Source organism: Bos taurus, chromosome 6, assembly GCF_002263795.3.
Source record: "Bos taurus isolate L1 Dominette 01449 registration number 42190680 breed Hereford chromosome 6, ARS-UCD2.0, whole genome shotgun sequence".
In the NCBI taxonomy this organism is placed as follows: domain Eukaryota; kingdom Metazoa; phylum Chordata; class Mammalia; order Artiodactyla; family Bovidae; genus Bos; species Bos taurus.
This window is the reverse complement of record NC_037333.1, coordinates 91,731,744-92,020,101: the sequence shown is the minus strand read 5'-3', so window position 1 is coordinate 92,020,101 and position 288,358 is coordinate 91,731,744. Positions and strand designations below refer to the sequence as shown.

The 288,358-nt window shown below is 42.4% G+C and overlaps 4 protein-coding genes, 1 long non-coding RNA gene and 1 pseudogene across 17 annotated transcripts; 3 read left to right on the top strand and 3 right to left on the bottom strand.

Moving 5' to 3' along the window:
• Nucleotides 1-17,079: 17,079 nt before the first annotated feature.
• Nucleotides 17,080-26,518, bottom strand: CCNG2 (cyclin G2). 2 transcript variants are annotated; one of them, XM_005208139.5, is made up of 8 exons: nt 26,235-26,518; nt 25,109-25,246; nt 24,224-24,361; nt 22,540-22,790; nt 22,334-22,412; nt 22,155-22,253; nt 19,861-20,066; nt 17,080-18,516 (listed from the first exon to the last, which is right to left on the bottom strand). In XM_005208139.5, exons 2-8 carry the CDS (start codon nt 25,244-25,246, stop codon nt 18,393-18,395), a joined length of 1,035 nt encoding a protein of 344 aa, XP_005208196.1. In that variant the 5' UTR covers nt 26,235-26,518; the 3' UTR covers nt 17,080-18,392. The 2 variants fall into 2 exon arrangements, with proteins under 2 accessions (XP_005208196.1, XP_002688407.1); XM_002688361.7 differs by lacking the exon at nt 26,235-26,518 and adding an exon at nt 25,339-25,424.
• Nucleotides 26,519-50,547: 24,029 nt separating this feature from the next.
• LOC101901983 (uncharacterized) lies at nt 50,548-100,585 on the bottom strand. Of its 4 annotated transcripts, XR_009494930.1 has the most exons (5): nt 100,347-100,585; nt 90,443-90,699; nt 86,384-87,037; nt 81,711-81,902; nt 66,186-76,175 (listed from the first exon to the last, which is right to left on the bottom strand). It is a non-coding gene; the product is annotated as an uncharacterized lncRNA (long non-coding RNA). The 4 variants fall into 4 exon arrangements; XR_009494928.1 differs by lacking the exons at nt 66,186-76,175; nt 100,347-100,585 and adding an exon at nt 50,548-52,230 and having other exon boundaries at nt 90,443-99,676; XR_009494927.1 differs by lacking the exon at nt 100,347-100,585 and having other exon boundaries at nt 90,443-99,676.
• Nucleotides 99,702-138,615, top strand: CCNI (cyclin I). Of its 2 annotated transcripts, NM_001083373.1 has the most exon segments (7): nt 99,702-100,243; nt 106,790-106,946; nt 125,182-125,310; nt 128,082-128,156; nt 128,305-128,445; nt 128,996-129,226; nt 136,899-138,615. In NM_001083373.1, coding segments are annotated over 6 exon segments (1,134 nt in total). In that variant the 5' UTR covers nt 99,702-100,243; nt 106,790-106,832; the 3' UTR covers nt 137,343-138,615.
• A 4,764-nt stretch (nt 138,616-143,379) lies between these two features.
• Nucleotides 143,380-282,707, bottom strand: SEPTIN11 (septin 11). 8 transcript variants are annotated; one of them, XR_003035030.2, is made up of 11 exons: nt 242,786-243,002; nt 190,351-190,465; nt 179,766-179,961; nt 171,514-171,700; nt 167,457-167,618; nt 164,878-164,974; nt 163,323-163,491; nt 154,684-154,816; nt 152,517-152,704; nt 146,522-149,019; nt 143,646-143,803 (listed from the first exon to the last, which is right to left on the bottom strand). XR_003035030.2 is itself a non-coding variant. In XM_059887575.1 (11 exons), exons 1-10 carry the CDS (start codon nt 242,810-242,812, stop codon nt 146,565-146,567), a joined length of 1,299 nt encoding a protein of 432 aa, XP_059743558.1. In that variant the 5' UTR covers nt 242,813-243,002; the 3' UTR covers nt 143,646-143,803; nt 146,522-146,564. The 8 variants fall into 8 exon arrangements, 7 of the variants coding, with proteins under 7 accessions (NP_001075916.1, XP_059743558.1, XP_059743559.1 ...); XM_059887575.1 differs by having other exon boundaries at nt 146,522-146,589; XM_059887576.1 differs by lacking the exon at nt 143,646-143,803 and adding an exon at nt 143,810-144,454 and having other exon boundaries at nt 146,522-146,589.
• On the top strand, nt 168,467-170,712 carry LOC101902460 (small ribosomal subunit protein eS24-like; annotated as a pseudogene).
• Nucleotides 282,708-282,767: 60 nt separating the features above from the next.
• Nucleotides 282,768-286,911, top strand: SOWAHB (sosondowah ankyrin repeat domain family member B). The gene has a single exon (XM_002688360.6). The coding sequence runs from the start codon at nt 283,152-283,154 to the stop codon at nt 285,483-285,485; it is 2,334 nt and encodes a 777-aa protein (XP_002688406.2). The 5' UTR covers nt 282,768-283,151; the 3' UTR covers nt 285,486-286,911.
• The last annotated feature ends 1,447 nt before the right edge of the window (nt 286,912-288,358 follow it).

Below are 288,358 nucleotides of genomic sequence, written 5' to 3'. Positions count from 1 at the left end.
TTACTGGTTTCAGGCTTTTAATGTTTTTAAAATTATAGCTGACTGGAACACGGAGCTTAGTTTACCCTGGGGCTTGAATAAATACATTTGCTAAGATTGGAAAGCACAAGCTCCGGAAAGACACTGAGTGAATACAGATTGTCACCCTTTCCCAGGTGCAGTCTTTAGCTTTTCAGGCCTCAAAGCCATTTTCTCAGTGCACTCAGAGGATGTTGATTTCGTAAAGACTGGCTCACTCTACGCGAGAGAATAAGAAATGGATATGTAAAGCAGAATGCCAACTTGCTAATTTAAATGGGAATATTTACATGCATGCTGTACCTTACAGGAACCAGGCAAGAAGTGTATCAGTCAGCTGCAAGTAACAGGAAAAATAAATGGATTAAACCATAAGTACATTATTGTTTAATCAACAAGAAGAGAGACCAGTGTCATCAATGTCATTGAAGAGCTATACCCTTTAGCATGTTTATTTATGGCCTCATTGCTGTAAGACTGCTGCTACCCCAGATATCAGTACTGCATGTAAAATCAGAAAACAAATAGAGGGTTGGGGGAGAAGGGGAAATGCTTTCTTTTCATAAGGCTTTATCTTTTTGCCCAGTTAACTTCCCTGAAGCCCCATTGGCCAGAATAGGGTTGCATGGTCACACCAGTTGCCAAGGAGGCTGGGAAATCAACAGTGCTCTAGCCACTGTTCTTTATATATATATTTACATATATATAATATTATTTATTTATGTTTGGCTGTGTTAGGTCTTCATTTGCTTTGCATGGGCTTTTTCTAGTTGTGGCGATCGGGGACTACTCTTGGTTGCCACGAGTAGCCTTCTCATCGCAGAGGCTGTTCTTGTTGCAGAGCACAAGCTCTAGACACGAGGGCTTCAGCAGTTGCAAAACAAGGGCTCATTAGTTGGGGTTCACAAACTTAGTTGCTCCATGGCTTGTGAAATCTTCCTGGACCAGGGATCGAACCCATATCCCCTGCATTGCCAGGTGGATTCTTATTCACTGCACCACCAGGGAAGTCCCTTTTTTCTTTTATTAATTTTTATTTTGTATTGGAATATAGTTGATTGACAATGCTATGTTAGTTTCAGCTGTACAGCAAAGTGACTCAGTTATACATATATATACACGTGTATCTCAAATTCTTTTCCCATTTAGGTTATTAGAGTATTGAGCAGAGTTCCCTGTGCTATACAGTAGTACCTTGTTAGTTATCTATTTTAAATACAGTACTGTGTACGTGTCAATTCCAAATTCCCAATTTATTTGTCCACCCCATCCTTCCCCCTTGGTAACCACAAATTCTTTCTCTAGGCCTGTGAGTCTATTTCTGTTTTGTAAATAAGCTCATTAGTATCTTTTTTTTTAGATTCTGTGTATAAGCAATATAATATGATATTTGTCTTTCTCTCTCTGACTTATGAGCTTCTCAGGTGGTGCCAGTAATAAAGAACCTGCCTGCCAATGCAGGAGACGTAAGAGACGCTGGTTTGATCCCTGGGTTGGGAAGATCCCCTGGAGAAGGACATGGCAACCCATTCCAGTATTCTTGCCTGGAGAATCCCATGGACAGAGGGGCCTGGCAGGCTGCAGTCCATAGGGTCACAAAGAGTCGGACATGACTGAAGCGATTTAGCACCCACTCCAACTTATTTCACTTAGTATTACAATCTCCAGGTCCAGCCACATTCTAGCAACTGTTCTGGAATGAGGGTTGGCATGGAGTAAGAGATATGGACATGCTTTGGAGAGTGTGGCAGCTGTGACGGTGTGCCACACCCATCTCCCTTCAAGGAAGTTTGCTATCCAGCTTCAAGGCAGGCAGTTGACTGGCAGCTTCGAACTGCAGTGCCTTCGTTTGAGCCGAGGCCAGGTTTTCTCCAGGTAGCCCCCAGCCAATACTGTACAAGCTGGGATTACCAGGGTCCATCCGGGTATGCCCAACACAGGACTCCTCTGACCTCTGTTCCAGAGCTGCCTTTTGAGTTGTTTAGAGACTTGTTCAGACGTTCATCACAGTCTGAAGCTCTTCCTGCCCAATCCTGCTTCCCCCACACTCCGCCCTACCTTTCATGGCCATTACCTCCCAATCCACCTCTTATACCGCTAACTCCACCTCAGGAGCTGAACTGCCTAGAGGAGCTGAGCTGACAGCAAAGGGCCGTGTCAGCATTTTTGTTCCCTGTAAGGAAATCTCCATGGAAATCAAACAATATTTGTGCTAAGAGAATACAGAATCAGAACAAGGCTACTCTGACTAATCCATTTTCACTGTGAAGACATTCCTAATGTGAGTGCTCTTTCTTTTCTCAGAAAGGATATCCACACCCCCAGCCTCCCCTGGTGAACACTGGCAACAGCTGGTCTCTGATTCTCTGACTCCCGCCTTTGGTTTCCACTCAAATCATTCCTGTTCTGTTGGCTCATTCGTCCTTAGCCATGCTGATTCCAACACAGAATGCTGTAGCCAAGCCCTGTTTTCTCCACCTTGGGACCCAGAAGACCTTGTTTTCCTTGTTAATCATTTGTTAGCTTACTTTGTTCTGCTTTAAGGAGAATTCTCCCCTCCCAGAGTCAGCTCCCTTCCATTATGTGTGGATTTCACAGTTTGAATTTTCAGAGTTCTGAAAGTACATCCTGCCACTCCCTTTTGCTTCATATGTAGTCCTGCTGTAGACCTTTAAAATAGCATCAGTTCTAGAGTGTGATTTCCTCTGAGAACCCCTTGAGTAGCTTCATCTGTTGATTTGTTCATTTGACTTTCATTTCTTAAGCAGCTACTGTGTGACAAGCACTCTTGTAGGTGCTGGCCATATAACGATGCAGAAGACACAGGCACTTTCCTAAGAAGCTTCTGGAAACTGTTTCTAAGTTAAGCCAAGCTAGGAAAAAAAAATTGGAAGATATGAGGTTTAAGGCAAGGGAAGAGTGAATCGCTCATCAGAGCTTTGCTACAACATAAATATTTTAAGCTTTCCAGGCTCCACGAGACATAACATCAGAGATTTTTCAGACCAGCCTAGCCTCTCCACACATGATGGATATTAAATATGGATGTGTTTTATTTTCTGCTGGTCTACACTGCTCGCCAATATCTGGCATCACCCTCATATCCTCTCTGCTCAGAGCTACCTGCCTGAGATGGCCTTTCTCTCACCGGGGCTTGAAAAATAATGCAGCTGCCCACATGGTGCCTACTTCTACACCAGGCCCACCTGCAGCACAGCCCCAAGGACATCTCTGTTAAGTCTTTATCAGGGTCTTGGTTTCAGATGGTATCTGTGCTGAATGGTTTCACCCCATTTATAAATGCTTATCATTCCATTTCCCACCAGAGATGTTTATGTGATCATGTATCAGTTCTGTCTTTCTAAGTGAAAGTTAACAGAGATCAAGATAAACTGCATTGGGTATGAGCCAGAGCTTAAAACAGACTCAACTGGATCACAGACCAGAGGTGGCCTTTCAAAAATGACAACCAGAAGTAATGATAATCCTCCAGCCTGGGATTTAAGAAACTCTTTCCCAGAAGATCAAAGTCTTGAGTTTCTCTAGCATTTTCTTCTTGACTTTAGAATGAGGATGACAAAGCTCCACTGGACCTCAGAAAGTTACAGAGCCCCATCCCCTCATTTTATAAGCAGGAAAGTCAACTCCAGAGCAATAGAGTAAATAGGTTAGGTCAGACAGCTGTCAACAATCTGGGGCTAAAACCCAAGATTCCTTATTCCCGTTCCAGGTTCTTTCCAACAGCTGGTCCCCGCTCAACCTGCCTGAGCTTGCTGGCTCTCACAGCAAATTCCTCTCCTTTCATATTTTAATCCCCTTTCTTTCATCTTTTTAAAAGCCTTTGTTGAATTTGTTACATTTCTTCTGTTTTATGTTTTGGTTTTTTGGCTGGAGTATGTGAGATCTTAGCTCTCTGACCAAGGACTGAACCCACGCCCCGCATTGCTGCTGCTGCTGCTGCTAAGTCACTTCAGTCGTGTCCGACTCTGTGTGACCCCATAGACGGCAGCCCACCAGGCTCCCCGTCCCTGGGATTCTCCAGGCAAGAACACTGGAATGGGTTGCCATTTCCTTCTCCAATGCATGAAATCGAAAAGTGAAAGTGATGTCGCTCAGTCATGTCCGACTCTTAGCAACCCCATGGACTGCAGCCTACCAGGCTCCTCTGTCCATGGGATTTGCCAGGCAAGAGTACTGGAGTGGGGTGCCACTGCCTTCTCTGCACACCCCCAGCACTGGAAGGCAAAATCTTAACCGCTGGACTTCCAGGGAGGTCCCTCTTTCTTTCAGTCCTTTGTCATCTGCAGCTTCCCTCTTCTTTCTCTCTCCACAAGAATTTTACATTCTTTTTAGTCCTGTGTTTTCCGTCTTCCTAAATTCGTTGTTTTTTCTGCCTTTGCTATCAGTAAAAGAAGAAAGCCAGTATGCATGTCTATGTTTGTGCCTTCCACATTTAGCACTAAAGAAAAAAAAAAAAGCTGGGTATATATGAAAATTCTGAGCTATCTTTCAAATTACAATTCTATGAGTGTACTATAAAGCCAACTGGAAAAATAATACCAGAAAATTCCTGAGACTTAGTACTAAAGCACTTCTGAGTGGCAGTATAGGTTTTGAAATGATTGCATACGGGTCCTCAAGACTTCAAGAAAAGATATAAAGTCTCTGTAGGGGAATTACAGTCTTCTGTAATATAGTCAGATCAAACTGTAATGGATGATATTAGCTCTCTAGAGTAGCAATAGAAATCAGTGACCAAAGGGAATAAGTAGAAACAAACCTACGACAAAAATAACTAAGTCCCATCAGGTTATCTGGAGAGGGCTGCTTAGGGACAGGCTGATGGACCATATTTCATCAGCCCTGGATGAGACTGATGCTCAGAACCTCCCCAATGTTTGTTCTCAAATCATGCTCTCCAAGCATGGACTTTCTGATCATAGTCAGTATCCTATGTATCCTGCTATTGGGAAGGGCATGCTTTGGATGGCAGGCATTAACATCCTAAATCCAAGGGAAATCATCTAAGACTAATTAATTAGTTGGTACCCCCACTTCCTTTCACTAAAGGCTGTCCTACTCCATGTTTTAGACTCTAGCTCTGGGCCTGCAGAGCTGAGGTACTGACCTTGAACTCTGGTAACCCCATGAAAGTGTTGCCACCATGAGCTCTGCTATGAAGTCCAGCCAGCTTCCCTGTTTAGCATTTGGGGCCCTGTCTAGCTTCTACAGTTGATAAAATAACAAATAGCATAATTGCGTGGGTTTGACTATGGTTGGCTAGTCACCCTCCAAGAGTGGGCAATCTTATTGATTTAAAGAAACCAGGATTTATGGGTATTAATGATCTGAAGAAACAGATAATTCGTGCCACCTTCCCTTTGTGCCATCTTCTTCTAATAGCATCAAGAAAGGAAAGGAAAGTAGTCCTAAAAACCTGCTGAGGCCAGCCCGGGGGTAAGCAAACACACACAGTCAGTCCTCTCTGCTCCCAGACAAAGGAGAAGTGCTTTTCATAGGATCCTTTCACTTCTTTCTTGAGCAACCCTGACTGTTCCTGGATCTCAAGAGTCCTGGAAACTGCATTAAAAAACTGTGTCAGGACTCTCCTGGTGGTATAGTGAATAAGAATCCACTTGCCAATGAAGAGGACTTGGGTTCGATCCCTGCTCTGGAAAGATTCCACATGCCATGGAGCATCAAAGCCCTCATAACACAACTGCTGAAGTCCGTGCACCCAGAGCCTGTGCTCCACAGCAAAAGAAGCCACTGGAATAAGAAGCCCACACACTGAAACTAGAGAGTAGCCCCCACTCGCCGCAACTAGAGAGAGCCCATGCAGCAACGAAAATCCAGTGCAACCAAAAGTTAAATAAATAAGTGAAATACTTTAAAAAAATACTATAGCTCTGTAGTAAACCTTAATAATTGACATGGGAAATCTCCACCCTATTCTTTAAAAGAAAAAAAGAACTACGTCATGGAGTCTCAAACAGGGCTCCTGCCCTAAGCTCCTGCGACAGCTGTTAGGCAGCTGCACTATTATGTCCTAAAGCTGCTTGATGTAAGATGCAAGGGGCTAGCTCTCTGATGCTATGTGGACAATACAAACCCCTGTGACAATAGCTGGCAGGTAACATATATCATGAAGACATCTGTGGCATGAGAAAGGACTCATACTGGATAACCTTTAGAGTTGTGGGGGTCTTTTTCCCCATAAAAGTTATGCATTCATTTGCTCAGTTGTGTCCAACTCTTTGGGACCCCATGGGCTGTAGCCCACCAGGCTCCTCTGTCCATGGGATTCTCCAGGTACGGATACTAGAGTGGGTAGCCATTCCCTTCTCTAGGGGATCTTCCGAACCCAGAAGTCAAACTCAAGTCTCTTGCATTGTGAGCAGATTATTTACCATCTGAGCCACCAGGGAAGCCCAGTACTGTGTTTCCCCTTTTCATGACAAAGAAATGAAGCCATTCTTTCCTTCTCTTCCATTAAAAAAAAAAAAAAAGGGAAAACAGAAAAAAAGGAAAGGGAAGAACCTGGTAACCTGTACAACAGAGGCATGGAGCCAGGTAAAATGGGACTGCCTGTTATCCCTCACCTCCTTCCCTGACCAGTTGTTCCACCCCAAAGAAAAAAGCATGAATGTCTTCCCCGGAGCAACCAAGATAAATGTCTGATGCTGGAGACAGGCCCAAGTCCAGGCACAGCACCCCTTCTGAGACTTGGCAGCATGTCTAGCCTTTGATCGCCTTTCCTTTGTGGGACACGTCAACCTTGCTCCTCTTTAATGTACAAGATGGGATGAGAGCTCGGGCCAGGCGAGTGTAGCTGCAGGCAGGGCTTTCTCCAGCACTGCGCAAGGGAGGTTTTTGCCTGCCCAGGCTCAGGGGGAGCAGCTGCAGCTGCTTGCCTGCCACATGCTATGGAAAGACCTTCAGTGTTCTGGTGGCTTAGCAAGCGTAATGCCCAGTGGAGGGCAAGCTGGGACTTGGGAGCCAGTGGAAGGCAGGCAGCAGGCTCCTTTCTGAGCCCAGCTGGTGTCTCTGCCCCTGCTATCCATTTTAGTGACACCTTTCTCTGGGTTCTTCAGGAATCTAATGATCCATCCATTCACTTTTTCTAAGTCAATCCTACTCCCACCCTCATCAAAATCCTCCAGCGCAAAAGTAAAGAAACTGTCACTCGTGAGCATTATGAGTGGAAGTGGAAACCCATATAACTTTTCAGGAGAGCAGGTCAACAACATATAAATTTTAAATATGTATTCCTTTGGAATAGACCCAGGAATTTCACTTCTAGAAAGGTATCCCAAAGAAATGACTAGATGGGTAAGCAGAAATGTATGTTCAAGAAAGTTTATTGCTGCTTTAATTAAAAATAATAAACACGGGACTTTCCTGGTGGTCCAGTGGCTAAGAGTCCATGCTCCCAATGCAGGGGGCCCTGGTTTGATCCCTAGTCAGTGAACTAGCTCCCACAAGCCCCAATTAAGAGTTTGCATACCAAAATGAAAGATCCTGCATGCCACAAGTAAGATCAGATGCAGCCAAACAAATAAATATTTTTTAAAACCACTGAAAACTTGGAAACAATGTAATTATTCACTAGAAGAGGACTTTAAGCAAATTACCACACAAGCATAAAATGAAACACTCCATAGTCATTAGAAATAAGTAGATCCTTATTAATTGACACTGGTATATGCCTCAATATATTGTTAAGTGAGTAAAGTGGGTTGTAGTAGAGTATATAGAGTAGGAGCCCACCTATGGAAAAAAAAAAAAAGGTTATGTATTTATCCTTGCCTAAAAAGAATGAAATTATAAATGCCATTAAGTTGACAGCAGTATCTCCGAGGTGTAGCATTGTAGGCATTATCCACTTTCTCTATATCGTTTACATCTACATGTGGTTTACATTTTTAGGGAGGAGATATACAAACAGAAAAGATATTTTGATGTATTTTTCAAAACCTTTCAGGAAAATACATTCAATGCCTTCAAACTGGCAACTTGCACTTGTAAAGAGCTTCGCAGTTTACAAACGCTTTTTTTTTTTTCTCCATTAACTACTTCAGTTCTCACAGCCCTGGGAGGTAGGAAAGTCAAGTCGTAGTATTGTCGATGATAAGCAAAGCTGGACGTAAGAGAAAGTGGTGAAAGCAGACTCTGGAAGGAGAAAGAGCTGGGTGCCCTCCACTTGGGCCAGAGGCGATGGGAGGTTTTAAAGGGAGAGAGAAGATGAAGGGAGGGGAAGTGAGTGGAGGCTCAATGAGAAAATTCCGTGTTGGTGACTGTGGATTTGGGCAATGTGTTTATCTGGCCACTATGGAAGTTAGGATTCTACCCGCCCCCAACCCCAACAGAGACTGGGAGACAGAGACCCAGTCCTTCCTGATGGCTATGCGTCAGTGTAATGGCTTTCGGATCCTTTAGAAAGACCCTCCCGAGCTGTGGGAGGTACACGTCTCAAACCGACAGAAATAGGATTCACAATTCTAAACCTTTTTAAAGAAAGAAGGAAAGGGAGGTCGGGTGTCAGCTAGAACAAACAGAAGATTCTGTAGACAGCCCTGAGCTTTCTTTCCAGCATGCAAGGATGCTACATCGCTTCAGTTGTGTGCAACTCTTTGTGACCCTTTGGAGTTGTAGCCCTTCAGGCTCCTCGTCCATGGGATTCTCCAGGCAAGAATGCTGGAGAGGGTTTCCATTTCCTTCTCCAGGGGATCTTCCCCAGAGGAACTCAAAAGGCAGCAGGATTGTCCCAGGAATGTGGCCTCCGGCTGCGAGAAGCCAGCTAAACTTTGGCCAAGTCTCTTAGTGTGGGATTTGAACGGAGTGTTCTTGCCAAGAGTTCTTGCAGTTCTGAGTGTCTCTTTGCAGATTAAAAAACTAGTTCTCAGAGAAGTTATGGGGTGAGGGCCTTGGAGATGCACCCCACAGATCTCCCTTCTAGAAAGAACCACACTTTCCATAGCCAGGACAGCCTCCACCTGCAGCCCTTTCGGGAAGCCCCTGAGCATTTGAGCTGAAGCCACACTCTTCTTGAATAATCCTGTCAGTGACTGAGCACTGAGGGTGCTAGACCTGGCCACTCCCACCCAACATGGAGCTCTTCTAATGGGCAACCTGTGTTCCCAAGGCCCAGGTTGGCTAAGTCTTGTCAGATTTGCCAGTTCTAGGCTCTCCCTGCCCAACCCTTCTTCCTCCCCATTTCTCATTCACATCCCCCAGCGTATTTATTGCACTTTTTTTTCTTTTTATTTTTTATTGAAGGATAATTGCTTTACAGAATTTTGTTGTTTTCTGTCAAACCTCAACATGAATCAGCCATAGGTATACATATATCCCTTCCCTTTTGAACCTCCCTCCCATCTCCCGGCCCATCCCACCCTTCTAGGTTGATACAGAGCCCCTATTGAGTTTCCTGAGCCATACAGCAAACTCCCATTGGCTATCTATTTTATACATAGTAATGTAAATTTCCATGTTATTCTTTCCATACATCTGACCCTCTCCTCCCCTCTCCCCATAAGTCCATAAGTCTATTCTCTATGTCTGTTTCTCCATTGCTGCCCTGTAAATAAGTTCTTCAGTACCATCCTTCTAGATTCCGTATATATGTGTTAGAATACGATATTTATCTTTCTCTTTTGACTCACTTCACATGTGTTAGAATACGATATTTATCTTTTTCTTTTGACTTACTTCACTCTGTATAATAGGTTCTAGGTTCATCCACATCATCAGAAGTGACTCAGATGCGTTCCTTTTTATGGCTGAGTAATACTCCATTGTGTATATGCACCACAACTTCTTTATCCATTCATCTGTCGATGGGCATCTAGGTTGCTTCCATGTTCTAGCTGTTGCAAATAGTGCTGCAGTGAACAATAGGATACACGTGTCTTTTTCAATTTTGGTTTCCTCAAGGTATATGCATAGGAGTGGGATTGCTGGGTCATATGGTGGTTTTATTCCTAATGTTTTAAGGATTCTTCCATACCGTCTTCCGTAGTGGCTGTATCAATTTACATTCCCACCAACAGTGCAAGAGGGTTCCCTTTTCGCCACACCCTCTCCAGCATTTCTTGTTTGTAGGCTTTTTGATGATGGCCATTCTCACCGGTGTGAGGTGATATCTTATTGTAGTTTCTATTTGCATTTCTCTAATAATGAGGGATACTGAGCATCTTTTCATGTGTTTGTTAGCCATCTGAATGTCTTCTTTGGAGAAATGTCCATTTAGGTCTTTTCCTCTGCACTTCTGACTTCATCTCAGTATCTACTTCCTGGGGCCCCAAAATAATCACATGTGGCTTGTCCAAAACTATACTCACAGCAAATAGATGCTTAAATCCTGACTCACACCATAGTTTCTGAATCCCATTAAGGGGAAAACCCTGTTGGAGATACTTGAATTTTAACCACTCAAAATCTTGAGCTAAAGGAAAGACTTTCTAAAAGTAGAAATGACAGAATGAGCTAGAAGAAAACAGGGATGTGAGGGGCACTGAAAAGAGGATGGATTATCAGGGCCTCCCTGGAATGACTGAAATCATGCCAAATGATCTTTTAATTCCAACCAGAAGACTAGAGAACCCATGCAGAGGTGACGCCAGGATACTAACCCCATGCCTTGTACATATTTCAATGACTGTTTCTCACATTGCCTGGTAACTGACGTCTGCTTCTCCCTTTAGAGGCTGAGCTTCTCAGTGGTATGGACTGTAGTTTGATTCTCTATTGCATCCTCAGTGCTTAGAACAAAACTTAGCACATCATAGTAGCTCAATAATAGTTGGATTAAACAATTGAGTCTTAGCAAGGAAATAAGAGGATAGGGACAGGAGTGGGGTGATCATTTTTATAACCAGTGTTTACATAGGTATGTATCAGGCACTGTTGCAAATTTTTTAACATGTATCATCATGTCATTCAACCCACACAGGAACCCCACAAGGCAATATTGTAGGCAGTGATATCTGGGAAGCAGACTCTGAGAGAAAGTTTAGGGTGCAGAATATTCATTAGGAAACAGCACTGTGATCAACACCTATGGCAGAGAAGGGAAGGAAGAAACAAGCTTGGGTGGAAGCAACTGAGCTGCAACACAGTGGCTCAAATAGTAAAGAGTCTGCCTGCAGTGCCAGGGACCCAGGTTCAATCCCTGAGTTGGGAAAATCCCCTGGCAGAGAGCATGACATCCCACTCCAGTATTCCTGCCTGAAGAATCCCATGGACAGAGGAGCCTGGTGGGCTACAGTCCATACAGTTGCAAAGAGTCAGACACGACTGAAGTGACTCAGCACCAGCACCAAACCAGCGGCCCAGTAGCAGCCTCAGCTACCCCATGTGCAGCTCTGGGACCAGAATGATCCAGCTGAGTTGTCCTATGTTGAACCAAGGTAACCAAATCTTTATATTGGATTAGCCAAAAAGTTCATTTGGATTTTCCTGTAACATTCTACAGAAAAACCCAAACAAACTTTTTGGCCAACCCAATAGGTCCTCCAACCTCAATCAGTCATCAGATGCAGGTCCTCCTAGGAGGGTATGACTTTGGGTAAGGTTGCTGTCTGGGTCAGTAGTCTCAAAGGGGCTGTCAGTTGAAGGCTGTGTGCCAAAAGCCCTCGCAGCAGCTAGGGAATCAAGGCAGTACATTTTTATGTCTGTCCATCCATTATCAACCCCTTTATCCAGCTGAAAAAGCAGGCACAAACACTTTAATAGGGGCTTCTCTGGTGACTCAGATAGTAAACAAACTGCCTGCAATGCAAGAGACCCAGTACATTTCTGTGTCTGTCCATCCATCGTCAACCCATTTATCCAGATAGAGAAACTGAGGTGCAAACAATTTAGCTAACACTCAATCAGCTCAGACAGTGAGTGGTCAAACAAGGATCAAACCCTGACAGTCCACTGGGAGCCTGTGTTCCTGTTCAGTACTGTTACTCTTGACTGAGGCATACTCAATGATAGCAGTGGAAGTAGCCCTCCACATGCCCTAATAATGATGTGAAATCCTAACCTGGGAGAGAATGTGACTTCAGTCTTGCCTGCGTGGAGATTCACCTTTGTCAACTATGAATCGCTGTGATCAGGAATGGAAAAGACACACTATCCGGTGTGGTACATGTAGAAAAACGTTGATACACGCCCTTACCCAGCATTATGCCAGACACCGTGAAGGATATAAAGGTTTACGAGAAGCTTAGGATTTAGGCAAAAGGATAAACCAGACACACGAAGTAATTATTGGGAAAAAAATCCTAGAACAGTAGAAAGTAAGTAGCAGGTGATTGCTAAGTTGGATAATGGTAAAACAGGCAAAGGGCAAGCAAACCTTTAACAAGACAGTCCTCTGCTGTTACAAACTTCCACCCCCTTAACACTGATGACTGTGGGCCCTGGAATGCAAGATCATGATAAAGTATAACCTAAGTGTAAGAGGCACTTGATGTACAAGGATTGCAAAGGGCCCACAAACCTGAGTTCAAGTAAGTTTCCAGATTTTGATGAGACCTCCTTTTTTCTGCCACTATACAGCCTTGAACTTGACATTACCCTGTATGATGAAAGACATTTTAACTCCAGAGTGATTAAAGACATTTTAATTCTAAGTTTTTAGCCACTTATCCTTCATATGGGTGAGAGCACTTAAAAACTGAACAACAGGAGAATACTGTGGTTTACTTTACTGGTATTATCAGTAGGATTTCCTTTATAGGAACGTTTATTTTTTATTATTTCTTTCATTCCAGAACTGCTTAATGAGTACCATCAACACTGAGGTAGTAGTTTAGCACATGGTTTGGCAGACAGATGTGGTTTGAATTACAGCCCTGCTACTCACCGTATCTGCGTCAAAGTACTTCTTTAATTGTTAGTTTCTTCATATGAAAAAGTGGGACTAAAACAGTTCTTGTCTAGTAGCATCGTGGGAAGGACTAAATAATTCATGTAAGGTGCCTAGAACATATTAAATGAACAGTGAAATTATTTTTTACCAGTAACAACAACAGTAGGAGGCATTTGGCCCAAATACTATACCGGGTGCTGGAGCTTCAACAATGACAAGAAAGACAAACATTCCCTGCCTTTCCAGGTCAGACGGGTAAGATAAGCAGACAAACAAGGTATTAACCACTAGGATAAGAAAAATAGCGAGTTTTATAGAAATCTGTTGCACTGGCAAGGAGAGGGAAGTTAAGGTCCAGAAAGATTTCTTGGAAGAAAACACATCATCAGATCCTTCAAAAATATTATTTGCTGTATATTATTTGGTTCTGGACTAGAAAGTAAGTTACATGAGGGCAGGGATTTTGCACGTTGTGTTTGATTTTGTAATATCAAGCCCTTAATGTGGTGCCTGACACATAAGAGGCATTCATATAGCTGGTGGTGAATGAGAGAACAAAGCCACTCCTAAGGTGATAAGTAGGAGTTTTCCAGATGAGGAAGACAGGAAAGGTATTCCAGACAAATGCAGGAATGTGCAAGAAGTCACAAGAGGGAGTGAAAGCACAGTGAACGGGAGGAACTAAGACACAACCAGGTGAGATGTGTGTGGATATGGATACCATAAGAGATGAGGCTGAGAAGAGGCCAAATCACGTAGGGTCTTGGAAGCTGTGCTAAGGAATCTGCACTTGATGCTCAAGAGCAATGGGAAACCAACAAAGATTTTAATCAAAGAAAGAGTATAATCAGTGTGTGTTTCTTAGAGTTCATTGTTTATTCTGTCAATACACTAATAACTCAAATTTGAAGGAAAAAAATAGACACCACACATAAGCATCAGTTCAGTTCAGTTCAGTTCCTCAGTCGTGTGTGATTCTTTGCAACCCCATAGACTGCAGCACACTAGGCTTCCCTGTCCATCACCAACTCCCGGAGCTTGCTCAAACTCATGTCCATTGAGTCAGTGATGCCATCCAACCGTCTCATCCACTGTCGTCCCTTTCTCTTCCTGCCTTCAATCTTTCCCAGCATCAAGGTCTTTTCAAATGAGTCGGTTCTTCACATCAGGTGGCCAAAGTATTGGAGTTTCAGCTTCAGCATCAGTCCTTCCAGTGAATATTCAGGACTGATTTCCTTTAGGATTGGCTGGTTTGATCTCCTTGCAGTCCAAGGGACTCTCAAGAGTCTTCTCCAACATCACAGTTCAAAAGCATCAATTCTTCAGCACTCACTTTTCTTCATGGTCTAACTTTCACATCCATACATGACTATACATAAGCATAAGTAGAGGGGGAAAAAAAGTCATCTGTAATCTTACCACTCAGAGATAACCACCGTTTGACTCTAAATAAAAAGCAACCTGTCGCGGTTATCTACTGCTGTGTGAGAAACCACCACAAAAACTAGTGGCCTAAAATAATGAGTCTGTGGGTTAACTGGGATCAGTTGGGTGGTTCATCCACTTCCTGTGACTTAGCTGAAGATGCTCACACAAGCTGCTGAGCTGAAACATTCCAAGATGGCCTCTCATTGCCAAGAGCCTCTCTCTGCGTGAGCTCTGACATTCAGTAACCCAACCTGCTTCTTTGCAGCTTGGTGGCTGGCTTCCAAGAAAAATAAAAGGGAAGCTCTTGAAGCCTAGGCTTGCACATGCATTGAATTTCTTCTACTGCACATTAGTAAAGCTAAAGCCAGGCACAAGGTTGGCTGAAGTTCAAGGGGAAGGGACTCCAGCATTGATGTGAAGAGAACCATGTCTGCACAGGGATGAGAGTACTCATTGGCTACTGGGAAGCTATCTACCCCACATCCAATTTGCTAATCACAAAGTCAGTAAATCTGTGGACTGTTTCTGGTACAAATAATTAGAGAAACGCAGTTCAAAAGGGACAAATGCAAAACACATGGTTTGGCCATATAATAATCTGATAAGTGGGTTGCTTAAATAAACTTGACACTTGGCACGCATGCAAGGGGAAGTGGGAGGCAGGGGAGAACATCATATTATTTAGAATCCAGTGTGCATGTACATCGGAGAAGGCAGTGGCACCCCACTCCCATACTCTTGCCTGGAGAATCCCAGGGAAGGAAGAGCCTGGTGGGCTGCCGTCTATGGGGTCACACAGAGTCAGACACAACTGAAGTGACTTAGCAGCAGCAGCAGCAGCAATGCATATACATGGTCAGTCGAGTCCGTCATGTCCAACTCTTTGCAACCCTATGAACTATAGCCCACCAAGCTACTCTGTCCATGGGATTCTCCAAGCAAGAATATTGCAGTGGGTTGCCATGCCCTCCTCCAGGGGATCTTCCCGACCCAAGGATTGAATCTGGGTCTCTTGCATTGCAGGCAGATTCTTTACTGGGGAAGCCCAGTGAAAGAAACTGAAGGAAAATGGCAGATCCTAGACCAAGAAAATGGTTAAAATTGTTGTGATAAATATTCTGGAACCAATGCCTCTGTACTTAACCTGAATATTAACTCTTTTGAGTGTAACAGGTGAATGAAACATGTTATTTGTCCAATCTGGCTTCCCAAGGGTCAGATGGGTGGCAACCACAGGATCAGGGAGAGCCACAGTTCAGCACCATTCACTGACGGAAGCAGTGAAGTATGTGCACCACATCCTGGGAAATAATAGAATCGAAACCTGAAAGGCTAAATCTCTTGCCAAATCAAGGGGCAAGGATGAGACCAAAATGGCAGCCTTTTCCTCACCTCTGCTGTGAATGGGTCAGGAGACTTGATTTTCAATTTTATTCCTATTATGGGAAGCCACCTTGTTGAGTGGACCAAGAAGGGCTTAATCACGCTCTTGACCTTGTCTGTGAGTATACTTGATAAAGCCTACAAAGGACAGTGCCTCTCAAGTCCCACTTTGATTCTTCATCCCATCACCTTCATCACTTCTTGGATTTCTGCAGGACTCCTGAGTGGTCTCTTCCTGCTCCACTCCATCTCCCACACAGCTGCCAGTTACTTCTTTTTAATACATACTTTGTAGCTCTAGGAAATGGCAAGGAAAAAAAAAAAAGACCAGAGATGCGATGTTCTGATTAGGAAAAGACTTCTATGTCACAACATGGACTTTACCCTAATTGAGAGGTAGTTTTTCAGGACAAATTTGCATATTCGCATAAGATTTGCATATTTAAAAGGATATCAAGGCAGCGAGGGAACCAGAAGAAAGCCTTGAGTCTGACAGATCAATAAGATATGGTAGTATTCCTGCTGATAAAGAGTACAGGTCTGAACCAAGCTAGAGGAAGAATAGTGGCAACAGTAGATACACAGTATAAATAAATGGTGGCCTCCATACAGGAGGCAAGAGGAAACAAGGGGTCAAAAAACCAAAACATTTTACAGAAGCAGCATTGTAACTCAATGAAGACTTTAAAAAAAATCTTAAAGTAGAATATATTGTCTACTACTTGCCAAAATTACTTGGTAAGAGGTTGAGGGTTACAGAGATTCTCCACCAGGAGGGTAGGAAACCATTTCCCTGTCTCCAGGGGAGAAGAAGTATTACAAGACAACCATATTCAGTACATCTCATTTTCTAACTAAAGAAAACAAAAGCCTACATACCAAACCAGCTGAAGACCCCATGCAAAAAAACAAAAACAAAAACCTACTACTTGCTTATCAAGCCTAAAGCTTGGAAAAGAGATCAGAAGAGCCAGAAGCTGCCTAGGTCCAGAGTTGACACCCCTGGTGTGCATGTTCACCAAGTGACCTTCTGAAGACAATCTGGCTTGGCTGCAGAAGACTGTACACACCTGCCAACCTGAGCGTTCTGGTCTCCTTGGTATCTGTTGGCTTCACTAGAAACTAACAGGCATTCAGGCTAATATGTCACTCTTTCATTTAATATGAGTTCACCCCAGAGAGGTCAACTCTCCAATGACAGATGCAGTATCTCCAAGGCTCAGGGCCAAACTGCAGTGAGGAAACCCTACCTGAGGGACTTGTAGTAACCAAGGGAGAGGGCTCTTCCCGTAGGCACTCCAGGCTCACCTCAAGCCTCCTCACTGAAATACAGCACGTACTTTTTCACCAGAGTTAAAAATTAAAATGTGACTGCAAACACAGAGTAGCATTTGTTAATATTTTTATTTTGAGTTGTAATCTATTACTTCAAAAAGATTCACTTCAAAAGACATCCAATGGATGTTGATTTACCAGTAAAAAAGTCAGTCATCACTATGAGTTATAATACAGGATACACAATAAATTATATTTACATGCAATGACTAGACTATCACACACACGGTAAAAAAATACAGTATTTTATGTACATTTTTAAAGATTTACACTTTCATATACAGTTTATAAACTTTAAAAAAGTTCTCTGTACAAAATCTCATGTGTACAGAGTTTATAAATCCCTTTTCTTATGGCTGTACCACCACACAAATATGCTTAAAACTATAATACTACAAACACTTAGGTTTCTTTTTTACAGTTCATATTCTTGGCACCCATACACAATACCATTATTTTTGAAATGTGAATTACAAAGGAAATAAAACATAATCATGCAGACTTCTCTAAGAGAAGAAAATGAGATAAAATGTGCTACGAGATCAACATTTACCCATTCCATAGTTACCTAGTTCTGTTCAACCTGCTGCACTGCTTTCATACAAGTACATGCAAAACGAGCAGATTGTGGAGTGCTTTAAAAACATTAAAATAATACTATAGTCTGACAATACTTAAGCATTGGGAATGCAACTATCCAACTACTCTAGTCTGCTGCTTACTTCTGCTTTGGCAGAAACCTCAAAGAAATGAAGATACTACACACTAAAATCACAGAAATGTCAATATTCTAACTCCTACTAAATTTCTAAAGTCTGCATCAGAGAGTACATTGATCATTTAAAAGACAAAAACAACCGAAAAGGTGTTTGACAATTAAGAGTATATTCTCTGCTCTGAGAATGGGGGGGAGGGAGAGACCTAAGAGAAGCCGTTAAAGGATCAGCCATTGTGCCTGCTAAGGCAGCACTTCCACACTCCCAATCTGTTTCCATAAAGACACCTGAAAGCTTTATAAAAAGTGGACGCTACACTACTCATCTTTTAAAAATCATCTTGAAAAGTAGTAAATTGAAGGTATCAGCACCTTCCCTCCTCCCCCAAGTAGCTAAAGATCAATGAGAAAAATAAAGTGCCAATGTCTAAAGTATTGTTATTATTTAAGAGGCACGAACCCATTTGATGGCTTAGGATTAAATATGAAAATAGGCCATATCTGATCTGAATAATTGACAGAAGGTAGGTATTCCAGAGTCGATGCAATTCCTGCCTGGATGGGGGTGGACCAGGAAGCTACCTACTCCATTTATTGCTTTGAAACCTGTACACACACTTAAAACTCGGGCCCAGGACAATGAGATTTCTAAGACGGAAAGCACAGTGTCTGTGCCACTTTGAAGCTGAAGAAGAACGTGCACTCTTGATCCCTGTGAGGGGAGCTGCTGAGGCTCTCTTCTCCACAACTCATGTCTTCACACGAGTCCTCGCTGAAAGGAAAAACAAAGAAGAGAACCCCGTTATTTAAAACACACTCAAATGTCGCACAGGCAAAATTAAACTGCTGAACAAGCAGTTCTAGTCTCAGGATTTTTACATTCAAAATTTAAGCACTACAGAGACGAAATTTAACTTAGAAGACCTTCCTAAAGGGAAGTCTATTGTAATCTCCTTAGAAAATACAGATTCGCTTAAGGGGTTTAAACTAATTACCTCTTGCCAAACTAATATTCTTTTACCAAGTAATACTAACTAGAATTCGAAAGTATTTTAAGCATTTTAAATCCAATGAAAAGTGAAGTGAAAGTATTAAGTTGCTCAGTTGTGTCTGACTCTTTGCGACCCCATGGATTGTAGCCTGCCAGGCTCCTCTGTCCATGGAATTGTCCAGGCAAGAATACTGGAGGGGGTAGCCATTCCCTTCTTCAGGGGATCTTCCCAACCCAGGGATCAAACCCAGGTCTCCTCTACTGCAGGCACATTCTCTACCATTTGAGCCACCAGGAAAGCCCTTAAATCCAATAAATACAGACTAATGACAAAGTCCCATCACATGTCTTTCTCGCATCAATAATCTCATAACTGATCTTCTCAAATATCAAACCAAGAGACCAAGAAGCTATTAAAACGGTACTTCTGGTCTTTTCTCCCTACAGCATGAAATGGTCAAATTTAATAAAATTAAGTTCACTTTACTAACAAAAATAAATTCTGAACAAGACAAAGGCATCTGACAAAACTAAAAATATCCTCAGAACTCGGCTGCATCAGTGATGGCAGTTCCCTTTAGTTTCCAGTCATTTAACCCACAGCCTCTTCCCACAGTACCATTTTAGGAATTCATACTAATGTTAAAAGCCCAGAATGCTATTTGCTTGTTTTCTAACTAAACTGAATTTCAAAGAGCAACGGAGATGGGAAACAATCAGTTTTTAATAAGGGAGGAATGAAATAAGTCAGAGAACAACAAATACAGTATGATGTCACCTATATGTAGAATCTAAAAACAAAAAACAGAACTCACAGATGCAGAGAACAGATGGGTGGCTGCTGGGGGTGAGGGGAGAGGGTGGTAGCTGACGATGGCCAAAAGGTACGTGCTTTCAGTTACAAGCCCTAGGGAGGTAAGGATGTATAGGATGCTGGTTTCTGTTGTTTTTTCATAAAGTTGGGGTGAGGGGGTAGGATGGTGTACACTTCCCAACTACTACCTATAAAAACTATTTCTGGTTAATTTTCTCAACCAAAGAAATGATGCCATAGAGGTGCGGGCTGTGATATACAAAAATCAGTCTTAGTCTGGGGAAGTCTAATTAGTCAAGGAACCTGCTTACCTTTCACTTTCATCAAAACACCCCCCCTCTGGTATTGTTGGCAGCTCAGGAACACTGTAATAGCTGTTGTGGAGGTTCTGGGCTGTGCGCCTTGAAACGATCCAAACCAGCTTCTTAAGATCTGGTTTGCAACATTCAGGAGAAGAATATTCGGCTAGGCATTTAGAAACTAACTCCCTCCAATAAACAAACTCGGAGTCATTCACCTGAAAAAAAAAAAAAAATTTAACTGAAGAGGTTATGACAGTGGTTCCCAAACCTTGCTATACCTTGGACTTACTCCATGATTCTTAAAAAATACTGTGCCTGGCTCCCACCCCCTGATACTTTTACTTAATTGGTAGGGGGGGGGGGGGTGTCAGCCAAGATTTTTTTAAAGCTCCCCAGATGATTCTTATATGCAGTCAAAATTTGGTAACCACTGCTTCATGCGAGGAGCACCACAGGTATAAATACTTCCAGAGGATTCGGCCTATTTTAAGAAAACACACTGCTTATAAACAACAGGTCTGTTAATACACCAATTATCAAGTATATTCTTTGATAGTCACAATGCAAAGGAATTTAACAGAATTTAGGTTTCTGTAACATAGCTTTAATTGGACTGCTAAAATATGCATTTACATTAAAATACCAGATATATGTGAAAGGAGAAGTTGGAAATACAAGAGAAGAGGAATTTCCCCAGACAGGCACAGTTCCTCTACCACTGGGGAGTGCCCCAATTTATTTCAAGGAATCAATTTTCACTGAAGATTGTTTCCAAATAATAATACTATAAAAGGTTTAGATCCAAATTAATAAATTCGTCACTAAAATAGCAGCTGGAAGTCAGCTGTTAAAATGCTTCACGCTGCATGTACCTGACCACAAACGGATGAGGATTTTGTGTCATCTTGGCTTCCATTTCCACCGAATCCAGCCACATCTTAATCCCCTTGCAACGTGGCTTCTATCTTTCTCCCGACGTCACCTCCTACATCCCAACTAAGCTCCTTCAATTCTCATTACACTGGGCCTCTCACCAAAATTCAATACTCTTGACCACTTCCTTCTTGAAAACCTCTTTCCCACCTGAATGCTTGTACTTGTGTACTTCACATTCCTTCACTTGGATCCTAACAGGGAAACTGCCAATACTGAAAACGCAGAGTTTTAACTGACCCCTAAGCAAGGGACTCTGAGGTTTCAACTAATATTCCTCATGAGAAATTCCTAATCTCAATCTCCAACTATAATTTAGACTGGCAAGAATCTGCTAGACACCTACCTATCGGGCAGGTATGAAAGAAAGTGAAGTCACTCAGTCGTGTCTGACTCTTTGTGACTCCATGGACTGTAGCCTACCAGGCTCCTTTGTCCATGGGATTTTCCAAGCAATAGTCCTGGAGTGGATTGCCATTTCCTTCTCCAAGTACCTAAAATCATACTCCTTTGACATTAACTTCTTTGAAATTTCCCTCAATGATGCCAGTATTCGCTACACCGTTAGGCCCACATCTTGGTCGTCCATGACTCCTTATTTCCATGCTTGGCCTCTAAAAACTAGAGTTAGATGCCCTTATTCCTGCTTGTGATTAGCACCTAGACATTCTATCTACAAACCTACCCTGAACTGATTCCCAAACTTTCAGTGTCTAAGATTCTTTTTGGTACAGCCAGGCTCCCAGTCGTCATGCCTCTCATGGTCTAGCTTACTTCTCTGCTAACCAAACTTTCAAGTACATCCTCTGTTTAGAGACACAGACCCTGCCTTGTGTTCAGTTCCATATTTCTCCAACCAGACCACCAGTTGAAGAAAAAGGACTGTGATTGTTTGGTTTACACCTCTTTCTGATTGAAAAAACTTATTAGGCTGGCCCGACAAAGCAGTTCAAAAGCAAAAACGCAGTTGATGTTATTTTGGTAATGCTACTATGGGACAATGTCTCAGTCCTACAGATGTACTGGGATGCTGTTGGTGTATTTACTGAGTTAACTTCTTAGTACGCATTCTAGAACAACGTGTGCAGGACAATACAGACCACTGTACTACCAACTGGCAAGAAGACGAGGGAAGGGATGTCTGAATACAGAAAGCGGCTAGGCTAAGTGATCAGATTCCGCTCCAGCTTAACACTGTCTGAGTTGAAGCTGCATTTGGAGAAGAACATCAACACTTAAGATACAAAGAAAAAATGAATAAAAGTTAAGAGCCCCATAAAGTGTTAATAATGATTAAGTCACCACAGAAAAAATAAAACACCAGGAAGAAAGCTGCTATAAAGAACAAGTTCTGAAGATACTTAATTTACCTTGGAATGTTTTTTAACAAGCAGGAGAATTTCCAACAATTCAATGGATTTCAAAGTTTCTACTTCCAAATTGAGAAGGCACAAAGCTAGTATGGATGGCTACAAGAAAAAAAAGAAAAATAAATATTTTTTAATTCAAAATAGAAACTGAGATATATATAAGTAAGAAATTGACTTACTTTTGCTTTTGAAAAGGTAAGTCGGCAGCAGCAAGCTTTCAGCTGAGCTTCTAATTTATCAAGGCTCAGTATTTCTTTCCTATACAATGAAAAAGAAAGAATAAAATGTTTATTAAACTGGAAGGTATAAAAATATTCATTGGCATTCTAATTCTTTACTTACAGCAAAGCTAAAGTACAAAATTTTCATTTTTAATCCCACTGACCTTTCTGAAGTATGACAAAGTACGATAGTATGGTATAAGTGCAAAAAGTTTAAGGCAGTAGTAGCTTCGAATTCATAGTGCAATTTTTCTGAAATTATTTTTTCCATCCGCTTTATGTCAGAAGCAGTACATTTACATTGGCTAATCCGGATCACGTCATGAGTAGATGGAATATTGCATTCTTCTTCAACTATTCTAGCAGCCAGCAAAAAACAACAGACTCCAATGCAAGACAAATGCTTAGGTTTCACCTGAAAAACAAGGAACAAAAGGTTTCTTCCAACAGTTGTCACTTTAACTTCGCAAAGCGGACACTTAAAATACCGTAATGAGCCCCTACTCTTAAGACAGAACATGATCAAACTGCTTCCTTGTATTTACCCTTACGTAAAATTAAACAACTGTTTTTACATTTTAAGCTGTCTTAACCTCCCTTTAAAAAACAGAAAAAACATTTTGAGCATTTAATTTAAACATGGCTTAAAAAAAAATTAATGCAAATTCAAAAGCTAGGTTTCTAAATACACTGTATTTCTAACTTACAAAACTCATAATAGTACAATCTCCCCCAAAATAAATTAAGCCTAACACCAAGAAAATATACTTCTTTGAATATAAAAGTAACATAGTCATCTTTTTATCTTCTTATCTATTTAAGAATCATCCTATGCCTCAATGCAAATTTGCCCCCAAGAGAGCTACTGCATCAGATGTGCAGAGTGGAGCAGATGTAAAAGCTGCCATGGACAGATGGCTGCCCTTTTCTTTTCAGTGCCCTGAAAATTGACCCAGCAGCTGACAAGAATCCTACTGGTAGAAGAATAACATTTTTCTAACAGTTACTGATGGATGTTTTTTTAAATTTATTTTTAAGTGAAGTATAGTTGAATTACAATGTTATATATATATTACTGCTATTCAGCAAAGTAACTCCGTCAGTATACACACATACATACGAACATACATTCTTTTTCATATTATTTCCCATTCTGGTTCATCACAGGATATAGAGTTCCCTGTGCTACACAGCAGGGCCTCGTCATTCATCCATTTTGTAGACACCACTTTGCACCCGCGAATTCCAAACTCCCAATCCAAGCCTCCCCCGCCCCTCTGGCACCCCCCAGTCTATTCTCTTTGTCCTTCGTTCTGTTTCTGTTTCATAGACAGGTTCATCTGTGTCATATTTTAGACTCCACAAATAAGTGAAATCTTATGAGTCGCTGGTAACTGTTAATAAGACTGTGGCTCCCTGCTTTGAAAAGGTTTCTCATAGGGAAGGCACTAGGTCACCTTTAACATACTGCTATACTGCTATTTGGCATGTTTCAGGTGTTTAAAAATACCTAGGCTTAACAGAAACATACTGGGAAATGAAAATATGAAAATCTTATTTTGAGAGCTGTGTAGATACAAAACACCCAAAAAAAAGTAGTTTTCATTGTGTCACATCTTCAAAGAAAAGTTATGTAGGAGATACATCAAAACCTAAGATACAACAATACACTGACTTTTGTAGTCTCTTAATCTGAACTAAAGATCACAACTCTGATCATTAAAAATGCTTATATATAATAACAAATACATTCATTTACCAAATAGTTACAGAATCCTTTATGCTAGGTATTGTGCTGGGCACCGGTTATTAAAAAATGAAGTTGTGTTTACAAAAATGATTAAATACCTTCATAAGAGCCAAGAATCTGTCTAGAATATTGACAGCCAAGACAAAAGTTTCAGTGCAAGATCCAAAAAAGTTGGTCAAACTCCTCAAATCTTCGACTTTGGCATTTCTCAATCTTGGACACAAAGTGTTATCCGTCTGCAATAAAAACCAAGAGCCAAAGTTTATGCCCGTCTTAGAACTAAAATGGGTAATACACACAGATTCAAAGAAGGTAATTGTTTCACTTAATCTTCAAGAATATGGGGGGCAGAGTGCCATCACTGAATCAAAGTGCTGCAGTTTTTCAGACAGAAAATGTGTATACATCACCAATTTTTAAAAATATACATCACATAATTGGGCAAATCACACAAAAAACATATATACATCATCAGACATTCAGCAACTCAATATACTTCTGGAAGCCACACTTCCAGAGGGTTACATCAAACAGAATCCAATTCCCTTGTAATGGACACATAGAAGGTTCCTTGTTTCCTTTTATTAAAAAAAGAAAAACCACTTAGGAGTCTACAATACAGAAGTATTGCATAGGCAGAGGGTATTTCCACAAATGACCTGCTCAATTTCCAGGGACTCTCCCACTCAGAAGCCGGAGACTCGGGGTGTCACTTCTGAAGACACACTTCCCTAGAGTTAGTATCGCTCTCGTTCTTGCTAAGAAACAAAACCAATGACCCGGTATTAAGATTTATCGTAATATTCTAGGAAGATCGATTTTGGTCTTAAGAAACTTTGCAGCCTTTAATCCAGACTCAACTAAAATAAAAAAATAAATATGTGTCTGTGTGTGTATATATATATACACTCACATGTATTTTTAAAGTCACCTCCCCAAGCCCCGTTAGCGGCTGCCGCAAGATATCTTTCCTGGGAACTTACCTCCGGGGTAGCCTCGATCAAGCTCAGCCCTTTTTCTCGAGGCTGGAATCTCTGTTCCTGCTCTAGGTAGAGGTTCAACAATCCGAAGAGCTGGACACCTTCGCGACCGGCCAAGTACTCTGCTCCCAAATCCTTCATCTGCAGCAAAGACACCACACACACACAGTTCAGTGTATCCTGGGGTTGGCCGGGGTAAGCGAGGGAGAGCACAAAAGAGCAGGGGTTAATACCTCCAGCGAGGGGCGCACCAGCACACCCCGGCGAGAAGCGGGTTGAGGGGACGAGTCACGTCCAGCCGAACCCGGCGGAATCCTCCCCCGCGGCCAGGGAGGTGTGCAAGGGGGAGGGGCCGTGGGCACGTCCGCCGGCCAGCGCAGGGTCAGGCCGGCCAGCCCTGGTCTCCCGGCCGTTTCACAAGCAGGAAACTGTACCCGGGGCTGCGGTCTCCGAACGGCCCGCCCCACCTGAAGTCGTGGGGCCAGGGGCTTCTGCCCAGTGGACCGCACCCGGGGTTCCGAGAGCAGCGGATCCCTGGGGTAGGGGCTTTGCACAATGCGGGGGGATGGGAAAAGAAAGTCTCGCGACTGAACAAAGAACCGGAGGGAGGAGACTCCCAAGCCCCGCCCCTCCCGCGGAGCCCGGCTCCAGAAGCCCCTCTCGCAGGAGTCCAGCCCCTAAACCTTCCCCATGAGCATCGACTGCGCCTCCTCGGAACAAAACCGGAGTGCCGGAGACCTCGGTTCCAGAAAGCGCTGGCGGCGCGGCTCAGCCGATCGGGGTCCGGGGGAGGGCAGAAAATCCAGCCCGTCCCGTGCCCAGACAACACCTGTCCATGCCCGATTCCGCAACTGTGCGGAGACGAGGAGCTGTCAATCCAAAATCCACCCCAACGAGCCCCCTGTGACAAAATTGGGGGGGGGGGGGGCGCACCAAAGAACTGCCTCCAGCTTCCTTGACACTGCACGCATCCCATCAGCATCTCTCCGCCCCCGGGTGCCCACTGCCCCAGGGCTGAGGGGCAGGACGGGAACTGCTCCCCAGGCTGAGGGGTGGCCACTCTGACATCAGTCCCCGCAGCTCCGACCAAGAACAAAGAAACTCTGCAATCCCGGTTGGGCCCACTCACCGTGCTGGAGCCGCGCCTCCACCGGCCCGCGGTGTCACGGTCGGAGGGGACTGGGTGCGGCGGGGGCGTCCGGACCAGTCTCCGAGGTCAGAGACCTGCCGCCTCAGCGGTCTCCCCGGACCGGCATCCGACCCTTCCCACCCCCTGCCACCGGCGCTTGTGGCCTCACAGCCCCGGCTTCATCCTGCTGCCCGCGCGCCCACCCTCCTGCTGGGGCGCTGCACCGGCCCCTTTAGCCCAGGCCGACTGCGGGCTCCACCGCCGCCACCGCCACCGCTGCGGATGCCGAAGCAAACCCCTTGTTTTTGTTTTGAGTTTCCGACGCCCCCAAGGGGGTGGGGCATGTGACTCCCCGCGGAGGGATCCGCCGCTGTCGCAGCAGACTTGGAAAAAGAGTCCCGCCCCTAAGCGTCTGTCTCCAGTCAGCTTTGTGGCTTCCTCGACTCGCTATGGCTTTACCGAACCAATCCTCCCTCTCGGTTCCAGGGCGCAAGATGGAATCTGGGCACCGACTTTATTCGTCGATTGATCCCAAAAAGGAAAGAGAGGGAGTGTTAGGAGCGAGGGGCGGAAGGAGATAGGTTGTGGCCGCATCGCACCTTTAAAGGTCCCCGATTTGTTTTGTTTTCGCTGTTTTGAAAAGTCCGCCCAAAGTAGCCAGTTCCCTGATTGGATACTGGTGGGGCGAGCAGAATGCTGAAGCTCCGATTCAATCTCGAGTCTCGATTGGCTAACTGATTAGCCCTTGGGCCCTCTGATTGGTTGTTACCGTATCTTGCGCCTCTCTCTGCCTTGGGGGCCTTAGTAACTCTGAGGTCTGGATTGCGCATGCCTGAGTGGACCACTTGAGAGGAATTACTGACCTACCCTCGGGTCTGCGCATTCCTTCCCGCATTTCCCTCAAGCCCCTCGCCTGCACGGGTCTGCGGAGAATCTCACGTTGGGCTCTCACCTCCCCGTAGAGCTGAAACAGCTAGCCTTTGTGACAACCTCTTCCACCACGGGAGGATTTTTCTCCGTTCCTTCTTTGTTTTGTCCTTCAGGTCCATTTTGCATCAGTCAAATTATTGTAAAAATTTTCAGTATTTACTAGTAAAATGCTATCATCTTTGATTTAAAGTTTTCCTACCAAAAGGAAAAAAAAAGATTTGTAAAACACGATTGGCAAAAAGAGTTGTTGAAACAGGGTGATGCATACAAGAGGGTTTGTTATTCTAGTCTTTATATTTATGTGTACCTTGAAATTTTCCTGTAATAAAAATAAATATTCAGTGAAAGGACTTAAAAAGTTACCTGTGCACACTGATGGTGGCAGGCAATTGTCTTAATAATAGCACACCTCCTGAGGTTGTACTGTTGTTTTAATGAAGACTTGGAGAGGCTTCTTGGTCCTTGGTCACCTGTAAATTATCATTTATTGTCCATTATAATTAGACTTGTTACTAAGACGAGACACTTCTCTTAAGGCGGGGCAAAAAGCAAAGCAAAGAATGCCTTAGGCCGGAGAAACTTTCACACGGAATATCTCTGAGAGATGTTAAGATGCTCCCCTCCAACGTTTATAGTTACTTTCTTTACCTTCTCTTGCTTCCTCCCTGGCCATCTGCTCAACAGGCAAATCAGTAAATAGCACATTCTCTTGTTCTACTCTAAATAATAATCAATTGGCCCCTAGGAAGTTATTTTTCTGCCCTTCTGTATGTTTTCTGTGAATTGTTTGGTTATTTGTAAAATATGGGAAGGCATGTGACAGATTTCACAACAGCTTGCTCTTTTTTCCAGAGCAGCTAAGGAATTTTAGAAATAGATCCCTTTGCGTATAAACCAGGGCTAGACATAGCAGCACAGAGCAGCTGCGGGGAGGCCAGCTCCAAGAACTAATCCTGCTATTTCAGAGTTGTGACTTTGTTCACGGTTTTGGAAAATTAATACAATTACATTAAGAGACTGCTTGTGATTAGCAGTTTCCATAATTTTATTCAATGTGTGTTTGATCTATAAGACTGAAAACAACTTTTGTCTGATATAAACTTGCTGGAAATCTATGCTGAAAAACATAAAAGAATGCATGTAACTAACATGGAAAATAGAACTAAGATTAGAATTACATATATATACATGATAGCTTGTTTTACAGTGTACAAGGAGACTCAGCAAACAGTTCAGAGAGACATAAAAGAGCCGAATGGAAAACATGCACCATGAAAAAGGAGAGTATGCTCTCCTTGAACATGATGGAGATTGTGGACTTTTCTTCAAGTAGAAGGGCAAAGATAGAAGAGGAACATAAAATATAGAATAAGTGATATGAAGCAGGAAATGTAAATCTTCTATGTGGTAGAAGACTTTTTAAATAATAGAGAAGATATAAGACAAAAAGGAAGAGATGGAGATATTGACCTTTGCCTACATCACTGTTACAAAGGTGTACAAAATGTATAGAAACAGTATAGACAATGTATACTATTTATAATTGTGGTTTTATGTGTCTTCTAACAGGCAGCTTCTTGAATGATAAGCAATTCTCTCCAGAAAGCTTTGTAAATGGTGTTGAATTTCCTGCTCTTTAGAGGCCCTGTTCAGTATGCGAAATGACTGATCCAGTTGTCCGATATGGAGCCTCTTGTCCATTTTAGTCCACTTATCTTTTTAAGATAAAGGAAAGCAATCATTAAAAAATAATTAGTCCAGTATTAAATCTTCCTTAAAAAAAAAACCTTTTAAAAAAATTTATTTTTAATTGAAGGATAATTGCTTTACAATATTTTGTTGGCTTCTGCCATATGTCAATATGAATCAGTCATAGGTATACATAGGCCGTCCTCTTTCTTGAACCTCCCTCCCACCTCCCACCCCATCCCACCCCTCTAGGTTGTCACAGAGTGCCAGTTGGAGTTCCCTGAGTCATACAACAAATTCCCACTGGCTATCTATTTTACATATCGTAGTGTTTATGTTTCCATGTTGCTCACTCCATTGGTGCCCCCCTCTCCTCCGCACCCCCTGCCCCACAAGTGCCCACAAGTCTGTTCTGTATGTCTGCATCTCCACTGCTGCCCTGCAAATGGGTTCACCAGTACCGTCTTTCTAGATTCCATATATATATGTTAATATACAATATTTGGGGGGAAAGAAAAAACAGACCTCTTTTTAACAATGATTATCTTCTGGAATAGAAAATGATACAAGTCTTCTCTTTTTACTCTGCTGATTTTTCTAGATGTTTGTGAATTTTTTTTAATTTTCTTAATGACAGCCTTTCTCCAGGCTCTATTTGTCCTTACCACATTGACTTACTTTACTGCAGCTTTAAGGTAAGTCGCTCACTCAGTCGTGTCCGACTCTTTGTGACCCCATGGACTGTATCCCACCAGGCTCCTCCGTCCATGGGATTCTCCAGACAAGAATACTGGAGTGGGTTGCCATTTCCTTCTCTAGGGGATCTTCCCGACCCAGGGATCAAACCCAGGTCTCCCGCATTGCAGGCAGACGCTTTAACCTCTGAGCCACCAGGGAAGCCCTGCAGCTTTAGATCTTAGGTATTAAAGACATTCTCCTCTAGGCTAATCAACCTTTATCTATCAGCTGCCTTTCAGTCTTTCCTAAGCTTTCTTAAGGGCAACTTTTCTACATTGTGTGTGAATGCAAAATAGGGAATCAGAAATCCAGCAGTCCTCAAGAAGGGGATTGAGGGGATGTGTCTCATTATAGACACGTGGTCTACAGCATAGTGATGGGGGTGCAGTTGGGTTGGGTGATACTCTATGCCCCATGAAGGCCTGACAGGGAATCAGCCGTCCTCAGTGACATCTGAAACTGTAAAAAGAGAAGATGGGCACAGAGCAGGAAGTAAACAGCAGCAACACCCACGTAGAAACAATGCCTCCCTTCAGCAAAACCTTGACTGGTGAGGAGTGTCCTTCAAACCTACCCACATTTAAGTTTCCACCTTGAAAAGAAAATAGAACATCCCCAAGCAGCTGCTGCCCTGGCTTCCCCAAATGCCTTAAACGTGACTTCCCTGAGCTTTGTAAGACATCAAAATTCCCACAGATCTATCTAGATAGCATCTTTCTTCTCAGAAATGAGAAGTTTTAGATAATACATCCTACTTTTATAACAGATGTTGAATGACTACAACACTAGATGCCAGACATGTTACTAGGGAGAGATAGAAAAACAGATAAATAAAACACAGTCCCAGAATATGCCCTGGTGTATCTAAGGTGTAGGGCAGATGCTCTAGAAGGTGATTGGAATGCCTGATTTGAGACCCAACTTTCCTATTCACTGGAGATAGTACCTCGAACGCTTTCAATAATTTGCTTTGTCCAGAGTGTCAAAAGGGGGATTACCATCATACATGGGACTTTGCCAATGCTGTGACTTCAGGAAGAAAGCAAAGTGATCATCCCTAACCTCATCAAAGGAATCAGGTAGAAAGCAGCCCTACGAGGGAAAGAAATTCAGGATCAGGATGGGAATGCTGACAAAAGACCCCATTTCCCCTTCCCCTCCACTCACTATGTCTAACTCCCTGCCTAGGCTGTTTTCTGTCCTTGAGGGTGGTTTGCAGTTCCAAATTTCCAATGCTTAGATTAACCTTGCTAGCAGAACCTATAAAGGAAACAGGAATGCTTGTCAGAGACAGAAGCATTGGAAAAGCCTAACCTAACTCGGGGTGCCATCTTGAAGTAATTTAGATCTTTTAACCAAGATTTCATTTTTGAATCTGAATTGGAAAGAATGAGACAATGTATAGGCAGACAGTTCTTTTCTTTTCCAAGTAATCAGAGACTAAATCAGTGAAGGGCTCATATATTCTGCTTTCTGACTTTCTCATGGACAAGACTTCAAATCTGAAATTAGCAAATCCAATGTTCTATTTATCCCATAGTGTTTTGTTGCAGTTGTGTTTTAAAAATAGAAGTATGTTGCATCTTTCCGAGGGAGTGTCTGCTTATCTCTGTAAGGGTTCAGTTCAGTTCAGTTCAGTCGCTCAGTCGTGTCCGACTCTTTGTGACCCCATGAAATGCAGCCCACCAGGCCTCCCTGTCCACCAACTCCCAGAGTTCACCCAGACTCACGTCCATCGAGTCAGTGATGCCATTCAGCCATCTCATCCTCTGTCGTCCCCTTCTCCTCCTGCCCCCAATCCCTCCCAGCATCAGAGTCTTTTCCAATGAGTCAACTCTTCACATGAGGTGGCCAAACTACTGGAGTTTCAGCTTTAGCATCATTCCTTCCAAAGAAATCCCAGGGCTGATCTCCTTCGGAATGGACTGGTTGGATCTCCTTGCAGTCCAAGGAACTCTCAAGAGTCTTCTCCAACCCCACAGTTCAAAAGCATCAATTCTTCAGCACTCAGCCTTCTTCACAGTCCAACTCTGACATCCATACATGACCACAGGAAAAACCATAGCCTTGACTAGACGGACCTTTGTTGGCAAAGTAATGTCTCTGCTTTTGAATATGCTATCTGTAAGGCTTAGGGATATTTATTCACACGTTGATGTGCTCGGCCTTCCCAGGTGGCACTGGTGGTAAAAAACCTGCCTGCCAACGCAGGAGACATAAGAGACGTGGGTTCAATCCCTGGGTCATGAAGAGCTCCTGGAGGAGGGCATGGCAACCCACTCAAGTATTCTTGCCTGAAGAATACCGTCGACAGAGGAGCCTGGGGGGCCATAGTCCATAGTGTCGCAAAGAGTCAGACACGACAGAAGCAACTTAGCACATACTCACGTTGATGTGCTCAGCTTTGGAACTGGGGGATTTATCGACACTGTAGGGGCTTCCCCAGTGTCTCTGTTGGTTAAGAATCTGCCTGCAGTGCAGGAGACCCTGGTTTGATCCCTGGGTTGGGAAGATCCCCTGGAGAAGGAAATGGCAAAGCGCTCCAGTATTCTTGCTTGGAAAATCCCATGGACAGAGGAGCCTGGCAGGCTACCTTCAATGGGATCACAAGAGTTGGACACAACTTAGCAACTAAATCACTAAACCACCACCACCATCAATACTGTAGAAACCCTGTGAATGACAAGGCTTTTTCCAGGTTAGCCCCTGCCAGCCCTGCTGGCTTGCAAGTGGGTGGTACGAATTATCTCTGAAACCAGAGAACTCAAAGCTCACTTGCCTGTATGGCTGACTCTTGTCTTTAGTATCCAGAGCATCTTCTGTTATGTTGAAAGTCAACTGGGATAAATGGGGTAGCCCTGACAAGTTGTGGAAAGACTAGGTCGGAGCAGGTGCAACTGAGAACACAGCAATTCCTGAAATCAGAGCTGACTATCTCAAAATGGTGGGTCTGTCCCAAAGCAAATATATTTGAAGTAGCCCAGGCTGCACTCTGGGACATTGTACATTATTATTTACATAACACATTCCTCTTTTATGATTTGTCCCAAGAACTATAACCTAAATCAGATACTTCCTGTCTTTTCTTGACATCACAGAGCTATGGGAAGTTGACACAGAAAAGAATCATTTCAGAGACATCTGTTGAAAATATCATCTTATTTCTAAAGGAAATCTTTATTTTCTGTGAAAGCAATTATCCCTTATGTTGATCCCAAATGAAGAAGCAGTTGACATTTAAAGTGATATGAACAAGTAACATAAGCTTAAATTTTGCTTTTGTTAAAATTTTTTTAAGTGTCTTCAAAATGAAGGTTTTTATTTAACTTCTAAAAAGAAAGATTGCTTTATTTCAAGATTCTCAGGTCTGTTTAATTGCATGTATTATTATGTTTTTTCAACAGAATTCTGAACAAGAAATTATGGCTGCATGCAGGAATGGAACTAGATTTTTTTTTTTTTTTTTTTGGTGATGAGCGGGGAGGAGGATTGAAACTTTACAATGCAGAGGGGGTCTCTGTAGGAAAAAGAGAAGAATTTAGAAATGCAAATTAGATATGAAAGTGAATATTTACTTTAAATGAGACAAATCCAGAAAAACTACATTTTCAAAAGCTGACATAGACTCGTGTTCCAGCTATCTGCTGTTGTGTGATGAATCACACAACACTTAATGGCTTAACCAACAACAATAGATGTATTATCACCTGCCATAGTTCTGGCGTTGGCTGAGCTCAGCTCGCAGTCCTTGTTCAGGGTCTTTCATGAAGTTACGTTCAGATGGTGGCTGGGGCTAGAGTCTCCTTGTGGCTCACTCCTTATGTGTCTCCAGTTGATACTGACTGTGGGCTGTGACCTCAGCTAAGGCTGGTGGCTAAAACTCCTACTTACATGGCTTCTCCACATAGCCTTTCTACTTCCTCATGCCATGGTGACAGAGCTCAGAGAAAACCAGGTGAACACTGTATCTCCTTTTAGGAACCAGACCTGGCAGTTACACAGTTTCTACACTAGTTTTATATTGCTACTGTGACAAGCTACCACAGATATAGCAGCTTAAGACAACATATTTACTATTTTATAGCTCCAGAGCTCAGAAGTTTGAAACTTGTTTCACTGAGCTAAAATCAAGGCATGGACAGGGCTGTATTCCTATTAGAGGCTCCATGGAAAATACATTTCCCTGCCTTTTCCAGCTTCTAGAGGCCACTGCATTCCTTGGCTTATGGCTCCATCCTTCATCTTCAAAGCCCACATTGTAGTCTCTTCAGATCTTTCTCAATTCTGATTTCCCTGCCTTCCTTTTACACTTATAAAGATCTTTTAATTACATTGGGCTCACTTGGATAAACTAGGATACTCTCTCCATCTCAAAGTCAGGCAATTCCATCTTGGGCTTCCCTGGTGGCTCAGATGGTAAAGAAATCTGCCTGTAACGCAGGAGACCTGGGTTCAGTCCCTGGGTCAGAAAGATCCCCTGGAGAAGGGAATGGCAACCCCCTCCAGTATTCTTGCCTGGAGAATTCCATGGACAGAGGAGCCTGGAGGGCCACAGTCTAGTTGGACATGACTGAGCAATTAACACACACACACCAAATTCCATCCACCCCCCTCCCACCTTGCCATGTAACATGACAGGTTTACAGGTTCTGGGGAAGAGGACATGGACATCTTGGGCAGGGGGCATTATTTTGCCTTAATCAACATTCCTTCAGTCACAGCTACAAGTCTGCTCATGTTCAAGTTTCAGGGGGAAAGAATATAGACTCCGCATCTTAATGAGAGGCATGTTGATTACATGGTGAGAAGAGCTTCTGAGATGTGAGATACTGTGGAGATAGTCAATGAAAAGTAAAATCTTCCACACTCACAAACATCAAAGATTGAGGAAATTCCATGATAATTTGTATTAATAAATTTCCTGACTTATGGCTATAAAACTTTTGGTCAATAGTTTTGGCTGCAAATTTTCTGATCACATCTTCATAAGAATATTGTAATATACTTTTCTATGGAGAAAACAAATTTTAGTCTTCCCTAGCATGATGGATCCATTTTTTTCAATCATTGCTATATTAACATATTTCATTTCAGGTTTACAGCTCATTATTGATATCATCTTTCAGTGTCATATCTTTTTGCATTTGCATACTGATATGACACTGAAAGATGATATCAATACTTTGGCCACCTGATGCAAAGAACTGACTCACTGGAAAAGACCCTGATGCTGGCCAAGATTGAAGGCAGGAGGAGAAGGGGACAACAAAGGATGAGATGGTTGGGTGACAACACTGACTCGATGGACATGAGTTTGAGCATGCTCCAGAAGTTGGTGTTGGACAGGGAAACCTGGCATGCTGCAGAACATGGGGTTGCAAAGAGTTGGACACAACTCAGCCACTGAACTGAACTGAACTGAATTGATATCATATGATATTTTAGAATTGACATCTGAGAAAATTTTTATCAAAATTTTTTCATGTTTAAGCTGTAAAAGTTCAGGTCATCAGTGAAGGCTGGCCACACTCATGATTAGCTGATATGTTTCCTTATTGAAGAAGCATATTTTGAGCTTTATGTTATCTTTGTCAACATCAGTATATCAAATCAACAAGAGATTTCAGTATTCTTCAAAATATTGTGATTCCTTCCCCTTCAGTAATGAGACTATCAACCAATCCAAGAGATCATCTATTACTTTTATTAGAAAGTCCCCTCTTCTTTTTAGGGAAGGACCACCTTTAGAATGATCTGGAAAAAAAAATTAGTGTCTTGATGTGCAAGTACATTCTGTTGTTTTATCATGCATTTCTATCACTTTTATTTCATATCTCAATTTTTTAATCAGAATTTTATCTTAGATCTTAAATAAAAATACAGATGTCAAAAGAAGCATCTTTCTTTTACATTCAAATTAGAGGTTTGTAATTTCTCAGTTGTTTTATTGGAATATTCCAAAATGTGTTTCTAAATTTCAAGTAAAGTGGTATGTCCCAAACTCAACTTCCCTTTAGCCAAATTCCCAAAATACTGGTGGACCCCAAGCACTTCCAAACACAAGGGAAAATGGTACAGGGAAATTTGACATGGAGAGAAGCATCAGTCTTGACTGCAGTTAAAATGTCTTACTTTTGGAAAACTCAAAAAAATGCATATGTGAACACTCTGCTATGGCCCCTCCTGAGATCTCAGAAAGAGTATGGGCAATGAGGAGCCCAAAACTACATGTCACTAGCTTCACAATAAATCTACACTTGGTAATAATTAGCTATCTAGCACTGTACTGAGTGATTTACACAAAATGATGTAATTGTAATGCCCACAACACACAGAGATGCAGACATAGAAATCCAGAGAGTTGAAGTAGCTCGTCCGCACAGTCAGACAGCAGTGGAGTCAATAGTCAATAGCAGACAGTCTGACTCTAGGACCCACATTCTTAACCATTACTTTACATAGTGATTCTGGTATGCAGGAAGAAGGAGAATAAAACTGCAAATTGGACATAAGCTTGATCCATTTGTCTATACTTTCTATTAAATTTACCCAAAATGGTTGTGTCAGTAGTTTACATTAAACCAAGGCAATTTGGATTTGGATTTTTTATTTGACTGTCATGTGCACAGGCTTTCTCTAGTTGTGGTGAGTGGGGTTGCTCTCTAGCTGTGGTGCATGGGTTCTCTTGTGGAACATGGACTCCAGGGTGCGTGGGCTTCAGGAGGTGGCAGTGCCTGGACTCAGTAGATGCCTCATTGGCTCCAGAGCAGAGGTTTAGTAGTTGTGGCACGTGGGCTTTGTTGCCCCTGGCAGATGAGATCTTCCCAAACCAGGCATCAAACTAGTGTCCCCTGCATTGCAAGGCAGATTCTTAATCCTTGACCACCAGGGTAGTCCTGGATTTGGATGTTTTATTAGGATATTTAATCAATGAACTATACACCTGCATGCTTTTGTGTGTGTCTTTTCTCTTTTTTTCTTTTATAGCAAGTGAATATATTTTTGAGAAATTTGGTTTCTCTCTACCAAGCAAATCTACCTATCCAGATAGAGACCAGACTTACCAGGATTAACTGCTCTTGCCCTGGAGTTTTGAATTAACATATTCCTAACAAAGCAGGCCAAGTGTTTCAGCATGGTTTTACCACTCAAATCTCAAGAAAGCTGGTAGGAGAAGACTAAAAAGAAGTTTTCTTTTCTGCCTTCCTTTAGATATTCCAGGAAGATGTCTAAAGACTTTTGAACGTCACATGAGTATGTCATATGAGTAGTTTGCAAATGTCTAGGCACCAGAGGGAAATTGCTATTGTGTTCCTATGGGTCCTGCTAGGGGCTATTTCGCAGTTGTTTGAGCTGTTTTCCATCTTATGACATGGAAGCTTTTTTTTTTTTTGTCTTTTTATAATTGAAGATTATAACCAGCAAATATTTTGCCCTATCACAGCTGGTTCTTCTCTTATGTTCTCACCTGAAAACCATCCTTCTAGATGGAAGTCAAGCCCCTGTGATCACTCCCTGCTAAAAATAACAGGCTTGAGCTTTACAGCCTGTGTTGGACAGGAGGGTGGAGATGGGGAGGGGTGGAACAAACACAATACCCAGAAGTTACCAATTTACTTCTGTTTATAGTGCTGTGCAATGTTTGTAAGTTTTTATGATGGACATAATAATATTATCTCTAGAGCTTCTATTTAAACATTTTGGAAATGTGTTGACTCTTTCTGCACAAAGATTAGCCTCCTAAATATTCAGATTTCCATAGCCATGTGTTTTATAAAGGCAGACCATGCTGCTTTTCAAACATTTTGTTGCTTCTTTTGTTTATTTTCATAAACATTATCTAGGCACCTACTCTGTTGAGGCACAGTGGTGGAAATTGGAGAAGCAAAGTGACTATAGCTGGAAGCTGCCCACAGGGTGCTCAGAGCCCTAGGAGGGGACAGCCCGATTGGCAAATAACATTACAGTGTGATCTGTGCAACCATATAAGTGTGCAGAAAGCATAGCAACAAGATAGGGAGAGAATAGTTATCTCAGTCGGGGGAGGGAGATTAGATAAGTCTGTCCAGAGGAGGAAATTCTTGGCTGCTTCTAGAAAAATTGTTTCTACTGTGTGACTGTGTCTTCTCCCTTCAACTCAGAATGTTATATTCATTTTTTAAAAGGAATTCTGCTCTGAGAACAGATTAGCAGCATCTGAGCCACTCAAGACTACATGTTGCTAGAACTTGCATCTTCAGAATGTACTTTTAACATGGGCATTTCTCAGATATTTGTGAAATTCATTATCCTAACTAAAAGCACTTCATGTTATATTTTGTGACTTACTTTGGCTAAGTTGGAATATTTCCATTTCCCTATAAGTGGATTATTTAATATATTTTATTAGATTTAATATATTTAAATTATGAAGCAATTAAAACATATTACAGAAAATATGGAAAAGGGAAACAATTACATATAACCAAACAATCTAATACAACTAACATTATTATGGTGATGTAATATCTTCTGGTCTCTTTTCTGATAGATATTTTAATTATATCATGAAATATACAAGAGAGTGTATATGTATAGTGTGTGCTTACTTTAAAGGCCATTGATGAAACAAGGGATTGTTTATCCACCATCCAAACTAAATAATTGAATAAAATCTGTACCTTGAACCCTCTGGATACCTTGCTCGGACCACATCCCCACTCTCTCTCCCTAAAAGTAGCCCTAGGAATATTTCCAGTTAATCATTCCCCTACTTTTAAAAATAGATTACTGGGACATCCCTGGTGGTTCAGAAGTTAAAACTTCCCCTTCCAATGCAGAGGGTGCAGGTTTGATCTCTGGTCAGGGAACTGATCCCACAAGCTTCAGGGTGCAGCCAAAAAAGAAATAAATAAAAATAGATTACTTTACATGGATCCCCCAATAATATATTGTTTAGTGTTTGAACTTTATATAAGTGGAGTCACATGAAAAATACTTTTCTGTGACTCCTTTTCCCCCTTAACATTAAGGTTTTTAATGTCGTTTGTTAGCTTGGGAGAGGACCTGAGTGGGAGCCTGCCTGAGAATAAAGGTGCTGTGAGCTTTTGCCACCCTCTCCCACTGCACGTTATGTTTTTGACCTTCATCCATGTTTGCCTATAGCCATAGAAATTGTTCTTGCTATAAAATATTCCATCCTTTTATACCACACTCTATTTATCTGTTCCTATTGTGAATGGACTTTAGAAAAGTTTCCAGTATATCACTTTTATAAAAATTGCTGCAATTCATATTTCCCTTCCATCTCCTTATGCACACATCTAAGAGTTTGTCCATAAAAGATAGCCAGAGATGAAAGTTCTGGGTCCCAAGATATGTACATCTTCAACTGGACGGAGCTGAGTAGCATTAGTTTCCAGCAGTTCTTTGTGAGTTTCTGCTGTAACACAGTTTCACCAACATGTGTTAATTATTTTCATAAAACTTAAAAACAAGGGTCAGAGTGACTTATACCTTTGTATCCTCCTCTTTACATAAAGCCAAGTACAGAAAAGATGCTCAGTAAAAATTCTCTGGTTTCTTGATTCTGGAGAATACATTTTATCAAGTTAAAGACAACTATACTTAAACATACAATTGCTATTTTCATGTATAGGAGAAAGCTTTGCTTTTATTTTTAGATTAATATATACATATGTAAGGAGTAGGAAATGACAACCCACTCCGATATTCTTGCTTGGAAAAATTCCATGGACAAAGGAGCCTGGCGGGCTACAGTCCATGCAATTGCAAAGAGTCAGACATGACTGAGCATTTGTCAGCAGCAGTAGCATACATATATATAAACATATATTCAGACATATGCACACAGAGAAACACATAAAAACAGAAATGCTTGTTTAGTAACACAAAACATGGGAGCAAGGAAATAGTATCTTTTCTAAAAAGAAAGAATTCTGAAATGTTTCTACCTTGCACACACACACACTTACAAGCACTGTGAGTAGGCGTGTGTTGGTGCATGTGTGTATGAGTGTGTGTACCACCTTTGATATTTGCATCTGGGAATAAAATGGGTTTTAAAACACTGTCATTTGAACACAGTAATCCATTTCAGAAGCTTATCATTTGGAACCACTGATTAGAGGTTCTTAACTGTCAATTTGTGTAGAAAACCAATTAAAAAGACACACTTTAAAGTGAGCTTAAATATACACCTATCCAACAGAAATAAGGATTTGGTAAGTTACTTTAAACTCTAAATTTACTTCTTCCCTATCTATAACAGATTTTCATCTTCCTACCATCCCCAGAAAATTTTTTTTCAAATGTTGAGCTTTTATTTTTAAACCAGTTTTGTTTAGCTTTGGCCATGCCATGCAGCTTGCAGGATCTTAGATCCCCTACCAGGGATTGAACCCTGGCCATGGCAGCAGAAGCACAGAGTCCTACCACAGAACCACCAGAGAAATCTCAGACCAGTTTTGCTTTTATATATATGTGTGTGTATATATACACACACACACACACACATATATACTTTTATTCATTTGTCAAGGCAATCAATTTCAAGATAAACTGAGGTTTTAAGGGTAAAAATTGTGTACTAGTATAATTTCAACATATTTCAAAATCAAAATATAAAAATTTAAATCATAGTTCTAGAAAAGGAATGAAATAATTTTTTTTTTTTTTTGGCTGTACCAAGAGGCATGTGGGATCTTAGTTCCCCAAGGAGAAATTAAACCTGGAAGTGTGGAGTTTTAACCACTGGACCACCAGGGAAGTCCCAAGAAGTCATTTCTTACAGTTCAAGTGCATAATTTTTATCTAAAGTATAAACAGCTGCTACATGATAATACATTAAAAAGGATAAGACAAACATTTATTATGTAATAATATTAAGAATTATTAGAAAAACAATTCTTTTCAGATAACTCAATTGCATAGAAGTTGCATTCCATCAGTTAGGACACACAATAAAACAAGCAGTAGAGAGTATAAGCTTTCCCATTTCACACCTGAGGTATTCATATTGGATCGAAGGTTTATAGTATTATGTACGTTTATTTTCATAGGTAACACTTCATGTTTTTAATTTCATTAAGCAAAAATGAAGTGTCTGCACCCTATAGGGCCTGAATAATCTGGATAATTATGAAATCCACATTGCATTTTGTACTGTACAGACTTTAACTTCACTATAAATATACATATGCCTGACCTCAGCTGTCCAAGAGTGGAAAGACCCTGCAATGTGAAATCAGCAGACTCAGCTTTGAATAGTGTTCCTGATACGTACTCACTGAGTGACTTCTCAAAGTCTCCACTCCCACATTTGTAAAATAGGATAATAACACCTAACTATCTCACGGAACTGAGATAGTGAATGTTGTTTTTGTTTTTTAGTCACCAAGTTGTGTCTGACTCTGAGCCAGGCTACTTTGTCCATGGGATTTCCCAGGCAAGGTACTGGAGTGGGTTGCCATTTTCTAGTCCAAGGGATCTATCCAACCCAGGGATTGAACTTGCATTTCCTGTATTGTTGTTGTTGTTCAGTGGCTCAGTCCAACTCTTTGCAACCCCATGGACTGCAGCATGCCAGGCCTCCCTGTGGCAGGCAGATTCTTTACCACTGAGCCACCTGAGAAGCCCATAAATTGCCTTTCGTCATCGTTATTCAGTCACTCAGTCGTGTCTGACTCTTTGCAACCCCATGGACTGCAGCATGCCAGGATTCCCTGTCCTTCACCATCTCCCAGAGTTGCTCACTCATGTCCATTGAGTCAGTGATGCCATCCAACCATCTCATCCTCTGTCATCCCCTTCTCCTCCTGCCTTCAATCTTTCCCAGCATCAGGGTCTTTTCCAATAAGTTGACTATTCTCATGAGGTGGTCAAAGTATTGGCAGCTTCAGCATCAGTCCTTTCAATGAATATTCAAGGTTGATTTCCGTTAGCTTTGACTGGTTTGATTTCCTTGCTGTCCAAGGGCCTCTCAAGAGTCTTCTCCAGCACCATAGTTTGAAAGCATCAATTCTTTGGTGCTCAGCCTTTTTATTGTCCAGCTCTCACATCCATACATGACTACTGGAAAAACCATAGCTTTGACTATGAGGACCTTTGTAGGCAAAGTAATGTCTCTGCTTCTTAAAATGCTGTCTAGGTTTGTCATTACTTTTCTCCCAAGGAGCAAGTGTCTTTTAATTTCATGGCCATAGTCACCATCCACAGTGGTTATGAAGCCCAAGAAAACCAGTCTGTCACTGTTTCCATTCTTTCCCCATCCATTTGCCATGAAGTGATGGGACCAAATGCTATGATCTTTGCTTTTTGAATGTTGAGTTTTAAGCCAGCTTTTTCACTCTCCTCTTTCACCATCATCAAGAGGCTCTTTAGTTCCTCTTCACTTTCTGCCATAAGGGTGGTGTCGTCTGCATATCTGAGGTTATTGATATTTTTCCTGGAAATCTTGATTCCAGCTTGTGCATCATCCAGCCCGGCATGTCACATGATGTACATAAGTTACATAAGCATATAAGTTAAATAAGCACAGTGACAATATACAGCCTTGACGTACTTCTTTCCCAATTTGGAACCAGTCCATTGTTCCATGTCCGGTTCTAACTGTTGCTTCTTGACCTGCATATAGATTTCTCAGGAGGCAGGTAAGGTGGTGTGGTGTTCCTATCTCTTTAAGAATTTTCCAGTTTGTTGTGATCTACACAGTCAAAAGCTTTAGTGTAGTCAATGAGACAGAAGTAGATTTTTTTCTGAAATTCTCTTGGTTTTTCTATGATCCAATGGATGTTGGCAATTTAATCTCTCATTACTCTGCCTTTTATAAATCCAGCTTGTACATCTGGAAGCTCTTGGTTCACATACTATTGAAGCCTACATTGAAGGATTTTGAGCATTACTTTGTTAGCATGTGAAATGAGTGCAATTGTGTGGTACTTTGAACATTCTTTGGCATTACCTTTTTTTGAGATTGGAATGAAAACTGACCTTTTCCAGTCCTATAGCCACTGCTGAGTTTTCCAAATTTGCTGGCACATTGAGTGCAGCACTTTAAAAGCATCATCTTTTAGTATTTGAAATAGCTCAGCTGGAATTCCATCACCTCCACTAGCCATTAGTAAACCATAAAATGGACAGAGGATGAGACAGTTGGATGGCATCACCAACTCAATGGACATGAATTTGAGCAAACTCCAGGAGATAGTGAAGAACAGGAAAGCCTGGCATGCTGCAGTCCATGGGGTTGCAAAGAGTCAGATACGACTGAACAACAACAACGAACCATAAAATGCTAAACAAATATAAATTATTATTTTTGTGGAGGGGTTCAAATTCCAGCTTTATTGTTTAATATCTGAATGACTTATATGGCAAGCTACTTAACTTTTTTAAAGCCTGTTTCCTCACCTGAAAATGGCAGTTTGGTGAGAATTAAGTGAGACAATAGTTTAAGCACAGTGTATGTGGTAAAGGGCTCAGTAAGGCTAAGTATTATTTCCTATTGTTACTTATTTTGTTACCCATTTCAGGAGGAAAATTGCTTTAAGTTGTTCTCCCAATGATTATAACTAGCCATAAGATCAAAGACCTATGCTTGGGATAGACCTGAATTTTTTTTTTAAAGAGACCTGAATTTGATAGCTCACAAGCTACTCCAGAGAAAGAGATCATTTCTCTCTATAGAGCTAACTGGCCAATCTGAAAACTAACCTTTGTTTTTATTAGGCAGCTGGGTGAACCAACCTGGACATGAACTGCGTAAACAAATTTCACATGCCAAGAATATTGTCACAAAGCCCAAGAATCAGCATCAGTATAATGTGACAAATATTACACTCATAGAATGTTTGGATAAGAATTAATATTGCTTGTTTATTTCATAAAAGGATACTTCAATTATGACCTATTTCTTTCTCTTTGCTTTTGTTTTCATGTCACCTGTCCTTGCAAATCTGTACACCATCTTTCCTTACCACTCATTTCTACAACCACATGGCTTTGCCTGTCCACCCAGTTGCCTTTTTTGCCATGTTTTTCTGAACAAAGATGAACAAAGTGGGTCACCATGGAAAAGAGCCATGTGCTGCTTCTCACAGGCTTAATTCACTTTACTCACTGCCCTAGAGGTCAGACATTTCCAAGATATTTATTTATGACCCCAATACAGAGGAGGAACATGCCAGGGAAACCAGACAGCTGTATGGACAATTCTGGCTCCAAATGATGCTAGCCCTTTGTTTAATGGCTCCATTAAGCAAAACAAAACAAAAACCTAAAGCAACACACAACTGAAAAGTATGAAGTTTTTGGTGTGCTGTAGCATGTGACACATAGAACAAGAGAAATGTACACCAAGTAGTTATCATGTTCTTCCTCCCTTGGTATACAGTAGCAGTGTGTGTTCCCAGAAGCCACTGAATCATAGCGACTGCTGATCTTATCCCAACCACTTGCACAAGTACTAGGAATCAAACACCTGTTTATTTGTTAATGCGACCGAGGGAACTCGATCACTGGGTTCCAATGACTCTAAACTATATACACGCATTGTATTTCAGACCAAACGTATTTCCTTTCATTCGTGGGTTCTTGGTGATCATTCCTTACTTGAAAAAAATCAGCCAGATTCATATGCTGCTGATAATTGCTTTTTTGTTATTGTTCTCAGGAAACAATATAAATTCTCTACAAATGCTATCAGCCAATTTGTAAGTTTTAGGAATTGTATGTGGTTTCAATAATTGACTTAGCATTCCTTAGGGGTGCAAGAGAATCAAATAAAGGCATTTACATTAGACCATATCCTAATAGAGGAAATACAATATTAGCATGCACATTATGGGCTTCCCAGGTGGCTCAGTGGTAAACAGTCCTCCGGCCAATGCAGGAGACTCCGGAGACAAGGGCTCAAGCTCTGGGTTTGGAAGATACCCAGGAGTAGGAAATAGCAACCCTCTCCAGCATTCTTGCCTGGAGAATTCCATGGACAGAAGAGCCTAGCAGGCTACAGACCGTGGGGTGGCAAAGAGTAGGATATGACTGAGTGACTGAGCATACATGATGCACACTATAAATTAATTATAAATTCTGACCTGTCCAATATGAGGAGAAAGAAGGTTTTCCCTCCTGCCCACAGAGAGCTTATTTGGGATGTTAGGCATGGGGCCAGTATAGAAAATATAGGGGTTGCTCTCTGAGTTAGATGTCAGCTCTCACCATACCTGATAGCTTAAAAAAAAAAAAAACACACACAAAAACATTGATAAGGAGAAAAACATTTACTTTGGCCCAATAAACACTTGATGAACAACTACTCTGTGCCAACCACAATGAACAATGAAGAAAAGAGAAAAAAAAGACACAGACCTTTACAGGTTGGTCAAAAGGCAAGTACATAAATAGGTCACTCAAATGAAACATAGTAAATACTGTGACAGAGGTGAGCACAGGGCCATAGGGGTACAGAGGAGGGGCTAGATCTTCTTTGCTGAATTTCAGAGTCACTAATTCTACAGTCTACTGAACGTCATTATCTTCTCAACACATTCAAAGCAGAACTCAGAAACTTCCATTCAAATAACTTTCTTGCAACACTGCTATATATAAAACAGATAACCAACAAGGACTCAGTGTATAACACTGGGAACTATAAGGGAAAAACAACTGAAAAAGAATATATATGTGTATGAGTATATATTTCTATATTGTTTACATATATATATGTGTGTGTGTATCTATGTATAACTAAATCACTTTGCTATACACCTGAAACAAACACAACATTATAATTCAACTAACTTTTTTAGAAAGTAAATCAATTAAATAATTTCAAACAAACAAACAAACAAAATAACTTTGTAGCATACACTGCAGGTGCCCTGTTCATTTTCTCTGGCCTCCAAAGTCAGCTCTGCCTGTATGTGAGAACAGCCCTCAACCAATGACTGAGTGGGTAGATACATAACCCAGCTCTTTCCTAACTCATGTGAAATAACTCTGCTATATACTCTACAGTAGTCTCATTGAATCTCTGCCCATTGAGGACTGTCATGGTAAAAATAGGTCAAGTGAAAAGTGTTAGTTGCTCAGAGTCTGACTATACAGCCCCATGGACTGTATAGCCTGCCTGGTTCGTCTGCCCATGGGACTCTTCAGGCAAGAATACTGGAGTGGGTTGCCATGCCCTTCTCCAGGGGATCGTCCCAACCCAGGAAACGAACCTGGGCCTCCTGCATTGTAGGCGGATTATTTACTGTCTAAGCCCAGGTCATGTGAAAGGCCCTGGAAATTCCTGTCTTTACCAGGATTGTAAACCAAAGCAATACCTCATATCTGATGGGACCTCAGAGCTGAGCACTACCAGCAACGATTTAACAAAAAACAGGGGTGTGAACCAGAGAATAGGTAAAACCTCAGGAAAATTCAGGGACCTATGTGAGATTCCTATGAGTCAAATCGTATGTTGTGACTGTATGTATGGATTGTAGCACGCCGGGCTTCCCCGTCCTTCACCATTTCCCAGAGTTTGCTCAAACTCACATCCACTGAGTCAGTGATGCCATCCAACCATCTCATCCTCTGTCATTCCCTTTTCCTCCTGCTTTCAATCTTTCCCAGCATCAGGGTCTTTACTAATGAGTCAGCTCTTTGCATCAGGTGGCCAAAGTACTGGAGCTTCAGCTTCAGCATCAGTCCTTCCAATGAATATTCAGGATTGATTTCCTTTAGGATTGACTGATTTAATCTCCTTGCAGTTCAAGGGACTCTCAAGAGCCTTCTCCAACACCATAGTTCAAAAGCACAAATTCTTTGGGACTCAGCTTTCTTTATGGTCCATCTCTCACATCCATACATGACTACTGGAAAAACCACAGCTTTGACTATACGACCTTTGTCAGCAAAATAATGTTCATGCTTTTTAATATGCTGTCTAGGTTTGTCATAGCTTTTCTCCCAAGGAGCAAGTGTCTTTTAATTTCATGGCTGCAGTCACTGTCCACAGTGATTTTGGAGCCCAAGAAAATAAAGTCTGTCACTGTTTCTACTGTTTTCCCATCTATTTGCCACACAAATATTATTCAGCCAGAAAAAGGAATGAAATTGGATCAGTTGTAATGAGGTAGATGAACTGAGAGTCTATCATACAGAATGAAGTAAGTCAGAAGGAGAAATGCAAATATTGCATATTAACACATACATAATCTACAAAAATGGTACTAATGAACATATTTGCAGGGCAGGAATAGAGGTGCAGACATAAAGAATGAACTTGTGGACTCAGAGGGAGAAGAAAAGGGTGGTAAGAACAGAGAGTAGCATCAACACATATATACTACCGTGTGTCAAATAGATAGCTAATGGGAAGCTGCTGTATAGTACAGGGAGCTCAGCTTGGTGCTCTGTGATGACTTAGAGGGGTAGGATGGGGGGATGAGAGGGAGACTCAAGAGGGAGGGAATATATGTATACATATAGCTGATTCATACTGTTGTAAAGCAGAAACTAACACTACATTGTAAAGCAATTATGTTGTCATTGTTTAGTCTCTAAGTCATGTCTGACTCTTTGTGACCCCATGGACTGTAGCCCACCAGGCTCCTCTGCCCATGGGATTTCCCAGGCTAGAATACTGGAGTGGGTTTCCATGCCCTCTTCCAGGGGATCTTCCTAATCTAGGGATCAAACTTGTGTCTCCTGCATTGCAGTCAGATTCTTTACCCACTGAGCTTTCGGGGAAGCCTAAGACCAACACTGAGTCCTCAATAAAGCTCCACACTCCAGGGGATGAGTCGGCTACCACACAGCATCACTCTGGTCAAAGTACTCATTTCACAGCCAAAGAGGTGCAGCAGGCAATTCACCACTCATCATACAGCCCATCACCCAGAAGCAGTCAGCTGAATAGAAGAGTAGAGTAGCCTCCTGGACTCAAAATGCCAGGTGAAGGATGGGGTTCTAGCTTACAAGATGAAAATGCTCTTTGAATCCACAACCAGGTGCTACCCACCCCGCTTCAGTAACCAAAATAATGTCTTCAGGGATCAAGGAGGAGAAGTAACTGGATCCCCTCAATATTACACTTAATGACCACTTACAGAGGTTTTTGTCTCCATTCTTGCAATTTTCAGTTCTGTCGATGTAGAGGTTTTGGTGCCAAAGGGCAGAATATTTTTGCCAGGACTTACAACACTGGCTCCATTGAATTCGAAGCTGAAACTGACATCTGACCCTTTGGGGCTTTTTGTACTACTGGCTGTGCAATTTATACTACTGAAATGACTGAGCCAGGTTACTGAGGAAAAATTGAGTTGCTGCCATACACTGGGGGCTGGGAGGACTACATGTTGAACCCAAGGGGGTTCTCTGAGGAGCCTCTTAATGCTTCCATGTACAATAACGAAATACAATGGAAAACTACAGCTGTAATATAAAGTCAGGACCGCTGAACAGTCAGATGCTTCAGTATTAAAAGTTTAGATTACACTCCCAAAGAATCCTTATCAGCTGAGGTCCCACCTGAGGACAAATGAAAACTAGAAAGGAAGAGAGAAATAATAAATATCAATTATGGCCTTATGACCAGTTATAGAAACAAAGACTATGGCAGCTTTGTAGATTCTCTTCCTTGCTTATTGTGAATTGTGTTTGTGTATGTATACAGTTAAAGACAGGTGATTTTATTCTCTCTCCTTCTCCCACTTATTATTTTACACAAGTTTTGCTGGAGATTAGCTTTACAATTTAGTCTTCAATAGAAGAATATTCTGGCTTCCCTGGTAGTTCAGTGGTAAAGAATCTGCCTGCCAATGCAAGAGATGTGGGTTCAATCCCTGGGTCAGGAAGATCCTCTGGAGAAGGAAATGACAACCCACCTCAGTACTCTTGCCTGGGAAATCCCATGGACAGAGAAGCCTGGGGGGCTACAGTCCATGGGGTAGCAAAAGAGACATGACCTAGCAACACTAAACCACAACAAAAGACTATTCAGGCAAGGCAATGGCTGAGTTTGACACAGTCCAGAGGTGGGTAGTTGTTTCAATGATTGTGAGCGAGAAGGAAAATGTGTCTTCATTTATATATAGGAATTGAATCTTTTTGGGTGGAAATATAGAGCTCTTTTTCGTGGAAATATAGAATCTTGTTGGGTGGAAATATAGAAGATGTATACATGTAGTTGGGTCATTATGGATGCCGACTGGCCAGGAAGCACAGTGCAGCAGTTACTAAGCCATTATACTGTAGCTGCAAGTGCACGCTTCTATACTCTGCTTAATGATGCTGGAACAGGAACTCCCCAAATCACATTTGTGCTTTGCAGCTGGCTTCCTGTTAGGCACCACCACGGGTGCTCTAGAAGGACACTGCAAGGCTGGAGGATAATGAACTGACTTTCTGCATGTGTTTTCTGTCTGCTTTCTGTGCCTTTGAACTGTGCTCTAACATCATTTCTTTACCCTAGGAGCATAACTCTTTTTCCTCCATAGTAGCAGCTTAACTCAGCCGGCTGTTTTTCCTGTACTGGTAAACACCATCCTCAGGTTGTTCCACTTTAGAGACAATGGCACTAGTCAGCAGGTACCTCCTTCTCAGAGATTTGGCTCCCAGCCTAAAGGGCTCCTGTTCCAAACTCAGAGACACTGGCACCAACTGAGCAGGCCCCAAGCTCTGAGTCTCTCAATTTCAGCTTCATGGGCCCCCACCCAATTTTCTAAGTTTTAATAGTTCCAACCTCTTCTCTTTATTTCACCAACCTAGTAGCTGTCTCCCATTGCGCTTCCCAAACAATTTAGCAATTTCCTTTTGCCTTTTCTGTTACCTAGCTATCAACTTTGTACCTGGTTAACAATTCCTTGTGTTAAATGTTGGTGCAATTTCTATCTCCTGACAGGATACTGACTGATATAGACACCTTCCCAGGATTCCTTCACTTGCTCCCATCCTCCACTCCAGGTTGGAAATTTTTCTCCCATTTTACTGTTATTAACAACAAATCATCACAGAATTTTGTGATTGATTCCTAATATCCCAGCTAAATGGAGAACTTGCTACTCATCTTGACCTCTCTCTTTCCCAACATATTGTCTAGAAAATAGAGACAATCTGTGATTATTTATTGAACGAGAGAAAGAATAATTCAAGAAGATTCCTGTGGAAAGATGACAGAGGAGAGAGAGGGAGGTCGCCACTAGACCAGTAGCTTGCCCATTTTTTGATCTCAGGAGTTCTTTACAGAGTAGTGTACTGGTAAATGTTTAATAAACATTTTTTTAATCTCTATGTATTTCCTGATTTCTGTTTATAAATACGTTCCCCGTGTCTAATTTTAAGTCATCAATATGATGCTACTGAACTCAGAGTTGAAAAGAGATGCTCACCTTGGCTGCTGGGAGCCAGTGCCAGCCAGCCTGCACACAACTGCTTCACACTCAACCTCTCTGAGGACCTTGAAGAACTTTAGTTTATATGGATTATATCGATAAATACTTACAGCATTAGAAATTAGAACTGAAATATTCTTTAAATTTTCACTTGTAAATTCTATCATAAATAACAATAATAATCCTACTACTTATTAGCCTAAATGCCATTTTTAGAAAGCATTTTTACAAAACAAAAACCAGTTAGTGCAAAAAAGGAGGTGTTGTTTTACATTTTGGCAGTTTTCTTAATGTCTGGATTCCTCGAAGACTTCTCATATCTCCTCAAATATTCATTCCATTATCATATGTTATTTTAAGTATATGAAGAAAATCTGGCCCAACACAGATATGTTATTAGAAAAGAGAGGAATACACACATTTTAATAAACCTTTTAGATAGTTGTCAATATTTTTCATTGATGCTACACTAAAACTCAATGAGCGGCCGTTTCCTAAAGGTTAGTTATAATGTGGAATCTGAAACCACAAAATGAGCTTTTAAACTCAATCACGATAAAATCCACTGGTCTAGCTTGCATTTTGATTGGATCTTTTATTGAGCATGAAACATTGGTCATTTGGAAAGGATTGCTTCACTGAGTTAGGCAGATCTTCAAAATGTTAACATAGTTCATTATATAGAAACAAAAATTCCATTCACTAATATCACCACCAATCTCATTAGTAAAGTCCTTAAGGGTTGGAAAACTATCAGGCTACAAGCTTCCTCAAATTCTTATTTTCACTCCTATTTTTCTCATTGGCAACAAACACTGTCAATTGTTTTCCATGAAGTGACAGTTTCATTTCATGCATTTGTAGTGAAATATCTGCCAAGTGCCCAAGTGTGAATAACCATAGTTTTTCTATCATTTTTTTCCAAGTGAAAATGATGTCCCATAAGAAAAGCAGCTAGTTCAGCTTCAGTCTCAAACAGCCACACAACTGCTTTTACTCAAGACAACTACTCTATTCTTCTGTGTGCAACAGAAATGCTTCATGCATCTTTCCCATTTTTTAAACATAGAATAAATGTTTAACCAAGTGTCAAGATTTAATAATATACATTATTTTATTGCTCCATGAAGGACATTCTTAAAGGAAACTGGCTTTGTGTTGGGCTGGGGTGGGGGGAGGGGGTTTGGTTTTCACTGCGTGTGCATGACAATAAGAAAACAATGACTTCTAGTACAATTTGTGACTGCTGCCTTGAGTCACACTGAGATGCCAGCAATTTTAACCACCATTGCTTTCCACTACTGGTGCAGATGTCAACCATAAATAAGATTGTACCATCTTAGCACTATAATAAAGGTAATTTTGACCCCACAGACTCCAGAGAGGATCTGGAGATCTCCCTAAGTCCACTGACCACACTTTCAGAAAGTGTTGCACAAAACAATGAAAAAACCACAAGTCATCTTGCATATATATAAGCCCCCATACCAATATGAAAGACAGAACATTTCTAGAAAAGGTATCTCCCCAGGTCACTATGCTGGAAAGAAAAGGAAAGAAAGAAAGAAAAGGCTTATTGAGAGCTGTATTAATCAAGTGAATTCTGTCCACGGTTTCTCCTGAGGAGGCAGCTCTGGGCCGCCATGACCTACCATGAGCCCTTGCGGCTCTTCCGTTCACACCCGTCATCCCTATTACCATTCAGCTTGGACTTCGGACTTCGGACAGCTAACATAGAGACTCATAAAAAGCAAGGTGCTATGAGGACAGTAATATAAGAGCTCCTCTGAAACCAAGATTAACTAGCTAAATCAGATTCCTTTCCACAATGTAGAAGGGGAAAAAAAGAAGAACAATCAGCCAGGTGTAGGTGGGGGAAAAAAAACCACCCAGATAAGAAATGGTTCAGTTCAGTTCAGTTGCTCAGTCGTGTCCAACTCTTTGCGACCCCATGGACTGCAGCACGCCAGGATTCCCTGTCCATCACCATCTCCCAGAGTTTACTCAAACTCATGTCCATTGAGTCGGTGATGCCATCCAACCATCTCATCCTCTGTCATCCTCTTCTCCCGCCTTCAATCTTTCCCAGCCTCAGGGTCTTTGCAAATGAGTCAGTTCTTCACATCAGGTGGCCAAAGTATTGGAGTTTCAGCTTCAGCATCAGTCCTTCCAATAAATCGTAGTCAGGGCTATAAAAGGGCGGTGCACCTGTGGTTATGACGCCCGGCTTCCACTGCAGGGGGCACAGGGTTCAATTCCTGGTGAGGCAAGTAAGATCCTCAGAGGTGCATGGTGCAGCCAGAAAAAAAAAAAAAAAGGCAAAACCAAAAAGAAAAAATAAGCAAAAATCTGAAATTCAGGTCAAGTTGGAAAGACAAATAAAATTACCACTAAATTAAAAAAAAAAAAAAAGGTCACAGACATTCAGAAGTTATAAGCTAAAGCTACAAGAAAGGAGACAAAATGAGTGAAGAGAAACAGCGAAGGAGGGAGAAGGGGGCTGAATAGACCATGAGCAAGTAGGTCAGCAAAAGCAGTAAATACAAAGAGGAACCAAGTCACCTAATAGTGTAAGGTCAACAAATTTCTGCTACTGAGTGGCTAACAAGAAAATCCAGTTCTTAGAGTTGCCAAGCCAGGCCTCAGCTCTTAGCTGAGATTCCTTCTGTCTATTAATATCCTTCCAAAACCCCACTGTTTAAAATAATAATAACTTGACTCTGTTCCTTGTATCCAGTGGAACTTAATTACCACCTAACTACTGGGAAGACATCATTCTAGATGCTTTCACATCATTATCTCAGTTTTAAACCATATTTCTTGACTTAAGCATAAGTACCAACAACACTCCCACACATCAGGTGAGTTGGGAATTAGCAAAGTTGATGTGATTTTCACGTTCCATCAGCCATAAAATACAGAGGCCACAAGCCAGAAGAATTTGTTGCTTTTTCCTCCTGGTTCAAAATGAGAAAACAAACTATAGAGCATTAAGATGATAAGAGAAAAGGGTGTATCAAGTTGAGATTCCTTTAATTATAATTTTTAAATACAGGTGAATTAAATTAAGCAAACAAGGAGACTATAACACTGCAGAGGGGACTCAGAAACATAATGGGATGCTCAGTCTCAGAAGAGCCACGCCTGAATTTCTTCTGTGGCTCTCTGTTTCTCTCTGTGTAACCGTCGCATTGTTCTGTTCCTGCACCCTGGCTTTCTCTGTTGCCCAATCTGTCTGGCAAGAAGTCTACGCACATCTCCTGAGTTTGCAGGTCACCACTCTACCTCACAAGGAAATTGAATTAATCTTCTCCTCCCTCTCTGTTTTCTTCCCTTTACTTCTCATTCACCTCAATTCCATATTTATAGGGAAAGTGCTCTGATTGTTCCAGATTGGGTCAGATAATCATCATTGGTACAGTGAACTGCAGCTGAGAGGCAGAGTGAAGGAAGCACCATATATGAAATGAAAATGATGGTAGACTAGCAAGGGGGTTGGGGGTGCTTGGTCTGGTCTTAACACTGTGGATCATCAGAATGGGGCAGTTGGGTAGAGGGTGGGTGCTTATTGTTAGTTGACTGATTCCAAAGAATGACCACTACAAAGGGTTAACCATTTGTCTCCACCACGTTAAAACGAAACAGCTCTTAAGTGATTCCAAATGGATATGGCTGCATCTCATGATGTCCTTGGAAAAGGACATTTGAGAGCCACTACCATCAAAAAAAAAAAAAAGGCTGCTGATCTCCAGCAAAGTCAAAATGTATTTTGAGAAATCTCTCCCTTTGCAGATTTCCTCCTACCATGTACTTTATGATCTCAGCCACTTCATCATTCAACATGGGTAGATCATCCCCTACATAATACCCTACATCTCCGACCTGTTCTTTATTTTTTCCTTTCACTCAAGCAAATCTATCTGTTCTGTATTATACTCTTTTGCTCCATTATAGTAGCTGCAAAAGTTACCTGTGTTAGAGCTTTAATGGTCTAATACTGTTAACCATCCCAAATAAAAGAAATGTAATAAACACACAGATATAAATATAAGAAGCATAATTTCTTACTTTAGAGGAGTGGTTCTGATGGTAGCAATGACCTTGGACTAATTTAAGAAAAAAGATACATTAAGAAAGAAGGTCCATCACTGGGCGTATTACTTACAATACGACCCATTTCTGCTAAACTGTGGGGCTTGATACTGCGTTCTGTTTCCTTTCCAAACTGGTAATCTTGTTTTCCAGACCTCGTTTGTAACTGCTGTCTCTGTGCTTTCAGATTATAGCCGAAATACTGTGCTTTTTGTATAATAAATGACATTGTAAACCAGAGGCACTAAACACAAAATCCTAATGAGGCTGCATTTGTGCAACAGCTTCTAATGCCCTAAAGAATGAAAAAAAAAAAAAAAAATCAGTTTTTAATGAGCCCTTAAGAGAGTTTTCAAAGATGAGCGGTTTCTAAAATTTGCAGTTCCTGTCCTCTTAAAATGCAGATATACAAATGTCCAGTAAGAGCTGTTTTTCTTAAAGGAAACATTAGTGTTCATCTGCATTTTAATAAGTATTACGCTACTGTCAAAATATTTTCAATTAAAAATTAAGTAGTACCCACCGCTTTCAACTCTCTTCATTTAAGGGGCTGCAGGTCATCTTAGAAATTGACCTACTTAATCTAAAATTCTGCCTGTAACGATGGTACAGTAACCAGCAAGAGGAGATTATAAATTATTCTACCAGACCTTCCAGCTCACTCTGTCAGCTATAAAACCTATCTCCAGATCTTACGCTTTAATTTTTCTCTCACATACAAAAAGGCAGTGGGTCTCGATGGTTAGACCATGGACTCAGTAACCAGACTTCCTACTTTCAAATCCTTCAGCCAACAGTTGGGAGATTTGGGGAAATTTGCTTGAGTTCTCTGTGTCTCAGTTTCCTCACCTGTAAAATGAAGGTAATAGTAATTTCTATGGATATATTATTGTGACAATTAAGGCCAGGCCTGAGGCTTCACTCTCTATCCTTGTAGAGGCCATCTGAGCAAGAATCCTGCTGAATCAGTTTACTGAAAATTTCCCACTCTTCAAATTTTATCACTCTGTCCTGCCTTTAGCAAGAATTCTGTCAACCCTTCTCACATGATTCTACTTAACGCTGATGATTTCTCCTAGTAATTTTCCATCCACTAACCCCCATCCTCCTGCTTGGCTATAAATCCCCGCTTGTCCTTATTGGAGTGGGAGTTGGGTCAGAACCTCACTGAGTTAGCCTCCCGGGAATGAAATCTGCCTGCCTGTCGTGAATAATTTTTTCTTTAACACTGCCCTGTCTTTGTCTTTAAATAAGCAACCATCTCTTGGGCAGAGTGGGAGGAGAGGCACGTTTTGGAGATGGCTCCAATATTTTAATCTTGTCTCTAATAATCTAACCTCATTTATTAATATTTAAGGTGTTGGTGGCAGAACATTCATGCCTTAGCTACATAGGAAACTGGAAAAGAAAAATGTGGTTGTTTAGAGGAATCAATCTGTGAGGAGAGTTAGGAGAATGGACAGCAGGAGCTACCCTCACCATAAAAGCTGGTATTGTAAGAAAAATATGTTTAATTTTAATAAGGGTGGCATTGATGTTGTTCCTTATCATGTCATCACAGTTCATTTGTTGAAATGCATGGATAAGGAATGCAATGGCTGAATCTCTTACCAAACATCTGATTGGAGGTTTGCTCAGGATGATTGCCCCAACAGTAAGATCAACAGTTTTCCCCTTGAGAGTTTTTATTCCACTATTCTATTCTATAATGAGAAAGGGAAACATTTTTTTTTACAGAAATAGCTTTTAATGATGCCACAATTGTGCTGAAAATGCTAAAACACACATCATTCATGTAGCTACATACATATTTATGTTCTATTCTGTCAGTCCATTCCCCACAGAATATCTCTTAACTGCCAAAAAATAGTCACTGAAAGGTCACATTGAAAAACCAGTCTGTTCAGTCTTTAGAAGAAAAATGGAGAGAAGGTGGGGTAGCATACTCAGTGTATGTGTGCTCATAGATAGTAGAAAATGCTGGGGTCTTTTGAGTTTGTGCAAACCTATGCAGGTTGTGCTGTGCACTGTCATGTCCGACTTTTTGCAACCCCGTGGACTGTAGCCCACCAGACTCCCCTGTCCATGGAATTTTCCAGGCAAGAATACTGGAGTGAGTTGCTATTTCCTCCTCCGGAGGACCTTCCTAACCCAGAGATCAAACCAGCAGCTCTTACGACTCCTGCATTGGCAGGATTCTTTACCACTGCACCACCGCAGACCTACATAATATTACTAATCCTATGCTAGACAATGCATCTAGGAGGTTACTCTGTAACCTAAAGAAACACCCGTGTTTAAGATTGGCTTTTATAGATGAAGAGCCTGAGAAAGGGGTTCTAGTACATGTACTTTATTGAGTGAATATGTTCTTTAGAAAAAGCTGGAGGGGGGAAGAAGCAGTATGGGAAAGAGCTGAATGAGGATATCTTCCTAGGTTGAGTCTGGGAAGGAAGATGAAAGAGAGGAAGTGAGTCAGTCCTGGTTATTCTTGGACTGGGATACTCCAGTGAAGTGGCTCCACTTGGCCAAGGTCAAGACTCTGGAGAAAGTCACAGGGATGAGCCCTCGAAGCTGTGAAGGGTGTCTGGGCTGGGCTGCAATGCATACCACATGGCTGTTCATTTTTCTGTGATGATTTTTAACACATGACGATAGGAACTTCATTTTGTGCATTCTTTGTATCCCTGGCACTTATCAGTGCCTAGCACATGGTAGGTTTTTAATAAGCTGTTTCCTTCACTTAAATTACATGGAGAGCCTCCTATTGAATTTACATAGTGACTTCTCAAAAGAGCCATCTAAATTCAGATTTGCTTTTGACTCCTGTGGAATACATTGTGTTTTCCTTCATGCCCTTGTCACCACCCTGGCTGCTTACATCGGCCAGTCTCCTCTGCAGATCAATGGGAGCGGAAGGAAGTGTGGTCTTGTGGTCGAAAGAGTAGCTAGCTTGAGAACCCGGAGATCTAGCCTCATGTCTTATTGGATGCTTTAAAGAAGTCACTGAACCTCTCAAAACTTCCCACTTGGGGAAAGGAGACCTACACGGTCTGTCTTACTTCCGTTTAGCTACTTCTGTCTGTTTTACTTTGCTGTTTAGGTTAAAACCTTTAATGTTACACATTGTGAATGAGAAATCTCTAAAGCACCTTCCTGCTGGAGAGAGAAATCTGGAAGTTGTGATGTTTAGAGAAGGGATTCCTGGAGTCCTAGAATCCTGAGATGCTGGGCTTGCATGCTCTGCTGTGGGAAGAAAAGAGCTAAGATTCCCTGGTGGTTCAGCGGTAGAGAATCTGCCTGCATATGTAGGAGACGTGGATTCGATCTCTGGGTCAGGAAGATCCCCTGGAGAAGGAAATAGCAACCCACTCTAGTATTCTTGCCTGGGAAATGCCATGGGTGGGAAGAGCCTGGCGGGCTACAGTCCATGGGGTCTCAAAAAATTCAGACATGACTTAGCGACTAAACAACAACTAGCTTGTCTTGGCTCATTCACCTTAATGCATGTGTGCTAAAGGACCTCATTTGGTAGCTACAGATGTATGAAAGTCATTCAGTTGTGTCCGACTCTTTGCAACCCCCATGGACTGTAGCCCATCAGGCTCTTCTGTCCATGGAATTTTCCAGGCAAGAATACTAGAATGGGTTGCCATTTCCTCCTCCAGGGGATCTTCCCAACCCAGGGATCGAACCCATGTCTCCTGCATTGCAGGCAGATTCTTTACCGCTGAGCCACCTAGGAAGCCCAGATGTATAGAAGTGGGCAAAGAGGGACGTGAGGAGTGGAATCTGATGAGGTTACTACCAAAGGGACATCACTCCCTTAATAGAGAGGCTGTTGCTCCTCTTCAAATTCCTCTTTAACTCTCCTTTAGATTTCAACCAACATTCTCGTAGATGTGGAGAAATTATCTGGTAACTATTTTCTCCCTGTCTGCAGTCAGATGACTGCACACCCACTGAGTAGGGATCTGGCTCATGGTCAAGAAAGTCCAAACTTTTCAAAGGAATGGAAATAGGTTGCCAAAAATGATGGTATTGAAACTGTAACTGAGGGTATTAAATCATTGAAAACTAGGGAATAAGGACCAATGAGGAAAGCACAAAAATCTTGTTGCGGAGGATATATAAATTCAAACACTCCAATGGAATTAGTAGCCTAATTAAATTGTTTGCTCACAGATGACATCTAGATTAAACTATGAATTAATAAAGGCTTTTATAACCACAAATTATACCTGTCATTTACCTCATGGATAATCATCTGGCTCAACCAGAGCTGAGGAAAGTTGGACTTGGGGGGAAAAAAGAGGAACTTTGGAAACTGATTTGGGGAGAGGATTTCTGAAGCTGACTCTGAGTGTGTGTGTGTGCACGTGTGTGTGTTCACTATGAACACAGCTAACTGTGAAGCGGGAGGGAAAGCTGGGGTGGGGAGGCAGAATAAAGAGGCATACGATACTTTAGACATAAATAAACAGAAAGTTCATAGACCTCTACAGATAAATCTTCAGTATTTCAAAAATTCTCCTACATTATTATCTATTCTCTTCTCAAGGGCTAAGTAGAAATCAGATACTTCTCTCTAGAAATTGATGCTTACAGGAGAAAACTGCACAACCCCCTTATTATACAGCGGGAGAAACGGATGGAGAACTCTATTAACCTGTCTACTGCACCATGGTAGGGCTGGATGGTAAACAGGTTTGGGGAGAGGAAAGTTGATTTCTGTTGGCTAGTCCCTTCTCATGGATGGGGATCTTACCACTCAAGAGATTTCATTCCTTCCTTATATCACATTCACAATCCAAATCTTCTCCTTTCGTAGCCTCTAATTTGCCTCAGAGAGCTTACTGCTCAGGAATGGGTATAGAGATACCAACAAACAAGTAGGACATTTGAGATCATCATGGCTTAATGTCAGGGCTCTAGGTCTGAAAAAACATCAAGGAGAGAGGGAATATGTAGAAATTTAGCAGTGGCATCATAGTTATTTTTCTTCTCGTTCCTGGGCACACAGGAAAACTTCCTAGCCTCCCTCAAAGTTCATTTGTGGCCATGCACAGGGTTTGGCCAACAAACGGGAAATGGAAGTGATGTGTGTCATTTCCAGCTTTCAACACTTGAGAGCATGTGTGAATTCACTCAACCCCTGCTTTAGTGTCTGAAAGTCTTGTGTTCCAGGTGGAGTAGCTGTAAGGTGAAAGCCGCCTGCATTTGCAAGTCATCACTTGGAAGGAAGCTGCCCGGAAAAGCTGCTGAACCTGCAGTAGGTTCAGCACATGTGAGCTGGGTGAAGTTTGAGGAGCTGTTTATTGCTGCAACAGAACATAGCTTCTCCTGACTAATACTGGAAAGGATACAGAAAGAGGTATGAGGAAGGGCTCAGAGCCGTCCCTGCTCGCCTCACCACTTCCCAGAGCCACAAAGAAAGGGCCTGTCTTCTGGAAAAGGAGGCATTAAAAAATATCCACAGAAGGTGAACTTGAATATACTTCTGTATTGTCTTTTTAAAAATATTTATTTATTTATTTGGCTGCCCACCAGGCTCCGTTGTCCCTGGGATTCTCCAGGCAAGAATACTGGAGTGGGTTACCATTTCCTTCTCCAGTGCCTGAAAAGAGAAAAGTGAAAGTGAAGTCGCTCAGTCGTGCCCGACTCCTAGCGACCTCATGGACCACAGCCCACCAGGCTCCCCCATCCCTGGGATTCTCCAGGCAAGAACACTGGAGTGGGTTGCCATTTCCTTCTCCAATGCATGAAAGTGAAAAGTGAAAGTGAAGTCGCTCAGTCGTGCCCGACTCCTAGGGACCCCATGGACCGCAGCCCACCAGGCTCCTCCGTCCATGGGATTTTCCAGGCAAGAGTACTGGAGTGGGGTGCCATTGCCTTCTCCTTATTTGGCTGCACTAGGTCTTAATTGTGGCATGTGGGATCCAGTTCCCTAACCAGGGATCAAACCCAGCCCCCTGCACTGGGAGCACCAGGGAGGTCCCTCTATACTGTCTTTTACAATAAAAATATACTTCTTGTGTCATTTAAAAAAATTTTTTTAAAGTAGGAAAAAAAGGTTTGGGGTAGCTTTGAGAAGAAAGCTTTGTGGTAAGGAATTTGGAAGACTGCCACCAGCCCTCAAAAATGTCTCTTGCGTTTATATAAAGATTTATTTGGGTTACCAAGTGCCCATTTAAAAAATGACTCAGTGAGGCAGCATAAACAGTGAATTCCTGCAGTGGTATGATTAAAATCACAAATGCTGGTGGTTGCTGACTGAAGACACTCAGCCTGGGTCAGGTCCACTGGGCAGATTGACAGCATAGAACGCCAACTCACTCTGGGTGGAAAAACCTGACTTTTGTTCCCTCACAATGATAAGCAACAAGACCCAAAACTCTTTCAGTAAAATGGGATGGTTTGTGTTATGAAGTGTATTTCTTGCAAGTAGCCTGAAGTGCTTTGTAGAAAGAGAATGTTAAATAAGATAGTACCTATTAACTAAGTGCTGCTGACACAAAAGATGTGGGATGACTACTCTTCTGAATAAATCATAAGAAATCAGAGAAGCTGGTTTGCATGCATCCATTGAAACATCAGTTCCCTGTTCTCTAGGAAAATGAACTTCTTTATTCATGCTGTCGGTGACACCAGGAACTGAATGAGACAATAATGAAATCAGTTTCATAAATTCTGCTTCATAACCTTGGTAGCACCATGGGGCTTAGACACGCCCATCAAGTCTGCCACATAAACATACCTTCACAGTTGAAACATTATACACTACCATGTGCAAAATAGCTAGCTAGTGGGAAGTTGCTGTATAACACAGGGACCTCACCTGGTGCTCTATGATGACCTAGAGGGGAGGGATGGGTGAGGGAGGGTCAAGGGGGAAATATATGTATGTGTGTATAGATATAGATGTAGATATAGATATAGCTTCCCTGGTGACTCAGATGGTAAAGAATCTGCCTGCAGTGCAGGAGACCCAGGTTTAATCCCTAGGTCAGGAAGATCTCCCAGAGAAGGGAATGGCAACCCATTTCAGTTTTCTTGCCTGGAGAATTCCATGGACAGAAGAGCCTGGCTGGCTACAGTCCATAGCGTTGCAAAGAGTCAGACATGACTGAGCATCTTCCACTTCATAGCTGATTCATGTTGTTGTACAGCAGAAACCAACACAACATTGTAAAGAAATTATCCTCCAATTAAATTTTAAAAAATCACCATACAAAAGTACCTTCACAGAAACTTCTATTTGTCACCAAATACTCAAGAGAAAGAGGCCCAGATAGAAAAGAGAATCTTGAGTTCTCCTCTCACCCCACCCCTTGACTTCCTCTGCCACCTACACTTCCTAAACCAGGACAACCTCTGTTGTCAGTCACCGAGTCTCCTCAGTGATCAACTGTTCACACATGGGTAGGAACACGGTGAATTTTCCCTGTAAGCCTTTTATCTCTCATTGTGGGGCCATGTCCGTTTGACCCTTGTTTGGGGGATTAAAGGCCTATGAAATAGCATGAAGATTATTAACAGGTTGATCTAGAAATGGAAACTAATCAAGATCATTTCATGCTATTGTGTTGGGGTAAAACAATCACAGCTCTGCCAGTTTCTCTTCTTCAAGTCATCTCACTCTCCTAAATGGAGACCTAGAAGGCTTCCAGGAGGCCTGTCCCTATGAGACTGTTGGCGGTGGCCACACTTTTTCCCTTGCCCTTCATAGATTTCTCTAGAACATCCCTTCTTCTAACTCCAGGCCCTCCCTTTTCTTAGCCTCCTGAGCAGGAGTTTGGGCTCCCTTCCCTACTTTCAAATTTTAACATTTCCCCTTCCTATGCTTTTGGCTCAGACAGTAAAGAATCCTCCTGCAATGCAGGAGACCCAGGTTCAAGCCCTAGGTTGGGAATATCCCCTAGAGAAGGGAATGACCACCCTCTCCAATATTCTTGCCTAGAGAATTCCATGGACAGAGGATCCTGGCGGGCTACAGTCCACGGGGTCACAAAGAGTCGGACATGACTTGAACGACTAACACACACCCTACTTCCAAATTTTAACATTTCCCCTTCCTAGGCTTTTAAAACAGAGCTGGATACTTCACTTTTTCTAGGAAGCTTGATTTTGTTTTCACTATAGAAATATATTTCATCCCACCTCTTTTCTGAAATTTTGTAAGGCTCTGATTTAATAAGGAAATGCCCTAGGTCACTCAGTATAATAACTTGAGTTTGTTATTATTTTTTAAAGCCTCATTTTAGGATTCACTCATTATTAAAGGGCCTCAGAGTTCCCAAACTCCCCAATCAAATGTGTACACATATCATCACACTGTTTTCGCGTATTGTGAGGACACCTTCATTAAGCCTGAGTAATTATACTGAAGTTAAATTGGTCTGAAAGAACAGAAACTGTGACTCACTCAGTACTTGGACCCAATTCTGACTTACTCTGATAAAACAAGTATTTGTTTTTGATTCTCCATCTGTTTCTGTGTTACATCTAATTGTCTCCAAAAATGATCTGAATTTTTTAGAAAATTCTTCCTAAGATTTCCATTGAGTAAAATTGATTCATTGCCTATGTTGTAAATTTTTAACTAATTGAAGTAACAAATAGCAATTCCTTTAAGTTTTCTAAGTTTTTATTTTGGGAACTAAAATTCCTAAAATTAGATGGACTGCTGCTGCTGCTAAGTTGCTTCAGTCATGTCTGGCTCTTTGCGACCCCATAGATGGCAGCCCACCAGGCTCCTCTGTCCCTGGGATTCTCCAGGCAAGAATACTGGAATGGGTTGCCATTTCCTTCTCCAATGCATGCATGCATGCTAAGTCGCTTCAGTCATATCCAACTCTGTGTGACCCCATGATGAGCAGCCCACCAGGCTCCTCTGTCCACAGGATTCTCCAAGCAAGAATACTGGAGTGGGTTGCCATTTCCTTCTCCATTAGATGGACTAACGGGTGGTTTTTTAAATTTAAAATATCTTAATGATATAACTATTGAATATAACCATCCTGATGGTTTCTCTGTTGCAATTTTAAGTTGTTGATGCTATTTGAGTAGCTTGAAACCTTCATGGATCTTGAGCAATGTACAATGCATTGTAGGTTGAACATTGATGTATGTAGTATCATTTATAACCAATAAAACAAGAGGCTGTATTATCGAAATATTTAGGGTCATACAGAATAATACATAGGGTTATGCAAAAACTGGACTTAGCCTGAAGTTTCCTCCCCTCCATTATCACACTAATAACATGGGATGTTAACTAGGAGGTACAGCAGAAGAACTGGGGTTTTTTTTTTTCCTCTATGTTCCTCTCCTGTGAGTGTTGAAAAACCATGAAATGGTCAAAAAGGAGACAGCAGGGACTTCCCTGGTGGTCCAGTGGTTAAGAATCTGTATTTCCAATGCAAAGGATATAGCTCCAATCCCCAGTGAGGGAACTAAGATCCCATATGCCGTGTGGCAAGGCCAAAATAAAAAAGAATAAAGAGAAATTACATATTTAAAAAGGGAGATGGCAAGAGAGGTTAGAAAAAACAGAAGTTGCAAGAAATACAAATTGAATAGCGTATCCCTTAATTAACCAAATAAGTGAATGCAGTGGAAAGTGAAGTGAAAGTGGTGTAGACTCTTCATAACCCCATGGGCTATACAGTCCATGGAATTCTCAGGCAAGAATACTAGAGTGGGTAGCCATTCTCTTCTCCAAGGGATCTTCTCCACCCAGGGATCGAACCCAGCTCTCCCACATTGCAGGTGGATTCTTTACCAGCTGAGCCATCAGGGAAGCCCAAGAATACTGGAGTGGGTAACCTATCCCTTCTCCAGCAGATCTTCCCAACCTGGGAATCGAACCACAGTCTCCTGCATTGCAGACGGATTCTTTACCAGCTGAGCTACTAGGGAAGCCCAAATGCAATGGGAGTTTCCTTTATTAGTTTGCTTGGGCTGTCATACAGAGTACGTCAGATTGGGTGCCTAATCAACAGAAAATTATTTTCCTGCAGTTTTGGAGGCTAGAAGTCGAGGATCCAAGTGTTGACCTCGTTGGTTTCCCTTGAGGTCTCTCTCCTTGGCTTGTAGTCTGCCTTCTCTCTCTGTCTTCGTATCATTTTGCCTCTGCACTTGTCTGTGTCCTAATTTCCTCTTCTTAAAAGAACACAAGTCATATTTGATTAGAGCCCACTCGAACAGGCTCATTTTAACTTGATCATCTATCTTTAAATAGGTGACTTTAAATCTTGTCTTTGAATATAGTCACATATGAAGTACTGGAGGATAGGACTTCAACATATACATTTTAGGAGGTACCAAAGCTCAGCCCACGACAGGGTCCTGTCCAAGCCATCTGTTGAAAACCACCAAAAATTCCATTTATCCTATGCAAATCATCTTTTTAAATGCATCAAAGAACTGAGAGGTTAAAAAATTATACATATACACACATGGGCCAAAACCCAAAGTGAAATGAAAAACTAGGCAAATAAACAAAGCAGTGAAACTGGTTTCACTTTGAGGGCACTTGTCAAAACCTGGTGACTTTAAGCACCTTAAGTTTTGATTTTTCTGTAATTTTAAGGGAGCAAAGAGGAGAATAGAACCTACCCAAAGTGAGGAGTCTAATTAAAGCGCACCTAAACCAAAGGGATGAACACCCAATGTAAGGTGAACTAGAAATAAGCCAGTCCCCTACTCATGCACCAGTTCATGGGATCACAAGGAGAACTGTCACACGTAAACCATGGCATTGAGTAGAGGGAAAATTATTCCTTCTAATCATACACAGTTACAAACCAGCCTCAAGTAGTTCTCTAGCCTGTATTTATAATTCTTCTGTTGCCCTTAAACCCATAAACCCTAGAATTTAAACTAGTCTGAGCTTGGTCTCACCCCAAGGTGTCTGGCAGAAGTGTTCTGTTATTGACTGCTGGATAAAATCCATGTTCCTCCCAACTTGGTATCATACACCAGCAGGATTATTGTACTCACAGAGTCTCCAGGTTAAGAATTTGGAAAAAGCACAACACAGACAATTTTACTTCTTCCCCCAATGTATCTGTTGGCTATCAGAGAAGACTTGAAGACCAGGAGGTGACTCCAAGGCTAGAACTGTAATTACCTGTAAGCTAGTTTATCTGAAGTTCTGGTGGTTGATACAAGTTGTTGGCTAGGACTTCAGCTGAGAATTCTCTTGGTGAAAATACCTAGATTTGATCTTTCCATTGGCTACATGGGCTTTCTCACAGCATGGTGGCTGCTTCAGAGTGCAACACATCTATAGACAAGTAGGGTTAAATTGTTCTGCCTTTTATCTCCCAGCCTTGGAAATCACATGGAATCACTTCCATGGACATTACAGATCTTCCCAGATTCAAGGAGAAAGAACAATGACTTCGTTTCTCCATGGGAGGAATGTCAAAGTCACATTGTAAGAAAAGCATGTGGAATGGGAGATATTGTGACTGCTATCTTTGAAACCTAAAATTCACCATCCAGAAGGATATGAACCAATAAAAAAGATACCAGCTGACAGTTTTAGAATTAGCCATGAATTCCAAGCCAGATATATAAGAGGAAATCCAGGCCTAGATATATCATAGTGTGGCGATCCAAAAACAAAGAAAATATTTAAAAGTCTATCCTTCCCAGGAGTAACAATTACACTAACATCACACTTCTCAGCAATATATGAGAGTCCTAAGGCAGTAGAATAATGTCTTCAAAGATGTCATCCTAAAATTATAAACCTGGCAAAACTATCATTCAATAATGATGATGAAACAAACACATTTGCAAAAACAAGAATATGCAGAGTTTATCACCAATAAATCTCAACAGAGGATGGTCCAAAAGATTGAAAGAAGAAAAGTGAGTTGAAATGGAAAGACTAAAATGCAAGGATGAATGGTGAGCAAAGAAAGTAGACAACTCTAGATAAATATTGACTGTGTATTATAAAATATATTCATATCACATATAAATATATTTACCTATAAAACAAATATACCCAACATAAATCAGGAGAGGGTAATTGAGCAAAACGTTTCAAAGATCCTCCTCTTGTTTAGGAGGGAGTTAAACATTCAGAAAACTAAGATCATGGCATCCGGTCCCATCACTTCATGGGAAATAGATGGAGAAACAGTGGAAACAGAGTCAGACTTTATTTTTGGGGGGCTCCAAAATCACTGCAGATGGTGACTGCAGCCATGAAATTAAAAGAAGCTTACTCCTTGGAAAGAAAGTTATGACCAACCTAGATAGCATATTAAAAAGCAGAGACATTACTTTGCCAACAAAGGTCTGTCTAGCCAAGGCTATGGTTTTTCCAGTGGTCATGTATGGATGTGAGAGTTGGACTGTGAAGAAAGTTGAGCGTTGAAGAATTGATGCTTTTGAAGTGTGGTGTTGGAGAAGACTCTTGAGAGTCCCTTGGACTGCAAGGAGATCCAACCAGTCCATTCTAAAGAAGATCAGCCCTGGGATTTCTTTGGAAGGAATGATGCTAAAGCTGAAACTCCAGTACTTTGGCCACCTCATGCAAAGAGTTGACTCACTGGAAAAGACCCTGATGCTGGGAGGGATTGGGGGCAGGAGGAGAAGGGAATGACAGAAGATGAGATGGCTGGATGGCATCACCAACTCGATGCACAGGAGTTTGAGTGAACTCTGGGAGTTGGTGATGGACAGGGAGGCCTGGCCGTACTGTGATTCATGGGGTCACAAAGAGTCAGACACGACTGAGTGACTAAACTGAACTGAACTGAAAGATACTATTGCTGCTGTTGTTTAGTTGCTAAGTCATGTCCAACTCTTTGTGATCCCATGGACTGTGGCCCTCCCAGCTCCTCTGTCCACGGGATTTCCTACCACTGAGCCACCAGGGAAGCAAGATGTTATTGGGTTGGCCAAAAAGTTCATTTGGGTTTTTTATGTAATATATTATGGGACAAGCCTGAACAAACTTTTTGTCCAATCCAGTACATGATAACTTTCTAAAGTCACCACTAAAATAATAGAAATGGAATGAATAAGATAAGAAAAATCACTCAAGTATTCAAAAAAATAGTCAAGACAGGAGAAAAAAAAACATAAATAGTGGGAGACATTATCTAAAATAACATCTTAGAACTAAATCATTCTGGTAATCTCAACAAATATAAGTAAATGGGCTAAATGCTCCATTTAAAAGAAAAAACCCACAACCCAGCAGACTACATAACAGCAACAAAATCCAGCTATGAGCTGTTTACATGTTTGCTGGCTCTTCTCAACTCTATCCTGCCTGGCTCTGGGGTCAGCTCTATGCTCTGCATCCCTGGAAATCTTTCGAGGTCTAACTTCTGCTTGGGTTTGGCCAGAAGCAGATAGTGGTAATAGACCACAGGTCGGGGAAGAACGAAGTAGGGTATCAGTTCCCCTCGTTTCCCTCCCTGCCAGGACAGTGTTTTTCAGTGGTTGTGTTATCTCTACTGAAGACCACTGATCTTGCAGGTGCTCCTCTCCCAGTAACAGTTTATACTGGGTTCCACTATTACTGTTCCCTTTCTTTGACCTTTTTGTGCTTAGAGTACAAATGCTTTTCCCTGTTTCTAATGCCTGGGTATGTCACCGTCTTTTATTGGTTCCCTTAATGCTGTCCACACCTCTGTAAAGAATTTCTTCATTAAATTGTCTTCAATTAGCATTTTGAGTGCACTGCCTATTTCCTGCCAGGATCCTGACTCACAGAAGGAGACACACCTAAAACATAAGGATTCTAAAAGATTGACAGTAAGATGTTGAAAATGTTATAGCATGCAAATACCAACCCCCAAAACATTAGACTTTAAGATGAAAAAACAATATGAGATAAGACATACATGATGAAAAATTCAGTTAGTCAGTGATAGAGCATTACTATCATAGCGTCAAATGATATGAAGTGAAAAAAATTGAGAGGAGAATTAAATAAATCTTTCAAACCTAGAGTAAAAAAGATAAAAATGATCTGCAAATAACAATTTGTTTTTTTAAAGTACACTAAACATGGAGACTTCCCTGGAGGTCCAGTGGTTAAGACTCCATGCTTCCACAGAGGAGACATGGGTTCAATCCCTGATCAGGGAACTAAGATCCCCTATGCCATCCAAAAGGAAAAAAAAAAAAAGTACACCATACATTTGAATAGCTTTATAAAAGGCATTTATTTTTTCTAATTTTATGTTTTTTAGAGTAATATAATCCTTAGTTTGTATTTACCTGAGCAGAAATTGGTTGGCAGCAGAGATAGGAAAGCAAAACTGTGGAGGTGGTCAGAAGAAACCAGTTATACCAGAACACAAATGGACAAGAAAATGGTAATTTATGATACAGAAGCTAAAAATGACTAAATAAACAAATGGAAAAATGTTCAACCTCACTAGCAAAGAAACAGAAAATAAAACCATACATTATTTTCACCGATAAAGTTAACAAAAAGTTCTTTTAAAATTAGATGTAATACCCAAAGCTATCTAGGATAGAATAGACACTGCTATGTGCTGCTGGCAGGAGTAAAACTTAAGTTATTTAGCTTATGACAGTTGACCCAATAATTCCATTTCTGGGAATCTAGAAAATAGTTTGAATTAATGATAAAGATTCATGTACAAAAAGGGAATGCTGTTGATAATATACATATTTTTTAAAATAGGAATGCTCTTCTCTTTCTTTTCCCCTTTCCATATCTTTCTCCCTGCCATTCAGTTGTTCACTTCTTGAGCAATTCAACCACAAGCCCATTAGACTGAGGCTATACGAGGTAGGTGTCCCTGTGGGTGAGTTGGGGGAAAGCCATGGTAGCCCTTATGGAATGGCAGACAAGCACTGGAGAAGAGGGTCACTGTAGTTCATTGACTCAGCTCAGAATGCAAGAGCCCCAGCAGTGAGAGGAGAGCATCTGTGGGAGGGAGAGAGAGAGCCTAGAGCAGGGTGTCATAGCCCAGTCAAGGTGAGGAGGGCATTTACACGGGTGAGAGTGTGGTGGCTATTAGGGAAAACAGTTGCATATAGGGGATTGATCAAATAAGTAAATATACTGAAGATAAGGAAGCCAGGTTTCTCATTTCTAGAGAAACAAGTTACAATTATTACAATATATACAGGCAGAACATAAGAATGAGATATTGGCTTAGAATTGGGGATATTGTTGTCAACTCCTGGCTCTTATAAAAATAGATACAAAACATAAAAATAAACACAGATATAAACACATGTATGTATACATACATAGTCTGTTATGAGGGTCTAGGAACAGTGTCACCCTTATAGCAAGGAGCCCACTAGTGCCTAGATGTTGGTTTCTAAATATTCTTTTCCAGTAAAAGGAACCAAGGCTCTTGAGAGAAACAGATGAGTCCAGTGCTGGGGCAGGGAATGTACAATAAGACTGGAGTATCTCTGCCAGAAAAAGTGAGGGTGGGTTCAGAGAGTAATGGGAACATTTCTAAAGAACACATAAATCATTGACGAAGCTACGAGTCCATACTTATTCAAGTGATATAAACAATTGGATGAATTGACTCTTTGAAAAGAAATGACTCTTTAAATATTCTCTAAGTATCTCCATACAAAATATTTATTATTTATAAGGGGGAAGAAAAGTACCTGTGCACTGGAAAAGCCTGGCAGACATCACCTTCATAAAGTTATCAAAGTTAATATCACCAGTGATGGGGCAAATTGAAATCATGTATCTGATAGGGTGCAATGAGAGGAATACAGCATTGCTTCTGAAAAACACCTACCAAAGATGCATGACTGAATCCAACTGTGAGGAAAGATCTAACATACTCACTTGGAGGGGCGTTTTATAAAATAACTAACTTGTAATCTTCAAAAGGATCAAGGAAATGAAAATCAAGGGAAAGGTGAGGAACTGTCCTGGGTTGAAGGAAACTGAAGAGACCTGACAACTAAGCATAAGGATTTATTCTGAACTAAATCTTTTACTATAAAAAAATATGGTTTTTCCAGTGGTCATGTATGGATGTGAGAGTTGGACTGTGAAGTAAGCTGAGTGCCGAAGAATTGATGCTTTTGAACTGTGGTGTTGGAGAAGACTCTTGAGAGTCCCTTGGACTGCAAGGAGATCCAACCAGTCCATCCTAAAGGAGATCAGTCCTGGGTGTTCAATGGAAGGACTGATGCTAAAGCTGAAACTCCAATACTTTGGCCACCTCATGTGAAGAGTTGACTCATTGGAAAAGACCCTGATGCTGGGAGGGATTGGGGGCAGGAGGAGAAGGGAACGACAGAAGATGAGATGGCTGGATGACATCACCGACTCGATGCACATGAGTTTGAGTGAACTCCGGGAGTTTGTGATGGACAGGGAGGCCTGGCGTGCTGTGATTCATGGGGTCGCAAAGAGTCGGACACGACTGAGCAACTGAACTGAACTGAGTGGATCAACATTACTTTCTTAATGTTGGTAGTTGTATTAAGGAAAATGTCCTTGTTTGTGGATATTATACACACTAAGGCATTTAGAGAGATGAGATGATTAAGCATCATGTTGGCAACTTATTCTCAAATGATTCGGTGGGGGGAGTTATTTGTTCTATTCTTTCAACTTTCTCTAAACTTGAGATTGTTTGCAAATAGTTTTTAAATGTAGAAACAATCTAAATATCAAATAGACCAGTTCCATAATCTGGGTCCAACTTCTCTAACTTCATCTGTCATCGATCCACCAGGCACCCATCCCAACATTCAATCACCCCATCAATGATCTCACATACTACACATGTAGTTCAATTTGGCTTGACCATATTTTGTCTCTTTACACAGGTGAATAGGTTTTATTTCCTTCAAAATTTGACTCAAAAGACTTCCCCTAGAATATGGTTCTCTCTTCCTCAGTGTGATTAGTTGTCCCTTCAGCTCTCACAGCGTCTGGGGCTTCTCTTGATCTTACAGGGTGCACTTCTCACTTATCATCATGAATGCACTCAATTCTATTCTTGCCTGAGCTTCTTGAAACAGAGATTATGTCTTCCTTCCTTTTTTTTTTTTTTTGGCCACATGCAAACATTCCCTGAACCAGGGATGAAACCTGAGTCCCCTGCAGTAGAAACAGAGTCTTAACCACTGGGCCACCAGGGAAGTCCCAGGGACTATTATTCTTTGTCCAATAATCCTCATTGTCTGACATTGAGTAGGTTCTCATAAAACTTTGTGAAATCAAAGGATAAACAAATAAACTCGTCTTCCTGCAAATACAGTCAGTCCTTCCTTCATAATCCATTCCCAATGGAATAGCCAGACTGACTCATGCCTCTTTCTCCTGAAATGTCTCTCTAGGGCTCTCTACAAAGCCTAACATTATGCCAGTTGCAAAAGGAAACTGTTCAGATTCACTTTCATTGAGCAGGCTATGAAGGGTGAATTTGGAGCTAAGAGGCAATAAATTAATAACTAACATAGAGTATATAGTAATTCTTTTAGGATTTATTAATTAATAGAGTATAAAGTACCAAAGACTCTAACTTCAGAAATCCCTTAAAGTACGTTGATATTTTATTAATTAGAACCAGATCTATAAGAATCACAGTATGTATCTGAGCCACTGTGCTTTTTTAATAGACATATACTACTTGATAAGCCTACGGATTTGGAAATCTCTGACACACCAGCAAGAAGATCACCATTGCTGAGTGTGGACAAATTGAATATCTTTGACTTGTAGGGAAAAAAACTTCTGATTGTATATTTACAGGACTCTCTTGAGGATTAAAATACTTAACCCATGTTAAAAAGAACTCAGGATAGCAGTCAACACAAAGCAAATACTCAGAACATATTAGTTGTTGATTTTGTAGTTCTTACTGATTGGAGCCACATTCTAAGTATTTATCTGTTTGGCTGTGCCAGGTCTTAGTGGTGGCAGGCAGCACCTCTGGCTGCAGCATGTGGATCTAGGTCCTTGGCCAGGGATTGAACCTGGGCCCCCTGCATTAGGGGCATGGAGTCTTAGTCACTGGACCACCAGGAACTCCCAGAGTCACATTTTAGAACCACATGATATTAGCAATATTCTAGAAATCTTAATCCCTCCATAGGAATGGGGGAACCTGGAATTTGAAGACAAGTTAGGTGACTGTTGAAATAATCTTGGCCTATGAATGGCACCCCACTCCAGTACTCTTGCTTGGAAAATCCCATGGATGGAGGAGCCTGTTAGGCTGCAATCCATGGGGTCGCTAAGAGTCGGACACGACTGAGCAACTTCACTTTCACTTTTCACTTTCATGCATTGGAGAAGGAAAGGGCAACCCACTCCAGTGTTCTTGCCTGGAGAATCCCAGGGTCAGGGGAGCCTGGTGGGCTGCCGGCTATGGGGTCGCACAGAGTCGGAAACGACTGAAGTGACTTAGCATAGCATAGTTAAATCGGGGTGGGGTGGGGGGGGCAGTACAACAATGAGAACAGAAAGAAAGAACTCTGAGAAGTGAGTTTAAGAAAAAATAATTGAATTCAGAAAGTAATTGCAGTTGAGGGGTCTAGAAAATGGAGGCATTTAAAAATAACTTCAATAATTTAAACTCTTGAGATCAAGAACTATAGATTCCATTGGAAAAAATACTGACAAATGGGAGGAAAAATCTACTTGAGGAGAGTGAAATCATATTGGATTTGAGGAAGAGGAGATCATTGGAAATCCAAGTAAAATATTTAGTCTAATTGGAGAGATAAAGGACTGCACTTTAGTTAAATGAATAGGACAGCAAGTATATAAAAATTATCTGAATATAAGTCATAAACAAAGTAGTAACAATTGATAAGCTTTCTGCTTTTAAAAAAATTGTTATGGGAAAAACCAAGGTTTGACACATCAGGAACACCCAGAGTTAAATTGTAGGAGAAGGGAGAAGAACCAATAAAGGAAAAATGTTCTCAGAAGCAAGAGGAAGACAGGGTAGAGCCCTGCTATGAGCAAGATACACTATGTACTCTGAGAGGCAAGATTAGACATGAGAGCAGGCCATTATATAGACTACTTTTAGTAACCTGATGATACATGGCCATCTGAGGAATGCAAAGAAAGCTGATACAAGACCTTCTCAGTAAAAAAAAACAAAGAAAAGAATGAGGCAAGGCTATTTGCTGAGAGAGATGAAAGAGGATGTGATTGAGTGCTTAGTTGTGACCTTGTAAGAAAAGATATGGAAGTTTTGAGGAGCGTTAGTGGCTCAGCTGGTAAAGAATCCACCTGCAATGTGGCAGACCTGAGGATCCCTGGGTTGGGAAGATCCCCTGGAGAAGGGAACGGTTACCCACTCCAGTATTCTGGCCTGGAGAATTCCATGTACTCTATTGTCCATGGGGTTGCAAAGAGTCGGACATGACTGAGCGACTTTCACTTTCTTTCTTTCTATAGAGTTGTGAGCAAGGATGAAAAAAAACAAAGGATGGCGTGCTCCCCCAGGACTAGTGGGCGGGAGAACTATTACCTTTCCCAGGCCTGGAGAAGAGGGAGGAGAGAGCACTTACCCAGAGAAAGCTTTTGGGAGAGGACCCCCTGCAGGAGTTGTGGGCCTTTAGGTAAAGGGATATAGCCAACCTGCAAGACTGGTAAGGAGGAAGCTGGGAGTATAAATGATCTGACCTCATTTTCTCTTGCCCTGTAGATTTCAAGTAAAGGTTGAAACCTTTGGTATCTAGAGGACCAGGGAGCCAGATTGTTGGAATCTCATGGGACAGCTTCTTATGGCACGTGCATATGTACATGCTAAGTTGCTTCAGTCATGCCTGACTCTTTGTGATCCTATGGACTGTAGCCTTACAGGCTCCTCTGTGCATTGGATTCTCCAGGCAAGAGTACTGGAGTGGGTTGCCATGCCCTCCTCCAGGGGATCTTCCCAACCCAGTGATCAAACCCAAGTCTCTCACGTCTCCTGCATTGGCAGGTGGGTTCTTTACCAATAGCGCCATCTGGGAAACACTTCTTATGGCACAGAGGAGGGTAAAGATGGTAGGAAATGGATCCAGTGAGACTTTAAAAAGAGTGGAGAAAGTTTGGCAATGCCACTGTTAGAATGGAGTTGCAAAGAGTCAGATACAACTGAGCGACAAACACACACACACACACACACACACACACACTGTCAGAAAAGGGATGGGGAGCCAAGAGATGAAAAAAAACTGCCAACCTTCTCTAGAAGATCAGATTGATGATAGTCAATACTTTAAAATAAAGGTACTTATAGCAGAAATCAACACAACCTTGTAAATCAAATATACTTCAATAAAATAATTTTTAATTTAAAAATAAAATGAAATAAAGGTAGTTATTTTTATATTATTACAAGGATCACATGTAGTCATTGTAGAAAATTTCAGAAGTATTAAAATCAAAAAAGAAAATGAAAATTACCCCAAATCCCACTCTTCAATGGTAATCACTTCTAATATTTTTGAACACACATCCATTCTTTTTTATACACACAAAAAAATTTTAAAACAAAAGGAGACTACATTGTACGCCCCTGAAACCATCTAAAGTTCTTTGGAAATAATAATAAACAGAAACCAAATCAGATCAACTTAAGTATTGGTTAATTAAATGTTTACTGACTGCCTACAATGTATAGAGTTTCATAGCACTTAAAAAGATAGATTGTGATTTTATGGAATTTACATTCTAATGGAGAGAGACATTCAGTTCAGTTCAGTTCAGTTGCTCAGTCGTGTCCGACTCTTTGCGACCCCATGAATCGCAGCACACCAGGCCTCCCTGTCCATCACCAACTCCCGGAGTTCACTCAGACTCACGTCCATCGAGTCAGTGATGCCATCCAGCCATCTCATCCTCTGTCGTCCCCTTCTCCTCCTGCCCCCAATCCCTCCCAGCATCAGAGTCTTTTCCAATGAGTCAACTCTTTGCATGAGGTGGCCAAAGTATTGGAGTTTCAGCTTCAGCATCATTCCCTCCAAAGAAATCCCAGGGCTGATCTCCTTCAGAATGGACTGGTTGGATCTCCTTGCAGTCCAAGGGACTCTCAAGAGTCTTCTCCAACACCACAGTTCAAAAGCATCAATTCTTCAGCACTCAGCTTGCTTCACAGTCCAACTCTCACATCTATACATGACCACAGGAAAAACCATAGCCTTAACTAGACGAACCTTTGTTGGCAAAGTAATATCTCTGCTTTTCAATGTGCTATCTAGGTTGGTCATAACTTTTCTTCCAAGGAGTAAGCGTCTTTTAATTTCATAGCTGCAGTCACCATCTGCAGAGATTTTGGAGCCCCAAAAAATAAAGTCTGCCACTGTTTCCACTGTTTCCCCATCTATTTCCCATGAAGTGATGGGACCGGATGCCATGATCTTCATTTTCTGAATGTTGAGTTTTAAGCCAACTTTTTCACTCTCCACTTTCACTTTCATCAAGAGGCTTTTGAGTTCCTCTTCACTTTCTGCCATAAGGATGGTGTCATCTGCATATCTGAGGTTATTGATATTTCTCCCGGCAATTAGTAAGCAAATAAATTATACATAGTATTTTAGGGGGTCATAAATGATGTAAAAGAACAAAGTTGGGGCTGGGACTTTTTTGGTGGTCCAGTGGCTAAGATTTCGCCTTCCAATGCAGAGGGTGTGGGTTCAATCCCTGGTCAGGAAGTTAAGATCCCACATGAATTGTGCCCCAAAAAACAAAACATAAAACTATAAGCAGTACTGTAATGAATTCAATAAAGTCTTTTTAAAAAAATGGTCTGCATAAAAAAAAAAAAACCTTTAAAAAGTAAGTAAATAAAAAAATAAAGCTGGGGAAATGAATAGAAGCTAATTCAGTTGTCCAGGTGAGAAACAGTGGCTTGGATCAGGAAGAAATAAGGGAGGAAGAGCTTGAGAGCTGGATTCTGGATGTATTTCCAGCAGAGCAGATGGACTCACTGATGAGGGCACACAGGGAGTCCAACTGTCCCTTCAGATGCACCTGCTCCTCCCTCCTGGGCACTGGTGATCTGACCTCCATGGACCGCACACTTCGACTCTCCTATCCTCCTTTGGTTGGGTTCAGACAATGAAGTGAACTGGAGGGCGGCAGACCAAGACAGAAATGTTTATTCTGGAGGGCGGGAGACCAAGACAGAAATGTTTATTCGCCTGACACCTGCCCTGCCAGGCTACAGTATGGCAACACTGCCCTTCTCTCCTGTCAGGCAGCTGTCTAGGACACCACAGCTCTTGCTGGTTCTGGTAAACCCTGCTCATCCCTGCTTTGTTCCAGCTTTGGGTAGCAATGGCTTCCCACAGTGATCCCTTTTGGGTGCTTCATCATTCCTTATTACTTTCCCTGACCACAAGGACTTCCCAAGTGGCTTAGTTGTAAAGAATCCACCTGCAGTGCTGGAGATGCAGGAGACATGGGTTTGATTCCTGGGTCAGGAAGATCCCCTGGAGAAGGAAATAGCAACCCGCTCTGGTATTCTTGCCTGGAGAATCAAACAGACAGAGGAGCCTGGCAGTCTACAGTCCATGAGGTCACAAAGAGTTGGATGTGACTGAGCAACTGAACAACAACACCTTTTAGTGTGCTAATTGCATTCTGCCAGGACTCTGAGTGACACAGGATGTGAGAAAAAAAGAATCAGAGATGACACCCAAGTTACTGGTCTGAGCAGCTGGAAGAAAGGGTTGTTATTTGCTGAACTGAAGGAAAACTTGATAGTGTAAAAATGAATTCATGGGAAAGACAGGGAGTAGCTCACAGAATAGAATCAAAGGCAGAAATACAAAGGAGTGGGTTGAAGCCCCTGGCCTGCCGAGAGCTCAGGATGGAAGCTGGCGATGATTGATCAGAGCTTCTAAAGGGGAAAAGGGTTCAAAGCCTTTCATTGAAGGGAAGAGGCCAGATGTAGGCTCTAACTGTTTAAAGGTGGGAACAAAACTATTGATGACTGCTTGCCTGGGCTGTAGCATTTAGCATGCTTGAGGCCTTGAAGAAACTTGATACTGCTAAACTTCCTTCAGTGCATGAGACAACTCTTTGACAAAGAATTACTCAGTATATAGGTTATCGCAGAGTCATGAAAAAGCTCAGCTGTATGTATATGTGTAACTGAATCACTTTGCTGTACACCTGAAACTAACACAATATTGTAAATCAATTATACTACAATCTCCAGTACTTTGGCCACCTCATGCGAAGAGCTGACTCATTGGAAAAGACTCTGATGCTGGGAGGGATTGGGGGCAGGAGGAGAAGGGGACGACAGAGGATGAGATGGCTGGGTGGCATCACTGACTCGATGGACTTGAGTCTGAGTGAACTCCGGGAGTTGGTGATGGACAGGGAGGCCTGGCGTGCTGCGATTCATGGGGTCGCAAAGAGTCGGACACGACTGAGCGACTGAACTGAACTGAACTGACAATATAAAATAAAAATAAAAAAAGAAAGGAAACTTCAAAAATCAAAATAGATGACAATGAAAAATAGATAAATAGGGAATTCCCTGGCAGGTCAGTGGTTAAGACTCTGCACTTTCACTGCTGAGGGCACGGGTTCAATCACTGGTTAGGCAAAAATATAAATAAATAAAAAGAATTAGCCCAAAACACCCATAGGGTTCAGGCTGAGAACCCCTTCTCTGTATGAAGGTTGCCAAGGACTGTTTCAGTTCTTTTTTTTTGGCCGTGAGGCATGTCTTAGTTCCTCAACTAGGTATGGAACCCATGCCCCCTGCAGTGGAAGCAGAGTCTTAACCACTGGGCCGTCAGGAAAGTCCCTGTTCTCCAGTTTCTATGTCTTAGAAGCCAGGTCAGATTATGCTAGATACAGGGCCTCAAACTTTATTGGAAACCAATTTTTAAAGTGACTGTGGCAAATATATGGGTACTGTCCGAACAGGCTCAGTAAACAGTTGGAAATTTTTGTCTGAGAGCCTGGAGCTGAACTTGACAACACGATGGCAAAGTGCAAGTGTGCAAACAGACACAAAGCCCCTCCGTGTAGTGCAGGTTTATTCATCGCTTAAACAGAGTATTCTGTATGTGCTCAGTTTGCAACTGAAATTAATAAGGCTGTAAATCACATTACAGCTTTCAAACTCATGCAGGAATCTTTCCAGGGAGCGGAGAGCTATGGCATTGTCTAACGACGGGTTCTAAAGCAGGCCTACCAAGAAGGCTGCATTCATGGGCCACAATATGCTTTCTGTGTCCCAAGGATTCTCCTGGGACAGCCTGACTTACCTGGAGGAGGTAGACAGACTCACTGGAGAAGGCAGGCTACGCTCCAGACGTGCCTTTGTTCTTAGCACAATGGTAAGTCTGAGAACCCGGGCCTGGCCCAGGGCCAGGGAGGCTCTGAGAGCAGATTAAGAAGGTGCACTCTGCCCACGAGCCTCAGGGCTTAGATGGCTCAGTGGTTTCCTAACATTCTGCCAGAGAGAAATATTTTTTAAAGTAAGAATTTTTTTTTCTTTTTTGCCATTTGGAGCTAGAAAGTTTTCTGTTGAAAAAAAACATGACTCATGTCCCAAGAAAGCTCCGTTCTAGAGAATGCTACAAACTTCCTTGACTGACATATCTCCCCAAACACTTAGAATCTGATTTCTGATTCCCAACTCCGAGGTGATGGTTCTTCCCTTTATTTTCCTGGTCCAGGAAGACCTGAATCCTCAGGAGGAACCAGTCTTCGGGGTAGAGAATATGCAGCTGTGTCCCAAGAATTTGAATTCCAATTATTAGAAAAGTGTGATAATATGATGGTTTCCCCCGTCTCATTTTTGCTCCTCTGGAAGTCCCCTAAATTAACTCAAAAGTATTTCCCTGAAGCTATAAAGTCAGGCTTTTCCCCCCTCCTTAAGACAAGAATGTTTTAACTGTAAATATGAATTCTACAGAGATTGTGCTTGAGTACTACAGTTAACCCTGTCAAATTAGTTCTGTAATTCAGTAAACTCCATTAACTGATATTTTTCTATCACAAATAAATATGTAGGTGATTTCTTCAGATATGTATGTTTTGAACTTTATGCATATTAGCAATCAGTTAATGTGATAAGACCATTAATTCACTCACAAAATTGTTCTTAACTCATAAGCCTAAGCAAAGTTTATTTATACTATTATTAAATTGCTGTGGGTGTGCATGTATTATACATATACATAAAAATTTGTGAAACACATGCAATAAAGTACAGTCATCACAGTATTGGAGTTTTTTAACTTAGTCTCACTTTTTAAAAGTTACATTTAGTATTCATACGTTTACTCTTATTTTATGATATGGAAAAATGACATCCTTGGGGCATTTTCTCCTTCAAATAATGTAAATATCCTGTGAAATATTATGATATTGATTATTATCTTTGTCAGCTTCTGCTTTTCCTTCTTTACATTGGTTTATTCTTTCTGGTTACAAAACAGCTAAATTAAAATGTAAGTTTATGACAAATTTCTGTTAAACCTTGTATACAAAAATCGTAGTCTTTCTTTCACACAGTAGGAATAACTGAAATTCCTAGTAAATGCACACACAAAAATATATCATTAAAATCTTATTAATTCACTACAATAGTCACTTCGTTCACTTCACAATGTAGCCTTCAGATTACCAGCGGATGCAGGTGCTAACATGTAGGTTTAGAAACTTACCCCAGAAATTCTGATTTAGTTGGTCAGGAGTGGACCCAGGAATTTGCTTTCTTTTTTATTTTTTCTCTCAGTGTGGTAAGTAGCACTCTTACAACATCTTTTTTACATGTGTGGGTTTTTTTCTAACTTAATTGAGGTATGATTGACAAATAAAATTGCAATATATTAAAAGTGCATAATGTGATTTGATTTCACTTTAATTGTGAAAAGATTCCTACACTCAAGTTAATTAACACATCTGTTACCTCACAGGGGCTTCCCAGGTGGCATTAGTGGCAAAGAACCCATCTGCCAATGCAAGAGATGCAGGTTTGATCCCTGGATTGGGAAGATCCCCTGGAGGAGGAAATAGCAACCCACTCCAGTGTTCTTGCCTGGGAAATTCCACGGACAGAGGAGCCTGGCAGGCTACAGTCCATGGGGTGGCAGAGAGTTGGACATGACTGAGCGCGCGCATGCGTGCGTGTGCGTGCACGCACGCGCGCGCGCACACACACACACACACACACACACACACACACACGGCTTATATCACTTAGCATAATTCCCTTCAGGTTCATTCACACTGTCACAAAAGGAAGGATTTCCTTCTTTTTTAAAAGGCTGAATAGTATTCCTGCATGTGTGTGTGTGTGTATGTGTGAGTATCACACATACACACACACACACATTTTCTTTATCCATTATCTGTTGTTTAGACTCTTAGCTTGTTTCCATACCTGGCTATTGTGAACATTGTTGCAATGAACATTGCTCTGGCTAGGATTTCCAGTACCATGTTGAATGAAAGTAGTGAGAGTGGTCATCCTTGTCTAGAAATCTGTATTTTAAGAAAATGACTGCATTGTATGCCCAATGAAACTTAAGTACCATTTATTTAAAAGATTTCTGTTGTGTTCCTTTGGTCATTTGAAATAGAGAATTAATTTCATACCTAATTTTGATAACTTAATAACTTTATATTCTTATTTTTCTTCAAAAGAGTTTCTAAAACTGTATAGATTTCAAGCCCACAGAAACCTCAATCTACTCCTGCTGTAGGTAAATTTGTAATATATACTTTTGTGTTTCTAAATGATATCCATGGGTAATTAAAGAGAACATGATGGAAAACATGAGAGATTTCAAAAGGAGATATGAAAAAGCAGTGTTCAAAATAAGAAATAAGCCAGGGATTAAATGTACCACATGTCCAGAAGCTGATACCAATTTACAAGCATCTACAGCTGCCAATTCTTGAACATGAATGCGTGAAAGCAGTAGGCAGCAATTATCTGGTCAGGGGAGCAGCTGACCTAATTCCTCCGAAGGATCATCCCCTGGTACCAGTTATGGTAGTTGGTCAGACGATATTCTGCAACAGATGTTTAACTCTTATCATCCCAGGACTAACTCTGTTCAGCCCAAATTTGGACTTGAGTTAAAAACATAAAAAAGATGATGTCTTTTCTAGATCTATTGGTCACCTTTCCACTTACTATCCATTCTAAGAGACTGCCTTCTACGCTTTGGTCATTATTTCAGATGAATCTACTTTCCTGGTTACAACTGCTTGAACCAGGTAAAGACAGGATTCAGACTGAGCTGACTGAATGTTCTCAGTTCAGAAGTTGGACCAAAATATAGATTGAGGCTGTTCATATTGTGCAGAGGAGCTCTCAGCTGTGGGAATGTTGGTGCAAACATGATGCTGTGGCAAATAGAAGCCTCGTGTGAGAACTGGTGAGGGGGAGTGAACCTCAAAAAGCCGTAGAAAAATCAAAAATGCCTGGAGTAGAGGAGAAGGAACAAATGGATACACCCAGAGAAGCAGAGATGAGAGACCATCTGATCCCAGAAGCTATTGGATGACTTTCTCATTCCTGTGAAGCAGGACTCTGTATTCTTCAAAGTATAGATATCCTTCAATAAATACCCTTTCTACCTCTACTTAAAATGCTGAGTTGAGGGAATTTCTGTTCCCATCAGCAGAGATCCCTCATGGAGACAATGGTGTACTTACCAGCCTCCGTTTTCAGAGTAGTTAAGGAAGGAAGCACGCATCCTGTGGAATGTGCTAACGTCTGCAGGCTTCCTGTGCGATGCAGGCAGAGTGCTGAAGCTCGGCCTGATGAGCATCAAAGAAGCAGGAGGTTGAGGGTCAATAGGGCATGAAGCTAGAATAATGAGGACCCCGAACAGGAAGGCTCCCTACCTACAAAAAGTAAAGTGAAAGACATTCAAAAGTATGGAGATTTTAGTTACATTAGCAAAGGGACACATTCAGCTTCAGAGTCTTACTTGTATTGGTTATATCTTTAATATGTTATAGTGTTAATGTACATTCAAGGTATAGTGGCTAAAGAGTCATAATCTGGCTCTTTGTGACAGTACAGAGGTTACACTTTTTTGCAGGGAAGTCAGCATGGTTAAAACTCAGTATTAAAAAAATAAGATCATGTCATCTGGTCCCATCATTTCACGGCAAATAGAAGGAGAAAAGGGGGGAACAGTGACAGATTTCCTTTTCTTGGGCCCTAAAATCACTTCAGATGGTGACTGCAGCCATGAAATTTGAATATGATTGCTTCTCGGTAGGAAAGCTATGACAAACCTAGACAGTATGTTAAAAAGGTCCATATAGTTAAGGCTATGGTCTTTCCAGTAGTCATGTATGGATGTGAGAACTGGACCATAAAGAAGGCAGAGTGCCAAAGAATTAATGCTTTTGAATTCTGGTGCTGAACAAGACTCTTGAGAGTCCCTTGGACTACAAGGAGATCAAACCAGTTAATCTTTTTTTTTTTTTAACTTTACAATATTGTATTGGTTTTGCCATATATCAACATGAATCTGCCACAGGTATACATGTGTTCCCCATCCTGAACCCTCCTCCCTCCTCCCTCCCTGTACCACCCCTCTGGGTCATCCCAGTGCACCAGCCCCAAGCATCCAGTATCGTGTATCAAACCTGGACTGGTGACTCATTTCATATATGATATTATACATGTTTCAATGCCATTCTCCCAAATCATCCCACCCTCTCCCTCTCCCACAGAGTCCAAAAGACTGTTCTATACATCAGTGTCTCTTTTGCTGTCTTGTATAAAGGGTTATTGTTACCATCTTTCTAAATTCCATATATATGTGTTAGTATACTGTATAGGTGTTTTTCTTTCTGGCTTACTTCACTCTGTATAATAGGTTCCAGTTTCATCCACCTCATTAGAACTGATTCAAATGTATTCTTTTTAATGGCTGAGTAATATTCCATTGTGTATATGTACCACAGCTTTCTTATCCATTCATCTGCTGATGGACATCTAGGTTGCTTCCATGTCCTGGCTATTATAAACAGTGATGAACATTGGGGTACACGTGTCTGTTTCAAGTCTGGTTTCCTCAGTGTGTATGCCCAGCAGTGGGATTGTTGGGTCATAAGGCAGTTCTATTTCCACAAACCAGTTAATCTTAAAGGAAGTCAACCCTGAATACTCTGGGAGGACTGATGCTGAAGCTGAAGCTCCAATACTTTGGTCATCTGATACAAACAGCTGACTCAATGGGAAAGACCCTGATGCTGGGAAAGATGGAAGGCAGAAGGAGAAGAGGGCAACAGAGGATGAGATGGTTGGATGGCATCATCAATTCAATGGACATGAACTTGGGCAAACTCTGGGAAATAGAGAGGGACAAGGAAGCCTGGCTTGCTGCAGTCCACAGGGTTGCAAAGAGTTGGACACTGCTTGGCAACTGAACAACCACAGCAGCAGCATAGTTATGACTACTGCACCTTGGACTGAGATCAGATCAAAAAGTTTTGCTTTACTTTTTTCTTCCTACCTGCACCCCTACCCCACTCCAAACACTAGTAAGACTATCAGGGGAACTAGGATGGACATTATGCATCTGCCAAAATGCCAACTGCTAGCTCTTTTATTTTTTATTTGTTTTTATTTTAAATTTTATTTTGGGCTGTGCTGGGTCTTCATAGCTGCCCTCAGGCTTCCTCTAGTTGTGGTGAGCAGGGGCTACTCTCTAGATTTGGTGTGTGGGCTTCTCATTGTGGCGGCTTCTTTTGTTGCAGCTCTTGGGCTCTAGAGCGCAGGCTCTGTAGTTGTGGCAATGAATGGGACAGCTGCCCCGAGGTATGTGGGATCTTCTCAGACCAGGGGTCATATGCGTGTCCCCTGCATTGGTAGGTGGATTCTTAACCACTGGAACACCAGGGAAATCCAGCTGTTGCTTTTTATAAACAATTTTTTAATAGATCTAGATCATATTAGTGTGGGGCAGAGTTTGCTAATCATCTTCTCAATATCCTTTATCTCCCATACTACTAATAACAGTTTAAGCTGGATGCAAACATACCCAAAGACTGCATAGGAAATAGAATATAAGCAGAACTGATGTATGCAACTTCTGGGCTATGTGCTTCTTCACTCTTACCCCTCCAAATGGGATGGCTTCAGTATGTGATTGTGAGCTAGCTAATTCTCAAGCACAAAAATGAAGCTAACTCCTTAACGATGGGAAAGCAACAAGATGGACAAGGCTCTATATGATAGGGCCTCTGGTGTTTGTATTTTTGAGTATGTTGTTTCAACAGCCTAACCAGTGTCCTAAACAAGGCCATCATTATGCAGGCCTTCAGATGATTCTCTCCATATATATTGGCACCTGACATAAATCTAGGAGACAAGCACAGAATATTTCTAGAGAGATGATTGACATCCCACTCTACAGTGAGCCTATATCAAGGGCAGTAGACCAAGGTCTGGGAGTTGAGACAGATGTGCTAAGCCTTCCATAGGATCTTAGAATAAAAGAGTATTTAACAGTCCTTAGGAAAGTGGGAACTCTAAGTATGTCCTAAGAATACTTCTGGAAGTGTGATAAGAGGTACAATTTTAAGTAAGTTCAATATGACTAAACAAGGGACTTCCCTGGTGGCCCAGTGTTTAAGACTAAATTCCCAGTGCAGAAGGCAGTTCAATCCAGTTCAATCCCTTCTTGGGGAACTAAGATCCCACATGGAAAAATTAAACAAGAAGATTAAATAAGGAGAATAAGAAAATAAGGAGAATAAAAGCACAAAATAGTTGACAAGTTACATAGTTTCCTGATGATGATAAATTTTTTTATGATGTTTTGATGTTTCCCTCAGGGAAGAAATAATTTGGGATCTCCAAAAATGTATAACCTAGTAAAGACTTGGAGAAGGCAATGGCACCCCACTCCAGTACTCTTGCCTGGACGATCCCGTGGACGGAGGAGCCTGGTAGGCTGCAGTCCAGGGAGTCGCTAAGAGTCAGACACAACTGAGCGACTTCACTTTCACTTTTCACTTTCATGCATTGGAGAAGGAAATGGCAACCCACTCCAGTGTTCTTGCCTGGAGAATCCCAGGAAAGGGGGAGCCTGGTGGGCTGGCATCTATGGGGTCACACAGAGTTGGACATGACTGAAGCGACTTAGCAGCAGCAGCAGCAGTAAAGACTAGAGGCCAAGGTCCTATTAGAAATGCAATAGGAAGCTTTTGCTTTACTTAGAAAAATTTCAAACCAGGCCACTGGAAAATGGTAGACTTGCCTATGAGTTTGGGGCCATTTGCTTCCTTTCTATCTGGTCTACCTCCAATTCTGAAGAACAGTAAGTACAACAAGCCCAGTCCAACACTGGGCCAGATAAAAAACGCCTTCTGAATTAAGAGCTCTATGACTTCCTGGGTAATTTCATTCCAGAGGTATACAGAAATTTCTAGTTTTGTTGCACAAAATATTTGTATAGTTGTTCCCAACTTTCCCTTAAAATCAGGATCACTGCATATATCCCAAAAGGCATATACTTGGTTTTGTAACATTATCTCCTGGCTTTGTGGTCACTTGATATGTAGTCCAAGGCCTTGGAGAAGGGCTTCCCTGGTGGCTCAATGATAAAGAATCTGCCTGCAATGCAGGAGATGTGGTTTCGATCCCTGGGTCAGAGAGATCCCCTGGAGAAGGAAACGGCAACCCTCTCTAGTATTCTTGCCTGGGAAATCCCATGGACAGAGGAGCCTGGTGGAATACAGTCCATGGGGTCACAAAGAGTTGGACACAACTTAGCCACTGAACAACAACAAGGCCTTGTAGACAGCTGATGCTCAGTAAATATTCAGCTATTTGTTTACTGAGTCAGAAAGAGTTTCACATAACTCCAGCTTTTACTAGTAAATGTAGCTGGCAAAATCAGCTGAAACCAGCAACAGTCTAGACCATACCATGCCATGTTTCAATTGTGCCTTTGAGAAATGATTGCATGCTGAGTCTCAAAGAATTTGCTGCTGCTGCTAAGTCACGTCAGTCGTGTCCGACTCTGTGTGATTCCATAGATAGCAGCCCACCAGGCTCCCCCTTCACTGGGATTCTCCAGGCAAGAACACTGGAGTGGGTTGCCATTTCCTTCTCCAGTGCATGAAAGTGAAAAGTGAAAGTGAAGTCGCCCAGTCGTGTCCTACTCTTTGTGACCCCGTGGACTACAGCCTACCAGTCTCCTCCGTCCATGAGATTTCCCAGGCAAGAGTACTGCAGTGGGGTGCCATTGCCTTCTCCCAAAGAATTTGAAAGGTACTTAAAATTCACTTTTTAAAATGTCTAGTCTCAGAAGAAGAAGAAACAGAGACTCTACCAAAATGACATCATTTCATCGACTTACCAGCAAATACAACGTGGAGTGGTGTTGCTCTGGCCAGGATACTTCATCCCAGGAGATAATTCTTCCCAGGAGCTTCTCTGAGGGTCTAATTTAGAAAAGAGACTTGACAAAAAAGCTACTCTGTTGCTGTTGTTGTTGTTCAGTCACTCAGTCATGTCCCACTCACCCCATGGACTGCTGCACAGCAGGCTTCCTTGTCCTTCACCATCTCCCAGAGCTTGCTCAAACTCATGTCCATTGAGTCGATGATGCCATCCAACCATCTTATCCTCTGTCACCCCCTTCTCCTCCTGCCCTCAATCTTTCCCAGCATCAGGGTCTTTTCCAATGAGTCAGCTCTTCGCATCAGGTGGCCAAAGTATTGAAAGGACTATAACACCAGCCAAGAGAGGGCCCCTTCTTCACTTCACACCGCCTTTACCTAGACCAACGTAGACATTGACCACAAGAGACCGGATCCAACATCAGTCAGCCACTGAGAAGGGACGATTGTAAGTCCAAACTCTGAGACAGTGACCCCCAAGTGTTGTGCCGAGGTCAGTACACATCTGAAGAGAGCCTGCAGGGCAGCTGAGCCAAAGGAACCAAGCAGATAACAAAGAGATGGGATTCTTTTGAAGACTGGCAAAGAGATCAATTGAACTCCTCTAGGACCTGCCAAGAGAAAAGAAGAATTTGGAGTTCTGGAGGAATTGGGGTGCCTCCAATTATATAGGGGGAGCTCAAAGCCAGAAATTACTGTTGTCATTACATTTACCCCCCCAAGCTGCTGTGGAAGATAAGGATACACACTAACTGCAGTGTACTTTACTGAATTTGTTTTTACTGAATTTTTAAATGTAAAACATAGACTTTTACATTACATGTTTATAATAAATGTATACATTTACTCAACAATACAAAAAATAGAGTATTGAGTAGACACTCTACCCAAAAAACCTTTTGAGAACCTTTCCCATTGTTGGTTTTTATACTAATTTAAGGCTTTTCCGGTGGCTCAGTGGTAAGGAATCCAGCAAAGCAGGAGACAGAAGGAGAAGGATTCCATCCTTGAGCAGGGAAGATCCCCTGGAGGAGGGCATGGCAACCCACTCCAGTATTCTTGTTTGGAGAATCCCATTGACAGAAGAGCCTGGTGGACTACAGTCCATGGGATCACAAAGATTCAGACATGACTGAATCGAATGAGCATGTGTGCACTGTAACTCTTAATGTTAGGCATAATTTTAGTATTATGATAAAGGATCCTGGCATTGTTAGCATGGAAAATTACATTTTTGTCTCACTTCCTCTGTTTAATGTATACCTAACTTATTGTGGCTCAGTTTGATCCCTGGGTTGGGAAGATCCCCTGGAGAAGGGAAAGGCTACCCACTCCAGTATTCTGGCCTAGAGAATTCCATGGACTCTATAGTCCATGGGGTCACAAAGAGTCAGACAAGACTGAGCAACTTTAACTTTCAACTTTCCTTTCAACTTATAAAAATCAACATATACTCCCTAACATCATTTTATAACTTCAATTTTAATTTAGCGACTAATGAGAAGTTGGTGAATAATCCCTTGGCTTTTGAACAGTTTTAAAACTAAGGCAGTAACATATTTTAAAGTCAGGTAATGAGATACTGATACATACAAGATGTATAAATATAAAAACAACGTTATTAGTAACATGGGCTTGTTTTTTTCATTTGGACAAGATTCCATTTCTATGACCTTAGCTGTAAATTTCTATAGTAGGGAATATGGTGCATATATTATAACGCATGTGGGAGTAGCTGTCAAAGGAAGCCTGTTCTATATTCAACAATTCTCTGAGTGGGAAAAAAAAACTGACTTGGCATTCAAATCAATCTTTTAATATTCATTACTGATTTGTATGTACACTGTAAATTCCTGATAGTGGTCAGGAGGCCAAGTTACAATGGACTTATAAAAACTGATCAGTGGGCCTCTCTGAAAGTCTTGATGGAAGAGTTCTGATATAATGGGAGAAAGGGAAAGTCCATAGAAAACTGCAGTTTCTTTAGCATAAAGCTTGATTTCTCTCACAATACTTCTCCAGCATTATTTTTTTCTCCTTACCCAACACTATTCTTAAACATTCAGAAGACATTTTGGATTCAGGAATGGAAATTATAGAGTAGTGAATTTTGAGTATGTAATTTTTAACTCTAAAATGCAGGTGGTTATATGATTTATGTCAAAATAAGCTGATCATTTTCTAAGATTTAAGTCAAAATTAGCTGGGTTGATGCAAAGAGTACCTTGTATGGTTAGATCTTTCGGAGACCTGGGTTCGATCCCTTAGATCTTTCGGAGACCTGGGTTCGATCCCCGGGTTGGGAAGATACCCTAGAGAAGGAAATGGCAATGCACTCCATTATCTTGCCTGGAGAACCCCATGGGCAGAGGAGCCTAGCAGGCTACAGTCCATAGGGTCCAAAGAGTAGAACACAACTGAGTAACTCAACACTTTCACTTTCACTTTGGATCTTAGTTTCCATTATCATGGTTCAAATGAGCAGTATATAAAAAATAACTCTCTGAAATATGCAAAGGAACATAACTAAAAGGGGATCATTCCTTTGGAATGGAGTACTTAGAGAATTTATAAATATACCTCCACTGGCAATCTTTCAAGGCAAAGTAAGAAAACTATCAATATTTCTCCAAGATGGTTTAAGTATAACTTTATTAAAAATAGAACGATTACATAAACTATCAAAATCTCCTATCATTGACATATTTGTGTTGATATAAAAGAAAATAAAAGAAACTGATTTTGGTAAAACCTTTATTTGGTCTTTCATGCTATTAATGAAGCCCTTCTCTGAAGATGGAATTCACACTTGACTGAGTTTGTAGGATGATCAGTATAGCAACAGGAGATAGAGGAGAAAGAGAAGGAACACAGAGAAACACTGATGCATTGAATTTTTCCTTTTTTAGGAAACTAGCTTCTCCTCTGAATGGTGTTGATGTCTTTACTCACACAAAATCTGCTCATCAGCTGCTGCTGCGGCTGCTAAGTCACTTCAGTTGTGTCCGACTCTGTGCGACCCCACAGACAGCAGCCCACCAGGCTCCACCATCCCTGGGATTCTCCAGGCAAGAACACTGGAGTGGGTTGCCATTTCCTTCTCCAATGCATGAGAGTAAAAAGTGAAAGTGAAGTCGCTCAGTCGTGTCCGACTCCTATCGACCCCATGGACTGCAGCCTACCAGCCTCCTCCGTCCACGGGATCCTCCAGGCAAGAGTACTGGAGTGTGTGCCATTGCCCTCTCCGGTTCATCAGCTAGAACTCACCAAACCACCTAGTGGTGTTATCCACCTGCTGGGTGTTTTGAAGCTCACAAATTATATCCTGCTGTTCTTAAGAAGGAAAGCTGAAAATGTGCTATTATCTAGAGCCCGAACTTTAGCTCCCAAACTCTCTTACCTTGCTTTATATTTTACTAGCAGGTCTCAGCTCCTATATATTTTGCAAATCTGGTTCTGCCTTCCTTGCCAACTTGTTGCACCCTTTGCTCTACGGGTGTTCTAGATTTTGCTCTTTCCCAGGTGGCGCTAGTGGTAAAGAACCCGCCTGCTAATGCAGGTGATGCTAGAGATATGGGTTCGATCCCTGGGTCAGGAAGATCCCCTGGAGGAGTGCATGGCTACCCATTCCAGTCTTCTTGCCTGGGGAATCCCATGGACAGAGCAGCCTGTCAGGCTACAGTCCATAGGGTCGCACAGAGTCAGATATGACTGAAGCGAAGCATTGTTCTTCTCTCCTGGTAGGCTGTATCCATAGATTTACATTCCATATCACTTTCAGATGGCTTCATAACACTCCCCAGCCCACTCCTTATCTGTGTCATGTCCTCAGTGGGGACTCAGACTGAGTAGGTTAAAGAAAAAGTTGGGACCATTGCATTTTTAAATTCTGAGGCTCCACAAAAAAGTTTCCTGCTCTGTGTTAGTTACAAAGAGAAATATCTCCACCAGCAAGATTGAAACAGTTTTTCTTATGCATCAGCAGCAAAGAAATGACACTTGAACAATATTTATACCTTTGGAATCACCAAGTCCAGCTGGTCCACAAACTGGTTTCTCACCCTCATTTTTGTCTTCTTTCCTGATGTCACATTTCACTGTGGTAGGAGGTATGACTAAAAGGAAACCTTGACGGCTTCCCCTGTGGCTCAGTTGTGGGGAATCTGCCAGCCCATGCCGGAGACGTGGGTTTGATCCCTGGTCCAGGAGGATTCCAGATGCTGAGGAGCGGCTGAGTCCATGTGCCACAACTGTTGAGCATGCACTCTAGAGCCTGTGAACCACACTACTGAGTTCATGCACTGCAACTACTGAAGCCCATACACCCTAGAGCCCGTGCTGAGCAACAAGAGAAGCCACCGCAATGAGAAGCCTGTGCGCCGCAGCTAGAGCATGGCCCCTGCTTGCTGCAACTAGAGAAAAGCCAGTGCAGCAACGAAGACATATCACAGCCAAAAATAAATAAATACAATTTTAAAAAGGAAATCTTGAAATAAGGCATCAAAGGGAAGAAAAGAGAGAAAGGTCCAAACGGGAGAAAAATACTTCTCAAATGAAAGTCATTTCGAAATATGTGAAAGGCAGATAGAGGGCAGGAGAAAAGGGGATGACAGAGGATGAGATGATTGGATAGTATTACTGACGCGGTGGACATGAGTTTGACAAACTCCGGGAGTTGGTGATAGACAGGGAATCCTGGCGTGCGGCAGTCCATGGGTCACAAAGAGTCAGACACAACTGAACAACTGAACTGAACTGAATTACTGAAAACACATGGACTAAAAAAGGAAAACACTGAAAGGAAAAAATATAATGTTAATAAAAACCATATTTGTCATTTGTCAAAACATGATTGAAGATCAAGCATGATAGACAAATATTCCAACAGACATTTCCTAAATGAATTACAGTATTTCATGGGAACACCCCACCCTTGAACATCATATGTTCAAGGTTATATTGCTCACAGAGAGCTATTGGTTCATCTTCTTTTTTAACTTTTTAATTTTCTTTTTTACCTTGTTATTTTATAGAGAAGTAAAGCCAATTAACAATGTTGTAATAGTTCCAGGTGGACAGCAAAGGGGCTCAGTCATACATATACATGTATCCATTCTCCCCTAAACTTCCCTCCCATCCAGGATGCCACATAACATTGAGCCCAGTACCCCGTGCTATACAGTAGGACCTTGTTGTTTATCCTTTTTAAATACAGCAGTATGTACACATTGATCCCAAACTCCCTAACGACCCCTTCCTCCATCCTTTGCCCCTGGCAACCATAATTTCTTTTCTGTGATCTGTTTCTGTTTTGTAAATAAGTTCATTTGTATTATTTCTTTTTAGATTCCAAGTATAAGGGATGTCAAACAGTATTTCTCCTTCTCTGACTTACTTCACTAGAGTATGACAATCTCTAGACCCATCCATATTGCAACAAATGGCATTATTTCATTCCTTTTAATTGCTGAGTGATATTCCATTGTATATACGTACCACATCATCTTTATCCATTCCTCTGTCAACAGACATGTAGGTTTGGTTAATTTTCCTAAGTCCAACAAACTGCTTAGTATGACATTCAGGGCCATTTGTGATCTGGACCCCAAGTTGTCATCTTTGTAGAGGGTAGTATAATTTCATGTGTTGATTTCATGTGTCATCTTGGGTCAACCATGGTACCCAGATACTTGGTCAATGATTATTTTGGAAGTTTTTATGAAGATTTTGTTTGTTTTGGGATGAGATTTATCAACTAAGTTGGTGGACTTTGGATAAAGCAGATTACCTTCCATAATGTGGGCAAGCCTTATCCAACCAGTTGAACATCTCAATATAACAAAGGCTGAGCAAGAAGGAATTCATCCAGCAGACTACATTTGGACTTGAACTGCAGCTCTTCCAGAGAGCTGCAGTATTCCTCTGCAAATTTTGGACTTACCAAGCCTCCATAGCCATAAGCCAATTTCTTAAAATAAATCTCTCTCTCAAAATCCCTCTATATATATAGAAAAAGAGACACAGATGCAGCCTCTTGATTCTGTATCTCTGAAGAACCCTGCCCAGTACAGGTAGTGATAAGACTGTAGACTCTATAATCGGAATTATATGGATTTAAGATCTGGCTCTGCCATTTACTAACTGCAGAATATAAACTGGGAAAGTTACTTTACCTCTCTAAGCCCATTTTCTCTGTATAAAAACAGGAGTAAAAACAGCCCCCTCAATTCTTTAGCCATGGCCAGATTACATGTCATGAAACTTAGATCTCTCTACTCTTTTGTTTCCGCTGCTCACTGGCGGAATGTGTTTCTGTGCAGTGAGCAAAATGGTTACTTTTCCCTCCATACCTGCAGTGGTTTTAAAACTATGTTCACAGATTCTTTGATACTCTTCCCTTCAAGAGTATCTCCCCTCCTCTTTACTACAGGCTGGATTTACTGAGTTGCTGCTGCTTCTTTTTTTTCTTTTTAGTATTTACTTATTTAGTTGGCTGTGTTGGGTCTTAGTTGCATATTGCATCATGTCAGATCTTTCCTTGTGGCACATGGATTCTCTAGCTGTGGCGCAAAGGTTCAGTAGCTGTGGTGCAAGGGCTTAGTTACTCCCGAGCATGTGGGAGTTTAGTTCTCTGGCCAGGGATCAAACCCACATTACCTGCATTGCGACGCAGATTCCTAACCACCGGATCATCAGAGAGGTCCCTATTGATTTGCTTCTAGTAAGCAAAATATGGCAGAAGTGACCGTAGAACATGTCCCGCATTAAGTTATAAAATGACTGCAGTTTCCATCTGGGTCTCACGCTCTGTCTCACCACCCGTGCAGTCACAGGCGACTGTGGTCACTTGAGCAGCCCTATGGAAAGGTCTAGTGGCAGTGTCTGAAGCCTCCTGCCCATAGCTGACACTGAACCTGAAAGCAGATTATACAGTCCCATGATGACTTCAGCTCCTGTCAACAACTTCGTTGTAGCCTTATGAGAGATCCTAAATCATAACCACCCAGCTAAGGAACTCACAGTTCTTGAGCCTCAGAAATGGTTTGAGATACTACATACTTATTGTTTTACACAGCTAAGTTTCAAGGTAATTTGATCAATAGCAAGTAATTAATGAAACTCCAGTACTTTGGCCACCTCATGCGAAGAGTTGACTCATTGGAAAAGACTCTGATGCTGGGAAGGATTGGGGGCAAGAGGAGAAGGGGACGACAGAGGATGAGATGGCTGGATGGCATCACTGACTCGATGGATGAGTCTCAGTGAACTCTGGGAGTTGGTGATGGACAGGGAGGCCTGGCGTGCTGCAATTCATGGGGTCGCAAAGAGTCGGACACGACTGAGCAACTGATCTGATCTGAATGCCACATTCAAGTCTATAAAAGCCTTTTCTGACCAACATAAAGAATTTCTCCTCTCTGTTTCTTCCCTTGTACAAGGCAGGGAGCTCATGGAGGGTAAGCCATTTTTAACTCTATTAAGTGGGAAAAAATAACCAAACTCAACCCTGGTACATAAAGGGTTAGAAAAGTTAAGCTAACAATTAGTGTTTTCTATGTGTCCTATGCTGGTCTAAGCCTATTGTAAACATTATCCCATTTAGTCCTCATAAAAACCTAGGAGATATACTATTATTATTCCGTTTTACAGTTGATGAAACTGAGGTGAAGTTACAGAGAAGCTGGTTAATTTGCTCATGATCACACAGCTAATAAATATTGAATTAAGAAATGAATGAATACAAGTTTCTTACAAACAGGACCACATATGCTTCTTTGAACCTCATACAGTTTCTAGCCCAATATTCAACTGGGTCTCAAATATTTACTAACTCACTGTCTGCTAACAAAAGAAACTGATGTATGTGAAAAAGAAGTCTTGGAAACCCTGACTGTGGATAATTTAAATTGATTTCCCAAATATAATTTTTTTCCTTCAGTGAGAAGAAATAAGGATTACAGTAAATATATGCTGTGACGAAACTAAAAACACACTTTGGAAGATGTTTACCTGTCTCTCCATACCTCCCACATAAATGCTTCACAAGAAATAATGTGTATTGGTAGTTTGATTACGTAAGATACACAAAAATATTTTTTGGTGGTTCAGGATTCAAAACAGTTTGTGAGAGTAAAACAGTGTTATTTTAATGGTGTATTTTCTTCCCAAGAACTACAAGGAAAGAATGTTTCTACTGAAGTCTTTTTGATTTGTAAATTTCAAATAGCAGCTTCTGGGGCTCCTTTTAGGAAAGCGTGCAACCAATGGTCCCTCCTGGTGAAGTCTTTCTCAATAAGCACTTATATACCAAGAAACCTAAAGCAAGTTTTTATTCAGAGTTGGTCAAACTCTGGACAGCAGCTTGTGGTTTCCTATTTTAGAACTTTTGACTTGTTTTCTCTGAGCACTTTCTCTCCAGTTAATAGTAAGTAGGAGGTATAAACAAATGACAAGTACCTACTGTATAGCACAGAGAACTATATTCAATATCTTGTAATAACCTATAATGGAAAAGAATTTGGAAAAGAATATATATATATGAAACCAAATCACTTTGCTGCATACCCAAAACTAACACATTGTAAATTAACTACACTTCAATTAAATAATAGTGAGTAGGTGGTCTTTTATATTATTTGGTGAATGTGGATTCCTTTTCTCTTAATGTCTATTTGACATTTAGAGAATGTCAAACTTTACATTTGTTTACTTTACTTTTTACTCCTTTACTCCTCTTACATTTTCTCTGTAGAGATTAAAGAAAACAAGTAATTTGGAGGCTGTAAAAAGGATCTTGAAGCTAAACACTAAAGATAAGTAATTATAAGGACATTAAATCACTTCTTTTGATCTTTTGGGGTTTCTCTTATAGGATGGTACCTTCATAAATTGTCTGCTGAAAACATTACCCTAAAATTTCATTTAAGACAAAGGAGACTAGAAATTTCTCTCTTTAAAGATTAAACAAAGCCTTATCTTCTATATTCACAAAAAGGTAAGCAGCCTGTTTCTAATTATTTTTCTTGAAAGATTATAGATAGCAAACGACTTTGCTCCTCAACTTGTCCTAGATTTCTGGAGGGGGGTCTCACTTCACACTATACTGCATTTCAGAGCAGAGCTTTTATTTTGACAGCACTCTGCTTCACAGCTTCCTCCTTACTCTGTCACTCTGCACTGGAAGCAAGGCACGTTTCTATTTCAAGATCCCATATTTTAGTCATGAAATAAAACAAATGTAAGAAAATGTTAATAACCTGTTTTCAGGCAGAACTCAACTCTCTAGAAACACAAATATGAACTACTCACTAAAAACTTTTGTTTGAATATTTGTTCTAAGCTTAAAGGCAAGGCAAAAATAACCAGAGGGTGAGTATTTTTGTTCAGACTTCCACACAAGCCAGAAATACCCGTAGGGGAGGCAGTAAAGACTGGTAACTAAAAACACTTCAGACTCCGGAGTAAGACAAGCTGGAATCCTGGCTGTGCCTCTCCAAGCTGTGTGACCCGTCTTGAGGATTTACTTTACCTCTTATTTTATTATTGCTGTTGTTTTTTACTTTTTACTTTACTTCTTTATCTTCTGAAAAATGGGGATGACAAAAATACCTATAGTAGAGGACTGCCGTAGGAACAAACAGAAGAGAATGCGATAAAAGTGCTCAGTGCCTGGTACATAGTGAGTAACCAATATATTCCATTTATTAGTACTTAACATGCAGGAGCTTCCCAGGTGGCTCAATGGTCAAGAATCTGCCTGCTAATGCAGGAGACTTGAGTTTGATCCTGGGTGGGGAAGATCCCCTAGAGAAGAAAATGGAACCCACTCCAGTCTTCTTGTCTGGGAAATCTCATGGACAGAGGAGCCTGGCGGGCTACAGTCCATGGGGTCGCAAAGAGTCGGATGCGACTGAGCACACACACACACCATGTGCAGAAAGGTAGTTTATTATTTGGGACAAAATATTCCTAAAAATTTTTAATTGAAAAAATATGAATTCCCTATCAATACAGTAGTATTAACGTTTTCTTTATATGCCTTATTTTCTCACAGAATTTCAAAGACTTTTCATTTGTTATAACTTCATTTTAAAAAATGATATTAGTTATTAATAAAAAAGTGATGGTAATAAAATGTAAATTCTTGTGAATGCATAATGAAGAAAAAGAATGTCCATATTTTTTGTTAGGACAACTGGAACAAGTTCCTTACTTACCAATTACTTATAACTACAGATTAAACTGTCATTGGCAATCTCACAGACAGTAAGACAGTTTTATTAAAACTAAGTTTCACAAAGGCTATGTAATGAAGTAAGAGCTCTTAAATACTCTGGGTTAAATTTTAATTGAGTCAAATCTTCTGCCAAGCACTTTGGCAAACTGGTATTCATCAAAAGCCATAAAAATGCAAATAACCCAGAAAAAAGTTACACGTGAAGATGTTAATTGTTCTTTTTGTTTTTTCCCTTGGTTTTTTGGTAACGGCTTTATTGATATATAATTCACATCTCAGATAATTCACCCATTTAGTGTGCACCATCCAGTAGCTTTTAGTAACTTAGAGTTTGCAACCATCACCCCAATCAACTGTAAAATACTTTCATCAAAAAGAAACCCCAAAACTTTTACTCATCATTTCCCAATCACATCTCCATTCTTAAGCAACCACTAATCTACTTTCTGAGGCTTCCCAGGTGGCACTAGTGGCAAAGAATCTGCCTGCCAATGCAGGAGAGGTAAGAGACATGAGTTTGATCCCTGGGTCAGGAAGATACCCTGGAGGAAGACATGGCAACCCACTCCAGTATTTGTGCCTGGAGAATCCCATGGACAGAGGATCCTGGTGAGCCATGGACCAGAGGGTCATAATGAGTCGGACATGAGTGAAGCCACTTAGCACCTGCACAATCTACTCTTGTCTATAGATTTGCCTATTCTGAACATTTCATATAAATAGAATCATTATGCTAAGTAAAAGCAGCCAGCCACAAAAGACCGCACATTGTTTACAACGGTTATCCATGTTACACCATGTATCAGTACCTCCTTATGGCCAAATATCATTTCACTGTATAGACATTTGACCATGCATTCACAGTTGTGTGTGTTGTCTGTGTTGTCTCCCTTTTTGGTCATGATAAATAATGCCCTTCTGAACATTTACATACAAGTTTCTGCATGGACATGTTTACATTTCTTTTGACTACATACCTGGGAATGGAATTGGTATTATTCTTACAGTACTGAAAATCATAAGCAATTTCACTGTCCAACAAAGAATGGTATTATGCAAAATAAATGTTGCCTATGTAGAAGGAAGACCATGCAGCCATACAGACCATGCAAGAAAAAGAATGTGAGTGTGCTAAGCCGCTTCAGTTGTGTCAGACTCTGTGCAACCCTATGGACTGTAGCCAGCCAGGCTCCCCTGTCCATGGGGATTTTCCAGGCAAGAATATTGGAGTGGGTTGCCATGCCCTCCTCCAGGGGATCTTCCCCAATCCAGGGATTGAACCTGTCTCTTCTGCATTGGCAGGGGGGTTCTTTACAGCTAGTGCCACCTGGGAAGTCCGGGGTAAAAAAAAAAAAAAAGCAAAGTACGACCTTCTTAAAATCCTTTCTGGGTTTCCCTTCCCTGTTCTGTCATAGGGACCTGCCCTCTGCCTCTGACCTCAGAGCTCTCCCCCTCAATTCTCTGAAGACCAGCCACACTGCTTTTAGAGATTTTCAAAAATATCTAAGATCCAGAGTCTTTGCATTTGTTTCCTCTGCTTGTATCACAGTTTCCCCACTTTGATGACCACTGGTTTCAAGTATCATCTTAAATGTCTCTTCCTCAAAGAAACCTTCTCTGATATCCCTAACTAGTCTAGGATTAGGTGTTTCCATAGCAGCCTGCAATTTTCCATCTTAATACTGCTAACTGTTTATTCAGTCAGTGATCAAGTATTGAGAGCCTTTTACATGCAGGAATACACGGTAAAATAAAACATGCAAGACCCCAGACATCCTAGACCTTATATTCTACAGAGGGAATGCAACATACAAGTAAACAAATCACCCTACTGGGTGATTTTAGTTAATGATAATTAGCTCCACGGTTTTCCTCTGTGTTTGGATAGTAAACTCCACGGAGGTAGAAGCTATTTGTCTTAGTTACTTCCAGTTTGCTAGAGCTTATTAGCACCTAGCTGGCTGAATAAGCTAAAAACAAATTTAAGTGACTGTTAAAAACAGGCATATAAAAAACAGAAATGGAAAACACAAATGTAACTACTTCTGTAAACAGTTCAGTTTGAGGGTTTTTTTCCTTTTTCAAAACTTTCTGTAATTCTACTATTCTTTTTATAACTACAACAATTTTAAAAGATAAGCAAAAAATCACCAAAGTCCGTAAAGAAACCCCAAATAAAACACATTTATATGTTATCACACACTCATTAACAGACGTGGTAGTAAACCTACACTGAAATACTCAGATGCGTTGGTTAACAGTATAGAATTTCCTTGGCGCCTTACCAAGTAGGTTCCCGGCTGCCAGCAATGTAATTTACAAAAAAAAGGTGCTTAAGAATATGCCCCCCGCAATTTCCCCGATCTCTAATACACTTGAGAATCTCCCTACCCTGGACGTGGCAGCAAAAAAAAAAAAAAAAAAACCCCTGAAATTCTATTTTTCTGTCAACGATGAGAAGAGAACACAGAACTTTTTGCGAGGTCAACAAAGAATGCAAGACTTTTACACAACAGATCGCCGGCTTTTCCCCAAAAGATCCTTTTACAAGCCCCAAAGACAAAAGATGGGCTGGTAAAACTAGGTAGCCCTAGGTTTGGCCAGGAGAGCATCCAGATAAAACCCCACCCCCTACCAGAGCACTCAGCCTGGTCTTTCTTTCCCCCGGGCGCATGCGCAGCGCACTCTCCTGCCTCCGCACGCCTTTTCCAGCGAGACGAGGAGGCGCTTACGTCACCATGCCGTCGAATAGAAAACCCTTCCGCTGCTCCACGGGAAAACGAGTCCACGCACCTTTAGCTTTCCTTACCCCTCCTCCTACCCCAATGCCAAAGACTTTCCCAGCCCGTTGCCAACATCCCAGCTTTTTGCCGAACTTCTGAGTATGTTCGTTGGACAGAAAAGGCGGCGGAAAGGGAAAAGTGGGAGGATGAGAGACCAGACCAGGGTTGTTTACGGAGAGCCAGCGAGTCTAGGAATCGGTCCGCGAGGGCGGAGCCGAGGAAGCCGGCACTTCTTTCTCTCTTCCCCTCCCTCCCCAGCCTTCCCCGCGAGCGGACGCGGCATCGCCTCTGTCTCGCTTTTTTCTTATTTTTCTCCCCCCTTTCCCCTTCCTTTTTTTTTTTTTTTCATTTTTTTCCCCCTTCCCCCCCTTTCACCATTTCCCCTTGGAGGCGCTTCCCCTGGGCAGGGGCAGAGCCGGTCTCACCCCCCGCCTCTCCCCGGCCCCCGCCGCCCTATGGCGAGAGGGAACCCCCTCCCCACCCGGGCACAAGCGGCGGCGGTTGGAGGAGCGGGACCGGCGGCGGCGGCCTCAGGTCCGGGGGCGTCATGGAACTAATTCGCTGACCAACCCACCGGCTGCAGCCGTGCGTCCCGCTCGAGCGCCAGCTCCCGCGCCCTCCGGCCCGCTTCCCCCTCTTCTCCCTCCTCAGTCGGCCCGGTCCTGGTCCCGCGCGTCTCGTCGCAGCGCGCAGAGGAAAATGAGGTGGTAACGGGCCCCCGGATGACCCCTCGTCACCACTTTGAGGTCTACAGTTCTGCCGGGGAGGAGGAGGAGGAGGAAGAAGAAGAGGAGAAGGTGAGGGGCGGGGACGGTCCCCGCCACCCGCGCGCGACCCCCTCCAGCGCCGCGCGCTCCGTCTGGGAAATCTGCCGGACACCCCCCACCCCACCCCTCTCACCAACAACTCGGCACCTGCCCAGTTTGGAAACAGCTCCGCTGGGTTCCCTTTCGGGCCAATTTTTTCCGTCAGCGCGTAACTTTTTTTGTAGCTGCAGCAAATCGCCTCCTAGTGCGCGTTCTAGGCTCCGCGAGCCCGGGGGATACACAAAGAAGGGGACACACCCCCAACCCTAGACCTCAAGGGGCCCGGGGGAAGATCGTTCACTTTGCAAAGCAGGCGGTGCCGGGGACGGGACGGGGCGGGGCGGGGCGGGGCGGGGCGGGGTGGGGGGGCAGATGATGGGGAGAACCTACGGGAAGGCGGGGAGAGGAACGTTACCCTTGGTTTTGGGTGGTGGGGAGATCTGGCGAAGGAGCTGAGCTTAGAGTTTGCACCCTAAGGGCAGATAAGAAGACCGAAAAGTTGAAGAGGGCGGAAGGCCCTCTGCCGAGCTAGTGATTCCACTGCAGATCGTTTGGGTAGGAGTTGCGAATTAGATAGCAAAGTAGTGGAAGAGTATCTTTCCGGAGGTAGGATGGCATTAGACTGGAGATCTTTGAATGTCAAAAGTATTCAACTTTTATTCTGTCGGTGGGAGCCACTCAGCGTTTGAACAACAGCAGTGTGACATGATGTTAATAGTAACACTTGTTGAGGCTTACTATTGGACAAGCATGGTTCTAAGTGGTTTGGAACTTACTGAATCTTAACAGGGGTAGGTGGGTCAGAAACATTTTACAAATGAGGGAAACTGAGGCTCCATAAAATTAATTTTTCCTACTAGATGACAGCCAGGACACGGTGGCCAGAATTCCATCCTAGACAGTCTGACTGTGCTGTACAGTCTGTATCTCGGAAAAAATTAAAGTAGTGTTATCTGCTTCTAGCTTTTCCAGGTCATTTGTGGCAGACAAAGTAGAAGGGAACAGACAAGGAAGAATGGACAGGATTCAGATTTGCTAGTCTGGGACCAGACATGAGAAATTCCGAGCTTCTGAACTAGAAGTTTCTAAATACTGATGAAGAGCAGACCAGTAGAATTAGCGTGTTTGGGGAAGGTGCACTTGGATGGTTTGCAGTTAAACTGAGTTAATTGAGTTTTCATGGCAGTGTGACATACTAGTTTAGAATAGAACTCTTAAATGTTTCTTGGTTAAGATTGGAAGCTTAACGGTGTGTACGTGTTTTATTCTGATTGTATGCCACAATCAAAGGTGAAAAGTATTCACCTTTCTGTGCATGTTTCTTCGTCTTTAAAAGAGGCTTAATAAAAATACAAACTTAATAATGTGCTTCCCTGGTAGCTCAGTCCGTAAAGGATCTGCCTGCACTGCAGGAGACGTGGGTTTGATCCCTGGGTCCAGAACATCCCCTGGAGAACAGCAAGCCCATGGAGTTGAAAGAGTTGGGCACAACTTGGTGACTAAACCCCCACCACCAAACTAATACCGTTCTTTGAGTTTGAGGAGTTAATATGGCAGTATTTTGAACAATACCTGGCCAAGTGATAAGCACTTAACTATTTCTTAGCTAAGCACTTAATAAGTGTAAACTATTACTATTATTTATTTAGCACAGTGCTGAACTCTGGAGAGTGTTTGCCATCAAGGTTAATAGGAGAGACCATCCTACAGATAATCAGTTATCACAGTAAAGTTATCCACTTCAGTAAACTTAACATTGATACTTTTACTTTTGTCATATCTGTTGGAATTCTCATTATATCAGTTGACCCAAAAGTGACCCTCTCTCTACAGGATCCAGATATTGAGTTTATATCTGATCTGCAATAGCCAGATCAGATACTGCAGTTTCACTTTTCTGTAGGTTGGAAAATCTGGAACATCCCTACGGATATTCTCCATGCTTGTATTATTTATATCCCATTTTTTTGAAGTTTAAGGAAATATGACATCTTTGTTATGTTTCCCTGTTGTGTTTTGTTTTTTCTGTTGATACGGTGTAGGGCTTCCCTTGTGGCTCAGCTGGTAAAGAATCCACCTGCAACACAGGAGACCTGGGTTCAATCCCTGGGTTGGGAATATCCCCTGGAGAATGGAAAGGCAGCCCACTCCAGTGGCAGAATTCCATGGACTGTATAGTCCATGGGGTTGCAAAGAGTCAGACAGGACTGAGCGACTTTCACTTCACTTCGTGGCGTGTTACATTGATTTCTGAATGTTAAACCAACTTTGCATTCCTGGGCTAAATCCCACTTGGTTATGGTGTGTAATCCACTTTTTATGTTTTCAGATACAGATTGCTAGTATTTTGTTGATGAATTCTGCCTCTGTATTTAAAAAAGATATATATTGGCCTACAGTTTTCCTACTGTAGTCTTTGGTTTTGGTAGCAGGATCATAACTGGCCTTATAAAATGAGTTGAGAAGGGCTCCTCCTCTTTATTTTTTGGAAGAGTTTATGAAGAATTTGTCTTAATGTTTCTGTAAATGTTTGGTAGAATTCACCAGTGAAGCTATTTGGGCATGGGGTTTTCTTTACTTTGTCTTACTAATTTTATTTTATTTTATTTTTGTCTTACTAATTTTAGAAAGCTGGCAGATCCTAGTGAGCCACCCTGGTGAGAGTACCTAAAGGAATGAAATAAGTTTTGACAAGAGATAATTAATTACTGATTAAAATTAGGTTTAGAAGAAGTCTTAGAACCTCAAGAGTTGAGTCTGTATCCAGTATAGGTATTTCTTCTAAATAACCTCTTGACAGGTGATTATCTAGTTTACACTCGTGTTTCTGAGGTTGATATTTATGTTTACTTTAAATGAAATTATAGTGAGTCTGTTTATCTCAGATTGTGGAGAATTTGAGAAAAGTACCAAGGCAACAAAATTGGAATCTCAGAACATCTCAGCAGAGTATAACAGTAAATGGAATTTGACAAGATGACTTTGTTTAAAGAAAGAATGCATTTAAAGTCCTGAACAAAGATGTAATGTCCTCCCCCAACCCCAAAAAAGGCACCAAAAGCCCCCAGCACAATGAGGCGGGGAGGTAGAGAAGTTTGCCTAAGAGTGTACCTTAGAAAGTCTTAAGAGTTTTAGCTGAGCATAAATTTTGTCTCAGTAATTCAATAGTTTCTTTAAAAAAAGTAGCTAGTGATCTTAGAGGGCATTAATAATTAAATTGGTGCTAATTTTGAAGAGCTAAAATCATGTCACATGAGGAACTCTTGAATAGTTTTTCATTTCTGCAGAGGATGAACTGATGAGCACGATAACAGCCTTCAAACATTTGAAGGCTTGATCTTTGAAAGAGATCAGACTTGGGTTTGTTTTGGTTATAGTTTTTTGGTTTTGGCCCCAAGGGCTGAAATGAGCCTTTGATTCTATTTCTGTTTCATCAGGATGCTGCTGTGGGCCCAGTGGGTTACGAAAACATGATATTGATGGATATGATTGCAAAGGAATTTATAGGGAAGATAGTTCTTGGAAGAAATTACCTTTTAGATGGATCTTTCAGGATAGTCTTTCAGGATAGTTTCTATTTTCCACTAAGTTACTTAACTTGTTTCTTAAAAAAGCGCTTCATGCTTGGTATAAAAAATTTGCAAAAATCCAGAAGCTTAAAGAAGCAAAAACAAAATCACTGTCCTGTTAACCAGAGGTAGTTTGCAGTAGGTTAAGCAGTAAGTTAGTGAAATATGTGGGGTGATTCATAGGGAAGAGGATATTAGCTAGAGTTGGGGCAGAGGGAACACAGAAATTGAAGATTAGGCTTGTATATTTTGTTTTTTCAAATTTTAATTTTTATAAAAAATTAGGGACTTTGTTAAAACTAGACATTAAAACATTTTTTTAAAGAATCCCTGGAATCTGAAGCAAATAGGTAATACAGGTACGTAGTTGATAAAATGGAATAGTTATTCGAGGTCTTCAATGAAAAACAGCATTCCCCTGCTGCTTGACTTCCCCACTCTCTTCTCTCCTCATTTCCTAGAGGTTTTCTCATTCCATAGAGGTTAACCACTCTTAGCTTTTTCTCTTGTTATTTAAAAACCGTACTTTCAAATAACTACTGCTGTTTTTTGATGTTTGAGTTTTAGATATTATTTATGTTTTCTTCTGAAATATAAAGATGAGGCTCTCTTTCTGCCTTCTAGCTCCCTCATCCTACCAGTGTAGTTTTATCACAGTGTTTGTGTTGAAATCTCTATTCAGTATTTTCATTATTATTGCTTTGTAAATATTGTGGTATATTATTATATTTCAGTTCAGTTCAGTTGCTCACTCGTGTCTGACTTTACAACCCCATGTACTGTAGCACGCCAGGCTTCCCTGTCGATCACCAGTTTCTGGAGCTTGCTAAAGCTCGTGTCCATTGAGTCGTCATTGATGCCATCCAACCATCTCATCCTGTTTCGTCCTCTTCTACTCCTGCCTTTAATCTTTCCCAGCATCAGGGTCTTTTCTAATTAGTCAGCTCTTCACATCAGGTGGCTGAAGTATTGGAACTTCAGCTTCAACATAGTCCTTCCAATGAATATTCAGAACTGATTTCTTTTAGGATTGACTGGTTTGATCTTGCAGTCCATGGGACTCTCAAGAGTCTTCTCCAACGCCACAGTTCAAAAGCATCAATTCTTTGATTTTCAGCTTTCTTTATGGTCCATCTCTCACATCCATATATAACTACTGGAAAAACCATAGCTTTGACTATACGGACCTTTGTTGGCAAAGTAATGGCTCTGCTTTTTAATATGCTGTCCAGGTTTTCATAGCTTTTCTTATTATATTTTCTTATATTTACTTTCTTGCATAATCTCTTTTTCTGAATTTAATAACCTTTTTTAGTTGCTTTGTTGTTGTTCAGTCACTAAGTTGTGTCCAACTTTTTGCAGCCCCATGGACTGCAGCATGCCAGTCTTCCCTGTCCTTCACTATCAGCGGGAGTTTGCCCAAAAAATCTATCTGCCAGTGCAGGAGACTCCAGAGATGCAGGTCTACCCCTGGGTCAGAAAGATCCCTTGGAATAGGAAATGGCAACCCACTCCAGAATTCTTGCCTGGAGAATCCTATGGTCAGAGGAACCTGGCTGGCTACAGTCCATAGGGTTGCAGAATCTGAGCATGCATGCACATGCATGTCCATTGAGTTGGTGATGCCATCCAACCATTTCATCCTTTGTTGCCCCCACCCCCTTCTCCTCCTAGCCTCATTCTTTCCCAGCATCAGGGTCTCTTTCAGTGAATCGGCTCTTCACATCAGGTGGCCAAAGTATTGGAGATTCAGTATCAGTCCTTCCAATGAATGTTCAGGGTTGATTTTCTTTAGGATTGACTGGTTTGATCTCTTTGCTGTCCAGGGGACTCTCAAGAGTCTTCTCTGGCACCATAATTCGAAAGCATCAATTCTTTGGCAGTTAACTTTCATCAAATCTAATTACGTTTTTTTCACATCCTTCCACAGTGTCTCCAGTTTTCTACATACAGTTAAATCTCTGTGGTTTCCTTTTTTTTTTTTTTTAACTTTAATGTAGAAACATCTCTCAGACTCTCAGATGCTTTGCGCTGATCTAGACTTTGCTTTTTAGACTTGCTCATTTTAGAGTGCCAGTTACCTTGCATGCTAAGTCACTTCAGCTGTGACCGACTCTTTGCAGCCCTATGGACTGGGGCCTGCCAGGCCCCTCTATCCATGGGATTCTCCAGGCAAGAATACTGGAGTGGGTTGCCATTTCCTCCTCCAGGGGATCTTCCGAACCCACGGATCAAACCCATATCTCTATGTCTCCTGCATTGGCAGGTGGATTCTTTACCACTAGTGCCAGTTACCTTACTGTTGGGCTTTCTAGATTGGCATTGTCAAGTAGAAATTACTGCCTTGATAGAAATGTTCCTTTGCCGTACTGTCCAGTGCAATATTCACTGTCCACATGCAGCTGTTTAGTACTTGAAATATGGCTAGTGTGACCGAGGAATTTTAACTTTATTCATTTCTGATTTTAATAGCTACTTGTGTAGCTAGTGGATACTCTATTGGGAAGCACAGTTCAGGATGGTTTCATACTTAAGGGGATAGTTTCATACTAAGTGGAAATGGTTTTTGGTTTTTTTTTTTAGAGACTGTTTAGCCCTTATCTGATTAGATTTTAAACAGGAATATTTGGGACAACTAGTTCTAAAAATTTCTAGTTTAAAAAGCCTATGACTTAGTTTTGACACATTGATGTTTTGATCAAAGTCCAAAGATTCTGTCAATTATATGGTCATGTTTTTGTCTCTCTATAACTGAACTTCAGATTTAAAGGGAGAATGTTTTAGATAACTGATGATTATTGTAAACATTTTAATATATGGTATTTTAAAGAGTTGTAAAATCCTATATTGCCTCATAACATTTTTATTTTATGAATTGCTTAATAAGTACCAACATATTTATACAATGCTACACTTACTATATATGTGTAATTAAATATAGAACATTGTTTTATATTTGCTTTTATAGGTAGCTACATCAAGCTGGGTGGCAGGCAGATCCATAGGATATCATGAAGTTTCCAGGGCCTTTGGAAAACCAGAGATTGTCTTTCCTATTGGAAAAGGCAATCTCTAGGGAAGCCCAGATGTGGAAAGTGAATGTGCCGAAAATACCTACAAATCAGGTAAAGATTTCTCTCTCTTCACTCTAGATAGGTGGCTTTTATTACCACTATTATGTGTAACAGTATCTTGACACTGAATTGGAGAAATATGTATATAAATATGTATATAATACATAAAGATATTCTTTATATGAGAAAAAATGAACTGTTTGCTTTTTTGTTTTATCTGGGTTACACCTTTAGGAATATAAGTATGTCCCTTCCCTTTCCTTGTAGCACAATACTTAGAGTAGGAGGCCTTCTTTATTTCTAGGTACATAGCTCACCTTAGAGGCTGAACATAATCACATCCTTATCTTTAGTGATCAAAAACTTTTTCCTTCATAAATATTAGTAGAGAATTACATAACCTACTAAGGTCGTGTCAGTGTTGAAAACTTCTAGAAAGATAATCACCAGCTTACCTCTTAATTACTGTTGGCTATATGCCTTTTGCTGAGCACTGAAGAATTGATACTTTTGAACTGTGGTGTTGGAGAAGGCTCTTGAGAATCCCTTGGACTGCAAGGAGATCCAACCAGTCCATCCTAAAGGAGATCAGTCCTGGGTGTTCATTGGAAGAACTGATGCTGAAGCTGAAACTCCAATATCTTGGCCACCTCATGCGAAGGGTTGACTCATTGGAAAAGACCCTGATGCTGGGAGGGGTTGGGGGCAGGAGGAGAAGGGGATGACAGAGGATGAGATGGCTGGATGGCATCACCGACTCGATGGACATGAGTTTGGGTGAACTCAGGGAGTTGGTGATGGACAGGGAGGCCTGGCGTGCTGTGATTCATGGGGTTGCAAAGAGTCGGACACGACTGAGTGACTGAACTGAAGATATGCCTTTTCTCTTAGAAATTTCATATAATTAGAGTTTTTATTTTTTTAACAAATAGCTGTGAATATGTCTCCTCTCCAAAATTTACTGGTATAACATGAGAGTGAAAAACTTGGCTTAAAACTCAACATTCAGAAAATGAAGATCATGGCATCCAGTCCCATCACTTCATGGCAAATAGATGGGGAAACAGTGGAAACAGTGTCAGACTTTATTTTGGGGGGCTCCAAAATCACTGCAGATGGTGACTACAGCCATGAAATTAAAAGACGCTTACTCCTTGGAAGGAAAGTTATGTCTAACCTAGATAGCATATTCAAAAGCAGAGACATTACTTTGCCAACAAAGGTCCGTCTAGTCAAGGCTATGGTTTTTCCTGTGGTCATGTATGGATGTGAGAGTTGGACTGTGAAGAAGGCTGAGCGCCAAAGAATTGATGGTTTTGAACTGTGGTGTTGGAGAAGACTCTTGAGAGTCCCTTGGACTGCAAGGAGATCCAACCAGTCCATTCTGAAGGAGATCAGCCCTGGGATTTCTTTGGAAGGAATGATGCTAAGGCTGAAACTCCAGTACTCTGGCCACCTCATGCAAAGAGTTGACTCATTGGAAAAGACTCTGATGCTGGGAGGGATTGGGGGCAGGAGGAGAAGGGGACGACAGAGCATGAGATGGCTGGATGGCATCACTGACTCGATGGACGTGAGTTTGAGTGAACTCTGGGAGTTGGTGATGGACAGGGAGGCCTGGTGTGCTGCGATTCATGGGGTCACAAAGGGTCGGACACGACTGAGCAACTGAACTGAACTGAACTGAACACATCGTTTATCCCTAGTACCTAGCTTTGTGCTTGGGATAAAGAATATGGCGAATTAATTTTCAGTATGTGTAAGCAAATGACAGTATCTAAGCTTCCCTGGTAGCTTAACAGTGAAGAATCCCCCCTGCAATGCAGGAGACTTGGGTTCAATCCCTGGGTTGGGAAGAATTTCTATCCCCTGGAATAGGAAATGGCAACCCACTCCAGTATTCTTGCCTGGAGAATTCCATGGACAGAGCAGCCTAGTGGGTTGCAGTCCATGGAGTCATAAGAGTCGGACATGACGTAGTGCTAAACCACCACACCATAGGTTATTGATGTCTATGTGCTTTTTCTAATTCCAGCCTACTTTTATCTTCTTTCCCACAAGCTGAAGAAATACATGTTTTGCTTTTAGTGTTACTTAATTATTGTTTAGGGAATTGGAAAATTAGTTAATCTGAAAGCCTTTTATACTAGGACCATTTGCATGTGTTATCAAATACATTTAATATCTTACTTGATCCTTTGAGGGCTTCCCTTATAGAGTCCATAAGATCGCACACACTTGATCCTTTGAAAAAGGCAGTAGTCCCAAATTGCTCAGGATTTCAAATAGTAAGTAGTAGAGTTATAATTTTGAACTTGAGGCAGTTTTCTTCCCATTATACTTTTTATTTTTATATGCTTGTATGATTCAGTCATTCAGTAAATGTTTAAGTGTGATATTCTGAGCACTGTTCTAGCATTGGGGATACAACTGTGAGAAAAACAGAAATTTCTGCTCTTATGTTCTGACATTCTAATAAGCCTCAAAGCTTTATTACATCTGCTTTTAAAACCATTTTTTTCTCCTATTATCTCAAGTCAGCATGCAACCAGCATGCATGATAAACTTTTATAACATGGTCTTTGAAGGTGATTTCTATCAAGATGATAGTATATTGCTATATTGTCACTTATTCTGACCTATTTTTATAGCTATTTTAACAGATATTATTAATGTGTAATACCAGAGAACAGAACAGGATCAGAACTTCTAAGACGGATCTTTTTAAGGTTTTGCCTTTGGTAATGCCAAGTAGAAGCCCTACTTAGTGTTAGTCACTCAGTCGTGTCTGACTCTTTGTGATTCCATGGACTGTAGCCCTCCAGGCACCTCAATCCACAGATTCTCTAGGCAAGAATGCCGGAGTGGGTTGCGATTCCCTTCCCCAGGGGATATTCCCAATCCAGAAATTGAACCTGGGTTTCCAGCCTTGCAGGCAGATTCTTCACCATCTGAGCTACCAGGCAATCCTAGAAGCTCTACTTAGTTCCTGTAAAATGTATGTGGGCTTAGTCTGATGGTGATAGGAAATAAGATAGAGATGGGAGTGAAGAGCTATAGGGGCTTAAGCTGCTTGACAGAAGAACCTCAAGGACACTTACCTGTTCTAATTCTTTTATTTTCTTCTGCAACTCTCAGGGACTGGTTTTCTACTTCCCTTTTCACAGTTTCTTCTAACTGTGATTTCCCTCCTTTTTCACTCTTTGTGTAAGAGAAATAGTCTTGTCTCTAAACCAATTTTTTTATTTTGGGGCTTTTTTTTTTTTTTTTGGTGCTGGTTAAAGCGGAAAAATAAAATATTTTTAAGCTTTTTCTCCTCTAGTTTTCTTCTCCCCACCTCTACTTTCACCTAAACACTACTACAAGGTCATTTTCTTAAAATTTTCATCTCCTGTCTTACAGTTTAGGACAGAGTAGAGTGGTCACGCAAGAATATATTACACATCTATCACTTCCCTTCAGTTTGCTTCTACAACACTCTGTTCTTCACATATGATAGCACACACTATTATAATTTCCTGATGATTTGACTTAAGTTTCAGTTCAGTTGCTCAGTTGTGTCCGACTCTTTGCGACCCCATGAATCCCAGCACACCAGGCCTCCCTGTCCATCACCAACTCCCAGAGTTCACTCAAACTCACGTCCGTCAAGTCGGTGATGCCATCTAGCCATCTCATCCTCTGTTCGTCCCTTCTCGTCCTGCCGCCAATCCTTCCCAGCATCAGAGTCTTCTCCAATGAGTCAACTCTTCGCATGAGGTGGCCAAAGTACTGGAGTTTCAGCTTTAGCATCATTCCTTCCAAAGAACACCCAGGACCCAATCTCCTTTAGATGGACTGGTTGGATCTCCTTGCAGTCCAAGGGACTCTCAAGAGTCTTCTCCAACACCACAGTTCAAAACCATCAATTCTTTGGCGCTCAGCCTTCTTCACAGTCCAACTCTCACATCCATACATGACCACAGGAAAAACCATAGCCTTGACTAGACGGACCTTTGTTGGCAAAGTAATGTCTCTGCTTTTGAATATGCTATCTAGGTTAGACATAACTTTCCTTCCAAGGAGTAAGCATCTTTTAATTTCATGGCTTTAGTCACCATCTGCAGTGATTTTGGAGCCCCCCAAAATAAAGTCTGACACTGTTTCCACTGTTTCCCCATCTATTTGCCATGAAGTGATGGGACCAGATGGCATGATCTTCGTTTTCTGAATGTTGAGCTTTAAGCCAACTTTTTCACTCTCCTCTTGCACTTTCATCAAGAGGCTTTTTAGTTCTTCCTCACTTTCTGCCATAAGGCTGGGGTCATCTGCATATCTGAGATTATTGATATTTCTCCCGCAATCTTGATTCCAGCTTGTGCTTCTCCCAGCCCAGCGTTTCTCATGATGTACTCTGCATATTAGTTAAATAAGCAGGGTGACAATATACAGCCTTGACGTACTCCTTTTCCTATTTGGAACCAGTCTGTTGTTCCATGTCCAGTTCTAACTGTTGCTTCCTGACCTGCATATAGGTTTCTCAAGAGGCAGGTCAGGTGGTCTGGTATTCCCATCTCTTTCAGAATTTTCCACAGTTCATTGTGATCCACACAGTCAAAGGCTTTGGCATAGTCAATAAAGCAGAAATAGATGTTTTTCTGGAACTCTCTTGCTTTTTCGATGACTTTAGTTTACTGGCATATAATTGGCTCACAGTAAATGTTTGTTAAATGAACGTTTATTATCATTTTTTTATAATTCATTCAGGCTAGAGAAGTTCTTTTATATATTAATAGTACTTTCAAGTACACAAAAATTTTGTTACAAATTCAGGGGAAAAAACTGAAGACTGGTTAAAGTGACATGTACTTTCAGACATACTTTTTTTTAATAGATACAAAGATAAATCTGCCTCAGACTGTTTATATAAAAATGATTTTCATTAGAATTTTGAAAATCTAAGGATCCTTAAAGGCCATCTAATTTTGTGTTTCCAAATGTAGGATCTTGAATCACTGGGCTCCTCGGTGTATGAGAATCACCAGGAGGTGTCCTGCAGATTCCTCTCCCAGACTACTGGACTTGGGTGGCAACTATGGGAATTTGTATTGTAAAAAACATCATAGTTTTGTTATAGCTCAGTTGGTAAACAATCCGCCTGCCAGGAGACCCCAGTTTGATTCCTGGGTAGGGAAGATCCACTGGAGAAGGGATAGGCTACCCACTCCAGTATTCTTGGGCTTCCCTTGTGGCTCAGCTGGTAAAGAATCCGCCTGCAATGTGGGAGGCTGGATTCAATCCCTAGGTTGGGAAGATCCCCTGGAGAAGGGAAAGGCTGTCCACTCCAGTATTCTGGCCTGGAGAATTCCATGGACTGTGTAGCCCGTGGGGTTGCAAAGAGTCGGACATGACTGAGCAGCTTTAACTTCACTTTGTTAATATGTGTTAGGTCTGGGAAATACTGATTCGGTCTAATCACATAATAAAAAAATTTTTTTGACATCTCTGATAAATGATCCTCTACTTTGTCTATTCCACCGTAGAAAAGCTCTACCAGTTATTGGAGATTTTTTCCTGAATTGAATCTGAAAACTGCTTCTTTCAGTTGGCTATCTGTTGGTTCTAATTCTGTACACTGAAGCAGTACAGGATAAGTTTGTTCTCTTTTGTCTACTTATAATCCTTTTAAGCTTGAAAAGTCCTCTCTTCCAATTATATATCCTTTGTTCTTGAACCATTTTTCACTTGACAAGGTTTCCCCTTTTTACCATCTACTTTTTTCCCCTCTGCATACACTCTTTTTACCATGTTTCTTAAATCATTGATATTCAAGTTGTGCTCATTAATAAGCAGTGGAATGAAACTATTACCTCACATTATCTTGGCTTGATAATTTCATTAGTATAGCCCTAAATTAAAAAAAAGAAATTGTTTTGGCAGTAATGTCTTGTTGTTGGCTTATTATACTGAACTTGTTTTTAAAACCTTTTCTGTTTTGTTTCTCTGCTTTTAAGTAGAATTTCCCTTATCCTGGATGTACTTTTTAAGTTTTTGACTTAGATGCACTGTTTCATATTTATTCTTAAAATTTTAAATTGTTGACGTTTATCTGTTGATAAATTGATGCTGGCCTATTTTTCTAGCTTTAAAATTATTACCTAATATATTGGAGCTTCTCTGGTGGCTCAGCAGTAAAGAATCCACCTGCAGTGTGGATCCCTGGAGAAGGAAATGGCAACCCACTCCAGTATTCTTGCCTGGGGAATCTCATGGACAGAGGAGCCTGGTGGGCTACAGTCCTAGGGGTCACAAAGAGTCGGACACGACTTAGTGACTAAACAACATCATCATCTAATATATTCAGTTCAGTTCAATCGCTCAGTCGTGTCCGACTCTTTGCGACCCCATGAACTGCAGTACGCCAGGCCTCCCTGTCCATCACCAACTCGAGTTTACTCAAACTCATAACTATTGAGTTGGTGATGCCATCCAACCATCTCATCCTCTGTCATCCCCTTCTCCTCCTGCCCTCAATCTTTCCCAGCATCAGTCTTTTCAAATGAGTCAGCTCTTCCCATCGGGTGGCCAAAGTATTAGAGTTTCAGCTTCAACATCAGTCCTTCCAATGCACATTCAGGACTGATTTCCTTTACGATGGACTGGTTGGATCTCCTTGCAGTCCAAAGGACTCTGAAGAGTCTTCTCCAACACCACACTTCAAAAGCATCAATTCTTCGGTGCTCAGCTTTCTTTATAGTCCAACTGTCACATCCATACATGACTACTGAAAAACCCATAGCCTTGACTAGATGGACTTTTGTTGGCAAAGTCATGTCTCTGCTTTTGAATATGCTGTCTAGGTTGGTCATAATTTTTTTTCCAAGGAGTAAGCGTCTTTTAATTTCATGGCTGCAATCACCATCTGCAGTGATTTTGGAGCCCAAAAAAATAAAGTCTGCCACTATTTCCACTGTTTCTCCATCTATTTGCCATGAAGTGATAGGACCAGATGCCATGATCTTTGTTTCTGAATGTTGAGCTTTAAGCCAACTTTTTCACTCTTCTCTTTCACTTTCATCAAGAGGCTCTTTAGTTCTTCTTCATTTTCTGCCATAAGGGTGGTATCATCTGCATATCTGAGGTTATTGATATTTCTCCCGCAGTCTTGATTCCAGTTTGTGCTTCCTCCAGCCCAGCGTTTCTCATGATGTACTCTGCATATAAGTTAAATAAGCACGGTGACAATAAACAGCCCTGACATACCCCTTTTCCTGTTTGGAGCCAGTCTGTTGTTCCATGTCCAGTTCTAACTGTTGCTCCCTTACCTACATATAGGTTTCTCAAGAGGCAGGTCAGGTGGTCTGGTATTCCCATCTCTTTCAGAATTTTCCACAGTTTATTGTGATCCACAATAACAGTCAAAGGCTTTGGCATAGTCAATAAAGCAGAAATAGATGTTTTTCTGGAACTCTTGCTTTTTCAATGATCCAGCAGATATTGGCAATTTGATCTCTGGTTCCTCTGCCTTTATCTAAAACCAGCTTGAATATCTGGAAGTTTATGGTTCACGTATTGTTATATCCTGGCTTGGAGAATTTTGAGCATTACTTTGATAGCGTGTGAGATGAGTGCAATTGTGCAGTAGCTTGAGCATTCTTTAGCATTGCCTTTCTTAGGGATTGGAATGAAAACTGACCTTTTCTAGTCCTGTGGCCACTGCTGAGTTTTCCAAATTTGCTGGCATATTGAGTGCAGCACTTTCACAGCATCATTTTTTAGGATTTGAAATAGCTCAACTGGAATTCCATCACCTCCACTAGCTTTGTTCGTAGTGATGCTTCCTAAGGCCCACTTGACTTCACATTGCAGGATGTCTGGCTCTAATATATTAACTTTGTCATTTTTGAACCATCTGTAGATTTGGTAAATAAATACATCTGTTTTGCCCCTAGGTTGGTTTTTTTCTTTTCCTTAGGTAAACAGTTTTCTTAAAGTATATATAGATCATAGAGTGTACAACTCATAAATTTTCACAAAATGACACTAACCACATTACCAGCACCTTCAGAAGCTCTTCTTATGTCTTATATTTACCATCATCTATCTTTTCCCCACAAAGAAACATTAGCCTATATATATCAGAGATTAGTCTTTCTTTGTTTTGAATTATATTTATATATGGAATAATAAAATATGTCCTGGGCTGCTTTGCTCAGCATTATTATTTATTTTATTTTTTTTGTTGTAACATCTCATCATTGGGATTCATTTATCCATTATTCTATTGATGGTCATTAGAGTCTTTTTGTGTATGTCTTTTGGTGAACATACTTGTACATTGCTGTTGAGTATGTTCTTAGAAGTGGAAATGCTAGAACCTAGAATATGTGTATTCTCAGGTTTAGCAGATACCACCAATTGTATTACTTACCCCAGTCGTTATACCACTTTTACACCCCAATTTTTTCTTTTTACTCTTACAGCAGAGTATGAAAGTCCCAGGTTGCCCTGCATCCTTGTGAACCTTGATATTGTCTGTCTTTTTCATTTTAATTATTCTCTCGTGTGTTAATAGTGTCACATTGGGTTTTATTTTGCATTTCCTGGGTAGCTAATGAAATTCAGCTTTTCATGTGCTAATTGGCCATTGACTATCTTTTTTGGTGAAATGTGTGTTCACATCTTTCACCTGGGTTCTGTTGATTTCCTTTTTAAATTGTTAGAAGTTTTTTGTTTTGCAGGCTCTGTGTATTATACATATCTTCAGCTCTGTATATGTTGACTTTTGATAAATAGAAGATCTTAATTTTTAATGACCAAATATCAGAAATTTTTTCCTTTTTGCTTAGTCCTTTTAAAGAAATGTTTGCCTCACCCAAAGTAGTAAATTTTTTTTTCCCTTTGTGATATGATGTGAAGTAGGAGTCAAAAATAATTTTTCTCCATTTGGAAAACCAGTACTATTGATTAGAAATACAGTTTGTGCCACTGCTCCATAATGTATTTTTGTTATTAATGACGTGACTGCTGTATATGAGTAAATACATTTGTGGGTCAGTTTCTTGCCTCTCTTCATTGATCTCTTCACTTCTCTTAAATACCACACTGCTTCAGTTATTGTAGCATAATAATGTCTTTGGTGGCATATACTTTTTTTTTTTTCCTTAACAGTTGTCTTGGCTGTTTAAAGCCCTTTGCTCTTCTGTATGTATCAATACTTTTAATACACTTGCCAGTTTTCAAAAAACAAAAAAATTGTGGGGTTTTGGTTTTACTGAATCTGTAGATTGATTTGGGGAAGAATGAACATGTTTATGAGTCTTCTAATCCATGAACATAGAGTATTTCTCCATTTTTCTTTAAAGATGGTCTTCAGTTTCTTTTAATAATGTTTGATAGTTTAGGTTTATTCCTGGGTATTTGAGACTTGTTGAGGCTATTACAAATGGTATCATTTTAAATTTTTTATGTGCTTGCTTCTGTATGCTGGTGGATTTTTATATAGACCGTACTAAATTAACTAACTTAGTAGTTTGCAGAGTCTCTAGGATTTTCTGTCTAGTATACTCTGTCATGTCAAATGTGAATAATCGTGGTTTTATTTCGTTCTTTCCAGTCCTTACAACTTTCTTTTTTTCCTGTTTGTCAGAATTAGCTAGGGTTTCCAGAATACTGCTGAAGTCTCCATTTGAGGAGAAAGCTTTCAATGTTTTACCATTAACTCTACTAGTTGCTATATATTTTTTAATCTTTATCAGACTAAGAAATTCCTTTCTCTGCCTTAGTTTGCTTGGAGTTTTTTTTATGAATAAGTGTTGAATTTTTATACATCATTGGATTTTATTAACATTTTGGCTAGGAGTCTTCCATCTAAGGTCATGGGTAAGATTGGTTTGTAATGCCTTTATTAGATTTTCATGATAAAGTTATGCTGGCTTTGTAAAATGAGTTGGGAATTATTCCTGCTTTTTTTCCCCCAGTGCTCTCCATTTGTTTAAATTGATACTATTTCTTTCTTAAATGTTGGATGGTTTCACTTCAAAGCCCCTGGGGCCTAGAGATTTATTTGTGGGTAAAACATTTACTAATTAATATCTTTGGTAAGTATGAGGCTAATCGGGTCTTCATTTAAATGTTGTCTCAGTTTTGGTGAATTGTGTTTTTTAAGGAATTCATTTCATCTAAAGTTTCAAATTATTTGTATAAAGTTATTCAGAGTATTCTCTCTTTAACATTCCCTTTTTTATTCCTTAGTTGGCATGTGGTTTTTCTTGATCACTCTTTTTAGAGGTCTGTCAGTCTTTCAGTTCTGTTGATTTTTCCCTATTGTACATTCTTTTTTTTTTTTTTTTAAGTTTTGCTCTTTTTCCATTATTTTTACTTTTTTTGTATAGTTTTCTGTTCTTTATCTTGAGATATAGATGCTTTATCTCAAGAGAAATGTTTTCTTTTTTAATTCATTTAGCGCTATAAAGCATCGCTGTCTACTCTTACTGAGTTTGTTGTTAGATTTCATATTAGGTTCTTAATTTGAGTTGTTACATGTCTCAGTTCTAAAATTTCCCTTTTGGATTTTTTATAGATTTCATTTCTTTAGTGAACATTTTCATCTTCTCATCTGTCTTCCTTCCTCTCTGTGTATCAAGTCCTTTTCTGATAATGCAAAGACCAAGATCTTTGTTGTCCCCCTTTTTTTTCTCCCTTGTTTTTGATTACTTGGTTCTTTGTCTTGTCATGCCTGGTTATTTTTGATTGGTTGCTGAACATCATGAGAAATTGTAGAGGCTCTAGATGTTTTTTTTTTTCTGCAGGAGGGTTCAATCTTCCCAGTGCTGGGCAAACTGAAGAAGAAGCTTGAATCCATTGAAGGACTGTGCTGATGGGAGGCTGGGTTGCTGTTGAGTATGGCTTCATCTATTTCTGGTTGTCCCCAACTTCTAGAGAGTAGCCAAGGATTCCAGCGGAGAGCTTGGAGTGTTTACTAGTGCCCTTATTCCTGGAAGGGTGCTACATTCTTCCCTGAGCTCATTCTTACTTTTCAGAGACTTTCTGCTTAGCCACTTAGAGTCTTGTCCTTCCCAACTTCAGAATTTCATTCAGAAGATTAATTAAGAGGAAAATCAGCTGAGTGTCACATTTAGATTTCTGACCCTCCCTCTTCCCGCTAGGTTCTTGGCTCTTCAAGTCACCAAATTTTGACTCTTGCCTTGTAAGACTCCCCAAAACTCTGTTGGTTTCTTTGCTCATACTTTACAGCTCTTGCCATACTCACAAGATGGGCAGATGCCTGAAAGGAGAAGCTATGCAGAGTGTTGACTCATCTCTAATTGTTGCCTCCTCTCTGGAATCTCGGCTCCTCAAGGCCTGGCTGTCCTAGCAGTTCTGATGCCTTTCTGTCAGTGTTAGTGGCTTTTTAGCTGTTCTCAACTAGAGTGTAGGTTTGCTGCTCCCTACTCAGTCATAGCCAAAAGCAGTAAGGTGATTTTTTTAAAAGGTATTGAACAGTCGTGACAGGAGATGATGTGGGAGCACAGGAAAGTACTTAGCCCAATTTGAGTAATCAGGAAAAGTGTCTGGTAGGAAGTGATGGTTGAAAAAGCTCTTAAAGGATAAATAAAAAAGCAAGTAAAAGAGCAAGAAGTGTGTTTCAACCAGAGGGAGCATTACAGGAGTAAGGAAGAAACCCTAGATAGAAGTACTGCTCTTGCGCATTTTAAGGCAGAAAGGGATGGAAGGTGAGTGAGGCTGGAGAGGTAGGTCAGAGAGGGATTTGCATGCCCTGCCTGGGGGATTATACTTCATCTTTTAGGTAATGGTGAACCTTTTAGAGTTTAAAGCTAGACAGAATTTGTGTTTTAATAATCAGAATAGCAGAAAGCTCTGTGTTTTACCATGTTGAATCAAACCATTATAAATTCTCTTTGGGATTAGTTGTTCAACAACTATACTGAATTCTCTTAACCCTATTTGAGCAATCCATATAAGAGAAAACAGATCTCTTGATTAGGAAATATGAGTGAGTCTTTGCAAACTGATCTTTTGTGGGAGTTTTTTGGTTTCTGTTAGTTTTGGCTAGTAATGATAATACTAGCCATGCAAGAATGCTTTCTTGGCTCCATTCTCAGATTTTTTAATACAAAGTATGTTAAAGTCCAAAGAGTGTCATGTTTTCTTTCATAATTATTTGCATTATAATTGGTTTGAAAGAACTATTTATAAGTAACATTTTGTAAATTTGTTTCTTCTGGCATCACAAACCACTGGGTATTTGTAGAGGAAGGAAAGGACAAAACTAACGTTTAACTGCTGTTTGCATTCTCTGTGTTTCACACAAGTTAAATCACTTAGTTGTAATATGTAAATCTCTATTTAGCTATGTTCTCGTGTGTTCTACCTCTCCTTACAGCACATTATGTCCTCCTCTTGTGAGACTTCTTACACGTGTTAAATAACACGATGTCAAACACGGATAGTAACATTATGTGACTATCTGTAAACATAATGTCAAACACAGATAGTCACATTATGTAATGTAATCTGTTATTTAGGGATTTTTCCCCCCTATATCTGACCTGAAGGTATTGAATTAATGCTGTTTTTGCTCCTTATTGCTCTTCTAGATCACTATTCTTTCACTTCCCTAAAAGCCTACCCACTTTCATCAGATTGTATCACCATCTGCCTCTCCTTGTATTAATTTATTTCATTTTCATTGAATTGTTCAGATGGCTTAATTAACATTGCTGTTTTTTTTTTGCATTTTTAAATAAAAGCTCCCCTTTGTAGAAATTTAATTTCTCTTGAATGTTTAATTATCTCCATCTAAAAGTTTTGTGGCTGCTTCAGTTGGTTCCCAGGGACCTGTGGGGCTCCTGGTCCAGCTCCTAAAAGTAACACCTCACGGCTCTGTGGAAAATGGAATATTTTAAAACCAGTACCGAGGGACTAGCTGTAGGGCTGTGTCTACTTCTCCCACCTCTAGAGAAGCCATAGATCCAGACAGTATTTTGCTGACTTTTTCAGACTCCTTCTGTGAGAGTGAGGATCCAACTGCTGGCTTTAATATCCTGGCTTTAATAACCTAACTCCAGGTTCCTCTGTCAAGTTGGAAAGTAGTCTCTTTAGGACGTTATTTTCCTGTTACCCGGTATACCCCAAGCATTTCAAGCCCACAACTTCAGTCCCATGAGCAGCTTTATGTTTCTTTTCGATTCATTGAATTGTATCACTAGTTGTTAGAGTATCCATTCTAGCGGTCTTTTCCATCCACCTTGATTTTTATTTGCAAATCTGAGGAGCTTAACACTAGGTTATTGTGTTGACATTAGTCCTGTTGACATTAGTTGACTCCAGGTTGACATCAGTCCTGTCCTTCAGAGTAAAGTTCACAGGTTTAAAATACTTAGTTCTTTTCCTTGCCTTGTGAGTGATCACCGCCTGCCCTCACTCTTAAGACACAAGGTAGTTGCTGTCTTCTCTTAGAGCCTTTTGTCCTGCACCCACACTGGGCCAGGCGCCCTTCCAGTGTCCCCCCTCACCCTGTGCATACCTCTGTTCTCACGTTACCGTGTTTTATTAATGATTTCTGATTGTTTGCCTCATCATGAGGCTTTGCTTTAAAGTTCAAACAGGGAGATTGTCATTCTTCATTGTATTCCCATGGCCTGTTGTATGATCCACACTTAATGTTCATTATTATGAACTGAGTTAAATGTCTTGAGTATCAGATGTTTTCAAATTATTGTTCATAGTCTTAACACCACTTTGGTGGTGAGATATTAATATAAAAGGTTGTAAACCATCTTTGTCTCATTTTCTTGTCAGTATTTCTTGTGTAGTATTCTAGAGTCAGTTTTTATATAACAAAAGGAATTGACCAGGAGGCAAATATATATGGCAGCTAACCATCATAAATGCCAGTGATAACTGAGTTTAGAGCTAAATATAAAAATTATGTATGTGTGATTAGTTGGTTTGGCCACAAAGAAATACTTTACTTTTGGGGTCAAAGCTGAAAATTGACAGAGGAGTTGGAATAAAGGAAACTGGCCAGTGCACTATCAGAGGTTACAAGGAGCACCTGGCACTGTCTTGCAACGCTAAAGAAAACCAAGAGGAAGGAGAGAAGGAATTCTAGCTGAAGTGCCTATTTGAGGAGATCCACTGTCAAGATGTACAGCCTTTCATACTTTAATAACTCTTAATGCATCTCTCTGTGATAGAGGAATTAATTTCATAAAGTTGACTCTGAGTGATCAGGAAAAAGGTTTAAGCTGTGGTCTCTGTGCTTTCTGAGGAATGAGATGAATAATATATTTTTAAAGAGATTTCCATCCAAAATGGTTATGATGGTGAATCCTGCAGTGCTTAGGTTAAACCTTTACTTGTCTGGAACCTTCACTTATTGAAAATGGTCTTTTCCACTAATCACGGAGCCATTTCTGTACTTTTGTGTGTTTACCTGACAGCAATACTTACCCACTCCAGTGTTTTTGCCTGGAGGATCCCAGGGACGGCGGAGCCTGGTGGCTGCCGTCTGTGGGGTCGCACAGAGTCGGACACGACGGACGCAGCTTAGCAGCAGCAGCAGTACTTATGTATATCTGTTCTATTTATTAGTAGTAAATTAAGTATTACTAGGTTTGTTTTGTTTTTATGGTTCCTATAAAACTGAAGAGTAAATAAATATTGCTTTAAAGTATGTACCTTTTGAAAATTAAGCCTGAATCCAAAACTTAAAAATAATATGTAGGAAGATTAAAATGATAATAGTGTTTGTATAGTAATCTCTAATGATAAATTCAGATTCATTTCCCCTTCAGTATCCTTTCATCTTTAAATGTATATTCATCTTTTGTCCCTGGTATTTTTCATTTATTCCTGTTGAGTTTAGTTTTGTTTTTAATGGACTATCAATCTGTTATCATGGCCCATTTAAGATAGTTTAATGTCTGTTTGCTGCCTTAGAAAGAAATTCTCTTATTCTTACTAAATTTTCTTATTCTCAGGAATTGAGAAAACTTAATTCCAAAATTACTATAGTTTGTAACAATGTTACCTAAACTTTAAAACCTTAATTTGATTATATAGATTTGTGGTGTGATGACATCGTGAAAATTTTATTTAATAAATAAGAGAATACTGGATATTGATTTCTATTAAATGCTGTAACTAGTACACTGCAGTTCAAAACAATCAATTCTTAGGTGATCAGCCTTCTTTATGGTCCTACTCTTATATTCATATATGACCATTGGAAAAACCTTAGCTTTGACTATATGGACCTTTGTTGGCAAAATAATGTCTCTGCTTTTGAAGATGCTATCTAAGTTAGTCATAGCTTTTCTTCCAAGGAGCAAGCGTCTTTTAATTTCATGGCTGCAGTCACCATCTGCAGTGATTTTGCAGCCCAAGAAAATAGTCTGTCATTGTTTTCATTGTTTCCCCATCTATTTGCCATGAAGTGATGAATCCGGGTACCATAATCTTAGTTTGTTGAATGTTGAGTTTTAAGCCAACTTTTTCACTCTCCTCTTTCACTTTCATCAAGAGGCTCTTCACTTCCTCTTTGCTTTCTGCCATTAGGGTGGTGTCTTCTGCATATCTGAGGTTATTGATATTTCTCCTGGCAGTTTGGATTCCAGCTTGTGCTTTATCCAGCCTGGCATTTCGCATGATGTACTCTGCATATAAGTTAAATAAACAGGGTGACGGTAGCCTTGACGTTCTCCTTTCCCAATTTGGAACCGTTGTTCCATATCCGGTTCTAAGTGCTGCTTCTTGACCTGCATACATGTTTCTCAGGAGGGGTATAAGGTGGTCTGGTATTCCTATCTCTTTAAGAATTTTCCACAGTTTGTTGTGATCCACACAGTCAAAGACTTTGGCATATTCAATGAAGCAAAAGTTAGGTATTCTGGAATTCTCTTGCTTTTTCTATGATCCAGTGGATGTTAGCAATTTGATCTCTGATTCCTCTGCCATTTTTAAATCCAGCTTGAACATCTGGAACTTCTCAGTTCACATACTGTTGAAGCCTGGCTTGGAGAATTTTGAGCATTACTTTGATAGCATGTGAAATGAGTGCAATTGTGCAGTAGTTTGAACATTCTTTGGCATTGCCTTTGGGATTGGAGTGAAAACTGACCTTTTCCAGTCCTGTGGCCACTGCTGAGTTTTCAAATTTGCTGGCATATCGAGTGCAGCACTTTCACAGCATCATCTTTTCAGATTTGAAATGGCTCAGCTGGAATTCCATCACCTCCACTAGCTTTGTTCATAGTGATGGTTCCTAAGGCCCACTTGACTTCACCTTCCAGGATGTCTGGCCCTAGGTCAGTGATCACACCATCATCATTATCTGGGTCGTGAAGATCTTTTTTGTACAGTTCTTCTGTGTATTCTTGCCACCTCTTCTTAATATCTTCTGCTTCTGTTAGGTCCATACCATTTCTGTCCTTTATTTTGCTCATCTCTATAGACTTGTGTACTCTGGACATTACATATAAACATGATCATATAATACATGGTCTGTTGTGACTGTCTTCTTTCACTTAACATATTGTTTTCAAGGGTCTTCCATGTTATGGCATGACTGTACTTCATTCTGTTTTTTAAAAAAATATATTTATTTATTTAATTTGACTGCTCCAGGTCTTAGTTGTAGCATGTGAGATCTTAGTTGCAGCATGTGGGATCTAGTTCCCTAACCAGGAATTGAACTTGGGCTCTTGCACTGGGAGCTCAACGTTTTAGCCACTGGACTACCAGGAAAATCCCAGCACTTCATTCTTTTTTGTTGATGAATAAATTTCATAGTATGGATATATCACACTTTATTTATATCCATTTATCAGTTGATGGGCATTTGGGTTGTTTCTGCCTCTTAACTATTATGAATAGTTACTGTTGTAAACGTTAGTGTACAAATACTTGTGAACATTAGTGTACAAATACTTGTTTGAATACTTGTTTTAAAATCTTTTTTGTATATGCCTAGGAGTGGAATTCCTGGGTCATATGATAATTCTGTGTTTAAACTTCTGAGGAGCTGCTAGATTGTTTTCTGAAGTAACCGTACCATCTTTCATTCTTAGTAGGTGAATGAATGAGGATTCTAATTTCTCCGTATCCTTGCCAGAATTTGTTGTTACTAATTTTTTTTATTGTAGTCATTTTTGTGGGTGAGAGGAGATACTGCCTTTTGATTTTGATTTGCATTTCCCTGATATGTAATAATGTTGAGCATCTTTTCAAGTGCTCATTGGCGACTTGTGTATTTTCTTTGGAGAAATATCTATTTAGACCCTTTGCTCATTTTAAAATTTGGGTTCTGTCTCTGTTAAACTCTCAGGAGTCTTTGCATATTCTAGATATAAGTACCTAATTAGATATATGATTTACAAACATTTTCTTCATTTTGTGAGGAACCATTTCACTCTTCCCATCGTTTACATGTTGTTTGCTTTTGAAAAGCTGAAGATAAAATAAAGATATTTGCTTTGTTATGACTCTGATAGTAACTAAGTCAACTTTGTACTCCATAGCCAAGTTACACGAGTTTTATATTTTCTATAGTTATACTGGAATGACTTAAATGATAGATTGAGAAAAGAAGTACTTGGGACATTTTTAATTCTCTGATTTCACATTAAAAAAGAGCAATGCTTCATTTACTTTAAAAACTGTGTGAATGACTCAGTTATTTATTTACCAAAGTAGCAGAAGGGTATATATTTGTAAAGTAATTTAAAGTGAGCTGTATCACCCGAAAGTTGATACCCTTTTTTAGCTGATTGAGATATTGATTACTGTGTTATATCAGCATAGGGTTCTTAACTGGGGCCAGTTGTGCTCACCAGGCGACATTTGGAAATGTCTGGAGATATGTAGGTTGTTCTGCTGGAGAAGTATCTAGCATCTACGTAGCTTCGCTGGTGGCTCAGAATCCACCTGCAATGCAGGAGACCTGGGTTGGGAAGATCCCCTGGAGGAGGGCATGGCAACCCACTCCGGTATTCTTGCTTGGAGAATCCCATGGACAGAGGAGCCTGGCTGGCTACAGTCCACGGGGTCACAAAAAGTCAGACATGACTGAGCGACTAAGCACAGCACAGCAACTAATACATAAGGTTTTATCTTCCTTTATCTCAAGTTTGTTAGATTTTGAATAAACTTAGAAACATTTTCTAACATGTAAACACATATTCCATAGCATTTGCTAACCTTTTATAAGTGAGAATTGCAAATATATCTTGATGATAACTTGAAACTTATTCTCTTTTATTTTTTAATTGTTCCCTTATAGAATGTTTCTCCATCGCAGAGAGATGAAGTGATTCAGTGGCTGGCCAAACTCAAGTACCAATTCAACCTTTACCCAGAAACATTTGCTCTGGCTAGCAGTCTTTTGGACAGGTTCTTAGCTACTGTAAAGGTAAATATTCTAGAATATACTTACATACAACTTCTGTTTTAATGGTTTATATGCCGCACCAGGGGCAATTAGTAGAATATTCTACAAGGTGGAAAGGAATGGAAAACCTTCTTAAAGATAAGATATATATCTGTAAGAAGACATGATGTCTTCTATTATTGCTTTAAGTCTTCAGAAATGTTTCCGATTATATTCTGTAAGTATTCATAGCTTATATTTAACCAATGAAATTTATGTCTTTCTTTTATAGCATTAGTAGAAAGTTTAGTCATCTTTTTAACACGTTGAATACTAGTTGTGAATAGTGAATCAGACTAGAAAAGTACAATAAGCCTATTGCATATTTTTCTGTCACTACTTATTTATTGAATCTCTTTTTTGTAGTTTTCTGAACAGCATATAAGTACTTTCTAGCAGCATACATTTGGAGTATAACAAGATGAAAACTGAACTGTTTTACATAACTTTGGTGTTTTTTTGTTCAGTGGCAGTATTACAAATAAGTTTTATGTTATCCCTATTGGTATATCATTGGTTATATGATGTGAAATCAGTCATGGAGGCCCTTAGCAGATCTAAAGCAGAAAGTCAACATTTATTCAATAGCAAGACATGAAACAAAAAAGCAATTCAGTTATCGTTTGTATCCCTAGGAATATATATATGTTGCAGGAACTATGAGTTCAGTGCTGAGGGTACTGTATTTTTTGTTATTTGGTATAACAAATAGAAGCCAAAGAATTATGGAATGGAAGAATTTGGATGGCCACTCAGTTACCTTTTTATGTTTCAGACTTCTACTTTTGAGAGACTTAAATTATGATGATCCTAATTGCCTGAAGTCTGGGTTAACTGGGATGCCAACAGTTATTTCAGCATCAAGTCCTCCTCCCCTCTCCCTGTTCCCCTGCTGTAGCTAAGCTCCCTTTCACAGAGAAAGATACCATGGGGCCTGATGTTACTAGCATCAGATGCTTACTTAGAGATGGCTAATCTATATTGAAACAATTAATTTAAAATGTATTCATAGTTTAAAGGTGCTTAAAGCAGACCATAAAAGGATTGCAACAAGAATGGAGCCTCAAGTCTAGCTGTGCAGAAAAAGGTGCTATGAACTTTAAAAGTACAGACCTTGAACCTTATCCCAGACCTACTAAATCTGAATCTCTAGTAGGTGAAATCTGAACATTTTTATTTAAATAAAGAAACTACATAGATGATTCTGATGTACATCCAGGATTGAAAATTACTGTCTGTTTAAACAAAAAAAACCCCACATATTTGCTGTTGGGGTTCTTTACAGTACTAAGTTTACTCTTGGTGCCCTTGTTTTGGGGATTTCATTGCCTACCCAGAGTTGCTAACTGTTGGACTGTCTGTAATGAACTCTGATTTCCTCAAGGATATGGAGTTGATACGTTGTTACACAGGGAGAAATAAGAGAACCTGAAAAACTGTCAGAGCCACAAGATCTGACTTCACTTTCTGGATCACTTGTGGTATCTCTGTTAACCTCTGAGACTGTTTTCTCATCTGTAAAGCAAGATATAATATTTATGGCAATGTTTTCTAAACATAATATTCTGATTAATATTAATGATTACTTTAAAATATTGATAGAATTGAACTGGCTTTTATTTCTCATATGGGCTTCCTTGGTGGTTCAAATGGTGAAGAATCTGCTTGCAATGCAGGAGACCTGGGTTCGATCCCAGGTCGGGAAGATGCCATAGAGAAGGGAATGGCAACCCACTCCAGTATTCTTCCCTGGAGAATTCCATGGACAGAGGATCCTGGTGGACTACAGTCCATGGGGTGCAAAGAGTCAGACATGACTGAGCAACCAACCCTTTATTTCTTATACAGGAAGAGGGATGGAAGATTCCTAGACTGTATGCTACTTCCATTGAGGCATTGGTTATTGACTGGCCTATTTATTAAATAATTAATCAAGGCTAAACTATCATGATTATTCATTTGGCCACAGCATATAGCTGTGGGATCTTAGTAACCCAACCAGGGATTGAACCCAGGACACGGCAGTGAAGGCACCAAATCCTAATCACCGGACCTCTAGGGAAATCCCTGTCCTGATTATTTAAAACTGAATTGGCAAACTCTTACTCTACCAGTTGGGTAGAAAGTTATTATAGATACGGAAAACAGGCAAACTCGAGCCCTCCTAAGGGTGTCAAATCTAAGAAAGATTTTCCCCACCGTGATTGATTCTGTATATATTTAGGAGCCTTTCATTCTTATCATGGATTTGAATATATAATTTTTTGGGTGAACGTTTAATTAGAAAATTTGCTAGCATGTCACTTTGTAAAGTATGCAATATAATAGCCTTCATTTTATATTCCTTTCTTAATTCCCCTAACATCTTGTATGTTAATCTTAACTGATATGACAGATAAAATAAAACCAGCTTTAAAAATACACAAATATATTTTTAATTGGGGGAATTTTATAAGTAAAAAAATGTCTTCTAAAATCAAGCTCACCTCTGATGGATAGAAATTAGCTTTGGCTAACTAGCATTGGTTGAACTTGGAAGAGAATGATCTTAGTATTTCCGTAGAGTGTGTAATATGGCTGGGGTTATAAGTTATCTCTGATCCTAGAAAGCAGTGAATGAAAGCCAGATTAATTTGAATTCCACAGGGTTGTGTGCATACTTGCCTCGTCTGCATATCTAGTTTCCAAAAATAAACTCTTTTTAACTTTTTGACAAATCACTGAAGTTGTTTTTTCTCTCTTCCTTGTTTTAGGCCCACCCAAAATACCTGAGTTGTATTGCAATCAGCTGTTTTTTCCTGGCTGCCAAGACGGTTGAGGAAGACGAGGTAACTTTTCAAGATTAGTCATGTCTCTTTGTTGAAAGTTTTATCCGTTTATTAGCTTGTTTTCTGTTTACCAAAACAAAAACTGAAAAAACGAGTTAATTTTTTTCTGTCCTGCCCTCCCTGCCTCCTCCCCTTTTGCTTTGTCTAGAGAATCCCAGTACTGAAGGTGTTGGCAAGAGACAGTTTCTGTGGCTGTTCTTCTTCTGAAATTCTGCGGATGGAGAGAATTATTCTGGATAAGTTGAATTGGGATCTTCACACAGCCACACCATTGGATTTTCTTCACATTGTAAATTCACCTGAAGTCTTTCAATTTCCTACTTGAGTATATAGTCCTGTTTTAGTAACTTGAAAAGTAGATTGCCCACTCTTTTGGCGGGGACGGGGAGCTGCACTGAGTCTTTGTTGTTGCTTCAGCTTTTCTCTAGTTTTGGGGAGCAGGGGCTGTAGAGCGTGTGGGCTCAGTAGTTGTGGCTCCTGGACTCTAGAGCACAGGCTCAGTAGTTCTGCTGCACGGGCTTAGTTGCTTTTACAGCATGTGGGATCTTCCCAGAGATCAAACCCATGTCTCCTGTATTGGCAGGCAGATACTTTACCCCTGAGTCACCAGCGAAGTCCTTTTTTTTGTTGTTCTGATTTTTAGGAAAAGGAAAATTACTGCAGTTAGCCAAGGAAAAAGTAGAAATTAAGATATATGTCAAATCACTGAAGCTAAAATTGCAAACTTAGAAATTGAGTAATACCTGAGATTACATGAACTTCTGTACATAGCTTATCTAGACATTTAAGTAACTAGAATGATGTTCTTGTGATTTAATTTTAATTTTTTTTTTTTTTAGTTCCATGCCATTGCAGTGTCAACTAGGCCTCAGTTACTTTTTAGTTTGCCCAGTCTGAGCCCATCTCAACATTTGGCATTCCTTACCAAGCAATTACTTCACTGTATGGCCTGCAGCCAACTTCTGCAGTTCAAAGGATCCATGCTTGCCCTGGCGATGGTTAGTCTGGAAATGGAGAAACTCATTCCTGATTGGCTTCCTCTTACAATTGAACTGCTTCAGAAAGCACAGGTAGGTGTCAGTCTAATTAAATGGCATTCATTTGTCTCTTACTGGGAAAATAGGGTTAGCAGATAGTTATAAAAGTAAGATATTTTTAACCTTGTAATGGCAGCTTATTTTTAAGGGCAGACGAAGTATTATTACACACTTTAAATGTATAGGTTAGACGTCTTTTTTTCTCTTTTAAAGCCTAGACAGTATTTTCTCGATTCTTTTCATCCCTCCTCTAGCTGGTGGTGGTTGTTTAGTCACTAAGTCATGTCCAACTTCTTTGCAACCCCATGGATTGCAGCACTAGGCTTTCCTGTCCTTCACTATCTCCTGGAGTTTGCTCAGAATTCATGTCCACTGAGTCGGTGATGCTGTCTAACCATCTAACCTTCTAGGTTGCTGAAAATCTTAATCTTAAAAGATAACTAAGATTCTTGCTAATATAGTCTCCATTGATTTTGTATGAAGAACCTTACTACCTATTAGGCTTCATTACAGTACTTCTGTAGTTAACTTATTTTTTTTAAAAGATAAGGCAAAAACATAAACCGCAAGAAGTTGCTTTTTAGACAAGCAGATAATTTATTGTTGGCTAGAGAAGGAAGTACTTGGCAAATAGAAAGTATATTCCTGAAGTTCCAGGACTTTCTGAAGTAGTTGCCTAAGGTTGGTGAGTAGCTTTATCTGCAAATTGATATAAAATGTTTGAGGTTGGTTAAATTTTTATCAACTATCTATATAAAAACTAAAAATTTAGTGGAGAAAATTCTCATTCAAATGAAAATTTGAAATTCAAATGAAAAGTTAATAATGGTTACTCTGTTAGCAACTATTTGGAGAGGATCCTTACTGGTTCTGTTCATGGCATTAAATGGAACCTACGAGTTTAGATCTGCTGCAAACCATACCCCTTAGCCAAATGAGTCCCTAATAAGACTTTTGAGCCTACTTTTCCTTTTATATGTCCCTGTTTATTCTCATTTGGCAATAGTTATTCTGATTTGTTTTATTAAATTTTATTTAGAGAAGAGACTGCTAAATTCTGAGCATAAAAACATTATGTAATATAAAAACCAACTTCAGCAAACAGCTGCAATCTTTGAGTTGATAAAACTTATTAAAGAATTCTATAAAATAAAAATGAGAATAATACTTGAATTTGGTATTTTGTAAGACAGTAACAGTTGATAGATACAAGCTGTAAAAGCTAACAGACCAAAAAAAAGTTAGCAGACATATAAAATATACTTTAGGGCAGCCTCTCGGCTCTGAGAATTGCATGCTTTAGTTTGTGAGCAGAGAAGAGCTATCTTTTCATAAAAAGAATGATGATAATAGAGCAATATATCAACTAGAGCTCTATTCCTCTTAGCTGTGTTTTATTCTGCTTTAGCATAGCCCAGCTTGTTCTCCTTCCCTGGGACCCATGATATTAGTGTAATACAGGCTGTTTCTCCATACACAAGGAGATACCTTCTTTTACTTGCATTTGTTACATTGAAATAATTGAGAAATGTTTTTTTCTATTGAAATAATGCTATAATGAAAATAAACCCTGGGAGATAGTTGCTAGTTAGTGAGAATTTTTAGAAAGTAACATCAAAAACTACCACTTAAGGGAATAGTGTGACACAGAGCACTTACTTTGCCTACCTTGAGTGTTGGAAAAGGAAATTGAATGTTAATCATTTACATTAGACTCTGGAAGTGGGGGAAGGGACATTAAGAGAACCTCCTACATTTTTCATCTTTATTGGAATGAAGGACATAGCTCTAAATGCCTCCATGACTTTGTTTCTGTGCCTGTTTCCAAGTTAGTGCAGAGAAAATTTGCTATGTGAAGAGTTACTAGCACTGAGAAAGGACAAGCTTTGAACCGTAAATAAGAATATTGTAAATAACATGTATATTCTGTAGCTTTGATGGCTTGTTCTTTGCTGAAGAACATTAGAGAATATGCTTATTCTCTATTGTAAGTCTTCTGGTGCTAAAAGAAAGTGTTCACCAAAACTGTTCTCCCCAGGTATTATTATAAGCTTGGAATTTGAAGGAACCTTCTTAAAAATCAGATTATTCAAACTCTTTATTTTATAGCTGCAGCGCAGAGAACTTGGGATTTTCTCAGAGACACACAAAACTTGGTAGTAAAGAAAACTAGAAAAACCCCAGTGCTTTATCTATACCATAAAAATCTTGAAGATTGTAGTCCAGTGGTTTTCAGTGTTTTCTTTAGAAATAGAACTCTTCCTCACCCGCCTCCCCCCAAATCTTGTACACGCACAATTCCCAAATCCTAAATAGTAAAGTATTACTTTGTAATATGTGTTTGGGGCAGAAGCCTATCAGATGCAGTCCTATTCAACATGGCCTCTTCTCTTTCATAAGCTGTTTGGACATAGTTTGAAAACCACTGTTCCATTGTCTTATATATGTATATAGTTATGTTACATTTATTGAGAAATCTATGGTCAAGGTATTGGGGATACAGTGATTCCAAAAAAAGTCTCTGCTCCATGTAGTAGTCAAGTTATAATGAGGAAGACAGTTAAAAACACACATAAGATCACAAAACTTCAGAGAGTTTGAGACTTGGTCTTAGCAATTCTCTGAAATCCTAGTGGCCCAAATCTGTGCTTAGTCGCTCAGTTGTCTCCAACTCTTTGCAACCACATGGACTGTAGCCCGCCAGGCTCCTCTGTCCATGGGATTCTCCAGGCAAGACTACTGGAGTGGGTAGCCATTGCCTTCCCCAGGCCCAAATATGAGTGGCTCCTTATTCTTTAAGACAGTTATTTTTGCTAAGTTCATCTCTGTTCACATAGGAACACTAAGTCTAGTATCTTTGTAATTAGACCTGTGACAAAGCCATAGTAATATCAGATACTCCTCCTGGATTTCTAGTTGTTGTATAGGAAGTTCTTGCATCAGATTGCTAAGATGGTACCGACATTACTTCTGACATGTTTCCCAGTGTCGTGGTTTGAGAGGACTGCTATTGGTCCATCACAGGCGTCCATGCTGTGAGGGGCCCCATTGTCAGCAGCTCTGCCTGTGTTCCCTCTGGACTTCAGACAAAGTACAGGGAGTGTTTCTTGGTTTGAAAGGCAAGCCTTCTCTTGTCTTTTCTAGTCTCCTCACCCACTCTACTGCCACATCACCACCCCTCTTACCTCTTATGCTACCTTTTGGTCATCATTTTGAGCTGGCCAACCCTCTTTCTTCTTACTCCTCTCATTGTTCTGTTTCTGTGGCTGTACTCATGTTCTCCTCTGATTGATGCCATCTGCCTTGATAATCTCAGGATGTTAAATCGCCCCAGATGAGCTTGGTGGTCTTCCTGTCCCTAAAGCGATAAAGCATCTGCCTGCAATGCAGGAGACCCGGGTTTGATCCCTGGGTTGGGAAGATCCCCTGGAGAAGGAAATGGCAACCCAATCCAGTATTCTTGCCTGGAGAATCCCATGGACAGAGGAGCCAGGCGGGCTACAGTCCACAGGGTCGCAGAGTCAGACACGACTGAGCAACTTCACTTAACTTTAACTTCCTGTCCCTAACCAAGGTCCCTAGTCAAAGTATAAGTTTACCTCTGTGGTGTAGTGTTAAGAGTATGGAGTTCAAGAAGCAGGCCCTCCCCACCAGGTCTTCTAGTCCTTCCTGAAGGTGCCTCGAGTCTGACTCCTTATGGCACTAGTGTTTTCAGGGCTTTGGGTCCATCTGAATCAGTTACATAATGCTATTCCGATCCCCCTTTCCCATCAGTAACCTGTTCGGCTGTCTGCTCTGTAAATGTTCAAGGCTATTTGCCTTACCTCCTTGGTAAGCTGAATTACAGTTCTGTTTGTTTTTCTAGCAAGGGATACTTGAAAATAGTTACCCTTGAGGGAGATGGTCGTCCTAAAAAATAACAATAAATGTTCTCTTGACACTCTGCAACTAGAACATGTTCATTTTAAATCATTCTATGAGTTTCATTAGAGAACTTGTCTGGTGTCTAAAGTTGCAGTAATTCCAGTATATATGCTTATTTTGTTTCTTCCACTGTATCTTAGCAAGGGCCATATTTTATTTTCTTAGAACAAACTCAGGTTGCAATAGAAGGAATTTATGTTGATGAATTACTTTGGACAGAGGATTTAATTTGGGTAGACCATCATTAGATGGTCTGTGTGTGCTTGCATGCTCCGTTGTGTTCAACGCTTTCTGACCCCTGGATATAGCCTGCCAGGCTCCTCTGTCCATGGAACTTTCATGGCAGTACTGAAGCTGGTTGCCGTTTCCTACTCCAAGGGATCTTCCGGACCCAGGGATCACACCCGCCTCTTGTGTTTCCTGCATTGGCAGGCAGATTCTTTACCACTGCACCACCTTGCGAAGCTTCATTAGGTGGTAGCAGTTTGTAAAACCTTCAGTGTCTTTCTAGCCCTGTTTTCTGCCAGTCCTCACATTTACTTACTACTTCCACAGAGAAAGTTTTTAGTGACACAGTCTTCTTTTTACTTGAAAAACATGTTTTTCTTCAGGCTTCTTCTGTGATACTATGCCCAGTGACTAAGGCATTAGAATATTTGTGATATTTTTACTTTTCTCGGCCATTAGTGTCATTCATTTGTTGAAGAACAACATAATAAACTGGGTACTTACTTTTTAGACATAATTTTTTTTACACTGTAGTCTTCTTTCCATGTCCCAATTCCTTTTTCTCTGTTACCTGTCTTTTGGAGGCTATTTGAAGAAGTGGGGTCCTGGCCTGGAGTACCAGGTGCCTTAAAGAACTCTGAAGCCCCATCCCTCTCCTGTGTGCTTTGTTCCACTGTCTTTGTTTTTTAATTTGGCTGCACTAGGTCTTATTTGCAGCATGTGGGATATACTTCCTTCACCAGGGGTCAAACCCAGGCCTCCTGCACAGTCTTTTTAGCCATTGGACCACCAGGGAAGTCCCATTCCACTGTTTTTAGCATGGCTTAGCTTGTTTCACATCCCTGGGACATGATAAGCCTTAGCCTACAGTTATAATCTTGAAAGTTATCATATAACTTTTTTTGTTTTAAGAGAAAATAAATAATACTAGTTAATAATATCTTGCCTGTTAGGGTGTTAGCTAGAGCCTTTCAAACTAGGGGAAAAAAATTGGTGAACAAAATACATATGAAAAATGGTCATTTTCATATGTAGTTTCTGGTAATTTCAGACACTGTTACATTTGTACATGATGACTAACACTAGCCTCTCATCTTTGTATACTTTCCTGGGTAATAGGTAATGAGTTTATTTTAATGCATTTTATGATTATTTAAAAAATTTTTGGCCACACCACCCTGTAGCATGTGGGACCTTAGTTCCCCAACCAGGGACTGAACTGTCACCCCCTGCATTGGAAGGTGGAGTTTTAACACTAGACTGCAGGGGAAGTTCCAGCAAGGAGTATATTTAGAGATAAAAAGTTTTGTCACCAAATATGTTCTTGCAGAGCATGTTATTTTCCTTTATTTTCTCTGTGGTGTTGCAAAGTCATACTGTGTGCTACAGGGTTTTTTAGGTATGAATAAGAATTGGTTGAGAAATGTCCAAAGATACCTATAGAATACATCAGCCTGAAAGTGATCGCTGGTAGTTAGTCAAGATAGACTTCCTGGAGGTGGTGGCAGTTAGCCAGACCTGGAAGGAATACATAATACAGTTTCAAAAGGGTAAAGTAAGAAAGGGCAAAATTTGTGCAGAGTAGAGAGCATGTTTGTTTGAAAGGAATACAGAGCATAAATTGGGATATGTTAGGAGGAAATACAGAGAAGGCAATGGCAACCTACTCCAGTACTCTTTTGCCTGGAAAATCCCATGGACAGAGGAGCCTGGTAGGCTGCAGTCCATGGGGTCGCAAAGAGTGGGACACAACTGAGTGACTTCACTTTTACTTTTCACTTTCATGCACTGGAGAAGGAAATGGCAACCCACTCCAGTGTTCTTGGCTGGAGAATCCCAGGGACGGCGGAGCCTGGTGGGCTGTTGTCTATGGGGTCACACAGAGTTGGACACGACTGAAGCGACTTAGCAGCAGCAGCAAGAGGAAATAAGACTGGAAAGGCTTCCCAGGTGGCACAGTGGTAAAGAATATGCCTGCCAATGCAGGAGACTCAGGTTCGATCCCTGAGTCAGGAAGATACCCTGGAAAAGAAAATGGCAACCCACTCCAGTATTCTTGCCTGAAAAGTTCTGTGGACAGAGGCCTGGGGGCTATAGCCCATGGAGTTGCAAAGAGTTGGACATGACTGAGCACACAGCTTACACAAGACAGGAAAAGAAGGTTGGGTCAGATTGTGGAGAGCCTTCTTAATTCCGAACTAAAGAAGTAGATTATTTCTGGTAGGCACTTGGGGTGCTGAGGAATTAAATAGAGGAATTAATTTAAATTTGTGTTGTATAGGAATTTTGACTAAGGCTATAATTGTAGGGAAAGTAAGGCAGAAAGAGACTAATTAATTTAATTAGACTCTATCACAAGATTTTGAAGGCCTTCCATGTAGTCATTGGTGCTAGAAACTTAAATAAAAATCAATATGATACAATGGCTACCTCTTGGGATCTTATAGTCTGTAGTAGAAAAGCGTAAATGGTTAAATAGATTATTCTAACACAGTGTGGTAAGTATGATAACAGCTTGATACAAAAACGGATGATCCTGGGATTTGGGGTTTGGGAGGGATAAGGGAAGTCAGGGGTGGCTTCAAAAAGGACTGATACCTGAATTATTCTGAAGGATAAGAAGGAGTTGAATTATCCTGAAGGATAAGGAGTTAGTGAAACTTCCTCATTAAACAAAAATCTTAGCAAAAATGTTTTTTGCTAGTGCTGTCAAGCCTGCTATTTGCTACAGAAATACAACTTGTGAAAGGTTTTCATTTACTCTGTTTAAAAAAAAAAGTTGTTCAAAAATTCTTAGACAGCCTTCCCCATCCCTTATTTAAATTTTTTCTTGCCTCTGGCTGCTTCTCTAAATTCTTAATGGATTTTGTTTATCTATACATTGAATGTTAGTCACTTAATTGTGACTGACTCTTTGCAACCCCATGAACTGTAGCCTACCAGGCTCCTCTGTCCATGGGATTCTCCAGGCAAGAATACTGGAGTGGGTTGCCATTTCCTTCTCCAGGGGATCTTGAACCTGGGTCTTCTGCATTCCAGACAGATTGTTTGCTGTTAGAGCCGAAAGCATGTGTATGTATGTGTGTGTGTCTGTGTATATAGATACACACATATATAATATGTATCTTTATAATATATATATATATAAGGGAGTATATATATTAATATCTAATCATCTGTATTTTGGTCTTCACTAAAGACGTTGGAGGAGGCAAAGAGGGTGAGGTGAAAGGCCTTCTGGACAGGGGAGATAGCCTGAACAAAAAGCAGATGTTAGATATATATCAGTGAAAAAAGAATAATTTCTACTTTCATGAAGATGTCCAGCATATAATTGCAAATAGAGAATTCAAGTTCCAAAGTGGTTTATATTATAAATACAGATCTGGACACACATTCTAAAAATGATGGGTTAGGCTGGAGGAATTAGATGAGTTGGAGGTAAAAGATGTGAGGAGAGAAGCCTTGGGGGACGGGGCATGAGGAGAAAAAGTGGCTAGCAGAAAGGACAGAGCCACCTCCACTGATTATTTTTCTTTCTCGCCTGGCTCAGATGGATAGCTCCCAGCTGATCCACTGTCGGGAGCTTGTGGCACATCACCTTTCTACTCTGCAGTCTTCCCTGCCTCTAAATTCCGTTTATGTCTACCGTCCCCTCAAGCACACCCTGGTGACCTGTGACAGAGGAGTGTTCAGATTACACCCCTCCTCTGTCCCAGGCCCAGACTTCTCCAAGGACAACAGCAAACCAGAAGTGCCAGTCAGAGGTCCAGCAGCCTTCTGCCACCATCTCCCAGCTGCCAATGGGTGCAAGTATGCCTCTGCCAAACGCAAAGTGGAGGAAATGGAAGTGGACGACTTCTACGATGGGATCAAACGGCTCTATAACGAAGATAACGCTTCCGAAAGTGTGGGTTCTGTGTGTGGCACTGATTTATCACGGCAAGAGGGACAGGCTTCTCCTTGTCCACCTCTGCAGCCTGTTTCTGTCATGTAGCTGCAAGAGTTACCTTCAAGTGCAAACTAAGGTAGACGACTCGGGATGGGAGCATGGAAAACCAGGATAGGCTACGTAAGGTATATATCTTTTCAGGCTGATTTGAAATGAGCCAGAGGAAAAAACCCAGTTGATTTGTATGACTAATTATAATTCAACAATATTTAAGCACTTAAAGACCAAAAAAAAAAAGTCTAAAGATCAAAAAAAATTTTAGTAAAAAATTCCTTTGTAGTATTTGTCAGTTCTACCCTTTTCTCTGCTAAAATGTAACGTGTAGATTGCCTTGTGTCAGAAACTCAGTGTTTTTTTTTAAATTCCAAAATTCCTAGCTAGCAAACCTTGTCCCAGAATCCTGATTTAATTTTCTTCTTGCTTTTGCTTGCTTCTTTGAATACTAAATGAATTTTATGCATGTTGATCTATGGCCTGTTGATGAGGAAACCCTCAAAGTTTATTTTTAGCAATCTAGTGAACAAATTATTTCAGTGTGACAGCCATGTTTAATCCATGATTCAAATACAAATTAATCTGGAAAAGGTACTTCAAAACTGCCCCATACGAATCAGGTGGTAAAAAGGACCCCTGTTACCATTGTTGATTTTTGTCTCCTTTCAATTTTTAGAGTTTGAAAATAAAATTATTTTCAGTTTTTGTTTATCTTAAATTGAAGCTTAAAAGTGGCACGTGATTAAGACACTCTTGGGTTTGTTGAAAGGATTTTTGACATTTGTATAAAAATTTGTGATAAAGACTATATCGAGGTGCTCACTAAAGAAACGTAACAGCTAAAGTTAGGTTTTTTAAACTGCTCAGTTCACTCATTTATAATCAGCAGGAGAGACTCTCTAGATGTTGGGGCAGCTCTGTGATTGGGATCTGTAACATGTATTAACTGAATTCAGTACCCTAGTTTTATGTTAAGCCATTAGGATTTTTCTTGATCAGTTAACCCCCTGCCTCCCCAGCCTACTTGTATTTCTTGATCAGTTAATCCCCCTGCCTCCCCAACCTACCTGTATTTCTCTTAATGACTTCTGGATTCTGAGCTCCCTGTGCAGTCTGAAGAAGGTATTGCAGTCAGAACCATGTACTGATGATAAAAGCCACTGGTAGCAATAAATGTTGTCCTTAACCTTTTTATCTTTTTTTTCTGCTTGTGAAGAGGTACAAATTCTTGATTGGTTAAGCACTGCTATTTCAACTATAAAAGATGATAAAAATACTAATATGCTTGCGGAAAATAAAACATAAAGGGGGGAATTAAATGTGACTGAGTTTAGGGTTTGACATTATTTTTCCTTCCTTATATTTTCTAACTGGTGGACTGTGACCTTCCAAACAATAAATTCTTAGCTTAAGGAACTGTGAGGGCAGGCATTTCCCTTGTCTTGATAACCTGTCATTTTTAACCCACTGATTTTGCTCTGGTTTAGCAGACCACAAGTATTCTCCAGTCTGCATTTGACTTTTAAATTCTTGTGGTAGGGTTGGCTACCTGCTACAGTCCAATCAAGGGGGAAATGTCTCCTGACATCGAAGTACAAGGGAGTGAATAGGACAAGGTTCAGCTTCTGACATATCAAATATAAAGCTTTCCAATATCATGAAGTTTTGTTGAACATGTAACTGTAACTTCTAAAGACTCAAATTATTGAAATTAGTCTATAAGCTCTTAACAGGAGAATGTCTCGTAAGCCTATTAGTATTTTGAGGTTTGGCCACTAGATGGTGCTTTTAGAAAAACCATCTTTTTAAGTTTCAGGAGAAACTGGGCTTACTGTGACGGAATGAGCAGTTTAAGCCCTCACCTCTTGTTGCTAAACATCAGCATCATGTGCAGCTGTAAGTTCACGTCACTTAAGCCATGGGAGGCCTGTGCACGTGGGACTGATGGGAAATTACCAAGATCTGCCATGCTGGGACTTAGATGTGGCTAAGTATGTCTCAACACAACAAAAACATTCTAAAAATTAAAGATCCTAATGTTTGGTTAAGTTGTTTGGTCCTGCACCCTAGAAATACGTTTGGGAATACTTGAAAATAGCCAAGTCCCAAAAGCTTGCTGCTTTTATTTTCAGTTGGATTTGACCGATCATAGGACAGAAGGCGATGGCGACCCACTCCAGTACTCTTGCCTGGAAAATCCCGTGGATGGAGGAGCCTGGTAGGCTGTAGTCCGTGAGGTTGCGAAGAGTGGGAAACGACTGAGCCACTTCACTTTCACTTTCATGCATTGGAGAAGGAAATGGCAACCCACTCCAGTGTTCTTGCCTGGAGAATCCCAGGGACTAAGGAGTCTGGTAGGCTGCCGTCTATGGGGTCGCAGAGTTGGACACAACTGAAGCGACTTAGCTTAGCAGTAGGACAGAAGATGGAAGTATAGGCTTAAACGTGGTAAAGCTAGGAACAAGGAGTTAAACTGACAGCTTCCCCTCACCGTATTAAGAAGTTTACAGACCTTCCTCTATTTACAACAGAGTTACATCTTGATAAACTCATAAGTTGAAAATATCCTTAAATCAAAAATGAATTTAGTGCACCTAATCTACTAAACACCATAGCTTATGAACCTAGTCCACCTCAAGTGCTCAATACACTTAACATTAACCTCCAGTTGGGCTGAATCCATTTAACACAAAGCCTGTTCTACAACACAGGAATCAGATATCCTGTGAAATGTGTTGAATCCTGCCCTTAAGTGGAAAACTGGTTCTAAGTCTGTCAGTTATTTTCCTTTCATGAGTGCATGGCTGACTAGGAGCTGCTGCTGCTAAGTCACTTTAGTCGTGTCCAACTCTGCGACCCCATAGACGGCAGCCCAACAGACTCCTCCGTCCCTGGGATTCTCCAGGCAAGAGTACTGGAGTGGGTTGCCATTTCCTTCTCCAAGGCATGAAAATGAAAAGTGAAGTCGCTCAGTCGTGTCCGACTCTTAGCGATCCCATGGACTGCAGCCCACCAGGCTCCTCCGTCCATGGGATTTTCCAGGCAAGAATACCGGAGTGGGGTGCCATTGCCTGCTGCTACTGCCCAGCAAAGAGTATCCGTACTGCATATGGCTAGCCCAAGACAAGATCCAAATCCAGAACTACAGTTTCTTCTTAATGTATATCACTCACACCATCACGAAGTCAAACCATATTAAGTCAGGGACCTTCTGCAGTGGTTTGCGTGATGTAAGACCCATGTGTAGTACAGAGACATGCCTCTCCCTGTGCCACCTCTGGGTCATTGACAAGCTGTCCTAAGAGGTAACCAAGAACATCTTACCAGATAGAGAAGTTTAGATAGCCCACAACTCTAGGTTTTTCAGGTTCTAGGAGGCTGAACCTCTCCATTTCTCTCAACTCAAAGTATGAGTTTCATGGCACATCCAATGTCAAAACTTTTGACCTTACTATGTTACATAACAGTAGGCCAGTGAACTTAAAACTACTGAAAAGCAATCAGTGTGTTTTGCTTTTTGGAATACTATCTCTTGCAGTTTAGCCCAAAAAGGGCTTACCTCTTACTCCCAGTTTGCTGTATGAGGTATACAGAGACATGCAGTTCATAGCATGTGGCTACATCCCCCAGTGCCTAATGTTGGCCTAGTGTAGTATAAAAGTATTTGGGGAGAGGAAAAGAGTGGGAAGACGGATGGATATAAAGCAAGGGCAAGGAGAGCTAGAGCTGCACCTCTTCAGCATTCTAAAAGCCCTGTGCAGGGCATGGTTAGGCAGAGTTTGTAGAACGCTATTGTGCATCCTACCCCCGTCATACCCAAAATTTATTTTTTTTTTTTTTGGACAGGAACCAACCTTAAAGTAATAGCTTCATGCCTCTCGGTGCCATAATTTGCCAAGAAAAAAGCTTTTCTTTGGTGCCAAGAAAGTTTCCGTAGTGGACTGACAGGCCGTTTCAACTCACAGTACTGCAAATAACTGATTTGAGGAAGACATGAAATCTTCATCTGTACCTCCAACGATGTTCCACTAATGATCAAAAGATCTCATTTATTTACAGCTACCTGTCAGAATAGGCAGGTTGGAAAAGAAGGTGAGCAGATACCCAGGCTTGCAATTAGTCTTTTCATATTAACACATTCAGCCCTAAGGGTGCCACTTGTTGGCTAGGGACTGATGTGAAAGCTACATGGTAACAATCACAAGGACTGAATACCAGTCTTAAGGATTCAAATGCAAGGATCTTCAAAGTGAGCCATGTTGCCAACACTGTCTCCAAGGTGGAAAGATGGCAGTCATCTGCAAAGCAAAAGGTTTTGCATAGAACTGCCATTTAAGTACAGTGAAAATTACTTAGTTTTTCAGATGTCCAGAACTGTTTACCCATACGGGACAATGATAAGTAGAAAAGTCAAAATAACTAAGAAGGAAGCTTAGGTACAGTCGATGGGAAAAAGTACAGTCGAGCCTACTGGTATGATGACCTAATTTTATCTCACTCAGCTCAGTGCATACTAATTCAGAAGATCAGGTTTCTCCTTTATACATGTGCTGTGCCAATCTCAAAGAGATCATCTAGGATACACTTTGAGCAATAAGGCAGAGTCTGTAGCTGAAGCAAGGTTTTTTGTTTTTTAAAAGACTATGAAAAATAAAAAGCCTGTTATCAAAATAGGTTCAGCTGGTTCAGTTCTCCCTGCTTTTCAACAATCTACTTTGGGACAAGCGAGTAATGTTTATTTTTCATCTCTCTCAGCTGGTCAGCCAAGAGAACTTGAGAACCTACCAGTTTTATCAACACTTGAGAAAAAGAACCTAAAGTAAACGGGAGGTTAGCTGTGTGCTTGACCTGTGCTGTCCATTACCCACGCTCCCTAGATAACTGAACAGAAACCAACCTGGATGGAACAGCCAGCTCTCTCACCCCTCCCACTAAGATGTCACCATTACACTTCTCTAGCCTGAGGCCTAAAAGGGGAACAGCAGTAATAGATTACACATTTCTCTACTTAAGGACAAAAATACTGCCTAATTTGAGTTTTAAATATTGCTCAAAAAATGTCTTTACAATCTGACACAAAATTTGTTTTCAAAATGAGTGACAGGGTAAAGTTGATATTAAAATAATGAAAGGAGCTTAAAAATAAATCCAATTATTGTGCTTAGTAATCAACAGTGGTTTCACACAATAGGATGTCTGTGTTCAACTTACAAGACTGATAGTATGTCATGCTGTAGCATCAGTTAATGAGTTGATACCCACCCATCCATCCATCAAACCACTGATCACATCTTAGCAGATTTCTGTCCTTGCAGATTATAGTGTAATATGGAGGGGATGGCTCTCAACTCATATTTTAACTATTTAATGGCTCAAATGAACTTGATTTTAATAACACGTAATAACAGTGTCTAAGTAAAGGAAGCCTCTCACCAGTATGCTTATCCAGTTAGACTAAATAACCTCTTTCCAAGAATCAAATGATTCAAGAGGCAGGCACTGTTGCTTCATCATTTCACCTTTCAACCAAAGCATATGTTTACCATTCTTAAATAAAGCGGGGAACTCTCTTAAGGATCTTTACCAAATGCAACTCATGCCACCAATATCCATCTGCTATGGGGCTAAAAAATGATGGAAATAAGCAAAAACTATTGACGAGAAATGAAAAGGTAGCAAACTGCACGTTCATGCTTAAAATAGAAATGAGTTTGGAAATTGCACCTTGACTACAAAAATTGCCCCTAGGAGGTGACTGCTGACAAAACAACCTACCCCTGCATCCAGCCCATCACAAACGAGTCAACATCAGAAGTCACTGACTCCACAGCCAGAAGTGTGTGTGTGTGTGTGGGTGTACTTGAAGCAATTTTCAGCATTTTTTTTTTCCTCATTTGGCAAACGTGGAGAAAGCCACCTGGCTGACTGGCAAACGTGCATGAGAACCATTGTTTACAACGCTCCTGTTGTCTGGGACAGGATATGTACTTGGGGGTTTGTTTCCATTGTCCAGGACACAAAAACTCTGGACATGTGGTAAAGAAGAGCTTCACAATAAATAAAAAGGCAAGCATGGGCCAGAAAGTTATTTTAACGTACCTTTAAATATAAATTGAGTCCCAGAGGCAGAAAAATCACCTACCCAACACTGGCACATTTTAAACATGATTAAGACTTGCAGGTCAAAATCCCAGTGACAGCACTGGGATTTGTTGCTGTATTTGAGATGAGGAGAGCATCTTAAACACAATTCTGTGGCTTAAATGTCACTTAACTTTCCCCTTGAGCTTAAAATTGGCATAATTTTGATACCAAAACTAAGTCTGAATAACCAATACATAAAAACAAACTGGCTAAGTAGAAAAAAAATTTTTTTTTTCCAAAACAGAATCCCAAACCCCAAAAACTTATATATAGGATGCAGGTAACAGAAAGAGTCAAATAAAACAACAGTGGTTCCTGAATTTAAAGGAAGGATGCCCACTTCTCTCTCTCAAGAGGCAGACGATCAGCTGAAAAATAAAAATATTGTATCAATAGAACACTCCAAATTTAAAACTTGCAGCCATCTTTGTTCATGCAATATCAAATGTTTAGAAAAATACCCCAAACTTCAAAACAACCCATCAAGCTACCAAGAGGAAGGAAACTGTTGCCCCAATCTTATGACCTGATGGATGGTTGAGGGTCCTGATGGGACTGTTCAGAAGGTCGCTCATGGGACAGAGGTCTGGAGTTTACACGAGATCAAGTTTGTGGACCCTCAAACTAGGGTCCATGCTGTCTTCAGTCCATGAGTTCTTGGGTCAGCAGCTTCAAGAACGTGACAGCTAAGCAAGATCCCAACACATGGCTACTTTGGGTTTTGGCCCAAGTTCTCTGTTTCACTCAATTTCCTTTTAAGGAGTATTATTAAGTATTACTGTTTTTGGTGACGATAAGTCATTTTAGTAACCATGTGGGCAGTGGTTTGTAAACAGACATTGACAAATACAAACAGCAGTGCAATATTTGACCCAGACTTTAAAAGAACAGGAGGCGATGGTGGAAATGAGGTAACTCTTCCCCAACACGTGTGAACAGACAGCTCCTGCTCTTCTAATGCTCTATGTCCATTAGGAGAGAGTAGGGCTTGTCAACAGGATGGTTACATAAAGAAGAAGCTACAGAAGAGAAAAAAGAAAGGTTCAGATTCAAAGTTGATTCTTAAAAGGCTTTAAAAAAAAGGAGCTTCTCTACAACAAACTGAAGGAACAGTGGTGTGTCAGTAAAAGGATGATCAGTCGAGGTGGGGAGCAACAGCAGTAGAGCTGGCACCAGAGGCCGAGGAAGAAGAGGCTGCCTTGGATGGGGCGGTGGGGTGCTAATCAGGGTAGAAGGGGATGGGAATGGAGGACAAAGGGTGGCAGAGACGGTGTATGAAGTACAGAATACCACGTGGCAAGCGTCTTGGAGGAGCTGGTGCTGCCCAGATGGTAGCATTTCAAGTCCAGACAAAGCAGGAAAGCATGAGACACTTCCTTCCCTATTTCTTTTATCCAGTATTATAAACATGTGTACATTTGTGTATCAAACAGTGACTAAAAAGAACTCACAAAAGGGCACACAATGTTTGGGTAAAAATATATTTTCCCCCACTTTATGTTCTTGGCACTAGTGATATGCATAGATTACCTGTCCACCACGCTCCTACCTCCACAGATACCAAATGACCGAGCCAGTTTGCTACGGGATTACTTTCATACTTGAAAAAAATGATATGCTTCACACCAATACAATTGTTTTAGTTTTTTAAAAAAGACAAGTGTCTAACATGCAGTTTACATATATGACAATTCTGCATTAACACTGAAAGGAGATTACACAAGTTTTAAAAAACACATTGGTTATTTTCCAACAGCAAAATGACAGTGATCTACAACTACAGTTTAAGGCATATCAGCATATTTTAAAATTAAGGAATAGACAAAGTTCTAATGCTGTTCACAGCTTAATCTTCCATTTATTTAAAAAATTCCCTTCATACCTACATACAATCTAGACTTTACGTCAATTCCCCCTAAAGAGTCATCACATACGTATCCTGTCAATGGAACCAAGACTTCTGGAAGTTGAGACTTGACAACTTCAGACACTTGCAAATGGCAAAGCAAAGGGATCTCAATGCACAGTTTTGGTAGGACCACACAGAGACAGTATGACATGAGTTGGTAACAGCTGAAAACCTGATTCAACAGTCTGTATTATGAAACACCGATGGATATGTCAAGCAAGTGAGGAAACCAAGTCTGTCTGTTTGAGGTGCACAAGATATGAGGTGTTATTGCTGGTGAGATCACAAAGCAGAGAAGGAAGATGAGTAACCTGTGCCCAACATTCTGTTAAATGTTCCCCTGGTTAAGGTGTCCTTTGTGGACAAAACCTTCACCAATTAATAAAGAGCCTAAGCTGGGAAAAGGTCGTCTCTCAACTGCCTGTAAATTCGCATAAGTGCTTTTCCATCACATCCTTCTTGAAACTGTTATAGGTATCTAAAGTCCAGAAGAAGCAAAAGCATGGTCATAATGGTTGAACAAAAGATCTGGGAAAGGGCCAGCAAGAGCTGTCTTGGCAAAAAAAAAAACAAGGTGATCCCTGGTCGTAGTTAGCATAAGGGAAAGATCATTAAACCAGGATCACCAAAAACTAAGCAGTCATAAAGGCAGTGTAATATGAAAAAAACTTTCTCTTGTTTTTCTCTAGTGGAAGGTAGTAGTTTCTCATTCTAGCTTTACTTACACAGTCAGAACCAAGGACCCTCTGGGACTTCCCTGGGGGTCCAGTGGTTAAGACTTCACACTCTCATTGCTGAGGACTCAGGTTCAATCCCTGGTCAGGAAACTGAAGTCCTGCAGATCACATGGCACAAGCAAAAATAACAACAAAAGAGAACCAAGGACCTTCTGTAATATCCAATGAACCCACAACACTATGTAGAACACAGACTGGGATTGATAATTTCTGACTTCCACACTGACACCAAGGAAAAGTCAAATCTCTGTGTTTCTTGTGAAAAAGAAATGTGAGCCATTTAAAGCACAGTTTTCTTTCTTTTAAAAAAAGAAAACAAAGGCTACTCCAACCAATACCTCCCTACCCCCATCCAGGAAAAAAAAAAAAAATTCCACCTATCCCATTTGTTTCTCTAAAAAGCCAAAAAGATCTCAAAGGTTTCTTACTACTGTACTTACATGCAAAGGCGAAAGCACATCCAATTAGATTTGAGGGTATCATTTACTCCGTGCAGAGCCAAGGACTACTGTGAAAAAAGGCACAGATACAGAAAGAAGAGAGGGCAGCAATAACAAACCAAACAGGGCTGGGGAGCAGGGGCAGAAAAAAGTTCAGAAGCAACGCAGTTTAAAAAAAAAAAGCTTTTATACGTTTCTTTTGACTTTTTATTCCCTGACTCTCCATGATTTGTTTTTCTGTGAAAAATTTAATGGGGGGAAAAAATCAATCAACAATCTTGGAATCAAAAAGTCAGCTGGATGCCTTTCGCGGTTGGGCTCACTTTAAAAAGGCTTTAGCGATGCATGTAAAATGGTCATTTTCAAGGGATGCATTCTTAGGATTTGGAAGTGTATTTCCTGTTACAAGGCACAAAAATGAGCACACAAGCAATGACTGAAACAAGCATACAGCACTAGTATTCAAGCTTCTGTCTGGTGCACAGCGTCTGAGCAAATTCAGCCCACGGTTAGAATCAGCATGCCACCTGATGTCTGGCTGCTGCACAGCTAGCTTCAGACTAGAATCATTCAAAAACAAGAGCAGAAACACTGATCCAGGAGCTTCTAAAGCCTGTCTTTATACCTCTATTGCTGCTTCTGGTTTGCAGTTTCTATCCCAGCTGAGTTGGAGCTTCCATGAAAACTGATTCCTTGCTTTGCCTAATTAAGCCTAAATCAGTTCATGGAAGCCCATTCCTTCTTTCCCTAAGAGTTGAGGATAAAGAGAAGGTTGAAAATTTACTGAATCAACTAGAGACTATTTAAATTTTTTTTTAAAAAGTGTGTATGTGTGTTCTGTTCACTTTATGTATGACTTAATGAAGACCCTTCACCAGGGGATCTTCCTGACCCAGCGATTGAACTTGGGTCTCCTGAATTACAGGTGGATCCTTTACCATCTGAGCCACTAGAGAAGCCCATCTAATGGATGACTAGGGAGGGCCAAAAGGAAAACGCAGGGGTGAAGGGTCAGATTCATAAGAAATGTTATTCTTTCAAGTAAGAAGTTGGAGACTATGGAGTCAGAAGCTGGGAGTGTTTGTTTTTATGGGGGTGGGGGGGGGGGGCGGATAACTAAGAAACTGAAAGGATAAGCTTCAAGAAGGAAAAGTATAGAAAAGAAATTAGGTATGCTCCTTTCCATACAAATCTGGAATATGTAGTCTATGTCCTGAAATGTGACTAATTCCTAATTCTTGTTGATGGGACAATGGGTCTTAAACATAGAGGGCAGGTTGAGCGAGTCTTGGTGAGGCCATTCCTTCAAGACAACTGGATTTGAAAGATCAGATGTTCTATTCCTTCATCCCTCTTTTGGCCAAATATCAAAATATGCAAGGAAAGTGGGATGTGAAGTTGGATTTCTGCTTTCTTGACTCATGGGTTTGTGTTATGTCCCTTCCCATTTCTATCTTAAAATGACAAAATCTCCTCAAACTTGTGCTGCAAGATGATACAGTTTATAACAAATTTTCTATTTTAAGTATTTCTGGAAAATTTCTCCTCGGAATTATTGAAAAATGTTAACTCAAAGCACTGATATCCTGGAATCAGTCATTAGGCCCTCGCCCTCAGCCTACAGAGAGCAGATTTAGGTGTGTTTATGAAAAGATGGGGTATTGTTAGTAGCAAACAGGTTGCAGAAAGCCCATTAATTTTAGTAGAAGACTCTTCTACTAAGAACGTTGTATGATCAGCCTTGGAGAGGGCTATCTGTGAGAGGGCCAAGGCTGCCCTGACACAAGTAAATATAATCACTGATTTCTTATTACAGGCCAACTTGGCTAGGACTTAAGATAGGGGTTCAGACATGTTTTTAAAGCCATAAGAGGAGACAAACCAGTCTGAACAGATCCACAATCCAGGCCAAATAATGTTATTATAGTAATAATTTTTAAAAAATCCATGCAAGGGTAAAAGTCAGGTAAAGCTTACCCACCGTTCTGCCTACATACAAAGCTACCTTGGTTTGGGGCAGGTGAGGAGAAGCAGCAGAAGGCGTTCAGAGCCTTTCCATCATGGAGATGAATAATCAAGAAAAGCAAGTTGTCAGGGCTATTCAGGTTTACAGTTCAGCTGCTGAGGTGATGAGAAGTTTTCCTGTCAGACGTACATGGAGGAATTTAGCCTCCTTCCCTTGGTCCCAAGCAACACTCGAGTCACAGGACAGGCAGGCTTGCTGCCGCCACTCTGAACAGGCATAAACGGCAAGTCATTTGCGTTTCCAGAAACAAAGTCCCACTGCACATAGCTTTTGCTGTGACTCCCTTGTTCTATCATTTTCCACCCCCCAACAACATTCAGCAAAATGAGTTAATAGTTATATGGTGTCTGGGGAAGGGGGAAAAATAAAAATAAAAAAATAAAAGGACACAGATGGCAGAGATACAATATTACTGCAAAAGCAGGTGAATGCGGACCATCCTTGGCTTGCCAGGCTTTATGTGAAGCTTGCACTGCAAGTTAAAAAACAAAACAAAAAAGTTAGAAATAATAATAAATTAAAAGAAGGAAAATTAGGAGCGCCAGCACCAGCATTCGGTGATGGTGAATGCTCATGCAATGATTATGGAATCGACAGAAATTAAAACCAAAAATTTGAGTAAGCTATATACTACATGACAAGCAAAAGCAAAATTTTAATACTGAATTAAAGAACACATGGTTAGTTTCCATTTGCAGGTCATTCAGAATTCATGAGTGACTTCTTGAAACCATTACATGTTCTACTGGGAAGATTTGCAGTTTGATTTTTCATTTTCTCAAATAACACAAAACCATGATCTATTCAATTTGGGCATCACAGCAGTACTGAATAGGAGCTGAAAATTCCATTTCTGAGCTGCTAGAGTCAGAGAATAAATAAATATACAATAAATATCTTTGAACAAATAATTTGGCAGTTGGAATATAGTGGATGGAGGACATGCTATTGATCTATTTGGGAGGGGGAAAAAAAGGACGATCATTATATGGTTACAGCTATAGCAATGCCAGGAGCCTTCCCCCTCTTAGGTATAAAGCAACACCAAGTTCAAGATCCACACGTCTAGTTTTAAGCAAACCCAAAACATGCAACTTCATTCCTTAGCAAGAATCAAAATATGTTTTAAAAAAGAAAAAAAAATGAGTGGATGATTCTGTAAACTGTCATTATCAGATGCCAGGTATAGTTTTAAAATGAGATTTTAAAACTTTCTTTTTGGAATGGATGCGTCTTTAAACCCCCAAACTGCCGGCTGGCAAAGTTTTCAGAAAAGATGAACACTGTCTACTGAACAACTTACCCTCGGGCACTCCCACCACTGAGGTGTAGCCGCGAGCAAGGAAAGTGACTTGGTGGCCAGAGATGGCAGGAGGTGGGGTCCAGTTAAAGGCAGTACCAGGGTTAGTTCTACCTTGTCTGTAATCTTAGGACATGTTATGTGCTCTCATGCCACTACAGGTCAGGGAGGAAGTACAAAGCCTTACCTACGTTAAAGAGGGAGCGTGTCATTAGAATAGAAAAAAACAAAGGATTTCAAACTATTAGAAAAACTTAGTTAAGCTCTGAGGTGGAAGCATAGCAGGTGAATAAACACGCATCTCTTTTTACATTTTATCCCTCGAACAGCTCCCATGCTCCTCCTCCAGCTACACAAGGAGGAAAGAGCCTCCCATGTATTTTCAAAGTACTGTTCTAGTTCCCCTGGTCACTGTCTGTCTGTGGTCCTCTCTAACCAAAACTCTCCACTGGCAGTAAGAGAAGTAATTTTTTTTTCCCACTTTTACACTTCCGGCCTCCAACTGGCAATTGCTTTCACTGTTCAAATGGGAAAGTGAGCTTAAGTTCCTAGAAGAAGTTACCAAAAAGTTCGTGCTGTTGTCAGGCACAAAATCTGGTGACTCTTACACACCAAATTAAGTCTAACCCTATTAATAATAACTGAGAATGTATAAATAAGGCTAAAATAGAATTCACACACACTTCACATAAACTTGAAAAGCATTATAAATTTCTAAGGCCCAAGGCTGGGAAGAAAATAACCTAAAACGTTCTAAAGGATAAGAAAAACCTCCTTACATGGAGAAGTCTGTTATTAGAGAGACTGTTGAAAATGGAGGCACAATGCTGATCAGCTCTTGGAATATTTATTGCTTAAAGGCACATCCAGTATAAATGAGATATCCTTGGAACACTGCTGGTCTTTTATAAACATTTTTAGTCCTAAAACATGTACCTTTATGCACTTTGTGCTTCAGGGTAAGAAAACTTGACTTTGGGTTTCCTAAAACATGAGTCAGCAGCTTTTTTCTATTTCGTTCATGCCTATAGATGTGTGTACACACACACACACACACACAACCTATTTTTATCCTGGGTTGGTTTGGATCAACAAGGGTATGATGCCAAATGGCTTTCGTTGTGTCTTCCCTAAAGGAATCACCAATCTCTGACTGCATGGGGATCGTCACCATTAGTGACCGACACTGCCCCCAACGTGTAGAGCGACTACAAAGCGCATTCTTCAACTGGATTATAATCTAGGCAGCTGTCACTCAGAATTAATACAGCATGACTCAATTTTCAGCCCCTGGAGTCCTTCGATCGCTTGGGTCTGTACCAACCCCATTCAACACCACAGCTCACCTACACTGACTACCTTCTATTGCTTAGAAAATCTGCTTGCTCCCCTGCTCCCTTCACACATTGCTTGCTGGCTCAGAGCTTGGAAAGTCAAGGTCTGCAGAGGAGAACTGCAAACTCTCTGCATGTCACTGGAGCAGTGCATGTTGGTTTCTACCACAGACAACATAACAGTATTCCTTGCGGGGGCAGGTCTGCACACTGACCAAGATGAACACCTCACTGCCGTGCTCACTGTCCACTGATCAGACCTGACGACTGCGCAGGCTCCAGCCTGTCTGCCATATTACATCTAAGAACGTAATTTTCTGCCTGCTCCAGTACCAACATTTTTAGTGTTTACTTAGTTGTCAGCCTCTCCCCTGGCACCTTAGCATCTGAGGGTGGAGAGCAAGAATCCTGAAACATGCTCTGAGTTGGCTCCTCACTGCCCTCAGAGGGTCATGTATTAAACAAAGAGGGTGGCACCCATGGGCTCACCACCCGGCCACCACTAAGGTTTTCTTCTAAGGTAACTTACTGACCACTGTGCTTACTGTCAGACCAACAGTAATTGTCATAAAACGGCACCCTTGAGTCTTTCAGGTGATTTCCATAAAGCTTCAAATTACAGGAGAATTTCAAGGCAGGCCCAAACCCCTCACTGGCTTCAGGCCACTGCTGCTGCAATATCATAGGGAGTGATAACTCAGGAGCAGAGTCTGACCCCTCAGCACATTAAATCAAGGCTATATTAAAAAGAAATTTCTTTGTGTGTGTGGATACAGGTATGTCTTGAGAGCTGGTGGAAGTGTCTTAATAGGATGGGCATTTTGATTTCATTTTCACAATAAAACAATTCATCATCTTGTTCAGAGGAAAACTAGTGGCCACTGGCAGTTCTTCTGAATCTTTCATTTTGGGAACAAGACGGTCAATGACTGGCTTCTCAAGCCTTACAAGAGAGAATAGAAAAATAATTCTAACAATCATAATTTTAGGATGCTCTTTCATCCAGAGCCAGGAGGATTGTCTCCAGAGAGTAGTGAAGAGAAACACACTGTCTTCTCGAGAGTCCTAGTATTGGTGCAGAAGATGCTACTGGAGACGACAGGTGGCTCCAGTCCTGATTGCTTGATCGTGTGGTCAAGTTTTAGACATGAGTGTTTGTGTACCCTTTAGATATACTTTAAAAACCTTTATCGTCTCCCCTGCACTGTAGAGAAAATACTTGCTTTTATCTTTCTGGTAACAGACCAGTTTCCAGTCTGCAAATGGGAAAAGTAGAGACATGCAAGAGGAATAAACTGTTAGAGAGCCCCGCTGCGTGGGGGTGACACCGCTTACTTTTTCTTATCCTTGTCTTTCTTGGTTTGCTGGGCCCCAGACTGTTGGGCCTGGGATTGGAGCAACTGGGCGGCTGCCTTCTTCTTCTGGAAATTGTTCACCTCCTCCTCCAGCTCCTTCTTCTTGTCTTCCACTTTCTTCTTCTCTTCTTGGTGTGTCCGCTTGAGGAGGTCGAATTTCTCGTGGAGCTGAAAAGGAGAGGAGGAGAACAAGCTTGAGGGAAGGGCTGGGATGCTTGCTGGTCTAAGGCTGCTTGCATCTGTTCAGAAACACACACGTGGTGCTGCCTGTGATCCAGTTCCCAGAGGGGATCTAGATCTAGGGCTGAACCAGGCAGAGGTCTGAAGAGCATCCTGTGGAGCCCTGTGCTCTATTGAGACTTGGATCCCTTAGGACTAAGAGAAATCTCTGTGCAGTTTTTCGGATAACAGAATACAGTCATCGTAAAAAGCATAAAGAAGAAAATTAAAATCATCCATGCTCCTAGTAAGAAACTTACCTAATGATAAGAGTAGTTCTTTTCAAAATAGATAATACATATTTACTTGGAGACTTATATAATGACTACAGATAGACGTATACAGACTATTCAAATAAAAAGAGCATGTAGAGAAATTTCTGAACCTTGACAAACTAAATTTAGAAAAATAACACAATGCAGAAACAAAAACAGGGGGAGAGGGAAGAAGGGCGGGTGGGGAGGCAGGAAGAGAAAGGGAAGGAGGGACGGAGGGAAACGTCCTCACTGAATGATTCTAGATTTTTTACCCAGCATTCACTTGATACTTAAAGCCAACAGCAAATAAGGCTCAACTTTCCTTTCTCTGCAGCAAAACTATGTTGAGTACTTAGCTATTAAGTAAACTCTAGGTTTTTCATTATCTACCATCAAGGCAAACCTATGTCTTTCTCTCAGTGGGATAAGTGTTACTCAGAAATCCATGAGGCCCGATTCCAATTGATGTCCATACAAACAGACTCATAAATTTTAATGTACCTCAGTTTATCTTTTAACAGGAGAAAATGAGTAATATTCATTAAGCTATATCAGCTAAAGAATTGGGTCATTTTAAAATCTGAACAGAATTGATTCCTTCATTCTAAACTCTTTGAAAACTCTTACTGTATTGAAAATATTACTTAAGATGAAAACAAATTACTCATTACCATGTGAAATAATTCATATGTCTGAAAATGTTCAGTTATTTATTTTACAATATACTATGCATACATTTAGCAGTATATTTAGGGTATTATGTATAAGAAACAAATACAAATAAAAAGGATACATTTACATTTAATTAAGTGATCTTAAAAGCTTCCACACTACATTAATCTGCTGCTGCTACTGCTGCTAAGTCACTTCAGTTGTGTCCGACTCTGTGTGACCCCATAGACGGCAGCCCACCAGGCTCCCCTATCCCTGGGATTCTCCAGACAAGAACACTGGAGTGGGTTGCCATTTCCTTCTCCAATGCAGGAAAGTGAAGAGTGAAAGTGAAGTCGCTCAGTCGTGTCCGACTCTTAGCGACCCCATGAAGCCTACCAGGCTCCTCCATCCATGGGATTTTCCAGGCAAGAGTACTGGAGTGGGGTGCCATTGCCTTCTCCAACATTAATCTAATGGCAACTAAATTAAGTTCTTGGTTTAATTTAAATAATAGGGGCATATATGTTTATATAATCAAATATATGTTTATCTGTGCAGTTTTAGGCAGATTTTGTGTGCTTAAACTATTTTAAAGTGGTAATGATTTAGTGTGTGTGCTTAATCATTAGAAAGAACTTCCATATCAAAAGTGATAGACCAAAAGCTCTAATTTGTATTTTAAGAAACTTCTCAAAATAAAACTAATATAATCAATAAATACTGCTTAAAAAATTTTTTTAAAGAAATAAAAAAAAATCCAGAAAGCAGTTACCCTGGCCTGGAACTACAAGGGCTTTGGGATCAGGCCTAGAGATATAAGATCTAGCTTTAGTCTTGGCTTTGCTGCTAAGTTGGTATGTGACTGCATAAACCCCTTAATCTTTAGGACACTCAGTGTTGCCATCTGTGAAACAGGAATGAGACTGGCTGTCCTGCTCTTCACACCAGGCTGGTAGGCCACTCCTCTGATAGAATACACGTGGCAAGTGCTTATCTCCTCTGTCTCCCCTGGCTCACCTCTTTCTCCGCCTCTTTAAGTTCAGCTTCTTTCTCCTTCACTCTCATGACAAACATCTGTCTCATCTCTTCTTCTTTCTTCTGAAGTTCTCCCAGAAATTCATTCCTTTTGGCTTCATATGTCTCCTGAAGACTACTCAAAAGCCACAAACCAAGGACAGTGTTGTGAAGTTGCATGATAAGACATTTCAGTTCAAACAATTTCTACCCAACTGCTTCCTCAAAATAGATAAGGCTGCCGCTTACCAGGTTCAGGGACATATAAAATGGCACCATCTTTTTTTAATTATGTGAGGATCAGAAAGACAAGTGTATAGGAACCAGAGATGTGGCAGTAAGCACAGAATAGCACTAATGCTGATGTTGTTTAGTCGCTACTCTTTTGGGACCCCATGGACTGTAGCCCACCAGGCTCCTCTCTCCATGGGATCTCCCAGGTAAGAATACTGGATCGGTTGCCATCTCCTTCTCCAGGGGATCTTTGCCATTCAGGGATCAAACCCGAGTCTCTTACACGGGAAGGTGGATTCTTTACCACTGAGCCACTAGGGAAGCCCCTAGCACTAATGGGATGCCTCTTACTGCTCAGGCTGTCTGCTGTGTATATTCACACAGGGTCAGCCTGGGCGGGCCGGTGTCTCCCAGATGAGTACCAGGTGGACACTGAAGACATGATTAGAATTTTAGAAGGTTAGAGGGCGTGTGGGGAGAGACGTGCATTGGCACTGGAGCCAGACAGAGCCATCAGAGCTGGTTTGGGGTTCACAGCAGTTTACTGACTGGTCTGAGGAAGGGCACAGCCTCGCAGCTCAATGTTGTCTACATAAATGTGAATACAATGCCTTCCAGGGATATGATTATGGGAGGTGAATGTGGGCAGACCGAGAAAAGCATCTGACATAACATTAGTGCTGGATAAATGTCATCTCCCCCACTCAGCTCCCTCCAACCCCCCAGTTTAGAAAACAGACTCAGTGAACCATTTAAAGAGACAATAGTATATCTAAAGATATTATAGAAAATTACTACTCTTCAAGTGATATTATGAATTGTAAATAGAGCAGGGAGGAGTTTTACTTTTATTTTAAACCTCATTCACCTCCTGACTGTCTGCAGAACTTAGGGCCCAATATTTTAAAGCAAATGCCATGGACTCAGTTTCACCTCCAAATCAGAACAAATATATTTACAGAAAAAGCACCGTTGGTGACACAACTTAGAAAAACAGACACCCACACCCACTCACACAGAGAAACATTTGTGGGTAAATTACTATTTCTAGCTCTCCCTTGAACTATCCCTAGAACAAGAGTTGTTACAGTAACACAGGTCTGCAGAGCTGTCCACCTTTACCCAGGGACCACTTTCATCCATAGAGCTGGTTCCAAAATGCAGAGCAGCTGCGGATGACCCCAGGCTCCATGTGGAGCCACCCCAGCATTCACACTTGTCCATGCAGAAGGAGGAAAAGGACATGCAAGTTCGGGTGCCCCCCCCCCCTTGCAGGGGAATAGCAACATACTTACAAATATCTTAATTAGGTTTGTTTCTATTTCTATAATCAGTGCTCTTACTGGCCGCTGAAAAAATCAGTTCTCCTGCCCTCAAGTGTATCAACACTACCTACCCAGTAATGGACAATTAGCCGTCTCAAGTTTCTGGAGGTATATTTGGCTTTCACATTATCTTAGAACACAAAAGCAAGTGTAGCCAACATTAGTGCTGGCTAACAATAGCAATATTTGGACTTGACATTTAAACTCTACAGCCACAGATACAGAGAAATGCATGGGATAATAAAGGTACAAAATAATTTAGAAATTTGATTTTGTTTGCTAGCTTCCAGTAAACTCTTCAACAGCATTACTTGGGTCAGAACTGCCAAAGGCAGAGGATAACCTGTCCCTGCTATTAAATTTTGGGGGGGAACCCAGTTTTTGTTGATTTTAAGATAATGAATATGTCTCCCTTTCCTAACAAGCAGTGGAACACCCACTGGGTTTGCCAAAAAGTTTCATTTGGGTTTTTCTGTTAAGATGTTAGGAAAAAAACCCAAATGAACCTGTTGGCCAAGCCAATATTATAGAAACACTATCAAGAAACATGACCCAGAATGTGTTCCAAAGACCACTAATTTCAAGAAATCTTCAAAAGAAGGGATCCCAGGTTGAAAGAACAAAAGGAAGGTGCAATGTGTGACCCTGACCTCTCTTTAGGAGAGCCCCAGAGTGCAGGGGCTCCCAAGACCTGCAGCACGTCAGCACTGCCTGGGTAGGTTTTATTGGACTTTTCTAAACTCCACTCCTGGAGATGCTGTCTCAGGATGTCCGACAAAGGCAAAGCAATCTGTACTTCTTAAATGCTTCCAGGTGACTGGACAGTAACTAGTATGCCAACCAAGGCTTAAGTGCTCTGAAAAGGCCTTTAGTTTCCAAACAAAACAAAAACCTGTTTAAACTGATTAACTTAGAGCTCTCCAAATCTGTTTCATCATGGAAAGTTTTGTTAAGTGACCCACAGAGAGAATCTCCTTTGGGTAACACTACTAGGAATTCTGAGAACTCTCAAAATGACTCTGCCTTCGCCAGTCCCATACACAGCCTAGCCTAGGCTCCCGTTTTGGGAAATCCATTTTCAAACTGAGTCATGACCCAGTCGAGGGACTTAACCCATCTGTTAAAAAGTTTAGAGACTAGGACAGAAAAAAAAAAAAATGCAGTGCAAACACGAACAGCAGATATTGTTTCGTGCAATGTGTATACTGGATCATGATGTAGAACGTATTTCATAGTCAAGTTTGCGGCCCCAAGTTGGAAAACGCGTATCCCAGAGAAAGGATAGAGTGATGCTGCTGCAGCCAGATGATCTGAACACTGGCTGCTTATGAGACGGCTGCATCCGGGGACAGGAAGCGGCTCTGGAGCTCTGACACTGGAGATGACAAGCAACATGCTGGAAAGAGAAACCCCACTCCAAGGAGTCCAGTGCAGTAAGTTTCTTAGATATGCATTCACAGATGACACTCCCCAGGCACGTGCAGAAATCCATGTGTGAACGAGAGACACTGGACAGCCTCCCCAATGCCTCCAGCCAGTGAACCCCAGTCTAGAAGGAACTGGCCCTATAGTATATCCACTCAGACACCTAAGGGGATGACACCTTTTGCAATTTTTAGCTCTTCCAACTTCATTTGTAATTGTACTTACTAATACGCTTTTCCAAGGGAGAAGTGAACAATATTTTCATGAGGCTTTAAGCCAGCCTGAAACACAGGCTTTTCTCTTCTCATTTCCTCTCAACAGGTCTGAGTAGAAGATGGCTCTGCCCACGGAGGTCAAGGCAAAGGAGAACAAGCGCTGACACTCCGGCCCATCCTTCACTCAGGGTAAGTCACGCAGCGCGGCTCTCCCCGTCAGGTCTCGTGGACCACCAGGGGAGGGCAGGCTGGAGTCCCACACGTCACCGCGGTTAGTGGAGGAATGTACACACGAAAATGCGTCATCCTCACAACCACACTGGGAAGTGGGTATTATTAGCACCACACGTTTCATAGATGGAGAAACTCAGACACAGAGGAGCTCAGTAATCTGTGCAGGTCACACAATGAAGAAATGACGGAGCTGGGACAGGCGCCTCGGCCACCTAGCTCAGGTGGGAGCTCACCTCCCACGGCCGGAGAAGCAAGGCTTTGGTGCTCCTAAAAACAAAGACGTCTCAGGGGACTGCAAACTGTGGACCTCGAGAGAAGGGCAGTAACGCAGCACTATATAGGACCTGACAGGCAGAGCGCAGGAGAGGGTGGTGTTTGGAGGCGTGCAGGAGAGCTGGGAAGAGGGCAGTGGCGTCCAGGAGACGAGCGGCAGAGACAAGACCCATCCCCTCGTCTGTGAACAGCCCGCCCCCACTTCTTCCCCAAATGCCAGCCAGAAGGGGGCCCGGGTATGAGGGACCTGAGTCCTGGGAAGGCACGGGTGCTCTGGCTGGAGTGAAGAATGAGCTCCAAGGCTGCAGGGCAGCAGGTGGGAAAGATGCAGACCAGAACAAGCAGGAAGGGACTTTCCGGGTGGTCTCCAGGCTCCCAGTGCAGGGGGCCTGGGTTCGATCCCTGGTCAGGGAACTAGATCCCACAAGCTGCAACCAAGACCTGGTGCAGCCAAAATAAACATTTAAAAACAGAAAAAGCAGGTTGACACCTGGAGATGTGTATGCATAGTGACAGAGAGAAAGAGTCTGCCACAAGACAAAAGAGACAATACTCTGAATGCAGGCAGGTTGAAGGACAGTACTGGGCACAGACTTGGCTTCTGTGCCTGGGACTCACTTCCAAGACTCAAATGTGGCCTGTCCCTGAACTCACCTGGCTCCTGGTTTGGTGTAATACTCAGGGGAGCCGCCACTCACGAGCCTCGGCTTTACAGACCTCTCTCTATTTTATGAACGCGTGGTATAAACACAAGTGGCGCCCAGAGGGGAGGGTGGCCTTCACTGTACCCCTGAGAAGGAATTCTCTACTTTGAGAACATAAAAGCCCGGAGTCCTTCACTGATACTCCTCCAAGCTCACCCTAAATGCACAGGGAAGAAATGTCTTCTCTGAGCATCCAGGCGTGATGACTTTGATGGTGAAATCCCAGGAAATCCCTCAGATTAACTGTGGCTTTTGCTTTTCCTTAACTGTGTCATCGTTCACGCAGTGAACCCTCAGGGTCAGGCCCACAGGAAGTGCCCAGGAGGCTGGAAACTCCTCTAGGAGAGAGGCTGGGCTCTTTGTAAAGTGGTGGTTTCCAAGGAAAGGAAAACCAAGTTCATTTCGCCTTACAACCTGCCAAGACTTGTGATTCAGAGTTGACTTTTACATTCCAAGGATCTTGCCTGCACCTAGAGGGCCACCTGAGGTTGAGTGAGTGGGTCTCCAAGAGGAGAAACTGCTTCCAGGGTTCCCAGGAACTGAGGTGATGGGAGATGTTTATTTATAGAAGGTCTACTTCTGTTTCTTATTTTCTTATACAGGGAAGAGAGTAAAGGTTTTGGTGATACAGATATATTGGGTTGGCCCAAAAAGTTCACTGGGGTTTCCATACCATCTTACATAAAAACCCAAACGTTTTGGCCAACCCAATATTATATATTTCCTGCTTTTTTGTCCTCAAAAAGGAACCCTCAGGCCAGTAGAAATGGAACCAAATGGGGAAGGGGAGATGTGTGAATAAAACATGTTCTCTCCAAGTCTCAAGGACCTCCACCGCCGGACTGGGAGGCCGAAGCAGTGGGCTGGATCCCGCTCTGCCAGGAACAGCCTGCTGGACCCACCCAGCAATGCTCCTCATGGTGGGCACTACCCTGGCCTTGCAGGAGAAACTGTCGTTCAAATGCAGAGATAGGGGCAGCAGCAGGAAACCCTCACCATCCAGGGGCCTGCATTACAGACTCCAAATTCCAGAGTTGAAAAGAACACAGCTGTGCCGAACGCTTAACATTTGGGGATGTAAACTACCTCTAACACACTTAAGAAACAGTCACATGCAGTCTAACTTCTGCAGGCAGCTCACTGGCTCCAGGTGATGATGATCTAGTAGTCTGCTGCTGCTGCTAAGTCATGTCAGTTGTGTCCGACTCTGTGCAACCCCATAGACGGAAGCCCACCAGGCTCCTCTGTCCCTGGGATTCTCCAGGCAAGAACACTGGAGTGGGTTGCCATTTCCTTCTCCAATGCATGAGAGTGAAAAGTGAAACTGAAGTCACTCAGTCGTGTCCAACTCTTAGCAACCCCATGGACTGTAGCCTACCAGGCTCCTCCGTCCATGGGATTTCCCAGGCAAGAGTACTGGAAGGGGATGCCATTGCCTTCTCCCGATCTAGTAGTCTAGGGGCTGCCAAATTAGAGCCTGAGAGGGAAATCTGGCCCCTCCTGTCTTTCTAACTACAGTTTTATTGGAACACAGCTGAGAAGTGGAATATTTCCTGCCATATCAGAAAACATGGATGTCACAGTCATCAGCCATTACAGTCCTTCAAGGTGAGCTGGTGAGCCCTGAGGGAGCTCAGGAAGGAGAATACCTGGGATCTAGCAGCCATTGGACTGCAGCCACTCCCCGCCTGAGCCCCAAGGGAGCTCCGGCTGTGAAAACCACAGGATACTGGCCTGGGACGGCCAAAATGCAAATGAGAGGGACGACTTCAGTGAGTCCAGACTCCTGCATCTTCCCACACATAGAGAAGCACTAAATTCCTTCACTTAGGTTACCTAGTTTTCTTTAATTAACAATGATCACTGCCATCTATGGGGTCGCACAGAGTCGGACATGACTGAAGCGACTTAGCAGCAGCAGCAGCAGTTCAGACCACCTGCCCTTTGTGGCAAAACTTCTATATAACCTGATGGATCCTCCCCTCATCTCCTCAGAGCAGTTCTCTCAGGGTTACTTGAGATGCTGTCTCCTGGGCTTGAAGTCCCACCAAACATTAAAACATAACCCTCCACTTTTAGGATGGGAATATCTTTTTTAGAGCCACGCAGCCACACCTGTTCTTTTCGTTAGGGCTTCTGGCTGCTTTCATCCTCTAAGGGTGGAACTGAACGACTGGGGCAGAGACTGCACTGCTCATAGAATCCACCGCATTGATGTCCTTGGGGGCACATTCTGGAAAAAGTACTCCTACCAGATCTTACTATCCCCGGATCCAGCCCAGTTCCTCATTTTACAGATAAAGAACCTGAAGCCCAGACAAGTTAAGAAGTCCGGTGGTAGCAGGACCAAGACTTGAACCCAGACTGATGCCCCCTCACCCTTCAGCGCTGTCTGGGTTTGAATGAGAGTGGAGGCACATGGGTCCCATTGTTCTGTGGTTCCTTCTGTTCCATGTCTATGTGGGTGGCGGGGCGGGGAGGGATGAGGAAAGAAAACCTCTATGAAAAAATAAAGATGGCCTCTGCCACTATCAACTACCATTTTCCTCCAGCTTAATAAGCAGGATTGTGTTGAGGCTATTTTGGGGTCAAGTTTCTATCAGCTGAACCTGTATACACAAAAAGGGATCCTCTACGCTGCCTCAGAAAGCACATTCCCGTGGTGGAAGACGGTCACTTTCACAAGCCCCCAGGGCAAGACTAAATGGTGCAAACCTGACTAAAAGTGAACATCTTGGTTAGAAGCCCTTTGTCTGGGGTCTCCACTCATTCTTGCAGGATACACAGGAGCACTCTACCAGGAAACCATCCCAGATCTCACAAAACTATCTCTAAAGCGATTCCAAGAAAATAACCTCCTCCCATCCTAAAGGCTCAGATCCCAGGGACAGTCTGCCACACGGCACGCAGGCTGCCTCGGGCACATTTTAGGAGGTAAATGTGTGGCCAGCGGCTCCTAGACATCCAAGTGTGAGTTACAGGTCAGCCACAAAAGCAAAGGAAAACAGTCTTTTCCAATGAACTGTAGCCCCCAATTGGTACAGCCACAGAGTAGACACCTCGTATCACCTCAACTCAAATCCCCATTAAGAAACTACAAGAGGGGCTTCCCTGGTGGTCCAATGGCTGAGAGTCCACCTGCCAGTGCAGGGGACACAGGTTCCATCCCTGGTCTGGGACGATCCCACATGTCTCAGGCCAACAGGTCCTGAACCTGTTCAGGCAACTACTGAACCGGAGCGCCCCAAGTGCTGAAGCCCGTGTGCCTAGGGCCCATGCTCCAAAACAGGAGAAGCCACCGAAAGGAGAAGCCCGTGAACTGCAACTCGAGGGCGGACCTCGCGCAACACAACTAGAGAAAGCCGGTGTGCAGGAACAAAGACCCAGCACAGCCATAAGTAAGTAAATACGTATTTAAAAAGAAAAGAAACTGTATGAGTTTAGTATGGAAAAGTGATTCTCTCCTGTACCAGGAGGTGGCGAATCTAGCCCAGCAGCCCACCTTCCTCTGCCTGGCTGACCCTTCCCCACCACTGGGTTCTCACCGGGCCTGGCCTTTGCTGGGTCACTAACTCTCTGGCTCACAAAACCTGGGATGCAGAAGTGCATGGGGTTGCAAAGAAGCAGACATGACTTAGTGACTGAACAACAACAACAAAACTCTGCATTGATCTCCACACTCTCCCCTTCACATTTTTCCTCTTCATCTCCATCCATCAACGGTGTGGGGAAATACATAACAGACATTCTGTAAGTTATTCCCTTTCCTACTCACTCGTGTTCTTAGAACTGTATGGATTCACTGAAATCTAGTAAGAGCACTGCCAAAATAGGACTGCTGGCAAGGTTCAACCTTAAATCTGTCTGGCAAAAATGAACAGGGCCAACTGTAATGAGCAGCAACACCTTTATAAACGCCTGAACCAGGTCCTATGCTTCTGTGAGTGTAACAGGGTTCAAAACTCACGCCCATCCCTTCCAACTTGGGCAGGTTGTGGTGCCTTCGCTTCCTCGACTGTAAAATGAGGATGCAGGAATGACATCAGGAACATCAGTTACTCGAGGTGATACAGACAAAGTGGTACTGCAATGCCGGGCAATACGTGCTGTTAATCTGCCCTCGCCTGACCCCCTCCCGCTTGGATATCTCAATCCAGTGAGTGTTTCTGTGATGCACCAGCACATCCCAGAGACTGCTGCCTGGGGGAGCTGATTGCTAGGTGCCCGCATACCTGAAGGGCTTGCTGTCAGGGTCAGTGTCCTTGAAGCCCATCTCCTCGAGCTTACAGCGCCGATACAGTTCATAATGGCGGGTGTGAGTCTGTTCTCGTAAATCTTCCATGTTCACACGGATCAGCATCTCTCGGAGTTTCACAAAGTCACAGTGGTTTTCATTCTCCACTGTGAGAGATGGGGAAGAAGGCAGGGAGGGTTCTCAGCAGCCATGTCATTAAGATCTGAAGTGATGCTTCTGAGATGTTGTTACCATGGCTACTGAAACCTCTGAGGTCTCAAGGTCACCCGAGGATCCTCTACTGGATCCTCCTTCCACCCTTAACATAGACAGGATTTCTGACATCGGTGATGACTGTGACTGATGATGAGGGTGACCGCTGAGTGCATACTGACTGCTGAGTGCAAGGCACCCTAGGAGGAGCTCTGCAAATACTGTCTCGACTCTGTAACAATTCTGCCAAGCAGGCTATGTGACTCCTGCCCCCCAGATGCAGAGCATGGTTCTGATGAGCAGGCTGACCTCCCAGACAGATGGAGCAGAGTCTACATCCAGACCTTGTCACATCTGGCAATTTCTACCCCTCCATGCTGTCAGGACCTGTACAAGGCAGCTTTTATGTACCACCTCCTTTAATTTTACCAACAACTTGTTGCTGTTGTTGTTCAGTCACTAAGTCGTGTCCGACTCTTTGCAACCCCATGGACTACAGTACACCAGGCTCTCCTGTCCTTCACCATCTCCTGGATTTTGCTCAGATTCATGTCAATTGAGTCAGTGATGCCATCTAACCATCTCATCCTCTGCCACCCCCTTCTCCTTTCCATCAACAACATGAAGAACGTCTTCTTATTGCAAAGAATTTAGGAAGATTCATAAACACTAGAATTTTCCTAAACATCTCAAAGGTACTGTGGTTTCTCAGTTCTCATAGATTTGCTGCCTTTATTCAGAACAAGAGGACTGATATATCTTAAACTGATGAAGGCACTTTCTTTCTGCAGCCACCCTACTTAATCCATAGCATTGGATAACCTCCTTCACAACACACAAGGGCAGGCAACAGAATCAGAGACCTCGCCCAACAAAGTGACACAGGAAAAAATATCTTCAGGTTAGAGACTGTGGTCATGTCCCCAAGTGCCAATTACAGGTCACTTATTCTCATAATTCTCAGATACTGACTGAGAAAACATTTCATTAGAAGACAATTTTTCAGGAGATAATGGAGAAACAAGTATCATGTTTGCAAGAAACTGTTTGCAGCTTTCTGATACTTGGCTGATGAAACTGGTTCAAACTCCCAGGGAAGAACTCTCTTCGCTCAGGAATTTATAGTAAATTCCCCACACCACACAGCATTCCTGACGGGCTGCCTCGTGGGCACAAAGCCTCTGCAGACACTTCTCTCTGTTGTGTACTGGCCTCCCCATTTCTTTCCTTCCTCCACGACTGCCAGCAGCCCCCTTCCATCCATCCATGTCAAGTTCCCGCATGGTCACTCTGGGGGTGACAGCTGAGGAGTGCCTTTGCTGTGATGCCCACGTACATACCCTGCACCACACCCCAGGGGTACTGCCTGGCCTTCGCCATCTTGTTGCCGATCTTCACCTCTTCGGTGCTGCCGACCACTGCAAAAGGGAGGTGGACCTGCCAGCAACAGAAGACAGAGTGGTTACCCTCCCCAAGCAGCAAAGATGGGCCCCCCATGCTTCCACACGCCCCCTCCTCCCGCAGGCGTCTCCTTGGGGCAAGAGGAAAGGCGGAGTGAGGGCAGACGAGGGAGGGGGCTCAACAGCCCAGTGGGGGTAGGTGTCATGGATCCTACCCTCCTGCCACCAGCTCCTGAAGCTCTGACGTGCGCTAGACTCCGGGGCAGACGGGAGTCTTTGCAATTATATGTATGGTAAGTGAGGGAACTCCAGTGTCTGACAGTAGCCACTGATCTATGCTCATCTATGTGATTAAGAGCACTTGATGTGAGGCTGATTAAGAATAAATTTTTAATTTTATTTACTTCTAATTCAATTACACTTAAAAGGAAACAGTGTGAAACAGTTTTCCCTTAATTACAACTTTATGGTTTTGGTAGGACTGCACTTCACTTGGCATCAAATTCAAATCTTCTAAAAAAAAAAAAAGAAGAGGAAGAAGCAGTTATGTCAATGTGGACGTAGACATGAAGGAAAATTACTCTTTTTGGTACTTTTTTCATACTGAAAAACTTTGAAGTATGAGAGGAGTAAGTTAGGCAGGTGTCCAAGTTGGGATGTATGTAACTGTGAAATGTACATTCGGGAACTCCCTGGTGGTCCAGTGGTTAGGACTCTGAGCTTTCATTGCCATGGCCTGGGTTCAATCCCTGGTCAGGAAACTAAGATCCTGCAAGACTTGCAGTGCAGGCAAAAAAAGACAAAAAAAAAAGAAAGAAATACACACACACACACAGAAATGAAATTTTTGACATATTAGGTTAAATAAGTTCTTAAATTTATCTTCTTACTTTTTAAAAATGTGGCTACTGGAAAATTTTAAATTCCTTGTGTGGCTCATATTTTATTTCTATTGATCAGCGTTGCTTTTGACAGGTGATCACTGCACAAAATTCAATTGAGAAAATTACTGGCTCAGGCTTTGCCCCCAGACTCACCTTGAGCAGAGCTGCTATATAAGATACCAGGCTGTACCACGCTCTGTGCCACGTTGGTTTATTTGGTAACTATGGCTACATTCTGGGGCAAAAACAGTGATTCCATATTTTTCCTATTGGCAGGTAAGAATAACATTTGAAATGGCTGATCTTGGATTTATTGCTGATAAATAATAAATCAGTAATTATTTACCGATTTACTGCTCCCCGATGCAGGGTCCTTCTGCTACAGATAAACTGAGAAAGATGATGCTTTTAAAGCTGGATCCTCTCCCACAGAGAGCCTGGCAGAACCCTTGGCCCAGGCTGCCCAAGTGCTATTCTGTCTGGTGCTCATGGTACTTATATTTTCCAGTTGATTTCTCACTGTGGACGAAGGGAAGAAAGCACATCTTCTTCCCCAGCATCTGGAACTGCAGAGTGTTCCCTAGAGTTGGGGCAGCAGGACCCTTGCAGCCCACACTATGATGTCGCGACCTAGGAAACCACCTGCTCCGTCAGCGCTGAGGGACAGAAGCCGCCACTGGCCCCTAGGATAACCTTCTTTCACATGCTCTCGTGGCCGTTTCCCAGGAAGCATCTCTCTTGGGTTTCGTCCAAGGACTCCAGACCCTTTACTATCCTGGCCACAGCAGCACGACAGCCAGAGGGGCTCACACAACTCAGGGTGAGCAGACCCGGGTGAAGCAGAGCTGGGCTGCCTCTGCAGCAATGAGATCCTTCAGTGTTAAAGGCAATGCTTTCCAGAGAAGGAAAACATTCTATTCCCTTCCAAAGTCCTGATCATAGTGGGGATGACTAGAGGGATTGATAATAGCCCTATCCAGAGAAGTCCATATGCTGAACAGAAGGAGGAAGAAGCAGTTCTGAGGAATTACTCTCATCTCCTAATTACGACAGCAAACAGCACAAATCGGGTTGAAATTTCGGTTAGGTTGAAATCTCAGTGTTACTATTCACGAGATGGCTCTCACCAAATCATTTAATTTTCTAGCTAAGCTTCAGTATGACTTTCTTTACATAAAATGTCCAGAAGAGGCAAATCTACAGAGACAGGAATGTACAGACTGGTAGTTGTCAATGTCTGTATATGCAGATGTGCTAAGTCCCTTCAGTCGTGTCCAACTCTTTGCAACACTATGGACTGTAGCCCACCAGGCTCCTCTGTCCATGGGATTTTCCAGGCAAGAATACTGGAGTGGGTTGCCATGCCCTCCTCTAGGGGATCTTCCCAACCCAGGGATCAAACCCGAGTCTCTTATGTCTCCCGCACCGGCAGACAGGTTCTTTACCACTAGCGCCACCTGAGAAGCACCCACCAATGGCTGGGATGGTTAGAAGGCTGACATCTAGAAGGTACACGGTTTCTCTCTGGGGTGATGGAAATGTTCTAAAATTGATTGTGGTGATGGTCACACAATTCTGTGAATACTAAAAACCACTGCGCCACCATCACGGGATGGTCCTTACATGAGGACTTACACTCATCGTTGCGTTAATCTCTGCCACCGTTTCTTCATCTGTAGGGAACTGATAGATCTGGACCCCGTTGCTGACTAGTTCACTCATGATCTTACTCTTGAATTTGTGCAATTCGTTCTTGGCGATGGTGTCCGCTTTTGCAATTATTGGAATGATGTTCACCTGTAAACCAAACACAGCCATTTTTATTTAATTCCAACATGAAAAACAGACAAATGAATAAAATACAGAAAACACAGAAATGGAAATTGTACAACTTCACTTAGAAAATATAGAGATGATATTGAAAATTGCACTTTCGACCTAGATGCAAAATTCAGAAGATATTCGATAACCTTTTAATTCCATCTCTGAACACTTTACTTCCTCCCATCTGGCACTGAAAGAAAGCATCCTTGTAATTTCCTCTTCTGTGCCACCTCATTCTTCCTTACCGTGTAAAAGGAAGTGTTACTCTATAACAAAGAAGCCTATTCTTTGAGTAACCAGCCACTCCTCTGTGACTCCTCCCAGCTACTTTAGGAGCTTGATTTTTGCATGTTTCTAACAGTCTAATACCAAGGTTTTTGGTAGTTAGAATAGTGGAACATTCAGCTCTATGAGGAGAGCATCCTTTCTTTCTTCTGATGACCTGAAAATTGCTAGGAACAGGGAACCTAAGCATTAACCAAAACAAAAATGGTTTCACCTACTTTTAAATTTTTCAAAATCACATCAACTAATTCTCTTGAGAACCAGCTTCTATCAGATTACTTTGTGCCAGAATGAGACCTAGTGCCAAAGACAAAACTCGCTTTCAGAGCATCGGATACAGAGAGCTCGGGATTTGACAGCAAAGGCAGAAAGCCCGGGACAAGGCCTGAGGACCCTCCAGCTCCAGCCCTAAAGCCCAGGGTGGGCCACTCTTCTCCTAGCTTGCCCTGACACTGTCCATAAGGCACATTTTTTGAAATTCACTTTTAAAGAATAACTTCCTTCCACTCCCTGTTTGGTACAAAGGTTTCACTAAGATGCTATTGACATCTGATACCGAAGCCAGGTCAGTTGAAAAGGGAACAGAAAGTGGTCCCAGCCAGAGAAAAGAGAGACTTCTGGGAGGTTTTCTGGGTCATGTCCGCATTCCTTTGCTTCTCCTTTTATCCCAAGAGCCAAATCAAAAATCCCTGATAAACCAGAATGAGATGATCCACTGATGGAAAAAACCTCTTCTTCCCTATTCCTTTACCACTCCTAACCTTATCACGCGTGGGCTCCCTCCAGCAAGTTGGAGGCTGAGGCAGACATCACTGAGGGCTGGTGAATGTCTGAATCAGGACCTGGGCAACAAACTCCTCCCTGTTTTTCATATTGGCTAACTTTTGTGCACATTTGGTATTCGGTTAACACCAACATGCACAAAATGGCAGAGGGTCATACTTTCCTGGCCAATTTGATGACAGTAGACAGAAGAACCAAGCAAATTTAGATTTAAAATCTCTTCTTCTTCAGAAGAAGGTGCCTGGAAATCTTTTCTGAAATTATATGTTTGCCTTAATTCTTCACTTCACTAGTACCAACAAACCTTTGACAACATCATTTTCAAATTCTCTCCAGCATTACTCTACAATAATATTAATCCTTTGAAAGCGGTTCAACTTGCTTTATAGTGATGGCTTTGTTTTTATTAACTGCATTTGCCTTTTCTTTCCCCTTTGAAATCAACTCTACGAAGCATAATCCTATTGTTGGATATCACCCTGACGTGGTCTACAAGCTCTGCCTCAGTGAGGAAGCCACCTCCCTCTGCCTGCCTCCCAGCCCTGCTTTCAAGGACCCGAGAGTGCAGGGAGCAGGGTCCCCCTGCCCATGACTCCTCACCCTCAATGGCTCACTGCAGCTGAATCAAATGAGGTGAGGGAAGGTTTCTATTTATTCTCCCAAGAATACTCTAGCTGCAGGAGTCCTTTCTGGCTGGTAGAATATGTTTGTGTAAAGCAGTGCGCCTGTGCAGGCTGGGGCCTGGGGAGCCTGGCATGGTATCAGCATGCGGGCCTCCTGTGGGCTGGTTCAGGCAGAGACCTTGGGGACAGGCAGATCTTCTCAGCGGTCTCTATTATGTCCCTCCAGGGAGAAAGCATCCTTTAAACAGAGTTGTTGGACAGAAAATAACACCCAACAAAGCCCCGTAAAGATACTAGGACTTGTTACTGATCTCAAAAGCAGGTTAGAATCTAAGAGGAAACACTAGAGCAGAATTCTGTGATTGTTCTTGTTGCCGTTTGCTGCTGCTTTATTTCACAATGTATTGTCTTCCTACTTATTTCAAAATGGAAGATCAAATTAGTCGTCAAGTACATCATCAAATGCGGTCAAACTTAGCAGCCCCTCTCTCAAATGTTGTGAAGGAGAGAGGTTACACGTGTGCAAAGATCAGGGGTCAAACGCATTCTGAGACACTACTTCCTTTGAACACATGGTACAGATCTGTTTTAAAATCTAAGAAATTAGACCAACCTTATCACATAGATAAAGAATTAACACTTTTTAAAAAATTTTTAAACTTTAAGTTAAAGCCAAACCTATACAAACCCTTCAAAGAGAGGTTTAAAGCAAGTTTTTAAAAAAAAATAAATCGTGAATTACTGTTCAATCTCCCTAAATTTAACCCTTCCTACGACCCTTTAAGTGTCTCCACTATCTGATTCCCCTACCCTCAACAGAGCACACATTAGTGCTAATTTAAGAACTGAAGCTCTCTTTTCCTCCCTGGCTGCTTGAAGATCAGCCGCCATCACGAATGACGCAGCAACTATCCGGACCAGTAAGTTCACGACCAACCAACTACTTCAGCAGAAACAATGTCCTTCACCCCGGAAAGGCAATAGTCCCTAAGACAGAAATTCAGGAAAAACTGGCCAAAATGTCCAAGACCAAATGTCATCTTTGTATTTGGATTCAGAACACATTTTGGTGGTGGTGAGACAACTGGCTTTGGCATGATTTACTGTCATTCCTTGGATTATGCGAAGAAGAATGAGTCCAAACACAGGCTTGCAAGACACGGCCTGTATGAGAAGAACAAGACCTCAAGAAAATAGTGCAAGGAACACAAGAAGAGAGTGAAGAAAGCCAGGGGGGCTGCAAAGGCCAGTGCTGGTGCTGGCAAAAAGTGAGCTGGAGCTTGGACGACAGAAGGAGTAAAGATTCTGCAATGACTCTATCTGTGGTGATTGTACAGATTTTTCATGAAAGAGAAAATAAATGAAGACCTCTTACCTGAAAAAAAAAAAAACAAAAAACTAAAGATACTTTGTAATAAGCTACATCATTTTGCTTTGTCCTCTGTCCAATATCTAGAGGTTTTGAAACATTTTTTTTCATATTGTTAAACCTTATGGTTCTGTAAGCCAGTGAAAATAAATACAGGGTTAGGAAGCAGAGGTGGGGATGAACAGGTGGAGACTTCTAGGGTAGTGAAACTACTCTATTTGATACTCTAGTGATAATTACATGTCATTATAAATGTGTCCAAGCCCACAGAATGTACAATATCAAGAGTGAACGCCGGTGTAAACTATCGACTTGGGGTGACAGGGACGTGTCAATGGAGGTTTTTTGATTGTATTAATAACAAATGCACCATTTTGGGGGGGATATTGGTAACGGGTGGCTATGCATGTGGAAAATAGGGAATCTATTGAAAATATCTGCACTTTGCTCTTAATTTTGCTGTGAACCTAAAACAGCTTCCCTGGTGGCTCAGATGGTAAAGAATCTGCCTACAATGCGGGAGACCTGGTTTGATCCTTGAGTTGGAAAGATCCCCTGGAAGAGGGCATGGCAACCCACTCCAGGACTCCTGTCTGGAGAACCCTCATGGACAGAGAAGCCTGGTGGGCCATAGACCATGGGGCTGCAAAGAGTTGGACATGACTGAGCGACTAAGCACACACAAAACTGTAAAAAATAGTCTTTAAAATAAAACACCAAATTACACCAAAAGCAGAGGTCCCCTGGGGCCTCTGGACAAAGGTGATCTTAGGGGAGAGTGGACGGCACCTAGAGCAGCAGTGAGTACCTTACTGTCCAGCTTCTTCATGGTGACCAGGTCCAGGGACTTGAGCGAATGGCCAGTGGGGGCAATGAAGTAGAGACATGCGTGGATCCTGGTGTCATGGTAGTTGAAGAGAGAACGTTTGATCTTCAGTTCCTCTTGCAAGTAGGCCTCAAACTGGGCATCGATATATTCCACGATCGGCTTGTAGCTAGAAGGCAGAAGACGGTTATTAAAACACATTTTTAAATCAGCATGTCGCTAGTCTCAAACTCTTTGTACAGTCCTCCAGGAAAGTCCTTAGTGGTTCCCTGTTCTCTAAGAGCTAAAGTCCAAGCTCCTTACCTTGGCAGCCCAGACCTTTGGCCATATGACCCCTAAACATCACCCCAGGCTCCCCTATCCTTCTCCTTCCTAGTTCATGCTTTCTGCCCCGCATGGCAAGCTCCCGCCTGCCTCCAGGCCTTTGCTCATGCTAGATCCCCACCTGGAATGGTCTTCTTCCTCTTAATCTCCTGGCTAACATTCATCCTTTTAAAACAGCAATTAGAAATATGTAGGATACACTGTCACTGCCCCCATGGCACCCATGAAGGTATTGCTAAGAGACTGTGGTATTCTTCCCTGCTGGGCCAAAACTGAGCCTCAAAATCTGTCCCAGTAAAGTGACTTTGACAGGCTCTCCCAACTGAATGGCATTGGTGCCCAGAGTGAAACTCCTCTGTGGTTTTAGGATGTGGCACCATCTCCGGCTGGCAGCCTCTCCCTGCTCCTCTGCCCAGTCCTTCGGGGAGGAGGGCTAGCTACTCTGTACTCTCAAAAAGCCCTGCGCTTGCCATGACCTCATCTATAAATGGAAGTGCCTGGTCTATTAGGATCAAGGTTCCTTCCAACTCTCAATTTTATGATTTGAAGGTAAACTCTCTTCTCACCAAATCCTAATTCAAATCTGTTTTGAATAATTATGCATGACTCTATGAACTGACCACAAACACTATCATTAATAGCATATGCGGGATATATATTCAATAAACCACATGTTCTCCAGGGACAAAGTAGTTCATTAGGTCACTATGGAAAAGCCACGAATTCTTCCAGGTCTCCACAGGGACTGCTCAGAAGCTACTAGTGTCAGCACCAATGAGATGGGTGGATTAGGAATGAAATGGGTTAATCCTTCCCCAGACTTACTACCTTGCTGAGGAATGATTTAAGCTTTAAGAAAAATAAAAACCTCTCAACACTCAACTTGCAAACCCATAAATTAAACTGAAATCCCTGAAAGGGAACTATAAATCTTTTATAATGAGGATGACAGCAGATGTCCTAAAAGAAAAAAAAAAAAATTTATGACCAAAACTGAAAACAGAAAAAAGTTTTCTTCTATTTTCCTTTGGTGACTTACTACAGTCCATTGATTCAATCTGAGCAAAGCCTCTAGAGGTTTAAAGAAAAAGTAGACTGTGCCTGAATAAAATCCTTAACATAATAGAAATCCCAATGAATTCCAATAGAAAGGATGAACAAGCAATAAGATTCTTCTACATGTTCCAATTTTAAAATATAGGCAGGTAGGGCTTCTCTGGTGGTTCAGTGGTTAAGAACCAGTACAATGCAAGGGACACTGGTTCGATCTCAGGTCCGGGAAGATCCCACATGCCATGGACCAACTACCACGCCATAACTACTGAAACCCGCATGCCCTAGAGTCCGTGCTCTGCAACGAGAGACGCTACTGCATGAGAAGCCCTCACAGCACAACTAGAGGAGTCCCTGCTTGCGGGAACTAGAGGAGACTCTCACACAGCAACAAAGACCCATTGTAGCCAAAAAAATTAACAAATACATAAATTAAAAATTTTTTTAAATATAAGCAGGTATTATATAACAATATTAATAATCATTATTATGATAGGATAGTTATATAAAATGGTGGTTAGAAGCATGGACTCAAGTCAGACCAACTAAGATCAAACTCCAAATCCACAACTTTCTAACTTGCTTTGGACAAGTTACTAAACCTCTCTGTGTCTCAATTTCCTCACAGGTAACATCAAGAACAAAAATATCACCTATATCAGAGCTAATGTGACAAATAAGTGAGCTAGTATATGCAAAAAACTAGCACATCAAAGTGTGAGATTTAACTGTTTCACAGTAATTTAATAAACCACAAATAAGAGAAAAGCAAGCCTCAGTTTTCAAAAAAGACAGGAAAAAAAAGAAAAAGGAACTTTGTACTGACCTAGATCCATGGTAACTCTTCTGCCACTGACTCATGCCCTGTAGGGCAGTAGCCCAGGCCACTTCAACGAGGCCCACTCATGCCCTGTGAGTCCAAGGCCAGACTTCGGGTCCCCTGACACTGAGGCAAGTGCTCGGGGAACCAGGGACCCCCCAGCACCCTCTGAGCCCGGAAGGGAGGAAAGCAGCTCACGGTAGTTGCTCCTTCCTATCCCCGCAGTTCCTGATTTGCAGTTTCCTAGCACCTCCCCCAACAGTGGTCCAAGAATGTTTCTTCTTTCTAGTAATTTCCTTTCTGCCTTTGGTCTTGATTCTGTTCCACCAAGATTATGGGAGGCCTTGCACCTCTCCTTTTCCAGTGAGGAACGCTTTCTGCCCTGGATTCAGCATCTCCAAAGCCATCTGTGGTTCTCGGCTTACGTTTCAGGCTTCCTGCCGCCTTCCCCTGTTTAGGAGTTTGGGCCAATCTTTTCAATCTCCTTTTCCCTGTATGCGGTTTCCTTGGAAAATCACATTTCCTCTTATGTTTCACTTAACCAGATCTCTTACCTAAGTTTCAGAACTCCATCCAACTGCTTACCAGATATTTCCACTTGCTCTTTTAGCTAAGTGCCCAAAATCACACTTCGTCTTGTCCCCAAACCCTACTAGCCCGTATTCCTTAGCTCAGCAGATAGCATCTCCATCCACACCACTGGCCAAATCAGAATCCTAGGTTCAACCCAGAGACTGATCACACAGAGCCTACCTCCCACACATAGCCAAGCACAAGATCCCATCTGTTCTAGCCTCTAGAGCATTATAAACAAATAAATGTATTTCAGGAAAACTATTGACCAAAATCACTATTCCCTGCATTCCACATTTAATTGTGTTGATGAAACAGCCTCTCTTGATGCATATAGTAAGTCAGCCTAGTGGCTCTGTTCTCCCTTCACATCCTTCAAATAACCCCTGCCCTCTCTCCATCTCCTGTCCACGTGTGATCTACACTCAAAGTCACAAAATAAGGAAATTTCATCCTTATTTTTGCCTTTTGCTAGTTTCCATTCTTATAGCGAGGATACCTATTTATATTCTGGTTTTGCCAATTCAAACTTCTTTGGATTGTAGCCATATCAAGCAGAGGAAAGGGGGCAGGTAAACCAAATCAAGTTGTATGTTTACACATAATTTCCTTTTAAGGCATGAGGATATCCCTTTTTATCCTCCACTCTTTTTTTTCCCCCCATAAATATCCAGCCATTAAAAAAAAAAAAAAAATTGACAGTGGTTGACCCTAAGAGTGATAGGAAAAAGTATTTTATACAAAGTTTTCTAGCCACCCAAGGTACCCATTGATCATGCTTGCAAAATAGCCCATGCCATTGTTCAGGGACTGACTCTCTATTTTGTATATGAACAGATAAAAGATACCTGCCATATATTTTCCTCTCTCTTGCTATCTATTAGCCAAAGCTAATTTTCCTTATCCTTCTACTACCTCTACCAGAAAGTGTGACTAAGACAGAATTTAAAGATCAAACAGACCACTCCATTACCACTTTATAACTCTGATAAAGATTCAGCGAGTTTGAGGAGTCTCTCAGTGGGCTTTAATTAGCCATGCTTTTTGTGCTATCATCATAGTTTGTAAGACGCTACTAACATTCTCCCATCTCCTAAATATGCAGAATATATATATTCTGCAGCAGAAGTAGAAGCATTCTTCCAGTAGAAGAATCTACTATAGCAGATTGCGATTTCCCTTCTCCTCTAGACCTCTTTCCTTCTTCACTGAATAGTAGAGACAGCAGAACAAGAATGTCCTTAGACCACGAAGAGTTAATCATGCTATTAAACAAAACAGGAGACCTTACCAGACCTCTCTTCCTGCCTCCTTCTAGCTAGCCTGGTCCAAGGCAGACAGTGATGCAGGAATGCTGACATGTCCAAAGCCTACATACACAAACTGGGACATTCTTGAAGTCTTGCGTCGATGGCAGAAAAGCTTGCCTAATCCTCAAAGTAGTAAAAATAATCATGGGTTTGGAGAAACAACACATCCCTTCGCATATGTTTACATACTGATACAAAAATGCATACCCCACTTCCAATTTTTTTGATGGAAGCAGACCCTATCTGAATGAGTAGTGTTTTTTTGTTTTTTTTTTTTAAACAAAAGGCATTCGGGTTTATAGTCAACAGTGTCAACAATCCTTCTGGAGCACAGAGTTCTAAATGCCACTCAAAGAGGTTATGCAATAGCTGTCAAGAAATTTCAGAAGAAAAAAAAAATATTTGGTATCTAGGTTAGGTTAATACCACACTTCCTCTCTTCTAAGTCTCCTTGGAAACTATTATTTGACCCAAATGAGTCAGAAATTTTCTTAAAGAGGCCTCCAGCTGCAAATGTGTGGGTCAGCCTTGTACTGGCCACCTGCTGCTCAGGGCTGGCGAGTGAAAACCCACCAGAAGGGTAGGAAGTCACCATTTAAAGGAGAAGTAAAAAATGTAGTGGCAGTGCTGGGGCGATGACGAGCAGGAATAGCTCAAGGAATCTTAGCAGCAAAATGCGCGAGGATGGTTCTCATTCCCTCCAGAAGGCATCCTGAAAAAGTCCGGCTGCTGCCTGACCATCAAGCAGTGCACACGCCTGGCATTCCGCAACCCCAGGGAGAAACCTGCACAGGTCAGAGACGGAGACCCGCCTTGTTTCGATGGGTCCTCCTGACCACAAGAGGACCAGGAGCCCCCTGGCTTGCTTCCCGGCTCCCATAATGCACTTGTGCTCTTCTGCTTGTCATCAGGGTTTTCTCTTCATCTGTTCTACTGAGCATGACACACAGCATTCAGACAAGAACCTCTCCATCATTCCTTGGAATTGAAGTCATAAATCAAGAGCAACTGCTCAGCTGCAGGAGCTGTGCTTAGCTGATCCCCACTCAACACAATGTACAGATAGTCCATTTTGACAGATGCAAAATAAAATCTTTCTTACTGTGTCTAACAATTGCTCCTGTTATTCCAGGCCAATGTTTACTGAAGAGCATATAAACTGCTCTATAGATAAACTAGAGCTCAGTGCTCAGCTAGAGCGTGCATTAAATATTTCTCTGTCATTACTATGGGTACATCTTTATATCAGAGACAGTTAAAATGTATCTAGACAATACACAGCTCTAGATTTTTAAAAAATGGTTAAAATTCCTCTTTAGAAAACACACACATATACCATACACAGTTCAGAGGAAAATGAAGCAAACAAAGAAACAAAACCTGGTATGATACAAGTGAAGTGTCTGAGCCCTAAGCAAACAGACTGTAACTTAAAGTGCTGGTTGTCTTATTCCCATTAAGTTGTCACTGCACAAAAATGTCTCTGGAAGCCTCCTTCTAGAATTATCTTTGGGCCTGGGACAGTTTAACTTTCTCAAACTTTTTCTGGAGAATGAACATAAATATTTAAAATAATCATAAGGGATTCAAAGATTAGTGAAGAAGATGAGTGGTCTTGAGATGAATGCATGGGCGCAAACCAGGAAGGTTTAAAACTTAAACACCTCCCTCAAATAAGGACTACAGAAACTCAAAGAGTCGAACTGGCTTGGCTCTATCAATTGAGAAGGTTTGTTTTATAAAAACAAAACTTCACAGTAATACTTTATAATTAGGTGAAGTTTTGTCAACCAGTTTTAGTGAATACATAAGATGGACTTACGGGCTACCCTGGTGGCTCAGCTGGTAAAGAATCTGCCTGCAATTCAAGAGACCCCTGCTTGATTCCTGAGCTGGGAAGATCCCATGGAGAAGCGATAGGCTACCCACTCCAGTATTCCTGGGCTTCCCTGGTGGCTCAGCTGGTAAAGAATCTTCCCACAACGCAGGAGACCTGGGTTCAATCCCTGGGTTGGGAAGATCCCCTGGAGGAGGGCATGGCAACCCACTCCAGTATTCTTACCTGGAGAATCCCTATGGACAGAGGAGCCTGGTGGGCTGCATGCAGTCCATGGGGTCACAAAGAGTCGGACACGACTGAGTGACTAAGCCCAGCAAGACTGACTTATTGCTAATAGCTTCTGTCTACATATAAACTATAGGATCAAAATTTTGAAGGAAAAAAAAAAAAGACATTTTATTTCTTAAGCAGGTTAAACATATCTGTTTTCTACACTGACAAAGACGTTTGTTATAAATACATTATCTGGTTAGCTTAACAAACCCTCGCTGGATAGAGAATGATCTGAATTCCTCACTAGGCTCCACTGAGACCACACTCATTATTCAGACTCAATGTGGCCATTCTGCACCCAGCAGGCCACCCAACTGTGAGCAGCCTACAGGAAGACTCAGACAATGCATAAAGGAGCCACAGTGCTCACACCACAGCTCCAGCATCAGTACTAAGATCCTGAGCCGGCTGGAGATCAGCTACGATATTTCCCATTGAGCTTTCACAAACACGCTTTCTTCACTTTGGGTTTTAGAAGCGGATACCCCTGGCTGCCAAAGCCATCAAAATACAGGATTACCCCCTATGATTACCACACCCCTCCTCCAGGCTCAGCCATTCACAGCGCCCTTCCTTAGACCCCACCTGAAAAGAGATTGTGTGCAGATCCCACTCTGAGACCTGAGAGTATCTAGTGTCATTCTCTTAGAGTGAGATAAACTGCCAAGGACCCATAGCTGGTTATTGGCAGAATTCAGACCACAACCCAGGTCTACTAGATCCTGGGCTCTAGTTTCTTGGGCAAAATCATTATTGACTCCAAGTTTTCACTCAGAGCTATAGGAATTTGGGGATTAAGTCAAATATCCCAATCTGTCTCAGTGACTAGGAGAGCATGAGTACCTGCATGCATGTTAAGTCATTTCAGTCGTGTCCGACTCTTTGTGACCCTATGGATGATAGCCCGCCAGGCTCCTCTGTGCATGGGGTTCTCCGGGCAAAGAATGCTGGAGTGGGTTGCCATTTCCTCCTCTAGGGGATCTTCCCAAGCCAGGGACTGAAACCGTGCCTCTCATACCTCCTGCGTTGGCAGGCAGTGTCTTTACCACTAGCGCCACCTGCGAAGCCCTAGGAGAGCAGGGCAGATGCTCATTCCAAACTCCTCTTACTTTTTAATGCCTGGTTTTTGTTTTGTTTTCTTGGCAGAGTTCAAGTGACAACATCAACAACAACAAAAAACAAACCAGAAACCACATTCCCCAGACCCTCTTGCAGCTCGTGTTCAGATGTGGCCTACTTTCTGCCAAGCAGCTGCAGCCATACGAGACCTGGAGGCAGGGGGCATGTCCCCCAAGGCAGAGGCCACACACAGGGAAAGGGGTTCTTCTTGCAAGTGGTGATGAAGGCATTCGGTTAATAAGAACAGATTCAGTGGAGGTTCTGGAGACCTGTCCCCAGCATCACAGGTACCAAATATATACAGTAATTTGTGGCAGGAGTTCCATTAACCCTAGATGTTTCTCTAGACTGCTTTTCTAGATGGGAAAGCCCCCAAACCTGGTTCCATGACCTTTCCGGGAAAATATCATAAGCTAGCTTATTCCTTCTAACAAATCCCTTTTCTGCTCATACTAGCTGGAATCACGGAGAAGGCAATGGCACCCCACTCCAGTACTCTTGCCTGGAAAATCCCATGGATGGAGGAGCCTGGTAGGCTGCAGTTCATGGGGTCGCTAAGAGTCAGCCACGACTGAGCGACTTCACTTTCACTTTTTCACTCTCATGCATTGGAGAAGGAAATGGCAACCCACTCCAGTGTTCTTGCCTGGAGAATCCCAGGGACGGGGGAGCCTGGTGGGCTGATGTCTATGGGGTTGCACAGAGTCAGACACGACTGAAGTGACTTAGCAGCAGCTGGAATTACATCAGCTGATTCTGACCTCAAGAACATCCTAAGAAAATTTCTCAGAGGGCAACAATGTCTTTTAGGTGACAGGAGACCGAGCCCTACAACGAGCGAACATTTAGTCTTTGTATTTACCCAGGATGAGTCTTGTTACCTCCTCATTCATTTACATCCCCACAAAATCCCAAGATGTACCTGTCATCTTTATTGATCTGATCTCCAAATCCCACGGTGTCAACGATGGTTAACTTCAGCCGCACATTGCTTTCCTGAAGCTCATAACTTCTGGCTTTTAACCGGACACCTGGTTCATTGTGAGTCGCTGGGTCACTTTCAAATTTAGTGTTGAATAACGTGTCCATTAACGTGGATTTGCCGATGCCCGTCTCACCTGCATGATCACAACAGAGAAATCAAAGAAGATGTCAATGCCTCTGAGACATCAGTTCACATCAGCAGCAGTGTTTTTTTCTTTTTTTTTTAAATCATCGTGTTAGAAAAAATTTTTGAAAAGTCAGTCTCACCAGATATCCCACCACAAAAAAAAAAAAAAGTTCTTTCCATGTGTGATCTATGGACTACCTCTCTAGAAATGCTTTAATGGATTTCAAAAACCATTCGGCAGAGAAGATCTTGAATTTATAGATCAAGATGCTCTTTTTTACCTCTGAATAGAGAAACAGAACTTAAAAGCTTGCCTGTGGTCAGTCTGTGGTCATTTCAAAGACATAAACTGTAGCTCTTCCTTCCCTAAATGTTGGCATGCAAAACTATCAATATAATTGTACTTAAAAAAAAAATCTATATTGCTGAGTTTCTGTTACTAGGAAAATGTAAGAGACTGATTGCATTTATATTGAATTATCTGATACCATCTAATGTTGTGGGAAAGAATTACATCTTTTTCAAAACAACACTCTTAACAAATAACAACAAAAATAACAAACCCAGCTACAATTACTGAGCACTTACTTTCTACCACGTCCTGTGATAAGAGCTTCCGATGTACTATCTCATTAAACCCTAGTACTAATTCCTGTGGAATAAATGCTACTGTTTCCTCCCTTTTACAGATGAGGCATTAAAGCTTAGATAAGGTTTAAGTAACTTGTCTAAAGTCATATTGTTAAATGACAAAGCCAGGTTTCTAACTCGGGTTTGTGTGGTTCTAACACCTACATTCAACCAATTCTGACATTGTTACAGAGAAAACTGACTGCCTAATATTTTCAGGTATGGTTATGAATCTGTGAGAATCCTTTATATTATCTCCATTTGCATTTCCCAATTCAGGAGAAGGCAAGCATTTGTTAGATGCCCTGGTATTCAGGCTGATGTTTGTGACAATGAAACTGAATGATGTTAAATGACCTGCAACGATGGCCTTATTGGTTCACATTATAGTTCAAGTCATCAGGTTTCACTGAACCTCTAATATATGCAAATCAGAGTGGCAGGTATTATACTAAACCAATCAAATGGTAAGACCCAAATGTGGAGCCATGGAGAACTTTAACCTCCTCTTTAAAATAAAGCCAAGAAAAACTTTCTCTTGATACTAATTCTTGAGTCAAAAATAGTTGGCAATGAAAAAGAACCCACCCACTTCTGTGGCCGTGGCTGAGTGTGTGGGGGTAGAAATCAAGAAACATGATCTACAGGAATGCATTTTTTAAAATAAAATTTGGAAAATTTCCCCAATTAGATTTTCAGCTCAATTTAAACATACCAGTATACTCTAGCCCTTTCAACAAATCTCAATCTCATGATGTTCCTAGGGACAATATCTTGCATCTGAAGGGAGGGTTGCTGTAATGCCTTTTAGGAAGGTGACAATTCTATCCGAGAAAAAAAGAGCTCTGGGATTGGCAGCCTTAGGGCAACTTTCCCATTGAAAAGACAAAATCCACTTACTAATTAGAAGTTCTGTATTACTCATTGCTTTCCAACATAGTACAAAAATGAAGTAGAACAGAATTTCTCTGTAACTGAGCTTTCTCTAATTAGAAGCCTTCTGTGGTTTGCCACTGACTACCATGATTCATTTGTAGGATAAAAGTTAGTCAAGAACATTTGCCCAACTCTTCAGCTTTACCCATTGGACCTGATACACCTAAGATCAAAGAACTTCCTCCTTCATCAGTCTTCATTCAGCCAGTATCTTTTCCAGCTTTGTGCCAAGTGTTGGGAATACAACAGTGAACTGGCTGGATATGGTGTGCTGCCATAGCGTAGAATCTGATCTAGAACATGACTGAATACCAACCAGACTCTGATTTACTATTATGGAATGGTATTTACATGTCTGCCATAACCACCTTCCTCTTACAAGCAAGACCATAGTTTATTCCTTGGCCCTTGCTAATGACCACAGGTAACTGGACCAGTGCTACCCCTCTGCTGCCCCCTGGGGCACCCCCAGGGCTGCACCCATGGAAGTGCAATTATGACGCTGAGAGAATGCTCCATATTGAACAGTGATCTGTGTATCTAATCACACTTCTCTCTTTGGGACTTTGAGTCTGCACACAGCATGATGGCACGAGAAAGAAAAGATATACTAAGAGAAGTGAATAAGCAGATGCCATGAGGCTATAAATAAACAGAAGACATGTTGTTGGCAGACCATTAGCCAGGCATATAGGAGAAAGAGAGCAGACAGATACAGTAGACGTTAGTATCTGAAATTCATTCATTTATAATACTTCAGTATTTACTATGTAACAAGCACAGGTGCTGGGGATAAAATGGTAAATAACAGTAGCAACTGAAACGTCTTGAATTTCTGTGATATCCTGCATGTTGTTCAGAATCTCCATGAAGTCTGGCTGTGTAGCAGTTGAGACTGTTTCCTGTCTTCCTTACTTTCTTTAATATTCTAACCAAAAAGACCCATCAATAAACATAATCAAAAGTAGGCTCTGTTTCCTAATGCTCAACAAGCTCATAGCCATGATTGGTAACTTAACAAAATAACTCTTGAGCAAAATAAAGTTACTAAGTAATGGATACAGAAACAAAACAGGGTTTTCACTCATAAGATACAGAGAATCTGAACAGCAATTCAGTATTGAAGGTACTCCAGTCATTTTAAGTACATGAGTATCTTTCTCCATACAGCAAACTTCTTTTCAGAATTTACTGGAGTGGGTAGCCTTTCCCTTCTCCAGGGCATCTTCCCCACCCAGGGATTGAATCCAGGTCTCCCGCATTGCAGGTGGATTCTTAACCAGCTGAGCCACAAGGGAAGCCCAGAGTAAAGACAAAGGAAGAACCCCAGAGCTACCTTCTAAAATTTCCTCTATAAGGTCAAGGTTCTGACAGTGGAAAAGTGACCCATCTTCCTTCCATCTCTTTCCCTCAGCACAGCAATAAAGGCTACAATTTACATGGCAAGAATTCTAGGTTACCTGGACAGCACTGAAATCACCATTTACTAAGTTGAGAATTAGTTAAGCATATGTGAATCAAGAATATGATGCCTTTTTTTTTTTAAGGCAACATAATTTTAATTATTTGCATTAAGGTGGACATTATGAACAATTAGCATTCCAGGCCCTACTTACAGCACAGGGTTAATCAACGGGTTGGAAAAACCGCTGTTCTCTAAATTTCAGAGTGCTTAGCTTTCCATTTCTACGCTCTGTGCTTTGAAGAGCCCTAATTAGACACCGCTACCCTAGCAGCAGTGCAATTCACCAAAAGTATTTCACGAAGAAATGACAGTTTGGGGAATAAAAGGAATTCTAGAGAACTAGGAGAGCTTTCCAATGCGTTCGTTGTTGAGGTCAATCTCTAGCCTCAGAAAAGAAGGCATTTTCTATACTTTTAAGGACATACAAGAGCAAAAAGGCTTCTTTTGAATTGAGTAACTGAAAGCCTACCTGGCGTAGGTTCCAACTCAAACCCAACAACCGCAACAATATTTCGAGACAATTAATGACTAACAGCAACTCTAAAACATCTCAGAACACCTGGCTCCGAGGAAGCCTTCCATAAAAAGTAACTGAAAAGTGGTCATAGTGATCACTTATACTGAGATTTGCCACTTTGGTAGATTTTTCTGAGTCTGTTGTTTATTCTGTGATAAGGTCATCTGCCTAAACAGTTGTTAGAGTAACTGGAGATTTACTCTTGAAGTGCTCTCTGGGGCTTCTGCTTCTCCTGCTCCTGCCAGTGCTGGTAAGCTGGACACACAGCACAGTGGCAGGCAGGTCTGCCTCTTCCATTCTCCTCTCAGGCTTACATAAATCTCAAGCTCTAAGCTGGACACTGTTAAAAAAGAAAAAGGAAAACAAAAAGAGCACAGAGGAATGTATTATTAATTAGAAGGTAATTACAAATAGTTGATCGGTGATTCAGCATTTTTACTCTGATTGCCAAAACTGGCTACTTGGATAATTATTATTATATCTACTCAAATAGCTGTGAATGAAGGTCTGTCTGTCTCCTCTAAACAGTCGAGGTTTTATTCTTGGATGGAGCCAGATAATCAGAGAGTTATGTTGTGTTATTTTAACTCCTCATAGAATCCCATTTGATGAAGCACACTTTGGCTAATACCACCAGGGACTTGGAAGACCTGCATGTGACCCTCAGCATCGCATGCCTCAGTGACCCCCAAGTAGGGGAAGCTCAGGAACCCAGGTTTAAATGGAGGGACAGCCACATATGTCTTTTCTGAAAATTTACAAGAGACATTTCTCCAGGTAAACTGTGCTTCATCTGGAGGAACCTGTTTTTACTTTATAGTTCTATAAGTCTGTCCTCATTAAATGTTTAACTTGTGTTTGGCACATTTGTGTTTAACAAATATCCATAGACTGATTGGGCCTCCCATGCTCTGGCCACACCGGCTAAGAGATGAATGTGTTCCTGAGAGAATCAACTCCTACAGGCAGATCTGACGGCTTTGCTCTGACTCCAACCTTCACTTTGTTTTCTGGGGTTAATTTTATCTTTATTCATTTATTTCTTCATTCCACCCTTAAACCACTTACACCCTTTCCTGGAAAAGCAAGCTGGGATAAAAACGTTTAAGATCTGATTGCAAAATTCCACAGCTAATGATGACACTATGGCCTTAGCTAAAATGATCTTAAACTCGTCTGCTTCCTATTTCTCTTCTGCCATTCTCTCAAAACAATCAGTGAACTTATTTTCTAAAACTCTGCTCTCAAAATGTGCTATTAATCTACTTTGACCCTACTTTGAACTGGCTGCTCTTCAAAAGCCGGGATGTCGCAGTATTTATCCCTCTGTATAGGTGCACGAAGAACCACATACAGCAGATCAGTGGTGTAGCTTCTCACAGAGCTGGTGTCATTTTGGAAGGAGAATGACAACGATCAATAAATTTTGAATTGTGAAAACAGGCTGGGTACTAATTTAGAAATACAGTGTGGGTAAGAAAGAAAAGTTTATTAAAAAGAATGAAATAACGCCATTTGCAGCAACGTGGATGGACACAGAGAGTGTCATAGGGAATGAAGTATCAGACAGAGGAGAAATACTGTATGACATCCCTTATATGTGGAATCTCAAAAGAAATGATACAAATGAACTTACTTACAAATCAGAAAGAGACTCACAGTCTTACAAAACCAACCTATGGTTGCGGGAGGGTGGGGGGAAGAGATCATTAGGGAGTTTGGGAAGGTCCTGTACATACTGCTATATTCAGAACAGATAACCAGCAAGGTTGTATCCATTGTACAGCACATGGAGCTCTACTCAATGTTACCTGCCAGCCTAGATGGGAGGGGTGTTGGAGGAGAATAGATACAAGTATATGTACTGCTGAGTCCCTTTGCTGTTCACCTACCACAACTAGAACAACACTGTTAACTGGCTATACCTGAATACAAAATCAAAAGTTTAAAGTTTAAGAAAGACATGCTTTATTTAAACTGAAGTACAGTTTTGGGGATAAACTGGTGTGTTACAGGCAAGATGGAGGGTAAGAGAACTATGAACCCGTGGCTGTCTGATACCCGATTTAGCATCAAGAATTCTCTTCCCGACTTCAGTGGTTGAGAATCTGCCTGCCAGTGCAGGGGACATGGGTTTGATCCACACGCTGCGGAGCAACCAAGCGCATTCGCAGCAGCTACTGAGCCCGCACACCTAGAGGCCATGCTCACAGCTAGAGAGGCCACCACAGTGAGAAGCACACGCGCCGCAGCTGGAGAGTAGCCCCCACGCGCCGCAGCTGGACAGTAGCCCCCACCTGTCGCAACTGGAGAGTAGCCCCCACTCGCCGCAGCTGGAGAGTAGCCCCCACGCACCGCAGCTGGAGAGTAGCCCCCACGTGCCGCAGCTGGAGAGTAGCCCCCACCCGCCGCAACTGGAGAAAGCCACGAAGAGCTAGTGCAGCCCAAAAAAAAAGAATTCTCTTCCCAGTTAAGTGAACACTGCTCTCCTGCTCTCTGTTACACTTCTCTCCAGGACTGAGAGAGAGAGGCTCTAACAATATTTATTTCAGTGCCTCTAAAACTAAACTAAGTGCACACCAGGATTAATTTCTGCCCTGGTTTGTTTCCTCTCTCTTTGCAACCTGTAGGCTCTTGCCACAAAACAAACTTACGATTCTAAGACCTTTTAGAAAAACATCAGCTTCCTTACTAGGATCATAACTTTTTTTTCAGTCTTTAATTTCCTTCCATATCTTTCACCCAAAATAATGATGCTGTAAACACCATGGGTGCGCATACTGTGTAAAACACATAAATGCACAGTAGGATGACAAGGAGAAGAGAAAGTAGCATGGATACTCAAATATGACACCCACTTCTCTAAGTGGCTGTCAAAACATTTGGATCCACTAGAATGCTTTTCGTAGACTCTTACTTTAGAAACAGAGCATTAATTGACACTGAGAACTGTCTTCTTCTACAGATATTTTGCTGTAAAGTATTTGTGAAGGGATTTGATGTGTCTTATCCTCTGAAGAGAAGTACATTTAACTTAATGCTGACACTCCCTGTTTCTCAAAGAACTAAAGCTTGTTCCAACCAAAGGACTCCAAAGTGCTGTGCAAAAGAACCCGGATTGCTAGATATACGGGCAGAGAAGGAGGGGAAGGACTTACTATGAAGTAAAAAAAGGAAAATGTGAAAAACAGAACAGCATGATCTCATTTGTATAAAACCAAAACAAAACAGCACTTACCCAATCACGAGAGACCTGTTTATATCTGCCCAGTGTGTGTCTCCCCATGCTCTGCCTGCCTTCTGCCCACGTCTCCTCTCCTCAGGACCCTTGTGTGTTTCAGGGTAGATAAACCCCATCTCCCACCTCGGGTGGGTGGATGACTCAGGCCTGGTGGATCAGACAATCCCGTGACTATTGAAGAAGCTGTGTCAGGAATGGCTGCTTCTTCCCCCTGAGGTTGCTAAGCTGGTGACACCGCCAGCGGCCATACCACCTCAGTGAAGAAAAAGCCCAAATACAGGAAAAGCCACACAGAAGGGAGCAGGATCGGAAACTGGAGACGGAGCCCTGGAAATCCTCTTTGAATTCCTAGACCAGGCTGTTGTTAATTACACAACGCAGTATAGGACCTTTGCAGTGTGTTTTAGGGTTGAGGAAGAGCCTTAATTCAGTTTAAACTAGATTTCTGCAATTCTCGGTGGAAAATTTCCTAATCCAAGACCAGTCAGAGAGAGGTGCAACACTGCTGGCTCTGAGGATGGAGGAAAGGGTCCAAGCGTCAAGGAACGTGGGCAGCCTCTAGCAGAGGGGAAAAAAGGAAGTGTCTTCTCCCCTTGAATTCCACAAAGGAGCACAGCCTTGCAGAGGCCTTGATTTTAGCCCTGCGAGACACATGTTGGACTTCAACAAAACTGACATGCTCAACGCTCTGTGGTGACCTAAATGGGAAGGAACTCCAAGAAAAAGTGGATACATATATACCTGTGGCTGATTCACTTTGGGGTACAGTAGAAACTAATAACATTGTAAAGTAACTACACTCCAATAAAAATTAATTTTTAAAAATTAATGAAAAAGCTGTAAAATAATAACTGGTGTTGTTTTCAGCCTCTGAAAATAATTTCCAAGTGTAGGAAGTTTCTAGAAGGATTCTACAGTTTTATCTCTGTGGAATGAAAATGAGGGTGGGAGGGGAAAAGTAGGGATACTTTATAATTTTTTAATTAGAAATACGCATTATATTAGAGCAACCCTTGTGGCTCATATGGTAAAGAGTCCGCCTGCAATGCAAGAGACCTGGTGGGGAAGATCCCCTGGAGGAGGGCATGGCAATCCACTCCAGTATTCTTGCCTGGAGAATCCCATGGACGGAGCAGGCTGGGGGGCCACAGTCCACGGAGTCACATAGAGCTGGACACAACTGAGTGACTAACACACACACATGCATTATAATGGACTTCCCAGGTGGCGCTAGTGGTAAAGAACCCGCCTGCCAATGCAGGAGACATGAAAGACTTGAGTTCGATTCCTGGGTCAGGAAGATCCCCTGGAGGAGGACATGGCAACCCACTCCAGTATTCTTGCCTGGAGAATTCCATTGACAGAGAAGCCTGGCGGGCTACAGTCCATGGGGTCTCAAAGAGTCAGACACGACTGAAGCAACTTAGCACTCATAATATTAAGTAAGTGAAAAACTAATTTTAAACGTGGTTAAGAATGGAGTCCAAGGGGTCTCAAAGAGTCTGACACAACTTAGTGACTAAACAACAACCAGGAATGGAACCAGAGTAAAAACCTAAGAATCTCAGGAATCATCACCCACCCAGGAGAATCAGAATACCAGCTGCTTTCCAAATGCAACAGCACAGCATGGATGTGTCTTGTGAGGAATTCCAACTAGTATCATTAATTGCACTAGTAACACAATGGTGAGCCAACGAGCCAACACTTGCATAGCACACACCAGGTCAAACCAGATCCTTCCAGTCTGGTTCCACTGGACCAGACAGCAGGGGCTGGAGCGTAACTCTCAAATGCATTCTAGAAGCTGATTTTGAAGGCAGGGCTGGGGGAGACAGACAAGAGAAGCCAGAATAGTAATTGGCCTACAATTTAGCATACTTTTCAATAGAAAAATCAACAAATTGCCAACAAATCACTATGCTAATGAAGAATCGCTCTGCTCTGCAATGAGCATTTAGCAGAAGAGAAAAGACAACTCATTTATGCCACTCTGTAGAGCAAGCTGCCATTCCAGGGGGTCCCCTGCTGAATTTTAATGTGGGGAAAACAGAAACAAGGAGAACTGGCGGCTCTGCTCATGTTCCTCTCTGGTGCTCGAGCCAGAACGCCAAACAGTGAGCTGGCTGGGGGGCAGGTTGGCGGTGGCTTTCAACACCCATGCAGATGCCACATTCAACATGCCCCTCTCGAAGATTTTCAGAAAGGAAGATATCTACCCCTCCCTCTCAACAACTGACTTCCACTGAATTCTCTGCTAAATTCACTTTATTTTACTTAGACAAGAGAAGTAAGTCAGGTACATTCTGCTAAGCTTACTGTAGGGAGGAGACATACAGAATATATATTGGCTACAGGTAGAATTCCTTTTAGTTTGTCTTGAAGTCTATACCCAGAAGACAATGGCCATGAAACAGTGTAGCCCGAGCCACTTCACTGCTGGGCAGCCTGGTCCTCCATCAAGAGTGACAGGAAAGCTGAAGCAAAGGCCATTATCTATTTCAAGGACACGTCTGCTTCCAATCAACAGGAGAGTCCTGTTTCTACTTTCCTCTTTTTCTCCACCTTCTTTCCTACCTTCCTCCTCTTGGTTTAAAAAAGATATGGCTAAAGAAGAAAAATACCAAGACCAGAAGCATAGGCCAATACATCACATTTAAAGGCTATGAATAAAACATACTGGAGACGCAAACACTTAAGTCAGATCTCTTTGGCCTTTTCCCATTTTTCTACCAGGAATAAACGGAGATCAATTTCAGATTCCAATTGAAAGTCTAAAGGTTAATTCAATAATTCAGGTGGAAAATTTATTTCAAGTATAAAATAGGATTTAAGATTGTCTTTTACTCTAAAAGCAAAATTTTAAAGTATTCTCAGTTTATCAAAGTGGTTAAAGTAATTGCAGATTTTACCTGCAGTAGGTAGAAGCATATCTTTGAAAAGATTTCAATGGAGATTACTATTGCAGCCTATTCAGAAACCCTGGAAACAAATTTTGAAAATGCTTTTGAATGATTTTCCTGTGTATGTGTATCTCAGTTCCTTCTTTCAACTTCCTACAGTCCAGTTATGAGCTTCCCAGGAGACTCAGTGGTAAAGAATCCGCCTGCCAATGCAGGAGACACAAGAGATGTGGGTTCTAGTTTTCTTGACTGGAAAATTCCATGGACAGACAAGCCAAGTGGGTTACAGTCCATGGGGGTGTAAAAAGTTGGACATGACTGAGTACGCATAGTCTAGTTAGGATCTAAGTCCCTCCCCTATGAAAAATTAAAATTTTCAACAGCAATATTAAACTGATCATTCCTTGACTATTTGACATAAATAAAAATAACACTTTGAGTAACACCACAAAACTGACAAAGCATTTTATCTAAATATGTCTGTATCTTTGAGTTGGCCAAAAAGTTTGTTCAGGATGAACTTCTTGGCCAACCTAAGAACTGTGTGACATATGTGGAGTGGAGATATTATTATCTTGCTTTACAGATAATAAAAGAGTGAAAATATCATTCCCCTTATTTCCTGAAACATGCCCCTCTGACAGTCACCTGCCGACACCTAAGAGTCAGACTCGTTGCTCAGCAGCAAGCGATGAGTCACTTACCAACACACAGGATGTTGAAACAGAATCCTTGAGAAGTCGACTTGTTGACCAGCTGGTCGGGGAGACTGTCAAATCCAACATGGCCAGAAAGGGATAAGTTTCGAAGCTCTTCATTCTGGAACGTCAGAGGGGAAACATTTGAGAACCCATGACAATGCCCCCTGGGCACCCCTCCCTCTCCCATCCTCTCTTCTTGGCACGTGGGGAAAAAGGCGACCCCTCTGTGCCCAGTCCCTCCATGGCTTCTACACAACTGAAGCTACCAACTCTAGAGCCATACTCTTTCCACAAAATCACAGCGACTTGCAAAGCACACCGTCTCCCTCCCAAGCAGCTCAGGTATGCTTATCGGTGCCCCAGTTCAGGGGAAATACGCCTCCCAGAGGCAGCTGATACCGACATGCTCTAAGTGACACCAAAACTCCAGTCCTCTGACAGCCTCAAGCCCGCAAGAAAACTTTTCAACCCAGAGGGAAAAAATAAAGGACTCTCTTCCAGACACAGGAAGGAGCTTTCAGAAGCTCACAGTGGAGGATGCATTCCTGTTACTATGCAGAAATTCTGTAACCACCATATTGAACACATTGAAAATGGCGCAACACAGGGCTTGGTTCCTTCTCTAGCGTGAACTGGACAGGTTTGGGGGGCCTCTTTGCTCTCCCCCACAGGCTCTGCACTCCCCACGCCTGCTCAAGAGTCTACTGAAGGAGAATGGGTGACTTAGGCTGTATTATTATATGGTGCTAACTTCCTCCACTATTACTCCACTCCACTATCTACTACTGCAGGCAGGAATCCCTTAGAAGAAATGGAGTAGCCATCATGGTCAACAAAAGAGTCCGAAATGCAGTACTTGGATGTAATCTCAAAAACGACAGAATGATCTCTGTTCGTTTCCAAGGCAAACCATTCAATATCCCAGTAATCCAAGCCTATGCCCCAACCAGTAACGCTGAAGAAGCTGAAGTTGAACGGTTCTATGAAGACCTCCAAGACCTTTTAGAACTAACACCCAAAAAAGATGTCCTTTTCATTATAGGGGACTGGAATGCAAAAGTAGAAAGTTAAGAAACACCTGGGGTAACAGGCAAATTTGGCCTTGGAGTACAGAATGAAGCAGGGCAAAGGCTAACAGAGTTTTGCCAAGAGAACACACTGGTCATAGCAAACACCCTCTTCCAACAACACAAGAGAAGACTCTACACATGGACATCACCAGATGGTCAACACCAAAATCAGATTGATTATATTCTTTGCAGCCAAAGATGGAGAAGCTCTATACAGTCAGCAAAAACAAGATGAGGAGCTGACTGTGGCTCAGATCATGAACTCCTTATTGCCAAATTCAGACTTAAATTGAAGAAAGTAGGGAAAACCACTAGACCATTCAGGTATGACCTAAATCAAATCCCTTATGATTATACAGTGGAAGTGAGAAACAGATTTAAGGGACTAGATCTGATAGAGTGCCTGATGAACTGTGGACGGAGGTTCATGACATTGTACAGGAGACAGGGATCAAGACCATCCCCATGGAAAAGAAATGCAAAAAAGCAAAATGGCTTTCTGGGGAGGCCTTACAAATAGCTGTGAAAAGAAGAGAAGTGAAAAGCAAAGGAGAAAAGGAAAGATATAAGCATCTGAATGCAGAGTTCCAAAGAATAGCAAGGAGAAATAAGAAAGCCTTCCTCAGCGGATCAATGGGATCAATGGAAAGAAATCGAGGAAAACAACAGAATGGGAAAGACTAGAGATCTCTTCAAGAAAATCAGAGATACCAAGGGAACATTTCATGCAAAGATGGGCTCGATAAAGGACAGAAATGGTATGAACCTAACAGAAGCAGAAGATATTAAGAAGAGATGGCAAGAATACACAGAAGAACTGTACAAAAAAGAGCTTCACGACCAAGATAATCATGATGGTGTGATCACTCATGTAGAGCCAGACATCCTGGAAGGTGAAGTCAAGTGGGCCTTAGAAAGCATCACTACGAACAAAGCTAGTGGAGGTGATAGAATTCCAGTTGAGCTATTCCAAATCCTGAAAGATGATGCTGTGAAAGTGCTGCACTCAATACGCCAGCAAACTTGGAAAACTCAGCAGTGGACACAGGACTGGAAAAGGTCAGTTTTCATTTCAATCCCAAAAAAAGGCATTGTCAAAGAATGCTCAAACTACCACCCAGTTGCACTCATCTCACACTCTAGTAAAGTAATGCTCAAAATTCTCCAAGCCAGGCTTCAGCAATACATGAACCATGAACTTCCAGATTTTCAAGCTGGATTTAGAAAAGGCACAGGAACCAGAGATCAAATTGCCAACATCTGCTGGATCATCAAAAAAGCAAGAGAGTTCCAGAAAAACATCTATTTCTGCTTTATTGACTATGCCAAACCTTTGACTGTGTGGATCACAATAAACTCTGGAAAATTCTGAAAGAGATGGGAATATCAGACCACCTGACCTGCCTCTTGAGAAACCTATATGCAGGTCAGGAAGCAACAGTTAGAACTGGACATGAACAACAGACTGGTTCCAAATAGGAAAAGGAGTATGCCAAGGTTGTACATTGTCACCCTGCTTACTTAACTTCTATGCAGAGTACATCATGAGAAACACTGGGCTGGAAGAAGCACAAGCTGGAATCAAGATTGCCAGGAGAAATATCAATAACCTCAGATATGCAGATGACACCACCCTTATGGCAGAAAGTGAAGAGGAACTAAAAAGCCTCTTGATGAAAGTGAAAGAGGAGAGTGAAAAAGTTGGCTTAAAGCTCAACATTTAGAAAACTAAGATCATGGCATCTGGTCCCATCACTTCATGGGAAATAGATGGGGAAACAGTGGAAACAGTGTCAGACTTTATTTTGGGGGGCTCCAAAATCACTGCAGATGGTGACTGCAGCCATGAAATTAAAAGACGCTTACTCCTTGGAAGGAAAGTTATGACCAGCCTAGATAGCATATTCAAAAGCAGAGACATTATTTTGCCAACAAAGGTCTGTCTAGTGAAGGCTATGGTTTTTCCAGTAGTCATGTATGGATGTGAGAGTTGGACTGTGAAGAAGGCTGAGTGCCAAAGAATTGATGCTTTTGAACTGTGGTGTTGGAGGAGACTCTTGAGAGTCCCTTGGACTGCAAGGAGATCCAACCAGTCCATTCTGAAGGAGATCAGCCCTGGGTATTCATTGGAAGGAATGATGCTAAAGCTGAAACTCCAGTACTTTGGCCACCTCATGCGAAGAGTTGACTCATTGGAAAAGACTCTGATGCTGGGAGGGATTGGGGGCAGGAGGAGAAGGGGACAACAGAGGATGAGATGGCTGGATAGCATCACCGACTCGGACGTGAGTCTGAGTGAACTCCGGGAGTTGGTGATGGACAGGGAGGCCTGGCGTGCTGCGATTCATGGGGTCGCAAAGAGTCGGACGTGACTGAGCGACTGAACTGAACTGAACTTCTTCCACAATGCTCAGTGCATTCTGTGGGTATTGGAGATCATCTGTAAAACCCTTCCTTCCCAGGGAAACAGAGGCTACCTATGGTCCTTCAATTAAGAACCACAGTTATGGTATGGGATTCCAGAAACTAGTTATTGAAAGTCTTCCTGGTGTCTGGCTATGTTGCCAATGAGCTTTATACTCAAGAGACTGAATTTGGGGTAAGAAAACGAGCCTCAGAGTTCCATTTTTAAATAAAGAAGGGAAAACCTTGCACAGAATCAATTGGTCAATAGTTTTTAAAAGACGGTCTTCGTTATCCTCCTCTGTGTCTTACACAATAATGAGAGTGATGTCTTTGAATACTCAGACTGAAACTCCATTTCCAAGTCGTTTCAATCACTAAAGAGGAGAAACGTGACTCCCTAAATGTTGGGATTTCAGTGCAACGTTTTATGGACAAAATGACGTCTAAGGGCCTTGCAAGCACTAAAATTCTGATTCTGTGAAATACGGTTGGAAACCACCACCACTCCCCCTGAATACCATGGTGGCAGCTGCAGGTTTGAGGTCACTGGTACAGAGAACAGATGCCGAGGCTATGAATAGCCTCCTTGAAACCTGCCAGCAGTGAATATGAGACTCGAGAGTGGGCTCTCATCCTTGACAAGGATGGCCTGGCCGACAGCGCACCCAACAGCTTGGGGAGCGGCCCCTGGGGGGCAGCAGCTCTGGTATCTGGCCAGGCCTCCCAGCACGACCACGGGGCCCCAAGGCTACCACCTGCCCTTTCCTCTACAGATACCTCAAAGGTTCGGGCAGCAGGTATTTTTAGGGTGTTTACCACATCCGCCAAGACTGAAGGAGAAGATTTGAAACAAGTCTGGGTTATATTTAGAACTCTTTCCATCACAGCTGTTCAGCGGCTGCTGTGTAGCCGGCGAGGAGACACCATCATACCAGCCTCTTTCCTGACGTACCACCACCTTGAGCAGGCAACGAGCAGCAGGAAAGGAGACCAGGCAAGGAAGAACTATCTCCCTACACCCCCTCTCCTTTTTTGCCACAATAATTCTTTTAATTTCTGGGGCGGGGGAGGAAAGAGTGGTTTATTGCTCTGGATTCTGGAGGGTTGTTGGGTTTTTAGATTCAGATATGCACCCAGGAGCCAATCCGGGGAAAGAATCAGAGTTAGTAATTATAGCTCTCATCCCAGAACCCAATGCTCAGCATCTCATATTCTCACCATTTCCAAAACACGAGAAACCACCCACACACCCACTGAGTATTTTTGTACCCACTGAAAACCACATACAAAATGAAAGGTTATAAAACAGTTTGGTCTTAAATTTTTTTTTTACTTTGAATTTATGTCTTCAACATCTCTGTCTTCTTTGTCATATAAAATATGTAAATTTTATAATGCCACTTCAAAAGTCCATTAAAGGACTGCCCAACATTAAAGGAATCTTGAGGGCTGTTGCCCAGCAGTGGGTGATGGGGCAATGGGAAATGGGAGGCTCCTCCTTTGGTTCACGAACAGGCTTAAACACTAAAATCAACTGCAGGATATGTGAGGGGAGTCTATTTAACTCATACACAGCAGCTGAAATGAATTCCTGCACTCTGCATCTCATAGTACCATGCCTGTAACTTTATGCCTTAGCTGCCTAGACCCAAAGAATGTGTGTGGGGCTCGAGTCTAGATATGATCGCGGGGAATCTCAGATATTCTCATGTCTTTACTGCTATCATATATTAGCAACGACTCAGAATTTTCTGTCTAGTACTGAGCTCTGTCTGCATTCCAGTTCTGAATTTCTACCCCAGAGGCAGTTCTCCTAGGTTTTCCTACTTGTACCTTAAATCGCTGTTCACCAAACTTGAAATCATCTTCCTTGATTGCAAACCCACCCCTACTCCAGGGTTTCCTACTTCTCTTAATGGCACTAATCTGTGCCTGAGTCCCACCCGTCTCATTCATTCCAAAGTGTTATTAATGCTGCGCCCTCCTCCTCTTTATTCTCACTAATTCAACAGCCTTCCAACCGGTCTCCTTGCTTGGATCTCACTCTACTTGGCTGCCAAAGGGATCTTGGTACTCAAAAGCCCTCAATCCAAACTTCTTACTCTGCCTTCTCAGGAGCTTCTGTAGGCTGATATCAAATCTCTATTCCTATCAAATCTCCCATTCCTCCCAGAGGAGGACCTTCCACTGCAGTTAAATGGAATTACTTATAGTTCCTGGGAGAGCCCCTGGTTTCTCCTCATCAGACTTTATTCATATTATGATATTTCCTCTATCTGGGAGGATCTTATAGCCTCCAACACATCCAAACCTTCCAGATCCCATAGAAATTTTATCTCCAATCTTGTCTTTACTGGGCTTCCCTGGTGGCTCAATCAATAAAGAATCTGCCTACAATGCAGGAGACCTGGGTTCGATCCCTGGGTCAGGAAGATCCCTTGGGGAAGGGAATGGCTACCCACTCCAGTAGTCTTGCCTGGAGAATTCCATGGATGCAGGAGCCTGGTGGGCTACAGTCCATGGGATCGAAAAGAGTCAGACATGACTGAGCGACTAACACACATCCTTGTCTTGACTATGAAATCTCAGGGTGAATTTCAGTAAACATTCCCTTTACCAATAAAAGGAAAAATGATTGGATAAAGGTGCCTCGAGCTATCTGGCATTCCACCACCATATGACGGCTAACATTTATTGATCAAGGTTCTAGGAAAGCCCTAAACATGAATGAACTAGAGAATTTAACAGTTCTATGAGGTAGTTAACTATTGTTACCCACTCTCCACTGCCAGATGAGAAAACAGAGGCCCACAAAGTTTATTAACTTTCCCAAGGTCATACAGCCAATAAGGTGAGAAGCTGAAAAGTGGACCCAGGAGGTCAGATTCCAGAGTCACTGTTAACCACATGATGATCTAAGTTCCTAGGTAGTTCCTAGGTAGACAATACAGTGACTTTAGCCACTATTGAAAGCCAATATATTAAACTAGAAAGAAAAAAAAAAAATAATTCTAAAATAACTCTAAAATAATTCTCTGGCAACCATAAGAGGTGGAAGTTGAAAATTAGAATTGGCAAAGTAGCTCTTAAGTATATTTTCACGGGTCCTGGCAATGCTGAGACTTTGATTTTTTTCATCTACGGCACATGAAGCCAATAATAAAAGGCTTAGTTTGGACCATTTTTGAGATGCAAGTGCCAACTTGGAGCCACCAAGCAAGTAACTATAAGACCTTAATTGATTCAGTTCTCCATTTGCTAATCTACCCAGGGAGGGGCTGTACTTGGATGATTTCTAGGCCCAATCCATCCTGAAATGAGTTATGACTAAATTCTATAGTATAAAATAACCAGTCTTTAACACAACAACCTCATTTTTCTCTTCCCAGATCATCGTGACATGAACACCATTATTCATTTATTCATTCAAAAAAAAAAACACTGCTCAAAGCACTAAGGGAACAAAAATACATTACTTTTGTTATTCACTGATAAATGCTCTTCCTGCCCTTCAGAGGCTTACCGTGTAGTAGTAGAGATAGGACACAAGTAGTATTAAGGATAAGAGAGATAAGTACTATGGGATGACAAAGGGAAAACAGGAGCTTTTGGCTAGGGAAATTCAGGGGACATCTTTCAGGAAGGCTGGAGTTCTCCAAACCTACCAGGAAAATTAAAGTCCAGCTTGCAGAAGCCTGCCAGAAAAACACTATCTTCTGCCCAAAGGGTTACTTTACTAGGAATGTGGGTACTCTGAAGATTACAGTCAACAAGTCTTGCAGAAGATGTCTAGCTGACTTCATTATGGAAATAATTATAAAACAAATTACATAAGAATGTGCACCAACACCTACATTCTGAATGCTGCTTTAAAATATGTTCCACATTTCCAAATCTTGCTTAGCCAAAAGTAGGATGGCACAAAGCTTGGAGTCAGACAGCCATGGGTTTGAATCCCTACCTGTTTTAGTCCCTGTTCCTCCATCAGTAAAAATGGTCCACTTGGCAAGGTGTGGCTGGGAGGAACTAAGGAAATGGTACATATGGGAGAGCCAGCATTTAATAGGTTGTCAGGAAACCTGTGTTTCCTTTCTCTGAATTAGGTGGGAGGAAGAGAGGAGTTCTCCTATTGCTGCTGGGCCCCCAAAGAGTCAGAGATAACAGAGGACTTTGACTTCACACTTCATGCTGGGAGACTCTGCAGATGGGCAAAGCCCTCAGACTACTCAGGGAGGAAGAATCACTAAGGATGAACAAAGAGGGGGAAAAACAGAACATGGAAGAAAGAATGAGACTCTAGCATGAAGAAAACCCACCCTAAATAGGATGCTCATTTACAAAGCTGCAGGAAAAGCCACAGAATTCCATTCCTGTTTGCAGGCATCAACATCCTCCAGGGCTGGAAACCATTAAGGATTCCTCAGCTTCACTCTTCTATTTTAGCCCAGCCCACACCCTCTTGAAATTAACAAACTGGCTGTGCCCAGATGGATTCTATTCACCATATTCAAACTGAAGGGGTAGCCCAAAGTTACTGGGTTCCTTTTAAAACCAAAGCCTTCAATAGATATGGTTAGTAGGTAGTCAACATCTGCCGATCTTAATCAGCCAGTGCGGGTGGGGAGCATGTTACCAAGGTGATATGTTGTGTCCGTTTTCATGTGTATTGAAAACAATTAGACCATTTTCCGGGGGTTTTTTTGTTTTTTGTTTTTTTGGTTTTTTTTTTTTTGCCTTTAAAGACATACTACAATTGAAGTTTAGAAAGATTCTGCCTCTTTTATTTTTTTTTAATTTAAGAGATAAAATTTTATTATGTATTAGACAGCTGGAAATTACATTGTTCTCAAAGCCTCATTTTATGGAGAATTAATTTTATTGATCCAAGTCAATCTCCAAGTTTATGTTTCCTCATCTGTAAAATGAGATTTAATCAAATGACTTCTAAACAATGTCTTTGGTTTGCTAATTCTAAGATTTCTTGAGTTTGGAAATCAGAGATGCATAAATCTAACTGTCATTCTGCTTGAGGAAAGGCCAACACAGGGCAAAAACTTCTTGTAGTATATCTTCCCTTGTCAGATCTAAGATGGCTAAAGTTTTACATAACCCTTAAAAGGGAGTTTCTGTCAGTTACCCTGGTTAACTCCAAACATAACAGAAATCTGTGTGTGTATCCCCGTGTTTTCCACATATATTTTTCATTTTCACTTGCTTAACTATGGACCCACTCCCTATAACTGTCCTGCTTAAAAACTACCTTTTTCTTCAGCTGTATCTGCAGTCTCCCAGAAATTTTTTGAAAAGTAGATTTATAGCCTCAAGACAAAACAGAGAAAATTCTTCTGTGTAAGTTAATCATCTGTCTTCATGAAGCAAATCTTATTTTCATGCTTTCATTCATTCAACAAATATTTATTGAATACTAGCATGTGCTAGATACCGCAGTAAATGCTAACGTGATGATGGTGAGAAAACAAAGCATTGGTAAGTCATGGAACACATGGGACAGACAGCAATGTTAATCAAATAGTCACAGGGATTTCCCTGGTGGTCCAGTGGTTAAGATTGTGCACTTCCAATGCTAGGGGCACAGGTTTGATACCTGGTCGGAGAAATAACATCCCGAGCTTTGCAGCTCGGCTATTAAAAATCAAAAACAGTCACAAATGTATAATCATAAGCTATTGAAACTACAGGGTGCAATGCAACCTTCCAACTCATGTGATTAACTATCCATCCAGTGGATCAACCAGCTTCTAGGATATAAAAACATGTATTTAGTCTGCAGTACTTTTCAATATTAATTTAGTAGACAACTCCTTAAGTACAGCTGACTTGCAAGTCTTATGTATTCAGATGAATACAAAGAGTCATTTTGCCCAGCATTGCCTGATGGGAGGAGGTAGAAACAATGAAGGCTCGAGTCTTAAGAAAATGAATGTCCAATTTTAAATAGAGCTGGGATGGAACCATGGGGCATACTCCCTTTACTTTGTTCCCATAAAGAAGATGTTCACTCAGAGGAGAGGTACATATTCCTTCATTAGTCTTTTTTTTTTTCCGGGCTCTGTTTCGGTAGGACAGATGCCACCCAGCTGGAGACAGTCAAAGAGAAGAACCTGTTTTCCTCACACAAAACCCTTGACTGAGCACCAGCCACTTCCCAGTATTTGGAGAAATCCTGGCCTCACAAACTGCCCAAGAAGTAGGTTCTACCCAAGTGCCTGACTGTTTATTTTTGTAAATACATACATTTATCTAAATACATTCTAGAGAGCATTCAGCTGGTTTCATATTCTCTTGTAAAGAAAGGAAAGTTAGTGGGAAGACGGGAAACGCCCTTGGTTCTCATGCAAAAAAGGAAAACACTGGAATGCAAAGTATCAACCCAAACCACAACTATGAAGCCTGCCTTGGGCTGTTTTGAAGGCTAGGCAAGGCTAGGGTCACTTCCATAATATGAAATAATATAAAACATCTGAAGCATCTCATTACCAATGGGGATCACGTTCTTTAAAGATGACTTGGACAATATTTGCTACTCTGCTTGTCATCTATACTATAAAATCCCAAAATCAGAGCCAAGAAAGCCTCCAAGGAAATTGTCTCACACTAGCAGCAGAAAAGACAGCCAAGAAGAGGGGACTGTCCAGAGGAAAACCATAGGAGGAAAGAACTTGAGAGCATTCAGCAAGAGGTAGGAACTGAGAAAAAAGGCATCCAGGGGCCAGTCCCCAAGTCACAGAGCCAGGGATGCCAGCTCCAACTACCAACCCAGGAGCCACCCTTGAAACAATACCAAATAACCAGAAAAGGTCTTGATTAATATTAAGTAACTGCCCCAGTATCAAGTACCATGTCTAAGCAACTGTCTCCAAAAGACTCCTAGCAGAAGGACAAATTTTGCTTTTCCAAATCCTAACAAAACTAATACAGTGGAAGGGTTTTCTCTGGGGACTGCAGGATTATAGGGAAATTTTACTGCTATGTTTCTGTAATATGAGAATTATTATTTTAAAAAACGCTCACATTTTTATAGCAGAAAATAAATATTAATAAGATTTTAAAAATCAGGAAATGTGAGTGACAATAATAAAAATCTTTTCAAAGGGGCTAAGGCTACAATTTTATTGCAGCTAATAGATGGGCCTGGAGTGCTGTGATTCATGGGGTAGCAAAGAGCAGGACACGACTGAGTGACTGAACTGAACTGAACTGAAGATACAATATGAGTATTTATTTTTTATAATAACCGAACCAAGTCACATAGAAAGCAATGAAGAGTAAGCAAAAATATCAGAATAAGACAGTAGAAGGTACTTGACACGTGAAGTCAGGAGACTTGGGGCAACTCTACCATTGTTTATCTGGGTAACCTGGGGTAAGTCATTTAACTTCTCAGCTTCAGTTTTGCCAACTTTTTTTTTTTTTTTACTTAAAAAGTTTTTATTTTTAAAGCTTGTATTTTTATCAAAGTTATACATAGGCACAGTCAAATTGTTTCATAGGCTTTGCTATGAAAAACGGTGTCCCTTATCCCTCCCCCTACATTCCCTCCCTGGGAGCAGTCATTCTCAACTCTGATTATTGTGATACTTATTTCCATGGCTCTAAATAGTATCTCTAAATTTGTATTGCTACCTCTTAATTTTTTCAGTTTTAACCATTAAGTTTTAAAAGTTAGTCTACTGGGAATTTCTCTGCTCTGTGCACTTAAATGTTCCCTTCCCAGCCCCTCAATGTGTTGGGTCATAATTTTGATTACATGGATATTTGGAGGTTCATGTTAACCTGACTGTGTAAAACCATGTAGTGAACCATGATGACTTCCCTTCCCTACATGACTTTGTTTCTCCTGGAGGTAATAATTATCTTGCCTTTTTTTTTGTTTGTTTACTTGGCTTTCTATTTACATGTATCTAATTCAATCATAAAGGCTTCAACAATTGTCTCATTCTCCCCTTCATAATCATCAGATATTTAGTCTGTTTAGTCTTCTGAGGAGTCTTTCTTGCACATTTCTGACGCACTCCCCTGTAGGCTGGAAGCCTCTACGTCTGGTGAACAGCTGTCACTCTGGGTCTTTTCTTCACCCCCAGTCTCTCTTTAGTGTAAGATATCCTGGGTCCCCTTTCTTCCTTATTATTAGTTTATTGCTTGGTTCTAGGGACACATTCCTCTAGCAGCTCCCTGGGTAGAAGTAGATGGAAGGTTAATATTGTAAAATGTCTGGAAATATTTTTATTCCCACTTCCCAATTGATTGGCACCTTGGGTGGTTATGAAATTCTAGATTGGAAGTACTTTTTCAGAATTTTGGAGGTATTCACCAATATCTTCAGGCTTCCTGTAGGACTGTTGAAAAGTCCAAAGCCTTGCTGACCTTTTTAAACTTGGAGAATATTTTTTCCTTGGTAGACAACGTTCTAACTTTCATCGTGATATTTCATCCATTGTGCTGGGTGCTTGGTGAGAAACTGAAAGTCAAAGTGAAGTCGCTCAGTCCTGTCCGACTCTTTGCGACCCCATGGACTGTATCCTACCAGGCTCCTCCGTGCATGGAATTTTTCAGGCAAGAGTACTGGAGTAGGTTGCCAGTTCCTTCTCCACAGTTTTGCCAACTTTTAAAAAAAATGAAATATACCTAACTCACAATGTTGTATGAGTATACAGCACAGTCGTTCCAATTATACACACACACACAGACATATTCTTTCTCGGATTCTTTTCCATGATAGATTACTATAAGATATTGAGTATAATGAAGGAAATGGCTTCAACTCTGTCCAGTATTTCTTGCCAGGGAAGTCCCATGGACAGAGGAGCCTGGCAGGCTACAGTCCATGGAAGCACAAAAGAGTTGGATGCAGCTTAGAGACTGAACCGCCACCCTGTGCTGTACAATAGGTCCTTGTTGTCTGTCTATTTTACATGCAGTAGTGTGTATCTATTAATCCCAAACTTCTGATTTATCCCTCCTGCCCCTTTGGTAACCATAAGTTTGTTTTCTACGTCCTGAGTCTATTTCTGTTTTGTAAATAAGCTCCTTTGCATCACTTTTTTAGATTCCACACACGTGATGTTATGTCTTTCTCTGTCGTATATCTTCACTTACTTCACCAGTATGACACTGACTAGGCCCACCCATGCTATTTCAAATGGCATTATCTCCTTCCTTTTTATGGCTGAATAATATTCTATTGCATATATATGCCACATCTTCTTTATCCAGTACTCTGTTGACGGACACTTAGGTTGCTTCCATGTCCTGGCTATTGTAAACAGTGCTGCCAGGAACACTGTGGAGCATGTATCTTTTTGAACTATGGTTTTATCCAGATAAATGCCCAGGAGTGGGATTGCAGGATCATATGGTAGGTCTATTATTAGCTTCTTAAGGAACCTCCACACTGTTCTCCACAGTGGCTACGCCAATTTTGTCAAGTCGAAAATAAACTAGCTCACCAAGCTGTTGCAAGAATTAATTAACATAATTCTCTATCCTCAGCTCTTTTGACACACTTTTCTTGGATGACCTCATCCCTGCCCACGATGTTAGTGACCAATCAGAGGCTAACAACTCCCTAGTCACAACTTGCTGCCCTGCCTCCTTCCTGGGCGTCCATAGTCCATAGTCCAGGTACCTCAAAGCCAACATCGAAAGTGGAATGCACCCTACCCCTGATTCTCAATTCACATCTGTCCTTCCTCTTATTTTCTTGGCAACCTCATCTACTCCAGGGTAATTAGACACCTCTAGAATAACATCTGGAGAAGGCAACGGCACCCCACTCCAGTACTCTTGCCTGGAAAATCCCATGGATGTAGGGGCCTGGTGGGCTGCAGTCCATGGGGTCACTAGGAGTCGGACACGACTGAGCGACTTCACTTTCACTTTTCACTTTCATGCATTGGAGAAGGAAATGGCAACCCACTCCAGTGTTCTTGCCTGGAGAATCCCAGGGACGGGGGAGCCTGGTGGGCTGCCGTCTATGGGGTCGCACAGAGTCGGACACGACTGAAGCGACTTAGCAGCAGCAGCAGCAGCAGAATAACATCAATTAGTGTGCATACTGTTAAAAACCTACATAAATGTATAGGCCTCCACCCCCTTGTAGATAAACCCTCCACTGTCCTCCGAATTAGACGGTGAAGACTTCGGGAAGCTGTCAGTCTCGGGTTAGATTTTCTCCTCTGCGCCTAGATGTAATAACCACCCATCGCCCTTTTTTGGCTGAACCTCACCCACCCAGCACTCTTCCCTGACAAGAGTGCATCCATTCCACCAGCTGATTTCTATTTCTGAGCCTGGAAATTCATGACTCGGATGGCCCTTTTTTCCTAACATTACCCCCGTTAGACCTCACCCAGATTTGTATCCAGTGTGATGTCTCGCGGAAATTGTATTTTCCGACCTTCTCTTTCTTAGATAAGGAGGCAGGTCCAGAGGGATGCACGGGCTGGGTGGAGGGGCAGAGGGGCAGGGAATACCCACCGCTCTGGCACCTGGCCCACCCCATCCCCCTCCATGAGGGTTAGATTGCACACCGCTGCTGAGTAAAGCCCGACAGCACAGGCCTGAGGACATGCAGCCCTTGCCTTCCTCCACCCAGGCCTCCTGTTCCTCTCTGTCTTTTCTACATCCTCCTCTCGAAGAAAACAGTCCTTGCCCACACTTCCTCCAACATCTTGCTGCTTTCTCTGTGATGAACGGTCTCACTTTTGTCCCATTAGATATCAGATCTCTCACCTTAACCACTGGGAAATACCCTGCTTGAAAGCAGACCCCAGAAATGGGTATCTGAAGTCAACAAACCCCCCAGCTGCTACCCACAGTCCTGGGTCCTGGGGAGGTGGGGGGAAGGGCAGCGGGAGTCGGGTGAGGTAAGCCGGAGTCGGTGGGGTACTGGCTTATTAGTAAAACAGCCTTGCAGCCAGGAACTACCAAGTGTGACACCCCAAAATTGCAAAAAGGGGCAGTACTTTTTCTTACAATGTTTCTTTTCTAGAAGCCCGTGTAAATTCTGAAGGGCTAAACCTAACTGGATGCCAAGAATTAATGACAACAGCAAAAGACCTTTTCTGAAGTTTCCAAAGACCGATTTTTCTATTTGAGTCAAAGTGACTAATGCCTGTAAGAGCTTAATGTTACAAAGTGCTGATCAGCAGAAAGTCTCCTGTTTGGGAATGAAGGGGCCCACATGTGCATTCCAGGGACTCTCACAAATTCAGCAGTGCTGGGGAGGGGAGGTGGGGGGAGGTGGGGAGAGCAATGTGACAAGAAGGCCAGAATACTCAGAAAGGCACGATCTGATTAGAAACACATGCTACAGCTGCTCCCTCACACCACTCTGTCTCCACTCTCACCCCGATAAAGAGAAGCCCTTCACTCAGCCAACACCAAGGAAAGCTAAAGAAAAAACCCTGAAGGAGAGTCACTAACCATCTCCAAACCCTCAGCTTTCCAGTGGGATCCCAAAGAGCCCACCACCCTCTCCCAACACGTCACCTACCTTCCAGGGGAGAAAATCATGCAAATTTACACAGCTGTGTGGTACTTTTTTGGGCCTTCGGCCCTGCCTTTTTCGCTTCCCAGGTGGCGCTAGGGCTAAAGAACCCACCTCCCAGTGCAGGAGATGTAAGAGACAGGGGTTCGATCCCTGGGTCGGGAAGATCCCCTGGAGGAGGGCACAGCAACCCACTCCAGTATTCTTGCCTCGAGAATCCCATGGACAGAGGAGCCTGGCGGGCTACAGTCTATGGGGTTGCAAAGAGTCAGATACAACAGAAGCGACTGAACACACACACATACCCTGCCTTTACAATATGCTAGATCTTCCAGACAAGCTTTCTCAAAACAGTGATGCACGGGAGGTCTAAGATAATCAAGGGTCCAGATCACTTGGAAGTTTCATTCTCAACTCTGTATGTACAGTTCTCCTCGTATTCATACATCAATTCCTCTATTCTTCCTGTCTGAGAAATAGTGTGGCACGGTTCACATACTTCTATTCACTGAACATATTCATCAGCAAAAAATGAAACATGGATGGGACACTTCCTTCCCTTTGCCACCATTTCTATCACCGGATATAAATTAGCCACTTCCTTTCTGAAAGACATCATTTATTTCTGTCCCTGTCTGATAAACGGAAGGGGCTTTCAGTGACTGTAAGGACCACGTAATGGCAGATTCTGAGAAACTGCCACCCAAGTTGGTTCTACGGCAGTCATAAAAGCACCGAGGATCTCCTCCCTAAGCATCTTCAGTCATTCAGCCAGGCTGATCTGGAACATCTTTGCATGCCTGCTAAGTCACTTCAGTTGTGTCCGACTCTTTGCGACCCTATGGACCCTGTAGCCTACCAGGCTCTTCTGTCCATGGGATTCTCCAGGGAAGAATACTGGAGTGGGTTGCCATGCCCTCCTGCAGGGGATCTTCCTGACCCAGGGATCAAACCTGCATCTCCTGCACTGCATGCAGACTCTTTACTGTTGAGCCACTGGGGAAATCTGCAACATTCTTGAGGGAAAGGATTCATTTCTAGGCCCTGAAAATTGAGAGACTGTACCAAAAATGACCCAAGAGCCTGTGAAGATGTGCTTAGGAAATAAACATACAAATTAACATCTGTTATCACTCTGCCAATATTACTAAAAAATCCTGGCCAAAAGCCTCAAGCCTTCCTAAGATAAATGTAGCATCTTAATCTCAGCCCTGGCTGAAATGTGATCAGGATGCAAGAGAGGTTGTCTGCATACACCTGGGGTGTATCTTAGTTTCTTATTGCCATGCAACAAATACCCACAAACCTGGTGGCTGGAAACAACGCCTATTCATCAGCTCTTGGTTCTGTAAATCAGAAGTCTGGGTATGGCGTGGCTGGATTCCCTGCTGGGGGTATCACTGAAACCAAAGCACTGGCCAGGCTGAGAAGCTTGGCCAGGGCGGGGACGGGCAAGACGGGGCTGGGGAGGTAAAGAATTCCACTTCCAATCTCATGCAGGTTGGGAGAATTCAATTCCTTGCAGCTGTAGGAGTGAGGGCTGCCTCTCCTCGCTGAACGTCAGCTGGCGTTGTACTCAGCTCTAAAACAGTCCTTGTGCGCTAGTCACCCACAGTCACTAGCCATATGGCCACCTATCTTCCAAGGCAGCAACAGAAAACCCCTCATGTCCCTCTCATATTTCAAATCTCCTTTTTCAGAAAGAGTCCAGTCCTTTTTAAGGGACTGATTGAGTCAGATCCCCCCAGGAAAACCATATCTTAGAGTCAACTGTGCCATAACATAAGCTCATCAAAGGAGTAATTACCCCCTCATACCCCCAAGTTCTGGGGGTATACAGGGCATGGAAACCGAGGGCTCGGATCATGGGGCCACCTTAAGATTCTGCCAACCCTCTGTGCACTAAAATGTTCCTATGTTCTCCTGTGTCATTTTAAGATAGAATAAAATAATGAATATTAGCACTTCCCTAACTCAAAACACAACTAAGTCTCCAGGGAGGAAAAACACAGAAATTGGTTAAAAAAAAAAAAAAAAAAAGTCATAGTAAACTAGATCTCTATCAGGTCACCAAGGCATTTCCACCCTCGTTTACAGCAAAAGTGATAAGGCAGCTAACAAGGAACTAGCCGGAGAGTCACTTTGCCTTTGGAGGAAGTCTTCCCCAACAACAAAAGCAAACTCTGCAAACCTTTAGGGGGGCTGCAACATCACAAGAATTCTAGGAAATGCAAAAGTTTTTTAAGGAACTTAAGCATTATTCAGGAGAAAAGTCATTTAGACAAAACAGAAGATGACTGTGACCTGTTTGCTGATGAAATACAGAACAAAGGTTATCAGGGGGAGACAGTGGAGAGCAACATGGACCATGGCAAGAAAGTAAGGCTTGTCATAGAGGGGTCAGACCTCATCTAGCTCAAGATAAGATGAAACAGATTTGGTGAGTTGCAGAGATAGTCAAAGCTATGGTTTTTCCAGTAGTCATGTATGGATGTGAGAGACGGACCATAAAGAAAGCTGAGTGCCGAAGAATTGATGCTTTTGAATTGTGGTGTTGGAGAAGATTCTTGAGAGTCCCCTGGACTGCAAGGAGATCCAACCAGTCCATCCTAAAGGAAATCAGTCCTGAATATTCATTGGAAGGACTGATGCTGAAGCTGAAGCTCCAATACTCTGGTCACCTGATGCAAAGAACTGACTCATTGGAAAAGACCCTGATGCTGGGAGTTTGAGCACGCTCTGGGAGTTGGTGATGGACAGGGAAGCCTGGCGTGGTGCAATCTATGGGGTCGCAAAGAGTCAGACGTGACTGAGTGACTGAACTGATTTGAACTGAGCTGAGCTACAGAGACGGAATGGAGATGGAAGGAAAGAAAGAAGTGGAATCTGTCAGGGGAGGCAGTAGGAAAAGAAAGAGGTCCCATGGGCATGGAAATCAATGAATTGGGAAGAGCAAAGAATAATTCAGTGTAGAGGATATAAAACTTTAAATAAATCTGGCTCACATTTTAGTCTATTGGAAATAACCCTTAAAGTGAAACATTACAAACACACATCTAAGCAACACATAACTAAACACATGTCCAGGATCTGTCACTGGGTGTCCCAGTGCTGAGGGAGGAGGAGCAAACACTAGATGATCACATCATGAGAGCAAGAAAGATTTTTCTGTTTCCTACCCCCCAGTGCTCTTTGAATAGATCTTCCCACCAGAGGATCTTGGATACAGTACTGCCTGCTAGCCAAGGTTTTAACCCAGATTACCAGCCTGGGCAATCATCCAGTGGTAAGCTATTTGATGCAAACGTCCTTCAGAACATTAAAAAAAAAAAAAAAAGGTGTATCTTGCAGAAAACCTAACAGACTCCTTTAACTATGGCTACAATTTCTGCCATCCTAATCAAACTAAAGCTTTCTTATTTCTTCCTACTCTGTTCTCTTTCTCAAAAAAATAGAACCAATTAACCCCTAAAATAAATAAATACTCCCACCAGCAGAACAGACAATTTTCTGCCTTCTAGAAGACATACATCATAGAAGAGTCTGCTTAGCTCTAAGAGAAAGTTGGTGCAGAGTTTTGTTGTTGGTTTTTTTTTCCCCCACACCTATTGCTGTGCTTAGGAAAGCAGACCCAAAAGGCTCTCAAAAGTTTCCTCTTGTTGGATGGCTTTAGAGGCTGGCTTTCTGGCCTTGATCAGCTAATGCAAAACAAACCTTCTTTTCACAGGCTGTCACAGAGGAATGTTCCCACAGTCCCCTCCGCCCCTCCACTGCCTCTTAAAGAGCCATTTTCATTATCATCATCATCACGTTATTTCTGAAGAATCAACAAGAACCCAAATCAGATACTGGGAAACCTCTGCTACATCCAACAATCTGTTACAAAATCCCATCAGCTTTCAAAACCAGATGATAAAATACATTCAACAGCAAAGGTTATGTTTTCTCGATGTTGTTCCCACAAAGCCCAAAGGGGCTGGGTCGGCAACCCAGATGCATCACTGAGATGGGGTCCAGTCCCAGTTCAGCGCTCCTAGGTTAACAGATGAAGAATCGTGGGATCTGTGAATGGGAACGTGTTTCTGACAGTCTTTGATAGCATGATTACAGGGCAGCATTAAGCTGAAATCGAAACTTGAAAGACTGTAACTTGGCAAGAGATCCTTGCTGTAATTCATACGTTCTGTAGGAAGGAGAAACTGAGAAAGTTCAATGAGACCCGGGGTGAAAGAATTAGCAAAAGTCTTTGGCACTGATCCAAGTCGCTGCCATTAACCTCTTCCAGAGCCTTAGTGGTTCATTAGAATAATTATTATTCACATAGTGAAAATGAAAGGCAGGCAGGGAAAATAAGTGATAATTACACTGGCAAAAACAAGAAGAGCAACTTTGGCCCTCTGGAGTTGAGAAAGATCCAAGCCTCAAATCCCTCCCACATAGAGAGGGTCAGACTATATATCTTACTGTAATCATGGCTACACAGAGTTAAACCCCTTTGGCCACAATTTCACCAACTGTACATACTTAGGTTGGTTATTACCAGGAGTGGGTTTTGTGCAGTGCGGCAGCTGCAACCACGAATGTAAGGAAATAAGGCCTGAGAGCTCTACCCCAGGATTCCTTCTCAGTCCAACTTCCTACCTACTCTTTAGCCCAGATATTAATAATTCAGAAGGCAGTGTGACAGCCCCAAGTCATCTGGCTGCTCGCATGCCCAAATACTCAAGAAATAAACACTGTAAAACCAGCTCTATCTGGACAGTGGCGTGAACGAAGGTTTAATCCTCAAGAAAACTGCACCTCCTTGTTCATCTCCTATTCTGGGATCAACATGGAAAAGTCGATTGATATCTTTTAAAAGTATGAATTCAAAGCTGCCTGGAATACCTGAATCATTGTTGTTTAGTTGCCAAGTTGTGTCTGACTCTTTTGTGACCCCATGGACTGTAGCCCACCAGGCTCCTCTGTCCATGGAATTCTCCAGGCAAGAATACTAGAGTGGGTTGCCATTCCCTTCTCCAGGGGATCTTCCCAACCCAGGGTTCAAACCTGAGTCTCCTGCATTGGCAGATGGATTCTTTACCTGCCACTGAGCCACCAGGGAAGCCCAGAATAGTGAAGGTTAAAAATTCAGAGTAGGAAAAGCGGAAACAGGCTCTACCACTCTTTTAGCCAGAGAACTACAAGAAAGTTCGAACATTTCCTTTGATCAATCAACCAAAAATCAATCACCAAACACATACACAAAGACCACAACGCTAAGTACAGTTTAGCAGAAATGAATGAGATACACCAAGGCTGCCATACTTGGACTGCCCTTCAAGCTTTTCAGTATCATCCTCCTTCCACTACAGCCTGTGGTTTGAACAGTAAAGAATCGGCTTGCAATTCAGGAGACCCAGGTTCAATCCCTGGGTCGGGAAGACCGCCTGGAGAAGGAATTGGCAACCCACTCCAGTACGCTTGCCTGGAGAATTCCATGGACAGAGGAGCCTGTCCTCTAACTTTTCACTTATCTTTTCCACTGCAACCGTCACTTAAGTAATAATTTCCTAGCAGTTCTGTGCCACACACCATACCTAGACCTTTAAAACATCTTCCCATTTATTTAATCCTCATAACTCTGTGAAGTAGATACTTTTGGCTCCGTTTTATAGATGAGGAAACCACAGCTCAGCTGAAAAGCAGAGGCAGCATTCAGACCAGTTTTTCCAGATTCCAAGTCTACCACCACCTACCTAGACTTTAAACTGGACAGCTGACTCTTTTCAAAGTATACTCAACTCTGCATGGAGAATGTCTCATCCTCAGTTCCACCTGTCAAATCCTACTCATCCTTAAAGCCCCAGGCAAAATGCCACCTACTTCATTAAGCCTTCCCTGTTCCCTGAATTAGACACCATTGCTCTCTATTCTACAAGCAGTCACTGTAACTGGGTCATCCTGTACCTAGCACCATACTTAGTTTTCCACTGGTCCAGGCCCCTGGAAGAATGCAAATTTCCTGAGGACAGGAATCCCATCTTATGTATCTTACTTTGAACTTCACTTACCATAATGTCACCCTTAGCCTGGTCTGTGTTTTAGGATGAACAAATGCAGAGAATCAGATCTCACAGAGTTAACAGTCTTCCCCTGTCTTTCCCAACCAAAACAACTGCCATGCAAGAAGGAGCATTATTTCAAGATGGGGGATGTGTGATGGAGGGAGTGAGGTTGAAGACAGCCCTTGGGAATTAGAAAAGATAGACATTAACACTTTGGCTACATTTGTCAGTTTAATCCCTTGCCAGCACTTTGAAGGCTTCCCTGATAACTCAAGTTGGTAAAGAATCTGTCTGCAATGCAGGAGACTCTGGTTTGATTCCTGGGTCAAGAAGATTCCACCGGAGAAGGAATAGGCTACCCACTCCAGTATTTCCTTGTGGCTCAGCTGGTAAAGAATCCGCCTGCAATGCGGGAGACATGGGTTTGATCCCTGGGTTGGGAAGATGCCCTGGAGAAGGGAAAGGCTACCCGCACCAGTATTATGGCCTGGAGAATTCCACGAACTTTATAGTCCATGGGTCGCAACAAGTCGGACATGACTGAGTGACTTTCGCTTTCAGCACTAGGAAGCAACTCATTGTGCATGAAGCTAAACAGTACAGGGCACTTGGTCCCAGGAAATATATATATTTATTTATATAAATATATGTGGGCTTCCCTGGTAGCTCAGCAGTAAAGAACCATTCTGTCAGTGCAGGAGATGTGGGTTTGATCCCTAGGTTGGGAAGATCCCCTGGAGGAGGAAATGGCTACCCACTCCAGTTTTCTTACCTGAAGAATCCCATGGACAGAGGAGCCTGGCGGGCTACAGTCCGTGGGGTTGCAAAAGAGTCAGACACAACTGAGCAACTAAACAACAACAACATATAAACATATATACACACAGATAAATATATATGTGTGTGCCAGGCACCATCCTGAGCACTTTGCATTGATCTCACTTATCTCCCATCATCGCCTCTGATATAATTCTCATCTTATAGTTGAGGCAACTGATGCTCAGAGATGTAACTGCTCAGGGACACACAGCAAGTAAGTGATGGTTTAAAGCCAAGCAGGCTGCATCCAAAGCCCTCACCACTGCATTAGCAAGGCCTGAGAGCCAAGAAAAGCAACTTCTGGTCAACCTTTTATAAACCACAGAATGGTACGTGTGTGTTGGCCACTGGGGGACAGCCACAGCCTCACACGAGCACATTATACTACCATCTCCTGAGATCAGTAAGGGCCGGGAAGGCAGGCCTACCACAACACTTGTGCCTGAACCCACCCGGTGGAGCAGGGAGAGAAAGTGATGGGGAGACTTGGGGAGGGGGCAGGGTGGGTGGGTGGGAAAGCAGGCAGCAAGGGGAGAAAGGATCTGAGAAGAAATGCCTTTCCATCCCCGGCTGTTGAGCACGTTCTTGTATTTCTTAGAAGGAACACATCCAACGGGGAAGATTATAGGTTAAAGTTAAGCAGCCTACAGCCATCACTCTCTTGCTCACCTGAAAAGCAGCAAAGACTATCCAGTCTCCCTTCTTTGTTTTCTCTGGGGATGCTAGAAAAACCAGCTGCAGAGAAAGAGCAACCGAAGCGTACACAGAAGATGCAAAGAAGATGCATCAGAGGCGGAGAAGAAAGACAGGATGCCGTCAGCAGTCCTGACGGATTAAAACCACATGGGTCGCATGCCGGATAAGCTCCCGTCACTTCCTCCTTAGCCTCTCGGAGAGCGCTGAGGAGTGCACACACGCATGGCTGGCCTGCCACAAAGCTTTCGGGAACAGGGCACAGCGAGCATTTTCTGGACCCCTGCTACCATATGCAAGGAACCGGCGAGACACCAACCTCACTATCCTAAAAAGAGATGCCCCTTTGGGGATGAGAGAACATTTCCAGATTCATTCCCTCATCCTGTCCAGAGGGGAAGGCTCATCGCCCGGGGATTTCAGATTAGACGAAAGAGAAAATGATTATCTCCTGACTTATCAATGGAATGCCATTATCCACTTTGTCTGAGTTTATATTAAAAAATAAAACTTTTAAAACTAATGACAATTTTACCCTCAGGGAAACTAACATGATTCTAAAGCCCACCCTGAGCTAGGCATTCGTTGGCAATTCCACTTAAGATTTACTTCGACTCCCCATTCTGAAGACATTTTAATTGCACCCACGTTCCTTTACACCCACTTGTCTGCGGCTCACAATTTGGAACACATGTGGTATCAACACAAGACACTTGCTTTTTGATTTCCTAACAATCCATGAGGTTATTACTAATATAGTATTAGTTAATACAATAACAGACCCAAGGAAACCATACTCAGATGTCATATATTTAGACAATAATATTTCCGCAAGTGCAACAAATGGCAAAGCATTCTAAAATCAGATGTTAATAAATTCAAATGCACATATTATTTAATATCATTTTCTCCCCCTCCGATAAAAGTTGTTGGTTGCTTCCTCTTAAGCTTTTTCGTATGGTCTAAATTTCTGTCCCACCAAATACGCTTTCTTTACTTACAATACTATAATCTTCTTTCCATCTCATCCCACATTATATCATGAAGCTGGACTTTAACCAACCTTAAAACAAGTAAGCACCCACACATAAAAAGCTACTTTAGCCATTACACCAAAAATCCTCCAGGGCTTGCAACCAGACGCAAGCTAGGAGCCACTTCGAATGACAGCAAGTACCATTTCTCTCTGCTTTGGTTTCATCTTCTGTAACACAGATGAGGGGACAGGGGCTGTTGGGGAAGGGTGCATGAACACTCTCCAGTTCTTAACACTAGTTCTTATCACTCACAATGGGGAAAGAGAAGAAAAGGATGCCAGCACCCACAGAGAGTAGATATCAGGCTCCAAAATAAAACCCAACTAGAAGCAATCAGTCATCAAAACAGGAGTAAACAACATGAAGCCAAAGGAGAAGACACAACAGACAGAGGAATGGATCCAAGTCCAAGTCAAACAGAGTGTTACCCTGTCCAAGAAGCATGACTTTAGTTTTTGAGACCACAAAACCAGTCTATTATCTAGCAGAAAGCAAAACAACCATCCAGCCCTTGTGGGCCAAGATCAACATGACACAGAAGGCCGTGGGGGCCACTGCCACCAAACCATTCCCACACCAAGAGCTCTCACAACTCTGGCCCCACATTTGAGCTTGAGTTTCGGATTTTCCTGATTCTTACAACAGTGACGGAATCATAAGCCTTAGACCTTAAGTGAACACAAGCATAGGAAGTGAAAAGTAACTGTGATGGATATAGTTACAACTCATGTATCCAAACAGGGGTTTTTTAGACTGGAAGGATTCAAGGGCTCCAAGCCAAAAAAGCAGAAGAGACTGAATGAGGGAAAAAACAGTTTCATTGTTTCCCCAACTGCTAGAAACCAGAGCTCTCTTTAAATTATGTCTATAAAATATCCTTGGGAGAAGGCAATGGCACCCCACTCCAGTAGTTTTGCCTGGAAAATCCCATGGACGGAAGAGCCTGGTAGGCTGCAGTCCATGGGGTCACTAAGAGTCGGACACAACTGAGCGAGTTCACTTTGACTTTTCATTTTCATGCATTGGAAAAAAAAATGGCAACCCACTCCAGTATTCTTGCCTGGAGAATCCCAGGGACAGGGGAGCCTGGTGGGCTGCCATCTATGGGGTCACACAGAGTCGGACACAACTGAAGCGACTTAGCAGCAGCAGCAGCAACATAAAATATCCTTATCATGTAAAGATAATAGAACACATACCAACATATCTAACACCCAGCCCAAGAGACAGAACATCATGTAAAGCTTTGAAGCTCCAGAGTCCCCCACATGGAACAGTATTCCTCTCCCTAATGCCCACCACTACAGGCAAACACTTTTCTTGAATTGGGTTAAATCATTTTCTTCTAGTTGCTGTTGTTTTAATAGTGTTACTTTATACACCACTATCAGCACATAGGAAGAGTCCTAACTTTACCATAAGGAAAGTGCCCACTTTCTTCTCCAAACCATCTATCAGGAAATTCAACACTCCTCCCTAGAGGGAAATGAACGAGGATACAGAGCAGGGAGAGTTACTTTAAAGCAGGGTGGGAGGAACTGGGAGGTGGAGATTGACCCACATACACTTACTGATGCTATGTATAAAACAGATGCCTAAAGAGAACATAGTGTGTAGCACAGGGAACTGTCTCTAATGCTCTGGGGTGACCTGAATACGAAGAAAGTCCAAAAGGAAGCGGATGTGTGTATGTGAATAGCTGATTCACTTTGCTGTACAGTGGAACTAACACAACAGTGTCAAGCAACTATACTCCAATAAAAATCAATTTAAAAAAAAGTTAAGTAGTTCTCCAAGCGTAGTCAGAGACTTTCTGGCAGCTTTCCAGGAAACTTTTAAGGGTATACAAGTTCCTTCTTTTCAACCACAGTATCTATGAAGCTGGAACTTCTTCATGTACTTCAACCAAAACAATATATTGCATCAGAGTAAATGAAAAGCAGACCTGAAGACCCAGCTGTCTTCTATTAAGTCAGCATTAAAAAGAATTACAAAAGTGTAAAACAATGCATCTCATCTCAGTGACTGGCTTGAAAAATTTACATTTCATAAAACCATTATTTATGTCAACAGGCAATACAATTACTGTCACATAAAATGAATTAATAAGTAATTTTTTAACATGTAAAAAATTAATATACAAGTGGACTGAAGTTGCAACAAAGCCCCATGGTAATGGCTACGGGGAGCACTTTGTTTTGACATAAAGTATGCAACTAATAAAAAAACAGGTCCCAAACCGCCCGTCACAGGATGCACTTGGAATGGCAGAGAGCTTCCAGACGGTGTCCTGTGTCGTCTGCAAGGCATTAGTTATTCTCGAGTCCACAGGCTGGAGGTGTGCACGTGTGCAGCACCAACAGTAACTCGAGCTGTGTTATGTAGCTGTATTATGTAAGTCTTTCATGAGGACTTTTTTTTTTTTACAAAGGGTGACTCACCATAAATATTCAACTGCATTGAAGACCCAAGTTAAACTGGATTCATTGCATCTGAAGCTCCAAAACTGTTAAGGTTTTTTCCACCATAGTCAGTGACCAGGGTCCCAAACATGAGATCAGCAATTGGAAAGGGATTTGGGCTTTCCTCTGCTGGGTCATGGGAAACCAAAGAATTTGCCTACAAACTACCTATCTAGAACACCTCTGTTCTGCTGTCCTTGGGTTTGTAGTATGAACAGAAGTCAGAGGATTTGGCTCCTGTTCTGAGTCTCTGGGCTGTAAGCAGGTCACTGACTCTCCTGGGTCTTGGCTCCCTTCTCTGTACACTGAAAGAGCTGGATGAGATGGTTTCTTTCAAAGTCATTCCTGCTTGAACGCTCTCTGAAAACCCAAAACACAGAAACCTGCAGTGGTGTTCAGTTTGTCCTCCACAGCATCTGGACAGGGCTTGGCGGAGAGTCAGTGCTCAACATGGGTCACTGAACTGTCAACAGTCTACAACTACCAGCGCTAAAGGGGCAGGCTCAACAAGGAAGAGGAGGCAGGGAGAGTCCACACGGACAGCCAGGATGCTTTAATCCTGGTTTCAGCAGCTAGGGTCAAAACTCATGGACACGCTGCCAATTCTAGATGGGGGAGAACCTATTCTTGAGGCTTAAATGGGGGACTACATCTGGGTGATCAAAGGGACATGGCCATGGTGAGAAAACATGACCGAAAGCCAGCAGCAGTCTCCCTGGGGCTCAAATAAACTTTTCTATTTTTCTAGAGACTGCAGAGATGTCTTCATCTACAAGGGGAGGTAAAAGTGATATCAATTCACCAAAACTCTCAGAGATAAGAATGTAAGATTTCCCTGAGGCACAATGAAATAGTAACAGGACCACTGCCCTGGAAACAGTGACTTATTGCTTGAAATCTATAAAATAGCAAACATTCATAAGGTACCATCTATCCACCAGGCACTATTCTCAATGATTTCCACACATTAAAGTTTACATCCTCAGAACCCTGAAAGTTAGATAATATTATCCTCATTTTACAGAGGTGGACATTAAGTCATAAGGATACAAATAAACCTGGCCAAGGTCTCATAGGAAATAAGCAAGAAAACCTGGATTTTTAACCTGTGGTGTTGGAGAACTCTTGAGAGTCCCTTGGACTGCAAGGAGATCCAACCAGTCCATTCTGAAGGAGATCAGCCCTGGGATTTCCTTGGAAGGACTGATGCTAAAGCTGAAACTCCAGTACTTTGGCCACCTCATGCGAAGAGCTGACTCATTGGAAAAGACTCTGATGCTGGGAGGGATTGGGGGCAGGAGGAGAAGGGGACGACAGAGGATGAGATGGCTGGATGGCATCACTGACTCGATGGACGTGAGTCTGAGTGAACTCCGGGAGTTGGTGATGGACAGGGAGGCCTGGTGTGCTGCAATTCATGGGGTCACAAAGAGTCAGACACGACTGAGCGACTGAACTGAACTGAACTGAACAGTAGGGAATTATATCAGTGACTCACCTCAGCACTAGTTCCATATCAACAGATTGTAGTTTCCTGTTTGCTTGCTATGTGTCACGTTTTCACTACAGTAGGCTATGGGACTCCCCTGGTGGTCCAGTGGTTAAGACTCCATGCTTCCACTGCAGAGGGCTCGGGTTCAACCCCTGGTCGGGGAACTAGGACCCGAATGCTGTGCGGTGTGGACAAAAAAAATTGTTTTTAATTAAAATATAAACAAAGTAAAACAGTATGTTTGGGTCGGCCTGATGAAATACGTGCTGAGGTGGGGAGTGGACTGTTGATGAGGAGCCCTGGGGAGATGGCCATGCTCTGAGTGTCCCCTCTAGTGTGTGTGGGTCATGTATTACACACGCAGGGCTTCCCTGGTGGTCTAGGGCTTAAGAATCCTCCTGCCAGTGCAGGGGACCTGGGTTCGATCCCTGGCCAGGGAAGATCCCACAGGTTGTGGAGCTCACCGGAGCAACTGAGCCCATGAGCCAGTTCTGAGCCCTCGCTCTAGAACCCAGGCACCTAGAGACTGTGCTCCGCAACAAGAGACACCACCATGATGAAAAGCCCATGCACCACAACTAGAGAAAGCCCACACGCAGCAATGAAGACCCAGCACAGCCAAAAAATAATACATAAATCTTAAAAAAATTAAAAAAAAAAATACACACACAGACAAGGTTCATCCAGTCCCCTTGCACCACGGCAGCATCTAGTTTACCTGAGGCCTGAGTAAAGGGCTGCTGGAGAGCCAAGCCAGGGCTCGGAAGGAAAATAACCCATTCGTCACCTTGCAGACCCTTCATTGGCGTCAGCGGCACTAATGGTACAGAACCTGCCTGCCTATACAGGGAGACGCAAGAGATGCGGGTTCGATCCATGAGTCAGGAAAGAACCCTGGAAAAGGAAATGGCAACCCACTCCTTAGGTTTCTTGCTTGGAGAATCCCATGGACAGAGGAGCCTGGTGGGCTACAGTCCATGGGGTTGCAAAGAGACGCAACTGAAGTGCCTTAGCACATAGACACACACACACACACACACACCCTTTGCAGAAGGTACCAAAGCCTGCATAGAAAAGCAGGGCCCCCAGAAGGGAAGTGGCTTTTTCTTTTAAGGGTGAAAAAGCCCTTCAGAAACTTCTCACTCCCACTGAGAGCAACGAACTTCAGCCTTGCCAGCAGATGCTTGATAGAGCCCAGTTTCACAGCAGAACGGCCACGGTCATCAACGACAAGGACTCATCATGCGTCATCTTCACAAGTACTTTATTATTAAAAATGTGTAACAATCACATCTAATTGGTCCTGAGGTCAGAAAACAGTGAATTCAAATCCTGGTCCCATTTACTTACTTACTTTGGGAAGGTTATTTATCCTTCTTGAGGCTGTTTCCTCATTCGGAAAATAATACACCACCTGCCCAGGAGTTTATCGACGAAACGAGATCATGCATATAAAGTGCTTAGGCACAGTGCATGCTGTACAGTGAGTGTTCAACATTATCACTCATTATTTTCAAGAAAATACTTAGATCGATAAAGCTGGAAATAACCCAAGTGAAATGAACGTTAAAATGGGATCTCTTCCCCCTCAATCAACACATTTCTAACTCAGAGACCCCATCACTAACTCAAGGCCTCCCTTGCTTGTCCTCCATCTAGTCCAGTGTGTACTGAACTGCTAATGACAAGTTAGGTGTTAACTGTCTCATAAAAGTTTCTTCAAATCACAGAGCATTAAATGCCTGTGCCCCTCTAAAAGGCCTGGATCTTGAGTTCCTTGTCACATCTTAGGTTCCAAGCTCTTCCCTTTCTGTCTCCTCTTTGAGTTGTTTCTAATTTATTAGTTCAGGACATCTCCCACTGGATGAATGGACTCTGTTTCTCAACAGTTGCTACATTCTTGTCCCCTTTAAATTACTGAGCAAAAGACAAAACAGTTGTTAAACATAATTAAATGAACTTCAGTGAAAAGGGAGCTCAAGATTTCCCAAACAAGACACTTAAATACAAACCAAAAAGAAGATGGTGCAATTGAAGCTTCAAGACACCAGAAAGAAAAGTAAAGATACAAGGCAGACTGAGAGGAGATTATTTCCACATATAAAAAGGATGAATGTCAACAGGACAGAGAGAAATAGCCCAAGTGGGGGGCAGAGGCGGAGAAGGCAAGGAGGTGAAGAGGTCATTCACAGGGAAATGAAAACAAATGCCCAATGGCCACCCAAAAAGAGGTTCAACCTCACTACAACCATGGTAGTTAAATACTATAACCAGCTAGAGGTTGCTGTTTTATCTTGCAGAGCCATTGGCCATCTTTATTAAGAATTACTTTAGAAAAGTAATTAGGTCCCCATATTTTAAAAGGCCCATTTTTTACAGGGCTGCATGAAGCTGGACAGAAAAAAGACACTGTGACAGCCACTTGGCATTTCACACCCAGACCCTCACTGGCTTATTCTCATCTTTTTTTTTTTTTTAAGGTGGACCATTTTTAAAGTCTTTATTGACTTTGTTACAACTTTGCTTTTGTTTTTTATGTTTTGGTTTTTTTGGCCACAAGGCATGTGGGATTTTAGCTCCCTGGCCAGGGATCAAACTTGTATCCTGTGCACTGGAGAAGTCTTAATCACTGGACTATTAGGGAAGTCCCCCAATCTTCCTTTAAGATAAACAGTATACTACTGAATAGTCCTGAAGTTGTCCATTTTCAGATGTTTTCCTTTTTCCCAAGTGAATACTACCCCTCTAAAAATCTCATAAAATCTTGGCATGTTCCTAAATGTTTCACTGCACCCAGCCAACATTTAAAAATCATAACTAAAGAGTATTTAGGGGAAACAAATGCTTCAGTATTTTGTTCCAGACAATGCATAAAGTGATTTAAATTTTGAAAGTAATTAGTGTTACCTTTCACCCACATATATCTTGGGCAGGTCTACAGGAAGTCGGTGGTGCCATTTTTAATGGGCTTCCCAGGTGGCGCGAGTAGTAAAGAACCCACCTGCCAACGCATGAAATGTCAGAGATGTGAGTTCGATCCCTGGGTTGGAAAGATCCCCTGGAGGAGGGCACGGCAACCCACTCCAGTATCCTTACTTGGAGAATCCCATAGACAGAGGAGCCTGGTGGGTTACTGTCTATGGGGTCACACAGAGTGGGACACGTCTGAAACAACTTAGCAAGCAGGCACACACTTATCTTAAATGTGTCAACTACAAACTGGCACTTGCCAAGAGAATTTGCAGTGATTGAACAAGAAGGGCATCTGCTATATTCCTCTGCGGGGATTGAACCCTATGCTGCTGCAGCTGGCGACCAATCAACAACCCCGAGGGGAACTCAGGGTGGAGAGTGAGATACTCTGTGCTCCATGGAAACTGGTGGAACGGGTCTTTAGATAGATATTTTCAGGAACTGATTTCATGACCCAAATCCTTGCTTCTCTTCCAAATCTAGAAGAGCACTAAATCCCTTCGTGGTGACATCAGCTCCTTGTGACTAGCAGGAAACCTTTTGTAAAGTAAGTGCTTGATTACACTGAACTCCCCGCCTCACCAAAATTTTATATATTGACCTTTCCCCACTACTTCTTTGGGGCTTCTCTGGTGGTTCAGTGGTAAAAAAAAAATCCGCCTGCCAGTGCAGGAGATGTGAGTTCAATCCCTGGGTCAGGAAGATTCCCTGGAGAAGGAAATGGCAACCCACTCCAGTATTCCTGCTATGATAATCCCATGGAGAGAGGAGCCTGGCCTACAGCCTATGGGGTTGCAAAGAGTCGGACACGACTTAGCGACTGAACAACAACGCTACCTCTTTGGAGCAGTATCTCAGAGCTATCTGAGGTGCTGTCTCCCAGGCTACAGCCCTCATTTTCCCACAAATAAAACTTAACTTGCAACTCTCACATTGTGCATCTTTTTAGTTGACAAATGATAGACTTGGGTAAAAACTCTCTGTAATTGATACAAAAAGTAAAACAGCATGGCTGCAAGTCAGTCGCAAATAAAAATCCCAGCTCTGCCACTTCTGAGCTGAATGACTTTGGGGCAGATGACTTCTAGGTCTCTTTGCCTTTCATTGAAAAGTATGGATAGTGTGTACATCATAGGCTTGTGTGGAGAAGGCAATGGCACCCCACTCCAGTACTCTTGCCTGGAGAACCCCATGGACGGAGGAGCCTGGCAGGCTGCAGTCCATGCGGTTGCTAACAGTCGGACACGACTGAGTGACTTCACTTTCACGCACTGGAGAAGGAAATGGCAACCCATTCCAGTGTTCTTACCTGGAGAATCCCAGGGACGGGGGAGCCTGGCAGGCTGCAACCCATGGGGTCGCTAAACAGACACGACTTCACTTTCACTTTCACTTTTCACTTTCACGCACTGGAGAAGGAAATGGCAACCCACTCCAGTGTTCTTGCCTGGAGAATCCCAGGGACGGGGGAGCCTGGTGGGCTGCCGTCTATGGGGTCGCAGAGAGTTGGACACGACTGAAGCGACTTAGCAGCAGCATAGGCTTGTGAGGTAGGAGCATGGCGGCTACAATGAACCACCAGAGAAGCCCCAAAGAAGTTAGTGGGGAAAGGTCAATATATAAGATTTTGGCGAGGGTGTTGTTCAATGCAATCAATAGGAAGTGTCTGGTACAGTCTTGCCTACTGTAAGCAATTCCATTGTAAACAATATTTAAAATGTTTTTCCCTATCAATTCAATGTCAACTCAACTAGACATTTAAGGATGCCTATATAAGAAACACATATAGATTTCATACACAAACTTTAAAAATGTAGGTATTTATTGTCCCAATGAATCCTGTAGTCTCATTTCCACAGGATAAAGACAATCATGAATAACCACCTCACGCTTATTATTGCTAGAACTTTCGCCAACCACACTGGCAGCTCTCTGGAAAGTAATAAGTAATAAACATGAAAAGACTGAAAGCAGCCCACCAATTTCCACACAGAAGCGCTTCAGGGATCACTGTATACATATAATTTCAATAATTAGGAAAAACACGCCCAGAGGCAGACCCTGAATGCAATACCAAAGAGAACCAGCTGTACCATTCACGGAGGCCGCCTCACCCAGTCACTCTGCAGTGTCTTCTGATGAGCAGGAATAAATTATATTACACTTTGTCAACCCCAACTGGGATGGCCTGAGCAAACCAGGGCTATGAAAAATTGAGCAGAGACAAGAAACAGGTGAAGTGAAAATTAAAATCTTCAGCCCACTGCATCTGTGTTCACTTCCCAGCCCTCTACAGCTTCTTACTGTCAGGAGCTCAACCGTTAAATAACGATGACTGAGAATTCCTGAGAAAAATTGAGTGGATCGTTAAATTCTTTGTTCTGTCACCTCCTTCTAGGATGTTCTACCACAGCAATTTTTACTGGTTAAGTCCTTCTACATTAGGCAGAAACCTAGGCCTGTTATGGCTGAATTATTTTGAAATGTTTACTGAGGATCTCTTTTGTGCCAGGTACTATTCTCTACTGGATTTAAGACACAAAAATGAAAAGGTCACGAAAATTGTCATGGTACAACAAGGTATCCGCTTATTATGGGACCCAAAGATAAATGAGAAATGAGTCTTCCCAATTCTGCCTGGACGAGGGGAAAGTTAAGAGGCCTGGAGAGTCTTGCAGGATGAGAAGGCGTAGAGGATGGAAGAGCCAGGGAAAGGCATTCCCGTGATGTGCAAAGACAAAGTTGGCATGGAGATGCAGCCTCATAGGGATTAGGGGAGGAAAGCCTGCACCCCAAAAAGAATAGAGTGGCAAAGGGCAGGTATGCAGAGATAAAGTAAAAGATTCAGCCTCTCTCATACCTTTTTCCTTTGGAAAACCTTTTATACCAATAAAAGAAAAAAAAAAGAAGTTAGTCACTCAGTTTTGTCTGACTCTTTGCAATACCGTGGACTGTAACCCACCAAGCTCCTCTGTCCACAGAATTCTTTGTGGGGGAGAAGGGGAGTCATTCCCTTCTCCAGGGAATCTTCCAGACCCAGGGATCAAATCCGGGTCTTCTGCATTATGGACAGATTGCTTACCATCTGAGCACTAGGGAAGCCCTATATCAGTAAAAGGACTCCTTAGTTCTACAGCTCATATACAAGTACTATGAAATGAGTTAAGAACTGAGTAAAAGTATGGACCTGAAGAGTCAAAACGAGCTGAGATGTCAGAAGTGAATTTCTTCTTTTTTTTTTTAAGCTTCTCGAAGCATTTTTTTTTTTTTAATTTTCTGCTTTTCCCACCAAGACCTAAGTTGTACAAACAGGTGTAAAATTCTGACCTCATGTAGTCCAAGTCCTTTCTGCTTTCTTTGCCACGTGTTTTCCAGTTGTGTCCCAGTCAGTGCATCACTTTCTTCTGTGACATATCAGCCATAGGTGGCAAGAGCACTTGGGAGACATGGGGACAGTGGGGAGGCAAGCGTGCGGGGAGCAGCGGGCTCCCACCCCAGCTGAAAGCCCTGCAGAACAGCCTCGGCTGGGGGATGCACAGGGAAGGAAGGTCATGGCTGTACCAGCCTCCTTGCACTCGGCTGGCAGCTGGAGCTACCTTCTAAGATGAGGAAGGCCTAGGGGCTCCCATGGAGAGTGAGCATTTAAGAATAACTAACAGGTTCAGGACGGGGAACACGTGTACACCCGTGGCAGACCCATGTCAATTCATGGCAAAACCAATGTAACACTGTAAAGCAATTAACCTCCAATTAAAATAAACAAACCTATATTAAAAAAAAAAAAAAGAATAACTAACACCCAGGCAAGGTGTCAAGTTAGGTTAAAAGTTCTCTAACCATCATTTTCTCTTGGCGAGTGGAGGAAAAAAAAAAATCAAGAAGAGTTGAATCACCTTTCATTCTTCCATTTTTGTCATTAATTTGGTATTGCTTGGTTTTGATACAGCAGAAATAAAAACAAAAAGGCATCAAACCAACAGATCACCTGGGTCCAGGCTGCTGCTGCTGCTGCTGCTAAGTTGCTTCAGTCGTGTCCGACTCCATGAGACCCCACAGACGGCAGCCCACCAGGCTCCTCCATCCCTGGGACTCTCCAGGCAAGAACACTGGAGTGGGTTGCCATTTCCTTCTCCACAGAAGTGAATTTCTAACTAATCCTCTGATTCAGAGGAGTACAGAAAAACCCCATTTCCAAGTTGCTCTTTGTGGTGGCTCTCTCATATTTATGCAGCTGCAGTGCACGCTGACCTTTATGAGCCATGAATTTGGTAGAGTTTGGCTTTCTCCTATTGCCTGGATCTGGGGTGGATTTCTTTTTTAAAATTTCTTAAGAAAAAGGAATATACATTTTCAATTCCCTTGATGCCTCAAGTCAAAAGATTTATTCTATTTTGTCAGAGGTCTGAAATATTATTGAGATCACAACATCTCTCAAGTAACAATTTCAGAGTTAAGCTTAAATGTCTCATTTTATACTTATTTTCAGAATCTGCAAAATGCCAAGATGCCACTTCTTTTACAGAAGTTGGTTTGACAAAGGCAATACTCAGTGGATTCGATTTAGAAAACTAGCAGAAGAAAAAATCTAAAGTTTAGAACACTGCTTTCTGTGGGCCCACTCACCACCCCCCATCACCACTACCATGGCCAAATACAGTTAGGATTAAATTACAGTAACAGGGCAATGTTTCCAAAAGTTTCGAATCCTCAATACAAGTTGTAACATTACTATGACTGCCTATCAAACTATACTGCTGTGGACCAAGGCTCCCATTCCAACTGGCTTCTGTTGGCCTGAAAACTTAGACAAATCTAGCATCTGACTTCAGCTGGACAGTCTTTTCTTCAAGGCAAGGGAGGCTTTTCAAGCCAAATATAACATGTGGAAGGAAGACTGTTCCACGTGTGCACAGGGAGCTTTCAACCCACATCTCTCAGTAAAAGTGTCCCAGCAGAAGAGTGCTTGAGCCGGATAAACCGAGAAGGGTTAAATGGTCAGTGACCATGGAAAATGCTAAGGATAGTTTTAGAAGACTGGAAAGATAGCCCAGTATAAGCTGGCCCTTGAATAACCCAGGGGTTAATCCTCATATAATTTATAGCCAGCCCTCCATACCAGTGGTTTCTCTGCATCCTTGGATTCAACCAACTATAGATGTATAGAGCTGCAATATTTACTATTGAAAAATATCCACTTCTAAGTGGACCTGTGCAGTTCAAACCCGTGTCGCTCAAGGGTCAACTGTACTTAATCACCCTTTTGTCAAGTTACTATCCTGACTCACAGGAAACTAGCATTTTCTTAGTTTAAAAACAGCTGAAATCAACTAGTTCATGTGGTTGAACCCACCAGCAGGAAATAGGACACAATTAAAGGTAATTAACTGCCACATTTTTCTTTAATTTTATCTTTAGCTGCACTGGATCTTTGTTGCTTTGTGTGGGCTTTCTCTAGTTGCGGCCAAGTGTGGCTTCTCTTGTTGCGGGGCACAGTCTCTAGAGCGCACAGGACTCCGTAGTCGTGTCACACAGGCTTGAGAGCACAGGCTTGGGAGTTGTGGCGCACAGGCTTTCGTTGCTTCTCGCCATGTGGGATCTTTTCAGACCAGGGATGGAACCCGTCTGTCCTCTGCACTGGCAGGCAGATTCTTAGCCACTGCGCCACCAGGGAAGTCCTGCCACATTTTTCTGTTGATGATCCAACTAAATTTTTGCTTCTTATAACCACTGGGCTTTACCACGAGCAGTGGTAAAGAATCAGCCTGTCAATGCAGAAGTCGCAAGAGACTCAGCTTCAATCCCTGAATCAGGAAGATCTCCTGGAGCAGGAAATGGCAACCCATGCCAGTATTCTTGCGTGGAAAATTCCATGGACAGAGAAGCCTGGTGGGCTGCAGTCCATGAGGTCACAAACAGTCAGACACGACTGAGTAACTCAATACACACAACCATTAGGGAAAAGTAGTCTTTTGGAAAGAAGGGAATCAAAACTCAAAAAAACCATCACAGAAATTTTTATCATAAAAATCTTCTGATGATCAGAAGCCTCAGAAGTTGTTTTCTAAGTATTCTGTTCACCAAGCATCTGCTTTTGTTTGTCTGATTGTCACAAATAAGTCCTAGAAGATACATTTTCCTCCAGGCAGGAAGAAGAGAGGAGAAGCTGGTGTGCTGGCTTCCTGCTGGGCGGGGAAGGGTAAATGAGAAACTTCAGTCTCAGCTGAACTCCCCAGAACTGGACTTCCCATCTCAAAGGCAGGCCCTGATGAGGTGACCTCTAAAGTCCCTCCTGGCTCCAGCACTAACAATTTCTTGGAATCTGGTAACAGACCTTATTCTACCTGTATCCACTTGCGTTTTACATCATCCTACTGCCAAGCTCATAAATTATTTCACAGCCTGCAAGGAACAGCCATTAACTGTCACTGGACCTCAACCAAAATGAAAAAAAGAAAAAAAATCCAACCCCATTCACTATGTATAGCAAATATTTTCGCAGAGGAGTATTTGCATCGGACACCACACTCTCAAGAAGGCCTCCCACTCCCTCCGCCGTGGATCCTGGTCATACCACCCAGCTCTGGCTCTATTTCTCCCAAATGGATCAAACCTGTCTGGAGAGATCCTGTGAAGGACACAATCTACAAGTTTTGCTGCTGCCTGAAAACTATGCAGACATCTTCATATCAGAATTCAAGGAAGTGCTGCTGTTTTAAAAACCAGCACATTTCCCACACAAAGTGCTTTAATTGCTCAAATGTTAAAGCATTCTAAAAGACGTACCAAAACAAAATTTTAAAACTTGAATGATTTCTTTATTCAAATACAAGAAAAATAAATGAATTATTTCCAATGGAAATCAGACTGCAAACTGGCAGGCACAGCCCATGAACATGTGTATGTGGCCCACACAGTATTTTAAAATATTTGATTCAGTTGCCAGCATTTTCAGATGCGAAGATTGCACCTCAAATTCTTAAATGTCCATCTTCTTTTGAAAAATTGAAAACTATGACATCTCTAACACCCTCATTTCAACAGCTAAAACCAAGAGGTGGCACGTGCTTGGGCATTTATAGTAATTTAATTGAAGAATCGGAGCGTTGTCCCTTTTGGTACTTTTTTTCTCTCAAATAAATGAACCAAACAATGAAGCTCCCCATGGTCAAAGATGGTTTGATGCACCAGTATCTGTCCCCTACTATCTCACCATGTCTCCCCCTTACTGTGTCTCCATACCATAAATAATTCACTCCAGGACAAAATTGAGGCCCGGTGGTTCGGATGGCAAAGAATCTGCCTGCAGTGCAGGAGACTCGGGTTAGAACTCTGGGTCAGGAAGATCCCCTGGAGAAGGGCATGGCTACCCACTCCAATATTCTTGCCTGGGAAATCCCATGGACAGAGGACCCTAGTGGGCTACAGTCTATGGGGTCGCAAAGAGCCGGACACAACTGAGTGACTAACACTTTAAAGACTGCTAGACTGCTAGTAAACTACAGTAAACCATGGCTCATAACTATTTTAAAGAGAACATGTAAGGTAAACTTCTATTTCTTATTAGTGTTATGGTTACATTAAATTTGACATTTTTCTAATGGTAATTAAGTATAAGAATGCTTGAGATCTAGATTATATGAATTTCTTTTTCAAGGCATGTTATTGCTAGATATGTTTATGTATTATAATATATATAATACATGAAAAAAAAATAAAAGAACTTGCTACTCTTGCTAATCTTATGTCCTCTTTACTGAAAATAGTTGCTATATTCTCCTAATCAGGTCACAGTCATTTTAAAAGCCTTAATAGTTTGTCTCTATCCTGCATGAAAAGGACAGAGCAACTGATTTGACAAATCATTTCCCTAAATCTTGCCCTACCATGGATTCAAGTATCTCTTGTCAAGTGGAGATAAGGAGGCTCATTTCATGGGAGTATTATGTGCAAAATGGCATAAATCTTGACTCCTGGCAACATTTATATGTAGGGTATTAACCAGCTATTCACTGTCTCCACAAACCATGAGACAAAAAACTAACTGGACTAAGCAGAGATGTAGATGATGAGATCAGACAAAGCTCTTCCCTCCCTCCCAGGAATGTGGATAACAAAAGACCAAGGGAATACAAAGGGCAGACTCAGAGACAAGGAAGAGGAACAGCATCCTGTTGCAACACCGGGCTTGCAGTTGTTCAAAATGTTGCTAACATCTTTAATAGCTCTTCTAAAGCATATTATCTTTCTCCATCAAAGGACAGCTGAGCCAAGGCCTGGGAGCATTTCTGATGATACGAGATCCTTTTACCATCACAAATTCATTCCCCTTGAATCCTGAGATCATAAGTATAGGGTTCCAAATTTAGAATATACATATGCTGCACTCTATCCTAAGGAAGAAAATCATTATTAGCCCCTAAATTGAACTACAAACACACAGCAATAATTCTTGCTTTATGTTGTGAAGGAAAAATGCACTTTTAAGAATCATTGATGCCAGCACTATTTCCTTCAGTGTGTCCATATGACCAAAATGTGCTTGCGACAAGGGTTTCTTTTATAAACAGAAATATAAAAAACAAACAGGCATTTCCTGTAATAATCTCCACCAGTAACAGGCATCGATTTTCAGCCCCAAAGATACAATTTTCACACATGACTTCTTCATACTCTTATAGAAACATTTCCCTCCAACAAGAATATCTGCAAAACTGCAAGCAGACTTAGAAATAATGTATCTGCTCTAACAGAGATCATAAGAATCTGGCATTTTGAAAAGTAGGTAGGCATGACAGAGGTCTGTTTAGTGAAAGCTATAGTTTTTCCAGTAGCTATGTAAGGATGTGAGAGTTGGACCATAAAGAAGGCTAAGGGCCAAAGAATTGATGCTTTTGAACTGTGGAGCAGAAGAAGACGCTTGAGAGTCCCTCGGACAAGGAGATCAAACCAGTCAATCCTAAAGGAAATCAACCCTGAATATTCATTGGAAGGACTGATGCTGAAGCTCCAATACTTTGGCCACCTGAGGCGGAGAGCTGACTCATCGGAAAAGACCCTGATGCTGGGAAAGATTGAAGGCAAAAGGAGAAGAGGGCAGCAGAGAATGAGATGGTTAGACAGTATCACTGACTCAACAGACATGAATTTGAACAAACCCCAGGAGATAGTTAGTGAAGGACAGGGAAGCCTAGTGTGCTGCAGCCCATGAGGTGAAGAAGAATCTGACATGACTTAGCAACTAAACAACAACACCACAAGGAGTGACTTAGCGCTGCAAGCTTTAACTTAGCAAATCAGTCCATCTGGCAAGTGTGACAGACAGCTCTGGGCTCAATGTGAGCTCCCATCAAGCTAGACTCTCTGTGACCAAGTGATGGGAGGAGACTGGGCTAAAGAAAAAGATCCTCACCTTCCTTTCCACCTTTTCAGATCCTATGACTCTATAGTGCTGCTGCTGCTGCACTGCTGGCATTCAATTAAGCTCAATGATAAATACCGTATGTGAACAATGTTGGAATGTTTAAATTACCCATGAACTCAAAGTTCACAGTAGGCACAGGTAAATAAGGCCTGGTACAGTGACTGTTCAATCTCTGGGCTCAAGCTTGGCTTTTTTCTGATTATGATAGTGATGAAATGTTTCAAGCATACAAAACATAACACATCTGTATACTCATTACCTAGCTTCATCAAACCATAGCTTGTCCCATCCATATACTTCAAGTCTTTTTTTTTTTTAAATCATAGATACATTTGAAGATACCTGAGTACCTCTCTGATACCATTCCCCTACTTCCCCAGATCACCTTCTTAGTTTTTAAAACAAAATGAGATTGGACTGCACCTGGAATTTACTTCAAAATAGTTTGAGGGACTGATGGGTGGGGAAGAGAAGAGAAAAGGAGAACTAGATGAACTAAGACTGGTCTGGGTGATGAGAGAACATTACAATGAACACTTCCATCCCTACTCTGTCTATGATATTTTCTTCAACAAAAAAGTTTTCTAAAAATTGAGACAGACATCAGGTTGTAAATATCTCTAGACTATACTCCTAAAGGTTCACTATTCAGCGCAATAGCCACATGTAGCTATTTAAAGCAAATGAATTAAACCAGACAAAAAATTTAATTCCGTAGTTGCACCAGCCATATTTCAAATGTTAAACAGCAACCTGTTTAGCAGCTACCATACTGATCAATGCAGTAGGAGAACATTTCCATTGTCATAGAAAGTTCTACCTGACAGCACTGGTCTGCAGCCTAGGGTGGTATCTGGAATCTCTATTTGGTAAGAAGAGGTATAACCAATAGTCAGAAGACTTGGCCTTAAGATCATCAAGTCTGAGTCCTGATCCGTCAAAACAGGGGCTGATGGGCTTGGATCAAGAATAATATCTAATCAAACTACCTCACAATGTTATTTCGAAAATTAACTTTTACCCATTGAAATCTTATCACCGGAAAAATGTATGCAATCGCACAACTTCAACTAGGACATCACTGCTGTCTGTGCAGTTGAGTTTAATGGCAAAGCCAATGTGCAAATTACCAACATTTCAAATGCATATTTTGAAATATACATATATTTTGAAGACCCAAAAAACCAACAAAACTGAAAAATGATTCCAGTTTTAGTTTGAAAAAAGGAGAAATCACACATTTCAGCTTCCAATCTATTAAGTTTCTCCTCCAACTACCTTTATTTTAGAATAGGAAAACAACTTTTCACTTTTTTAAAAAAACACTTAATTTTCTCATGGTTGGGATTAAAAATTAAATCAAATTACTGATGGAAGATTACCTAAGGTCAGTGGGAAGAATGAACACAAAAATCCAGGCTGATGACTATGGGCTAAGCTTTCATCTATATCTAATGAGGTAATTTCTTCTTCCCAGACAGACTGAGTACATCTTTATTTTTATTTATTTACTTTTTAATTTTGGGCTATGCCATGTGGCAGGTGGGATCTTCATTTCCCCAACCAGGGATTGAACCCAGAGCCACGGCATTGAGAGCACCCAAGTCCTAACCACTGGGCAACCAGGGAATTTCCCTTCAAATTTTTAATCTCAGTGACAGGGAGCTCCATATGCCAAAAAAGATTTTTGGTTCTGGCTTGGTTTAGTGGGAAAATGAAAAGGAATAAGATTTTGACATCTTCACTCATGCATGGTACTGGCCCAGGCTCAGTGTCTGTTGACTTAATGAAACAGGGAAACAGGAAAGACCTTTGAGGAATAAGAAAACAAAATCCTTAAAAAAGAAGAAGTAACATTTAGCAGTATTCCTAACTCCGCAATATGCCTACATAAATCTCTGTTAAAGAAAGTCCCTGAGAATTCTCATCTCTCTCGGCTCTGACTGGGTTATAAAATCCAGTTTAGACTAAGGTCTCTTTAGCTTTAAAAGTCAGCTTTGGAACGGCAGCTAGTGACAACAAATTAATTATCAGTCATTTCAATGGCTGATCTTAATTTCATATTCTGCCTTAAGTTCATAAAATACCTTAGCATTCTGTTTTCTGAATCAGGAAAACTTGATTACCAGCAACTAAAAGACTTCTCCAGAGGGCCAAAGAGATAAATCTGTGCTTCAGGACCAACAAATATCCCCCAGGGGAGAAGTGATTCAAAGGTTGACGAAGGATTGGAAGAGTCTGAAAACAAAGAAATACCTAATAGGTAAACAATCAAACGGTTCCAGCATAGTCTCTGATTGTCCACCCACACAGAAAGTCAAACCACATCTCAGGGTAAGACCAAAGGCGACAAGTTTGGTGAGATTTGGAGAATCAATCAGTTTGGCTTCTATGTTTCCAAATATCTCTTCCACATCAGAAACCACCTCTGAGCTAGGCTTCTACAAAGAGCCAGGATGATTTGAATAATTATCCTCAGAACTCTAGGGTACATACATAAATTAATCTGGGCCCTTAAAATCGCCCAACATTAATTAATGAAAAACTCTTTCAAGAACTGCTACCTCATTTTTCCAATCTTTGCGGACAGTGTAAGCTCCCAAATTTCTCTTTGTCAAAAAGTTTTAAGCTTTGGCCCAAGTTCACAGCCCAGGCATATATCAAAAACACTTTTTCGTAGCTGAGTAATATTGTAAAATAGATAGCAAGTGGGAATTTGCTATGTGACACGGGGCGTTCAACCCAGTGCTCTCTGACAGCCTAGAGGGGTGGGATGGGGTAGGGAACGGGAGGGAGGTTCACAAGGGAGGGGACATATTCACAAGGGTCATAATCACAAGGGAGGGGACGTATTAGGTATACCTGTGGCTGATTCATGTTGATGGATGGCAGAAATCAACACAATATTGTAAAGCAATTATCCTCCAATTAAAAAATAAAAAGGGACATCATAAGGAAAAACAACACACACACACATCTTCCCTCATACATTCTGTGTCTAGTTTCTAGGTAACAAAATATATGTCACTGACTTGAAATCAGTATGATAAACAAGTTACAGCACAAAGTAGGCTCCATACCCTCAGAAAAAGCACCTGCAAACTGGGGAGTGTGAGAATTCCATCCCAAGGATCTAGGGAGGAAAATCATAGAAAAGTTTAGGTGACGGAGAGGCCTTTTTCCTAAGACCAGTTTTTACAGAAGTTTGAAGTCTGACCTCTAGTAAATAGTAAAAATCTGATAAAAGATCAGTTTGTTGTGAACCTATTTTTTTTTTTGATGTCCAGAATGCTTTGTTATGTTACAAAAGTAACATGCAAGCTCCCTCATCTGCATAAAGCAAAAAAAGAGACCCAAACCAGGAAACAAGGTGTTTTCGCCCAGTTTTCCCCAAAATGTGGAAACCTGAGACAAGAGCGTGTGTGCACGCAGCTATTTTGAAAAGGGATCCCAAGGAACAGGAGTGGGGACCTGGAATAGTTTAATAGGGAAAGAGGAACACCATCTTAAAGGATGGAGCCAGTCATTCCTGTGGGCTGGGGCCCATGTGGAGCCTCTGAGGAGCCCTATCTATTGTGTTTCAGAATTGTCCAACTTAGTAATAAAAGAGAGAAGTATTTCTCTACCAGCTTGCATCCCCAGCAGTCAAAGGTGGGCCCACGGAATGGTAACAACCTTGGATATCCAGATTTGTACATAGGTCAGAGTAGCTAAGCAGAACCCAAGTGGCTACAGCAGAAAAGCTTAGGGAAGAAAGCTGTAGAGATGAGGTCTATGCCTGCCAGAGATCAGCACAGCACAGCTGGAATTAAAATGGACTGCATTACTGAAAGCACCTGGTGTACTAACTCATTTAATCCTGTAAACCTTTGAGCAAGGTACTGTAATTATTTGGGGCTTCCCAGGCAGCTCAGTGGTAAAGAATCTGCCTGCCAATGCAGGAAATGCAGCAAACACTGGTTTGATCCCTGGGTCGGGAAGATCCCCTGGAAGAGGAAATGGCAACCCACTCCAGTATGCTTGCCTGGAGAATCCCATGAACAGAGGAGCCTGGTGGACTACATCCATGGGGTCACAAAGAGTGAGACACCACTGAGCGCGCACTGTATTTCTTTTACAGATGAGGACTGAGGGGTAACCTAAGGTCATAAAGGAGGTCAAATGGCAGAGCTGATACCCAAAGATTCTTCCAGCAGTCTGGCTCTAGAGCCCACATTCTTAACCAAAATGCTGCATACAGTCCTCCATCCAAGTGGTCTGCAGGGACCACATCAGCAGCTGGGTGAATCTAGATACGTAGTGCAGACTACACTAGGCTATTCTATATAAGGGGCTTGAGCATCCGCATATTTGGGGATCCACGGGGATCCCGGAACCAGTCCCCACGGACACCAAGGGACAACTGTACTAGTATCTCTCAGTGGAGAGAAAACAACACAAAAAAGAAGGGGGTCATAGATGTATTTAGAAACAGACAGGCCTGGGAAAAAAAGACTGATTTGGAAGCATCCTAAGGGAAATCAGCCTATCAAGCAGCTGAAGTCCTAATGGCCTCAAAACCAGTTCCCAGAGAGTACAGTCCCAGAGCTGGGGCCACCAGAGAGCAGCACAGAAGGTCTTTGAGAAGGTCACCACCCATCCCTTATCTGGTGATGAGGCTACTTGGAAGTTCACTGTGAAAGAACAGGCACAGTCACACTCTCAGCCTTCAGTTCATCCTGGCTGAACACTTTCTCCCTCTCTCTTCAGTTTACAAAATCCAGCAGGAATCACAGAAATCAAACTGACCGAGAGAAATCACTACCGACAGGGAGACAATTTTACAAAATAAGGACACGTGGCTGTCCAGAAGACGCCCTGACTAGGAAGGGGAACGTATTAGTCACTCAGTTGTGTCCAACTCTTTGCAACCCCATGGACTGTAGCCCGCCAGGCTCCTCCATCCGTGGTATTCTCCAGGCAAGAATAGTGGAGTGGGTTGCCATTTCCTTCTCCAGGGGATCTTCCCAACCCAGGGATCAAAGCCAGTCTCCTACACTGCAGGTAGATTCTTTACTGTCTGAGCCACCAGGTATGGTGAAATCTCGCTATTGAACACCACCACTGGCCCTTCCTAGGCGAGGGTTGACTTCCCCCATCCCCTCCAGCTTGGCCATGTGACCAGCAGAGCCCCTCTCTGCAGAAGACTATCCACCTCCATCCTGCTGAATTTAGAAATGACCATTTATTTTGGCCAGTGAGGTTCACAGTGGAAGTGACTCATCTAAGAGCCTGGAAAGTCAGTTCAGGGTTCAGCCTGCCTCTTTCTCCTCTGCTGCCAGACTGGCAACGTCCAGCGGAGAGGACAGGACACTCCCTCAGCTGGGTCCAAGGGTCAGTTCAGCATGGAGTGGATCTCAGAGGAAGGAACAGACAGGGAGTCTGCGTGAGAAACAAACCTCTGCTGGGTAAGCCACCAGATCTTGGGAGCAGTTTGTTTACCTCAACAGAACTGAGTCTCCCTGACCAACAGGTGTATGCATGTTGGTTAACAGCCATGGGTTCCAAAGCCAAGTTGTCCCACTAACTGGTTGTACCAGATCAGGTGAGTGATGACTTCTTTGTGCCTCAGTTTCCTTGACTACATTATTTCTTAGGAATTGAGGATTAAAAAAGAACTGTCTTGACAATAATTTAAACAGAAAACACTTTAAAAAGTCAAGATGCTACACAGGTTTCCTGTACAGAGAAGTTGTGAGTTAAGCCTTTTCCTTGCAACAGCAGGTCTGAGTAAATTTAATGGGCACCCTTAAAGAGATTCATGAAGTTTATACTGGCATGAAAATGGTACACAAAGGGAGATGAATGAAAAAGGATTAAGTCTTAGGAGGACTCTGGGTTTTTTTTATTTTATTTTAGTTCTACCAATTTATTGCTACCAACCCATAACCCTCCACTCTCATGCACACATGCTCAGTCATGTAACCCCATGGACTGCAGCCTGGCAGGCTCCTCTGTCCATGGACTTTTCCAGGCAAGAATACCGGAGTGGGTTAGGACCCTGGTTTTTAAGACGTGGGTCGGGAAGATCTCCTGGAGAAGGAAATGGTAACCCACTCCAGTATTCTTGCCTGGACAATCCCATGAATGGAGGAGCCTCGTAGGCTACATACAGTCCATGGGGTCGCAAAGAGTCTGACATGACTGAGCAACTTCACTTTCTTTCTTTCCTGTCTTCATAGGATCCAATGGGTTTTTAGTTTTCTTTATGGACAACACACAATCTGAGGCGGGAGGAGTCCCAGCATTCTCCCCACCCCACCCTTTGGGACTCAGTTGCTTCAGGTCTAAGACTTTAGTTCTGCCTTTTGAGGAAGAGCTCAATACAGATAACTAGACAGGGGAAGACCTGGTGATTCTGTTACTGGATCCCTCCCCCTCTCCCTGCCCTTCCTCAGGCTTCCTCTGTTCTTTAAGGGCTAGATTTGGCCACGAAAGGAATCAACTCCCCTGAACCTTCCCTGAAACCTGAAGAATTAGTGTTCTGAAGATTTTCAGTGTCTTCTATCAACCCAGTGCAAGAATCTGGGATACTGTAAGTTGTGGGGCGGCAGGATAGCATCGAAAATACTGGAAATGCTGTGTAGTCAATACCATGTCCCAAAGAATGTACCACAAACGTGATGTGATCTCTTTCCATCACCTCCCCAGCCTCCTATCTGTCTACCAATCCCCCATCTTGAATGCTGATGCCCCTGCTACACTGGATTTAAGAGGCTCTGCCTCACCTCAGAGCTTTGCACACACTGTTCCCTTGGCTTGGAACACTTTTCCCCACCTCGCTTTCCTTGCTAAATCCTAGTGCTTATTCATCTGTTAGATAAATTTGATGAGAGCAGCAGGAACAGCATCTCAAGTACTCACATCATAACCTCAGCACCTGCACAAAGAAAGTGCCCATGAAATATCTGATAAAGCAGCTGGATTAGCCAAGATGAAGCCAGATAAAGCAAGAATGACTACTGATGCATTAGGGTGTTGAGAGTGGTTTTGTTTTGCCACTTTTAACCTATCTGTATTACAATGATTCTACTTCCACGAGGAAAAAAAAAAAGTTAGAAAGTAAAAAAATTCATAATTTCTTTCCAAAGGAATCTTAGTCATCAAAAGTAGACACATTTTATGTCTATTTTCACAACAATTTTAACATAATAATTTTTTTTTTAAAAGGCAGGAATGAAGCTGCCCCCTGTCAGACACCAAAGATGCCCTTTTGGAGCTTGAAGTCATTGCTACTTCTCCAGTGCAGCCTGGCCCCTCCATCAATACATCACACTCTGTCCTGTGCCATCCTAGCCCAGCAGATAGACAAAGTACATCTACACAGCTCAACCTCCTGCATCCTTTGACTTGAGTGCCATGCTCACTCTCATTGTCATGGATCCAGAAGAGGTGGCTCTGATGCCTGGTCATTCAGGCAACAGACCTGATTTCTACCTCAGGCCAGGCCTGAGACAACGCAAACTCGCTTCTTAGAGCACTAGGATTCTTTTAGAAACCTGTTTCACCTTAGCACCAGTTCTGTTTCTCTTTGTTCAACAGCAGCTGCACTGATGGGCTGCCAACAGGCCTGAGTCGGTAGAAGAGGTATTATTTAGTTGGAAGGGAGTTTTCTGTCAATCTGGATTAAAACAAACTAACAAACCCAAAACAGAGGCGGTATCAATTATATTGCAAAGTAGTTCTCCTTGGGAAAAAGGATAGAAGCTTTAGATCTACTGGGTCTTTGTTTTAATAATGGTTCAGCTTGGCTGACCCCGGGTGAGACAGTCTAACTAAGGCTATGAAAGACAGTTCCCCCAAAATGATAAAATGCAAGAGCGGTCCCTACCCTGCTCCTCCCCCAACCAAGTGTAGGCCCTGTAAAGATAAAGAGAGGCACAGAAAACTCTGTGGCTGGCTCCACAGGGAGTCAAAACCCGAGCATCACTATCAGTTGTGGTACCATCAATGAGTGGCAATAGACACTGAGTCTTCTGGTAATTAATCAAAGCAGGCCATCCAAATCATTCATTCTTTTGTCTGGACACAGACATATGGTGGCCCCTGTGAAAGCACTAAGCATCTGTTTCCTTCACTATATGAACCTCCAATTAGTCACATAGGGTCTTCCCAGGCACATAGTTTGGTTTATTTATTTTTTACATATATCCCCCCTGTTTTGAATTTCCTTTCCATTTATGTGACCACAGAGCACTGAACAGAATGCTATACAGTAGGTTCACATTAGTTATCTATTTTATTGTTGGTGTGGTTTAGTTGCTCAGTCACGTCTGACTCTTTTGTGACCCCATGGACTGTAGCCCGCCAGGCTCCTCTGTCCATGGGATTTCCCAGGCAAGAATACTGGAGTGGGTTGCCATTCCTCTCTCCAAGGGATCTTCCCAACCCGGCGATCAAAAACCGTCTCCTGCACTGCAGGTAGATTCTTTACCACGGTGTATATATGTCAATCCCAATCTCCCAATTCAACAGTTTGGTTTCTTAGTAACAGTTTATATGGTACGGGTTATGCTTGCTGGTATAAACCTCAAAAAATGGATGAAAATAACACTCTAAGTACTGTTATATCAGGACAATGGGATTATGAGTAGCTTTGGTCTTTTAATCAATTACTTGGGTCAATTTTTCATTGTGATGTAGAGACATCATTTCTAGATATTTTAAAAGACAGAAAAATATTCCACAGCTTTCAAAAGATTTACTCCTTCTGCAACAACCAGAGACCTTCATGTAGGGGCCACATCCTCAAGTCATAAAAATGGCAATTTTACAACAAGGGAAAATAACTTTTCACTGCCAGTCCTCACCCTCCGGCTGAAGACAGACCATATCTTAGGAACTGCCTATAATAACCCTCAAACAGATAATAACACTCAAACAGATAAGATCCTTCACCTGCATCATAGCTTTTCACTCAGCAATAGGCACGTGATTTCCTTTCTCCCTAAATGGCTTACATACTCTGTTGAAATTTGTTTCTATAATACACATGGACACTAAATCTTTCAGAAAATAAAAGCTCTAGGTAAAAAGGAATTTCTCGGTTGTCCACTACTGTATCCCGAAAAGTACTGGCACAGAGAAGGTGTTCAATAAACAGTGTTAAATGAGCTAATGAACAAACATGATTTTCTATTCCTTTGGGTACAGTGAATAAAACAACAATTAAACTTGTTTCTTGAAAAAGTTTCTTGATATCATAGAGGACTCTTCACCACTGGAAAAGTTTAACACTTCTATTAGGGATAACGCAGAAAATATTTCTGCATTGCAGAGGAGGCTGAACCAAATGACCTCTAAAACCCCTCTAAACCCCCAGACCCTATAACTTGATGAACACCACTGGGTAAGAGGATCAGCTACTTAAAGCTTCTTCCCAGGTAGAGTGAATTACCATGCTCTGATTAAAATAAAGATAATAGCTGCCCTGGGACTTGGATGCCAAAATACTAACTCATCCAAAATGTGGACACATCCCTAGGGAAGAAATGCTCTTGCTAATCACCAGTCACACTCTGGAAACAGCAGATGTGCCTCAGGGGCCTCTGAGACCCTAATACAAAAACCACGCTTGGGAAAATGGCGAAGCTAGGGGTCGAGATCAAAATGGAAATAAACAGAATCACACCAGACTGAAGTTCCTGTTGCCCAGCCAACAATAAATCCACTTGAGACGTCTCAATTTAGCCTTGAAATTAAAATGGATATAACTGAATATAACCACTTCAGAAGACAGAAAATACTACCTCTGATATGTAAAGATTCTTGCTCAGTAAAATGTCATATTTACTTGGGATATCAGATTAAGATATTCAAGTCCAAGAATGTCAGTCTCAAGCTGAGAGCAACTTATTTTGACTGAAGTTTTCTTCAATCTGAACGAGAGGCAGTTTGTAGGGAAAGGAGATTTGATCACGGTTTCCTAAACAACTTAAAAAAACAACTAATTCTAAAGGAGTAACTGGGGACATTCCATTCACAATCAACTTTGGAGTAATTCTTTTCTCTCAACGCACCCTTCCCTTCTTTTGTTCAAATCACAGACTAGATAAGGGAAAAGGAGGGGGCAGCGAATTCTACCATCAAGGACTCTATATGAGACCTTGGGGCTGGGTTTGGAGAATCTTTTGCATTCACTGGGGTTGTTTTGAAGACCTAAGTGCAAATACTACACTAAGACAGTACCTGAATGAACAAAGTGAAACCATTCAACAATTCCTTGCAAGTTGCATGAAAAGACTTTGTAACTTTGTAGTCAACTCCTGATCACCCCTACCACAACTTGATCCAAAAAAAAGTCCTCTGTTTTCAAACTGTAAGTAATTTAATCTTAATTCTAGTGACAACAGGGAATGTGCAGAGAAAGCAGGCACCTCCTCTGTGCACATATACTTTGTAAAGTCGCCTCTGTTTTTGAATGAGCAAGGTCTTACACAAGAATTCTGAGGGATTAAGTTCACATCTGGTTGGCAGACCTGGTGTTGGATATGACTACGGCCACACAACTGAGTCTTAAATCCACATACTGTTCCTATTTAGCTGACATATATGAACTAACTAATTTATAGAAAATGTGCAGCAAATTATTTCTTCCACCTCCCCCTTGCCCCAAGAATGCACCAGTAATAGGTGTCACTGAAAGACATCCTCCCCCTACACACACAGAATATTTGCATTCCTAGCCACTGTCCAATTATCTTGTTGTTTTAGTTATCTGAATCACTGCTCTGGAAATGAGAGAGAGAGAGAGAGAGAGAGAGTGTGTGTGTGTGTGTGTGTGTGTGTGTTAGGGAAGGGGTTGGGGTAGGGGGATGGGGGTAGTAATTTAACCAGATGAACTTGACCTCTCTGGACCTCAATTTTCTCACCAGAAAAATAAAGGGATCAGCCCAGAGACTGCAAATCCCCTCATTAACAACAATCTATGACCACTAATTATCAAGAGGAGACCTGAATTCTTAAGAGTATGTCATTAAATATTAGAGTTTAAAATGCCTACAAGACCCACAGTTACGCTTCAATATGACCACTGCACATGTTCCGAGGGTGGAGAATACCTTTGAAAACATCTCTGGCAGCTGAACCACCAAACCAGGTTAGAACCCGGAGAGGGACTCCGCTAAATGATGGGGAAGAGGTGCAAAAAGAGAGGGTATCTGGGGGAGGAGTTGCAAGAAGAGCCGGGGCGGGCGGTGGGGCTGGGAGGGTGGGGGTAGGATCTGAGAGCACAGTCTTGCATTTTGCACTTCTGGGCTTTCAGAGCTTCCAGGATCTCCCGGAGACTTGGGTCTATATACCTACAAACCCTCTGCAGCCACCACCTGCAGCTACACAGCGGTGAGCAGGAGAAGAGGAGGAAAGGAACAGGCGGTGACAGAGCGGGAAAAGCCTCTCTCAGAGAGCCCACAAGCCCATGGGACGAAAATGGACTTTGAACAGCGACAAAGAAAGGGGGAAAGAGAAAGAAAACGGACTCCGCCTTCCCCACCCGGCTCTTCTCCTATCAGTAAAAAAAAAAAAAGGGGGGGTGGGGGGGGAGGCCGCCGCCGCCCCTTCCCTTCGCCCTTCACCCGGGATGAGGAGCCCGGCTGAAGCCGCGCCCTTTAAGTCCCGCTGCCGTCCAGGCCGGGTCAGGAGTCGCCCACTGAGCCCTGCACCCCCCGCCCCGCCCGCAAACTCGCGGCCTGAGCATCCCCTTCCCTCCCTCCCTCCCCGGCTCCCTCGTCCCAGTCCCGGGGCACCCGATTCTCCACGCACCCGCCATCCCTTCCTCTTCCCGCGCCCCCGCCTCCGGCCTTCCAACCGCAGAGCGCTTTAAGACTTTCACCCATCCGGACAAGGGGGCCCTTTGAAAACTTTGTCTGTGTATCTAGGGCTTTTGTCCACATCCTGGGCAGGGCCCGGTTACCGGCGTGGGTGCCGGAGGGTGTCCGGAATCTCTGAAAGCTGGGGAAGCCACCACGGAAATCCCTCTCCTTTATTTTTGAGCCGGTTTCTTCCACCCTAAGACACGGCGCTTGGACTAACAATTCCCACGCCCTGGTCGCCCCTCGGCGCGGGGGAGCCGGGAGGAAACCCCCGCACCCGGCGCCTTTCTCCACCGCCACCAGAGAAAAGGTGTGCGCGGGGAGAGGGAGGCCGAGAAACACCGTGGCAAAAACGACCCTGTTAAAAGAAGAAAAAAAAAAAAAACACAGGAAAGGGGTCCTTTTTCTCCCACATCCCCAGAACCGGGGCGATCCACAGTTGCATCACGTAGTAGCCGAGCCTCCCGGCTCCTCGCCCTCCCCTTCGCCCCAGACGCGCGCCCAAATTCATGCACACTCCCAGAGCCACCGCCGCAGCCGTCCCGCGCCCCCGCCCCGGCCCCCGGGGTCCCGGCCGATACCCTCCGGCCAGCGGGAACCTCCCACCCCCACCAGCGCCGGAGGACAGGCGGACGAGGAAAGCGAGGCCCCGGCACTCACAGATGGTCTCCCCACGGCTACGGCCATCGCGGCGGCGGCGGCTCTGGTTGCGCCCGGTTGCTCTCCGCCAACACTAGCGACTGCTGCTCAGGCTCGGGCTCGGGCTCCGGCTCGCCACCCCCGCGCCTCCCTGGCGGCTGCGCTCTGCTTGCGCCCAGCTCCCGCGCGCCACCAGCAGCATCTACTGCCCCCACGCCGCCGCCCCTCCCGCTTTATTAGAGCAACATGGCCACCCGCCTGGAAGGGACCATTTGCTTCCCCAGGAAGGGGTGTGAGCCGGCGCGCCCAGGCTGAGGCGGTGGGAGGGAGGAGGATGGGCGGGTCTCCAGCCCCGGTCAGCCAGCCCCGGCCGTCGGGCTCGCCCTCCCCGAAGGGAGCGATCGGCTCCGAAAGGACGCGCTCCAGTGCCACCCGGAGCGCCCTCCAAGCCTGTGCGCTGCCCGCCACCCCCCGTTCCACCACGTGCTGGAGTCCGAGTAAAAGCCTGGGCGCAGAGGTCCCAGCCCTGGGTCCCGCCACGCGCTTCCCCAAGCTGGTAGTTGGAGCGCCTGCGGAGAGGGAGACGGGGCCCTGGGGCGAGACAGGTCCACGCGGACAGCATCTCGCCGAGAGTTAGCCCCATGGCAAGCACGCCCTCCTAGGAGGAACAGGCTTGAAAGGGGAGTGGGTCACTAGGGAGAGCGGCGGGCGACCGAGGTGGTGTTGGACAGACCCATGCGAGGGGAGAGTTGCCCCTCCACAATTCTCTCCTAAAGGAGAGACTCAAATGCAGGCAGCTGGAAGCTGTCACTGTAGCGTGCGGCCGGGTAGGCAACCCCACCGAAGAGGAAGAGGCCGGAGTAGTTGCAGCCGTGCACCGCTAACCACCGCCTGCCAGAGAGGAAGAAAAGGACGCCCCAGCCGGAGAACGAAAGCAGCTGCTGACTGCCCTAGAGCGTGGGGGCCGAGGCCTCCCCTGGGTGTAACCGGAGAGCTGGGCACAAGTGAGATCGCTGGAGACCCGACCCCACGACCCGGAGGCGGGCGCGCGGGGCGGCGGCGGCGCCAGGCGGGTGACCCTGGAGCGGGCGCGACTCTGAGCGCGTGGGACTGGAGACTGCTTTGCGGTGGGGAAGGGTTTTTCCGGGAGGTGTTGGAGCATTGCTGCGTGTCTGTGCTGCGGGAAGAACAACAGAGTCCCGCTGCACGCGGGGTGGCGCGGCGCCTCGGCCAGGGCTGGGGTGGCGAGGTGGGGCTGGGGTGGCAAGGTGTGTTTGGGGTGCTGTAGATTACCGCGGCCCCCCGTGGAGTCGCGGTGGCGGGGGTGGGGGGCCCCTGACGACACGGTGATCGAGGATAGCGACCGGTGGGGGAAAGGGAAGCCGCTGGATCCTAGCGCAGGGAAGGTGTGGTAAGGCTGTCTGTAATCAGCCCACGGGATTGCGCCCTTGAGGAAATCCTGGGCCTATTGAATTAGTTGAAAAGACAAACCGCCTCTTCAGACTGGGGCGCCTCAGAGTCTGAGCTGAGACTTCAGCTACCCGGGTTTCTCGGGGCCTTGGGTTTGCCGCTCCAGCTGTCTCTGCCCCCAAGGGTGCAGGATTCAAACTGGCTGCGCCACCTTTGCCTAAGTGTTGAGTGAGCTCTGGGTGCGCTTCCCGCTGTTACGAGACAGACACTGGGTTGTCCCGGGAGGGGTTGAGGGGCTAGAGACAACCCAGGCTGAAGTCCATCCGCAGGGTGCCCATGGGACCGCCGGGAATGAGAATACGATGAAAGAGCTCTCAGTGAAAGGGCTTCCCAGGTGGTTCAAGTGATGAAGACCCCGCCTGCCAATTCAGGAGCCACTGTTCCATCCCAGGGTGGAGAAGATCCTCTGGAGGGAGAAATGGCAATCCACTCCAGTATTCTTGCCGGAAAAATCCCACGGACACAGGAGCCTGGCTGGCGAGTGAAGGTGAGGTTGCAGAGAGTTGGACACCACTGAACACACACACACTGGATGAAAGAAAGATGAGCAGCTCCTGTCTGTAGCCCAGACCCTCAGAGCACTAACCTCTTCAGTTCTGACCAGTGTCTTCCCCTAGGCTTCAGATCTTTGTAAGACAAGACCACCAATTTATGTCAAGCAGACATGAGGCACCCTAGGTACTGAGTTAGGATTACCAGGTGCATGGGTGCTGTGCAAAGGGAGGGGGAAGAAATACTTATCCGCAGCTCTCTGTGGTATATGGACATTGGGTTCCTTCTCCTGGAGGGAGGATTTAAGAGCAACACTGCCCTGGACCAGAGGGCAGGTCCCTCCACAAGCTGCCAACCCCATAAGGGCAGCCGCAAACCAGCCCTCCATTTTGTGTTATATTGACCAAACCAGACTGCAGGGTCTTATTAATTGTTTTTAATTTTATTGACTTATTTTGTTTGCAAATGCTTATATTGAAAGGGGCCAAAGGTAGCTCAGATGGTAAGGCGTCTGCCTACAATTTGGGAGACCTGGGTTCGATCCCTGGGTTGGGAAGATCCCCTGGATATGGAAATAGCAACCCACTCCAGTATTCTTGTCTAGAGAATTTCATAGAGAGGAGCCTGGTGGGCTATAGTCCATGCAAGAGTCAGACATGACTGGGCAGCTAAGCATAACAACAACTACAGCCTGACTACCTAGATTCAAAATCCTGGCTTTACTGTTTGACAGCTGTGTGACCTTGGGCAAATTACTTAACATTTCAATGCTTCAATTTTCTCATCTTTAAAACCTGTTTAGTGATCAGTCCTTCCTAATAGGGTTGCTAAGGGCTTAGATTACCTTTTTAATTCTGCCCAGCACTGTGCTAGCAACTAAAAAACTATTTTTTAATGAGGATGCCTCTCTGACTCTTAACCAGTACATAGTCTGCTGAGAGACAGATGTTGAAGAACTCTAATAAATAGGCCAAATCCTAGAAAAGATATTTGAATTATGGGATTTTAAAGCATAGAAGGAGCCATTCACTCTGCCTGTCAGAACGGGAAAGGCTTCACCAAAGAAGTGGAGGGGAGAGGGCAAGGAAGACATTCCAAACAAGGGATGAGAATGAGCGAAGAGTCAGTGGCTTCAGGGGTAATGATGCTGTGGCGAGGATAGGTATTGGCATTTGCTAGTACATAGGAGCGTAGAGAGAGCCTGGTAGAGTTGGGGAGCACACAGCACTCCGTATTATCACTTACCAGCTTTGTCACATTGAGCATGTTAGCCTTTCTTCATCTCATTTTTTTCCTATTGCAAAATAGGGTAGTAACAGTGAGTCCTGATGCAGGATATCCATGTTCCTGCCCCCAAGAGAGCCTGAATGTAAAGGGCTTTCTTTCCCTTAGGTTCAGTTAGCTGAGTTCGGGCAATGGGGAGCAACAGCAATACAGCAGAGGAGTCTGGTTACTTATTCCTCTAGGCTCCTTTGCTATGGTGTGACTGCAAGCTGGCTAATTCTGAAGCTCACAGTGACTAGGTTTTTCTAGGGTAACCCAGGGTAACCTGGAGGAAGAATGGCAATCCACTCCAGTATTCTTGCCTGGAAAATCCCATGGATGGAGGAGCCTGGTGGGCTGCAGTCCATGGGGTCGCTAAGTTCAAACTTTCTGGAAACTTTTGAGACTGAAAAACAGCATTGGTACCATTAGTAACTACACTAGAACAATAGGCCAAAACCAGGACTTAGGGTCACCCTAGCTATTATTATAAGATGTTATTAATTGAAAGATGGTCATACTAATACACATCTTTTACTGGACTATGAATGTCTCAAGGCAAGAGTGCTTATTTGTGTTACATGAAGTCTGATATATTCAGTAAACATTGAACTGTATTAGAATAGAGATGAGACTATTCCTTCTTCAGGGGATCTTCCTGACCCAGGGATCAAACTGCATCTCTTACATCTCCAGCATTGGCAGGTGGATCCTTTACTGCTAGTGCTACCTGGGAAGTCTGCACACACAAAGTCTGATACATTCAATAAATGTTTAATTACATTGGAATAGAGATGAGGCTCGGAGAAGACAGTGGCACCCCACTCCAGTATTCTTGCCTGGAAAATCCCATGGATGGAGGAGCCTGGTGGGCTGCAGTCCATGGGGTCGATAAGAGTTGGACACGCCTGAGCGACTTCACTTTCACTTTTCCCTTTCATGCATTGGAGAAGGAAATGGCAACCCACTCCAGTGTTCTTGCCTGGAGAATCCCAGGGACGGGGGAGCCTGTGGAGCTGCCGCCTATGGGGTCGCACAGAGTCGGACACGACTGAAGCAACGCAGCAGCAGCAGCAGAGGTGAGGCTAGGGGTTAAAAAAACCCGTTATTGCCATGCTAAGGATTTAGAAAAGATTTCCTGATGCTGGGAAAGATTGAGGGCAGGAGGAGAAGGGGCGACAAAGGATGAGATGGTTGGATGGCATCATCAACTCAGTGGACATGAGTTTGAGCAAATTCCAGGAGATAGTGAAGGACAGGGAAGCCTGATATGCTGCAGTCCATGGGGTCACAATGAGTCGGACACGACTGAGGGATTGGACAACACAAATACAGACAGAACGTAAATTAACAGTTACTCGGGACTGATGTGGTAGAGAAGTAATAACTAAGTAATATCTAAGGGGTATGGGATTTTTTTTGAAATGATAAAAATGTTCTAAAATGTATCATGGTGACATGTAAGGTTCCAGTTGTTCTGTTCTGTATCAGCAGTAAGTATATTCAGTTTTTAAGTTTTTAGTCATTCTAGTCATTTTTCAGTGGTACCTCAGTGATCTTTTAATTTGCATTTCTCCAGTGACTAATGGTGTTGACAGTCTTTCCATTTGCTTATTTTCCATGCATATACCTTCTTTGGGCTTCCCCAGTGGCTCAGACAGTATAGAAACTGCTGACAATGTGGAAGACTGTGGTTTAACCCCTGAGTTGGGAAGATCCCCTGGAGAAGGGCAGGGCAACCCACTCCAGTATTATTGCCTGGAGAATTCCATGGATAGAGGAGCCTGGTGGGCTCCAGTTCATACGGTCGCAAAGAGTCAGACTGAGTGACTAACACTTTCACTTTCATACCTTCTTTGGTTATGTGGGGTTTTTTGCTGTTTTTTTATTAAACTGAGTTATTTTATTGTTTATTCTTATGCTTGATGTATGTTTTACACATATTTCTACGGTTCGTCATTTCATTTTCTTCAGTTCAGTTCAGTTCAGTCACTCAGTCGTGTCCGACTCTTTGCAACCCCATGAATCGCAGCACGCCAGGCCTCCCTGTCCATCACCAACTCCCGGAGTTCACTCAGACTCACGTCCATCGAGTCAGTGATGCCATCCAACCATCTCATCCTCTGTCGTCCCCTTCTCCTGCCACCAATCCCTCCCAGCATCAGAGTCTTTTCCAATGAGTCAGCTCTTCGCATGAGGTGGCCAAAGTATTGGAGTTTCAGCTTTAGCATCAGTCCTTCCAATGAACACCCAGAACTGGTCTCCTTTAGAATGGACTGGTTAGATCTCCTTGCAGTCCAAGGGACTCTCAAGAGTCTTCTCCAACACCACAGTTCAAAAGCATCAATTCTTTGGGCACTCAACTTTCTTCACAGTCCAACTCTCACATCCGTACGTGACCACAGGAAAAACTATAGCCTTGACTAGACGGACCTTTGTTGGCAAAGTAATATCTCTGCTTTTTAGTATGTCATCTAGGTTGGTTATAACTTTCCTTCCAAGGAGTAAGTGTCTTTTAATTTCATGGCTGCAATCACCATCTGCAGTGATTTTGGAGCCCAGAAAAATGAAGTCTGCCACTGTTTCCACTGTTTCCCCATCTATTTCCCATGAAGTGATGGGACCAGATGCCATGATCTTAGTTTTCTGAATGTTGAGCTTTAAGCCAACTTTTTCACTCTCCTCTTTGACTTTCATCAAGAGGCTTTTGAGTTCCTCTTCACTTTCTGCCATAAGGGTGGTGTCATCTGCATATCTGAGGTTATTGATATTTCTCCCAGCAATCTTGATTCCAGCATGTGCTTCTTCCAGTCCAGCATTTCTCATGATGTACTCTGCATATAAGTTAAATAAGCAGGGTGACAATATACAACCTTGGCGTACTCCTTTTCCTATTTGGAACCAGTCTGTTGTTCCATGTCCAGTTCAAACTGTTGATTCCTGACCTGCATACAGATTTCTCAAGAGGTCAGGTCAGGTGGTCTCATCTCTTTCAGAATTTTCCACAGTTTATTGTGATCCACACAGTCAAAGGCTTTGGCATAGTCGATAAAGCAGAAATAGATGTTTTTCTGGAACTCTCTTGCTTTTTCCATGATCCAGCGGATGTTGGCAGTTTGATCTCTGGTTCCTCTGCCGTTTCTAAAACCAGCTTGAACATCTGGAAGTTCATGGTTCACATATTGCTGAAGCCTGGCTTGGAGAATTTTGAGCATTAATTTACTAGTGTGTGAGATGAGTGCAATTGTGCGGTAGTTTGAACATTCTTTGGCATTGCCTTTCTTTGGGATTGGAATGAAAACTGACCTTTTCCAGTCCTGTGGCCACTGCTGAGTTTTCCAAATTTGCTGGCATATTGAGTGTAGCACTTTCACAGCATCATCTTTCAGGATTTGAACTAGCTCAACTGGGATTCCATCACCTCCACTAGCTTTGTTTGTAGTGATGCTTTCTAAGGCCCACTTGACTTCACATTCCAGGATGTCTGGCTCTAGGTGAGTGATCACACCATCGTGATTATCTTGGTCGTGAAGATCTTTTTTGTACAGTTCTTCTGTGTATTCTTGCCACCTCTTCTTAATATCTTCTGCTTCTGTTAGGTCCATACCATTTCTGTCCTTTATCGAGCCTATCTTTGCATGAAATGTTCCCTTGGTATCTCTAATTTTCTTGAAAAGATCTCTAGTCTTTCCCATTCTGTTGTTTTCCTCGATTTCTTTGCAATGATCGCTGAGGAAGGCTTTCTTAACGCTCCTTGCTATCCTTTGGAACTCTGCATTCAAATGGGAATATCTTTCCTTTTCTCCTTTGCTTTTCACTTCTCTTCTTTTCACAGCTATTTGTAAGGCCTCCTCAGACAGCCATTTTGCTTTTTTTGCATTTCTTTTCCATGGGGATGGTCTTGATCCCTGTCTCCTGTACACTGTCATGAACCTCCGTCCATAGTTCATTTTCTTAATAGAGCAGAAAATTTTATATGATGGAGTATAACTGACTTTTTTTCTTTTATGGATTGAGCTCTTGGTGTCTAAGAAATCTGTCAAATCTTTGTTTTTTTCTAGAAGTCTGTAGTTTTTGTCTTTACATTTAAGTCTGTGCACAGTTTTGAGTTAATTTTTGTATATGGTGTGAGATATGGATGAAAGTTTATTTTCTCACATATGCAATTTTTCCAGCTTCACATATTGGAAAGATTATCCTTTCTCCACTGAATTGCCTTTCTACCTTTGTCAAAAATTGATCAAGCATATATATGCTTGTCTAGACTAATTTCTATTCTGTGTATTGGTCAATGTGTCTATCCTTTTGCCAACACCACACAGCCTTGGTTTCTGTAGCTTTCTAATAAGTCTTGAAATGAAGAAATATGAACTCTCCAACTTTATTCTCTTTGAAAATTACTTTCACTAATCTAAATTGCTTGCCTCTGTATAAGCTTGTAAAATCATACCAAAAAATCGTGATGGGATTTATTTTGGATTGTATTAAATCTATAGAATCACTTGGGAGAATTAACATCTTAACACTATCGAATCTTCCAGTCCATGAACATGGTATTTATTCCCTCTGCTTGCTTTTTTTTAATATTTTAATTTCATAATACAGATTTTGCACATATTTTTTTTTCCCAACAGTTTTATCAAAATACAATTCACAGGCCATCTGGTTGTTGTTCAGTCGCTCAGTCGTGTCTGACTCTTTGTGACCACATGGATTGCAGGACACCAGGCTCCTCTGTCTTCCACTATCTCCCAGAGTTTGCTCAAACTCATGTCCATCGAGTCGGTGATGCCATCCAACCATCTCGCCCTCTGTTGTCCCCTTCTCCTCTTGCCTTCAATCTTTCCCAGCATCAGGGTCTTTTCCACTGAGTTGGCTTTTCATACCAGGTGGCCAAAGTATTGGAGTTTCAGCTTTAGCATCAGTCCTTCCATTGAATATTCAGGGTTGATTTCCTTTAGGATTGACTGATTTGATCTCCTTGCAGTCCAAGGGACTCTCATGAGTCTTCTCCAGCACCACAACGCTCAGGTTTTTTTATGGTCCAACTCTCATATCCATACATGCACATATCATACAATTTACTCATTTAAAGTATACAATTCAACTTTGTTTTTAGTAGATTCACCAGTTCCAGTCTCACAATTTCCTCCCTTTGTTTTCCTTCAGTCCTAAGGATGATTATGATTCCTAATTTTATTGGTCTTTGGGTGCCTTGCCATCCTTATTTGTTTGGCTTCAGTGCTTCTCACATTTTAGTACATATGAGTCACTTGGAGATCCTGTTAAAATGCAGATTCTAAAATCAGTAGGTCTGGGGCAGGAGCTGGTACTCCTTGGGTCCATCAGTCTCCCAGGTGATGCTGACACTGCCGATTTGGTGATTATACTCAACTAGGAAGTGTTTATAGTTCTACCCTTTATTTAAGAGGTTTTTTGTTCATTAATTTTTTTTATTTGAAACATCTGCTGTAATGCTTTCCCCCCCACCATGGAGACTTTGGTCGATATATAAGGAAACAAGAAAAAAGTTGATATTGTCATTCATGAGCTCAATTTCTTTCCCTGTTATTGAAACAATTGGTTAAAAATTCATTCTAGGCAATGTTAAATTTACCAGTAACTCAAACTCTGCCCTGTTCCTGTTGCTTTTTCACTATTTGAAAATCAGGACAATATTAGCCCTTCTTCAGTCCTTGGCATTTCTTATTTTTCTCTGGTTTTCCAAAGCTGACTGACACTAATCTACAATCACTTATGCAAAGTCTTTCATGGATAATTCATTGAGGCCTGGAACGTTTAACTCACTTAAAGAAAGCAATTGGTTGCTCACTTACCACATTGGATTTCAGTGACCTTTTAATCACGTTAATACTACATTTTTCATTTTAAAATTATTCTCTCTGAGAGAGGAAATGAAATTAAAGTTGGGTAGCTTTTACTTTTCTCTGTCATCTGATAGCATTATATCATCAGCATCAATAGGTGACTTTATTCTCCTTTTCACCCTCTTATGACAAGTATTACTTAAAAAGGAAGAAACAATTTTTGAAAAATTCTTAATCAAGTCTGTAAGTATTAATCCTTTTAGGTTTGTGCTACTCCTTAATACATGCTCCTTTTTAAAATCTAATCTTATTAAGGAGCATTCTGTGAAATGATCTGCTCCCTGGAGTATGATGACTTGGCCTACCGGTCACTCTTTGGCAGCCAGCCCCAGAGTTGGGTCAGTTCCCATAGTTCTGGCATCTCTAATTCTCAGATAATTCCTTTCTCCCTGTAGCCAATTATTGTAATATTAGTTATTACTCCTTTTTTGTGAGCCTAAAAATTTACATAGTTGAAGTCCATTCAACCATTAGATATTGACACTGGATTAGAACAGATTCATACATGCTGCTGTTGCTGCTGCTAAGTCACTTCAGTCGTGTCCAACTCTGTGTGACCCCATAGACGGCAGCCCACCAGGCTCCCCTGTCTCTGGATTCTCCAGGCAAGAACACTGGAGTGGGTTGCCATTTCCTTCTCCAATGCATGAAAGTGAAAAGGGAAAGTGAAGTTGCTCAGTCATGTCCAACTCTTAGCGACCCCATGGACTGCAGCCTACCAGGCTCCTCTGTCCACGGGATTTTCCAGGCAAGAGAACTGGAGTGGGGTGCCACTGCCTTCTCCAGGTTCATACATACATACCTGTATATTCGAGCAGCAATATCACTTCTACATTTTCACCTTTTGTCTCAACCTGTTTGCAATCCATCATTCTACCATCATCAATTTCTACCAGCTGAATAACTCTCTGGCCCATGAGATTCCTCTGCACTGCCATCTCTCTTATTGTCAACTCCTTCCTTTTGAATGAGGTAAAATTTTCTCTCCCTATTTCAATCATCTATCAATATCTTGATTCCTCATCTATCAATATTTATTAGATTACTTTCATTTCCTTTTGTTAATTTATCTGGCTTGAGGGCATTGCTCAACCAGTCCATCCTAAAGGAGATCAGTCCTGGGTGTTCATTGGAAGGACTGATGTTGAAGCTAAAACTCCAAAACTTTGGCCACCTGATGCGAAGAGCTGACTCATTGGAAAAGATCCTGATGCTGGGAAAGATTGAGGGCAGGAGGAGAAGGGGATGACAGAGGATGAGATGGTTGGATGGCATCACTGACTCAATGGACATGGGTTTGGGTGGACTCTGGGAGTTGGTGATGGACAGGGAGGCCTGGCGTGCTGCGGTTCAAGGGGTTGCAAAGAGTTGGACACGACTGAGCAACTGAACTGAACTGAAAGTTCAGTCATGTGGAAAGGGGAGAGGGTAGGACTGTACTCCTAAGATGCAGTTGCTTGTTGACAGAATCTGCAGTTTACAGAATGGAGTCAGTGTAGTTCAGCCACATGACATCATAAAATATGTTTGGCCAAATGCACATGAAATGCTACTCAACATCACTAGTCTTTAGGGAAATCCAAATTAAACCACAATTATTTACCACCTCCTAGAACGGTGAAGGACCAGGCAATGGCACCCCACTCCAGTATTCTTGCCTGGAAAATCCCATGGATGGAGGAGCCTGGTAGGCAGCAGTCCATGGGGTCGCTAAGAGTCGGACACGACTGAGCGACTTCACTTTCACTTTTCACTTTCATGCATTGGAGAAGGAAATGGCAACCCACTCCAGTGTTCTTGCCTGGAGAATCCCAGGGACGGGGGAGCCTAGTGGGCTGCCCTCTATGGGGTTGCACAGAGTCGGACATGATTGAATTGACTTAGCAGCAGCAGAATGGTGAAAGTTAGAAAAAATTGGCAATACCAATTGTTAGGGAGGATGTGGAGTAACAAACTCTGATGTATTGTTAATGAGAATGTAAAATATACAACTACTTTGGGAAACAACTTGGCAATTTCTTACAAACATTAAATAATAAGTCATATGATTCAATAATTCCATTCAGAGGTACTTACAAGAGAGACAAGAACTTGTACCCACAAAAAGAATATTCATAGCAGCTTTATTCATAGTAGTCCTGAAATGGAAACAATCCAAGAGTCCCTCAGCAGTTTAATCGGTAAATAAATTGTGGGCTATCTGTACAATTGGATACTACTCAACAATAAAATAGGGGCTTCTCCAGTGGCTCAGCGGTAAAGAACCCACCTATAATGTGGGAGCTGCAGGAGACATGGGTTCGATCCCTGGGTCAGAAGATCCCCCAGAAGAGGGCACGGCAATGTGCTCCAGTATTTTTGCCTGGAGAATCCCACGGACAGAGGAGCCTGGCAGGCTATGTCCATAGGGTCCCAAAGAGTCGGACATGACTGAAGCGACTTAGCACAGTCAAAATAAAATAATCCACAGATAATGCAAAATGTGGATAGGTCTCAAAAGCATTATGCTGAATGAAACAAGCCAGACACAGAAAAGTGCATACAATATGATTCCATTTATATAAAATTCTAAAAACCCAAAACGTACTTATAGAAAGCAAAATAGTGATGGCCTGGGGTCTCAGGTAGGGTGGATTAACTTGAAAGGGCACAAAAGGAATTTTTGAAGTAATATGTTTTAAATTCTTTTCTTAGAGCCAAACTGATGGATCTTTTTTAAAATTAATTAATTTACTTTTGACTGTGCTGGGTCTTCATTGCAAGAGTTGCAGCTAGAGGGGGCTACTCTTTGCTGCAGTGCGTGGACTTCTCATCACGGCTTCTCTTGTTCTAGAGCATGGGCTCAATAGCTGTAGCCCACGGGCTTAGTTGCTCCGTGGCATGTGGGATCTTCCCTAGCCAAGGATCAAACCCATGTCCCCTGCAATGGCAGGTGGATTCTTAACCACTAAACCACCAGGGATGTCCCCAAAGTGTTCTTTATTATGATTGTGGTGGTGATTACATGAGTGAATTAATTTGTCACAGTTCACTGATCTCTATACTTAAAATGGATATGTATTATTGTCTATCAGTTATACATAATAAAATTTATTTTTAAAATTATTGTACCAAGGTAGCCATTGTTATGTCAAAAACTATAAGAGTAGGTCTCTTTTGTCTATTTAGATTTATTGAATATCTACTCTGTTAGACATCAGGCAAGGTATTTTGCACGCATATTTCATTTAGTCATCACAACGTGCTTAGTCACTCAGTCGTGTCCAGCTCTTTGTGACACTTTGCCCTGTAGCCTGGCAGGTTTCTCTGTCCATGGAGTTTTTTGGGCAAGAACACTTGAGATGTTTGTCATGTTCCTTCTCCAGGGGGTCTTCCCGACCCAGGGATTGAACCTGTGCCCTCTGTGTCTCCTGCATTGCAGACATACTCTTTTCTTGCTGAGCCATCGGAGAAGCCCAAGTTATCACAACAGCCCTCTGATAACTGCTCTATTTTACAGATGAAGATAATGAAGCACAGAGACTTTAAGAAAATTGCCTAATGTCCAATTATCATTGTGGCATTAGGAAGTGGCAGAGACTCCATCCCCACCTTAACACGCACATCATTCTTCATGCAGCTCTTTGAAATTTTACTTACCAAGTGTAAGAGAATCACCAGCATTACTGAAACACTAAGGAACATAAGGTTTAGCATTTGAAGGAGAATCCTCAGATATGAAGAGACAGTTAGGCAAACCTAACTCTGTTGTTACTGAGGGTATGTTTATCACAGCTTGGAACACCTCCATATATGCACTCAACATGCCTCACTATTGTTGTTTTGCTACGTTATTTCACCTGACCCTTGAGACTCCCTTCCTTCCTGCTGCCACTATCATATCGCACCCAGGGTCTGCTGATCCCTTTTAACACTCTGATCCCAATCCAGACAAAACCCCTCTTTAGGACCCCTTTGCATGCTTTTCTGTTTGTTTTTTTTTTCCGTGTGTGCTTAGTCACTCAGCCATGTCCAACTCTTTGCAACCCTTTGGACTGTAGCCTGCCAGGCTCCTCTGTCCTTGGGATTTTTCAGGCAAGAACACTAGAGTGGGTTACTATTTCCTTCTCCAGGGAATCTTCCTGACCTAGGGATCAAACCTGCATCTCCTGTGTTTCCTACATTGCAGGCAGATTCTTTACCCACTGAGCCATATTGTTCCCCTTTAGCCTAACAGAACTGAACAAAACTTAAAACAAACAAACAAAAAAGACTTTAATGCTGCTGCTGCTGCTGCTAAGTCGCTTCAGTCATGTCCGACTCTGTGCGACCCCATAGACGGCAGCCCATCAGGCTCCACCGTCCCTGGGATTCTCCAGGCAAGAACACTGGAGTGGGTTGCCATTTCCTTCTCCAATGCATGAAAGTGAAAAGTGAAAGTGAAGGTGCTCAGTCGTGTCCGACTCTTAGCGACCCCACAGACTGCAGCCTACCAGGCTCCTCCGTCCATGGGATTCTCCAGGCAAGAGTACTGGAGTGGGGTGCCATTGCTAGTGGAGTACAAAAGGCAAATAAGCAAAGTGGATAATTATGATTAAAACCATCTGACTTACAAAATATTCTTACCATCTGTTAAGTAAATGTTTATCAGTCATGTATTATGGGAAGAAGAAATTATTCACTATAAGACGTGTGTATAGTTTATCATTTCTGTTAAAAGGAGGATAGAAAAAGGCTCCTAAAACAAGTGTGCATAGAATGTCTTCAGAAGGAAGGATGCACAGGAAATTGCTAATAGTGTTTGCTTCTGTGAAAGGGCATATGGGGCAGGTGTGGGCCAAGTTAATAAACATTGTGGGTGCCTCAACCATATCCATTTTACCCAAATGCATTTGGAAAACTGACTTTTTCTCCAGGGATGTCTCTGATTGATATAAATATGGTTCCATTTTCTTGACCTGTTACATGTGACCCAATTTTGTCTGGTGAAATGAGAGGATAGTATTGCTGCAAGCTTCTGGAATTATGCTTTATCACTCTTAGGAGAGATTAACATGACGCTTGCCTGGTGGTTCAGACAGCAAAGAATCTGCCTGCTAATGCAGGAGACCCGGCTTCGATTCCTGAGTCAGGAAGATCCCCTGGAGAAGGGAATGGCAACCTAATCCAGTATTCTTACCTGGAGAATTCCACAGACAGAGGAGCCTGGCAGGCTACAGTCCATGGGTTGCAAAGAATTGGACATGACTGAGTGACAATCGCTTTCACTTTTCATCAGCTTTTCTGCTGGACACAAACAAGGGAGAATGAAGCCAACTGTTTCCATTTTACAACTATGCAAGAAATCAGCCTCAGGCTGAAGCCCATGAACTAGAGAGCAAAGTAGAAAGACAGGAAAAATCTGGTCCTTGATGATACTGTTAAGCGGCTAACTCAACTAACTCTTCAACCCTATCTTGCATTTATGTGATAAATGAACTGATACATTTCACTATCATTTAAGCCAGCTTTGGTCAAGTGTCAAGTTTCTGCTACTTGTAGCCAAAAACAATTAATGGAGATGGAGACTGTTTACCTTCTATATACTTTCTATCTTTTCCTTTTTAAATCATGTGCGTGTACATCTACTTAAAAAGATTGTAAGAATTTACTGTGTTCCAGGCATTGAGAAATAGAGTATTCAAGTGCCCTTTAATCTTAAAATCTCTTTAAGAGATTTGCTTCTTTCTCCTCAATGAGGTCAACCATCCCAACTCCTCTACAAGGAAGATATGGATTTACACTTCACAGAGTGAATACAAGTTGGACTATATGAAACTGACATTTTTGTAGGTCAAGATGGTCAAATATTGGCAATTTTACAGTATGAATCACTAAACACAGTATTCACATAGAAGAAATTATACATAAGTTACACACATTACTAGGCTCATCAGACTCCCATGCCAATACCCTGAATAAGCTTGGCCATTAATCAACTTTCCCTTAGGCTTTCCCCAGTTGCTGGCTGTTTTCATCATTTCTACCCCTAGATCTCAGAGAACTGATGGCAAAAGACCAGATCAATACACATTCATGTTGTCTACTCCTTTTTTTTTTTTTTAATATATATTTTCTAGTGCCTATCATTTCCCCTGGCTGCTACTCCATGCTTTCTACTGACAGAGAAAACCAAATCTTCCCAGCAGGAGTGCCCTGAAAAAGTGAAAGTGAAAGTTGCTCAGTTGTGTCTGACTCTTCGACCCTACGACCCTACGGACCATTCAGTCCATGGAATTCTCCAGGCCAGAATGCTGGAGTGGGTAGCCGTTCCCTTCTCCAGAGGATCTTCCCAACCCAAACCCAGGTCTCCCACATTGCAGGCAGATTCTTTAAAAGCTGAGCTACAAGGGAAGCCCAGGAGTGCCCTATCCCTGCTAATATGCAAATTGGCACATGTATCTATAGCTCACAGCATCCCTTTTCCTTCCCAAAGATGCTGATCCCCAGACCCTGCCCTGTCACTTGTCTGATGGTGAAGCAGAAAGTAAAAGAAACACAAAGACACTAATATATCATGACATAGAGTATTGGTTAGCTGCTGCTGCTGCTGCTAAGTCACTTCAGTCCGACTCTGCGATCCCATAGATGGAAGCCAACCAGGCTCCCACATGTATTGCTGCATAAAAAATTACCCAAAATGTAGTGACTTAAAATAATAAACACTGATTATCTCACAGTCTCTGCAGGTCAGGAAGTCAGAAGCAGCATATCTGGGTGGTTCTGCCTCAGGGTCTCTTATGACATTACAGTCATGGTGTTGTTGGTTGGGGCTGCAGTCATCTGAAGCCTTGGCAAGGGCAGAAAGGGATGCTCCCAAGGTGGCTCACTCAGATGCCTGGCAAGCTGGCACTGGTTATTGGTGAAATGATGCAGTTCTTTCCCATGTAGATGTCACCATAGGGCTGTTTGAATATCCTTGTAATAAGGTAGCTGACTTTCCCCAAGTAAGTAATCCACAAGAGAGAAGTAAGCCAAGTGGAAGTTATGAGGTAGACAGTTAGGAAAGTCACACACACACTCTGCAACATCCCATTTGTTATCAAGTTATCTCTATTCAATATAGGAGGTGACCACACAGGGGTTACCAAGAGGCAAGAATTGTAGGGACTATCTTGGTGGCTGATGTAGCTGTAATTGTCTCCATTTCACAGATGAGAAAACTGATGCTTGTAGGGTCTATAGATATGTCAAAGTCATACACTTCATGAGAATTTGGTAGATGCTGATGGGAAGCCAATGCAGGCTGACTTTCAAGCCCAAGCGCTGGTTTCTGTCATCCTGCCCCTGACATACTACCCCAGAATGACTTCACGTTGCTTTGTCACCATTAAATTAGTGTTTAATTATTTTATAATTTTTCAGTTTTCTTATAAGGCTATATATATGATAGACCTTAAGTGAATAGTTACTTACATATACATCCAATAAAGTAACTTTTAAAAGTAAAAGGATTAACACCCTTATTACAAAGTGTTTCAGTAGCAAATTATATTAATAATTGTTATCATTATTAAGGGAACTGGAAGAGTGATTGGACAAGAATTAGACTGATCCTCACGGAGAGGATTGAGGAGGAAAAAGAAGCTAAATCCATCGATTCTTTTTAGGGTTAATACAAAACTGAGTCTGATCACCTGTTTTTCTCTGATCCTTATTAGCATCAACCTTCCCTATCAGATAAAACAGATTAACCAGAATGTGACTGAATTTAAATGTGTAATCAATTCTTCTCTGGTTCTATGCAATGACAAAGTTTATATTTGTGTTTTGATTGAAAACTTTTTTTTTTACTTTTAATTTTTGTTTAGATAAATTACATATGTGTATACATACAATTTATTTATAAGAATCTTTAATAATCCAACCTCTCAGAGAAAAGCACATTAATACGCTGTTATGTTTTCTCCTAAAACAGTGAATTTTTTTAAAAATTGAAGTGTAGTTGATTTACAATGTTATGGCAGTCTTTGCTGTACAGCAGAGCAACTCATTGCTTTGCCAACAAAGGTCCGTCTAGTCAAAGCTATGGTTTTTCCAGTAGTCACATATGGATGTGAGAGCTGGACTAAAAAGAAAGCTGAGTGCTGAAAAATTGATGCTTTTGAACTGTGTTGTTGGAGAACTCTTGAGAGTCCGATCCCACCAGTCCATCCTAAAGGAAATCATTCCTGAATATTCATTGGAAGGACTGATACTGAAGCTGAAACTCCAATAATTTGGCCATCTGATGCAAAGAACTGATGCAAAGAACTGACTCATTGGGAAAGACCCTTATGCTGGGAAAGATTGAAGGCAGGAGGAGAAGGGGACGACAGAGGATGAGGGGGTTGGATGGCATCACCCATTCAATGTACATGAGTTCGAGTAAGCTCTGGGACTTGGTGATAGACAGGGAAGCCTGGAGTGCTGCAGTCCATGGGGTTGCAAAGAGTCAGACACGACTGAGAGATTGAACTGACTGACTGAAAGTGACTCAGTTATACACATATAGACAAACTTTTTTTGTACTCTTTTCCATTATGGTTTATCACAGGATATGGAATATAGTTCCGTATGCTATATACTAGGACATTGTTGTTTATCCTTCTTTATGAAATAGTTTGTGTCTACCAACACCAAACTCCAGTACATCCCTCTTCCTCCCCATCCCCTTGGCAATAGCAAGTCTATTCTCTATGTCTAAGAGTTTGTTTCTGTTTTGCAAATAGGTTCACTGTGCTATATTTTAGATTCCACATATAAGTGATATCATGTATTTGTCTTTCTGACTTACTTCACTTAGTATGATAATCTCTACTTGCATTAAAACAGTGAATATCTTTATATAAATAAGGTGATGCTAAAAATAGTACTTTATCCTTTTTTTTCTCCTTAACATTTTTATATTGTTGAAGATTCAAGAACATTGCTTTTTAAATAGCCCCTTGATTATTTCTGATTGCAGAGGTACTATGACCTCTGCAAAAAATTTGGAAATTTCTGAAAAATACAAAAACAAGGATCACTCACAATCCTACCATTCAGATAGCCATTGTCAGTATTTCTTTATATTCACTCCTAGATTTTTCTCTACACATATTTACATATATAGATAAATATAGTGCTAAGCCATGTCCGACTCTTGCGATCCCATGAACTGTAGCCTGCCAGGCTCCTCTGTCCGTGGAATTCTCCAGGCAAGAATACTGGAGTGGGTTGCCATTTTATATAGATAAATACATATTTGTAAAAACAAAAGGGGTATTTTGTTTTATAGTCACCTTTTCACTTAAAAGTATATTAGAACATCTTTCCATATTAATGCATACAAGTCTTCATTACATTTTTGATGAGCACAACTACCCATTGATATCTAGATTATACCTATATTTCATTTTTATAAATAAGCCTGTGGTCAATAATCTAGCACATAGATCTTTCACTAGTCATTGAGTTATTTCCTTAAAATATATTCCAACTAGTGATGTTGATGAATATTGTAGGGACTTGAGAAAAACCCCTCATCTTTTGCCTCCTCTCTCTGCCTCCAGTGCTTCGTAATAACTCCCTCTACATTTCAGGAGTCTTGTAGAAATATCTCTGGTGCTTCTGGGCTTTGCAAGTCCCTATGCTCCAGAGGAAGCCCAGGGGCAGGGAAGGAAATAGAGGCAGGCAGAAGTGGGCAGCTGACTGGGTGTGAGCATTGCCCCTCTAGTTGCACTGAGCTGAGGGGCTCTGGAGCATGGCATCAACAGTGTCTGCTGTAGTATTGCTAACCTGGTTTTATGTTATGTTTTTGTTTTTAAGTTTTTGGCTACTTCCCTTGGCATGTGAGACCTTAGTTCCCACACCAGGAATCAAACTCTTATCCCCTGCATTGAAAGGTGGAGTCTTAACCACTGGACTGACAGGGAAGTCCCTAACCTGGTTTTAAAGTTAAATAAACTTGAATTCAGGAAGGTTACCTGCCCAAAATTACATTGTAATTGAGTGGCAGAACTGGGGATCTATTTAGTGTGACTACAATCCCATACTTGTTGCTCTTTCTAAATCACGTTAATGTTGTAGGTACACTCTGGATATTTTGGAGTTAATCCCAGAAATTTCGAGCTAAGAAATACATTAGACATTTTTGAGTCCGTTCCTTAGGATGAGAACTCAGGAGTCAGGAAGGCTTATTAGCCTCTAAGTCTGAGACTGTAAAGCTGGATGGTTTCAGAGTAGGATTGACTCTGCAGACTGCCATACACTGCTCCTTCCACAACAATGCACAGCCCCGCTCTGTAAATATATTAACTCATTAAGAAAATTAAAAGATACATATTATCTACTTTTATTTCAAATCTAATATACATTTGAAAGTTAAAATTACAGAATGGCCTCATTTCTTCTAAGTAGTATCAAGAGCCCTGTGTCTACTGGAATCTTAAAGATTATTCCACATTTGATTATTCCTCTTCTTGCTGCCGCACACTTTCTCCAAGGAAGTCATTTCCCAAATAAAAGTGTTATAGCTGAAATTAAATTAGCAATTAAAAATAAATGAACTACTTGCTATAGTCTCTAGGAGCCACTTTGTATCAACTAAAGTGTTATTCATTTAGCAAACTAAAAATCACCCGCATAATTTTATTTATATTCACCCTTTCCTCAGGTGCTATGAACAGGGACTTCTGTAGCTTTAAAATATGAGGCAAGTAATCTAAGATGTTTTCTCTAGTGCAAAGCATACTATAAAGACCCATCATAAGACTGTGATGGCAACCATTTAAAATGCAGGGGGAAATGTCATTACACCATTTTAATCATTTGATGAACTAATTGAAAGAAGCACAGTGGGATTTCCCTAGTGGTCTAGTGGTTAAGAATCTACCTGCCAACGCAGGGGAGATGAGTTCAATCCCTAGTGTGGGAAGATTGCATGCCACAGAGCAACGAAGCCCGTGTGCCACAACTACGGAGCCTGTGTGCCCTAGAGCTCATGCTGCACAACAAAAGAAGCCGCCATAATGAGAAATGTGCATACATACTGCAACCAGAGAGGAGCCCCTGCTCACCACAACTAGAGAAAGCCTGCAGCAGCACTGAAGACCCAGTGCAGCCAAAAGTTAATTATTTTTTTAAAAAAGGAAGCACAGTAATTCTTATCTAAAATTACACTAAAATTAGACACATTGCTTGTATCTAGGGGAGAACAAATATTTTATTAAAATTTTAGCTTGAAAATTAATGCCATATGTGGGGATTCTGATTTAATGCAAAGTCACACTAACAATACAATTCCCCATAAGGAATCCAGAGACACTGACTAGTTTCTTTATTATTTTTGCAGTTTTTAAAAATCCTCATATTATTTTTACTCATTTTATAAGTATTTAATTTATACTATGCAACATGAATTGCTTTGAAGCTTCCTCCTTCTGTTCCCTGACCCAGTGCCACAAAGAGCAGGATGTAACATTCTTCATTCTTATCTTATTGGAGTGATGTAATTTTTTCATAGTGGACTTTTTCTTGTCCCTGTATGCACGTGTGCTCAGTCACTTCAGTCGTGTCCGACTCTTTTCGACCCTATGGAATGTAACCTGCCAGGCTCATCTGTCCATGGGATTCTCCAGGCAAGAACACTGGAGTGGGTTGCCATTTCCTCCTCCAGGGGATCTCCCCGACCTAGGGATTGAGCCCATGTCTCTTATATCTCCTGCATTGGCAGGTGGGTTCTTTACCACTAGCACCACCTGGGATTTGCTGGAGTTCCTGTATAGTCTTGAGTATTTCTGCCATCTTATATGTGAATTTCCAGGAATGTTCTTCTTCCTATCTAGGAGAAGAGGGAACAAACAAACAAAAAAAAGACCAAGGAAGAGAGGATGCTGCAGAGCTTTTCAAAAGAATCAATGTATTAAAAATATTTATTTAAAGAAATAGAATATGTTACATTCATACACATTTGGATAACAGCAGCTTCTTTGTTTCAAGATCCAGAGATGAGTTTTCCCCTGATGGAAATATGTAATACATAATCATACGGCTAAAAGAGAGTCTCTAATTTCATCTTTTCACCTTCAGACAGACCTATCCCTAAGTCATTTTGGGTAGATAGACTTCATTATTTGTGAAAAGGTTGGTAAGAAGAGAAAGTGTCTTTTGAAAAGTACCCTTAGTAAACATTTATATTGTAAAGTACAATTCAACTCTAAAAATGTTACATTTTATCTCTCACTTTGAGAAGTGCCTCAAAGTAACACAGTTGCTACTTTCTGTCTGTAGTCAAGATTCTGTACTAAGTACCTTTCTGCAGTGTTCTCAGACTTCTTAGATAATGTCCCATTCAACAAATGTTACCTTCCCCAGAGCTCTCCAGCAAATCTTCAACACCAAATGCGTGTCCAACAATTCCATTCAAATCTGACACTACACAGACACCACAGATTAAGGGCTCAGTTCCCAAAGACCGCCCCCACTTCAGACCAGCTACAAATTCAGGGGGTCATCTGCACTTCTTATGGGCCAGCCTGACTACTAATGTGAGGGTTTCTATGACCCCTCTGCAAGTTTGACAATTGGATCAAATGACTCATAGCACTTAGGAAAGCACTATACTTAGAATTATTATTTTATTATAAAGGATACAACCCAGAAATAGCCAAATGGGAGAGACACATAAGGCAAGGCTAGGAATGAAGGAAGCCTGGGGAGCTTGTACCAGCCTCCTGTTACATTGATATACTCACCAATCAGGAAACTCTCTGAACCTCCTTAGAGTTTCTATCAAGGTTTTATTACAGAGGCATTATTGATTAAATCATTGGTCATGTGGTTGGACTCAATCTCCCCATACCATTACCACTCCTCATTCTCTGCTCCCCCCAATCACCAGTAATCTACTTTCTATCTCTATGGATTTGCCCATACTGCCCATGACATATAAATGGAACCATATAATACGTGGCTGTGATCGGCTTCTTTCACCTGGCACAATACTCCCAAGTTTCATCCATGTTGTAGCACATTATCAGTAATCCATTCCTTTTTATTGCCAAATAATATTCCATTGTATAGATGTACCACATTTTATTTATCCATTGATCAGTTAATGGGCATGGGCTGTTTCTACTTTTTGGCTACTGTGAATAATGCTACTATGAACTTTCACATACAAGCTTTTATGTGAAATGTGTTTTCATTTCTCTTGGATATATACCCAGGAATAAAGTTGCTGTGCCGTATGGTATTTCTATATTCAATCTTTTGAAGAGCTACAAGATTGTAACAGGAGCACCATTTTACATTCCCACCAGTGGTGTATGAAGAACACTAGATCTTGTATCTCCCCCCACCTATGAAGAAATTAAAACTCTTGCCCTAGGCCCAGTTTTTTAAAACCTGGGAAGAGATTTTATTTGGCCTGGCCTGGGTCAGATGCTGACCTGTTTTCTCATCTCTGTTGTTAGAAAAGGGTCATGTAAAATGTGGTTTTCCAGCTTATGGCCATGGGAAGGAGTGTTCCCTGGAAAGGGATGTACTGCTATACAGAAGGCCTGCACAGGGACTTCCCCCGTTGTCCAGTGACTAAGACTCTCTGCTCCCAATGCAGGGGGCCCACATCCAATCCCTGTCAGGGAGCTAGATCCCACATGCTGCAATTGAGACCCAGCACAGACAAATAAATAAATACATGTCTTTTTTTTAGATGCCTGCACAGAAACCTAAGATGTAAAAATAGTGCTACCCCCTAAGGGGAACTGTCACTGTGTAGGAGCATTGGGTTGATACAATGACTGGGAGGATGCCTCTGAGGTTTAGGTGGCATCTGGGGCCTGGAAGCGTAAATCCCCTGAAACAAAGCAGCCTCACTCAATAAAGAGTTGTCCTGCCCAAAGGCCAATAATGTTCCAGTTGATCAACTCAGTTCTGTAATAACCAACTCGTCATTTCTTAGTTGGGAACATGCCTACTCAAAATTTTATTTGCCAGCCTGCCTTTGTAACTAGATGTAGCTATGTGATCAAGTTCTGGTCAATGACATGGAAGTGGAAGTGATGTGTGTGGCAGCCGAGAAGAGTCCTTACAAAAAAGTGTGCCCTCTCTTTGCCATTCTTCCTTCCTGCAAGCTGGGATGCAGATATGATGGCTGGTACTGGAACAGCCATCAGACTATGGAATGGAAATCCCATTTTAAGAAACAGTGGAACAAGATGAGAAGAAAAGGATGATCAGAGATTGTCATACACACTCTGGGCTGAGTGTGGTTATATGGGAAGAAATATACTTCTATCTTAATAAGTCACTATTTTCTGTCATTCTTAGCTGAACCAAAGCTAATCTAATATAACTGTGTCCTACCTGCCAGGCACTTTCTCTGTGTACCAAGTACCATTCTGTGAAAACACTTTAAATGCATTAACTCAATGTCTTCTCATGTCAAATCAATGAGATAAGTACTTCAACCTACAAGCCACATTTTGAGATGGAAAAACTCAAAACTTGAGGCTCAGAAAAATTAAAAATTTGCCCAAGTTCATCACAGATTTTACATGCAAGACACAACCTCCAGAGCCCATGTCTGAAACTATCACACTAAGAAACCAACAGATGAATGACTCCCAGAATACACTGATGATGAGAAAACACAAATAACAGCAATATATAATTAATAAGCAGGAGAAACTATAATCAGAACCTCAGCTATCTCAATATAACAGTGACCATGCTGCTGCCGCTGCTGCTAAGTTGCTTCAGTCGTGTCCGATTCTGTGCAACCCCATAGACGGCAGCCCACCAGGCTCCCCCGTCCCTGGGATTCTCCAGGCAAGAATACTGGAGTGGGTTGCCATTTCCTTCTCCAATGCATGAAAGAGAAAAGTGAAAGTGAAGTCACTCAGTCGTGTCCGACTCTTTTCGACCCCATGGACTGCAGCCTACCAGGCTCCTCCGTCCATGGGATTTTCCAGGCAAGAGTACTGGAGTGGGGTGCCATTGCCTTCTCCGAACAGTGACCATGCATAAAAAATAGGCCTTTTGAATTTGGGAGGGAAATCCAACTATCTGCAAGTGTGTATTTGCCAAGCATTTTTGTGACTGACAGACTTTTGAGTAGAATGCTAAATTAGAATCTTTCGCACTCTTTCAATATGTGACAACTTGCAGTTTATAAATATCAAATTTTAATAAGCCATTTAGTAGATTACTAAGCAGCCCTTGGTTGTATGCAAAAACGAAAATCTGTGGAATTACACATCCCTCACATATAATGAGTGAAGACTGTGCATTTGTTAAATTTATAGTCTGTCAAGAGGACCTACATACCATACCTTGTGGATCATTCTTATAAAATGCTATATGTGAAATTAAGCCTCTTGCTTGAAATTTGTAGCCCTTTATCTCTTTATATCTCATAATTGTTTCATATATTTCTATATCTGTCAAATTAGTTTGAAATTTAGGACACAGAATTTTGTGAGAGGATTAAATTCAGTTAACACTTGCAACACCCCCTACTTGCAGCTGTGGGACACTGGGGATAAAATGATGAGTGAGAATGATTCTTATCATCTAGAAACTCACAATCCACTAGGGGAGACACTGACAAGACAAGTGGAACCAAGTGAGATGGACCTTGAAGGTATGTTCTAAAAGGAGAGGGGGAAGAGTGATTCTTTGTGCCTTTCAATATCGGGGAAGGCTTGGATAATCCTTAGAATTCTGCCAAATGGAGAAGAGAGAAAACACACTGAGAAAAAAAGTTTAAAAACAAAAAAAGCACAAAGCTATAGGAAAAATGGAATAGTATTAGGGAGTGACAAGTAACTCAGGGCAATTTATTTATTTAAAGTTATATGCATGTACTACCATACTAATGACATTGTAAAGAAAAGAAAGTGAAATCACTCAGTCGTGTACAACTCTGTGAGACCCCATGGACTATAGTCTGCCAGGCTTCTCCATCCATGGGATTTTCCAGGCAAGAATACTAGAGTGGGTTGCCATTTCCTTCTCCAGGGGATCTTCCCAACCCAGGGATTTAACCCAAGTCTCCCACATTGCAGGCAGACTTTACCATCTGAGCCAGCAGGGAACATGTGAAAACAAATATGAATAGAACTTCTAAGGAAAAAATAAGCAATTATAAAGATACTGCTAATTATGAACATGGGCTTCTCAGGTGGCTCAGTGGTAAAGAATCTGCCTGCCAATGCAGGAGATGCAAGAGACAAGCATTTGATCCCTGGGTCAGGAAGATCCCCTGGAGTAGGCATTGGCAACTCACTCCAATATTCTTGCCAGGAAAATTCCATGGACAGAGGAGCCTGGCTGGCTGCAGTCCATGGGGTTGCAAACAGTCAGACATGACTGAGCACCCACGCAATCATGAACATGGTAAAATTAAGTAGTTTAAAAAGTGAGAACTAAAAGCTCATTGTTTTCTAGTTTTGCAATGTTTAACAATAAGAAACTAAGCAATTTATTTGTACTTGTCTGGGTGCTTTATTTTTCCAGGAGAGAGTTATACTAGCAAAGGTTGTGAGAACTAATAAAAGCTTGATACTCTACTGGGGAATCCTTATGAGCCATCCCTTCCATAAACACAAAAATTAGAGTCACATCAGATTCTATTTATACTTTGCACACACACACACACACACACACACAAAGATATGGCTAATCATAATGGCATTATCAACTAAAACTTCAAACCCCAATATATGCTTAAGCAGGAGCCTGTCATTAAAGACGGAGACTGTAAATCTCTATTTCAAAGGTTCTTTAACCATAATTTAAATTTTGAGGGCCAGTTTTTGTCATATGTGATTAGGAGTTTATTGTCTTAAGTCTAAAATTGCTGAAGGCTCACATTAGATGTAGCCCCAGTCCCTTGGGCTGACTGTATTATTTTCTTGGCTTAAAGTTTAGTATTGTCTTTAATTCATAGTTTCTTTGTGAGAACTACTATTATTTTTTTGTGTTTGGGTGTACTGGATCTTAGTCGCAGTTTGCAGGATCTTTAGTTGTGGTAAGCAGGATCTAGCTTCCCGACCAGAGATCAAATCCAGGCCCCCTGCATTGGGATTGTGGTGTCTTAGCCACTGGACCACCAGAGAAGGCCCAGTGAGAATTATTTAAAATTATTTTCCTTCTTGGTTAAGATTAATTTGAAACTAGATAAATATCATCTGTAAAGCTACTCCACAGGCATGTAAATAGCAATAAAGTGACAATATAACCTGAGAGCAAACAGCAAGGATGCCACTCTCAGCCTCTTCCAGTTGTAGAATATTCCTTAGGGTACTTCCCTTACTGCCCAAGACATGAGGTCACCCAAGTGAAAACAGCTGTGTCCATCTGTAGCTTGTGGGGCACCTCCCTCACCAGTACATGAATGCAATGAGCACAGTACCAGAAACACAGCAGACATTCAACACACATAAAAAAAGTAGATCTTTGTTGTCAGGTCTCGAAGACCTTGATCTTATAAGCAATTAAGAACCACTGCAGAGTTGTTTTGGAGTTTTGTTTATTTATTGTTTTAGCAAGAAAGTGAATTATCAGATCTGGTTTTTAGGCTTATAAAGTGAGCAGCAGAGTGGAGAATGGGCTGGAGTTGGAGAGGAAAGAGTAGAGGCCAGGAGACTGGCAAGGAGGCTAATGCAATGGTCCAGGTGAAAGATACAAGAACCTGAACTATGGCAGAGGCCAAGGGAATGGATATGAGATAAAGTTCAGGAGATGGGGTTGACAGCACTTGATGACTAATTGGAGTAGAGTCAGGGGGTGAGGAAAGTGTTTGGGATTAATTCAAATTGTCTTGTTTGGATGCTTGTGAGCTCAATAACACAGGAGGAGTGAGTTTGGGGGAAGCATGATGAAGGCTGGTCTGGACATGATGAATTTGAGCCTGGAGAGACCCAGCAAGAAGCAGGCAGTGTGAGACTAGAGTTCAGGAGGAAAGCCCGGGGGAGTTGGTGATTTGGAGGTGATAATTAAAATAATATTTGATAAGATTTCTCCCAAGAGGAGGATATATTTGAAAGAGGGATCCATCCTATCACTTCTTAGCTTTAAAATTATTGGCCACCTGTGATCTAAAAGATGAAATCCAAATGTCCTTTTTTTTTTTTTTGGCCCTGTTGCATGGCTGTGGGGTCTTTAATTGCCTGACCAGGGACTGAACCCAGGCTACATCAGTGAACGTGTCGAGTCCTAACCACTGAAGGGCCAGGGAATTTCCCAAATCCAAACGTCTCAATCTGATAGTCAAAACCCTGCCCAGTTTAGTACCAGCATATCTCTTGCTCAGTCATTTATTCAACCCACCAGCCTTGATAAAGAACCTGGCTATACCATGGTATATGCTAGGGACAGAGCGATAATAAGTCTTGGTTGTTGCCTTGGCAGGAGGCAGGGGTCTACTGGGGAAGAGACACTAAAACAGACCATTAGGCATGTAGTTGCTCAGCTGTGTCCAACTCTTTATAACCCCATGGACTATAGCCTGCCAGGCTCTCCTGTGCATGGAATTCTCTGGGCAAGAATACTGGAGTGGGTTGCCATGCCCTCCTCTAGGTGATCTTCCAAATCCAGGGACTGAACTCAGGACCCCCACTCTGCAGGCAGATTCTTTACTGTCTGAGCCAGACCAGGGAAGCCCAAAACAGACCATTAGCTTTCGATCTCATAGGGTTGTGGCAAGAGTTAAGTGAGTTTATACACATAAAGCCCTTAAAATGGTGCTGAATATGCAATAACTATTATCATTATAGGAGAGGCATATACTAGAGCTGGTGGTGCGGCTCCCTTGACTGGGCAACCACTGAGCCGAATCTTGAGGGGAATTTAAGCTAGCCAGGATAAACAAAGACCTGTCTGAAAGTCTTCCTGTTTCCTTGTGTAGTGGGTTGAATAGTGGCTGCCCAAAATTTATGTCCGAATCTCTGGACCCTGTGAATGTCACTTTATTTGTAAAAAGGTAAGGATTTGCAAATGCAAGTAAATTCAGGTTCTTGTGATCAGATCATCCTGGATTATCTGAGTGAGCCCTAAATCCTAAATCCAAATCTTATAAGAGATGGAAGAGGAGAGGCACAGAGAAGAAAGACCAGGTGAAGATGGAGCCAGAGATGGGAGTGAGGTGGCCACAGGCCAAGGAATGCAGGCAGTTACCAACTGTGGTGCTGGAGAAGACTCTTAAGAGTCCCTTGGTTGGTCAATCCTAAAGGAAATCAACCCTGAATATTCATTGGAAGGACTGATGCTGAAGATGAAGCTCCAATACTTTGGCCACCTAATATGAAGAGCTGACTCATTAGAAAAGACTCTGATGCTGGGAAAGATTGAGGGCAGGGGGAGAAAGGAGTGACAGAAGATGAGATAATTGGGTGGCATCATCAATTCAATGGACATGAGTTTAAGCAAACTTTTGGAGATGGTGAAGGACAGGGAAGCCTGGCATGCTGGAGTACATGGGGTCTCAGAGTCGGACACAACTGAGTGACTGAACAACAACAACATCCAGGAGCTGGAAGAGGGAAAGGAGGATTCTCTCCTAGAGTCTCCAGAGGGAGGGTGGCCCTACCCACAACTCGATTTCCAATGTCTCAGCCCCTGAGCTGTGACAGAATAAATCTGTTATTTCATGACACCCACACCCCAGTTTGTGATAATGCATTCTAGCAGCCCCAGAAAATGAATAGATCATGCTATTCTGAGTCCTCTCCACAACTAATTCTTTGTCAGTGGGGAACACAGTCCTACCTACAGAACACATGATCTTGTTGAGGGGACCACATGAAAATGAACAAATACAGAAGTTATTGTTAATAGCAGAATGTTAGATGCTGTGCAAGTTAAGTGCAAGAACTGTGTATCCAATTGCTCACTTGCCGTCTCTACTTAAATGTCTAATGGACATCTCAAACCTCACTTTCCCCAAACAGAAGTGCCTGGAAGTGGAAGCTGATTTATCCACATGGTCAGGAAAGCCCTCTGGGAGGGGGTGACATCTGGAGGAATGATGAGGGTGAGCTAAGACGGTGACCAAAGGCGAGCGGTTCAGAGCAAGGTGCTGGTGTCTTGTTTTGTTTTAGGAAGGAAAGCAACCCTTGGGGATGAAGAGAGGAAGAGGATGAAGACACAAGGAGAGGGGCAACAGAAGGAGTAAAGGTCCCGTGGAGGCAGGGGGGATGTGGGGCTCAGGTGAGAGAGCAGATCAGGGGTCAGGGGCTTTGAAGGGAAATAGTAAGAAGAGGGCAGGGGCTAAACGATGCTGGCTCTACTCAAACTTTCAGGGTCTGAAGCCTGGCTCTGCCACTTACTGGTGACGAAATAGTAGGAAATTACATTATTTGGATCTTGAAGCCTTCCACTATAAAATAAAGATACTACTAGCTCCTACCTCATAGAAATCTGTTGGGAGAAATAAATATATTCATAAGTGTGAAGTATTTGGCTCCATGTCTGGCACAGAGCATAAAATCAATGTCATTATTACTACAGAGATCATGAGAAGAAACACCAATTCAGAGTCAGAATGTGAGCACTGGAAAGAACTTCAGAATTATCTGTTCCAATTTCCCCATGAAGAAATGGAGGTCCCAAAAGTTTGTACATTGGCCAATTTAGAGATAGTTACATGGAACTTCCCTAGTGGTCTGGTGGTTAAGACTCTGCTTCCAATGTAGAGGCTATGGGTTTGATCCCTGGTTGGGGAACTAAGATCCCATTTGCTGTGTGTGGCCATACATAAATAAATAAAATTTAAAAAGTAAGGCGAGTCAAGACTACAGTAGTTACTTGAAAGTCTGTGCCTTTTCTAGCTGAGCATCACAGACAGATTTGGGAATCTTAAGAATGTAGGTGGTAAGTGAGTCTGGGAAAACAGACAACATCCTTCAGGTAGAACCCAGAGAACAAGCAAAGAACATGGAAAGAAGAGTTAACAAGGGAGAGTCAGAGTTGGGTCTGAGAGGTGAGAGAAGAACCAGGAAAGAGTAAAGATTGTAGAAGCCAAGACAGAGATTCCAAAGGGAGAGAAAATAGTCAACTGTGTCAAGTACTCCAGAGAGTTGAGGAAAGATTATGCCTCTGGTACAAAATGCTAGATTTGATGTCAACTTGATGTGAGCACCGATTCCACAAGACACTGAGCTCTGAAACTTGATTTTCCTATACACAGAAAATCAGAATATACATGGAAAATCTGTTGACTCCTTTAACAAACTTTTAGCCTGTATCTTGTAAAGTTGGCAATGGAGGGAGACTTTCCAATCAGGGAGGGTTCAGTGGACCTTCCTCCAGACCCTGAAATTAACCTCATTCTTGGGGTGTCTCACCCTAAGGTAAATTACAGCCACAACAGCAGACTGGCCTTAGCAGGACAAACCAGGATTTTATAGTTCCTCTCATTGCCATAGTATGGCTGAGATGGGTCAAATATTTAAGCAAGATACTAAAGATTAGATCTCTAATGCTGGGGCTAGTTATAGATCTTTTTTCTTCTCTTTCTAGGCTCCCTCCCTGTGTGTGTGTGTTTGTGTGTCTGTGTGTGTGTGTTAGTCGTTCCATCGTGTCCAACTCTTTGTGAACCCCATGGACTGTAGCCCACCAGGCTCCTCTGTCCATGGGATTCTCCAGGCAAAAATACTGGAGTGGGTTGCCATTCCCTTCTGGGATCTTCCCAATCCAGGGACTGAACCCAGGTCACCTGCTTTGCAGATAGGTTCATTACTATCTGAGCCACCCGAGGAAGCCCCGGGTTCCTCCATAGAAAAATTCAAATAATCCCATAACTTTTAAACGCCATTTCAATGCTCAAGACTCCAGCTCTGACCCCATCCTTGAATAACTGCCTATTCTAGATCATTCCTTAGGTGGCTAATGTTCATCCCAAACTTAACCTTTCCAAAAGGGAATGCTTGACTTCCTGTCCCCAAATCAGATCTTACCCTGATAGTTCCAATCTTGGTGAATTTATATTCAACCCACCAGCACATTCTCCAGATCTCAGTCCTTCTCTACATCCAATACCTTGCCATTCCAAGCTACCACCATCTCTTGCCTGGCCCTCTGCAACTGTCTCCTAATTTTGTTTCTACTTTGCATCCCCGATAATCTATTATTAACACAGCAGCCAGATATTTTGTTATACATAAATCACATGCAGCTCTCTTGATTATAAACCCCCAATAGTCTCCCATCACACTTAAACTAAAACCCAAAACCCACTAGGTCTTGCAAGACCCAGATTCTGCTCATGGCTAAGACTTCTCATCTCATACTTTCCTCTCTCATTGTGCTCTAGCTTAGCCTCTGGTTTTCTCTGTTCCTCAAATACACCATTTGTTGTTGTTCAGTCGCTCAGTCATGTCCAGCTCTTTGAGACCCCATGGACTGAAGCACACCAGGCTTTCCTGTCCTTTACCTTCTCCTGGAGCTTGCTCAAACCTATGTCCATCAAGTCAGTGATGCCATCCAACTCTCTCATCCTCTGTCGTCCCCTTCTCCTCCTGCCCCCAATCCCTCCCAGCATCAGGGTCTTCTCCAATGAGTCAACTCTTTGCATGAGGTGGCCAAAGTATTGGAGTTTCAGCTTTAGCGTCAGTCCTTCCAAAGAACACCCAGGACTGATCTCCTTTAGAATGGACTGGTTGGATCTCCTTGCAGTCCAAGGGACTCTCAAGAGTCTTCTCCAACACCACAGTTCAAAAGCATCAGTTCTTTAGTGCTCAGCCTTCTTTATGGTCCAGCTCTCACATTCATACATGACTACTAGAAAAACCATAGCTTTGACTATACAGACCTTTGTTGGCAAAGTAATGTCTCTGCTTTTTAACATGCTGTCTAGGTTTGTCATAGCTTTTCTTCCAAGGAGCAAGTGTTTTAATTTAAAACATATATGTAATTTTTAATTTGTCAGTTATACCTCAATAAAGCTGGGGGAATATAATGAATGCTTGATGGGAATTTTCTGTTGGTCCAGTGGTTAAGAATCTGCCTTCAGTGCAGGGGATGCAGGTTTGATCCCTGGTCAGGGAACTAAGATCCCACATGCCACAGAACAACTGAGCCTGAGCACTCTGGAACCTGTACACCACAACTAGGGAATCCATGTGCTGCAACAAAAGATCCCGCATAATGCAACGAAGATGCCAACACAGCCAAATAGATAAATATTTTTTTAAATAGTGTATGCTTGGGCAACTCTCCCCAATTAAAAAACCAACAACAGTTTCTTTCCTTGTTAGGAATATACTTGATAATAAAGCATAAACAATTACAAACACTTTTTTTTTCTTTTTTGATAAGAATTTTGTGAAATAAGACAGAGAACAGACTTGTGGTTGCTGGGGGGACAGTGGGGAGGGAATGGATGGGGAATTTGAGGTTAGCAGATGCAAACAGATATTTTATATAGAATGGATAAACAACAAGGTCCTGTTGTACAGCACAGGAAATTGTATATTCAATATCCTGCGATAAGCCATAATGGAAAAGAACATGAGAAAGAACATATATATGTATATAACTGAGTCACTTGCCTGTACAGCAGAAATTAACACATTTTAAATCAACTATCCTTCAATAAAATAAATTTGAAAGAAGAGCTTGGTGAGATAAATGTATCAGAATTCTTGTGCTCATATGACAAAAATTTATAGCAGTTCTACAACCAGCATTTTTGCGTGTGAAGTGATACGCTTTAAGCATCCGAACTATCAATCATAAAGCGTAAATAAGAAAAGAAAATGAATTATCTTTTCATTGTGAAAATTTTGATTAAATGATCAAGAGTATATACTAAATAGAAAAAGTTGTCATAGAAGTTTATTGGGCAATTAATTTATAAACACATCATGCTAATTTATATGGAATTCATGGCATTTTGCTAGCTTTCTATAATATCACATTCAGTTCTTGTTTGATTCTTAAAATCTTTTGGTCATACCCAGCAGCATGTGGGATCTTAGGCCTCTGATTAGAGATCAAACCCACACCCCCTGCTTTGGAAGCAATCTCTTAACCACTGGGCCATTTGGGAAGTCCCACATCACACTCATTTCTGACATAACATTAGTTAGTCCTTCTGAAATGTTTTCCCATCCTGCTCCCCTCTCCTCCACCTTCACCTGACTGTCTCCTCATCACTGAGATCTCCACTGATTGATATCTTCAAAGAAAGACCTTCCTCATCCATCCTGGCCAGAATAGCTCTCCAGTCAATATCTTATCACTTGGCCCTTGTACCTGATCACTGACATTTTCTTATTTATTTTTGTGTTTATTTTCTGTCTTTTCCCTACTGGACCTAGGTTTCCTAAAAGAGAATCTGTCTGTTTGGTTTATCATTGCATTCCAGCTCCAGCAAAGTGCATATATGGTAGGCCCTTGATAAATATTGATGAATAAATTAATGACTAAAGGCTCAGGACAGGAGAAGAGAAATAAATGCAGTGAGCCCCATATCATTAGATCATCTGACTTGTAAATTAGTGCCCTTGACCTCAGCTTGTAGTCCAGCATAAAAATGCTTTCCCCTGGCTATTTCAGAGCACCCTGGGGAGTATCCAGGCTTCTGGAAGTCCAAATCTGAGATAGAGAGAGGAGAATGAGGAGAAAGGGTGGGGGCGGTGAGGAGGAGAAGAGAGAAGACAAACAGAAGGGGAGGGGGAGAAGGAGGAGAGAGAGAAAGAGGGAGGGTGGGCTAGCACCCTGGGGGTCTCTCCTGCCTTTTGTGGTGCACCTTAGCTCCAGCTTTAACCTGGAGGGTTGACACTGGGCAGCTCCACCCTCTTGGGTGGAGATTTCCACTCTACAGCCACAGTAGAAGTTTGGACAGAAGGCAAAGAACAAGCCCATCAGTATACATCCTACAAAACATACGTATATATTAATAGCAAGGAGAGCTACTTCCTACAAGACAATGATCTCTGTCCTACACACTTCCCATACTTGTTCTGAGGATCAAATAAAGGAGAATAAGCTGGAATGTGACACGCATTTGTGAGTCACTATACTACACTGTTAGCTGAGCGATTGCTCCTGGCAAAATGCCATTTGTGTTACTCATACCGTAGTACTAAAGATTTACGTCAGTGATTCCATGGTATCCTCTCACTCCTAGATGACTTCACTATCCTCATTCAACACCCCAAGTCACAGTTCTGTGATGGATCTCCTCCAAAGCCTCTCACTTCCACTACATGTGGTCAGGCTCTTAATCTCGTCATCAAGTCTAAATCATTTTATTTTGAAAGCCTTAAGCCTCAAGACCTAAGAATATCTGATGTCCTACTTACAGTAACCTAAACTTCTAGCTCTATATACACTTACTGCCTTGTACCTACTTTTCAACCCCACCAAGACGTCCTCAAGTACCTCCTCCCCATCTCTTAGCCCCCTAATTAATGCAATAGCCATTTTTCTTCTTTCTGTTCTCAGTGGAGGAGTGGCTCTCTATCCTCTCCCAGGGAATCTCTCCATCTGAACTCTGGACTCCAGCCCCACCCCCACACCCTGTTTCATCAATTATTTACCCTCTCCTCTAGGTCTTTCAACTTATCCTTTCTTGGCTTTTTTCCCTCAGCACATAGACATGATCATATCTCTTCTAACAACTACCAAAAACAGATCTTAGGTTACATGATCTGATAGTCTCCATATCTAGAATTCTCTTTCTCCTCCTTTTTTCAGGGTCAAATCTTTCTCCCTGCTAATCACTCCACACCCCTCCATAACCTGAGATCTGTCCTCAGCATTCTCCGGAGACTGCTCCAGACCTGGCCCCAGTGACCTAACAGGCTAGGGTCACATTTCACCTCTTATCTAACTTGGCATCAACTCTAGAAGGCTGCTCCCCCTTCTAGTTCTGTGCTTCCTTGATACCACTCAGGGGTGTTCCCCTGCCCCCTCTAACTGCTCCTTCTAAGTCTCCTAACAGGTTTATTTCCCTTTTTCACTCTCCACCCCCTCCCCTTCCCACTGCTGGCATATCTCTTTCTAAGCAATTTTATCATCACCTGTGGCTTAAATGACTGCTTGTATACACTAACGGCATACATTCTTGGAGCCTCCAATCTATATGGCCAACTGTCTTTTAGACATTCCTGTTTTTAAGGCCTGTAGCCATTTCAAACTTAGTGTGACCCAAGCTGAACTGATCATCTTTCTTGTTTCCAAAACTGACTTTTTGTTCTACATTTACTGTTTGTGTATATGGTTAACACATCCATCTAGCGAGTTGGCCAGGTACGTGAAAGGAGCCAGGTTGTTCCTTACCTCCGACTCCTCTGGCTCCGGATCCTATTGACATGGCCCATCTCTCCAATCCATCCATTCATCTCTTTCTCTAACACTGTTGAATGTAGACCTTTTGGCCCCCTTTTATGGATTATGTCAGTCATTTCCAGACTGTTCTTCCTGCTGGCCTCCATCTCCCTCCTCCAGCCTAAAGATTTGACATTGCTTTTTTTCCCCTTTGTCATTGTTATTCAGTTATGTCTCTTTTCCTTCAGTGTCTTTTTCAAACTAAAAAGGAGTATACTCTTATTGTAAAATAGCCAATCGCGTATAAGGCTGTAAAGAAAAAGTTAAAATTACCCTGATCCAGACCTCAAATCTTACTCCCAAATACACTTGCATTTCTTCTACTTCGACTTTTTTCTTTTTTTTCTAAAGTTTTTATAGGTCTTTCTTTTTGTGGCACACTGTCCAGTATGTGGGATCTTAGTTCCCCAAGCAGGGATCCAATCCACGTCCCCTGCAGTGGATTCTTAACCACTGGACCACCAAGGAAGTCCCTCTTCTACTTTAAGAGGCACTTTTTTCCCCCTCATATTTTAATATCTCTGAAATCAAACTGTATCATACAGTCAGTGTTGTCTGAGATTTGATTAAATACATTATTGCTCTGCAATGTGCTATTTTTACTTATTAATATGGGTCACGATTCCAAACCAGCACTTATCTCCAGGATGCTCTTTCTAAACATCAAATCTGGTTGGGTCACTACCCTCCCCCAAATTCTTCAAAGCTTCCCCTCCTTAGCCCACCTCCACTTCCTAGGCCCCTCACCATCTGACTCTCTCCTACTTTTGCAAGTTTTGTTTCCAGCACATCTTCACACATCCTCTTCCTCAAAGTCAAGGATATGTATTTGCAGTTAGTTCCCCAAATAGACTCTGTTGAGCCAGATCTTGGTGCTGTTGTACCTTTGTTTCCTCTGCCTCTTCCTCACCTCTTCTACTCCAAGTTGCCTCTTACTGGAAAACTGTCCCCGATCCTCTGCAAGCTAAGGCTGAGTTCTTCCTTTACGCACTCTCAGTTTCTCCAGCATCAGATGCATGTCTTTAAGTTATTTAACACACAGGTTTAAGCCTCTTTTACTTATTGCTTCCAATAAATCATTAGCTCTCAAGTACGTGTTCTTCTTTATACTCATTTCCAGCAGTGCCAGGGCAACATAAAGTGTTAGTTGATCGATTGTGTCCAATCTGTGCGACCCCATGGACTGACCATGCCAGGCTCCTCTGTCTAGGGGATTCTCCAGGCAAGAATACTGGAGTGGGTTGCCATGCCCTTCTCCAGGGGATCTTCCTGACCCAGAGATCAAATTTGGGTCTTCTGCTTTGCAGGCAGATTCTTTACAGTTTGAGCCACCAGAGAAGCCCTCTGAGCTACTAGGAAAGCCCAACATAGTGCCCCATAAATATTTCTGGAAATAATGAACTGTATATGAGGGAAGCATAAAAATGTTCCCTGAGATATGGTGAAGAGCATTCTTATAGACCATCACCTTAACCTGGGACAAGAGAGAAAAAGGAGGAGAGAAGGGGGACTTCCCTGGTGGTCCAGTGGCTAGGACTCCATGCTCCCAATGCAGAGGGCCTGAGTTCCATCCCTGGTAAGGGGACTAGAGCCCACATGTCTCAACTAAGAGTTTGCATGCCATGACTAGGACCTGGCACAGCCAAATAAATAAGTAGACAAAGAAGAAAAGAGCAAGGAGAGAAAGTCTGGACGTTAAACCACCTGGGCACCCAGAAAGCTAAATAATGGGGGGTTTTCTTCCTTTTTCCCCATTTTCTACTCCTCCAGACCTAGTTGCACCCTCAACCAAAGATAATCTGATTTCAACAACCATGACTTTGATGACCCCTTCCTTTCTTTCTAGTCTAAGTGCTTCAAGTTCAAATCTCTATGTCATCACCCTCTCTTGCCACAAGTACCCTATCCAGTTTTGAAAAGTACTAAAGGGGGATTCTTTCCACTTGCCACCCTTCAGTGCCCATCTGAGTTCTCCGTTTGTCTTCCCTCCTGTCCCAGGTGTGGATACACCTGGCAGGTCCATCAAGACTCCATTAGGGAAAAAAAAAAATGAAAAGAAACTAAAGTGCAATACAAAACCTTTATTTTAATAACTATTCTAAAGGCTTGAATATCTGGGCTTCCCTGATAGCTCAATTGGTAAAGAATCCGCCTGCCATGCAGGAGACCCCAGTTCGATTCCTGGATCGGCAAGATCCGCTGGAGAGGGATAGGCTACCCACTCCAGTATTCTGGCCTGGATAATCCCCATGGACAGAGGAGCCTGGCAGGCTGCAGTCCATGTGGTTGCAAAAAGTAGCTTTCACTTTCAAAAGCTTGATGTTAATGTGGAGACCTCAGTGGGAAACACCCCCTCTTAACCCTGTTTTGGGTTCAGGTTCAAGAAAATGACAAAAATAGACAAAAATGTTTCCCAGTTCTTCTTTCTGACCTAAATAATTTAAAGCCAAGGGTTCCAATTCATTCATGGAAAAGTACCAGGGTATGTTGGAGACTTAAACCAAGCTCAGCTAATGTGACCTATGTGTCAGTCAGTAAAACTGGCCCACAGTAACACAAGTTGACAATTGTGAGGCCGAGATACTTTCAATACCTTCCCTTAGCAAAAAGGACAGGGGCTTATGAAACAATTAAAAATAGGAGAGCAAAAGAAGAAAAAGTGGAAAGATGAAGGGAGTACAAGAAGGAAGACTGGCACTGATGTGGAGGAGAAAATAGGAAATATGGCCAGCAGAGGATATAAAAAATAAGCATATTTGCTGTTACAGTTGGGGTGAGGATAAACAGTCACAACAGAAGGAAATAAGAAGGCAGCTAAAGAAAAGAATGGGAGAGGGCAGGGAATCAGATAGGTAAGTAGATAAAACAAGAAAAGTATTTGGGCCTGTGTATAGCTGAGCGCCAAAGAATTGATGCTTTTGAACTGTGGTGTTGGAGGAGACTCTTGAGAGTCCCTTGGACTGCAAGGAGATCCAACCAGTCCATTCTAAAGGAGATCAGCCCTGGGATTTCTTTGGAAGGACTGATGCTAAAGCTAAAACTCCAATACTTTGGCCACATCATGCGAAGAGTTGACTCATTGAAAAAGACTCTTGAGGCTGGGAGGGATTGGGGACAGGGGGAGAAGGGGACGACAGAGGATGAGATGGCTGGATGGCATCACCAACTCGATGCACATGGGTTTGGGTGAACTCTGGGAGTTGGTGATGGACAGGGAGGCCTGGCATGCTGCAATTCATGGGGTCGCAAAGAGTCAGACACGACTGAGTGACTGAACTGAACTGAAAGACTAATAAAGAAACAGAACAGGACCAGAAGGATTATTTCAGGATGAACATGTGGACAGGTAAAATGTAGAAGAAGCAACGGTTAGGAAACGTGCTGTAATTCTACTGTCTTGAAGAGGCCAAGATTTTCATACTAGAGTTTGTCAAGATCTAGTCTACAAATGGGACTTCCCTGGTGGCTCACTGGTAAAGAATCTGCCAATGCAGGAAATGCAGGTTCCATCTCTGGGTCAGGAAGATCCCTTGAAGGAAAAAATGGCAACCCACTCCAGTATTCTTGCCTGGAGAATCCCCATGGACAGAGGAGCCTTGTGTCCATGGGTTGCAAAGAGTTGGACACGATTTAACAACCACAAAGTCCATGCATGGGTCGCAAAGAGTTGGACACGATTTAACAACCACAAAGGCACACAGGCAGTCTACCAGTCCCTGGAAGTAGGAAGTTTACAGCCCCTCAGTGGAGAATGAGAGTCAAGCTGAATGCTGGGGACAACCTGGTGGAATCCAGCCAGCCTGTACTGCTCTCACATTCTGAATGCCTGGAGGAAATGTGACATTTGGAGGGAACCAACTTCACCACTTGAGCCAACACAAAAGAGACTGTACAAATCTCTTCTGTTCATAAATGTTGGAGTAAATAAGAGCAAGGGCACCAGATAACTTAACTGTCCATATCAGCTACTAGGGAATTCACACATCAAATTTGATTTTTTTTCAGCAGCTTAGCGTGAGACTGCTAGGAAGGAAAAAGGCCTTCCTGTAACCGACCTGTAACCTTCAGAGTGATTTCTCTTTTCAGTGCAGATTTTGGGCGTATTCTGACCCCTAGGAGCAAGCGTCCGGAGGAGTCGCCCCAGGGGTTATCCCGAAATCTAGATGGGCTTGCTTTGGAAGCGAAATTTGTCCCCCACCCCACACCCCCGCACCTCGATGCTGCCTCCGGGTATCTGAAATTATTAGCCTACAGCGTTAAAGTAAGGTGTGTTTGGAGAGATCGCAAGACACTGGTTAATTTGCACATTTTCCCCCACCCAGCGACTTCAGCCCGGACTTACTCTAAGAAAGGAGCGGGCGAGAACAGCTCTTTTGTTTTCATTTCCTACGTGGCCGAAACCTAGAGGAGCGGCGGGTCGCCTACCTGCCTTCCCGCCCCGGGCCGGGAGCGGCTGCGCGACCGGCCGCGCGGTTCGTGGCCGCCGCCGGGTCGCCGGCCACCTCACCTATGGCGCTTTCTTCCCGGTTCGGACCCGCCTGACTCATCTGGGATGGGTGGCAGGGGTGGGGGAGACCTCACAGGGCGGAGGGACAGGAGGAGGCGGGCCAGGCCCTTCCCCCAGAGCCGGGGAGGAGGAGTTGCCAGGGCGCAGGTGAAGCCGGCTCCGGCCGATCCCGGGAACTTTCGCCGCGGGGAGTCGCGGCGCGCGGCGCGCAGGGCCGGCCCAGGGAGCCGCTCTCTCCCACCTGGGCGGCGCGCGGGGCCTGTGGCCGCGGGGAGCCCGCCACCCTCTCGGCACGTTCTGGGTCTGCCCGCAGGCCGCGGCTGATGGAGGCGGGTGGCGCCACTCTGGGCGCAGGTGACACACTCCAGGCCGGGGTTTCCGCTGGCGCGGGAGAGCGCTGGGAGGGCGAGACGCAGACACCTCGGGGTCGGGGGACGACGGGGCCGCGATGGCCCGGGAGCTGAGCCAGGAGGCCCTCCTGGACTTTCTCTGCCAGGCCGGGGGCCGGGTGACGAACGCCGCCTTGCTGAGCCACTTCAAGAGCTTCCTCCGCGACCCCGACGCGCCCCCCAGCCAGCAGCAGCGCCGCCGCGAGCTTTTCAAGGGTTACGTCAACTCGGTCGCCGCAGTGCGCCAGGACCCCGACGGCACCAAGTACGTGGTGCTCAAGAGGAGGTACCGGGACCTTGTAGGGGAGGAGGAGGGGCTGCGGCGACCCCGCGACCCGCCCGCGGGCGCCGCCCCTGCAGGGGGAGCTGCGCCCGGCTCCCCGCTCCCCGAGCGCCGGGGGGAACACCCGCCGCAACCGCAGCCGGGGAGGCGGATCCGCCGTGAGGAGGCGCCAGCAGGTGCCGCAGCCCCGGTCGCAGACGCAGGTTGCAATGGACTCCCCGCGGGCGGCGCCCGGGAGGCGGCGCGGGGAGGCGGCAGGCCGAGGGGCCGCTCCGGACACCGGGCGCCGGTGCCCGCGGCCGCTGTGGCGGCGGCTGCTCAGGACCGAGCCAGGTGCGCGGCGGCAGAGACGCAGGGCCGCTGCTGCTGGGAATGCCTCCAGAACGGCCTGGGGGGGCTCCCGGACCCCGCCACCGCCAGCGCCAGCGCCGCGGAGAAGCTGGCCCAGGACGACCGCGGGGCTCCCAGGCCGCAGTGGGAAGGTGTTCTCGCGGAGCCCCCGCCAGGGCCTGCCACGCCCCGCTCGCCTCCTGCCACCGTCGAGGCTGCTGCACCGCCCGCTGTCTTGTCCAGTCCCAGTCCCGCAGGAGATCCTCCCGCGCCGGTGACCCCGGGCTCCGTGCATTACTCCACTCTGCAGCAGCAGCAGCAGCGCACTCGCGAGTGGGTAGCCAGACACCCCCAGGTACCCGAGACCCGGGACCACGGCCCAGTCCGAGCCTGGTCGGTGCTGCCAGACGACTTCCCTCGGCTGCCCTCGGAGCAGGGCTCCTGGGTCCAGGAATCTGAGTCAGCGCCCGCGGAACCCCCTCCTCCTTCTCAGTCTCTCGTCTTTCCCACTGTTTCGGAAGTCTGGCCCGGGGATTCTCAGCTGGCAGTCTTTCGCAGCATTCGTTGTCAGCTGTCCCTCCAGGATTTGGAGGACTTCGTGGAACAGGAGAGCCATGGCAGTGAGGAGAGCAGCAGCGGCCCCAAAGAGTCCCCTGGAGGTTCCGAAGACGGGCTGCGTCTGGCCCTGGGAGCCCCAGATGGGAGAAGACTCAGGAATCCAGCCGGGGCTCCTCCAAAGGAGGCCAGGCCCACTAGGAGCCCCCAGGGCCTCAGGAATGTAGGGGATGCTCACACCTCTCAGCCGGTCTCCACAGGAGCTGATGGTCCTGCAGGCGACCCCCAACCTTTATCCTGGCCAGCTCCCAAACTAAGGAGATCCCTAAGGAGGAACTCCAGGGCTGGGAGAGCCAAATTGTCCTCCTCTGATGAAGAGTGCCTTCAGGAGGATTTGCTGAAAAGGAGCCGGCGCCCACCCCGGTCCAGGAAACCCTCCAGAGTGGGAGCCATGTCCAGCCCAAGGGTGGATGCTGCATTGACACTAGCACATGCAGACATTAAAGCTGCTGCTGCCGCTGAGCGGAATCATCCACACAGCTGGCAGGTCCCTGGAGGGGACAGGCTCGCGGCCTTGGTCCCCCACAGATCTTCGGAGCACAAGTCATCCCTTGTCCCCCTCGATGCCAGGGAGCATGAATGGATCGTGAAGCTGGCCAGTGGCTCTTGGATTCGGGTGTTGAGTTTGTTCTGGGAGGACCCCCAGCTGGCTTTGCACAAAGACTTCTTGACCGGGTACACTGCCTTGCACTGGATAGCCAAGCATGGTGCCCTCAGGGCCCTTCAGGACTTGGCCTCAAGTGCACAGAAAGCAGGGGTTGCTCTTGATGTCAATGTGAAGTCCAGCTGCGGGTACACCCCACTGCACCTTGCGGCCATTCACGGCCACCAGGGGATCATCAAATTGCTTGTGCAAAGGCTGGCATCTCGTGTAAACATCCGGGACAGCAGTGGGAAGAAGCCTTGGCAGTATCTGACCAGCAATACCTCTGGGGAAATATGGCAGCTACTGGAAGCCCCACGGGGCAAGCCCATTTTCCCCACCTATTCGTTGGTTCGTAGCTCTTCCCCCACCAGGAAGGTCAAGAGCCAGGAAGTATCTCGACATGTCACCCGAAAGACTTCCTTAGCTGCACTCCTCAAAAGTCAGCACACCAAATGGAAGCTGGCCAACCAGTATGAGAAATGCCCCAATCTGAGGGAAAGAGAAGAGGACAGTGCCTGAGGGGAGCCCCTCTCTCCAACATGGCCTCCACACCCCCATCCTTGAGCTATTCAGTGAGAGAATCCAGGGAGAGTGGAAAAATTGCTGAGGAGTTGGTTGAGAGGTCAAGTGAGATGGCCTGCCTGTTTACCTCCCTTTATTCTGTGTCAGCACATCCTGGGCCTTCAAGGTCATCCAAGCTTTCTAATGGTGAATGTAGACAAGAGTCAGGTGCCTAAACCTGGGTGTTCTTCCCCTTCCTTTGCCACCTGGGCACAGGTGGCCACGCCATTCTCCCAAGCAGCCACCCCAGGCCTTGGCTAAAGAGGGAACAGATGTCTAACAAGAAGAGAGGCAATTCAAGGAACTGACAAGCCTCAAACAAAATCCTCTCGCTGGCTAGGAACTCTCTGGCTTCCATTCATTTGGAGAATATATCTTGGCTGAGAGGAAAAGTACCAGGTTTGAAATCAGATGGTTCCTCTTCTTTCCTCTCTCTCTCTCTTTTTTTTTTTTTTGCATTCAAATCGGTGCAATAAAATTATTACTGGAGAGTACAAGTTGCACTAAGAGATTCATCTACCCTATCCTCAGGTTTTCCTTTTAATGCGATCTTTGGTGGCCAGTGCAAGAAAAGATTAATGCCTCTTTTCAGAGAAGCAGTTGGGTAAGATCCAGTTGTGACTGACATTCAGGCCCTGCTTTAAAAAAAAAATCAAAACTAAGGGGAACTTTCCAAATGTAAAAACTGTATGGCTCATTTGCATAGTGACTGAAACCATCTTTTATGGAAACTCCTGTGACAAATGGCAGAATTAGCATTAGTAGTTTTTAGTAGGTCTGAATGGCCAATATTCATACTCATGAAAAGAGAAATGATTTTGTTCTGGGGATGCAATAAGGGTTGTGAGGTGAATGCATCCCCACCAGGAATTCTCTAAGCTGCTAAATATAATTTTATTTGCACTAAACTCGTTGCCAATTAAGATTAAATATTAGCCTTGAGTTAGTGCTGTGTCTAACAGGAAGTGCTCTTTTATTTGTTTGTGATGAGACTGATCTCTGTGGATCCATGGAATAAAAATGACTAGTTAATAAACTGCAGCAGGACATCAAGATTTCAGAATGTCAGTTCAAAGAGAGTTGCAAGGTTAAGTGTCCAATTCGAAATAGTTAATTTTTTATGGAGATATTTTTATGTGCTGTGGCAATGATGTTGTATTTTTAACGTATTTTTGTGTTTCTTCTGGCTCCCCCCCCCCATTAAAATATCAACAGATATTTGTAGTATATTGTTCTTCAATAATGCTGATTACTGTTAACTTTCTTCTTTACAAAATTGTGTCTCAGTGAATGTCAAATATTTTTGTTTCTTTGTAGTTTTACTTTATAATTTTGCTGAAATAAATATCTTTCTGTTCTATTAAAAAACAAAAAACAGGCAGAATAAATGAATCTAAGTATTACTTTTCTCCAAAAAGGCCTATACTCAGGATGAAACTTTAGCAAATCAAATCAAGAAAGCTACAGGCACAGATGGCAGGTGTATGGTTAGGAGAAATGAAATTTTTAAAGATAAAAGATAAACACTTATGTGAATACTCTAGTAAACCCGGTGATCTCCAAGGGTGGAGAAAAATCACAAAAATGTCAACTTCTTTTAAAAATCAAGGAAATGTTTTTACTTTACCATGTTGTTATCACAGTGTCAATTTATTCAACAAGTATGTTTTCATTAGTGCTGTGGAATTTATAAAGGTGAGTGGGAAACGACTTCTCCCCTCTTGAACTTAAAAAATCTAACAAGAGTTTTTGCTGGTTGATTTATACCATACCTTTCTCCCAAAGTATCTTTTGAAGTTGCATTATATTAGGTATAAGCTTTTGAAATGAGACAAAGGAAAAAACAAAAAGATGCTACCAGGAATGAGGACAAAACCACTGCAATGCAAGAAGAAAGTTTTTTTCAAAGTGTCGTAAGTACAAAATTAAGTGCTCCAAAGGGTTTCTGAGGAGAGACTCCTTTGGGCTAGGAAAATCAGGGCGGGCTGCTGGAAGGCCAGGCATCTTTAGGTGAATGATCTTGGCTTTCCACAGAAACCAGCTGTGTTGGTTCTACCGCATTCTTGACTGGCTGCCACTGTGATTTCATAGCACAGCATTGACTGATTGCTCAATGGTTAGAACACAGTCCCAGGTTCATTCTTAGGAGGATCCATCAGGTTCCTCTGTCCACACACCACACCTCTCACTCTGATCAACTTTCTGACGTGGTTAACATGTATTTGGGGAGAGGGTGGGGCAGAAGAGGGTTTTGAGAGCAGAGGAAAGCACAGACCTGATGGAGTCACTCTTTTGCTCGTGTCATAAAGCACAGACTAGGAGGACTGCCCGGGCCAATCTCCTCCCGGCCTCTCTCTTCCACGCACCCCACACTGACGCCTCACCAAACTACTGGAGTGCGAATGCTCTTACCCTCAAAGTTTCTGTCCTGGTGCCGAATTCTTTCAGCTTAGAATCCCTTTTGCTTCTTTCCTGGAGATAATGTGTGTTTCATAGGACAGCTCAGAGGTCGATGCCTCCGTGAAGACAAAGCTTGGGGATGTATTTGGAGGACACGTAGCTGCTCATGACTGTGCGGGGTATGTGGCATCTGCGGTGTGGCAGCCTGCGGTGGTGTGGAATAAGGTGAGGATGGAAAGGGAATGTAAGGTCAAGTTGAAAAAGATCTTTTATGATGTGTGTGTGTGTGCTTAGTCGCTCAGTCGTGTCCCAGTCTGTGACCCTTTGGACTGCAGCCCACCAGACTCCTCTCTGTCTATGGAATTTTTCAGGCATGAATACTGGAGTGGGTTTCCATTTCCTCCTCCAAGGGATCTTCCCAACCCAGGGAT

Excerpts from the sequence above, each read along its gene's own strand:
- SEPTIN11 (XM_059887575.1), bottom strand. The coding sequence starts at position 242,812 with ATGGCCGTAGCCGTGGGGAGACCATCT. Across the intron at positions 152,705-154,683 it reads TTAAAGAGGCGGAGAAAGAG|CTCCACGAGAAATTCGACCT; the intron begins GTGAGCCAGGGG and ends TCTCCTTTTCAG. Across the intron at positions 146,590-152,516 it reads AAAGACAAGGATAAGAAAAA|TAGTCCTTGGCTCTGCACGG; the intron begins GTAAGCGGTGTC and ends CTTTTTTCACAG.
- SOWAHB (XM_002688360.6), top strand. The coding sequence starts at position 283,152 with ATGGCCCGGGAGCTGAGCCAGGAGGCCCTCCTGGACTTTCTCTGCCAG.
- CCNI (XM_024993095.2), top strand. The coding sequence starts at position 100,169 with ATGACCCCTCGTCACCACTTTGAGGTCTACAGTTCTGCCGGGGAGGAG. Across the intron at positions 100,244-125,181 it reads AGGAAGAAGAAGAGGAGAAG|AATGTTTCTCCATCGCAGAG; the intron begins GTGAGGGGCGGG and ends GTTCCCTTATAG. Across the intron at positions 128,157-128,304 it reads AGACGGTTGAGGAAGACGAG|AGAATCCCAGTACTGAAGGT; the intron begins GTAACTTTTCAA and ends TGCTTTGTCTAG.
- CCNG2 (XM_005208139.5), bottom strand. The coding sequence starts at position 25,246 with ATGAAGGATTTGGGAGCAGAGTACTTGGCCGGTCGCGAAGGTGTCCAG. Across the intron at positions 20,067-22,154 it reads TTGTTAAAAAACATTCCAAG|GTGAATGACTCCGAGTTTGT; the intron begins GTAAATTAAGTA and ends TTTTTTTTTCAG. Across the intron at positions 18,517-19,860 it reads TGTTTTGATGAAAGTGAAAG|CGAGGACTCGTGTGAAGACA; the intron begins GTAAGCAGGTTC and ends TTTTCCTTTCAG.